The 280,758-nt window shown below is 39.8% G+C and overlaps 5 protein-coding genes across 10 annotated transcripts in view; 3 read left to right on the top strand and 2 right to left on the bottom strand.

The window, feature by feature from the left end:
* LOC133985754 (homeodomain-interacting protein kinase 3-like) overlaps window positions 1-40,502 on the top strand; it is a 40,910-nt gene extending 408 nt beyond the window's left edge. The window contains exons 2-9 of the mRNA XM_062425455.1: window positions 1-141; window positions 310-488; window positions 720-843; window positions 1,045-1,155; window positions 1,293-1,361; window positions 1,479-1,636; window positions 34,805-34,868; window positions 40,392-40,502. The exon at window positions 1-141 is cut by the window's left edge and continues 42 nt beyond it. Of these exons, the coding sequence (XP_062281439.1) occupies window positions 1-141; window positions 310-488; window positions 720-843; window positions 1,045-1,155; window positions 1,293-1,361; window positions 1,479-1,636; window positions 34,805-34,868; window positions 40,392-40,502 (957 nt within the window). The remainder of the gene's footprint in view (window positions 142-309; window positions 489-719; window positions 844-1,044; window positions 1,156-1,292; window positions 1,362-1,478; window positions 1,637-34,804; window positions 34,869-40,391) is intronic.
* A 12,356-nt stretch (window positions 40,503-52,858) lies between these two features.
* Window positions 52,859-63,412, bottom strand: xpnpep1 (X-prolyl aminopeptidase (aminopeptidase P) 1, soluble). The gene is made up of 20 exons (XM_062436374.1): window positions 63,310-63,412; window positions 62,124-62,248; window positions 61,544-61,607; window positions 61,010-61,114; window positions 60,488-60,580; window positions 60,080-60,223; window positions 59,753-59,848; window positions 58,517-58,598; window positions 57,385-57,595; window positions 56,852-56,941; window positions 56,664-56,714; window positions 56,104-56,162; window positions 55,614-55,691; window positions 55,434-55,505; window positions 55,139-55,199; window positions 54,897-54,966; window positions 54,529-54,702; window positions 53,957-54,033; window positions 53,730-53,828; window positions 52,859-53,398 (listed from the first exon to the last, which is right to left on the bottom strand). The coding sequence occupies exons 2-20, from the start codon at window positions 62,238-62,240 to the stop codon at window positions 53,279-53,281; spliced, it is 1,863 nt and encodes a 620-aa protein (XP_062292358.1). The 5' UTR covers window positions 62,241-62,248; window positions 63,310-63,412; the 3' UTR covers window positions 52,859-53,278.
* Window positions 63,413-64,214: 802 nt separating this feature from the next.
* cusr (Copper-only SOD repeat protein) lies at window positions 64,215-76,696 on the bottom strand. 2 transcript variants are annotated; one of them, XM_062441140.1, is made up of 10 exons: window positions 76,494-76,696; window positions 71,519-73,601; window positions 70,782-70,881; window positions 69,564-69,641; window positions 68,682-68,786; window positions 66,759-66,891; window positions 66,452-66,566; window positions 65,686-65,810; window positions 64,898-64,978; window positions 64,215-64,655 (listed from the first exon to the last, which is right to left on the bottom strand). In XM_062441140.1, the coding sequence occupies exons 1-10, from the start codon at window positions 76,531-76,533 to the stop codon at window positions 64,564-64,566; spliced, it is 2,952 nt and encodes a 983-aa protein (XP_062297124.1). In that variant the 5' UTR covers window positions 76,534-76,696; the 3' UTR covers window positions 64,215-64,563. The 2 variants fall into 2 exon arrangements, with proteins under 2 accessions (XP_062297124.1, XP_062297133.1); XM_062441149.1 differs by having other exon boundaries at window positions 66,452-66,500.
* Window positions 76,697-81,027: 4,331 nt separating this feature from the next.
* On the top strand, window positions 81,028-186,541 carry add3a (adducin 3 (gamma) a). Of its 4 annotated transcripts, XM_062428065.1 has the most exons (16): window positions 81,028-81,098; window positions 99,321-99,355; window positions 151,506-151,750; window positions 162,692-162,830; window positions 163,507-163,658; window positions 164,242-164,322; window positions 169,894-170,043; window positions 170,587-170,730; window positions 171,362-171,460; window positions 172,750-172,926; window positions 174,470-174,727; window positions 175,566-175,670; window positions 176,092-176,178; window positions 177,605-177,728; window positions 181,583-181,675; window positions 183,515-186,541. In XM_062428065.1, the coding sequence occupies exons 3-16, from the start codon at window positions 151,556-151,558 to the stop codon at window positions 183,763-183,765; spliced, it is 2,055 nt and encodes a 684-aa protein (XP_062284049.1). In that variant the 5' UTR covers window positions 81,028-81,098; window positions 99,321-99,355; window positions 151,506-151,555; the 3' UTR covers window positions 183,766-186,541. The 4 variants fall into 4 exon arrangements, with proteins under 4 accessions (XP_062284049.1, XP_062284050.1, XP_062284048.1 ...); XM_062428066.1 differs by lacking the exons at window positions 81,028-81,098; window positions 99,321-99,355 and adding an exon at window positions 112,038-112,147; XM_062428064.1 differs by lacking the exons at window positions 81,028-81,098; window positions 99,321-99,355 and adding an exon at window positions 144,325-144,717.
* A 26,474-nt stretch (window positions 186,542-213,015) lies between these two features.
* Window positions 213,016-244,755, top strand: mxi1 (max interactor 1, dimerization protein). 2 transcript variants are annotated; one of them, XM_062432786.1, is made up of 6 exons: window positions 213,016-213,415; window positions 215,912-216,014; window positions 220,477-220,506; window positions 239,404-239,518; window positions 241,121-241,319; window positions 241,953-244,755. In XM_062432786.1, the coding sequence occupies exons 1-6, from the start codon at window positions 213,187-213,189 to the stop codon at window positions 242,114-242,116; spliced, it is 840 nt and encodes a 279-aa protein (XP_062288770.1). In that variant the 5' UTR covers window positions 213,016-213,186; the 3' UTR covers window positions 242,117-244,755. The 2 variants fall into 2 exon arrangements, with proteins under 2 accessions (XP_062288770.1, XP_062288778.1); XM_062432794.1 differs by lacking the exon at window positions 213,016-213,415 and adding an exon at window positions 215,235-215,671.
* Window positions 244,756-280,758: the final 36,003 nt, after the last annotated feature.

Here is a 280,758-nt window from a genome sequence, read left to right as displayed (position 1 = left end):
TGTAATATTGTTAAATTCTACAATAGTTTTGGGACAGACCGATGTCTGGTCTTTGAGCCCTTAGACATCAGCCTCAAGGGACACCTTGCAGAAACCAAGGTTGTCATGCAGCTGCAAGACATCCGGACTGTCATCGAACAGGTACGCCATCAACTTGACAACTCACTAAAAAATCCCACTGTGGTCAATCCTCCATTGCAGTTAAGCTTTTTACTGATTGGTAAGCACTTTGTAATTTTGGGCTTACAATTCTATATTTTAAAACATTTATAAATACAAGTCTCACATGTCACTGTTTATTATTTGCAGATGGCTGAAGCACTTGATGCACTTAAGAAGATCGGTGTGATCCACAGTGATGTTAACACAAATAACATTATGCTGATGGATCGTGTCAGACCATTCAGAGTAAAGCTAATTGACTTTGGCATGGCTATTTCCACATGTAGCGCAGAGCAGAGCCACATTGATCATGGTTATTCCAATAGGTGAGGTCTTAAGAAGCACTGATCTTTATTGTACAGTACTGTAGTGTTTGCATTTTCCTTGTTCTACCACAACATAATAAGCTCTGTATGTGCATGTGTATGTTACCTATTCATATGAGCTGTCGGGAGATTATCTGCTGTGTTAACTTTGCACTAATGTTATCATTATATTATGTGCTACATTGTGCTTCAGTAATTAAAATACGTTGGTTATTTTTATTCCACATTCAGGGCTCCTGAAATTATATTGAGACTACCATTTACTGAAGCCATTGACATGTGGTCATTGGGCTGTGTGATGGGAAAAATGGTTGTGGGCTCAATACTGTTCCCAGGAAGAAATAACTATGAGATGGTAAGTAATTTATTATAACTGGATCCTTATGTTGCTTTTCATTGTATCACCAACAGATTAAGCAGTGCTAAAATCTTACGGAAGGAGCCATCATCAGTTTGAATCTTTATAAACCGGCTTTTAAGTTTTTCATTTTGACTGTACCAGAGAGTTTCAAAAAGAAGTTGAATATCTTGATGTGATGCTGTGTTTTGTCTCCAGCTACAGTACATTGTTGACCTCCTTGGTCTGCCACCAGCCCATGTTATCAATGTAGGAAGTGAATCAAGAGACTACTTCACAGAGACAGATTCTCAACACTGGGAGCTCATAGTAAAATACCCCTTATTTGCCATTTAAAATATTTTATCCATAACATATGAATATAATAGCTTCAAACATTTTCCTTCAGTTTATCAGTTGATTTTGTTGAGAAATACATGCATTTTAAGTACTTCACCTTTTTTTAGGAGTATTGGGGTTTGAGAAAATCTGACAACAGGCGCTACACATTCCGCTCACTGGATGAAGTGATAACGGTAGGTCTTTAATAGTCAACAGCTGCTTAAAAGTGACCTCATTGATTGTCCTTTTATAACTTCTGAAGATGGTTCAAGAATGAGGTGAGGTGATTTTTTAATTGTTTCCTAAACTAGATAAATAAATCAGAGGCCGATGAAATGAAGGAGTGCATCAACCTGTTGAAGGCAATGCTTCAGTGGGATGCCAGAGAGCGAATTATCCCCAGTGAAGTCCTCGCCCATCCATTAATTACCAGGAGCTACCTCAACAAGAGCTCTTCCCTAAACAATTGGTTAGTATGGGTGTGTGTGTGTGTGTGTGTTTGTTTGTGTGTGTGTGTGTGTGTGTGTGTGTGTGTGTGTGTGTGTGTGTGTGTGTGTGTTATGCATACACACAGAATTTGTTTGATGGTCTTAAACAGTCTAAGTTTTTCTTGTAGCGATGAAACTCAGTCTACATCAACTGAATCCAGCCCGAGTCACACAGGAGAGCCTAGTATGAACCAAGCAGCTGAACCTAGAATCTGCCATTCTACAGCACTGCTCTGAGGCCTCAATATGGCTCAGCCTGCCCCTCTCGCAAACATAATTTCACCAGTGGAGGCAGAATTCTGTTTGCAAGACGGCATCATTATGGTTGACAAACTTCCTGGAGTCTCTGCTGGTTTCCTGGTAATCTCACTATAAAGTAGCAAAGGTCATAAATGAACTGTGTCATGGGCCGTAATCTATTTATCTATAATTTAATATGAAGGTGCCAGTGTTATCAAACCTATGAAACGCTTTATGTGGTTTACCAATTATGGATGCTTTTCAAAACATCAGTGACTCCACTAAGTTAAGTAGGGCTGGAGAAGCTGAAAGAGGAAATGGAAGAGCAAAGAGGTGAGGAGAGGAGCAGAGAGGGAACACCTGGTTTCTTTTCCCAACTTTGACTAAGTCAACACACAGTGTTGGATCAGCCATCTGTTGACAGCTCAAGTCACCATAGTGGAGGCTGAGGTTACAAGGGTGAGAGGAGGAAGAAGGCCTGGTATAGGAAGTCAGTGGCTAAAGTGTATATGTGTGAATGTGTTTAGGTACAGTATGTATCTTATAACTGTGTATGTGTATGTTGTATGAGGTGGAGTAGATAGCTGTCTGTTTAATATTAAACAGATGCGTGTCACTCCATCCCAACTGGTTCCATCACTGAGAAAATTATAGTCTACATTACTGAGATTATGATATAAGCACAGAAGATGGTGGGGATACCAATGAAAAGTGGGGGTTCAGGTCAGCAAGTTAAACATTTACAGAAATTTGGGCAAATTGGGAAATGAGTTTGCGCCATGCAGCCTTCAAAAACAACACACCAGAACAATAACCTTCCTGAACAGCTGAGGGCACCACAGGCTATTGAGACTTTTTAAAAAAGGACTTAAAACATTTCTCTGTAATAGAACTTTTGTCTTTTAATTATTATTATGATGGGTTTTTTTGCTTTTTATCTGTCTAGTAGCACTTTGAGTTGTGTTTTTCATATGTAAAGTACTTTATTATGATTATGATTATGATTATGATTATGATTATGATTACGATTACGATTATTATTATTATTATTATTATTATTATTATTATTATTATTATTATTATTATTATTATTACGTTTCAAAATTTGCTTGTCAACATGTTGGCTGGATGTTGACACATCTGAAAACATTCTGAGACATCAGCAACTCACTAAACTGTTTACTGTTGGGATTGAAGAGCAAACATTGCACTGTGTGCAGGCTTGTGTGTGTGAGGGTGTGCCTGTGTTGAAATGTGTGTCTATGTGCTACTGCATGTATGCGCAATGTGTGTGACAGGAGGAGAATCTGTTAGACATTATCAACACTCAACTGTGCCCACAATCAGGAGGCACTTAGCCGTTCAAGACAATCACCTAAGGGTTCATGAGGTCACCACATCAACCATGCAGCAGTGAACAAAAGAAGAGCATGTTTGAGGTTAACAGAGGAGCCGGTAGCACTGAAAACAACACTTACACAGATTCCTGGTGAGTGGGAAAAGAAAATAGCTGCCTGGATTACACGGTCAAGCTGACAGGGTGTTTGCATTGCAGCCATCAAAGTACTTCATATTGTTTTAGCATCCCTGAGTGCTAGCTTTTTGCCTGCCATTTTATTTACACCATAGTAGACAGTGGTAGGGTAAAAGAATTTATTGTGTTCTATATTAAATCATAAAATACCATCTCATAAACAAAATAGCAATCCAAGGCATTTTCCATTGCTCCAGTCTGCAGCTTCAGTTGTTTACTGATCAAAAACAGATTTGCGCTGCACAGCAAAAAACTGCCCATACAATGGCCTATGAGCCAAAGTGGTTGTATTTCTGTGTGAATAGTGGCCTTGTCTAGGCAATGAAATCAGCCAATGTGACCTCTCTGGAGCAATGAATTTGTTTCATTTATGGTTTTTTAATTGAAACAAACATTTCAGGCTTTTGTAAACACCAGTTTAAACAGCCTGTATCCTAGAAATTACTTACAGTATTTACTGCTTATTTGTTTTGCCATTGATTTTTTGAGGGGAAACATAATTGCTATGTGGAAAAATGTTTCTCTGTTTTTTTTTCTAAGTGAACAAACTGCTATGTTTGTAGTGCATGGTAGTCATAGGAAGATGGTCAGGGTAAATAATGGGCGTACAAGACACAGGAGTTTGTCACTGGAGACTGTGATGTGCATCATGATTCCTGCATGTGGTTGGATTTAAGCAACAAAAGCACTTTGGTTAAAGTTAGGAAAAGATCATGGTTTTTGTTACTGTAATATGAAAAACACGTTGTGTCTCATGAGTCACCGTGGACTATTTCAACTTTATACCAAGACCATAAACTTTCCCTAACCTTAACTGAGTGCTGTGAGTGCCTGAACATAACCATGAAAAACACTTCTATAGTTACTATGATCAGAACATTGTAAAGCAAGTTTGGATATAATAATAATAATAATAATAATGATACATTTTACTTGTAACACACTTTGCATTTGAAAAAAATCTCTACAAGCTACATGTTAAAAGCATTAATATAAAAGACAGATTAAAACAACTAACATAAAACATCATAAAATATGTGCTAATTAAAAAAAAAAAAAAAGTAGTAATAGTCTGTGGTACCCTCAGATGCTCAGAAAGTGCATTCCAGATGAGGGGCAGCAGAACAGAAGGCTCAGTAACCAATGTTGCTTAGCTTAGTTTTGGGGAGTAGGAGGCGATTAGAGTAGTTATTTCAGGTAAGTGTGTGTGTGTGCCATAGATGCACTGGTTAGTAAGGAGAGAGACCTTATATTCAATCCTGGTGGAGATGGGAAGCCAGTGAAGTGAATAGAGAATGGATGTGTATTCCGACTTTGGCACTCTCTTCAGGATCCTTGCAGCACTGTTCTGAACATACTAGGGCTATATAGCTAGCTAGGGATCCCAATGATAAGTGCATTGCAGTAATCCAGTCTGGAGGAGACAAAGGCATGGACCAGCTTTTCAGCATCAGATGAGGTGAGTGTGGGACGGAATGTATGGTGGTTATAGAGGACTGTATCTGGTGTGGGGTGACAACTAAAATTACTTCAGTTTGGGAGCTGTCCACACTTTTATCTCCTCCAAATGGATGGTGAGTATTGGTGGAGAAGATGATGACGATGGAGAAGTTGCAGAGAAGTGTGTGTCAGTTTTAAGGTAAAGTTGTGTCTCATCAGTGTAGCAATGAAATGAGATTCCATAGCGACTGATGACATGGCCAAGGGGGAGCATGTATAGTGTAAAAAGGATGGGGCCAAGGACTGACCCCTGGGGAACACAGCAGGTGACAGTGTGTGTCTGGGACCTTGTACTTCCAAAGGAAATGTACTTTGTTCTGTGGGTGAGGAAAGACTGAAACCAGTTAAGGGCAGTGTCAGTGAGTCCAGTGGTGTCATGTAACCAGTTGAGGAGAATATCATGATCAGCAGTGTCAAATGCAGCAGACCAATCAAGGAGAAATTATAGGATATTATAGGGAAAACAAATTAAATAGGTTGACAGTGAACGGTTTGCAGATGTGTCCAGGTCAGGATCAAAATTTTAAGGCTTGGTAAATTATGGTCATTAAAATGTTTCCTCATTTAGTTGTTAAAAAGCCTGATCCAGACAGAATCTGCAGTTGCAAATTAGTCATATAGAAACTTGTTAATATATTAAAAACTGACCAAAAATTTCAATCAAATGAATGAAAACAGCAGTTTGTGTTATCCTGGCAAACTGAAAGAGTGGCAGGTGGGTTTAAACCAGTATCGGCAAAGATCTACACTGCTGAGGTGAACACTCAACCCCCTCCAGCTCCAGTGCTGCATTACCCTGATGACGAGGTCTAACAAAATATCCCTGTAACCTCCCGTGTGAGCATGTAGGATTGAAACATGCTGGAAAAAAGAATAAGAGATATTATAGCTGAGCAGAGGGATACAAAGGAGCGTTTTAAGACTAAGTGTATTCAAGCATTTTTTTAAACCTTTCTCAAGAGTGGAGCAGTTAATTAAATCCACTAAAAATGGTAAATGGCCAAGAGCAGAGTACAGCAGATCTTTGCTTTTGCTGTATTTGTGAAATCTAAATCTCATTGTTGGTCTTTGAAGTGATATCATGGTCCATATATCAACACTGTCTTAGATCTCTCCTTCAGTTTATCACTGTCAGTGTCAGCTCTGTATCTTTACAGATGTTCAGTTTGATATATGTATTTTCACACACCTGTGTAAGCCGTAAAATCTTGAAGGAATATGTGTATAAAGCATTGCAATAATGCTTCTTATACTTCTATAAAAGCTAACTACATTGAAAGAGTGACTGAAATTAAATTATATTACATAACAAATTAAGTTGGAAGCCACATATTAATTATATTAAAGTTAAAATATCAAAACCAATTACAACACTACTGTATATGAAGCCAAATATCTTCAAAGTCAACCTTCATTTTAGATTCTATACTGTTTATTTATACTCCTATACAGTGTATAACTTACTCTGTGAGGAAATATATAAAAAAAACAATACATATAGCAAACACTGATCTCAATCATTCAAAAAAGAGAAAATAATTGAATTGAAAAGCAACATACAGGGAACCAAAATACTAATTTTTTATTAAATTAAAGCACAAAAATGTAAAGTTATGGTTGACTTCAAAACTGACAGAATCATATACAGAGTAAAGCATCAACATATCATTATAATAATATCATTGTTTCACAATGAGTATGGAACAACTACAGTGAAGAGCATAAAGAATGTGGAACAATAATCAAATTTAAGACTCTATAAACATATATTTTACATTATGTTTGATCCAGTTTGATTGATTTGTTCTTGTGTAGTTTGAATATTTGGTTGTTGTTTTGTTTAATTTTATTGAGCTTAGTTACATGGACACCAGTAGATGAGTTTTAGTAGAGTTTATTATTAAAGCAAATATATATGTTTGCTTATGATTTTGTTTGTTTTGTTTTATCGCTCCTTGCTCATATATTTTTTATTTAGTTTTTTCTTTTAACACGTTCAAAATAAAGTTACATATAAACACCCACACAATTACTAATATCTTATGCTTTGGCTTTGACATGCTTTTGCCTTTAATACATATCTGACACTCTCACACATGTAAACACACCATGTTATGACCAAATCATCTATGCATCATTAACTTTAAGTCCTTCCTAACGACAAACCCCGTAAAAAAAATCACCTCTGAGAAAACAAGTGTTAAAATAGATCTTTCCAAACACATTCAGAGCATTAGCCTCCAAGGAACAACCTTCCGCTAATTTACTGTTTTCCGTATGGCTCAGCCAAGCTGAACAGGTTGTTAAACCAAACGGTGGGACCTGTTGCCCAGGTGGAGGGCTTGACACATCCGTCCACAGCAGGCAGAGCCCAGACTGAGTTATGGAAGAAGAGGGAGCTTGGCGGGGCGCCAGGACTGACTTCTCTGTTTATTTACACTCCTGTTTCACTAGCTTTATAATTCATAAGTCGGTGCTAACGGCCTTCATGGGACCAAATATTTATATAAGTTAGACCTCTGGTCACTAGTGAGGAAACACACAAACACACATACACATGCACGCGCGCACGCACACGCACGCGCACACACACACACACAGAAACACAGTGATCTGTTTTTCACTTTCTCCAGGAGCCATTTCTCATTATGAGCATGTGGCCCCAAAACACCTCAAAGCAGACAACTGAGATTACCTCCTGATGAATAGCTAAAGCATGAGTCTGTGTGGTGTGTGTTAGAGAGAGCAAGAGAGAAAGACTGAAAGAAGACAGGGAGACAGAAAGATAGCTGAAGTCAGTCTGAAGTCTGACCAACTCAAGAACGGGTACAATAGAGAAAGAGGGAGCAAAGTGACAACACAGTTAAGACATAAGAAAGATGCACAGTAACTGCAGCAGGAGCCAGCTGGAACTAAACTCAGTCCTTCATCATACAAGGAGAGGAAAGAGACAGCGATGGAGTAACGCAGTGAGTGAGCGATGATGCTGCTGTCTTCACTGGTGGCTGCATGTGATTAGCTCAGGAAGCTCTGGTGCTCTGGTTCCCATTACCATCCAATTCATTCCTCTGGACCTGTCTGGTGTTCGGAAGGATGACATAAGAAGGGGGTGGATTTAGTGATTTGGGGCTCTCGGTAATCTCAGCAACAAGTCCTCCAAATTAAATGACAAAATATGTCATTAGACTATGCTCTCGAGAACAACACATAGAAGCATTTTCCAATCTGACGCTCCTATCAGCAGCAATTAACAGGATGAAATAATTTGTCTGCACTTTCTAAAACCCTTACAGATGACTGTTGAAAAAAAAATATTATGAAGAAACAATGCCATGGCTACAGTCTTGTTAGTCTCAGGCACAAAAAAACGTGGTTAGGTTAGGTTGATTGGGTAGGCAGAAAATGTGCAGTTCTCCTTCCTTCACGGTCTAGTCCAGAAAAAAAAACCCAAAACACATTATAATCTTCAGCTGTTTGTGGTAGAAATAATAACAACAAACATTTTTCCATCCAAAATTTGATTTGCATTATTGTAATAAGGTCTCCAGCTATTTAAGCGGATGGTGAAATGGAATTCCATGGCAGTAATCGGGAACCATCATAAAACCAAACAATTATATACATTTCTTCTTTTTTGTTTCTTCTTTTTTTTTTCTCAAAGTTGACTTCAAGACATGTGTTGCATGTGTTGTATTCTTTATTTTGTTTCAGTTCAACTGAGCATTTCTCTTTGCCACAATAAAACAGTTGCAAGTACAATTGCACATTCGGATTCGTGAAATGAAATGTTCTGTAACAGCAGAGGAGGTTTCCTGAATCAGGTCTTGAAACCCAGTCTACCAGACCATGGACAGCTGTGCTATCCAGTCAGCCAAAGGGTTAACCTGTTGACCAAGGGCCAGTGCATCTAGTCATCCGTGGTCGTTACGGTTCTTATGTGTTAAAGACTCATCATCATACTCATCTTTCACATTTTACCTTGAACAACAAGACAGTAATAAAGTCAACTCAACCGGTCGAGGCCCACCCAGAACTTAGTTGTGCTTGAAGATTCTTCCCGTTAAAGGGAAGTTTTTCCTTACCACTGTCGCCAAGTCATTGCTCATGGGGGAATTTTAGGTATCTGTAAACTAAAGTATAATCTAGTATAATCTATACTTACTCTATGCAAAAAGATATATATGCTATATAAATAAAATTGACTTTACTTGACTCAAATTTGAAAGTAAGTTGAACTGACTCCATATCTGTCTGGTTTGTAAACTGATGGTGGGGAATGTGGAGTGGTGTTGATTTGAGTGATGTGTTGGTTAATCTTCTCCAGACCTGTCCTTTATAACCTTTACGAGCCCTTTATAATCCTTTAATAACCTCTAACCAGAGCCCTCTTTATGGTCTTAATCATGATGGCTGGGGTCAATCCACTTAGCACCAAACTCTGCTCCATCACTTCCTCTTTACTTCTCCTTTCATCTGACCATCATGAGGGCATAAAAATTAAAGCTGCTTGTTTTTGATCAGATAAGTTTTTCCTTTTCCTTTTACAAAGACCCCTAACTCACAATTATCCCCACAATTATTTTATCAGTTTATTATTATTATTGTTTTTAACCTACTGAAACAAGGGCTTTTAAAGCTACTGAGGTTGGCAAAAAATCTAAAATGATATTAAATTGGACCCTAAACATCCTAAAGCTCCCAAAATAGAAAAGAGACTATGTTCCTCTGCAAAACGCTCTCACACAGTCCAGACCAGATGTCTGTTTAATTTAATTGTATATACAGATTTAGAATGTGGCAATTCCCACAGCAAAAACAGTAGAGTTCTCACTTTCTCTAATGTTTGCTTTAATCAGTGGAGTGTTTCAGTGATTAGCATTCAAATGCTGCTTTGGGATTATTCAATTTACGCACCAGCTACACCAGAGATGGACGATATAAATGTGCTGTCAGTGTGGATTTCTGTGTCCAAAATGGTTTATTCAATGTTCCTTCTGTGCCAAAATACTTTGCCTGTGATTATTTAACTGAAAACACTCAGCTGTTTCTGTAACTTGTCCAAGTTAGTTTAAGGATAATTTCTAACATCAACAAATCTAGATTTTTCTTACAATATAAGCATCATGCTGCATGCTATACTTCAAAAGCGGGATAGTAGACCTTTAAGTTTTTCTCTCCTTTTACTAATGATTTTATGATCAATGACAATGATTTTAAACAGGTTAAATATGCAGACGTCATGGCCTTAGTCAGGCTTTCACAAAAAAACGCCTTTTTTGGGTGAAGTTGCATATTTGGCCAAGGTAAAAACTTGGGAAACCTGGTGTCATAACAGGCAGCTCACTATTAATGTGGCTAAAACAAAGGAACTGGTACTCTCCACAAAACAGGACGTGATCTTTGAGCCAGTTTCACTCATTGGCCAGTCTGTTGAAACTGTGGATAACTTTAATCATATTGGTACAGTTCTGAACTCTCAGATGAGCTTCAACAGATGTTCACAACAACTCATTCTCAGCAACCTCGGTATCAGCTAGAAGATATTAGAAGTTGTGTACAAGAGTAGAGAGTAGAAAGTATTCTAATATTTCATCTGTGAACCTGGTACGGTCATCCGAGCTGTCAATCTAAGAACAAACTCCCTAATATAATAGTCTTGGCCAGTAAAAAAGTTGGTTCATTTCAAACCTCCTTGAACCAACTGTTCACTGAGAGGACGAGGAAGAAAGCGAGGAGCATTGTTGACAGTTGACAGCTCTCATCCTCTCTCTGGCCAATTTGAGCTTTTGAGCTCTGGAAGGTGCTACAGAGTTCCTTTAGCAACCAGGAATATTTATAAGAAGTCTTTTATCCCAAGTGCAAAATATTTTAAACACTTCCAAATGATCAATATGCAATATGCAAACAGGAACTGATATGCACTTATATTTAATATTTTACATATTTTATGTATTTTTATTTATTTTATGTTTTTTAAGAATGATTTCACGTAATTTCTGTCTACCGTATGTCTGTTATTGGTGAGTCAAAAGCAATTTTCCACCATGGCGGACAATAAAGTTCTATTCTATTCTAAATAATGGCAGTTGGGACCTTCTGGTCTTTAAGACATTAATGAGAAACTGCGGCTATTTTGCAAAAAGGATATCCAGTGTTTTGGGAATGAACTCTCTGAATACCTCTGGTCAGAGAAAACTCCCCCAGGCATAAAGTACAGCTCACACTTAAACACCGGATTTACACCCCAAACAGCTAATGCCAGCCAGCCCGGAGGAAAAATGTGCACCCCAACAAAAAACAAATCTAAACGTCTCAATCACTGTGTCAATCTGTTTGAGTTTAGACTCAAAGTGTTGGGAGTCTTGTCATGCCTCCATGTCTAGGGATTAAGGGGTCTGTTGGCATACAAGCTCTGTTCTCCTATGGTCCTCTATGCTCCCCTTTTTTACACCTCAATAAAGCCCAGTTTTCCAGGAGCTGCAGTCCCCCATCATGACCCTCCTCTGTTGCTCTTATCTACGATTACCACTCCACTGCCAGAGTGTCTCTCTGATAAATAACTTAATAAAATAGCGTGCCAGAAAAATTGTAATAGCGCTTAAGGCAAAAGTGCTGGGAATTTTGAAAAATATGCCGGTACAGTATGTTATGTTAAAGTTTGTCATTTTAAAAAGTGAAACTGGAGAAAGACAGTATAATATCAAGCTGTGGAAAGAGGGAAACAAACTGATTTTAAACCTCCAAAAGCAAAATACAGTTCCCAGATTGTGGATACATGGGTTTTTGTAATATATATATAAACAATACTATTGTTCAATACTACAAACATTAATGTTTGAGACAACACAAGGCAGATCCTTGTGCACACATGTACTGAGTTGCCTTTTTCAGACTTTCAGACAGGGATTTTCAAGCTCACTATATGTGTCCATTAGGTTTTCCAAGTTCTCATTTTTATAATTGTTTAACAAGGTTTTCTCCACACTGTGAGTATGACAGAATCAAGGCAGGGATTTTGATGTTTTTCAGTTAATTTCACAAACAAACATTGTTAGTTATCATCAGTTCAGTTAGTAGCATCAGTTAAGGACCATGTTTCCTAATTGTTGCACTAACACAAACGCACGTTGATTGATTGCTGAGATGTCTACATACCATAAGCACACCAGTAAAATTCACACACACACACACGGAGAGTCAACAAGGACCACTTCACTACACAGAACAACCGACTGGAACCCAGATTCCTTCAGAATAGCATTAACCCCATGACTTCCACAGACAAAACACTGGCTTCTATAGAAACCACTCTATAGGATGTTAGTTTTGTGAGGTTTTCAGGCAGATCGCAAACAAGAACCCTCCTTTGCCCTCCTTTTCACTCCACATTATTACTTCACACAAATGGACAATCGTCATTCTAAACCCATCTCGTTCCATTCGCTGACCCACAAAGGCTGAGAAGCTGCCACTGACAAAAAATAAAAAATAAAATAAAATTGCAAAGAGGGAGAGTTTTCATGTCTCTAAGTCCATGGTCAACCTTTGAGCACCGGGCTGTGAATGAGCCTTTGGTGAGGTTCAGGCTTTTCATGAATGTTGTTAAGGACATCTTGAGGCACACCAATGTCCTAAGGCCAGAAAAGGCCAAATCTATTCATTCTTAATGATAAAGCTTCAAGGCAGCCTCCCGTTGTTTCTAGATCACTATCCTTTTTTCTGTTTTTCACCTCAGAAATGCCAATGTTGCTCATCCACACAGTCCCCCCATCTGCAAAACACACCTTGGCTTTAGAGTTACACTTAAGCAACTGTGCCTTCAATGCACAGATGTCATTGTGTGACTGCTTTCCAATAAAAAGTAAACATGAGAGATTACCATGCGCTTTGCACTGCAGTAAAAATCCACAGCGTGGATTCTGGAAATGAGCTCTGTAACACATCTGCTACAGTGTTTTAGGACACTGTCTCCCTCACACCTTTGTAGCTGCGAAAAAAGGCAAAGAGCATCTCAGTAAAAAAATTTAAAAGGTATGAAACCCTACTGTTTTTGCATAGAAATAGGACTATTTCTCCTTATAGTCTTTCATGTACCTTTTCAGACTGGAAATAAGTATTTGTGCTGGATTCACACACATTACTTGCATGTTGGCATGTAGGCATACTTTGTCCTTTTTTTCAGATGCCTCCTAAGTGAAAAAAGCTTCAGGTTTGAGTGTCAAAACTAGAAACAGTTTTTTTCTACATAAGTCACCTTTGTTCATGTTATTAGATTCAGTTTCCCAGTGTCTGCACAAACATGCTTCTGATATGTCTGCTTGAAATTACAGTAAAGCAGTGCATCTCGTGTTATCAATTCTATAAAATGTTTTATTATAATATGTCATTTTAAAAGCCATCTCATCATTGATTTAGTTACAGAATTACTAAATGTGCTCCATAAGCATAATCTTTTTAGTGTACAGATACAGTACAAGTATTCATTACAGACCATAAGTCCAGACTGTATATTTTGATCTTTAATTAGACCTAATTTCTATGGTCTGCATATGTTCTGGACACAAACTCATTGATGTAATTCAGTTCCCTATTGTGAGTGAGATTTATAGAACGTTTAAACAAACCATCACATCAACTCATCACCTCATGTAATAAACAGTTGTCTTTGGTGTTCAAACAGACTCTAGCTTTTTCTCCCATTTTCTCAGGGCTGTCTGTCAATATCTTTTTATTCACTCTCTCTTTACCACTGTTTTATCTCTCTCCATCAGCTCTTCATTATGTAGGCTACACAGATCCATCTCTTTCTCACGTCATATCAGCGCGCTCATCTGATTGCCGTCTCAGATCGCTGTTACCTCGCTGACAGATGATGATCACAATCACTTTGGGGAAAGGAAAGGCCGGTCGGGGCTCTGCTTCTCTGACTGTAGAAACATGAAAGTTTAAATTGAATTCACAGAGAATTTGTGCAAAGGAACGTCATTTTAGGTTAAAAAAAACTTTTATGTTTACTGAAGGTATTATTAAGTCACAACCAAAAAGACAAAAAATCTCTTCATTAAATTCCATCTTTTTTTCCCCCACCACTTTCTTTTCTTTTTTCTCTTTCATTCATGCTACTTTTCCCTGTACGATTTGCTTGGTCTCACTCCTCTCATCTCATTACTAATCTATACAGCTGATAAGTGTTGCAGAGCAGTGCTGATTGGTGGAGACAGTGATAAAGTTAACAGTACTCCATCTTCTGACCCCCTACAGGTTGTAAACCAGACCAGATGACTTTTAGATGAGAGTTATGGTCCACTTAAAGGGAGCAAAGGGTCAGGCTCTGGGACACACACACAAGCATTTAGGGAAAGTGTTACTGTGAGCTTGGCATGTGTTTATCAAGGATTTAGTTAATGGATGACTGGATTAGATTCTGACAGCTGAGGTGCTGTGGTACCAAAGGCAGCTGTTTTTCCGGGTTGATGCAGCACAGCAGAAATATTTATTCACGTATTGTGTAGAAAAGAAAATCAGATGTCCTGGAAGAGACACACGGATGTGATGAAAATGAAAGATTAATGCCATGTTGAAGTATGTACTGTAGCTCTGACAGTTCAAGTTTTGTGGTCACCAGAGGCTGATGTTTTGTTTTTCCAATTCTACACTTCTGACGTTTAAAATAAAAAAAATAAAAAACTAGAATTACTGGAATTTAGTCAAATATATATTGTATATATTTCTTACATCTAAGTGTCTTTTTTTGCAATGATTGCTATTTTGACTTTCCAGAGTATACAATGTTTATGTTAAATGTGTTGGAGTTTTGGTATTTTTTGTTTAAAGATCCCCTCCTGACATGTTTTAATGTCATACATGTATACAATATGTTACTTGAATAATAATTCTAATATAGTTTTGTATCCTTCTTCCTCATTTAAATTTTCCATAATCTATAAATATCAAAATATTGTTGCACATAAGGAAACAGTGAAAGAAATATCAGTTGGAAAATTGTAATTATATTGTAATATGTGCCTTACTGAAATAAGGAAATAATAAATTATAATTGTGTGAACTGTGTTCTACAGATAATGGTGTCTGTAGATCAGGAGATCCGTCGTAAGGCCAGGGCCAGTGTGTATGTGTGAATGAGGAATAAGAGGATAAAAGCACTATATAAATGCAGTCCATTTATCATATACTGCATGGGCAAGGGTTACTTGAGGGTTAAGGGTAATGGTGTTGGTTTTCGGTTTTGGGAATGGCTAAATCTGAGGTTTTACAGAAAAAGTTAAATGTAGAAAACTTTGTATGAATTGGGCATAAAACCTGACCTATATAAACTGAAAGCCACTATGTTATCTAAATAAAAACAATCTATATTTATTAAAGAGATAATGTTTATGAGATACTGCCCCAAACACATGGTGTAAAGATGTTAATGTACAGATAACATCTGGACGCTTGACTGCTATGCAGAGTTGCATTAGTTCACTTCATCCAGACCTTAATCACCCACAGAGGTACTGAGAGGAGGAATATATTTGAGTCCTACAGTATAAACACTATCAGACAGTCAGTTAGAAATATGGTGGATCAGTAGGAGGATACAAGTCTATGCAGGCGGTATGCTCTTAATCTTTTGACGCTACATTTATTTTGGGTTTGCTTGTGCATAAATATTAATGTGAAACTATAATTACATGCATGCCTCATGTCAACAGACACTGCTGCATCTCTCATCATCCACGATCGATCTCACCTCTGTTTCCAGGGGAGAAGAATATCATTTGAAATAAATAGTCCCATTGTGTAGGCCCATTCTTATTTTTACAGCTGTACAAAGAGTAGCGGAGCTCGCCTGAGTGAAATAACGACATTGAAACATTAAATCACTGCTTTGCTAAAAGTCCCGGGAAAAGGTCTTTTGTTGTTCAGAGTGTAGAGTATTAGATTGTCCTCTCACGCTAAGAAAACAGGTGAAGTGACTTTCCTCTTTCAGCACCAGCTAAGGATTGTTCAATCAATTTAGGCCTCACACAGAGCCTGTGTACGCTTTCCTTCTTGCATTTGTAGATTTTGAATTATGTTTCACCAAGCCTGTGGACAATCCATTATAGTGATATTTTAATCTGAACTACAGAAAAGTTTACAGAATATTGATAGCTTTCACTTGATTGACAAATCATTTTAGGTCTAAAGTTTTTAAATAGTGAGTAAGTAATAGTAATATACCCAAATGCCAGTTTTATTTGAATTTTGTATAAATTAATACACAGACAAGTTTTGTATTTTCAAACCCTACAGATTTTGAACCCACTATCCAGTTGCATTTGTGTTGGTTTATAAAATGTAACGCATCGTGATTCATCTCTTTTTACTTTTAAAACTGAAGCTTTAACATGAATTTTGTAACTGATTTAACTCAACAGATAAACGGAGATTGCCAGATCTCACTTACAGCTGACGACATGGTGCTTGTTTGCATCAATCAAGCTAATACAATTCACCTGTGTGGCAATGACTGTAATTCATTTTGTTAAGTTCTTCACTTCATGTGACTGAAACATTTAGCTAAATGTGATCTTAATATACAACAACTGGACATACAATTAAAATGAACAAGGCTACTAAAAATAAAGTTAAGCTTTACTAAAACTAAACTTCAATAAAACCTGAACCTCAATTTAATTTATATTGGAAAAAAATTTCAAATAAAGGTGCCAAATGAGAATATAAATATCTGACATTTTTACATCTGGCATATTAAGATTTATTTCGCTTTGACTGTGACTGAAACTAGATGACATCATGAATTAGAGCAAAATTAAATCTAAATCTTAAGTAAATCATAAAAATTATAGTGACATATGTTTAACCATAAACAAATGCAAATATACAACATCTATAATCACCACCAACCAAGACAGATACAAAAACCAAGACAGAAATGCATGACTCTATGGGTCCTCTCTGCCTTGATGTATGTGGTAGACATGTTGATTTAGCCATAACTCCACCATCTGTCATGTAAACTATAAGCAGAGATGTAAACCCGTGGCACTGACCCCAGCTGCTGCTTTTATGGACGGCCCTGACCACATTTAGCTGTCCCATCTAAAAATGTCACCTCCAATTTGTGGGCACGCAGGTAAGAAAACAGTGGAGTGTATTTGCTTTGATGGACATTATGAGCGAGGAAAGGTCAACCTCCATAAAGTTTGACCACCGAAAGGCATAAAATAGACGGCGAAAATGCATAGAATACTATGTTGCCATGTGTAAAGATGTTTTTAGTGAATGTTAATGTGTTTAGAAAAGGCAGAAAAAAAACAAACAGGGAAAGAGACAAAAAAGAAAAAGACAGAGGAAGAAAAAACAAAGGAACTTAATATGAAATCAAATCAAATCCCTGAATCTTTTTAAAAGCTGAACAGCGGTGTCAATTTGTCTCAGACAGTACAAACTTTACTTGAATGCAACAACAGAGGCCATTTTCACTGTTTATGATGACACTGAGCAATTTATTTAAAAATGTGCATTTCCCCAGCTGTTTCTGCTGTTTTGGCACCTCAGACATTCATTTAGATGTCATGTGACATTCTCATTATGAATTGGTCATCTGCCAAGTCAATCTGATAAAACAGATCCTCAACTGTTGAATTTAGGATCTGTGAAATGTAATCTTTTTCATCATTATTTTATGTGTTCATAATGTCTTTGGACTGTTAGATTGTAATGTCAATCACCAGTGAACATTTTGAGAGAAACATCAATAGAAATCGAGATGATGACACACTAACCAAATACTTTGTAAATAAATGGTTGTTAAGAGAATAGTTTGACTTTTGGGGGAATTTGGAATAAAGCTTATTCACTGTCTTTGTCGACACCACTCTCATGCCTGTACATTAAATATGAGTTAGTTTAGCTTAGCATAAAGACTGGAAACAGGAGGAAACAGCTAGCTTAGCTCTGTCCTAGATAAAACATCCTGGTAGATGGGTTTTGTATTTGTATGTGTTTGTTGAGGCATCAAAACTATTTATATTTGCAAAGCAATTTTTTTTTTTTTTGCAAAGACAGGTTCTCACACCTATTCTTTTAGCCCACTGACATTTCCACTGACCAATCAGCCACAGCTTAGCCCTGCCAGACAAATTGATCTGCAGCTATTTATGACACAGACAGACAGCAATGTATCTTCACTACATTATCCCAACCTTTGCGCTATTATTGGACATGTTTTATTTTGTTTTCTTTTGGGGTTTTTAAAAAATATCTGCATGAAATAAATATTCCCAAAAACCCTGTGTGTGCTTTTCGGAATACTGTATTTGGATTCAGCTCCACCCTTATCCACAATATAGAACTTTTTTTTTTTTTTAAACCAAAAAACAACAAATTCTATGAAATCAGTACTTTTGCAAGAACCCGATACACTTCAGGTTGTCACTCGTTTCCATTGTTTACCATGACAGCTTTGCAATGACAAAAAACACAGAAAGCTAAAACTGTAAAAATCTAACCTAGGCTTAGATAACATGAGGGATGAATGTATTAGGCACATCGAAAGATAGAAAAGGGTGGTGAATTTATTGGGGTCTCCTTTCGTCATTGGAGACAGGAAGAGTGAAAGTGGGGTGGGGTTCGAAGAGGGGAGATGAGTTAGGGAGCTTCCGAACCACAGCAGCGTTTTTATTGGTCACCATAAACCTCTGATGATCCCGGGGCTGACAGGTCACTCATAAATGACCATTTAAGAGCGTCCTGGAATGCTCCAAGCCTAACTGATGCTAGGTAGGTAAAAGGACACCGTTGGGTTCGACAGGTTTTACGAGACCCCCCCTCATCCCACTTCTTTAAAACAGACAGGCTTTTAGCTGTCTCGGAGGACGGAGAGGATTCCATTTCTGTTGATCCGAACAGGGAATTCCTGGCATTAGTGAACCAGAACAAGTGGGATCAACGCTTCTCTGTGTCGACCCAATGAGCTGGAGAAAAAGAGGCGAGGTGGCGTGGATGGAGTCAGGAAGACAGAATGGAAGGGGCTCTGTGTGTTTACCTCCACACATGGCTGCACGACATTGTCAGATTGTCAGCTAGCCTGAGAACGATCATGACGTTCTGCCAGTTATACACAGTACAGCTTTCCCACAGCATAATGTTTGTTTGTGACTCAAGAGATTTACATGGTTTAATATTTCCATTTTTTAAATAAATCATGAGAAAATGTAATTACTCTCATGAGTTTCTGTGCATACATGTTTAAAATCCATATTCTTTCATTGGCTTAAATTCAACAACAGAATATTTAAGTACTTCATGAGAAAAGAAACCATATTCATCCCCCTTGTGTTTACATTTACTGGCCTACACCCCTGTCACCTCTCAGCACCCAGATGTTGTCTTAACTCTATTTTCCTCTATTGCACATTAAACTCCTTTCCGCGCCACAAGTGGAAAAGAGGAAATAATGTAAAATCAAAGTGGTCTTAATGGATCTGTTATCTAGATGATCCAGATGTGATACTGTGTAGGCAGCAGGCCATGACAAATGTTTTTTAAGCTTTCAACTCAGTCATTAAGCAGACTAATCCACAAGTGTGCTCATTTATCAATCTCTCACTCAGGCCAATGCCGAACACAAATCTCAGCGTGTCCTTGAGAGACACTGAGAAACACTGAATTAACCTCACTGCAAAAAAAAATATTTCTAGCTTTTTGAAAACATGACTCCCACTCTGATGAAAGATTATTTGCATTAACATTAGAGGGAAATTTCATGGCGTGATTAAAGACCGTTTTTACGATAGGGTGTATATGTTAATTGGCTGTCTGGATTATTGTCTGAATCATTATCAGATTTATTTTTTTATTATTTGAATATAATGAAGCACCTTTGAAGTGCTAAGCAGGATAAACATTCTGAATTTTCTGCTAATGGGTATAATATAAGTAAAAACAACATTCACTACATTATTCAAACACACATATTCTAATAGAAAATGATTTATTTACCTTTGCAACAACTCTGTACTGCTACTGCAGTGTGTGTGTGTGGAGCATGACACTTGTTTTTCTTTCAAGTGAGAACAATTGATACCTTGAATGATACAAGCACTTTGGCCACATTGTCAGTTGTTATTCAGAATCAGCACTTAAGCCATTACATTCTTGTATTATCAATAGAAATCAGAGGTCATTCCTCAAGTAGCCCTAGTGGGAATCATTACAGGAAACATGAACAAAAATCTGAGGGATTTTTGGACTGGAGTGTTTCCTCACCCCTCTTTATTGAATATTAAAAACTCTGTTTCGCCCTCAGGGTGCCGAAGTTGGTTTTGAGACAAGCTAAACAAAGACTTTATTAAAAATGATCCAAGAATAGAAAAAAACAACAGAAACAGAAAGTTCTTGTCTCCACAACCCTTTTTTAAATGTTAAGACAGTCACGCTCAAGTTGTTCATATGAGGTGATGAGTGATGGAGGGTGACCCGGGAGGGTGATGTGTGTGTCAGGCATATGTGCTCCTGTCGGCAAATGTGTGTGTTACTGATAAGATAATAGGATAACAGGATTGTTCGGGGGGTTTTTTCTTTCCTTTTTTTTCTGTAAATTTTTTTTTAAAAAGGTTGAAAAAGTATTTTATATTAATTATATAGAATTATATAGAATGTGCTTACTTATATTTTTACGTCAGGAGGATTTTCTAAACCTGAAACAGCAACACTGCTTCACATTTACACAGTTACATAGGCAACAGCATATCTAGCATACACTTCACAAGCTATTTCCCATGAACTTCATTCTTTTTTAACATTTTGGATGTTTGTCAGTGCTGAAAGAAACAAATGATTCACCTTCCATAGCTTAGTCTCATTATTACTTGAAGGACTAATTCATGTAGATAGAAACAGACACTTCAGCAGAGCGACTCCCTACCAGCATAACGTTTGATATCAGGTCTTTTCACTGAGGGACAGAGACTTTAACCCCAAAACCATATCCACCTGTAACTTGTTAGTCAGTGCAGTTGTAGGATTTTTTATCACCTCTTATGTGAAGTGGATGTGAGACAGAGTGCTCTACAGTGGAAATAGAGCCACAAGCTGTTTATTGTCCTGTAAAATCCACACGAACATGTCAGCAGACAGCAGCGAGGACCAAATGGAATATCACAGCCTCTTCTCTCTCTCTCTCTCTCTCTCTCTCTCTCTCTCTCTCTCTCTCTCTCTCTCTCTCTCTCTCTCTCTCTCTCTCTCTCTCTCTCTCTCTCTGTCTCTCTCTGTATATATATCTATCCATCAATCCATCCATCTGCCTGTCAATCTAATCATGTTCCTCATCGTGCTCCTGTGTATCAACATCTATCCACCAATGACTTGAGACATACTGTAGCAATTACATATAATTCAATGTTAATTAAAAATTAAATTAAATACATGAATCAAAACTATTTGATCATATTGTTTAAAATTCAATTCAATTATATTATAAACTAGACTTATGTAATAACTATAAATTAGATTATGAACTGGGTTGAATTTTATGTCATTAAAAATGTAATTAGGTTACATTAGATTATGTAAAAATGTCATTATATTGAAAATGAAATGAATCAAATCAAATTGTTTTACATTGATAACTAACAAATCATTATTATAATCATAAATTAAATTAAATATTACATCAATAATAATAAAAAATCAATTCAATTCATTTAAAAACTAAACCCATTTTTTAATTTAAAGTTGAATCATTTAAATTTGATTGAAATAACAATACATTCAAAATCATCTGAGGGTTGCTTTGACCAAAAACGTGTTTTTAAAATGTCATTATTGTTACTTGATGATTGTCATGACTGGTACTGTAACATTGAGGGCTTGGGAGCAGGTTGTAGTGATTAAAGAGTCCTCTGTACTTCCTCTAATTTATGTCAGACTTAAGAGCTACTTTTAGCACTAAAATGTTTTATGTATTACTCAGACCAAAACCTGAGTCTTCAAGTTCAGACTGACACACCCCTTATTTTTAGGTGTTTCTACTAACTGAGTGACAATTAGTTTTGACACAGTTAGTAGTGTAAATATCAGCATTTTATTTTTCTGTGAGAGAAAGCCTCACCCTTAGCTCATTCTGTATGAATGTGTGTTAGTAACAGGGTTTTTTAAGTCTTACTTATCCAAAAAAATATGTAATTAATGAGTATCTTGTAATGTAAATAAAACAGAGAGGAAAGCTAAATGCTATCCTGTGTCCAAACATCTTTCATCAAGGGAACTAGTTGATTCATAACACCACATACTCTGAACTTCTCTAATAGTAATGTTGGTGTAATACCAGTGATGATGAGGATAATGAGCCTTTCAACACGTTTCTGCTCAACGTTCAGAGGAAACACCATGTATGGTCCTATAGGTTTCAGTCAATACCTCATTTCCTCCTACTCTCAACCTCCCACCTGCATGTTTGGCCATATCAACTATTTACTGGCCGGGCTTTTGGCCCGAGAGTTAGCTCTGGCCAGCAGGGATATCTGCAGTCCCCGTGAGGTCAAAGGTCAAGTTTGGCCCCCTTAATGGAAACTTCTCCTGTGAGTTGCCGATCAAATCTGCTTGTGCCTGAGCCAATCGCAATGTCGCGTTTCTCCCACTGGAACTCAAATTAATTTCAGCCTGAAGCGCACTTGGGAGCAGCAAATGGAGTAAAGCAGCTTTGGATGATGATGTAATGACTGAATTGCTATCGCTATGGACAGAAAAGGTGCTCAGGGGAATGTGTAGGATTTACTAGTGAGTTATTGTTGTAATGAGGACATACCAGACAAAGCACTTTAAGGTGCATATTTGGGACACTAGCTCATATAAAGTGATTGAGGAGTGTTTAGCTACTAAATAAAGCTGCATGTCCTTTATTGTCTTTTTATCCCATGTATTCGGCATACAATTCAGTGCTCAGTGTTCTGCCTACACCTAAGCCTCTTATATAGAAAGCAATAAAGATCTTATTGAAACCATATTAAGTCTTTGTGGAAACTCCAAGGGGGTCCTCCAAAAAACATTCGCCAACATGCATTCAGCGCCAGCCTTAAGCATAGGATTAAGTTTCAATATAGAGAGAGACACGTGAGTATCAGCCAAATACCTGACACACTCCAAACATATATGTATACATGTGTGTGCATCTGTGTTTCATAACAACAAATCCATCAATCAAGCTTGTTTTCCAAGGAAAACTGATACGAGTACATTAATTCTTAGCTGATCAAGAACACGGCCAGAATATAATTTAATAAAACTCTGAGCCAAGTTTTTTCTCCATATGAGCTGCAATGCGGACCTTAAGTTAAACATAATTTAAACATAGCAGAGAAACATGCCAAAACCTACTATTTTGATGGTTTAGAAAACATTTCATACAGAAGTACCTGTATCTAAAACAGTTTATTGGACAGATATTACTTCCTTTTTAATCACTCAGTGAAACACATAACGAAATTAGTGATTTGACCGAGTTAAATGTCAGAATATATGAGCCGATGTCAGATTCTAGTTGAACTGATGAATGGATAATGAATGGATGGCAGCTATATTTTGATTTGAACAGAGACGTGGACAGTTTGATGAAGTATGTTTATCCGGTAATGATTCATCCATCAACTGACCAACTCAAACACAGCTTACTATAGTCTGAACACCAGCCAGGTCTGAGTATGCACCGCCTAACACTACTGTCTGCCATGTGTGTGGCTTACATACAGTATCTCATATGGAAGCGATTGGCCGGGCCAGGACAACCTGTTTCTCTTTAGGAGGCAACAATTCCATTTATCATGATCTATAGCTGCTGATGGATGTCAGATAGCATTTCATAGGCCTGAAAAAAGTGCAGATATTTGTAGTACAATTAAATGGTAGAGATGAGATTATATTCTTGAAAATGGCTACCAACTGAACAAAATGCTACCATTAAGTAATCGAGAACCGTCCTTGTATTGGCTGAAATATATATAGAATTGAAACACTACAAAAATCGTTTTGATTAGAAATTCTCTAGAATTAAGCTTGATGTGATTATTGCTTTAATTTATTTGACTTAACTAAAGAAAAAAAAAGACAGATGTCTTGATTAGAAGTGGGTCATATTCTGATTGGAACTGAGGAACTTTTTACTTACTGTATTTGATTACCATAATGTGATAATTGCCACCAAACTAACAAAAATACACCTCCTGAAGTGCACTTAAAAAAGCTCCTGCTTTTAGTTACTGTAAAATCATACACGGAAAACACTGAATGATCAGAGTGATACACATAAGATTACAATCTGTAGGTTCTACATTAGCTGCAGCAGTGACTGTAAACCAAATCATTCAGTAAAAACCTTTTAAGTTCACATTTGTCTATTTTCACTGAGCAGAAAGGGAACTCCACCTCTGCTTGTCGTCATCTGTTTTGCCTGGTTGATTTGGGTGTAGATTTATCTTGTCTGCCGCAAAGTGCTGTGTTGTGTTGAGGGCTGCTCCCCTCTGTTATGCTTGTGGTCGACTGTTTATCACTTTTGGCACTCGACTCTTGCTCACTCCACCGCAGATTTTTATTCTGTTTGCTTTGTCACACTCTAGATGTTGTTTTTTTTATTAATATTCTGCAAGCATGCACAGGTGCATAGGGTTTTTTTGTTGATTTAAATCAAAAATCAAATGTTCTAACACTGATGGTGTATATTGCATATTAAGCATACAAAACATAAAAAGGATATATATGTGATAACTCTTACAAGACACACATTAAAACAAAGACTTGCTAAACAGGGGACTGAAGTGAACAGCTGTTTGTGTTCCTACAGAAAATGTAGAAACATTTCTAAAGAGTTTACATATTTTAGTAAAATAAACTCTTACACAAAGATTAAGTCTCAGTGTTTACTTGCACTGTACAGGATGTAGTTTGTCATCCTACTGTATGTTGGTATGATTTCTAAATAGGTTTTCAACTGATTTAGTCCAACAGAAAACAATTACGCCTGTAAATGTGTCAAACACATTTAATTGTAAAGTGTAAAGCATGTATTTTTTTCCCAGCTGATGATTATGTAGCCAGGCTAAACAATTGCTGCACATGTTTGCATCCTGAGGATCAACAGCTCAGTACAGTACAGCAGCTGGTCTGTTTTTGAAGCCATTGGAGCCCTTGAAATATTGTGCAAACATGTTTGAACTCTAAGCACAAACGATCAGTAGCAGCAGTATTATTTATAGTCTGTGAGAGTGCAGAGCGAAATTTTTGGAAACACAGGCCTTCTGCCAATGGTCCACATTTTCTCTTCATGCATCCCAAAACAGAGCTACAAGCAGAGTCAAACAAAAATTGCACTGCAGAATGAGAAATTACTGTTGGTATTGTCAGAGGCCGACAGCAAAATGAAAACTAAAAATAAAGACTAACAACAAGGGTGTGGAGGGCCATTATTTTTCCTCTAAAAAGCAAACCCCCTTGTGTTCAATGTATTATCACTGCCCTGCTCTGTACTGCTACCAATGTTACATTTTTCCTTTGGACGTAATGTCCTTTCCCAGAATTAAGTTTTGAATAGGGTCAAGGGAGAGCAAAGGATTGGGGGCACAGAGGCAAATGAAGCTAGGGGACAGTTGCACACACACACACACACACACACACACACACACACACACACAAAACTCTTGGAAAGTGTTATCTGTTAATTCTTAATATCTAATGCCTCCAAAGATGTTTTTTTTGTCTTCTCACAGCAATCTAAATTATTGTTTTTATTTAAATTCACAGGATAGATTTACAGACAAAACCTCAGCCATATTTTGCAGTTTTTCCAGCTGATTCTTGCCTGAAAGTTTATTCAGACAATATCTGAGCACAAGCAAAGATGTCTGGCAAAACTTTGTTTGGGGGTGAAGATGTGCTTGACTGTTGGGTTAAAACATACTCACATGCTGATCATTCTTTTGCAACAATTAACCAAGACGGGGAGGAAAAGGAAAAAAGAGGGGATTTTTGTAAACCAGAATTAGTATGTTGATAGTCAGCTGCTGAGCAGTTGGGCGGTAATCAAGAGGACAGACTGCAGAGAGCGAACCTGCTCCAGACAGCAATTTATCAAAAGGGCAGAAACATCATGACACTGTATCCTGAGGTTGAAGAGGAGGCCTCTGGGTTATGTTGCTCTAACAGAAGGTATTTGAAAGGAGCAACAAAAGAAAACCAAGCAATCTCGATCTTTAATCATCGCTCACTAGGAGTTTGAGCACAGTGTGTCGCATCCTGGAAAAGACTGAGATGGAAACCAACTGGCCCTAAAGTCAACCTTCCTCCAGAGCAGAGTCCGCTGGGTCCTCATCCAGAGCTTAAAAATGTTTATCAGCTCAATCAAATTAATACATCTGGACTAGTGTGATTCGCTGGATGTTTTATTTCATTTCTGTAGTAACTCATTATACTGTGTTTGCGTTTGCTGAGTGGGATATACTGTACGCATGTGGTTCTAGTAATTGTGGGCATTTCTGCACCTTAGCATGAGTGTGTGAGCATTGTTCGTATGTACCCGTGTGTGTGGCATGTTTTCAGTAGAATGAGGTAGGCAGGACAAACACTGGGCTAGTTTATCTAGTGTGGTTAACACTGCAGGAAATTTAAGCAGAGCAATAAGAGAAGCCCAGTGGCTTATTTCAATGTCTCAACCAATTTTCTCACTTTCATCTCAGGCGTATTTTGATAACATGTAATCCTGTCACGCAAATTAAAAAAGACAGAAATATGTAAATGTATATGAATTTTGCGAGCCTAAATCAAGAAAGTGAGATAAAGACAGAAGATAAAGAGAGAAATAGAAGGCAAAGGAGCATCTAAAGCTCCACCCTGACCGTCATCAAAGGTCACTTAAATTTCCCTCCTTCTATCAATGCATTCATTGTCCGCCTGCATCCATATGACTGTTTTTCCATGCATGCTAAGACTGATATTAGGTAAATGGAAACTAATCTACCCTCACACCCTCATACTCCTGTCCCGCAGGCCGCACATGCAGCTGATCAGCATCTTGGTGCTTGGACATTAACTGTCTGCATACCTCCATTATGTTAGATGAATTACTGTTTATCACCAAAGTTGTTATGGTGGTTGTAGCTTAGGTTAACACTTTGGAACTGACATTGACATTATGTTTTAATTATTTATTATTTCTTTGTTGTTGTTGGGTTTTTTTCTTTGAATTCATGACATTTGTCCTAAAAGGCCGTAATGGTATATAAACCGTGATGTTTAGGTCCTTTAAGATTTTTCACCTAATTCAGATATTTCAATGCCCCTTTGAAGAAAGAGCCTTGCTCCCATAAAAGGGAATTTTAATACTCTCAAGCTAACTTAACTCATGTTTTCAAGGTTGACACTGGCACCAGGACCAGCTGCTTGTTTAACTGTCTCCAAAAGCTCATTAAGAATCATCAGTCAGGATGAGTTGCATTTTAATTAGCGCAAGTATTTTTTTCAGAGGCTGAAAAATACCTTGTGGTCTCCTCAGTGTAATTTCAGCTTTATTTCCAGCTTTTATCAAGGCCTCGCCTTCATTAATTGTTCTCTCTAAGGACCCACGGATAACAATTACATCTCAACAATAATCACTGCTGCTCAATTCATTAGCAGCACCAAAAGGTTTATGTGAGCTTTGAAAGTGCCAACTGTGAGGGATCTCAGCTGGTTTCCATTTTTCTGTCATCGTGGTTTTGTCTTTAAACACAAAAGGCTGCAGAGCATAGAGAAATCAATACCTTATGACCAAATACCATGATAGTTAATCCTCATGTTGCTTTTACTCTAATGATGAATACAAGATGTTAAAGGCCTTATGGGAACTGGGATATTGTACTTCTGTAGGGATTCAAGATGTTGTCCACTTCCACAACATATTGGTGATGGTTTAGCATGTTGTGATTCACTGGTGTGTGTTACTATGGTGACAAAATGTTTCAGCACCTTGTAAATGTATGTTCCCCATGAGAATTTGCTAATAGCTCACAGAGCCAACTGTCCTTCCAGTGCCATCCTCAATTACACTGATAAAGAAATAATTAATAAGCCACTTTGCTTTCCCCTGAATTGAATCAATTTTCATATTTAGGTGGGGAGCTAAAAACTGACCCATCGGAGTATCAGGTTAAGCTCTAATTGAGTAGAAATAATAAACGTTGTCCAGGTTCACAGCTTTGACTGCAGGGGAGGTGAAGTAAAGCTAACACCGCCCAGGGTCTCCACGTTAACAAGCTGATTGCAGCATTGAGCAAGACATTGAAAAAATGTTTGGGGTAACTCTTTGCACTTCTGAGGCACACCGTGACGGAACTCTTAGAGAGCTGTTAAGAGAGTGCTTGTTTTCCCAGTGCGAGTATGCCGTGAATGCTGTGATTCTGCGTTAGTGTCTGAAAGATGTGGTGGGAGTGAAGCCCTCAAAGGCGGAGGGTCACTTCTGTTTTATGTTCACCCAAACCTGCTTGTGTAGGCCTCATTGTATTCAGGAGAGGTGAGGTTCCGTGTGATGGCTCACTTGACCAAAATGAATCATGTTTCGTCATGCCTAACTTCTGTCTAGAGCCATTTGTATGTGGCCTAGACACATTTTATAGAGACACTCCTCATCTCCTTTGACAATATAGTGACATGGATTCATGCCAGAGCTTTATTATCAAATATGATGTCTGGCCTTTGGCCTGTGCAGTTATGAACTCGTGGTGGAATTTAGCCTGTACAACCACATGCTTGACCTTAGCTTTTAAAAACAAATACTCCAAGTGGAGTTAGTCATCTTTTGGGTCTGCAGCAGCTGTGCACTTGTTGTTTCAGAATGAAGTGTGGAAGGAGAGTGGTTATGACCGAACCAAACCACCATTACTGATGCTGGAAATGTACGATATTATCAACACGCACCACAGATAAATCAGTTTAATGTGCAAACAGACACCATTTAGCAATAACACAGGCCAAGTGGTTTACTGTATACTGACTCCTTTCTCCTTCTCAAACAATTACTGTCATAAAGCATTTCTGTAGCCACACTAAGCTTATTGTTTAACATGTTGGCAAAGTAAACTGGCTTTAGTCTTTGAATTCCAACAGTTTCCTCCATTGGTATGTAAACCATTTACAATCATCAAACAATTATGTTCAGAATAGAATCTCCACATCCTAGAGAAGCGTTTACAAGTGTTTACATATATTCAATTTTAAAAAATCATCAAAATATGTCATTTGTCAAAGGGTTCCGTAGTTCAGTAGTATGCAATAGTTGTAAAGGAGTATGTGTACATTGAGGTATTACTACTTCTACTAAAGCAAATTATATCAGTGCCTTCTCCAGCACTGCTGATGCTACATAAAAGATAAAGCAGCATCTCTTAGTACATGTGTACAATCTGTCTTTTTCTTTCTTAGATAATCAAACATGTGATAATATTAATTACAGTTCCATATATTTAAATATGACAGTAATTATAACACCAGCATTCTACGTTTCGGAAACCATCATCTCAGTGCAGATTCAGATTGGTGCTAAATTTTCCATGAAGACAAATATGAAGTCATGCTGCAGCCATTTGTCTTCACTGATTGTGATCAGATGACGTACTTGGAAAGCAGTATGATAACAGTGACACTGCTGTAGAAGTGGGGATTTAAGGGGCTTATCATAAGTAGCTTGTTAAAGCTCTGTGATCATTAGGAATGTTTGTTGCAGTGAATTATGTGAATCGTGTCGCTGATAGAACTACCACAAATAAAGCTTAGTGACCTTGTTAAAGGCCTTTAACAGTGAAAATAACAAATAATAAAGGAGTTGTTTGTGTATACAACTTTATGTCCTGAGTGACTTTTTTCAACTGAGAAAAATATCTATAAATGAATAGTAGATATGACATCTTCACTTACACCAGTTGACAGCATAATTGTCCATCATTGAGTGGGCCTAAAGAAAGGATAGTAAAAGTTTAAAAAAAATAATAATAATTAAGTTAAACATGGGTGTTCCCACAATGGACACTGTATAAAAAGGGTAGAACTGCCTCTATCCGTTAGAATAACAGACTTAGAATGCAAATACAACATTTTTTATACATTTAGGTATTTGTGGTTGTAGAAAAAACAAAATGTGACAACTTACTAAGCCAAATAAGGCCAAAAATCTGTTCTATTACACGCCAGTTTTTTTGGTCCCTTGTCCCATTCAGCTTCCACTGGTCCTTAATGCAGTACTGATAACATTTCAATTGACGGTATTGCACATATATGCAATTGAGATGGTACAATAATACATAGATATGCATTACAATACCATAACACATCGTAGAATTATACAATAAGGTACAAAATATTGTCACACTTCATTGGATTGTGCTAGCCAAAAGGTGGATGTAGTGGATATCTAATTTAGGAATTAAACTAATTGAATTGCATTTTCAAACTTTTAGCCTGATTTGAAAAGGCCCCCTTCAGTGTTGTCAGCAGGACCTCAGGAGTGGAACAGCTCTATCACAGCAGACCAGTTCAGCTGGCGGCGGCCATACAGTAAAAGCATAGGGCCTCCAGTGTGTCCGATCTCTGGGGAAGTGAACCTAATACCTCCCTCCATCCCTTCTCTCCACGCTTGGACGAGTGCGTTCACTGTACCATGAGTCGCAAAGTATGTGATTTCACTGTTTGGGTTGGCAGCCCAGACCAAAACGCTCTTAAAGAGCGGCCTGCTGGACTGTGAGGAAAAAGACAAGCATCGCAAAGGGGCTATTTGAAAAATCCACTGTTTGGTTTGGTCGAGCTGTGCATTGTCCGTTCTGTTACAATAGAAAACATAATTCATAATAAACACCTCTGTGCTGAGGCATTTCAGTGGTGTTGTGTCATATGTTGCTTATGTTTTTGATGTTCACAGCTGAATTCAGCACTGAGGTCATATCCACAGGGTCACAGACAATCATTCTTTGAGGTAAAATATTTACAAACTTTCTATTTTATGTACATAATTAATTTCCTGCTTTTCACCTTGAGGTTTTCCTCAGAATCTCTTACTCATCAACATATAATAATATATTGATATATAAGATTGTATATACTATTCTATATACTATACAGGCCCAACATACCACATTAATATATTCACATACACATGCATAGGAAACACGACACACAAGACACATACATTCATATGTCCTAATATTATCACATTGATTCATCTTACACATAACACATATAGCTCTCATCCCAAACCCCTACCCTATGCAAACCTAACACACATACATACACACACACACACACACACACACACACACACACACACACACACACACACACACACACCTCATATGCCATCCCGTAAGATCGTTCTCTCGCTTTTTTTTAGGTATTTACAAACTTTCAATGTAACATAATTGGTGGTATGTTTTAGTCACTGTACTACAAATTGTGTACACTTCATACCAATGTTGACCATTTTTCAAAACATGATTAATTATAAGGCACTCAATTGAGTCCACTTTAAAAATGAATTTGTACAGATATGAAAAGTAGCCCATATATAGCAGTCTCCCTTTTGGTGAGTTCAAGTACACTTGAACTCAATCCAAAATTTTCACAGTCACCAGCCAAACAGCAATAATAAATTATAATAAATTACCAAAATCACATCATCCTCTTATACAGCTCTCTTCCTCTGGGCTTAACTTTCTCACAACACAGCTTTTATAAGCAATGCTTTGTGGTAGCTGACTCTCAAATCTCAGATGAATATCCTTGAACATAAAAACTAGGAGCATCTCCAAAACCGTCTTGCATTACCATGGGATGATGAAATAACATTTACAGATGAATTATGACAAAGAACAGTCACTATGACCAAGTATCCATATTGTCTGTGTTTCAAGTCTTTGTAAAGTGATTTTCACAGTAGATATGGTATACTGGCCTTAACGGAAATCAGTGGCCGCATGAAAAGCAGGAAGTCACTGAGAAATTATTTATCTTAAAGGTGCAGTTCGTAGAATTTAGTAGCATCTAGCAGAAAGGACTTAGGATGAATGGAATATAACATTCATGGTTTAGTGTATAATGTGTATAATAAACTGAAAAATAAGAATTGTTGTCTTTTTGGAGCGCCCTGGTAGCTGAGTGGTTACAGCGCATGCCACATAAATGCAGCATCCGAGGTTCAACTTCAGCAAGGGACCTTGCTGCACGTCATTCCCCTCTCTCTCTCCGTTTCCTGTCGGCCTCTAAGCCATCTACTTTCGAATAAAAGCAAAAAAAAACTGCTCAGAATGGATGGATGTAGAGAGGGCCTTTTTTATGTTTTGTGGCCAGAGTAGATTCTCCTACACACTTGGAAGGGGAGGTTGAGAGGAGGGGTATTCATTGGGTTGAAATCTGACACTCACTGCTAAAAGCAACTGATCCTACACACTGGATCTTTAATGTGACATATACATGAATTGTAAATATTGGCCATATCATCCAATACGTTCTACCATAGGCGCCGAAACCGTGGGTGCTCCGGGGCCCGGGCACCCACGGGAATTCATGAGCACCCACGGGATCCAGCTGACATTTTTTTTTAATCAAACGCGTACTTCGGACGAGACTAGCGGTTTCTCTGTTAAAACACTGTAACTCCTACCGTTGTTCCTACTTACACTTATTATAGTCGTCCGATTGGGATATATAGCGCTCTATTTAAAATATGTTTGCATAACGGTGCGCAGAGAAGTGTAGTCATTTACTTAATAAAGGAGCACAATCCATACAAACAAGCATTATATTTGTAATGTTGTGTTTTGAGATGAATTCTGAGGTTCATTTTAGGCATATTTAATTCATGTCCATCAAAGAAATGTTTAAATATTTATAATATTAGTAATAATGCTAAGCTGTAGTGCATGATGGGATGAGACAGCCGAGAAAATGTGAGACTTCTTCCTGCTGCCTTCGTTTCTATGACAACAAGCGCTTACAACTGTTCTGGACAACAAAATCTAGATGCCAAATTGCCAATACACATGTTTTCTATTGACTTTTTATTAAAATTGTTTTGTGCATGAGGTTTGGCAATATTGCATATGAACAGACAAGAACCCGATAGAAGGAATGGTGAAGCAGCATCAAAGACGAAGAACATAGTTTGTAACGATCAACAATGTAATAATAGACGATAATGTAATGTAGCCTAATGATTTTCACTCTTGATTTATTTTATTTTATTGTCATCTCATCTGTTAAAGATAGGCTATTTTTGTGAAGCGTTTCAAACGCACTCATGTTTAAATCTGTTATAGGCTACAACCAGTAGCAAGACCTGTCTAAATCAACTGATTTAGCCTAGATTGTGTTTAACTTGTTTGATTGCAATCAACCAGCGTTCAGTATCAGCCTGTTGTTTTACCTGTTGAATTTCCTGATACAACTTCATGGTTACTCAGCTAAATAAATTAAGCTACTCAGTTAAAAAAAATGCAATGCCTAGGACTCACGTTGACAGTGCCAAAGTTAGGCTACTCGCCTTGCAATAAGAGGTAAATAAACGTTTGAAATGGAAAGCACTTGTTTGACTTTACGCTCCTTTATTCAGAGCGAACAACGTTTCGCCTCTGTGCGTTCTGTTCGCTCAGGCATTAAATAAGCGTTTCTTTTATTGTCCTGGACATTATTTTAGCCTAACTCTAAACCAGTTAATAGAAATATTTTCATGATGTCTGAAACCTTTGAGTGTCGAAAATTTGGAGGAGGGGAGTCAGATTAAAAGTGCCAATGGAGATGGCGCGCGCACCCATCCGTTAGCAGCCTATCCAAACTCAATGCAGGGCTAAAAGCAACACCCTTGATAAAATGTAGGCTAGATCTTTTAGCAAAGTGATATTACCACACTACAACACATGTACTAGGCTGGCTACAGATTGATTTGTCATATTACAAAGCTCAGCTTGACTGCTTTACCGTGTTTTCATCCCGGGAAATAGTTTTGGTCATAAGTGCCATCGGTTGTGTCGCGTCAAGCGTTTGCCGTGTAATTCCATTTTCGATTTAAATTTAAATTGGTTATTTTATTGTAAAATATTGATGCGATATACACAGGGAAAATAAATAGACTATATGAAACGTTATTATGCAATTTATGGGTTGCGACCCCCAGTTGGGAACCGCGAGCACCCACGGGCAAAAACAAAAGTCGGCGCCTATGCGTTCTACTAAATACTTGAAAGGCCATCATGTTAAGTTGAAGATTGCTTTATTAGTTTGTTAAAAGAGCAATACAGTCAAAGATTCATCCCTTCATAAACTTTTTTCACAGCAGACATTTTTTACTTGTCATTGGAGAAGCAAAACAGAAGTGTTATGGCAAGACATGACAGTGTGACAGTTAGTAAGCATGCAGAAAATATGTGACATTTTGTCAAACAAAATTTCAGTATTAAGATAATTTGTAAAGTCCTTAATGACATTCTTTCATTTATCTATGAATTTGAGGAAACAGTGTGATTCTTGTCATTTTGATTACTGGTTGCTAAAAGCCAATTCTCCTGGGACGAGGCCTGAAAGAATTTCCCAAATTTCCCAAACTTAATAAAAATGTTGAGATTATTGTGGTTGGTACTTCCAGCAGTATCCTTGCCTTTTTCCCGTGTCCATCTTGTGAAAACTAATTGATGGAGGGGGGGCAACATTCCTCTAACCATCTCCATACGAGAGGTCTGTATCTATTTTTGGGAACAGCTCCTGCGTCCCACACATGCATGATTCCCCTGGAGTGTCTGGCGACATCTTTTTCCCAGAGATCTATGTATACATGCGTCCTGGGTCATCTTTATTTGTCATGTAGTTACTCCCAGATCAAGTGTGTGGTTCCCAGAAACGAGGTTTGCCTTGTGGACGTGGGCAACATGGTGAGAAAACAAAACAGAAATACAGTTGTGTTTGGCTGTGCCAGCATGAATCAGTGGAATTCAGCATCTGACATTACAATTCAGCCAGTTGTCGAACTCACAGATTAGACATACATGGCATATTGAGCTTATAATAGGACACAACCAACATGTACTGTTTTGCATACTGCGTCAGCATGAGGTCTATAAACATATTTTACATTCAGTAATAGCTTGACTTCTTGGCTCGTATTAGATTTCCTCTGTTCCTAATAAATATGTCAGATTAAATCATTTTGATTTGACACTCATCAGATGGTTTGGTTATACTGCATCCCCTCCAGAGGATGGTGGTGGAAAGTCTCACAGAGTGCAACATGTTCTGGATCCTCTCTAGCAAAATGTACTGCTGTTTTCCTAACAAAGTTACAAATCGTATCAGCAGCAGTTCAGTGTTCTCTTCTGCAAAACATTAGTGTCAGTAAATTCCACAATGTTAAAATTCAATTTTTAAAGCAATTAGATTTATATAAGAGGATTGGTTCATTCACATCACAGAGAAACAAACATTTCCCACTTTCCTCTTTTATTTAGTCATGCAGATTTCTGTTTGATCAGCAGGGATTCTGAGGGGCCATCCACATGGAGACGATTTTGGAGTGAAACCGCAAATGTCGTAAAAATGAATCCGGAGTTTTCGCTGCTTGAAAACGCACTTTTTTGAAACCTGGTTCAAAGGTGGAAAAGTCCAAAACGTTTCAGGTTTTGGATTCGTGAGAACACCAGAAACGCAAACGATGATGTCATCACCCCTCGACCCGCCCCTCTAGCTTTTGACCTCTTAAGACCGCGACAACAACACACAATGGCGGAATACAGCCTAATCTCGATGATGCTGGCGGTGCTGCAGCAGATAATGACCCTTATTAACACGCTAGGGGGATATATATTACAGCAAAACCGATATATTGTTATATTGTTCGGTGTTGTTTGGTTATTTCTCCTTCTTCGACTGTCCGCAGGCTTTATGCGCATGCTCCGCCTCTTCTTCGTTTTTCGGTGGATTTCTGTAGCTGAAACAGCGCCACACACAGGCCTGGAATATGTACTATAGCGTTTTCGAGAGTTAATGCGTTTTGGGAATGAGTCCATCGTTACTGAGAAATGTCTGGTCCCCCTGGGGGAAAAGATTGTTTTTAAAATCTGGCTTCGTCTAAACGGCCCCTAAGATCCCTGTTGTTGAGAGTTTTGCTGCCACTTCAGTTAAGTCAGTTTTATTTATGCAGCCAAAAAGTATACTTGGCTACTACGGAGAAACAGATCGACAATATTAGGTAAATAAAGTGTGAAGTGTGTATATGAAAAATATATATATCACCAAAGTTGATAAATGTCACGTTGAGAAACGTCAAGTAGGTTACTGCCAAGTAATGGTAGGACCTTGACACAAAAATCTCCTCTGTTCCACAAAGAGCTATAAAGAAAAGAGCCTATACACACAAGAGGCAAGACTCAAAGAGGGAGAGGTAAAGAAGGGATGAGAGAAAGGAGATGATGCTGAGAGAGGATAAAGCAGTATCTGCAGATAACACATGATGTAAGAACAGTATTAAGTAAAGACGGAGCAAGCACTGGCTGACATTTCACCACGGTCAAAGCACTGAAAAATTACATACAAAAGCTCAATAGCAGTGTACAGTGTTTATCCATTGTCATGTCGTTAATTAATAGCACGGGAAAAGAAAAGACCCAGTCACTCAAAAATGTTGCAATCTGTGTATTTTTTTCAAATTGAGAGCTCACTCTAAGTAGAATCTGACATATTGTTTTAGGAGTGCTGCATGCCATTACAGATATAAAATCTGATAAAACATGCAATGCTTACATTTAGCCTGGGCTTAGAGCCACCCTCACTGTACCTACAAATGCAAGATGAGGGGAAGCTCCTTGAAGTGCTGAGAAAAGCCATTCAGTTGTGCAATGATAGTTCATGTTTTCATCTTTCATCGTTTTCTTGGCTGGAGAAGTGAGGACACAACTCCATTTCAAGAGCACTTAGAAAAACAGACGTGTGCTCCTTCTTTCACAGATGTGAACCAAAACTAAACAATTGAGCAGAACAACTGACTGACCCACATAAACAATATGAGGCTGACCAAACAGACTGTCCACTTTCTTCCATTAAAATATAGAGTTTCAGGTTAGTGGTCTGGACAGATTCTACTTTTCTTCACTGCTTGGTTGACAGATCTATGCATCATTTCCAACCTGGATGTTTCAGAGCCTGTCAATGAGACAGCAAGAATGTTTCCTAGCTGTATGTATCTGTAAAGGCACATGATGCCAAGTTCCAGTAAGAAAATCCTTGCAAAAAACTAAAAAGGGAACTGACATTTACTTGGCAGATGACTTAAAAAGTCCAGACATTTATACACCTTCAGGTGAAATGTTTTAGGCTTTTACACTCAACAAGGTTCAATAACAAAAAAATAAATAAAATTACAATATAGACCTTCCTAAACATACAGATTATTATTGTTGATTGACTAACATTAGCCTTAAAAGCCAGCCTTCTGCTAGGTGTGATCATCTCTGCGGTGATGATTAAATGTATATATGAGAAATTGTTTTCATATGAGTAAGACACTGCACATGGAAGAATAGAGACTGCATTGTATGACGCACTGAAACATCTGAGCAAAATATGGTTTCAACTTGCGAGCGCATTATTCATGTACAGTCTTTTATCAACAGGAGGGCAACAGTCAGGACAGGAAAATGACTTTTTGATCCAAAAACCACATTCACAGGTTACTGCATCAGTTCAAAAGATGGGCATTTGAATTACAAAACACGGACTATCCAATGAAAAATTCATGTTACTATGCATCTTATTTTCTCATTTTGAACATATGTGTTTACAGTAAGAATTCCCTCTTTCATTTGACAGTGCCATTACATCTGATTATAATAACTACTTTAGACAATTAGAGCCTTTAAGCCTGACACGACTGGAGGTCTTGATTTTGAATCCATGAAGTGTGAGAGTCATGGCATACAGAACTACACTGCACCGTATAAGGCAACATGGAAACAATTTGATATGACTGAATAATCTGGTTTACTTAAATACACAATTTTACAGATGTTTCTTTCCTCTAATCACTGCAGTCTTTGCTAGCAGACAATACAGTGATCCCAGCTCATCTATGTATGGCCCATGGTTTGCAGTGTAATGGTAGAGTGAGGAACAAGGAATGTTAATGTTGATTCCTCCAGGAGCTATCAATCACTCTCTATGGTCACTCTGCAGAAAACGGAAAGTGGCCACAAGCTGGTTTACTTGTCCACTGGCTCATAAAAAACATCTTTCTAATGCTAATCTTCCCATATGCACCTCTGCAAGTTGACTGTCATGCTTTGTCAATTTAATATACTGTAATATATGTTGCTCCCCTCAGCTGAAACTTGTTTGTGTCTTGTTGCTACGCGTTATGGGTTGTTCATTTATTTCAAAAGTCCTACATAATAATTCAGCCTTGACTTTTTTCATTATGCTAGTCCCTTATCCTCCCCACTGAGTGAATCATGTGTTTTATATGAATGCATAATGATATCAGGTCCACTCTTGTATGAAAATAAAGGATTGTGCAATTTAAAAGCTGTTGATCTATCTTCCTTTCTTTTAATTCATATACTTGTTTGATGGTGTTTTAACCAGGAATAACTAGCCAAACTGATGAGGTGACATTAAATTACACTAAAAACCAGTGTAGCTTCAATTAAGTTTTGTTGTCATTCCTGCAGAATCAAAAACCAAGAGCTTTCTTTTTCATGCTGGCACTCACAGGTGCCAAAAGAGATGTCTCTCAGTAAATGAAGCCACAAAGTCCACATTTGGTCAACAAGTTGGAGCCTGAATGGAGCTTAGCTGTGTCAAGTGGCACTCACCTGTGCTGAATGTTGAAAGCTGACAGGATCAAAGTATTGACTCTGATGGATTTGGGGGGTTTCAAGTCACTTCAGAGTTTAATTGTGGAGCCAATATCCATTAACCATTAGCAGAACTTTAACAGACATTGTGGATGCCACTTGAGAGAAATCCATCACAGACAAAGATTTATACACAGATTTCTAACCCTAACCCTAAACCAATAAAACACAGCAAAACACAGCTGGAAGATATGTTGCATATTGATGATATGATGCTCATTTATATGTGTATACAGATATTTTATTCGATTTATATTTCTTCTTTAGGAGTCTCGAAACAGATTTTACTATGCAGAAGGAGACAGGTTCCTGTAATGCATTGAACATTACAGACTAGACTCCACCCTTAAACTAACAGTTTAAGGGTGGATTTTCTCCTTAAGTCAGACTCAACAAAGGTGGTCTGGACTACAGTGCTGCCATTATGTCACCAAACACAGTTTGACATTACACTGATACATCACAGGGAGGTGAGAGGGCGAGGATAAGTGTTCCTGTAATGCGCTACTAATGTATAATCCTGAACATGGCACACTCTGAAACATTACATATGTCATACTTTACATTTATAACTGCCAATGACAAAACTACACAAATCCTTTAAGTACGCCATTAAAACTGTACTCTTCAACTGATCTCAAATCAAGGACCAGAAGGAATTGACTACAAATCCATTATCAACATGCTGTAGACTCTGAAGTGAATATGTTGAAAAAAGTAGAATATTAGGATGTGAAGTGTGTGTTGTGGCTGTAGTTGATGATAATTAATGTTAACAAATCTCCATCTGTAGTTTTTTTACATCTGTATTTGCAGAAAGGCAAAATAACTTCTTCTATCATAAGATAGTGTAGAACACAAACAGCCTCAATGTTTTATTTGGGGCAATATTGTATTCAGCTTTGCAAGGACACTTTTTCTTTCTTAGACATTTAACAGGTTGCTGAAAGGTCAACTATGAAGTTCAGCTAACGACATATTTCCTCACATAAAGCACCACACATTTGTCTTCCTTCATATTCATGATAAATGGCTTGTTGATCTAAATACAATCTACACTAATGTTATTTAGATTGTTACTTCATCAAGTTACCTCATCGCTGTACATTTTCCAAAGTGCCTTATCTCATCTGGGAGCTCTGAAAGAAAGAGTTCAGAATGGATAACCCTGTTTGACTTGATGGATTGCAGAAAGTAGCTGTGTTATCACATCCAGAGGTTAATATAGCAACATTGGAGGTAGATGATCAAAACAGAGGCTGCTCCTGTACAGACAGCATAATTAGGCTGCTGTCAAATACTATAAATGAGAGGAGGAGAGGAGAGGAGAGGAGAGGAGAGGAGAGGAGAGGAGAGGAGAGGAGAGGAGAGGAGAGGAGAGGAGAGGAAATGAGAGGAGAGGTTTAAATATAAGTAACAAGGAGAGAATGGCACAAACAGGAAACATCACTGTTTTCAGCAACATAAAAATATTCAATAAGCTCCACTAACGTGTGCATATGGTAGTTAAATATTTCCGTGATTTTTTATCTTCACTCCTCTCTTCTCTAGAGAATGGCTCTTTGGCCTCAGTTCCCCTCTCGAGCTGCCCCAGTTCAAACGTCTTCTGGCCAACAGCAGCTTTGGCAGAAGGAGTTTGTTTTGCAGAATCTGTTTAACTAAGACTCCCCAGTCTGCTTTGTCACACAGACCAAGATAAATATATGCCTGATGGGCTTTTTCAGATAACAGAATTGACTCATTGGGACCCTAGGGTCTCCACATACACATTGAAATGTGTGGGTGTGTGCTGTGCTCAATAGGAACCATATACACAAGAGCAAGCACATATAACATATTCAGAGTATCACTGTATTTTTTCATTGAATTGAAGGTTTATCTGGAACATAAATCATAAACCCTCTATTTCTACAAACATGACATACATTGTATGTATGGATAAACTCATTAAACTGTCACTGGAATACTTAAAAATTATTTGAAAAGTAAAGGATACATATTGTTTTTGTTTTTACTAGTTATGTTTCTACAAGCTACCCTTTTGGCTCTAATTAAAGATACACGTAATAGCCTTTTTCCAACTATGGCCATATCCTCTGTGGTATGGCAAAAACTGCAGATTCTGGGCAGTAACTGATGACACAAAATTGTAGTCTAGTTTAAGTCAATTAAAACAGCATTAGATTTAATCTATTTTTTTGTCATTCATGCATTTGTTTTACTTTTAATGAAATTAAAATAAAAAATAAAATAAAACAATCAAGTAATCCAACAATTGTGATCATCACTAGCATTCTCACATTTAACCTCCGACTGTCAAAGTGACAGGACATTTATATTGCTGTGTTGTTTTTGAAGTGAAGCGATGTTGCAATCCTACTGCTGCTGTGTAGTGAGACAGAGACAGTAGGTGGTCTGGATTCATTGGAAGTTCTTCTGTTTTTGCTTGTTTGAAATGTAATGAGTGACATGATAGGACAAGGGAGTAAACTGTGTCCTACTGTTCAGCTATATCAACAGGCTGTTATTAAGCATTTATCAGAGTTTATAATGAGTTGATGTGGTGGATGGAATAGACATTTTATGGAGTACTGCAGCTAATACTGGATTTATACTTGATGCAAGAGCTTAACCGGAGTCTGACTGTAGCAACGCCTTGGATTTCATTTGTTCATATCATCACCATAACAGTGTAGATCAGTGATCAGGCAGTATTGTGCTTTCATTAAATACCCCACAGTTGGAAAGGTTTGTTTAGTTTTATTACAGAATATGAGATGAATCCATGCAGTCACTCCATTTATGTTGTTCCATTCACTGTGATAGAGAGCCCAGGTCGGGGTGAGCTGAAGGTTTTCAATGGAAACAGTTTTGCTGGATATGAACAATGTCTGACTATCATAGTTCTTGCAGGCCTTGTGCAGTATCTCCATAGCTGCAGTATTACTCCCAATGTGTAGTTACATTTTTGAAGAGGTGCACAACAGCTTTTAAACCCATGAATGCAGCTGCCATAGATATGTAACCCCTTAACACCGATGTATAAATAAAGCTGTCACTCCTATTTCACTCCTATTTGTATGAGTTGCTGAGTTACTGACATTGTGCAACTTTTTAACAGCAGTATTTCATAAAATGTATTTTCAGTTTACACTGAACAAGTAATATAAGCTATACTTTATGATATAAATCATTTATCATATATGGTGTGATTTGGAGCAAAATATCAAGCACATTATTTTTTTTAAACAAGGTACTCTGAACAGATATATTTTAATTTAGATCAAATTTGGTTGTTTTTTATACACTCCAACCTCAGAAAAACGTCCTCCTTAGAAAATGTTGTCTGGATAGTGCATACTATGAGCCCATAGTTTATTCAGGTGCAATATAAAATAACTTTTGCACGTCGATAATTCCTTATTTTGTTTGGATGCTTTTTATCTCCCATAGTGATTAATACTTTAATTCACTCCAAAAACAGTCAATTGGCACAAATCTTCTGTTGTGTCTTTGTATTTCCTCCTTGTGGACATGCAGCCTCTTCTAACAATCTCATGCAGAATTGGTCCAAAGATTTCATAGATCCATAGCAAGTGTGTTACTTTTGGTCAGACACGCAGTTCCCACACACAGCCTGCAGTCCCATTTGTACTGTATTTACTACTGGCAAGGAAAGGATTAGGCCTGGATAACTTCAGAGATGCAACTTGGTGGCCGGCCAACAAGTGCACAGAGCTCGGCTGAGACTGAGCACAGGGGTGTGTGGGATGAACCATCATGCCCAGCAGTATTGAGTTATAGCCATTTCATTTGGTGAAAGTTCATGATTTGAGTGATAGATGTGAGAGGCAGGTGGTAGTTTCAACAGATAGGGCACTCCCATGGGATTATTAACATTTTTCTAAAGGTATAGTTCACAGCAAAGAAATCCTCAAACACAAATCAAGTGGAAAGCTTACCACACAAGGATGCTCTCATATTCAGACAGTACTCAAAATTAAGAATTTCTTTCCCCGATTCAGTCAAACCTTCTGTTGTGAAAAATGTTTTTGGAAATACACAATGTGGCAATGTAAGAAGATAAATTTCATCTTGCTCATCCAGTGTAAGAGACTGATTTGGAGGCAAGGGTTGGGTTAAATCAAACACTGGGAAGGTACAGACTGCTGCTTCACTTTAAGACCTGCTATGAGCTATTTCGTAATTTACAACAGCTGGGAATATCACTGGTCACAAAGTCCATATCCTCATTGTGGGCTTGACAGCTTTGTGCTAAATCTACTATGTACAAAAACCAAGGGTGACTGTAACTACCATGCTCCTGCAGCAAACCGTTAAGATGCGAGTTGTTTCCCTGTCATTGTTCTCTTTAAGCTACGTCAGTCTTATCTCTGTGCTGAGTATTAACTTTTGCCTTTGAATAAGACAAATGTTTCTCAAAATGTTGAAGTATACCTACTCCACTGAGTCAGCAGATCAGAATGCTCTTTTCTCTAGCAGGAATCAAATTTTGGCAGAGAAATATCAAAACATTAAGCAGATAGATAAACAATAATCTCTATATCTCCATATGGCTGTCCATTCAATCATTGTGATATCAGCGATAACTGATAACATTTAGGTCTGTGTAGGTCTTGGAGTCCTTAGCTGCCAAATGCTTTTCACCAGTTATCTGATAACCTTTGTCTTCCCTTTGTACCTATAGTAACAGGTAGAGTACAGCAGATTTACAAGTTTGTTTGGTTTGAAGATAAATGCAAGAAACTCTGAATGTGTAATCTGTAATGAATGTGAATAAAGTGAAAAACAATGAGCTAAAAGAGGAGCACTGTGTTAATTTATTTCACACAAAGTTAAAGGCCCTTCAAACCCATGGTACACACAGATGTTTTCACTTAGCTTCCTGATTAAAACTCTTACAACGTACATCTTCATCATTCTATTGGAGCATTGACTAATGTGATTTCCAGCACAGCTTCATCCAGTCATCTCCGGTCAATTACTAATTAGTCAGAATAATTGAAATCAATCTATTTCATATCTGAGCAGGAACATGCAGAGGGTGTCAGAGGGGCAAGGGCCCAAATTTATAAAAGGAGATTTTTGCAAATAATTAAATAAATATATGCCTGTAATAACTACCCTTTCAATACTGTTAAAGGGATACTAAAATGTGTGTATTCAAGCCACAATTGTAAAAAGCAACACATAAGCTTTACATAAAGTTTATTAGCAACTGATTTTCACAGTTCACCCCTCTGACGCTTGAAACTCAGATGAATTTAGCTAACACTGAACATACCTCATTGGCTGCTTGTTACAGAATGAAGGAAAACTTAATTTTGTTGTATTTCTTAATTGTATCATATTTTTGTCATCTTGTAGATTGTGGGGGATAAAGATGCATAACTTTTTTCACAACTTTGTAACTACGTGTTAGGTGACAGTACTTGTTTTGTACAATGACAATCTCCTCAAATACTGGTTCATGCTACTGGGCTCCGTCAACTACAGTCACTTATCCTACAAACTCAGAAACAAGATGAGGTACTGAGTATATTGTTGTGTCATGCTGAATATAGCAGGAATAACAGGAATTTTAAAAATAAATTTAAAAAAACAAGAAAAGTTCTAGGACTCTAGGATGTCAAACATGCCTCAAACCTCATTTGAAGTCTATTTATGTACGTGCCTATCTGAGTAGAACTTAATACCACTATAGTAATACTGGCACAATATAAAACTCAGCCTGAGGATTTACTGTGTCTTTTGACTGCATGATCTATGCAGGCTTGGGAGCAGGGAATCCCTGCATTGAAATGGAGAGTTTCTGGCATGTATTAAGATATTGCATATAGGCATTACTTTTTATGAAAATAGTTTTTATGAATAAAAAAGAAATAATGGAGAGGAAATCTGTACTGTAAATCTTCAGTTCAGTACTGAGAAAACATTAAGTATAGACAATATTAATGTTCTTTGCTATAGTACACACAGGACACACACAAAAGACTCCAGTTATATGTTTCTGCTTGTTATTTGTCTGTGTAGGCCTCAGTTTTCCTCGTTGCCCTGAACTGTTTGTTAGTAGCAATCTGTAAATAAACTGAACTTGATTTATCTCAGAACACATTTCCGGTGTAGTATAGTTAGAGGTGTCAGTTCAGACACAGTCAAGGAAGTAGCACATTAGCATGTTTTATAGGTCATGCACCATGAACAGCCTCTTTCTGATGCTGCTTGGTAAAGTTTCACATACGTCCACTGAGGGCCATAATATCCTGTGTTCGTTTCTGATTAGACAGAGCAGTGATGACAGCAGGGATCATTAAATCACATATAAACTCAACATCTAACTTCTCACGGCTCCTTGGTGTATCCTGTCTCTGATATTATATATCCAGTATAGGTCGTTTTTCTAGTCTCCAAGCTGCCAAAACAGATTTAACCTTCATGCTGCCAAGAGAACAGATCATTCAAACATCCATCAGGACAAGTAATTTTGTCTCAAGCCTTAAAGACTTTTCACAGAACAAGAGATGATCTGCCATTAGAGTGAACTAATACTAGCTGTAACTCAAGAAATATATTGCCAGCCTGTGCAGATTGTAACTAGTATTGCAATGCTTTATTGTTTGTTTTATGTAACCAGGAATTCCTGTAAAGCAGTATTAATAATGAGTGGTTTCTGCAGGTTAAATACAGTAACATTAATAGAAACTGATACAGATTGATCAACTGAATAAACAGTCTTGCCACTATTAAAAATGTCTGTGTAATGTCCACTTTAAATTAATTCCTATTATTTACATTATATGTATAATTTAATGAAATCTCTATTTGTGATTGAAATAATCAATTTTGAGAACAAATAGCTTTTATGCATTTATGCAGTTATAAGTGAGACAGACATGTCTCATAAATAACTTTGAAACATTTTACATTTTTTCAGTAATAGGGCTGCAACTAACAATTATTCATTATGGATTAATCTTCACAAGATGCTTTTCTCAATTAATCAGTTGTTTGGTCTATGAAATGTCTATGACAATTTAGTGAAGCCAAAAATGATGTACTCAATTGCACAAAAAATTCTAACAACTTAATTCTTAAATTTCAAAATAATAAATGCTCTGCATTTTCTAGAAAAATGGACCACAATCACATATATTCATATTTTCCTCTACTTATGAACATACAATACATTTTACAGTATAAATTAAGACAATTCATGATGAAATCTCAAATTATGTTTAGAGTATTCATTTCCAGATTACATTTGGCACTTTGGCACATAACTTACTTTTACTGTTCTGTTTGTCAGATCAGTGTGTAATTTTATATCATAAATACACTTTTAACCAAAGTACAAGAAAAAGAAAAATTTCCCCTCCTGCAAAACTGTGTATAAGAAAAAATAAATCATGCAAACTTTACAACATGGACCCTTAAAATAATAATTTTGCAGTTTCCTCTAGTGTATATCTATTTCATATTTTCTACATACTGTTTATATTAAAGCTCCATCAACAGTGAGTCTTTCACCATGAAGTCACTCATATTCTGTGGTATGATCACTGATAAATATACCAATCAAAATCAGTGAACAGAACCAGTATATAGTACCCAGTCTGTGTATTAAAAGTTACCTCCAGAAGTTGAACTGACAAGTGTTATAAATCAAGGAAGGACCTTCCTGCTGAACCACATCAGAACAAATGCATCACGCCAGAGCGCTAATTCCCCACCAGCCTCTGTATAAACAAAGAGGGGGGAGGCAGAGGAGCAGTGTGGACGAGAGGGTGAGGGTGTGTGTGTGTGTGTGTGGGGGGGGGGGGATTCACTCTGTAAATGCACTCATATGGGCAACCAAGGCCTTATGATAACATTACTCGAAGCCAAAATTGAATAAAAGCAAATGCCACCCCTTTCAAATGAAGAAATAACATTTTTAATCAAATAGAAAATAACACAGGCTCACAAGGAAGAGAGAGAACAGAGAAGACTGAGAGGAAGTGAGTTTAAAGGCTGCAAGCTATTATGTATAATAATCAGTCATTGAGTAAGATTATGAAATCTCACCCTCTCAGTCACTGAAAGCTGCTGTGGACAGAAACATCATTAAAAAATGGCTGAAATCTAAATGTAAAACACAAAATGCTGTTGCCTTCAGATAAGGGGACCTTTTGTGTGTATGTGAGACACATGGTGAAAGTAATGAGGTAGTATATTAACAGCCTGTTACACTGATAAGTGAGGTGCTGGTTGTGGATGTGCTGTGAAAATGAGAGCATGCATTAACACTGACGTTAAATATTTTATTCACTTGTGTTTCCTAAAACTGACAGATACACTTCTTCTTTAACCTGGCAGCACATCAATAAGGTCTATGTTATATAAACAGTATAAATACTTTCCCTCCTCCCTCAATATTTAATTTCTGCCACCTAACCCCCCCCAAATGCAAGCACCCTGCATTAGCAGCTGCCAGATGTGGCAACTGCTGTGGTTGTGAAAAGCAGCGCACTAACACAAGTTATACACAGTATGTGCTATGTCCTTCACAAATGAAATGAATGTCCTTGCATTCTTTTAAAACCTTTCTCACTGGATTCCAGATATGCTTATGTAGCTGTCAGTGTTTCTGTTCATTTTGGTTGGAATATTAGATATATTGTTTTTATGAGAGGGGTTTAGTTTTGTTTTTATTGTATTTTTTGTATGTAATTTTAAGTATTTATGTATTCCGTTTTTAAGGTTTTTAGTCTACTCTACATCTCTTTTTATATTCCTTAGTAGTACATTTATTGCTGTTCTTTTATTAATGTTATCTTATTTTTCTGGTCATATCTTTGTGATAGTGGATTATTTTCCATTCTCATTCTTTGTTTTGCTCGTTATAAATCTGTCTTCTATACTTTGTGACCGTTATGTTTTAGATGTGGTGCTGCTATTTGGCCAGGACACTCCTGAGAAGAGAGTTTTAATTTTGGTGATGTTCTTGGTTAAATAAAGTAATGATACTTTGGTGATATTTTATCAAAAGCAGTGTAAATATCTGCTAGAGTGAAAGCAAATAATAGCTAATTTAAAATGTTTTCTGTGAAGATTTCAGAATACATTTTAGGAAGCCAGACATTGTTATTGAATGCTGGATGTTATGTTTTCCATCCACATCTCAAAGGACAAAAAGAACAAGAGGCCAGAGAGTATTTTAATTAACCAATAGAATTAAGTTCACAAAGCACATCCAGATGACTCTCAGCTTTTTTTTACTGACTGACAATTGTTAGTTTATGAGGTTTTCCAACACAAATTTTATTTTGGTGAGAGTCAAAGCAGGCACACAGAGTAGAGTTCAAGATACAGCAAAACTCAATTATGAGATACCCTAAACCTAACCTTCACTGACATTTAACCAAGAAACTGTGAAACATCCAAAACATGATCAATCCTAATCACTTAAAACCCACTCCCTCCCCTGATTAGGAGAGTATACAAGATTTAAAATGAAAATTTCACACTTGAATCCCTCTGAACTACAGTGTAAGTATTACCAGGGGTATTATTGGTAAATGTCATTACAGCTACACCAGTAATAAAGACTATATGGACTCAGATTACTCTTGCAAATGCATAAACTGTTGTTAAAACCTAAAAAACTAAAAGTAAAACACAGGAAAAAGGAGTAAATGTTATTATTGTGGGTTTCTCAGCCCACCAAACGATTAGCTGTCATGATAAATATAGTCATTTCCTCCACAGTGTTAATACTTAAGTTCTTGGTGAAACAGAGAAACCCTCATTCCCATGATAGCAGTGGCCACATACAGAGTTGGTTTATGCATACTGGGAACACTAAAATAAACCATACCAACATAATGCCACCCACATGCCCGTTCAGTCCAAACAGCTTAACTCTGCAGGATGGATGTGAAAATTAAACAGGCTTAAAAGAAGTTTAGGCGGCGAATAAACAGATATTTCAGCCTCTGTGTCACGACTTATTTCCTAATCAGTCAATCTTTCTCTGTCTTTGTTTTTCTTAACTGTATGCTGATTTGAGATACAGGGGACACCGCTGTCACTCAAACCCAATACTGCGGAGCTGTCCTGATGCCAGACTGAGGTTCCGTCATACAAGTAAGGTCTGACATCTAGTGGACAATTCGTTAACATAATGGACATTCCCATAATAGGAAAAATAAATCAGATTTAGTTGCCTGATTTGTAGTTGCATGTAGCAGCTACTAAGTTTTCATAGATTTACCAAATGTTCTGAGATTGTTTTCCCAGTTAGTTAACTCATGGATGCAATAGCTTTAAAAAAAAAAAAAAAAAAAAATAGAGTTTAGAGTAATATTGTATCATGTTTTAAGAAATTCAGATTAAAATATGGCATATACGAATATCTGTTTAGTTTTAAACTCATCCATCATGACATTTTAAACTCATCCAGACAGCCAGATCAGCAGAAGGACAGTTTCAAGGGGAGTAAAAGGAAATAGAGATGGAAACCAAAATAGAAATCCAGCAGGAAATATTCATCATTAAAATAGATAGCGAGACAGCTGATCATAATAACTTATATTGCAAGAAAGATGATGTTTTCATTCTCTAGATGTTTGACCAACAGCTCCAACATTTATCTTATCCATTAACTTTTAATGGCTAACTCACTTTACACTGTGTATTTCTTTACTCTCAAGTTATTCATGTTGTATGTCTCACAATAGGAGGGCCACCTGACAAGCGTTCGTGTCTTATATTGGTTCCTCCCACACATTTTTCTTTTGTTAGTTATTGTTTTGTTTTTATAATTTCAGTGTGCTGCAGGTGTAATGTATATTTCTTGTATTATGCATTTCTCTCTGATGTGCAATAACTTTAAATTAAAGAATGAATTAATGCTGTTAATAGTTGAATTCATTTTACCAATACCAAACATCTACAAGTCAGAGTATATAGTATATAGTATATTGTATATAGTATATAGTACGACAGAGTATCCACGCACATCAAACCATCGCAGCATGTGTGAAAGGAGAATGATAAACAGGACAAAACAAAGCCATGCACTGTGCATATACTGCACTTAATTAGCTACATTTTCAGCTTTCAGGCCATCATCAGAGCATTTTATTGATGGCCAACATCATCATTGCTCTAATGATGGCCTGTGCCTGTAAACTCAACAGCTGTGCAAGCAATGATTTATCTCTTTCCAGTCAATTGTGAAGTAAGTAAAAACTTGAGTACTGCTTCAAATTAAACAAACAAACAAAAAAGGAACGCTAATAAAACAAATCGAACAATTAATCTTCTTCTGCGCTTGAAGAAGAGGAGCAACACATCCAGCATCAAAGCATTTTAATAGTGCCATGTTGTCAGAAACGTACACTGAAAGGAGTCACAAATAACATCCGGTTCATATTTTTAGCTTATAGCGCACACTGTGTATCATCCTATGCATAATTCAACAAAGGACTCCAAGCACAGTCACTTTAAAGAGTTCAAATTCAAGATCACTCTACACAGCAGCTGGTCTTGTCAAACTGGGAAACAAAACCCTCTTTAATTAAATGCTCAACCAATTACATAATATTTCCCATGGTGCTGTTGGGTGAAGTGAAGCATAAGGCTAAAGGATAATGCTGTCTTTGTTTCCCTTTTTGCAGATTGTTTGGCTCCTGCTGCTGATTTGTTCGATTTGATGTATTTTACTGTCATTCCAATAAACATGCAAAAGAAGCAGCAATGATAGATGGATACATAGGTAAATACTTTATTTATCCCAAGGGAAATTAAGATGAATCAATCATTCAATCATTCACAAGTGTGAAAACATGGCAGGGTATGGATATAAAATCTGTTGTTATTCTGCGGGACAAACTGCAGTATGTAAATCACAAGTATGAAGGGTAACATGACATCAGACACGAGAGGATGTAGGTTGGTTTTAAAAAAGAAAACGCTGAAAACTCATGAGAAAACTATCTGCAGTCAGCTTTATTTTAAGTTTTCAGTGGTTGTCTTTGCAAGCTGAAAGCATTCTAACTCTGTGGATTTGGGTCACCACTCAGCTTATTACAAACAGTATAAAAGGCCCAACATCTCCCTCCCCTAAGCGTCTCTCCCAAAAATGCTGAGGAGAATAATGAGCAGTAAACAAGAGGAGTAGCAGAGAGGGAGAAGGGGGTGTCCAAGTTGGACCGAGGGGTGACAAAAGAGGGGGTGTCTCCACAGCGACTGAGTCAAGTTGGTTGAGTCACATGGCCTGCGTTTCTATTGAAACCAGTGAGAGAGGCTTGAGACTCAGCCTTTTTAGTCCATGTTTTGGAAGCCAATGGCAGCAACATGAGTGGAGCCCAACAGAACGAAGCAATGACGGCAGACAGCCTCCTTCTGAACGGGACTGCAGCTTTGGGACTGCATGATGAGGAGGTGAACACAGCCCTGTTTGGTGTGTTATACGCTTTTATATCAGTTATTGTCATTCTTGCAGGTGGTTAAAGACCTATCATGGTCAGTTGGGCAGACCAACCTATTTTTTCTATGTAGCAAAACAGACCTAATCTCAATAATTCCTAACAAATGTAAATGAATGAATGACCTTTCAGTGTTTCTTCTAATTGGAACTCCTGTGTTTTATCTTCTGCAGAGTTCAAAGTTTTTAACATTGTCATCATTGCCCTGGCCTTGTGTATCCTCACTATCACCAGCCTGTACTGCATCACGGTCTGCTACAACCACACAAGGTGAAGATCAGATACAATAGTTTGCTTGCTTTGTTCATTTTAAAAATGATTTTTAGGAATAGTTGTATATCTGCTTTTTACGCCTGGTTTAATACCATGTGGGATAGTTCCATCGTATCTTGTCTACTTGCAATTTTAGTCTTTACCAAATTACCATAAATTCAGTTCAATGCATTGTTTAATGCATTTTAATTGAAGTAATTAGTACAATTAGTGTTTTCTTCATCATCAGGCAGTCAAAGAGAGCCCACGTGTATGAGAGTGCAGTGACCCGAGGTGAGCCAGTAACCCCTGTTGCTGTCAAAGCAGTGAAGAGGTCGACCAGTTTCATCAACCCTCTCGCCTTCTTCAGGAGACCGGAGGCAACAAAGGACAACTCCAGAATCTATTACATTTACAGTAACCCGCTGCCTGTAGGAGTGAAGGAGGAAGAAGATGAACAAGAGGAGAAAACTACACTGTCGCTGCCACTGTCGTTTCAAGAGTACGCCAATGATCCCAACAGCGGCGTTATCCTAGACCCTCCTATATTTTACATGCAGCTTTAGAGGGAGGTGAGGAGTTACCTCATGGGGGTGTGAGAGAGAAATTTGGGGGACTTGTCCTGAATCTGAAAGGTCTGACCTGTACAGCTGTGTCTATCAAAAGTTATGTCACCATGTACAGGTCATTAAAGGAGCACTTAAGGGCCAATTTTACACAGGAAATTCAGTTTACTTCTCATCAAGAGAAAAATAGTGATGTCATCAGGGTTAAATCAGCGTAGTCTACAATTTGTAGACTACAAATTCATAACGGGAAGCCTCCAACCTGGAAGTTTAAAAGATGCAGGTGTTCACCAGCTATTGAGCTGCATTGTTGGAACTGTAGAATCCAATCTGATTTTGGAGCTTGAACCACACTAAAGATTAAAAGGCAACATATCTTGGCCTTCTCCTCTGCTATTCTTATTTTAATCTGCAATTTGTAAGTCATTTAGTTTTATAAAAGTGCAATACAAAAAAACTGGAGTACTCTTTTAAACCTTAAAATTCTTCTTACATAATAACTGCAGTTTGTTTCAAATTCAAGTTTTCTTGTTTCTGTTTTAACAACAGCAAACAGATGTGTAATGATATTAAACCATCCAGCTGCCATAATGATAATAGCTGTTTAGACATCACTGGACATAAGTGCAGCATGGTTTAAAGTATATTTCCCCACAGGTGGATGAAGATCTTAACTTAAAAGATGGTCAAATTAAGCACACTGTAGAAGTACTCTTTCAATTTTTATTTGGATAGTGCTGAATTACTACATAGTGATGTTGTCATACACAATCCTCATTATTTTTTCACCTCACATAAAAGACTTTATACAACTTAAGAAAATTCCACAGCATTTGTGTTACAAAGCAGTTACAAAATCCCAGTGGATAACCTAAAACAGATTTTCTGATTGGCTGAACTTGAGACTGTCAGCTGATCATTTTTTAATACTGAAAATCGTACACAACAGGAAAGTTTTCTTCTGATTTTGAATGATCTTTAATAAAACAGCTGATACAATGTGCTGTACAAAAGAAGCCGAGTGTGAGACACACAGAAAGATGAGAAAAATACAAACGATTCTCACGGCAGAGGAATTGATCATACAGTACTCCAAGGCAAAACAATTGGATTGCACGAGGGTCAGTCCTCAGGCGATTGGCTGGGTCTCTCTGATCAGCCACTCCAGAGCTTCCTTCCTGCCCTGCCTCTCCAGCTCGGCTCCAACCACCTCCCGACACTTCCTGTGGTACTCGTCCACCCAGTCTCGCTGCAGGACAGAGAAGAGAGTGTCAAGGGCTGCAAAACCTTAACAGACTCCTCTACAAGTTGAAAAGTAGTAAATAATGTACTAGGAATAGCTACATATTATCAAATGTTTAAATGTTTATTTAGAAATGACGCTAAATTTTGCCTATTTCTCACTTTTCTCATTTTATAATCTCTTACAGAATGTAAAGTAGGCTAGCAGAAAGTAGGCTGCTGTTATATTTGAAGCAATGTGTTTACAACATTTCCAATAAAAATGCTTTTGAGATTCATTTTTAAATACACAAGGGTGAATTTGTCTTTTGTTAAATGATACACTGGATATCCCTTACGTCCTTCTGAGTGAGCAGCTCTGTGTTCATCATCTTGACTTGGATAGGGACCAGAGTGAGGGGCTCAAACGTCAGGCTGCCTCTGTTTCTGTAGTTGTACTGGACACAGACAAGAGAACAAAAACACAACAGTTTTCCTTAGAAATACAACTAATACTACACCTTATTGAGTATTAGAGTTGAGTTTTTGATTTTCCATGTGATTTGGGTCTAGTAAAAGGACCTACTTTGGTCTTAGCTGGTACAACAAGGACCACGTTTTCAATACGAATGCCGAAAGCTCCATCTTCATAGTACCCAGGCTCTAGAAAAAAAAGACAAATGAGATGAAAATTTAGAACATAAACAAACAGAAAAGGGGAGAGCTGAGGTGAACCTATAAATGTATTTTTTAACTTCTGCAAAGAAATAATACTGATCAAAAGACAGTATTTCTACCTCCAGAGGGGAATGAGTTCTAAAACTATGTTTGTGTAGCTGCATCAGTTTGCCTTTTTGACTGCACTGTATTGAGGAAGAAAAGAAACAGATGCAATCTATTGCTCATTCCTGCAGTGCTGCCTGAAGCCATTTACGACACCAGTGAAGATTTGGTTAATGATGCCCTGCTCTTGTAGCACTGGTGGCATTTAGGTTATGCCTGTAGTCGGCTCAATCAATCAGAAGTAAAGTAACATTTATGTGTGACCTGTAGTTTACTTCTGCAATATGAAAAACACATCAGTGTGTTGATAATAAGGACTATACTGATGGCCAGACATTGTTACTCTTAAGGGAGAAAATACAATATATCTCATACCATCACTGACGATCATGCCGGCCTCCAGAGGTTCATCAGCAAAAGTCTTGTAGCTAATGCCACAGGGCCCTTCATGGACGTTGAGGAAGCAGCCCACACCATGACCCGTACCGTGGAGGTAGTCCAGCCCCGACTCCCACAGGGCGGCCCGGGCAAATGAATCCAACAGGTGGCCTGGAGAGTGAATGGAGACTTGAATGTAGCGATTACACTTTGTTTAATGCAATATTTAGCGTTGCACTAAAAAGTCAACTTTTGTTTTTGCACATTTCTAATGTAATCCTTAGTCCCAGGTATATCTGAGCACTGGAAAAGTGAAAATGAAATTTAAACATTTGATGAGGTAATCTCAGGGCAGAGGTCTGCACCTTTGGTTCCGTTGGGGAAAACAGCAGCACTGACAGCTATGTGACCTTTCAGTACATAGGTAAAGCATTCCTGGAGGAATAAAAAGAAAAATATAATCAATATCAGGATTGGGATTAATTTAGTAAATGCAAAATTAAACTGTTCTAATTATTTTTTGCAAGTTCAATAAAAGAATATTTTATATAGCATAAGGAATTGGCCCTGAAAATACAAAAAATGCCCACTCAAATATAAGAAGTACCTTCTCAAAAGCCGATGGGGTCCCAAAGTGCATGGTGCGTGTGACGTCTGTGGTCCCATCTCTGCCAAAGAACAGACACGGTTCAGTGTCAGGTTATCAGCACTGTTTTATCACCCATCTACTGGATTGTTGGTTAAAGTAATACAATTATAAGTTAAGATGCATAAAATAAGGATGTATTGCACAAAATGCAGGTTATTCCTGTTGTCTGTGTTCTGGCATTACTGGGCAGGAAGGTGATTGTCTGAACTGAAACATGCAAGCCACACCACACCTGGACATGATAGATACATACATGTACTGAGCTCCAGAGTCTATCAGGTAAACTTCATTCATGGACAGAGTTCTGTTGGTTTCAGGCAGCGGTCTATAGGGAAAAAAAGAAAACAAAGGCATGAATACAGATAGTACAAGTCAACTTGTACTACGGACTAAAAAAAACATTTTTATTAAACATATAGTTCCAAAAACTGACCTGTAATGTATGATTGCTCCATTTGGACCAACGCTGGAAATTGTGGGGAAACTGAGGCCGACAAAATGTTTCTGTTGACTGAAAAAGAATGTACCTAAAATTACACAAGTGCATGAGTTGATCACATTTCAAAATCAGTGATCAGTGTCATTAAGAAAAAAAAAGTTTCTATTGATCAAAAACAAAAAATAATGGAAAAAAATTACACAGTCAAAGTAAAAACTATTACTCTTGGTCAAAAAGCAGCACACTGAAAATACGGCAGTATTTTGCCAGCGTGTTGTTTTACCTCAATATCCAGTAGAGGGGGACAGAAGTCCAGAATAGTCTTTATCAATGCACACTTCACTTACACACATCTTTCAAACTCTTTCATCATTCACACATCAAGTATGAAAGCTGACATGAAGTTAAACCGGATCAACTTATCACACTAACAAGGAAAACCAAAATGCTTTCTAAAACCGCATGAAAACATTTTAAAAAACACCTGCGTAATTCTTCAGCCTTATCAGCAGCAGAGATCTCAGTCACAGTGCCTTTTGGAATCTATAAAACACAACCACAGACGCAATAAAATCAACACTTGTACGCTCTGAAGTTCAAGAGAAAACTGAGGAACATAAAAACCTCCACCTGAACACCTAGTGTCCATGCTCATTTTGATATATAATCAGTGATATTCCAGTAACCATTGAAGATGTGTTTCCTGGAATACAAGAATATAAAATTGGGAAGTTTCAGGGTACTAAATCAAAATAAAACATGATAATAATAACAGACAATACCAATGAAAAATATCCACATCAGGTGTTTACTCAGTACACAAAATATTTAGGCGAAATAGAGAACTGAGGCTTATTGATTAATATACTGTACATCATACAAAATAAGATGTGTGCTATTTTATTCATTTTTATATCCCTTTTAAAGCCTTATTTGATGTTTTCCTTAAAGCCCAGTAGAAACTGAGTGACACAGACCGGAGGAATCGGTTCTTTTCTCTTATGAATATAAATATGTAGAGCCTGGGAAGCAGAATTGAATTACCTCCTTTTCCAACCAAGCAAAGAGTTCACAAAGGGCAACTGCATCCTTGATCTGTTGGGAGAAGGGCCCATAACACAACATTTTTAATGAGGGATGTCAATAGACAGACAGTCAGACAGCTTATGAAGATATCATAAACTCGTAAAAGATGTCCACTACTCATTTTACAATCAGCTAAAGGTTCTTACATGGGCCATTTTCATGCCTTGAATCTCCGAAGGGTTCTTAACAGCCTTGGCGAGGCAGAGTGGAGTGTAGGGAATTGGAGTCCTGTGATCCTGGGATAGATCATGAAGGAAATCATTTGTTCAAAATGATCAAAAGTTTGAAATGAAACTGATGTGACCTTAAAATTAACGTAACAATAAAATATGTCTACATTTCTAGATTCAAAATATTTCAAGCGTTGTATTGTTCCAAGAAAAATTGATGCCGATCTAAAATGGTTTTAAAAAGTGGCTGAAATGTTGTGCATTACTGGTTTAACCTGTTGAAAACAAAGGCAACTATATAATTGTAAGACTGTACCACATAATGATCCTGACACTGAGATGCCTGAGAATTTATATCTCTGTCTTCTCACACGCCAAACTGCAATACAAGTTTATTGAGTAAGATTGTACATCATTTGAACTTCTAGGAACAATGGCAGCGGTAAAACACAATCTAAACTGATTAACGCTCCTATATTTTTTCTGTGCGCTTAGCAGCGCTCTCTCACCTTGGGGATGACCTGTGTGAGAGCACAACTGGCCTTGTCACAGATCCACACTTTGTCCTTGGGGCAGAGTGCCGCGCCGATGGCCTGCAGCTCAGTGTAGACAGACTCGTATGGGAATGTCTGGACTGTCAGCTCAGGCTTGCTGGGAGAGTCCAGCTGCAGGTGCTCTCTCAATGCAGGATCAGAAAGACGCTTCAGGTCTACAAAAAGCCTGCAGACAGGAAGAGATAGTTCAGTAAAAAAGTGAAGATATATTGTCTTTTTGTGCCAGGGAGATATTTTGTGCATAAATAGGTAATAACAGTAAATATGATCACTCTACCCAAATTACCTTGAAAGTTCTAAAAAGGCTCATGAAATTATAAATAAACTGGGAAACAAAGTAAAATGCACCATGTTGTGTACAATTTGTTTATTTATTCACCAATTCATTATAAATGTAACCACTGAAAAACATAACTTTTACTAAGCCTGTGGCAGTTTTCTTTTTCTTTTTTTAGAAATGATATGTAGAATAAAAGGTAAAAAATGTTTTTGATTAGAAATAAAGTATATAATAAAACAGAATGCAGACCAGACTTCAAGGTGCCAATTAGCTGATTAGGACAGGAAAAGGAGATTGGAGAGTAGAATGAAATTTATTGTAATGTTAATTGAGAATGCATTTATCAAAAAGCAATGGAAAAGCATTAAAATAATATCAGTGCAAAAGAGATTTATTAACACCATTCGCTAAAACGCAATTTCCTATTCTGGTTCCTAGTGCAGGATATACACAGTCTGTTCAGTCCTACTGTGTTTGGCCTGTAGTATATGCCATGTGTGTCCTGAACTGTGTGCTAAAACTTCAGTAAATATCACCAAAATGATTGTATGTTACTGGTATCTAAGAGGTAAAGTATCAGCATTACTTTACCTCTATCATCATCACCACATCATCTTTAGTTTTCATTCTTGAGTACATGTTTATTGCTAATGCTGATTTATTTTTACATACTGTGGTGCACTGCCAAGAGTTAAAGGACTTATATGTATATTGCATTTGGGAGTATTGTTCATTATCTGATTAAACATTAATCAAGAGGTCACTGATCAAACCAGTATACTGCTGTATCATGTTGTAGGTCATTACCTTATTGTGTTCAAGCCCACAATGGTATATACGAAGAAAACTGGGTTGTACTCAATGTCTGCACCACGGAGGTTGAAAAGCCCTGAGAAAAGGAAACAATTAAATAGTATAATTAAAAACATTTAGAAACATTAAAGACTCAAATGTAAGTTTAATTAAATAATGACATTGTTGAAAAAAGTGTCTAGCATGGGCAGTAAATCTCTCTATTTTCTGCAAGCAGAGCTTCATATGTGACTTCTATACATGAGAAGCTGAGAGTAACTTCAAATGGCAAGTTCAAACATACCAACAACAGTCACTCTTTTGATAGTTTGGTATATAAAATAGTATAGTAAAGTAAATATAGTGTACAGTATAGTAAAATGCTCTGATATGAAATATGTCCCTGAAACCTCCACATAAATGAGTTGGTGTTAAATATCAATGTTGTTATTAGACCATCAGTCATCCACTGTGGATGCCTGAACAAATCCCCTTTAACGCCCATTGGGAGGGACCCTTTAGTCTAAATGCTACCTGATGACAATCAAAATCAGCATTGCTCTAATTAACATGAACTCTCAGACGAAACAATCAGAAACAAGAGCTCATTAGGGACGGTTAACAAGATGCTCAAACAGGCATTTAGAGGGACACCTGTGCATCCCTGGGTCCTTGAATCGTGATCGTGTATCAAAACGGACTTATGTAACAGGAACAAAATTGGGTATGGCTGCCGCTTGTGTTATACTGCAATAGCTAAAAAACAACTTTACATTAACATGAAGGTCCTCAAAAAGGCCTTTCACTCTGTGATCACTTCAGTTATAGTTGTAACTTCACCAGCCCCGCCTGATATGTTTTGCATATTTCCAACCATAGCCCTGGGCTTGAAAAACACTACTCTTACACACCAGGGATGAGATTTCAATCTGTTGTTGAACTGGTTGGACAATAACAAAGTGTATCGACTAAAGTACTGTACCTAAATACAAATGTGACTCTCTTAGTAAATGTACTTCAATATATTCCTATGTTTACTTTATGCAATCTATTGCTGCTCATTGCTGTCTGCCATAGAGATTTTTTTAAATTACCACAAAAAGAGGAAAAATCTTTCTTTTTTTCTACTTCTTTTTAAAAAAATCTACACGTTAGTTAGATTAAAGTTCATAACGCCTCATGACTGTCTTTATTTACATTCTAGGCAGAGGTAATGACACTAATTAGTACTTCTGAAATATTAAGTCGTACATGCAATCTCGTCCAACGCTGTGGCAACAAACCAGGTGATTTTCCTCTCTGTCATCTTGCCTCTCAGCGCTGTAATCTTGTCTTGCCAGGAAATACCTGCAGGGTGATAGCAACATGGTATAGCACTGAATTGATTTTCCTCAAAAAAACGGTACTTCTAGTAACATTGGAAAGAAACAATTTTGTCAAACTATCATCTAAAAGTGGTGCAATCACAACTACAGCATGATTTATTCTACAATCATAACTATGGCTTTCTGTATCTTTGATAAAAAATATTAAATAATGTTAAATGTAATGACAGTGTTAATCCAGTGTTGCACTGACCAGTGTAATCCAATCCCAAAGTACGGAGCTGTGTGCTGGGTCTTTCTGGGCGGTCAGGCCACACTGCATCAATCATGTTTTGCTGCACCGCCACCAGAGAGTGGCCTGCACCATTCAGCGCCTTGGACATGTTCTTCCACTGGTCTGATATACAACATAAGAAAGGTTTTGGTTCAGATACATAAGAAATGTTTTTTTTTTTAAACTATATTTTAACATATGAACAACAAGGAAGCCATTAGGAGTTTACGGTTCTGCAGGATGCAAAAAACAGGATTTAAAATTGAGATTTTTTTATTTTACATTTTAAATTGAAGCAAATTGCAATTTTTGTAAACTGGAGCATATTCCTTGCTATACAGAATACAGCGTTCACACTGCTTGATGAAAAATGGAAGCATAATGTACCAGCAGCGATAATCCAAGGATCAACTCCCACTTTGGAGTTTTCTGGCAGGATGCTGATCAGCCAGTCCTCCTGAGAGGGTGTCTCCTTCAGTCCTATATAAGATTAGAAAAAACAAGCAGATTTAACACCAAAGATAAGGAGGTGTTACGTGCGTGTGACTGATAGCATTGTTGAACATGAAGTATCTTTGAGGATTTATTTGTAGGTCTGTAGGTCAAAGAGCAGACATAAACAGGACTATCTTACTTTCCATTTTTATTCTAAGATTAGGTCAAAACATTCAGACATAGACAAGCTGTCAGCCATGCCTTATCATCTGTTTGATGCTGAGAGTTTATTTCATTACAGGTTCTGAAGTTGCAAATCTTACACTTACATCACTTATAAAATAAGTGCAACTGCTCAAAAATATCTACAAAAAAATCGGAGCTTAACTCTTAGTACTTTTGTTTGTAACCTACATAACATTAAAAAGAGGTGCTTTTTATTGTCATTAACAAATATATCAAGTTGTAAATTACCCATCTTCATCAGGGTCCAGTTGTTGTCCATCTGCTGGCTGGCCTGGAGGAAATAACGCCCATCTGTCCACATTGCAGCATACTGCTCTGTGACAATGGCTGTACCTGCACATCACAAATCACAAATCACAAATCACAAATCACACACACCTCCACAGATGCTATATTGGATCCAGTTTATTGAATAGATAGAAACTACACAAGCAGACTTATATTGGAAAAGTTACTATTACTATGACTTTTATAGTGAGACACTAAAGTAAAAGCTGTTCAGCCAGTTCTGAGTCACTATCAGGGCATCATCTAGTGTTCTAACTTAACTGATATCAAACAAGATGTTTGGGGATCTGGCTTACCATGAATAAGTCAACAAGACAATACAAGCCGGATGTCCCTGCAAGTTTGTGTATCACATTATCTACAATGGAATCAAGGTTTTGGTTTCTAGTTTGCCCACTAAGATTTGAACTTGATGTGACCCCTTACTTTTAAAATACGCTCACATATAGTTTGCAATGCACACACAAAGCATACCTGCAGAGCCATTGAATCCACAGATAAATTCACGCCTGCAGTCACAGGGTGCGATGTATTCACTCTACAACACGACCAGGGGCAGAAAGAGACAGACAGACAAGGGGAGAGATCAGCTTCATTAACAATCAGTGCAAAGTGGCCAGCAACCAGTCAGACATTTTAAATGCCACCTTTGCTGCTCTTCTCACATCATGGCTCGTACATGGAGAGGGAAAAGGGAGGAGCCCTGGGCAAAGGGCTACAATTAATTACGAAGGTCAGACAAGACGATCAGAAGTGAAGAATCAAGATACACACGGAGTAAGAAAGCAGGGATTAAAGCAAGATAAGACTTGTGAGCCTGAAAATTTGTCAAGGAGGAAATACGTAAAAGTATTTGAATTAATTATTATATGAATTTAAAACTGATCTATGCCAGATAACTTTAAGCCCTGAAGAAAGGTAGGAATAGCAGCTGTACTACTGTGAGTGTGTACATGTGTGTCTTAGTTTATGTTTAAGAATGACTGCGGTAAAGCTCTCATGTATAAATGCAGAAAATACATGTTGTTGTGTGTATGTGAAAGATCTCACTCACCTGGTGTGCATCTCCTGAGGGGATTATGTAGGCCTGTATAGGCTCAGCGAAGTATTTGCAATTCTTCATAACCTGGCGAAGCTGCCTGAGCAGCTCTCCTGTGATCTTTGGAGACATGACTTTGTCTAAATGGAGAAAGAACACAACATAGTAAATACAGACTTTAATTAACTTCTTACAGAGCAACAGCGCACTCAACATGCAGGTAAACAACGGATGAGTTAATTGTAAAAAGTTGAGAGGAAAACTGTTAATGTTTGCATTAAAGCATGAAAGCAATTGGTTTGATCTCCAGAAACAGTAATTGGCAATCATTTAGACAAAAAACACTAATGAGTTCCCCTTATTGATTTTAATTTTAAAACCCACATTAAGATTACCTGACTTTTGGGAAGCCATGTTAACTTCAGGTGACTGGAGCAAGATAGTGATCGACGTGTGTTACCTGAGTATAACGTGGAGCTCAAAGTCACAGTCCAGTCACCTGGACTCTCTTTAACCCTCTGTGACATGCTGACAAAGCAACTGTCACACGAGTCTCAGTTAAATATTAATAGGATAGTTTAATTGGCCCTGCAATAAATTTAAAACACAAGTGAATTGTGTGTGTTGTAATGTCCCTATCATAGTACAGTGCAGTATTACTCGATGTGAAACCAGCCCACCAATCAGGTTACAGTCTTCTTCAGCGATGAGCTCTCTGATTGGCTGACTGCTCCGCATGCGATTGTTGTTTACAATTTGGCATCCATTGGTTTCAATAGCTTAACCGAATAGGTTACTAGCTACAATAAAATTAAACAAAGGCTTCCTATATTATGAGAAAACTACGACGGGTGCAGTGTTTAGCAGGGTCGACGGGCATTTTTTTCTTTCACACATCATTGTTATCAACAGGCCAACCATAACAAACAAAAACTGCTTCATTCATTGTCTCGTCGTTGAGGGGCGTCAGTGGTTGCGATAGCGAGTCGTAGCTCCGCGGCAAGAATGTGAAATTGCTTGATAACTTAAGCACTGGAAACACTGGGAGAACAATGTTTCGGCCTCAGCTTCTGCTACAGACACAGCGAGTTTTCCTTCATGTGAAACACAGTCCACGTCTCGACGCTCCTCTATCTAACGCTAACGATGAAGTCCCCCCCCGCCACCCCCACATGCAGTCAGAAAAATACTGGAGACATACCGGGTCGTTTCGCCTGGTAAAATGTGACTCTTGTTGAGGAAACGAAGCGCTTCACGTTAACAGCTCGGACCCTCAACACGAGGCTGCCATTTCGACGTTGACGTTTCTGACCACGTGACTGCAGCCTCTTCCAGTAGACGCAGCAGGATCCAGACTCGCCTCTTTTTCTATGAATGATCCATACATAACACTCGATTCAGCCTGTATAACACATAATTACATCCACTAAATATACACATTTACCGCGCCCATACGGCTCCCCATCAGCTAATACAGTTAATAAACCATTACAGTGGAACATTTATCCATTAACCTCCAATCAGTTGGTAACAAAAGAAGAACATCTGATCTTTGTTGTTAAAAGTTCCCTCCACTGGCTGTATAAAGCTTCATATTTCTTTATGTAGATTACTGCTTTGTATGTTATATTTTTTATCTGATAACTTTGTACAGCCTTTTGTGTCTAAAAAATAACACTATAAAGGCATTACAATTTATAAATAATACTTTATAGGTCAGTTATATACCAATAAATAATAAAGTGTTTTTACAACAATCCATTAAGTCTTTATTTGTAAATGGTAATAAGTTAATACATTGTTTTTTGGTTCATCAGTACTAAGGAACTGGGGGGAAAAAGACCTGGCAAGTGTACTGCTAGAGCAGAATAAACACATCACAGCCTAAATTTGCTTATATTAAAAGCTTGTAACTGATCTGTAAAGTATTAGCTAATCATTAATAAAATAATTGCAATAACATACCCCTCCTAGGGTCCCTTATTAGAAAGTGGTGCTGAAATAGTATATGGATAGCCCATTATTTAATAACTGAAGTATTTGAATCAGAGCATCTCTCACAATCATTGTATAAACCCTAATAACTGTTGGCACACAGCATACAAATACTGTATTTTATTCACATATTTTTACACAAAATTTGATTTACATACATAAATGCAAACATCCAGAGATCTTAAAATGTACAGCATTGATTTGACACCATTTAACAATTCAAATGAAAAAAACCATGAGCAATATGCTACATTGAGCATTTAATATGGTATTTACAAAACATGAAATAGTAAAAAAGCAAGGTCTTTACTGGCTGACAAAATTGTACAAAGAGGAACAGTTATTATAAAATGATCATATTACCACCTGGTGGGCTACATTTCATGAACACATTCACAGTTTTACAATGTCAGAATCCATGTATCCCAACTTATGATGAAGGTGTGGTTGAAACTCTGAACTATACATAGGATGTAGAAGGCAGCAGGCATACAACAGCAAACATCAAGCCAAAAAGAAAACTTTCCGGCTCTGGCAGCACACCTGCACTCCCTGAAAGCATCAAAGCAGAAAGGTTTTCACAAGTTATTCAAATGAGAAGTGAAACTCTATTAAAAGAGGGTTAAACAACACACATCTTATTTCAGTGTACGTTTGAATAAGAAATGTTAATTTTGAAGAGTTTAACAAGTTTAACAAGACTGTAGGAGTTGTGAATGCCACTCTCTTAAATGAAGGCATGAACAATTTCACATTCCAGGGATGAAGATGATTACAGTATGGAGGATACTTACTGGTACATGAGTCAGAGTCTCTGAACTTGCCCATCTTCTCACTGGTTTTGACAGAGTTCAGAAGTTCTGTGCTGACATCCCCTTTAAGACACAGAAAACGTGGCAACGCCTAGTTACCCATAGACTGCCCCAGCTGCAATTACTGTTTGTTCTGCTTGATAATTACTGTATTTGTGTCTAAAGAAAGATAATGACTTGCTGCAGTGTATTTCTAAATGGTCCAGACTATAAAAACAAAAGTGCATTTATTCCAATTTTCAATCACAGAAAATTTGATGAATATGAATATCACACACTCTCTCAGCTGTGTTCTGTTTAAAAACTCTTGCATTGTTCTGCAGTGTAACTATACCATAATCACAGTAAAGGAGGCCTTCTCAGGAATTATTGCATAATAATCTGTCTAGCTTGTGGGAGACCTTTGGGGGCATAAATGCCCATCCTGTGGTATACTGTGTGAAACCTCTCGACAGATACCTCTCTGTTCCCCCCTGGGATAGAGGAAGGGACTGAAAAAGAGACACACGGATACTCAACTACAGCATCAGGTTACTGAGCAATTTTTCAGGTTTTCTAAAGATTTTCAATGCCCATAATTGTTCATTGTCCCGATGAACACAGCCTGGGCACACAGTGCGCCCAGCTAAGTCCTGCACGGATGGAAAAAAGGATAAAATCTCCTCATACAGAGGAAGAAACAGACAAAACTAATTGCTCTAGCAAAGCCATGTTTGTAGATATAAAACCTGTTATAGATGCTTCTGGAACACAACAAAGAGCTGACATACCAGACACCATGAAGTTGACTTGCTGGCACCTTCCTGCAGCTGTAGACAGGGGAGATCTGGGCAGTATGGTGATTCTTGCTGTTTCCACCTGGAGGACATCAGCAACCCTCTGACGGAAGTCATACCTGATAAAACAGACATAAACAACTTTATAGTCACGTCAGGGTTTTCTGTTTCCTCAATGGTTCAGATATTTTTGAAGATGAACTGATCTTGAAAGCAACATTCCTGACTATTAAGTGACTGTATATCTTTCTTTCTTTCATAAAAGGAAGAAGCCATAACCGTTGCCATATGAAAATGGGTATGATATAAATTAAAGACATTCTCTCAAAAAACAATTAACTCACAAAGTTCAGTGATGACTTCCTGACAGAGAGCTAGGCTCTTTGGAATAATGGACTGAAAGCAGGGTTCACGGTTCAAAAATGAATAAGAAATCATTTGAAATATGTATTTTTTTACTCTCCACAAATTTAGGATTTATTCAGGTAAACACAACATTAATGCCAGATTTGTCATAAATTAAATTTCAGCCTAACTTTACTACAACCCAAAGTGCCAAAATTGGTCTGATGTTAAAACAAATGACCAAAACACACACACACAGCTCACATTTAGTTAACTACTTTGTCCACTCAAAGTTGCCAACCAGTTTAAGAACCACATAAACCATAGGCACAATCATATAAAACAGGTTGTGTACATGAAAATATTAAAAGTTTGCGAAGAACGTGAAGTTAAAATTTGGACAGGTAACACTCACCTGCTGAAGGTGGTCACAGTGGGAAAGGTCTGATTTGCTGAAGGAGATTCTGGGAGGATATCAGCACATGCAATGATGCTGTCTCCATTATTAAGCACTATAGATCTGTGCACCACTATAAACAGAAAGCCAATAAACCATTTTTTTCCCATGACACTCAAGCACAATTCTAAAATCAGTTTTATTTAATCATTTGATTTTTATCTCTCCTAAATAAAAGACAGATTTCCCCTAATTTCAATAGAAAATTAGAGGATTAGAAAATTATGACTGTGATTGTAACTATTTGAACCATGTAGGGGGGTACCTGTGTTGTCTCCAGAGAGCTGAATAATGCTTTCAGTGTACAACTGTCTCACAGTCAGGCTGACTGGGCCCTGTCTTGTGGACACCTCACCCACCACACAGCTCAGAGGTTTTTCAAGTGAACAGCTGGAGCTCTGAAGGGGAAGAGAAATAAGGAAGTGTATTTCAGAACCACCACAAAAGCGCAATTTTGGTAAAAAGGGAATTACAAGTAATACACTTCTTTCTCTGCAACTCCTGGATACTTTGTCCTATCACTTATAAATGTATAAGGGACATTGCTTGAATTCACAACAAAATGCTTAATTGACGTGAATAAAAATGTAATTGAAACATCATAATGCATCAATTAATAACAAAAACCTTTCCACAGAATATCTTAAAATCTCACACTTTCTAATTTTACTAGGCTGATTAAGGTGTTGTAATTAAAGCTCAGATTTAATTACAGCCCTATTTAGTACTCTAAGTAAACAGAGCAATTACCAAAACTGGGAGAATTGTTTTATTTTTTTAAATTTCTTTTAGTGATTACAAAATAAATAAATTACTGACTGTAATTTGATAAAAAAAAGTTCAAATTTCCAGCTATAGCTGTTATATTTGTAGAGGAAAACATGTTGGTAATTTTGACTCTTTTTCTTACAACGTTATATACTGTAAGCTACAGTATAGCACATAACATACAAATCATACAGTAGGCTACATAGTATTTTATGAATGGTAAAGAGCCACTATCAAGTATTTAGCACCTTGTATTTGGTCAATTTTGTTTCAGTTAACTTCCATCCTTAAAATGAACAAAGATGTGAGTGGAGTCGACCACTAATCACAAAAATCGCGGTTTGATCTCCTGCTCACACGTGTCTAAGATACTGTACTGAAACGTACAGACGCATATTGCATTCAATTGGAAGAAAATTAAAAAGCTCTGTTTTTCTGAGTAATTTTTCACAGAAAAAAAATAACTCAGAAAAACAGAAACATTTTGTTTGAGTGAATGCAATATGTTTCTACAGAAGCGTATTGTGGAAGTGTATTGCATTCACTGCCACTCCAGAAAAATAAAAATGCTTCAGTATAAGTCAAAGTTGAGCTGGAGTCCCTGTGATGTACTCCGTATTCTCTGTATACTGTGGGGTCACGAAACAGTCCGCTGCTGGTATGTGGAGAGGGGCACACATCATGCTGTCTATCTGATGTGATTATTTTCCTTCAGTTGTTGGAAGTGAGGCTCTATCTATAGTTAGAACAAGCTGAGGCCATTCCCTTCTACCACAAAGACTACGGGGAGAGATTTGACTTAGCACACTTAAGGAGTAAGACCACAACCTGTGCGATCCTTTGTGTGTTAGTGCTTGTGGACTGTGGTGGCTACTTCTATGTCAGATCAATGAATGAATGACCCTACCATACGGGGGTCGGACTCATTCATCCTTCTGTATACAGCTGGATGAATGAGTCAGACCATCCGTATACAGCTCCATGCATTTTAAAATCCCTCTCAGTGTAAGCCTATTTATCACAGTATCATCCACTCTGCTCAGTAACAGCGGGCTCTCGCCATGTTTCAATCCAAGCATGAAGTAGCCTACACTTAAATCATGTAAACGAGACTCATTCCTATCCGTTCTCTGCACACCGTTCCCTCATTCAAATGAGTATCACGTTATAACCTGATACATTTCACGTAACGTGATACTGAAACTTCACGTTTTAACATGAAACTTATCACATGATACTGATGTTTTTTTTCTTTTTCTGGCATGGCAGCAATAGACTTCCGTAGACAGACACTAGAATGCAGCCCATTTACCATTCATGGATACCAAAAATGCAGCTCTGTTCAACAAGTGCTATTACAAATTCCAATTCCAAATAAAAAATGTAAAAGCAAAAAACTAAAAAAATGGGGTAGTCTCACCATGGATGTCATGTTGAAAGGATTATACATCCCTCCCAAACCATTGCACTGGCTATTGTTGGTGCCTACGCCGTTGTTTGTGATGAACAAAGATGCCTCAGTAGGCTGAGAGGTAAAACAAAAATCAAGTTTGATCAAAATTAGCACACAGACATACAAAGTAACACACAAACATTAACATCACATATTCCAGACACACATTTACAATATCTTCCAAATCCTGCAGCACTCAAAGGCAAGAAATTTCCGAATTAAATTGGTTTGCACCATGTTTTTTATCAATGGTGTCTGAACGCACAACCTTATGTCCTGAGTAAATATCAACAGGCAGCAAAACTTTTTCTTAGTAAGCACTCCACCTTAGAAATAAGAGATCAAATCCTGATATCTGAAAAATGAAGCTTAAAACACTTTCTCGCCGTCATATAATCAACACTGGAACTATTAACGTGGATCTGTGTGCTGCAAGTATTTCCTCCTTCTGAAACACTTGTCACTAACTTATAAATTACATTCTTTGTGAGTTTTAGGTGAGTTTTTCTTGATGTACCCAGTACTTGGTACTGGGTGTGAATGCGTTTCATGATCACTTCCCATGTTCCATGCACACTAAGCCACACAGGTATCTCACCTATTGTACATGATTTACTTGTCGCTTTCTATACACGTTTTTCCTTTTAAAAAGGGTTTAAGGGTCTTGGTATACTATGTAAATGCTTTAATGTTTGTCATTGATTGTTACCTTCCATTAAATTTGAATTGTTATTTCCTCTTTTGTTCCTCTTCATGAACACATTAATTGAGAATTGTTTGCTGTATATATCTATATACATAATTGTGGTTCCAATACTGTAAGTGTGTGTCTCTATGTTGCATGCTTACATTTTGTCTTATTGCAGATTGGAGGTTCACTTCCAGTGTGGTATCGCTGCTACTCCCATCAGGAAACATCTGCTGGCGCTGGAACAGAGTAAAACCAAAATATCCAATATCAATGAACAAGTAAATAGACTGAATTGATCTTCAACCAGATTGTCTTTGCTAAAACACATAGGTAGTTAAAGTGGACACTAAGTGAGGATATGTGGATATGGCATACATATAGCATTGTTATGCTATTCTTAGACTCACTTTGTGCCCAATCTGCCTAAGCAGAACTTGCAGATTGAAACTGAAGGGACACATATATTCAATTTTCTCCTTGCTAATATTGCCTCTTAGGAGATGCTACTAGCTTTTATCTGTGGATGTGGTGCAGAGCTCTTAGACTTGCCTCTCAGGAGATGCTACTAGCTCTTATTCATAGATGTGGTGCATCGGAGCTCAGTATGGGGCCTCTGGAGGGCAGCTGACAAACACAGCTGTTCCCTCTGTGAGCTTCCTAGTTCAGGGAGCCTGTAGGTTCTACTAGCCAGCAGACGGATGCTAAGCTAAGCTAATGGTCTTGCCCCAGCTTCCCATACCTCCCTATTGATACCCGCCACAGGCATAATGAATACACTGTCAGCAGAAATACTCTGTCAGATTTTTGTGGCAGCTTGGTTCCTATAAAGTTACCAAGAAAAAAGGGGAACTATTTTCTGTTATGTGGAAATTTTTATAACCTGTCAAAACATAAATTACCTTCTACAGAACAAGTTGAGCAAACGTCCTTCCTTAAAATCAATTCCTGATGCTAAAAATTGACTAATTTCTAAAATGAAATTGTGCAGTTGAGATCAGATTATTATAGTTGCTTATGTGATCCACCAGATATAAATTCAATAAAGGCCATGTATGAGATGAGACAAACCCGTGTTTTAACCCTAACCCTAACCCTAACCCTAACCCTAAGTCTAATCAAATGGCAGCTGTTCTCCCTAAACTCAAATATAAAATTTCTACTGATTCATTTATTTTATCTGCAACAAATAAATACAACTTTGTATTGTGCATTATTAGTTATTTTTTGCACTATTCATCACCATAAAAATAAAAGAACGTGTGAGACAAAGAAAAAAGAATATACAGATGTATAATGCATTGTAATTTAATTATGTATTTTTAATACATTGATATGTGGTAACAATGGATAAGACTTAGGCTTCTGTCTGTTCTTACCAGCCTGATTGTTCCAGTCAAGGCGCCATTAAAAACAGCCTTGGCAATTGTCCATTGTCCATCTATATCTCTGTCAGCAGAGATGTCTGCACATTGCATTCTGTAGAGGATACAAACATGCATACACATATAGGAAGACACAAAAACACAAACACAAACACAAAAAGATGAGTAAAGCATATCCAAATCCTGCAGGGATAAACTTTAGGATTTTCTCCTTCACAATATATTTTGTTGAGTCATTCTCAATGAATGAGGAAGATTATCTCTGTGTTATAATACAAAACATTAGGAAGATATGGCACACTGTCTATGACATCCTACACCTGTAATTGTCCTCAATAGACTGGCCAAGTCTGTTATTGGGCCAGAGGCAGTTCAGGCTGGTAAAGCTTGGATGTCTATACATGCTGCAAAAATCATCAGTGACTACTCAAACTGTTGTATGTCATATACAATATATATGTTACGGCATGATACTGTATCATATTTTATGCACAATAAATGATGAAACATGCTCACGGCCTGGGAAAAAGTAGTTACAATGCTCACCGTTTCCTCTTTAGATATGGGTTAGGGTTAGGGTTAGGGTTAGCTGTGGTCATCCTATGTGTTTCCTATTTCTTCAAACTATATCTCCTGTCTCTCTTTCATTTTCACATTTTCATTTTACTTTCCATCAAATAAGCACTCTTACACTAAAACAAAGACATATATTTTTGCACACAGGTTCTCACCTTGATCGATTGCTGTAGTGAACAACCAGGGACCTTCCCTCAATGCTATAAGGCCCTGTTAATGGTAGGTTTGCATCCATGTGTACACCCTGGGATTGGTTGAGGCCATTCAGCATCCCAAACTTCCCACTAATATCCCCCATCTCATACTGATCAGAGGTGCCAGCTCCAGGTGCAGGGGACATTGATACGTTCCAGGCCAGCGGGTTGAAGTGGTCCATAATGTTTGCATTCGAGCAGGGCTCTATGCTGCCAGGTTTGATGGGCAGTATGTGAACATGGTAACCCCCAGCTAAGGCGTTCAGGTTCATCAGGGACATGTTTATATGTGTGGGGCCTTGTGGGATGGACTGTGAGAACCAAACCTGCCCGCTGGACATCCCGGGGCCAAACCAAGTACCTAAGCTCGCCTTTGGGACACGCACCATTGTAACATTGGCACAAGCAATCCTTGATGCTCCTCTTTTTTCTTGATGGATAACCACAGAGCGACCAATAATGCCTGACCCCTGCAACCAGGAAGTGACATCGGTGAAGAAGTTTTTGGCTTCCACTTCGCTGAGTCTGATGCCAAGGTTGATGGTGCTGTGTTTGCTGGAGAGGTCTCCCACCTCGCAGGAGAAGGGACTGGAGGGGGCACAGTAGAGGTCATAGCTGCTGTCTCCTGTGTTAATGTTGAAGGGGTTCCAGTGACCTCCTGTTGTGATGCATCGTCTTTCATCATCATCCCTCTCTGAGCTGATGGGGTAGGAGTGTGTGTGCCAGTTGTGGTTTTGGGTTTTAGTCATTGTGGGATTTCCATATGACAAATCCATGAAGATGGATACATCAGACAGAGGGTTGTCCTTCAGTTGGGTAAACCAGATCTCACCAACCACAATGTTCTGGAATGTGGCTCTGGCAACGATTACTTCACCAGGATAGCCGATGCTGGTACAAACATACCTTGCACCATCTGTTTGGTGAATCACAACTGACCGACCTACAATGCTGTTTTGTCCAAACAAAGGGAGGTTGAAGTCCATGAACACCATGTCCAAATCGTTTTTACCTGCAAGGGACATATGCTTGGCACTGAGGTCACCGATCTCATACCTGTCATGTGTTGATCCAGGCCCTTTGGGGTATGTTGGGTCATTCTTGTTGACACCAAATGGATTCCAGTGACCACCCACATTATCATTTGAGCACAGACCTGAGACAGGCAATCTGACTGAGGGGACAGGGAAATTGTGGATATGGTAAGGACCAACTCTGCTCTGTAAGTTACTCAGGTTCACCCTTAACTCTGTCACATCAAACGGGGAAGCCTGATGGAAGCTGAAGTATCCTTTGATCCCTTTCATATTCACAATCGCGCTCACCTGCTTCCCTGGCACATTATAGATCTGAGCACACTTGAAACTTGACCCTACGGGGAGGAGAAGAAAGGCAGTGTTGATGTTGAAGCTGGTCAGGTCCAAACGAGACTTCTCAGGTTGTAAAGGGGTTCCAACCTTTATGACACCCAGATTGGTCAAAGCTGAGGGATCTAAGCTCCCAAGAAGAATATCACAGCTTGCAGCAGTGCTCATAGAGCCAAAGAGTGTGATATTTGTTTGGGAGGCATTGACCTGACTGATTGTAATAAGGCCTGCAAGAAGCCTTGCGTTGGTGTGGTTTGTGCTCAGACGGACGTAAACATTACCCCCAATGGGTCCAGTGAATCTGGCCTGACGTGTCAAGACCTTTTGATGTCGACTTACAACTGTGCATACTTTGGTGCCATTACAGGTCTGCAAAGTCAGAGAGAAGTCATCTAGGTTTGATCTTTGTTCAAACAGAAGTGACACATTGATGGTGGAGTTTGAGATGGAATCAGCCGCAAAGATAAAAACGCTAGAGCCAATGTTTCCTTCAGAACAGGGCTGAGCAAAGTGGCCATACATGACAGGAAATTCACTGAGGGAAAAGTTAAGTGCACCACAGGATCCAGCGCCAGATATGTTGACAGTGGCCATCTGGGAGGTGGAGTCAAATTGCACTTGCCCCGTGACTCCTCCCATGTTTATAGGTGCCAGAAATTGAACGCAGGAGATGGAATCTGAAAAGGACGACAAGGAGGAGGTGATGGTAGTACTCTGAGTTTCTTTTTTTCTTTTTTTTTTGAACAAACTATCCCAAAGAAGAGAGGCTGATAATGGATGATCCTGTTAACCCTGACTTATGTTCAGTGACGTTTTTTAATGTTCAATTGCCAATCTGTTGTTCAAATAATGTTCCTTTAATCCGTGCAACAGTTTGTTAATGTTGGGGGGAAATTCTCATCATGGATAAAGAAAGCCATAATTAATGGTTTGAGATATATCATGAGTACTGGTTTCCAGCTCAAAACTGAATCCATAACAGATGCATCCAATAACACCACCATGACCTCCACACCCTTATTTGTCTCCACAATACACATGACACGACACATTTTCGTGCATTGGAATTGGATGTTCATAATTTGCTGCAGTATCATCCAATATGAACTTCATTTCTTTAGAGAAGTTTCTGTTCTGACAAAAACACCCACCATAGAGTACTTAAGGAAGTCTTTTTCGTTTCCTATTAAATAGTATGGCATAACTTTGATGTCCGTGTGTTGATATGACTTCCCTTTATTGAGCTCTTCTTGTGGGTTCCCTTGTTAAGTTGTGGCTTTTTCTGCTGCAATGATCTTTGGAAGTTTTATGTTAAAAACAACTACATCTTAAATTCAAATTCTATGCAGTATGTGCATTCTTGTAAGCCAGTGAGGATCAACTGTCACAATGAAGTGAACAGCAGTTCCTTAATCACACTGGAGCAAGAAATATCAATTTATACAGTAATGCCCATACAGGTATCAGGGTGTCCACTTACTTTAAAACTTTTTGCCAACATGTGTACTACCTCATAACCTAATACTCATTCAGTTGGTGATATTCATACCAAGCTTTAACTCAAAGGTGTAAACTAACTTTTAGGCTACTGCCAAATGTGACTGTCATCATGTTTACAAACTACAATAGCAGGAAATGTGACCTTGATACTTTTGAAAGAGTTCAAATACTGAACAAAGTTGCGGTTTGAGTTGACTTTTTGAACATGCCAAATACACATCAACATAAAAATTTGAAAAGGTGTGAAATGAGTATAAACCTTGAAGTGGGATTAACGAAAGTACAAAGGTTAGAGACTGGTTGTTTCTAGATGAAAGTGGGAGTGAGTATGAATAGTAGTTGAAAGGGTTAAACGGTGGTTTAAGAGTAATAACATTCATTTGAATGTGAAAAAAGTAATACATCGTAAAAAGTACAAATGATACAAAAATGTTGACGTTGGAAAAGCCCCTCAATAATGTGTCCGAAAGAAGAAGCAAAACAATCATAATAAAGATATAATTAGTTTGAGAGTTCATTGCTGAAGCTTGTTTCAAAATGTATTTTTCAGTTTATTTGTTTGGCGCTACTGGTTTATTAATACACAGTTGTGGCAGCACACTAATGAATGAGGAAGTTGAGACAAGTAAAGGTAAATTAAAAAATCCTTTTCGAGAATTATATCACTCTCAGAATTGTGCATGATGCTAGTGTGCTGGTCTACTGACCCTGCTGACCTCTTGAGACAGCTGACACAGTTCAGCCTGCAGCCCCCCCCCCCCCCCCCCCCCCCCCCATTTAATGACTTAAATGTGTACATTCCAGACACACAACTGCTATATCACAGAAACATTACACTTAGTTACTTGACTAAATTACACACAACATTGTTTCAAACAACCTATAACTTTGAACAATTTTTGTTAGTCAAACAGCAGTTTTGTAAGTGGCATGATATTCACCATCATGTGGAAATATTTTCTAAATTTGTTTGTCACCCCATTCAAGTTCCGATAGATATAATGTTCTAAATGTTAAATATAGTAGACACTTTCATTTCTGTAATTCAGTGATTCAGTCCATATGGCATTTGAAGTGAGAGTTAGAAGATGAAATGTTACTTTCACAATGTGATCACAGATGTGGTATTCAATCAACTTCATCAGTTGTATCAATTATATTAAAATAAATAAAAAGGACAAATAGGAATTATTCTTACTATTGACTGGCCATTGTATGAATTAGATGAAGGACTGGTGAGGCAGATCTTTGGAGAAAACATTGTTTCAGTCTAGTCAGAAGGTTGTTACATGGAACAGTCCCCAATGCTGAGAGAAGGAGCCTAAGAAGTTGCCTTGGACTACGACCAATATTTAATAAAGCAGGTTAGTTTCAGGGCATAACTTGTCAGACTTGACAGACCTAAATTCTGCATCAAAGTCTTTTCTGTGAATGTCTGGTGAAATTTCTCATGACTAGTGCAAGATACAACTAAGGATTCTTTGAATCCTATTGAATTCTGGGGAATATAAAAGATCAATAAAAAACAGACTTTTTGAAAGGTTACACTGTGTAGGCCTCGGTTGGTTGTATTGTTAGTTTCTTTTATTTTCAGCAAATTAACATGTCTGGGGTTCATTTAGAGTGCTTATCAATATCAGATGTTTCTAATTTTATCATTTACATTGTTTGAAGTCTTTGCACAACATAGTGGGATTCCAAGGGGAGGATGCAACCTAATAACACTTTATCAGTAAAACTGAGCTGCTGCTAAAACTACTGCACAACTGGTCTCAGAAGTAAAACATTTTTAAGAAAGATTAACACAGAAATAATTAGCCATGGGTCAATGAGCAAGAGAGTCAGCAGGTTATACTACCAACCAAGGAAAAGAGATTTTTTTCATATAGAAACAGAACATCACCCAAAGTAGAGAAACTAATCAATGACATTACAAGCTGTTTGAAAGAAATTCTCTGCTTACATGACACATGGTTTAAAACAACTAGCATAAACATTAGACTTCTGAACATGTCTGTTATCTTTGAGGTCGACTTAATTCAAAAGTTAATATAATAAAAAATACTCACCAAGTAACAAAAACAGCAGGGTTGCTGTTAGAAGGTTCATAGTGGGAGATGTGTGCAAGACAGACAGCGAAGAGAAAAAGGGAATTTAGGAAAAAGGGAAATTATAACAAAACTGAAGTCATGCAAACCCACACTGAAAGTGTAGATGAAAAAAAGAAGAAAAATCCCCCAGCTCAGTTACAGTATGAGAAGTTTAGTGATTGCAGAACGTGTCATGTATGACTGGTTTGCACAAGTCTGCAGCCTCCCTTGTAGTTCTCTTGTTCAGCTGCAGTCTGTCTGTGTCAGCCTGTGATTGGCCAGCTTGGCATCAGTGTCTCATTTATGGAGGTTGGGGAGGGAGAATGAATATTTTGCCGCTATTATAGGTAGAGGTGGCTCGTCCCTGCTGTGGCTATTCTCAGCTTGAGGCTAAATGTAAACTGAAAGTGGAGTAATTGTCACACATAGGTCACAAGAACACAGTGGTGGCAATAAACAGCAACCATGTAGTCAAAGGCATAAAAACCAAAACATATTTATAAAAAAACAGTCCTCTATTTTAAAAAGTGGAAGTTTGGGACCAATGCCAAATATAGAGCCAGATTAAGTGCAGTAATCAATATAAAGTGCAGGTGTGCAAATGTATGTATTACATTGAAAGGTTCAGTCTTCCATCCTGTGTTCCATGTAGATGAAAAAAACAAAGCAGCCTTTTAAAATTTAGATCATAAATAATATACAGGGGTGTGCTTTACAGGAATAATTACATACAAGGTGCCAGAATCCAGCTTCTTCTCACAATTTAATGTTTTTTCAGCTATTTGCAGTGGCTCTTTTAAATTGCTTGTGGTGCCTTTTCGACCCTATTTCTGCATCTTCCTCTTTCTTCTCATATAATATTCCTCAGCTGTCCTTGTGACAGGGTTGAGGAAAAAATTAGGGTGAGAAAATAGTAACTTGTTCTAAGAATAGCAGCCCGATGGCCCATCATTGTGTGCTGTTTGGGGTAGGCCATGCAGTTATTTACACATTTTAGAGGGCCTGTTAAGTGGGTCAGGTCCTTCATCTGGCTTGTTTAGATCACTGATTGCAGAGCTGCAATTGTGAAGTGAACGTGTCTGTGTCCCTGTGCGTCCACAAGGGTTTGCCGTTTGCACATGCACACACACACACACACACACACACACACACACACACACACACACACACACACACACACACAAATGCCAAAAATACACACTGACAAACAAGGACTGAGGGAAATAGAAAGAGCAGAGACATTACAGTACTAGTTTTCTAGATGAAGTGATCCCCACCACAATGTTACAAAGGATTAATGTTTGAGTGTTTTGGCATCTGGTGTCTCCAAAAGTATGGAAAACTAATGTCAGTTTTATGAAGTGACTTTGAGAATATAATTAAGCACCAGAAGTACCAGAATGAAGAAAACATATAAAGATGTTCCACACCCTTTTGTTGACACCAATAATTATATCTCTGATCATTTAGAATCTTACAGGGAAGAAAAACAACAGGAAAAACCCCACCTGTCTCGTGAGAGGACATGATTGACTCTCAGATCACAGTCTGTATCAGATCAGATAAGGTTTATGGAATTTAACAAGTCAATTCACACAGTTATTGTTTTGGTTCAGTTTAGTTGCTTTTATTGTTCCCCTAAGGGAAAAGAAAAAAAATGTTTAGGACTTGTTTATATGTGGGCAGTGTTTAAAACAAACACATAAAAACAAACATTTAACATTAAAAATTGGAAACATTAAAACATACAATTAAAAAAAAAGAAGAACCCAATTATACAGATGTTTTTTTTTTTTTTTAAGTTAGCTGAGCTTCTCAATCCCACTCAGTGCAGGCTTGTGCTACTGATAGGCCACACTCACAAAGTAAAACAGTTTAAATAATAGTGGTAGCCTTCAGTTATTTTCATAATTAAGTTCCCAGTGATATAGAGGTATCCAGTAAAGTGAAGCGGAGAGCAAAGAGGAGAGTGTCTGCACTCAAGCAAAGCAGGAAGTTAAATAATAAAGATTCTCACAGTACATGAAAGATGAGATGTGATACAAACTGCATGCAAGTATCTATTGTTCAAAAACAGAACTTCTGTAAATCTGGTGAGGGAAAATCATGCACTTGAACAAACACACATGTGCTCTATGTGTGGATAGTCTCCATACATCCTGCACTCGGGACCAGCAGTCTGTCCTTTCCTCAGAGTCACGAGGAGGAAGAGCTGTAAACCCCTCCAATTATTTCAGGCCTTATTGACTTAATTCAGGTTGTCATAAGACCTTCCTTGTAGTCAGTGCTAAATCCTATTTCCACAAACCTCTGTCAAATGAAATAAAATGTATGTGATACAGACAAAACAGAAAGAGAAACATCTTTGTTCTTGCAAAGGCTATTTGAAGTCAGTAGTTTATTAAGTTTTTCTTGGCATGTAGACAATTGCTTGGAATGCCAGTTGGGTGTCACCTAAAAGTCTCAGAGAGCAAATTCTATCAAGCATAGTCATTGATTGAGTTCTGGTTTATTGAACCTGATGCATTTCCCATGGATGTGTCATGCTAATTTTGCTAATACTGAGCAAATGATGATCATCGGGCCAGCTGCTGAAACTCCTACATCCTTCCAAAGTTTCTGACTCTGAAGGAAAGTAACTACAGAAAATAGCCAACTGTAGGACTGTCTGTGGTTAGCTTGGCATCTTTTCTTGCTAGAGAAGTAATTTAGTAGACGTCTTGTCTTTTGTTTGTTTTGCTTTGCTTTTCCCAAATATGAATCAGCAACAATGATTCTGTAAAACTAACAATCACAAATGCCAACAAAAAATATTTATTTTCATTATATTATCTTTGCAATTTTTTAGTAAAAAAAGTTTGCTCGTTGTGTCTCAACAGGCAGTGCTTTCATGTTCATCTGCAATTGAAGTAAAGTAACAAAAGGAGGGAATTTTCACTAATGACTAATTTGGGCACTCAAAGCTTCATTAGCTTTTAAACGCACATCACCATCATTTACATTGAAAGTGCATTATGAAGGGATCTTCTAATGGTCAAATTGTAGAGGGGGAATGATAACAAGCAAGCAAGAGAAACGTGTAAATATGTATTTGTTGTTGTTTTAGGACTAATTGTTAACCTGTCCATTAATGTGTTCCAGTAGTCCAGTGTTTCCAGTGGTGCAACATGGGACATATGAGAACCATATGTGGACTTTTTTTTTTTAGCTGAAATGATAAAGGTTTTTTTTTGTTGTGTTTGTTTTTTTACTAGTATAGTCTTATGATGTAAAAGCTGTCTCCAAAATTGTTCATAATAGACAATAATGCACATCATATACATACTAGATTATATAAAATATTTAATGCCGGAGTTCTCATGATATGCCATGGGCCTGTACACATTCCTCTGCAGTGCTATGCTCAACAGACCAAAACACAAAAACACAGCTTATTTGATCTTTGCAGGAATGGAATTTGCTCTGCAGTGTTGAAGCATACACCTGTACGTTTGTAGTGATGACAGATGATAGATGTGGATGTTTTTACAGGATACACTATATCGGCCTAGTGTTATTAGAGACATTGTTTCAGCTTTTGTATTTTAGTTTTTAATCAAACTTCTTTCTGTTAGAGCTTATGCACACATCTTTACACAAATCCATTTAAGACAAATAAACATTTTTTAACCACACAACATAGAAAATAAGTCTCATAGATGTATCACTAAGATTTATTTAAACACTTTTCCTAAATCTGTGTCCACGTTATTAATTTTTATGAAATCTCATCCTGCACCACCACCTTCATGGCCACTAGATGGAGGCAACACAGCATATTTATATGAGTTGTAGTTTATAACCATAAAGGCTGGTGATTCAGTCTTTGCACAAAAATACATTTTTACTCTTAATATGACAAAATATGAGTTAAGCCACAAATGCATAAGCAACATTAACAGTATAGATAGCAGAAGGAAGATGACCTCAATACTAAACAGTAAGTAGAGTTGTAAAATGTTTGGATATGTGACAATCGTTCATAAAAGCTCTGTATTGGATGTATTAACATCCAGTAAATTGTCAATAATATGATGTAAGCTAACCCTAACCTATTTAATACACTTTTCTCTGCATGCAGCCTACATAGCATTAGGTTTAAAGCCTGCATTGTGAGACATGTTCTTGTCCTAGTCTGGTGAACCACAGCTGAGGATCATATATATTCTTCCTGTCTGAATTGGGGACAAACATAAATAATGGACATCAACATAAGCCCGCGTGAATCACGTGTGCGCCGTCCCAAGCAAGGGATTTGCAAAAAAGCGGACGCCGACTGCTATGAATGAGACTCCACTTCCTGCCAAATTGTGAGCTAGTGTTTCCGCTGCAGCCGGCAAAGAAGATCTACAAAACATGTGGACTGTCTGCCGGCAGCGAGTTAAGCCCATCATATTGGTTGGACATCAGTGAAAGTGCTGGCAGATAGCGTCGTCCTTTAACGGTACCATTGAATTCAAACGTGAGTGAGGGTCTGAGTAGGTCTGGGTTCGTCTGAATGTTCCTACAGGTCCACTGTCAGCTCCTATGACCTCTTCTCTGCAGGTAAGCGGGTGATTTTATACATATTTGTGGGTCGTAGACAGAACACAACCACTTTCCGTGTTTAAAGTCTACGTCATCGCCTGTAGTCGTTGTTTACTGTCGTTTGAATGGATGTAAAAGTGAAACATATGCTGCCACTGTCACCCTTACTGGTATATTATGGATGGTATATATTATACAATTGTAACGTTCTTTCACATGAGTAACGTTACGGGGTGAGTTATTGATATTGTGCTGTTTCTTGTTTGTAGAAGCAGTACAATTAGTCACTAATAGCTCTTTAGTCCTAGACAGTGTCTGCCAACCAGACAGGCGCAGTATTGGACCACAAAAACAGACATGCATATACAGATACATTATTTAACTTTAATGACCGTCATATTTTTGATATGTTGAAGGGAAAACAATACTCTCAAATACTTTGCAGTGCTGGACTTGTTGAAAGAGGTCATAGGGCAATACAATACAATACAATATGTACAATACAACAGTTCCTGCAGAGGATAAGAGATTCACAGATACAAGTTATATACTAAAGGAGAAGGTGCAGTACTTGAGTTTACTTTTTTGTTTTGCTATCTGTAATAATCAGCTGACATTTCTAACTTGTCAAACAGCCAGAAGCCCCAAAATGCTAAATGGATGGGTTCCGAGATTGAGATATTACAAATCCTCCACATATGAGCTTTAACAAAAGCCTGTCGATCAGCTATTAGAACAAACAATGATCCTATGGAGAAAAAAAGCCTGTAGGTCGTTGTAAAGTTCACATGAAGTTTTTTAAGTTATATTTAGGGTCAACCGAGTCTTTAAACTGGTTAATTTACAATGTCTGATCAGCATTTAGTTATTTCTTACATGAGCAAAAGTATTCATAAGTCATTTAAATTACGGATATTGCAGAGTTACTGGAATCTATTCATAAATACTCTGCTAAATGCTAAATTGATGGAGTACTCCTTTAGGTCAAAGTGGTAAGCTAAGCTGTAGATGCAGAGGTATTTAAATGCAACTATTCTAAAATAAACAAAAAAAAAAAAAAAAAAAACATTTACAGGCGGATTGCTAACAACTGGCTTTCCCTGTGCATGCATGTATCTCTCATGTCCTCTCTGTTTCCCGCTTTTTGCCTGGTTTGTTTAGTTTTTTCTTCCCTGACTCATTTTGTCTTATTGGTTCTTGCCATGCCTCTGAGTTCTGCACATCAAAAGTCTAGCAGACATCTTTCCCTCTCTCAAATCGCATGTTACCCACGAGTACCTCCCCAACCACCTCTGGCTCTCGGATATTTCTCAACCTTTAATGACTCTCTGAGGATATCCATTGCCGCACCAAAGCCCGGCAGGCTGAACTTAAAAAGAGCCCAGATAAATATGTTTATTTTATCCAAAGGCCTCTACTCTGACATAATAGATTTTTCATTGCTGTTTCCTCCTTTTTTCTCTTATCTTTTTCTCCAGTAGAAACTGTGAATGTTCACCATATGGATCTGACATCTAAGAAGGAATTCCCCTCATTCTCTGATTTACTTGGTCAGAAGGCGCCCACATTTCAAAATCCCTCTGGGACTTTCTATAAGTGAGATATTTAACCCAAAGCCAATGAGGGAATGGGTAGAAATTGCAAACACAGTCCATATTTATTTTTCCTCCGCCTCCGCACATCCCCTTTGATGAAAACTCTATTTTCTTTCTTGTTTTGCTCTGAGTGTTTCGTAAGGTCCTCATGAATTTTGCAGTTGCTTGGGACTCTAGGGAGGCAAGACGGCAAGTCTTCTGGCTCTGGTCACCAGTCTGAGTGAAGAAGAGGAACATTGCCTATTCTTCATGCTTGAAATGAAAGCTGGTTATAATTGAACAGTTTACCTCTTGGAATTAGCCAGAATCTGAATTTAGTACTCTCCATGGACAGACTGTACTGTCATTGCAAAATAACATTTAGCTAAGCAGAAGGGAATCTTTAATCTCAACACTTCTGCTGCAGTCTCTCTGTCTGAGCTGTTCTCTTTTGTTTATTTTCTCTCCCCTAATGAATAACTTCAAAATAAAAACCCAAGACCCAAGATCTCTGAGCTCAGCTAACACTGAGATCCATGTGGAGATACAGGAAGAACAGTGTCCACCATGCCAGAGGAATGGACTGGCAGCCTTATTGATGAAGTGACAGTAATAACAGATCGGCAGTGACTGGTGGAGTGGGTGCAGTCTGCACAGACTGTTAATGAGGTGTAAGACTTGATTCCTTGGAAACATTTTGGGGAAACATGAACTGAAGAATGAAGAGGAAGATCAAGGGTGAAGATATTCAATAACACTTTTTTTTCAGGTGAAAAGAACTTCCTGAGTGACAGGTGTGTAGAAGAAGATGAGGTAGCTTACTCGCATGCTGCAGCTCCTTCATTTAATTTCTAGTCTTGATACCTACTGAAAAGTAAAATGCTTTTGCAGTTATTTTTTCACTGTGTAGCACCCCCCCGCCCCTCAAAAAAATGGAAATACACATCTGTGTGTTGGTGAGTCATTTAAAATGTACACGGCCCAGTGAATTTGAACCTGTCTAGAGGACAGAGATGACTTCATCATTACCTCACCCTGCTCTGCTAGAGGACTTATCAAAAACATGTGGCTCCACTCTCTCTACATGCTGCAAATTGATTGAGTCTTGGACTCCAATTTTTTTCCTTTGTTAGAGGACGTGTGTGTATGTGTGCAACCAGGCCTCATTGTGTTATCTTGGATTTTCTTGTCTCTCTGGGTTTCGACTTCATCTGTCATTCATTTGGCTTGTTTAAACCTGAAGCTCTGGGTTTGGTCAGACATGGCGGAGTTGGACTCATACACCAGAGTGTTTTAGTTTGTGTGTATGTGTTACGCCCAATGAAACCAGAAGAAACGCATAACGGGAATAACATTTTTATTTACTGTGTTATTATAAACCATACAATACTTTTAAGTAATTCAGCTGTCATTTTACATGAAATTAAAATTTCACTTATCTTGACTGACATGTTGAAATAGTGTTAATTTGGGATGTTTTTACTAGTAGTTACAACATTGAGGGTAGTGAAATCTTTTGCAACTTTATGATGCTACGCCCCAGAGGAGGATGCCATTTGTAACATTTCCGACCATGTCTAAAGTTTACACCGGGCCTGTTTCTAATAGTCACACTTGAAGGTGGAGGAAAAAGCTGGCAGTCATACTGGGGATAATTATGCAACTTTATTCAGGGATCCCTGCAAAACCTTAAAAAAAAAGCACCGATAAATTAACGTCTTTCACAGGGTAAGAAATAGCAATAGAAATATCTTGATAAAACTGCATTGAGCAGCACAGCTGATCCACAGCTTCAGTATTTTATTTTTTCTTCACTGATTCCTCTGACTGAAGGAGTCAGGCGGAGCTGAGCGATCTCTTGTTACATGCTATTGTACATCCACAGTCAGGGTGCTGTTTGATATGATACATGTGTGGGCTGAGTGTTTAGATTCCAGAGTTGTTTGGTTGCCAGAGCCTGTGGTCCCAGCAGGGTGGGTGGTTAGAATAACCTTATTATACACTTGTGGGTGGATGAATTACTGAAAGCATCCGGCCTGGCGTGGAACACGGCTGACTTCTGTCCAGCTTGTCCATATCCATATGAGCATCCATATGCCATAACTTTGGATGTGCATGTATTTACATGTATGTTTATGTGTGCTTATTTATGTATTTTGCACAGGGTTTATAATATTCTTGTGTTTACAGGCCTTTTACTCTGTTTGTGTGTGTGGGGGCAGTCCTGGACAGTGTCAGCTCCGGCCAGCAGTGGGCCTTCCCATGCAGCGAGAAGACGTTTGCATAGATATTAGAGTGGAGTAACCATGGCAACGGGGTCAGCCTCCGACCATGGGAGAAGGAGATGTGCCAAGTTTTTGGCCAAATGAGCTTTTGATGCAGACAGTGTCTCTTTTGATCCCTGCAGCCGTCACCTTATTAAAGTGTCAAACATTTGAGATCATAAAGTTCGGAGCTGACATGAAAATGCAGACTTCACCAGACTTTCTAGCTTTTAATTATTCTGGAGTGTTGATGAATGATGAGAGTAAATAATTTGTCACTTATCTGACAACAAAACACACATATTTATTATCCACTTAGCGGATCTGTGCTGATCGTCTGTCATGTGGAAATACCATCAGGCTGGTCTTTTAACATCAGATGGTTATGATTATATAACCAGAACAATGTATTAATTCTCTCCTTGCGAGGTTAGATCCATGAAGAATTGACTTTTTATTATCATTCATCCTAATTGTTGATTTTACTGCTGATAACCAATGAAATGTTACCATTGTGAACAGAGCCTCAGCTGCTTGCCAGTCATGAGAGTGTGCAGCCACTGCCAGTGGTGGAAAGGGGGGTTAGGGGGGGACTACCCCCGTTACTGGGCCCCGAGGGTCCGCATTAGTATGGAAATTAGATTAGAAATCTTCCAGGTCACCTAATCTACTCAATTAACTGACTGTCATTTTGCATATTTACTGGCAAAGGGAAAACACTGGCCTGTACAGTGAAGTGCAGTCGTTGGAGTTCATATTCATCAGCCAATGTGAATCCATTCCTCACAGCGAGCTCATGTGAGGTTGATTCTGTTCATTTATAGCTGAGGCTGTGTGTGTGTTTGTGTGTGTGTCTGGCCACATGAGGAGCTTCCATGGATGCCTTCATTACGGGTGTTGATCCCCTTGCTGTTTGGGGGATGCACAGTCACTATTTCTGAGTGTGACGGCTAGCTCAAATTGCTCGTGTGTGCAGCATATCTAAATCAATGATACTGCCTTCTGAGCTGTGTCTCTTTTCTTCTCTTCTCTCTATTGTGCCATGTTTCTCTGCGGTTTTATTACCCAGCTATAAAAGTCCTACTAGGCAACATAACTCTTCCATACATACACACACATAAAAACACATGCAGTTTGAAGCCCTGCACGAACCCTGCAGTGACATTCAGCTCATGCGTTGTGCTTTGTTCATTTCACTGGGTGCACCCTTTTTATTGTCATCATAGCATTAGATGAAGATATATCACTCTGTGATTGAGCTTGCGGGTAATGAGCATGCAGGTTTTCATTGTGCATCACCAAAGGGAAACACTCTGGAGTTTGAAGTCTTATTAACCATGGACACAACATGCTAATGTGAGTACTGAGCTGCTGAAAAACGTTCTGGTGTTACTGAGCAATACAATAAAATGAGAAAGCACTTGTTGCACCAGTTTCCCTCTCAGGTGGTGACTACCTGCTGGCTAATTTTGCATTTTTAAACAGAGTGCCAGTCATGTCAGTATCTACCACTGTATTTAAATGTGGATGGTATTATTGACATTATAATTTGAATGTGGTGTATGTGTGTGGGAGAATTTTGTGGCTGAATCGAAAAAGCAAATTTACCACACATCATGCATTTATATAATTCAATCAGAGGTGAAACAAATATTTGATTAGTTAATTGTTAGAAAAATTGATGTTTAAGTAAGTTTTTTAAATAAATATGCCAGTAAACTGAATTAGTTTTGTGCTGGCAGACAGAACAAGCTGTTTGAATACGTCAACTTTTGGAAACTTGACTTTTCTGACATTTTATTGATCTAGCGAGTTCACAGAATAAATGGTCTCATCTGTGCGTGGTTGTGTGCAGCAGGTAGTCATCATGCTGTGGAGTTACACAGTCACATTGTGGGGAAAAGCAAGTCTCCATAACATAAATCATTACATTTGGAGGTGAAGACTTGGTTTAAGGTTGAAGTGAGGTTAGGGTTAGGCAAGTAGTGTTTATGGTCACAGTACATCTCCATGAAATGAATGTACATCAGTGCACCATACCATTGTAATGAAGTGAAGGAAACGTGTGTGTGTGTGTTTATGAACTCTTGTTAGCCTCATCTGTCCAGGAAACATGCTTTATGCCTCTCTGACCAAACATCTACATTTACCACATCATCTGCCACAGTTTCAGCAGGCACACCCATGCCTCGGTTCCTGTTTGTGCACACACACACACACACACACACACACACACACACACACACACACACACACACACACACACACACAATGCTATTGTCACATCACACACCCAGTGTCAAATCACAGTTGGCAGCAGCGAGTCTGGCTGGTTGGTGAATCCTGGCGCCAGTGTGGGTATGTAGTGTGTGTTGTGCTCCTCTGTTGTCTCCTCTTTAACTGGGTTAATTTGTGTACTAAATGTTGATTCTCATCCTCACTCCGTCTGAACTAAAACGCTGTGTCAGCACTGCTGAGTGTAACCCTAATGTTAGGTTTGGGCAGTTATCTGTCGCCCTTAGTGGTTGCTTCTAATAGATTTGGAGCATTTTTATTTGGTGTGGTGTGATGGGGCGTGACAAATGAGACTTGAAGCCAACTGTCATCTTACAAAACAGTCTTGATGTTTACATGGCACACAATCAAAGTGGTTATTGTTTTGAATTTTGATGCCATCTGAGGTACCACACAGTTGTTACTGTAGCGGTGTCTGCATGTTTGTTTCCCAGAGATCACTTGTTAATCAGTTGTGTGTTACTTGTGTATGTTTTAAGCATGCTGTCAGAGCTGACCATAGAGATAGGGTGTATTTTAAGGTACAGACAGATAAATGGTGTTGTTGGTCGAATTTAATTGCAGGACCACCATGGTGATAATCCACAGTTTGTTTATTTCTGCTCCTCCTGGATTGCAAAGAATCTCCTTGGCGTGCCCTTGTATGTGTTTATTAAGTAACATTTGCTATTATGACCTTGAATGCATGACCAAAAATATTCCTGAGGACACACTGCATCGTAGTATGCACTGTGTACTCTATGTTGGACATAGTTATGTTTTAAGACAAGATTAGGTCTTAGGTTAAAGATCCTCTCCAGCCTTGTTTTAAGACATGAAAATAATGTGTTTCTGATTGGGTTCTATTCCATAAAAAACTCAATCAATTAAGTGATTTGAAATTCTTAAAATAACATCATTTCTCCTCTCTCATTTGAAAATCCAGAATCTATGAACATGCACATTTTTGTGTCAAACTCTGCACATGCATCGTTCTGCACAGTGACGCTCAAACATCCAACTGAAGGAACAAAGAGCAAAACACATTTTTGATTGGAGGCTGACTTCAATATCAATACTATATCACTGCATGAAGTGTGCTTTCACAGCTGATCTGCTTAGAATTAGTGTGTTTTCCTGTTTAGTACAGTACAGTTTTGTATGTCCAGGCCTGGCATTTCTTGATGCGCTACAAGGACAAGTATTCATAAACTTTCACTCTACATGCAGGCTGACAAGTAGCTGCAGGTTTCCTGACAGAGTGTGAGGCTCAAAAACCTGAGGATACCTTTTAAAACCTTTCTGCCAGCTCTACAGATCTTATGAAATGATGTTGAATTCTTATGTGTTTAGTCTCATAACCATTCACCCTGTCTCCTGTACACTGTGCTGTATGTGTAGACAGAGACAACACGTAAAGCAATGAGCGTCCTTCTATCAGGGTCAATATTTCTGCAAGGCAGCTCTATCTACTGTACGTTTTGTCTGTGCTCTGCTGTTGACATTGTTGTTCCTCTCCTCTGCTGGAGGGCCAATGCATGTTATTAGTGACGCATGCTGTATTCTGCTCAGTAGCCCCCTGGGCATCGCAGAGCAGGCTGTGAGTGTGTCTGCAATGTGTGTGTTTGTTTGTGTGAACAGTACACAAATTGATATGTTTTTGTGTTTAGGGTGCTAACATTTTGATGTGCAACCAAATGTGTGCTCCCTTTGAATTCACTGCACTTTTAAAAAACAAACATATTTATTTTATTACAGTAAGAAAATGTGTCTGTGCTTTTGTTTGTCAGCATGCTGACATTGGAGTTTTGTAGGAGTTTTTCTAGGCTGTTATGATTTCCAATCTTAAATGTACAATTCCTCTATGATCTATTGTGAAAAGCATGAAAAACACTACAAAACACATTATTATAAGATTCTAAACCAGACTAATGAAATACTTCAAACAGCATACAAATGTATGTATCTGTGTATGTATTGCAGCTCAGGTACACTGCCAAATCTTCCAATCTGTGTCTGTTTCCACTGTCTGTCATTTATCCTCTCCAGCTCAGTCCTCACATTAGTGTCTTAGTCATTAATAAGCAGTGAACCTGCGGAGGCTGAGCAGAAATAACCAAAGATGATCGTTAGATGTTATGTTAGACAGCAGATTGCATGTCACGCCCAGTGTTCCCTACCGTTACCAATTTCAGTTACTCAAGGAGCAACATTGCATTATATCCTGTGAATTCAGATTGCAACTCAACCCTTCCTTTTAAAAGGAAGGAAGATGCACCCTGAAATAATTAAATATTGCGATACAAACGGTACCTTGCATTACAAATGTCTGCTATGCAGCTTCAATAAATTGTAGGTATCTGAAACATCAGCTGTGTTAAGTAGATTTAGAGGATTTTCATCTCAGTGAAATAAGATGAAAATGGTCAAACCACCACTCAATATCTGTTTTACTAAATTAATTGTCTCAACATTACTTGGGAGAACGTTCTGCAACAGCACAATAAATGCACTACTCTGTTTCTATCATGTATTTATTAGAACAAACATATGTTCTGAAGGCATAATAGTCTTCATTTCAGTTTATTGTTGTTATAAAGTGATATTCAGTCATGCTGGTAGAATAAAGTTGGTGTGGCTAGACAGAAGGTTTACTTGATGGCCATGGATTGATATGTGAAAAACAACTTTTCCACGGAAAATCTCTAAACAGTAACATTAAATAAAAATGGAAAATACTCATGTCTATTGTAAATAAATGAAAAAACAAAACATAAAATAACATAAAATACAATTTCTGTTTCCCTTCCTTTATGGAGGATGACCCCCTCCCCTCCTCTCTCTCTCTCTCACACACACACACACACACACACACACACACACACACACACACACACACACACACACACACACACACACACACACACACACACACACACACACACACACACACACACACACACACACACACACAACTTCCATTGAGGATGTATCTGGACGTATTCAGGGAGAGATACCCTGTCAGATGTGTGATGTCATCTCCAATCTCTCAGATTCTTGTTGCAGGATGGGAAGTATAGGAAGGCTGTGTTTCCTTTTATCTCAGCAAAGGAAATCACTGGATAGGACCCATCTTTGTTCTGTCCTCACAGTACGGTCACTGATATGCTTCGGGTGGGAAGTGAGACAAACATGTAGTACAGCCATGTGATATCCCCACATGCTGTGTTTCTGCACTCTTTGTGGGTTGATGACACGATACAATGTTTAGAGCAATTGTTGTGGATAACTTGGATGAGTCATGTCATCTATCTTGTTGTCAAAAAGAGTACAGTGTTGTCCTAAAGATGATGTCATCAGTTTAGGCCTCACTCTGTTTTGCACAGGAAAAATATGAATCATGGCCTCAGGTACCTGACAATAGGGGGAAAAGATGACATTCAAATCCTTTAGCATGGACTGAGTAAAAGCATCTTTTTATTTGAAGTTGGGTTAATGACTGATAACACTTTATGGTCTATAAATTACATAGGATTATCATTTGGGGTGTTGTATGCAAGCAGGCTTAAAAATGAAATCAGATTGTTGATAGAAGTCTACGAGAAAATGACCCTGTTTTTCACTTGATTTATTACATCAGCACACTTTCCCAATGAGTTTATGGTTTAGAGCAGGCATATTAAAATCATTCCACAAAGGGCCATGTGGCTGCAGGTTTTCATTCCAACCTAGCAGGAGCACACCAGGCTTGACTCATTTAATCAGCTGAACTCTCTCTTCAGACAGTTGATTGGTCGAAATCAGGTGTGCTCTTGATTGGTTGGAACAAAAACCTGTAGCCGCACAGCCCTTTATGGAATGAGTTTGACATGCCTGGTTTAGAGTAAAATAGATGATATAGCTAGGTATGCTTTATGGCATGGCACTGTTACCAATGTAACAGCGACAGTGTTGGTTAGGTAATGTAAACATGGTGTAACCCCAGATTACAGAGTATAGGTGTGGCCATAGTGTTTTCAGTTCTTGAAAGTTGATCGTAGCATGTTTGTGGCCTAAAAAATTCTTGTTCAGCGTTTGGTTGTACTAAAAGACCTTCTAAGGCAGTGGTGTCCAACCCTGCTCCTGGAGAGCTACTGCCCTGCAGGTTTTAGGTTTCTCCCCACTCTAACACACCTGATTCTAATAATTAACTTGTTATCAAGCCCTTTGACAAGCTTCAGCTGCTTGATAATGAGTTAATAATTAGAATCAGGTGTGATTATCTAGGCAGTATTTAGGCGGCAGTATCTATTATTTTTTTAAATTCTTTCGTAGAGTATGAACATATTGCCACCTGTCTTAAACGTGCTTGTGTCGGTGCTCCTATCATGCAAAGTCTGATCGATATCTTCATTTGCAAGGATAAAATGAACCAGAACTGCAGTGGAAGCCTGAGCTGAGCTTTCACAACCAGCTGCAGAGGGAAATCACATCTACATCCGAACTTAACACGCCCATTTCAAATAGCTAGGGACACAGAGAGTGTGTGTGTGTGTGTGTGTGTGTGTGTATGGTTGTGATTTTTCTGGCTTAAATATGATTAGAGATGATGTCAAGGTTAAGTAGAAGAAGAAACATAAGGTCAACAAAATCTAACTTTTGGACCCATTCAGCTGCTTTTTCTCCTCTTAAAAAGAATACATCACAAGGTTTTTTTCCCAAGACATCTGAGATTAGTGACTTTATATTACTGAAAAATATTTTTTACAACAAGCAGTAGTTGTAACAGTTACAATACTATACTTGCACCTAAGTAGTGGACATTTTTGTTTTCTTTCTAATTGTTTTTGTCAGCATTGTGGATCACCAAGCACTGATCCAGTTGAAGTGTCTTTGAGCAAGACACTGAATCTGTATCAGCTCCAGAGGCGTCGCTGTATAAGTGAGCCTCAACCCCCGACCTCCCTGAAGAGGAGTGTTTGCCTGCTGGGATTAATAGTGTATCACATTTTCCAAGTTGTTATTGTTAATAAAACAAATGAAAACAAAACTGAGTGTTTAATGGGGCTGTTTCCAGGCTAGTTGTGTCATGTACTTCTCTTGAACTCATCCTTCAGTGAGGATCTCTTCCTGTTAATACAGCAGTCTGCATGATCTGTTCAGAAAGGCTTTGTAGAGTGTGGCTGATTGCCAGGCCTGAACACAGATAGACCTGAGAAAAAGAACAGCAGGGGACTGTGTCGTCTCACAAGAGCAGCAGACAACATCTTACACAGTATCTGCATAGAAAACGGTTTTCAGTTGTCTGTCCCAGGTGCGTTTCATGGAACAGATACGCAACTATTTTAATCAATACAGCTGTCCACACAGGCTGCAGATCTGCTCATGTTTCATGTAAGTTTAATGTGTTTAACTTTGACCGGAAGTATATTTTATACTCAAATCAGTGGTTGAGAGTCCTGGCAAAATGCAGATGACTGTGTAGACAGTGCTAGCCCTAAGTGTTGAATGCTCTTGTATTATGAATGTAAAAACGTAGAAATTATATAATCAGTAGAAATAGCAATGAGTTTTCTTCATCTACGAAATCTACGCATTCCAGGGTACATGTTCAGCTGCATATTGTATGTAACAGATGCTGTTGTCCAGACCCACTGCCACTAATTAATAGTTTAGGTGCAACATTATCTGTTGCAGTGGTTAGACTGTTACAGTATTGTTGTTGTTTTTTTAACCACAAATCTACATGACTTCAGTGTTTCTCTGCAGTTTGTTAGCTGTTTGTTTTTCCCTTAACAAGTTTTTCTTTGGATAATCACCTAAATTGGATTATCTTGTTGTTGGTTTTGGATGAAGAGGTTCCTGCTGGGCTGGGTCTCTGTGGGTCTGGGTTTGTGAGTACATAGGAGTGTCTGTACTTAATCGCATTGTGGAGACTCTCTGGTAACAGAGTCACACACATCTGGGGACAAAAAGGCAGGTGTCCACAAAGAAAACGATTACATTTGGGGTCAACACTTGATTTTTGGTTAAAGTTAGTGATATGGGGTATTGTGTGTAGACTCAAGATTATAATTGGTCTTCAGGGGATTCATGTAAGTCAGTGAAAATACTCTGAAGTAAAACAAGTGTATGTGTTTGTGCATATCTACAAGAACTTGACATCCTAATATTATCCACCTACTACCAACAAAGTTAAATCTGGCTTAGAGGTCTTGGATCATCTTCAAATTGATCAGCTGAGCTCAGGAAATGTATTGTTTCTAATGGTGATTTTAGTCAATAAAGGTTTCTACATCTGCGTTACTTTTGGTTTGTGAATGTAAATATTCTACTTAAACTTTAGTTTCCATCATGACAAATTCTTATAGGGTGTGTATGAGTGCACCCAGATGTTATACACAGGAAAATGTTATACACTGACATTGTGTGTGTTTATGGGTGGGGTTCCCCTTGTAAAATGGGCAGTATGAATGGAACACTAATATTTGCGTTGGGGATTAAAGATGAAAGGACAAGGTTAAGGGGGGTCTCATGTTAGAGATGTCTCAAGGATCAGTACTGGGACCAGTTCAGTTATATTGTAATGGATCTGTATCAATGAAAATGGATGCTGTCTTTCCTGTACTTCAAAGTGGATCCTGTTTTTACTGTACTTTACTGTGTTTGATCCACGTCATCCTGCTAGTGCTGCAGCTATGCTCTCCTTTACAACAACACACAACACACTCCGGTAAAAATTGGAGTGTGTAAATGTGAAAAATTATTTGGGCACACCTCTTGCTTTTACTTCGAGGCAAATACACAAATTCACCAAACTGTGACACTAATAAATCTCTCTTCTCTCTTATTAAGAGCAGCGTACTAAGCATTCAGGTAGCATCTTCTCACTAAATACCAATTCTGTGAGTAACTTTATGGCAGGCCTAAAGTGAACTTGTTTGTCGTTGGGTGTGTCTGCGCTCTACAAGTCGTGTCTGTGTTTGTCCAAAGATTATTTATTTATTTATATCTTCATTTATTTTTTGTGTGTGAGGGAAAAGGGTCCACTTTGAAATACCACTGTACAATCTTGAGGGCACTGAGTGTCTCTGTAGTTCCCACAACACCAACAGAGTGAGATAGCTGATCATGTCATGTCAGTTTCAGGTGTCTCATTCTCCAAGTTAAACTTTAATTTCTATCATATTAATACTTTAAGCTTGTTGACTTAAAAGTTTTGAACTATAACTTCCAGTGTTTTTGTTTCATCCAGCTTGTGAAGGACCAATTACTGCCTCAAGTGTCACAATTTAAACACTAAAATACAGTTGTGTTTGTTGCATGGTTATATCATTCAACTGGATTATGTGTGTGTGCTGCTGTTAGTGTGCCCCACCCTGTATACTGTATGTGTGCAAGAACTCCAATTTGATATGTGCATTTCAATTGTTAAGGCATCTCCATGTTTGCACATTCATACTGTGTGCTGGTGTGCAGAGTTCCAGACTTGAGCAGCTGTGTTTATCCTCCCTTATTATTGGGGACCTGCTTGTCTCCTTACTGCCTCTCTCTCCAGTGAAATTACTGCAAGACAAGATCTCACAAATTCATCACCGCACACCTGGTGCTTCCATCAGCTCTACAGTCAATTTGCAGATTTAACAAGGCACTCATTGGCAATATATAATAACTTGGTTGCCGCAACCATACAGTTAGGATTGGGTGGATAATGGATTTGGAAGGCTCTCCAACCCTGCGGTCAGGTTACAATGTTGTTAATGTCTTTGTTCACCTTTTAAGCAATTAACACAACTTCAGTCTATTCACATCTTTTACTGGCAGCTTTACAACAAACTCCTAACCTTTTCCTCTGCTTGCACTCATTGTCACTTTTCTGCCACTCACGCTCAATCAACCACTCACTAGATACACACACACATTACACACTGCCCTATTCCTTAAAGGAGCTACACTAACAAGAGTTTCCCCAATGACACCGAGGTTAACTCACAAAGACGCCCCCAAATGGTATTGATTTCCGAATTAATGGATATTTGATGTTATTTTGGCATTAAAAACAGATTATTTTAGCCTGGCCAGGCCTGTAAAATTATAGCAGAAACACTGAACTGACTCATTTATTCAGGCTGTTAAGTTATCTAATTTAACATGTATGTATAATGGTAGCATATTGGTGGAAGTGTGACACAAACACCATGCATGCACACACACACACACACACACACACACACACACACACACACACACACACACACACACACACACACACACACACACACACACACACACACACACAGACACACGCATCTATAAAGCAGAGTCAACAGCAGTCAGATTAGGGGGCTTTTATAGTGGACAGCAGCACAGACTGTCACAGGAACTGAAAAAGTGCTGCTACCAGTTGGACTTGTAGCTCTTCAGCCAGGCAGGCACAGACAGCAAAAGGTTTTTGTTGCAGATTTTTATTTTTCTGCTTACTTATGAAGCACCTTGTAACTTGATTTGATATCTGCTATGGAAATAAAGTTTACTTAATGACTTATTCTTACAAAGTCCTTTCAAAGTCTCAACTAAAAGACAGATATTGAAGAGTCAACACTAAACATTTTAAATGCAGTATATTTACTCAACTTTCACGTGTCACTAGCTGGCATTTTTCAATTTTGTTCAGTCTTGCCCCAACACACTGTAACTGTGTCAAAATGTGCATGCTGTCACCTGTATGAAGCAATGATCTTGATGGTGAATATCATAGTAGGATGCTACTAGGTGCATATTTGATTACTCTGATAAATGGGTTGATTTTCGCACCTGAACAGCATTTTACAGAATGTGAGTCTGACGATGTTTCCTGATGGATGAGCACAACCCTGATAGACTGTCTCAGCTGCCATCTGCTCTGAGGCTGATGTGAAGATAAACCCCTGCTTTTGCTTTGAGCTCACCTAAATGATTTTGTTTCTCAGTTTAGACTTTGACCTCTGCTCTGATGGTTAGACCTCTTGCTTTCTTCTCATCTCAATCACTTGCCCTTATTAAAATTCAAAGTCACATGTTAGACAAATGAGCTCAACGAGAGAATCAGCAGTCAAAGGATCACCTGTTATCCCCCTCATACCTCTGGGTTAACTGAATCTCCAACTGCTATGTCATCAGAAAATGAGAGGGCTGAACAGACTGGACGCTGCAGCTCATGCCGTCTCTCTAAACCCGTCTGACAGAATCAGATTAATGAGATGTTGGGATTGTTGTGTAACTGTGGCTAAACTAACAAGACAGCAAGCAAAGTGGACTCTCTTTTAGTCCCTGAATTGTTTTAAACCCAAGCTTGGAGATGCTCTCTTTGTATCTGAAGTGACCTCACATATCCTTATCAGGTTAAAACAATTATTAGTTAAAAATAACATTTAGAATTTATTTGAATTATGTATAATGAGGCCAAAGTGGGCCGTGCTGAGGCCACCACAGCAGTCAGCAGAAAAAGGTTGTTATGTAACTGTGCTGGTTTTCCTTGTCTCGCAGCATCTCAGCCAAAGAAAAAATTATCATTTTGCCAAGTGCAGTGCCCGGCTTAGTTAATCACTTGTAGCAGGATTCGTTTTGGCTATCACAGTTACTCTGGTACAAGTTGCTGCTGACAGTGAGAACACCCATGTTATCTTCAAATGGTGGTTGACCCCGAGATGTGTGTGGATGTTGGGGGACTTAAATTAGTGTTAGACTTCACAAGTTAATTGAGTACACACATTTGTTTGCTGAAAAGTAACTTTTTTACATGCAGCATGTTCCATTGAAGGCACATAACAGGGCCTCAACTTTTCATTTACCATAAAGGTACAAATTTTTCTGATAGTTTATGGTACAAATGTGCACCAATTCAGCCTGAACTATGAGCCAAGTTAATAAGTCAGTTCAGGTGTTGAGATGGTGCAGGGGAACAAAACTCTTAGCCACCACTGACACCCAGAGGGAGTCTTTTGCAGCAGTGCCTCAGGCTTCAAGAGTTACAGGTAGTTGTGGTGTGTGGGAAGCTGGTGAGGGATCATGTTCTTGATACATCACTATTGACTCCATTTAGTTTGAGTCAACAGTAGGTAATATCGCCTACCTCTGAGTACACTCTCATCAGACCAAGAGTGGGAGGTAGCAGCAAGAAAAACTGACGATGTTCATCAAAGGAACCGTAATTGTAGGATCCCAGGAACACGATTTTACCTATTTGGAAAGCTGGGATGATATTTATCTTTATTTGTATGACAAACTGATAGCCTACTTCGAATGAGCTACTAGCTCACTCAAGACTTCCTGTGACCACTTGAAACTTTCTAGAAAGGTTTTAATGGCTAATAATCATGGACAAATTGTAAGGAAGGGTGATGCACATTGTCATTTTTATATTGCAGCAGGCAAAATCAATGACAAATATGCTGCTGAGACTGACCTAAAATTGAAACTGATGCTGTTGTTGTCCATTTTCAACTTGATTGGGGCGCAATCTCAAATTTATCTGGTTAAAAGAAAATACGTCTTAGCATTCATTTAATGCAAAGAAGCAAGCTAACTAAACCGAGAAGATGTAGTGAACCTCAGCCCTGGAATTTAGCTCTGTATTTCTCTGTCAGACAATTGCCAATGAACTGACTGCTCTGCTGACTGCTTTATGCTTTTTATGCGGCTAGATGGATCTGAATTACGTAAGAATGCAGACCTGCTGTCAACCTGCTATATACTTCTCCCACTTTTCATTGTCATTCCACACCCAAGAACTGAAGGAAAATTCATTTCTCCACCTTCACTAATTTGAAAAACACCCCCACCCGATTCAGCAGCTGGTTTTAATTCCTGTTCATTCAGCCAACCTGGACAGAAGTGTGTTTCCACGAGTGTAGTGACACATGGGGCTTTTCACATTTCAGGTGTCCTACAATATCTCACACAACTCCCAGAAGCCACAGTTACATAATTTTCACTATCCAGCTGTTAGCTGTTCTGCTAAATACAAACAAGCTTCAAGCTTGATCACTTAATCTTTCATACTTGTGCAGCTTGTTCTCAACACATTGTTCCATCATTTTTTCAGACAGATTTGGAATATTTTGATGTGTTATTTTGAGCCAATCCTAAAATTCCAGGTAGCCAATTATCATTATAATGGAATGCAGAAGCAGCACCCTCTGCAATAACACATTTTTTATGCTATCAATAGCTCTCACGTTCTCGTACGCTGAGTCGTGCTCCCTGGTGTTGACACAGTTGGTGTTTGTGCAGATGACAGAGATGGCTATCAAGGGCAGAGCGGGTCCCTCAGGCTGCCTGGTGCTCAGTGTAGCTGCCTTCCCAGTACGGAGGCACAGTGGAAACTACTGACCGCTGTGACCGAGAACACACACGTTGAAGCCTGTAGACTCACGTGAGACTTCACCAGTACAAACACACGCTCACATACTGTACACATGGATAGTAATTGAGCCACATCCAGAGATGATAGAGGTTTCTGTGGTATTGAAATCATGGTGAGAGCATAATGAAAATAAACGCAGTACTTGTGCAACTTGTCCATGTGTCCCAACATAGCCATCGTTCCTGGAAATGATTCATGAGAAAGGAAGAAACACATTTAACATTTCCTTTGTAAGGAAGCTGGCAACTTATGAGTTCTGGTGTATCTCAAAATGAGGAGGTTGGCTTGACACACCTAACAAACTGAAAAGACATTTAGGATTGAAGAGTAATTTTATGTCTGTCACCTGAAGGAAAAGTTTCTGAAAGATTACAGGAGTTGGGTGACACTGAGTATCTCCTTTTTGATTACATTTTTTGTGAGTATGTCAAATATGCAGAATTACAGAGCATTTACAGTTTTTTTTCCAAGGATAATGAAAAGTTTTCAGGCTTCAGGAGACTTTATTGTGGGAGCTGTCCTCCTTTCATTTCAGGTTTTTATTTCAGTCATTCTTGGCTAATTTGTGTTTTATGTCCTTGCATTATAGACTTCAATAACCGCACAATGAGTAAATAATATGTAAGCAAATTAATGTTTTCTGCTTTTAATTGGGACATATATCTTCACCTCAGACACATTGTATGGTTCAGACATTTTCTAGATGCAGAAAGTAATGATGTGTTTGTCTCTGTTTTTGTCCTAGTTCGCGAGACGTTAACTCAAGAGATCTCCTAAGAGGTAAGAATTTCTACATTGAATCCTGCTCAAGCTTTTAAAACACCTGTTGATTCCATCAGCAGTGCAACTCTTTTCATGCGTATTATTTTACACCATCAGAATCACAATTGATGGGAAATAAAAATGAAAAAAGTGTCAAACGTGGTGTTGACTGAAGTGGAAAGTTTTGGTCTGTCTTCCAAACGCCTCCGCCCTTCTCTAAAGTTTCCCCAAGGACACAGAAGGTAAATGGAGAGGAATAGTGAAATACTTTTCGGAGAGTCTTGAATAAATGACAGGGCTTTGTTCAGTGGTAAGCTTACAAACTGCTTCTGGCCAGACATTTTACTGTGCTGGAAGTTATCCTGTAAAGGAAAAACTGACAGGCAATTTATCTATATATATGTTTCTCTCTTGCCTCTTTGCCCACTTGTGGTCAGGAAAACTTAGCAGGATCTTGTTTTTCACAATGATGAGCTTAACAGTCATCAATGCCCTTTTGAGCTTGGTTTACTCATCCAGTCTAGCCAGATAATTCCTTTTTATTCCCAACCTGTATGATGTACCTGATCAGCAGGGCCATTAAGTTACTTTCTGGCACTCGTTTTTTTAGAACTTCTGTTGTCTGTCAGTAGCTTGTGGAAAGAGCAACAATCAGCATCTGAACTGTTTTATTTTCCAATATGGGTTGAAATTTGTTTTGGTGAATTTAATGGAACCCTTACTGGATTTTGACATTGCTTTTTGACAAAACAAACACTGACCAGTCTCTGCATGTGCTTCTTGTTTATACAATGTGCTGCAGATGAATTCCCTATTGAAAGCAGAGCATGTCACTGTGTTGTCACTACACAACACTTCCTAATGATGCGGTGGCTCTTGCAAATGTTCCTCTCTCTAAACACCATCAGATCCAACATTAACACTTCAACATGTATTTGGATGTTATTTATTTTCACTTTTGGTATCTTAAGTTAAACTTCAAAGCAAATGCAAATCATGCATGTAAAGATTCCTCTGCCTAACTTTTGTACTTCTCATATCTAATTCCGACATCTTTGCATCATCTTTGCACTCCCACCCTTGTCCGCTCAGTCTTGCTTTACATAAACTGTACCAACTCTAAAGCAGAAGAACACCTGTTTATTTCTCTGTCAGCCTTTCAGGATTTGATCATTCAATAGCTTCACATGGCTGCACAGGCCACAGCTGCCATGCTTGAGAAATGATGCTTTCCCCATTTTATACTAATTCACTTGAAGCATATGCAGACATACTGAGATAATCTCATTTATTGCAGCAGTGCCTGCTAGCTTGCTCACAGAGACATTAGGCTGCTGCTGCGTATACAATATCTCATGGATTTTTTTTCACTTTCTTATACTCCTTGTGGTTCTTTTTATGTTCTTTTTGTGGTGCATTTAGAGCTTTCTCATCAGCGTGTATTTTATTAGATATATAAAATGTGTACTGAGCAACGCAGGAATTCCTACTGGGACAGGTCATGTCTCTCTGTCCTTCCTGCTTCATTCTTTACCTACCACGCCTCTCAGTACATCAATCTTTCCCAGTCAGATAGTTGGACATCTCTCTTATCCTTCCAGTCGTAGTCTGGCAGCACTCCCAGGTCCAAGGCTTTACGAGGTCAGAGGGGGACAAAACATTACAGCCTTGCTTGCTGACGCGTCATTCAATGTGTCAGATACCTTTCAGAGGACAGTTGCACACTGAGCTAGGTGGCAGTCATCCTCATATCTGGGTACTTCTCCCCTGCATGGGAGCCTCTGAACCCTGGCTAAGTTTCAGTTGTGTTGAAGTCTGACTAGTGTGTATGTCTGATTGCTGGTGTGGTTGCGCATGTTGATAATGTTGAGCTGTATATTTAGATCAGTATGTTGAATATGATATGACTTTACACACATGTCGTCAAAGAGACACAAGCATGTATACATTTCCTCCTACATAATAGAGGTAATTAGCAGAGGCAACCCTGAAATGGGTAAAACAGAGCTATGCTGCCTACAAATGAAGTATCTCTTTCAATCTTATGGAAAATAAACAATTAAAAACAAACCAAACAAAGGTGAAAACTGTTATTGTATCAAGATTTCTGAACGCCTTTAACATTTGTGGAGCTGCAATAATTAGCCCATTGATTGTTATGGGGATGAACCAACAGGAACCGAAATAAATGTTTAAAGCAAAAATGACAAAGGTTTTTATACTGTATGTCTGTATGTATTTGCAGCTAATCTCAAATAGCCACAATGAGGGTGTTTAGGTTTGATAACTGACTCTAATCTTGTTTCAATAATTGTCACATCCACTTTTATGCAAATTGATTCAGTGTTATAACCAATGAGGATTCTCACTGGCGTTGACAGCTTTGTGATTTGGACATGTTTGCCATTTTGATTGCAAACGACAGCTAAGCCATCTGGCTTAGCTCCTAATGCTCCATTTATAAATTACGCCACAATAGAAAGTGGATTAACAGCTGTTGATATAATCCCCTAATGAGTTTCATAGTGTCTTCTGTGATTTACTTTATCCTACACTGATAGCAGAGTTCAGGAGTAATTCATACTACTACTGAACTGAATTAGGTGTCTGACATGTTGACATTTTCTTGTAATAATGAAACTTAGCGGTAGGCAAATGAGAATCAAGTCGATCCTTTTGCTTTTCCTACTTCTGTGCATCTGCAATAATCAGTCATTTTGTTTCAACCGTGGATTAAAAGCTGCCTATAGTGTTTACTGATCTTGTTCCCTCTTATTGCTCTCATCATGTCCGTTTCTTAGCGAAAAAAAGCGCCAATAAATCCACAGTAAGGTGTCTGCACCAAAAAGGCAGATGACGTTATAGACTAGCTATGAAGTGATAAAGTGAAGCTTTTAGCAGCTAAAGAGCCAGATATTTCTATCAGGAGTTGATAGAAACAGGCAAAACAGAGCTAGACGAAGAGGTAATATTGGATTTCAATTGTCAGGTGGAAACACAAACCCAAACGAACACTAATGTCGCACCATGTCTACTCAATATGTTAGGTTCACTAACATGTTAGCAATAACAGTGCAGTAAGATTTTAATATGGCAACATTGTGTTTACAGCTAAACATGGTGGCCTCCATGTAAGATGACCTGCTTCCCTTGTAAATAAAGAGAGTTCAATCTAAGGTAATCAAGACACACTCATTATATTTATGAATACTCCATTTCTGCTGAGTCTGTTCTGCTAGATTCCACTAAATTCTACACACTGCACCTTTAAGTTTTCTCTTTCTTTCCAGTTAGCTAACCATTCCTGTAAGCCAGCCTAATGTGACTAATGTTTATGAGCGAAGTTACAAGTGAAAGAGCAACACACAAGGTGTCCATGTAACTAGGTAATAAAGACAAAGCAAAAAGAGAAGACCAGGCTTTCTAGAGGGTTTTGAGAGTGTGTGCCCAATAAGGACAGCTGAAAAGACAAGTTGAGAGCCAAACTGAAAAACAAAAGAAGAGAATAGAGATCTAAAACCATGTGACTGCTAAGGTCAAAACTTTCCACTGGTCATTTTCTTTCTTCTCATTATGCTTATTCTCTCTCTTTAGGTGCTTGGTTTATTTGTCTTTTCTTCTCTTTTCTTTGCTTCCACTCTTGTTTTTTTCATATTTCTACTTCTACTACATGCCTCTCTCATTTTCTGTGGCTGTTGATCATCTTATCTGCTGCCTCCCTCCTCTCTGTCTCTCTTGTCTTTCATTACATTTTCTTAAGTAAGACAAGCTGTCCTCTACTCAGCAGGGCAGTAAAGAGACGTGAGTGTCTCTCTCTACTCTCATTTCCCAAGTGCCTCAGCATGCAGCCCAGACCTGGCCGTCGCACCCTGATGATGTATTGCACCTGGTTATAATGTCAATTACAGTGATTTTTTTACTGAAGGGATATGAGTTCACTGGCTTGTTGGGATCTGCCTGCTCTTATTTCATGACGCAAAAGTTCATAATAAATCGCCTTTTGCTATTGGCGCTGCCAGTTTGGAAGCACTGATGGCAGCTATAGAATAATGAGAGCATAAAACAGAACATTTGAGAACAGGCTCATTGTAATACAAAGCATGGAATACTTTTATATTGAAAAACACATTATAAATGACAGACACATTGTCATAATAAACCAATTTTGGCTATATATTACCATCACCTCTCAAAGATTGTTCTTACTACTTAATTTCCATTACTCAGATTCACCAGCCCCTCTGGAGTCTGCATCACTACAGTCAGAAAGCAGCTTTTCAAACCTCCAAGCTGCCATTGCCACAGATAACTTCCCTGTGTTTGGTGTGGTTAATCAGCTCTCTGAGATGCTGGTTTGAATTGGCACTAACGCCGACTGCTGTTTCCTCCGGTCATCTGCAAGGCATCACAGCTGTTCTTATCTCTCTGCTGGTCCAAACCAAACATACATAACAGTCTCTGTATAAACACATATATGTAGTGGAGCAAGGTAAATTTATCAGGGATCAGTTATATTGGAAACTAAGGCATGCGCGTACCAATATGGTTTGTGTGATACTTTTTCCGCGCATCGACTGATACTGATATCAATCTGCATTTTTGAAAAAAGATTTATTATAAATCCAGCAACAGTCGAAAGTTTTGACATTTTCTCACTCAAGTGAATAGGAAGGTGTGTCCAAACTTTTACTACTACTGTATTTTGTATAATAAATTCATGTCTATCTTAATCCTTTCAGACAGGCATTGTCTTGGTGTAAACTGTTGTTTAACATACACATAAAGTGTAATTCTGGCCAAACACAAACAATAATATTGGCCTGAATTGATTTAAAAGACAATACAAGCTGGCACTGAAAGTATGCCAACATATCAATTGTGGCTTTCAGTCTGTATTTAAAAATGTTTGGGATGATGACGTCTTTAGCTATAATTTATGGCATAAAATGACACTGACAAAGCTTTTGATGCATACAGAGTTTCACCATACCTTGAAAGGCTGGCATATGTTGAAGATGTTTACACACACACTGAATGCATAGTCTCTGACACAGATGCACACAGTCAGACAAGTTTTTGCCTCACACTCAGTAACTCTTTCAATGACAAGTCAATACATAGTTGCTAAGCTGGCTCTCATTTAGAGACTACTGTGGGAATCTGTTGGACAAAGAAAGTGTTTGAATTGTACAGGCTTTTATTGCAGGGATGGGCAGCTGTTGGTGGGCACATGCAATGATACAGAAACATAAAAAGGCTGCAGGCAGTCTGCCAAAGTGATGGATTTTATAGAGGGTGGAAACAATAAAAGGCGTGCAGTTTGTGGGCTGTGAGGGAGAGTCTTTGGTGTAAATCATAAAAGGCCGGGCACATCTGACATGGATCATGGTGTAATGATGTTCAGCTCAGCCCTCCAGCACAACATAGGCTGAGCTCATTACAAGTACATTCTTTTAATCTTGTCTATTGTGTCACATGTATTCATTTACAGGCACTGAATAAATGTTGACATCTAAATGGATAAAACTAGTGTAACCTTTTTATATTAGGTTTTGTTTTATATAATCTGTATTAGAGCTACAATAATTAGGCAGTTTTAATGATTAGTTGATCAGCAGCGACAAAAGAAATGGCAGTGGCAACTATTTAAAATAATCAGCAGATTAATCAGTAATGAAAATATTAGCAGCTTTAGTTTTGTTCAGTGAGTCAAGAGAACTGTGTGGTTGGACAGAGATGAGTCTGGAAAAGGTGGAGTTTAAAACCTGACTAATGGAGCTTTTCCATTATACAGTTCTAGCACTACTCGACTCGGTTTGGTACCAGGTACGTCTGCACCTCGTCGAAGGACCACGGTGTAGTTTTGCACATAGGCGCCATGTTAACTCGTGTGAAACTCACTGTAACTAACTGTAACTAAATGTGACGTAAACACACTGCTGGCCACTGATTGGTCAGAGAGTGTCGTCACTGGAAGAGTCATGAGTGCGACGTCCCACACAAGAATCAAAACCCGCCATTTTTAAATACCAGCAACAATAGTTACAGCGAGTTTACGCAAGTTAACATGGCTCCTATGCACAAAACTACACCATGGATGTCTTCCATTGTTTGTGTTTTGTGTCACATATAAAACGAGTCACTGCAGTTTCGGGCAGCCGTGCTATGACGACCCCGCCCACGTTGAGTAGGTACTATGAAGTAATGGAAAAGGTCGTACCTGGTACCAAACCGAGCCGAGTAGTGCTAGAACTGTATAATGGGAAAACGCTCACTCTGAGGGCCTGCACACACACACACACACACACACACACACACACACACACACACACACACACACACACACACACACACACACACGTTGTCTTACATCACTTTTGGAGACACTACATAGATTTACATTAATTTCCTGAAGACTTACCCCAACCCTAACCATAACCACTACTTGCCTAACCTTAACCACTGAACTAAAATTCAGTGTTTTACCAGCTGGGGACACAACTTTTGTGCACAGTTGTCCAGCTGTCTGCAATTAATTGCTCTTAAGTCTGAAAATTGTCCCTGAAAGTAGCATATGCAAGACCTACACACACACAGATTTGTGGGGACCATACACAAAGCTTTTAATCAAAAAAGGTCTTACCAGGGTCTGACACACTGATTTGTAGTTACAAACTGTTTTAATTATAATCGGAATGGGTGTTTCCCTGATAAATAACAGCCATCTCATCAATGAGTTATCAGTCCTCAAAGGAACCAGAGGAGGAGTTTGGTTTCTATGGGGTTCATGCCTGATTGCACATGTACTGTATTTGGTTTATGTTTGACAGCTATATTTGATATGATTTGTTGCCCTCTGTTTGTAGTTGTGTCAAGATGCAAGAGAGAGTTCTGGACTTCTTGCAGCAGTCGTACATCTTTAGCTTTATGGCTGTCAGTCTGTGTGCCATGGTTTTGTGGTCAAGTTCGTGTTTGTGTCGTTTGTGGGCCACATGATGTGTCTTGTAATCATTAGGCGCGTCCCAATGAAATGCAGACTGGGTGTATGTGGCCACATCTTGACCACATATGCAAATGCGCGGACACAAACACATACGTGAAGAAATATGGGAAAGCTTCAGTCATGCAGATTTTCTTTTAATTCCTTTGCTCATAAACATACATGTGCACATACGTAGTCAAGCACATGTGACGTATGCATATAAACAAGAATATAGACACATACAGTCAAAGGCACACTAACTGGCACATGTTCAGTTTCAGCTCTACTGGCCTGTGGGGCTTTTGTAGTGCTGAGAAGCCACAAACGACAGCTTTGTGCTCTGGAAGGCTGGGAAAGTTGCGCCACAGCACACATGCGCATTCACACACACACACACACACACACACACACATACACACACACACACACACACAGTTTGGCAGTGTCAAGCCAGTGCACAGTTCTGTACAGCTCAATAGGCTGATTCATTAGAGCCACCTCATGACACTAGATGAGAAAACTGACTTGCAGTAAAGGGAGGATGAGGAGACAAGAGTCTTTCAACTCAGCACTCTGTGACTGAATGACCTGACAGTGGTTGGGCCAGTCTAAACAGAAAATTACACTCTAAAATATTTGATTTGACTATGTTGTTATAAAGTTTCAAGTTCATCTTGTTTGTTGTTGTTTGTTTTATTATTATATTAGACAACGAGTGTCATTCAAGGCACTTTTTGGGCAGAAGCATTAGCAACATTGGTTTTAGATTAAATCAATTACACTTTAACTAGTTATTTTATATTTACTGCCTTCACTGAGGGATCTTAAATGAAATCATATATAGTCAATGCATCATTCACAGTGGTCGCTTTCTTCTCCTGGTACTTCTTGAAGTTTAGTATTTTTGCAAGTGTTTGCAATAAAGAAAAACGTGTTAGGATGACTCATCCTCCTGCTGATTGGCATAAATGTTGTGTGTACCTTGCATCAGGCAAATAACAGTGGTTAACTTCATTCACATTTATCTGCACTACACTGACATTTTGATCTCTTTTTGCAATTGTTTTTAATATTTTTTCTATCCTTTTACCCTAAATGAGACCTGGAACCCCAAGCAGGCAACGCATATAAGCTTGCAAATTATTTGCTATCTTGATCATGGCCCAGCTCTGATGAGGGGGTCCACGTATATATAATAATTTCATTACAGTAGTGTAATTCTAAAAACTCTCCATAAAAAAAACACTATCCAAAAGTTCCTCTGCTTTATTTTACTGGCTGGTTCATCCAAACCCCCCAAATTTAGAGGGTACTGACAGCAACCATTATACATGATTATTCACAATGGAGCCACAAAATGATCCAAAAATATTTACACTCTTCAGTCATTCTGCTATAACATAAATACACTCTTTCCAATAGCTCATCACTTCTTTGCGGGAGATGTTTTTTGTTTTGTTTTGGGTTTTTTTTCAAGGAGGTTGTTTTTATCAGACATCATCATTACTGAATCTGGCAGCGAGCAATGGAAATGTGCTCTGAAGTGCAGTGGGTGTTGTAAGTAACGACGCTTGGCAGCGAGCTGTGTTTGTCTGGATCTCTCCCTCGCTGTCTCCACTGGAGTCAGACTTAAAGCCCTGGCCTCCTGTTGATGAGGGACTCTCACAGCCCAACAACCTCCCTGCCCTCCTCAAGATACCTATGAGATTTACTTCATGTCATAAACGTTCCCTCTGGACAGCACCAGGAGATTGGATTGAGTTTTTATGATTTTAAGATGTTTAAACCTGACATAATTATTATGAAGCTACCAACATGTGTTATTATTTCATTGCAGAGGGGAAATAGGAATTTGGATTATAAAATCTTTCAAATGAAGTCTTGCTAACATATCACAAGGTTATATGTTTGTTATAGTCCCTGTCACTGTGTGTATTGTGGCCATAATGAGCACCTCCTGACCGTGAGCCAGACACGGACTCATTAGCTGAAACACCATATTTACCTCTGTCAAATGTGGTTACAGTAAACATGGGGAATTAAAGAGTATCCCCCCCACCCCATCACACATGGGCCAAGAGTCTCGACACCCCACAGGGGGAGGGGAGGTCGCCTCAGGACAAGAGTCGACCGAATTCTGTGAATAAACAAGGAGAAAATAAATCTTGATGATTAACAAAGCAGAGTGCTGTGGGCCATTGAGTTTTGTCACATTTAGTTATAACAAAAAAAATGACATGTACTAATAAATTATTGAGTAAATACAGTATTTCGTGAACATCTGCAGCTATAAAATAAGAAACCGTATAGACTCCTGAAGGACTTAATAAATAATGCTTTCAGTTTTCTAAATCTTACTACTGCTCTCTGTATTGTCTGTGCAGTTTGACAACATATGGCTCATATTTCAATATAAAAAGGTCCGTCACTGTGATGTAGGACTTCCTGCTTCATCATTGCTCCATTCCACATGCATACTTTACTTTCACTGCTGGACGCTTTCCAATTAAGTCACTGCAGGTGAATCCCAGTCCTTCCTCTGGGTTTTTCAGGGGATTTGAACTTGCGTCAGCCGTTACGTTGCCTTGCTATCCTCTGGTGTTTTCTTAAAGTAGAAAGGGGTTTATTCAGTCTGCATGCATAAAGTTGGATTCGGGGCAGAGAAATTATGTTTTTTTTCTTTTACTGACTAGATCTGACTTTCAGGCACATTTTGTTCTCTCTCAGAAGAATACATGACACATAATAGGGAAATTATTGTTTTGTTTGTCCGATTCTTGTTGATGTTGCAGTTTTGTGGGTTTTGTCCTGTTTTTGACAAGGAAGCGTTGCATATTTGTCATGTGTAACAGTAGAAAGAACTGCCTGTCTTTAACATCTGGTGGCTCTAGATAAAATAGATAGTGAAATATTAATAAATTCAACCATTGTTCAGAAGCTGCTGTGTAGAATTGTATTGTATTGCTGTCTGTTTCTGTGAAAAAATTATAACAAGCCAACCTAATAACATCTCCTTACTCTATTTTTAGATCACTCATTTTAAATGCAGAAATCACAGCAATACAGCAGATCATACAATACAGCTGTTGACATTTATATTAAAAGTGTATCAAAAGACAGGAGGGCAAACAAAGACTAGGAAGAGGAAAACTGAAAGGTATTACCAGAGGTTTTCATTTCTAAAGTTAGATCTGCAAAGTTGTGACATTCAGCAGCATTTTCTGTCAGTGAGATACCCCTCGCTGTCCAGTGATTGAACAATATTATGTCAGGCTCTATTAATGAAAGGATACTGACAGACAAGGACATGATGATTTGTTGAGTTATAACACATCAATCTTTCTATGCATTGCTCATATACAAACACACTCATATAATTATCATTAAATGTTGCAGATTTATGTCTTTGTACCGTCTTTGGCTCACCCTGCTCGGCTTGAGCCCTGTAATTACCTACAAACATGAGTGCTTATTAACGTACTTTATGCAAACGCCTTTGGTCATTTGCAAAGTGCACAGCTCCTTCCTCCTCCTTCCTCCCCTCAAAAGAGGTATTGTATAAAAGTTACAACTAGCAATCTTGCTCATAAATAATCTAGATGTGCATCCCTTTTTAACCCGGAGACTGCCAGGCCCCTGCACATTTCACTTAAATATGTGCTAATGTTAGACCAGGCATCCAGCTCCAGCTATGCTGCGGGAGGCCAGAGGGTGAGATTTATTCTGGGACAGGTATGCTGAACTGGAAGGAGGCCGTGAGACTCGTGTATGTAGTATGTTGTTTGATAAATGCACATGTGAGGTGTTTTATCTGAAGTTATCATCAGTTGGAGCTGATAAACTCCATGCAGGACTACTGAGGTTTGAGATTTTCCTGTTAAAATGAGCTATTAACTGTCAATTACAAATTATCCCCAACAAGACTGAGGACAGTGTTTATTCCAGTGCAGTTTGACCACACCACAATTAAATAGTTTCCAGTGTGGGAGATTTACTGCTCTCATCCCTGACGAGGGATTGATTCTCTCAACCTAGACGTAGTTTGAAAAACATGAAACCACACTCTCCACACAGACAAGCAGAGTAAGCAGGGATTCCCTGCCACTTACAGATTGACAGCTGGTGCACAGTAGCTTGGCTGGACTGTGTCTCCCCATAATCCCCCTCTCTCAGTCTGAATAATTGATTCAGAATTGATTTAGACTGATCTTAGGCTCAGCAGCTCGCATGTATTTTTTCTTCCTATAATTATTGTCTGCCTGGTTTCTGTGCTAGTCAGCAATAAAGTAAAGCTTTTACTTCCAAATGGAAGCATTTTCAAGTAAGCATCAATTAAGTAATCATTTGAGATTAATTTGTTGCTCTGACTGTCTATAAATGACCAACAGTTTTACCTTGAGGGAAGTTAAATGTGAGTTGATGGGCTTTTTAATTCTTCTAAACAGAGTTGTGAGAAATCGGAGGCCTCTTGGAAAATATTGGAGAATAGTTTATAGAAATCATCTTAAAAACTGTTGGAAACCCATTAATGAAATGATGTCCTTAAAGCCTGTAATGTGCCGCATGGGCTTTGTTTGTCTGAGGTGAGAGTGCAAACACATGGACTGAAGGAACGTAAAGATGCTCCCTTTGTTGAACTTTACATTGCCAGCACAGTCAGTGTGACGTGAGAAAGTAAGCTTTTCAAATGGTAATTTAATGTCATCCCCCTGGCCTCTTTTTTTAAATAACCCCAGTTAGAAAATTGACCTAACTGCAATGATGTGACTCAAACAAATTTGTTATCCATGTTCTCCTCAGTCTTAAATATGTTAATGGAAATACAGTCTCCACATTATCTACCAACATGTAGTCTAAATTTAACATTTTAACATTTATCTGTGTTTTTGAGGTGGCCTTTAAAAGCACAAAACTGTATAGTTTTGATTATGTTTGAATACAAGTAAAAAATAGAGTAAACACACAGAAAATTCTTCAGAAAATGAGACATTTAGGAGTATATATTAAAAGTTTGGTTTCAAAAGAAAGGAGGGGGGCAGTTTAGGAAAGCAAACAAGGACTGGGCGGAGGGAAACTGAGAGGTATTTATATTTCACCAAACTTTTACTTTTCATTTCTCTCTGATCCCCCCTTTGCCTTAAACTTTGGGACAATCAATAAAGATTTTTGAAAGAAGGAAAAAAATGCCCTACCACTTTTTCACAAAAGATCACTGAAGCACCCTGTGGGGAAAAGGACCCTGTCATCTCACTCCTCTGTGTGTGTGTGTGTGTGTGTGTGTGTGTGTGTGTGTGTGTGTGTGTGTGTGTGTGTGTGTGTGTGTGTGTGTGTGTGTGTGTGTGTGTGTGTGTGTGTGTCTGTGTGTGTGCGCATTTCGGTACGTGTGAATTTAAATCAGGTTTGCCCCCCCCCCCCCCCCCCCCCCCTTCAACCCCTCCACCACCACAAGCACCCGCTGAATGCACTGCATGCTGGTCAGTCCTCCGCAGCCTCTGCTACTGATAAGTTGTGTTTTGCTTTGCACAGAACCAGATAAAGCAGAGCAGCTCCTGCTTTAGTAGGAGACGGAAGAGCACTAAAGAGAAAAAAAAGGCGAGATAGGAGGAGCGTGAAGGAAAGAGGGCAGCTGGAGCAACAGATTTTTACACTGCGTTCAGCTAAAATGGGAGAGGCGTGTTAGAGAGAGAGAGAGAGAGAGAGAGAGAGAGAGAGAGAGACGCAGCAATACAGGCAGAGGACTCACTGCAGTGCAGGTGGATCTCAGCCCTCTGCTGAAGAGGAAGATTCGCAGGCAGTGGTGTAACTCTAATTGGCTGTTCAACCCACAGGTTTGTAGTGCTGTTTCTTTACAATGCTCGCATGGTTTGTGCTTTGAGAGAAAGAGTGTGTGTGTGTGTGTGTGTATTCTGTGTCTGATATAATGGATGCTGTGTTTTCCACAATCAGGCCTGCTATCTTGCTGCTATCCACTCTCATTGTGACAATTCCCAGAGCTGACAGTACCAGGAAAAAGAACTTGAATTTGTGATAAACTTTTATGTTTTCAAGGTTGAGGCATAGATTCTGCTTCTGTCTTGCATGGACACTAAACTTCACACTACATGAGAAAGTTTTAAGTATAGAAAATACTAGAAGACTTTCTGCTTTGGGTGCTTCAGTGGGTTCAGCATGCTAAATGAAAAAGCAGAGGCCCTCTTCCCTCCTTTCAGATTGAGGGTCCTTTTACTACGGAGAAGAATAGAGCTGGGAGCTGTGAATGGGCCTGAGATGGCTTTCTGTGTGCATAAGAGAGGTGCCGCCCTCTCAAGTGTTACCATGCTTAGCGGGTGGGTGGTGGGGGTTAGGTTCATGTGCTTGTAGTTTGCAGAGGGAGCTGGCTTTCATGTATCTGGGCCACATTGATACAAGACAAGCTATTATCTGTGTTAAGTCGTCCACTTGTTATAAAATTAATCTCAGAAGGTCCGTATTTTTCTAATGTTGCTTCCTGTGCCTTGGCTCTTCATCCCCCAAGGGAAAGGAGGAGTGGTACAGACAAGTGTTTTCGTCAAACTCTCTTTTCATAGGTGTCTGTTTACTATGCAGAGAGCAGTGATAAGAAGCTGTAGGGTGCTTCTTGTGTCTATTCCTGGGTGTTCCTGTGAAAGGACCCTTTTCACAGTTTGATAACTGACTGATGGGAAAGTCTGTGGTTTGGTTAGTGCTGTGCTCATGTGTCACGTTGTTATTTGTTTGCCAGCCCCTTGAATTTGCTGCTGACAGTCGCTGCAGCTCATTCGATTTAATGTTGCTTGAGGTGTTTTGCATGATCGAAGAGTTGCATTCCAGACCTTAAGGTTATGGAATATGTTCTGCTTGTTTTCTTTTCCCTTTTAAACCTCAATGCAAGGCTATAGCACAGAAAAATGCACTTTAGCTCAATCCTTTCTGATTTCAACATAACAGAACTCTCGCCACAAATGTTCCCCCTCTGCTTTGCATTTTATCTGACAGCAAACTGCAATTGTCTATAGGATTAGGGAATGAAATGTGAGGGAGATTATGAGCCAAGTTGAATCTTGTTTGTGTTGTAGTTGTTCTGAAGGTGGAGTAAAATTTTAACTTCTTTAAGTGTGGCACAAATTAATATTGCTACTGTAAACCAACTGTCCATCCTACAGGGCAATAAATTAAACAAGATTGCGGCCCGCAGGATTGTCTGTCGCAAGCAAAGTGGGAAGTCGTGTGGCGTTATTAAAAAGTGACAAAGTCCACAAAGGGAGGAGGTCAGGATTTGTTTCTTATAGTCACAATCATTTCTTTGAACCGTGACGACAAAGGTCCCCTAACCTTAAGAGAGTTGTTATTTTAACCCAAATCATAATCTTTCCCTACCCTAACTGAGTTGGTTTTATACCTAAAGCATAACCATAGTGGGGTAAGATCATAAAACAGTTTAATTTTTGAAACACCAATATTTTGTTGTTAAATTTGGAAAAGCTTTAAAATGTTGACCTCACGTCCATATAGAATTAATCTTATAGATGTACATTTCATTGCCAGTGACTGTTCAGAGAGTTGTCCTTCTCCGTATCATATGACAATTTTTTCTGACAAGCACAGCTGAAATGCTTCTAAATGAGCCGCTGCCTAATAGATCTTGACTTGCTGTCAAGTTCGTCTTCTCAGTACTGAAATAGTGATGTCTGATGGATTCACATCACTGACACCATCATCGTCTGTGATGCTTCCTCCTGAAGGCAGTGACCTCTTCATACATTGTACACACACTCATACGCACATTTTTTACCCCCTCCTAATTTCCTTCTGTGTTGTCACATCAATTTGTCTGTTGGCTTCACCCAGTCACCTCTGCTAAAGATATTAGTTATAATAGAATCACAATAAGATAATAATAAATGTAGAGCCCGACTGATACTGGATTTTTGGGGCCGATGCCGATATCAATATTTGGGAGTACAAAAAGTAAAAAAAATTGCAATATCAGCTGATCATTTTATAAAGATAGAATATACACAAACACACATTTTTTGCAATGATCCCTCAAATATAGTTATCAAACACAGACAAAGCTTTGTAAAGAAGGCACAATATTTTACAGTTTAACAATAAACTTGATTGTATAAAATGATATCAGTGCAGTGAAACGGTATACTTTTTTTTTTTTTTTGGCATAGACGCCTTTATTTAGCAATAGACCAACAGGAAACATGGGAGAGAGAGGGGGGTGTGACATGCAGCAAAGGACCTCCGATCGGGATTCGAATTTGGGTCAGCTGCGTATATGGCATGCGCTCTAACCACTCGACCACCTGCGCGCCCTGAAACAGTAAACTTCACTGGGAATTTAATAATTATAAATAAACATTGAAAATACACAAAACAAAAAAAACATATTATTATTAAACTTGAATTTAAAGAAGGATCATATATACATAAAATGCTGCCAAAACCACCATCATTGATAGATCTGTGATAGGCCATTACCAACCAGTAATATCAGCTCACCAATATATCGGTTGGCCTCTAAATAAAGCTATATGTCTATAAAGTATACAACATATTGATTAACACTTTTTCTTTACTTAAGTAGAATGCAGGAGGATTGAATCTTGTTCCCTGAAAAAGTAGAACACAACAAAATGTGTATGGCTGTTTCAACTGCATTGTAAGAAAAAGCTGCATATCCCTGTGGTTTGTCTTTTTCACCCGCCAACTGTAAAGCAGTTAGTCTGTTTAGCTAGATTGCAGAGTCAGTGATACTTTCGTGTTGTGTCGGTTCTGTGATGATAAGTGGCGCAGTAGTTTGTCATTTCTCTCTGCGAGGTCAGAAGCAGTCTTGGGTAGTCAGCTGGCTACTTTGGCGCTCAAGCTAACTTGAATGAGGATACAATGATTTAATCATATGGCTCTTCTGGAATTCCAAATGTTATCGGACCAAATGGATCACATTGTAACAGAGAAAGAATTCATTTTGTGGAAGTTGTGACGCTCAGAAAAATGTATCCTCTTTCATAATGTAAGTATATAGGAAGTCTTTTTGGGCCAAATAGCATCACGTGATGTAATTACACAGTTTGGCTATGTGAAATTGACTTCAAAATCTGGAACTGTTCCTGGGGGCTTGCAAAGTAGATTCAGCAAAATATTATGTCTCCTATGTCTCCAATGTATTACAGTACATTGCAAAGTATATGCACAAGTATATTTGGCTACCGTATGTGACAGTTGTGGTTGACATTTTTAAAAAATGCAGTGATGAGCTTAACCATGCAGCAGGAATCACATGACCGCAGTATTGTGGTTATCATCATAGTCCTAGTGTCAGATGCTTTCTGACTTTGTAGACATTTAACCAAAGAATATTCTGCTTTGAGATCAGCTCTTCCTGCAGCTGCCATGGTGATGGCCTCGGTCCTCTCAGGAATCCTGAGATGTCAAATCAAATATTTGTTCAGTTCTTTTTCAGAGAAGTAATAAAACAAGACCCTTGCAACAGGCTTTGTTTGGTCTTCATCTTTTGGCAATTATCTGAGGTTTTTCTTCATTGTTTCAGGAATGAATTGATGTGTCAGGACCTTGAAGAAAATATTGCTGCTTCAGGCCGAATGATTTGCAGTCCTGCTGGCCTTGATTTCCTCTGCTGCGGCGTTTGTGTATTTGCTGAATTGAACACCACATGCGTACTCTCAGGTCAAGGTTTAGAGATATATCTTTGTGGCAAATTAAGACAGATTTCTCAGTGGTGCATGTGAGTTAGTGCTCTTCAGCCTTGGACATATAGTTTGATAATATTCTAAATGTTGCCAAAAGAAGTTACTTTCCCCCCATGCTGAGACCGAGGAGGTGAACAGAGTGCTGCGATGATGAAGTATTGTCCCGTTGTCTCAATCAACCCCAGTGACCCAAGCTTGTCTCCAGTTCCTCTCCTCATGTTTCCACTTTAAGAGGTCAGATAGACCATGCGTTTGTGTGTGTGCGTGAGCGGATAAATGTGTGTTTTACAAAAAGACAGGAAGGGGTGTGTGTGTGTGTGTGTGTGTCATAGGCTATTTCTAGGGTTACATTTCAATCTAAAGAACAGTTTAATTGGGGACAAAAGTTGCACCCCCAATTGGGAAAAAGCTGATTTTTGGGTCAGTGGTTAAGGTTAAGCTTATGGTTAGACAAGTAATCGTTATGGTTAGGATAAGGATACGTCTCCAGGAAATGAATATAAGTCTATGTAATGTCCCCAGAAGTGACCTAGGACAACGTGTGTGTGTGTGTGTGTGTGTGTGTGTGTGTGTGTGTGTGTGTGTGTGTGTGTGTGTGTGTGTGTGTGTGTGTGTGTGTGTGTGTGTGTGTGTGTGTGTGTGTGTGTGTGTGTGTGTGTGTGTGTGTGTGTGTGTGTGTGTGTGTTAAATAGCTTGGCCAATCTGCCTGTGATTATGTCATGCAGCATGGTTTCCAGCTGTCCTATTCAGCTGCATTTAATTTTGCTTTCAAGAAAGTCATCCCCAACCACAGTATGTGTATGTGTTTACATTGTTTATACGTGTGTATACACTGTATACATTTGTACCTTTTTTCATTTGTTTTAAATTAGTATTGTTTGTATATAAATGCACACACAATAAATTGTTCGGGGCGTTATCTGCTGGAAGCTGAGCGAAAAAAATAATTGCTGTCAGATTGTGGCTGATGAAAGCACTGAACCTTTTTCTGTTCTTTTTTTTTGATGATTGTGATTTGGATCTGATTGAACGCTGCAGTCCAGCTCTAAGTTAAACCAAATGTATCTGGACTGGGTTCCACAGAGGGGCTTAAATATGAGCTGGGATGAGCTGGGATCCTTGACAAAAGGATCCCAGCTTTAATGCAGGTGCGCACGCAGGGGCCCAAATATACAGTGATCGGGTTTCTTTGCCAAAAGCAAAGCAAGAACATTACATCTTTGAACCAAAGATTTTGTGATTTTTTTTATTATTTTGTTTTGTAAGCAATGAGGTCTTTCAAATTTTGATATTCCCATGGACATGGTTAACTGATCATCCAGTTTTCTGGCTGAAGTTCACTAGTGTTGTGTTGATTTAAGCTTGACTCATTGATGTCCTGTCCCATAAACCTACTTTAACCTGAGATCGAGCCGTAAAGAGGAACCATTATGGCGGCTTTGCTTTTTTATATTGAAATGAACAAAGCCACCATAATGCTGCCCTGTGTGTGACATTAGATATCCTGCCGGTGTTCTAGAATCTGAACATAACAGCAAAAGTGTCTAGTATTGACTGACCCACCATGATGGCTGTCCCTTTTACACAGACATCGATTTGGCAATGTGACTGCATCTGCTGCAAGAATGGTTGAACAACAACATACCCCCCATTCTGTGTTCATACCTTTTATACAGAATAGCGAGGCAGAATAACAACGCAACATTCCTGCCTTGAACAGGTTGTATAAAAGCGGCCACAGATACTCAATCAGATTCCTTGAAACACCTCCAAAAAAGAGGGATTAATGCTGTGTGGTTGAATTATTTGATTTCCTGAGCATCATTCCTCCTGCTGCAGTTAGCGTTGGATTAATTTATGAGAGAGTGGCAAGACAGAACTGTACTCGTAGTATCCACAGTGTTCCTTTTGAATAAAAATATCAGTTCAGTGGCTAAATGCCAATTGAGCTGTCAGGGTTGCTTTGCTCTTTGCTCAGCAGTGGTCAGACCCTTCCAACCCAGGGCCCCCAGTCAACCCTGACCGCAGTGAGTTGGGGCTTGTAGGGTGAAACCAATAAAGGTTTGAACCTCCCCAAATACTTTTTTATAGATGGCTCTAGTGGGGTCAGAGTTCATGGGAAAGCTTTGCTGAACCTGACTTCACCAAGTGACTGCTTGTGCTGACATGTTTCTGACATGACTTGTCACTAAATTAGGATCTTGCATATCTTACTCATCAGTATGTGCTTTTTGGATTTACAGTAGCTGCTCAATAAACTTGATGTTCAGACCTATAACAGCCCTGGTTTAAAACTATGCAAGGGTGGCAGCATGTTTTAAGTACCGGTAAAACAATGAAATAAAATTTCAAGTATTGTTGAGCAGGAGCTACAACTGTATTGAAAGACTTAACAGATGCCAAAACACCCTTCAACGATCATGTAATATTGCAGACAGGATTTTACTATTTTATAAAGTTATCACAACAGCAACTGTTATTGTGACAATCGCAAGGTAAACCATCAATCATGACTTGCCTGTATGTGATTGGCTAACACAGTGCCTCAGTGGAATTACTTACATTGTGGCAAAATTTGAGCTCAGTTCAACCTTTTTGCCAGACAACCACTGCAATGTTTTGCTGAGCCCTCTGTGGTGGCAACTCCCCTGTGTTAACACACTGCCCCTATTCAAATTAATAGGGGGACTGTTTTTTTCACACAGAGCTGATGTTGGTCTAAATGCTGCGCCTTAATCATGTACTGTAGATCAAGTCAAAATGGAAAATGTGATTCTGAAGCGATTTAGCCACACTACTCTTGTAAAAGTGCCTGAAAATGGGCCTGACACCAAAATGAGAGAACTTTTTTTCCCTTCATGCCGGGGATGAGATATCAAGGAAACTGTAACCATTATTTTAATAACTAGAAAACCCAGCTATACTACAGAGAATTGGCTGCTGATACAATACGGTAACATTGTGTCAGGGGCTTAATATCAACTGAGAAGACAAATACTTTGAATGGACACAGTTACCAAAAGCTATGAGTAAACGTTTCCACCAAATGATTGGGCAATATTCACCAGAACCACCAAAAGAGTCAGGCCTTAGGGACGTGATTCAACAGGACATTTCTCCCCAACATTTATGACCATTCCACCAATTTCCATTATGCTTAAGTTGCTTTTGGCTTCAGGTCATTCAATTTGATTGTTCCCATCTGCAAAGACTAATCATTTGTAGCACATGCTCTCTGTATGTTATGTATGTCTTTTAGACCAAATTTTGCTTTTGAACGTCGACCTCCTACGATGCTTGAGGAAACCTGCGGATCAGCATGTTGTTTGCATCTGATATGTGCAGTTGTGTTTGTCTCCCTTTCGTCAAGGACAGTGTCCCTCCTTGTCTTGGCAGTGGTAACAGCAAAGACGAGTGCTGAGTCACAGGGGCTATCATGTGTCTTACAACAGTTCAGCTGTTTAAAGGAAGGAATTTCAGAGTTTCTGATTGTATAAAAGCCTTTTATTAACAGTAGTTAGTAGTTGCTCATGCAGGACAGTCGAGTAAGCAACACCACATCAAACTGAATCCATTCTTGGCTTTTCGGTAGCTGTGGTAGGTGGAAACGAAAAAGTGGGTTTGAACAGTTTGAAAGGTGTTTTATGGGTTATTTTTTATTGTGATGGTTAATGCCCCATTGACTTTTACTGTAAATGCTAACAAATGCCAGGCAATAAGTGGTAATTACTCTATCTCCTAGCATAAAAGTTGTCAAAAGTAAAGACTATCTTGTAGAGACTAAAAAAAGAAAAACAAGAAAAAATGGAGGCCTGAATTGGGAAGAAAAGGGTAATTTAAAAAAAAAAAAAGGAGAAAGTTGCTAACAAATTCCCAGTTTGTTCCAGTAACATATATCTGCAGGGATTTGCAGCTCAGTGTAATGTGATGTGATACAGGTTGAGAAGCTTGATAACTGGGAGTGGAGCATACAAGGAGGATATTGCTTTACTCGTTCTGGCCTTGTCAGCTCCCACATTACTAGGAATCATACCAACCAACCAGCACAAACACAAACACACACTATTACACTATATCCACACACTGCAAAGCCCTGCAGATCCTTGAATTTTAAAGTCCAAAAAAAGTGACTTCATCATTCAGTGGGAAGCTTCTCTGTCCTGGCAAATATTGACTCTGCTGGTGGGGAGACTGAGCACACAGCCCCCCAATTTCTCCTTAAATCTGTTTCCCTTTCTTACTTTTTCTTTCTTTTGTTCTGCTTTTTTTTTGCCTTCATGCCTTCTTAACTAAAACCTGGAAGTCATTTATGAAGTCAGGATGGGGTTTCACTTCTCCAGAAATGGATATGTGAGTAGAGCTCTGAGAGTAGGGACTCCAGTTTGATGTCCCACACCTCCCATCAAGGGAATTGCGTCAGAATGAAGTTGGGAATCTCAGTGCTGTAACCAAAGCTAGTTACTAAAGCAGAAGTTGTGTTTATCACTGTCATGGTTTCCCCAAAATTACTGTGCAAACCAAGTTCTGGAATCTGTGTCAGTGTCATTGATTTTGAGACATTGTGCTACCGTGAAACATGGAATCAGAAATTAAGTACTGGCACACTTCAGTTACCTTATTTTCAGGCTGTATTGCATTGTATTATTAGTCCAACTAAACTAAGTGAAGTGAATCCAGAAGGTGAACATGTAAGCTCAGGATGTTCAGAGGAAGAAGTATTGAATTAGGAATTTGAAGTTTTAACTTAAGCAGTCTATTTGAGCAGTGTCTATGCATGATATTTCAAAGGGCAGCCCCCACTGTTTTCCGTCCGGGCATAGCTCAAAGGAATGGATCATTGAGTCATTATTGAGGGGATCAAATCTAGATAAATCTGTCACTCAAAGTAGTCTCCAAAGAAAAGTTCTCAGAGACCATCCATGTTCCATCTGAACAATTTTATCTCTTTCTGTTTTTGTTGGTCCACATCCTCTATGAGTCTTGTTATTCTTGAACTTGTGTCTTTTCCTCTCGTTTCTTGAGTTTGAAGATTAATTGGTTGCACTCTCATCATATTCATTCATCTTGACCTTTTGTGATCAGGTTTACTGGAAAAGATACATCAGTACTGGTTGTGGCAGACTGTACCTTTTTGCTACTTTTGTCATCTCTGTGAGAGCTGTGAGGACTGCAGCAGAAAAACGAAAGGAATGTAAATGGATAAAATAGTATTTTTTTAAAGTATGAGCTGCGCTTTACAGATGAAGAAATCTTCTGATTTGGTTCAGATATGGCGCTCCAACATCACAAGTTGGGGGGAGTTCTGTGGGTCCACACCCCAAGGCCTTACTAATCATTGTGGACTGCAAGTTGGAGAACACATCCCAGATTCTTTCTGCATGAGAGAAGATGGGGTGCAAATTGGAAAAGGAGGGAAAAACTAAATCAACGTGTGTGTGAGCTTCCTGAGTGTATGCAAGACAGAGCGACGGATCAATTTCATGGGTCAAGGTTCACAACCCCGCAGATGAAACGAGTAGAAGTGCATATTGAGAAGTGCACTGGGACATCAAACAAGCAGCATCGACAGAAAACAACCAGTTTGGGACACATGAAGGGAGAAATGAGCGAGTGAGAGTGTGGGTAGATGGGAGGAGATGTTATTAATCTCTGTTATTTTCCCCATATTGTCATTTCCTCCACAGCTGGTCCCGGGTTGAGAGGGAAAGAAAAACACAACTGAAGAGATCAGAAATCTAAACAGTGGTCCTGCCAGTGGGCTGGGTGTTCCCCACCACTGACACATCTGTAATAAAACACATTGTCTCATTTTGTAATGTGTAGCTAATGAAGGTGAAGAGAAGGCCAGGAAGGAGAAAAATGCACAGATGAAACACAGCCCTCATGTTAAATGGATCAGTATATTGGACAAGTCATTTACAAAGAATGAAAAGAAAAGACTATATATATATATATATATATATAATTATACATAATGTATAAATCTACAAGATAGACAAACAATTGGAAATATGATTGATGATATGAATTGGAAATCATATTAGGGCTGCAGCTAACCCTTACCTTCATTATCGGCTGCTGTGGATAATTTTTCTTGATTGATCGATTAATCAATTATATTGGTTGGTCTATAAAATGCCAAAATGTCCTGAGGCTCAAGGTGACATCTTTAAATGTCTTATTTTGTCCACAACAGTCAACAAGCCAAATACTGTAATATAAGGCTAAAGAAACCAGAAAATATTCACATTTGAGAATTTGGGCATTTCTTTTTTTTTTTTTAAAGGCTCACAACAATTAATCGATTATAAAAAATAGTTGGCATTTAATTTAACAGTTGGCGACTTATCAATTAATTGACTAATAGTTACAGCTCTAAATTATATATATCCAATGTTACAATGGTCTATATAATGGTTTGCTCCTTGTTTGTAGTTCTCTTAAATAGGTCTCAATATTTGGTCTGACAAGAGTAATTCCACAGATTTATTGCCCTGCCTTGGCCCTTGACAGAGAACTCCATCAACCCCTTGTCTACCCTCAGGTCAGGTCACAGGAGCTCGACCTGACATTCTGTGGGTCATGGCACCATTAAAATATACTCCCAACAAGGTTTTGAGGGTTTTCACACCTGACAGTCAGACACTCCTGGAAACCCGTCACTGCAGACTGGAGAGTTTGCTCTCACACAGACACACTCTCACAGACATCTCATGTATGCAAGAATATTCAACACAGACCATCCAGCACTGGAGAAGGATCCTGCTGGATTTCATGCTCTACACAGCTGTCATCAGAGCTGCCTCATAATAAAACCCCCTCAGTGGTTTGGCAGTGTAAATCTTTTAATGTGAAGTAGCAGAAGCCCAAAGTGTTTTGTTTATGTAAAGAGCTCAGTATGCTTTTAAAAAAGTCCAGTAATCTAATATTTAATCGAACACCATCCCGCCTTTTTTGTACCTATTCTAAACCAATAATCCGACAAACTCAGTCAGTCAACTTCTCATTACATCACTTTTTCAAAGTACACCTGACTTGAACACCATGAATGCCTCTGCGAGGAGACCAAAAGTGTGCACTCTTAAGCCAAGTTGTATGATTCATTGCATTGAGTTTTTGGAAAGAGTGTAGGAAGGTAAAAGGCAACATCCAGGAGGAGGCTAAGATGGCCGGCTTTTAGCCCAGCTGTTTGGAATAGCTATAACACTTTGAACCACTTTAGATGTGGTTGGGTGATCATATGAAAAGGAACACTATATCATTATCATTTGCAGCATTTACACAAACCAGAGAGGCAATCAGGACCAACAGACGTATGACATTTGAGTATAAGAAGACCTTTATAAATGGAGTTTCATGCTTGTGCCCAATCAGTTGAGTGCAATGGCACAGCTCAGCTGAGGACAGAGACAGTCGTGGTCAGGACCACAATATCATGGGTCAGGGCAGTTGTCCCTTAAGATGAAGCTTCATTGATCACAACTAGCATGTCTAATGCATGCTATATCGAGCCAGTGAATTATTAGCTCATCGATATATCCTTTTGTCTTCTCATTGGAGAGAGAGCTCCAGCCTCTTTTAAAGTTGCTCTGCGCTTCAAAGTATACAGATTGGCTCAGGCTCCCAAAGCTTGTCATCAGTGCTGCTTAACTGGTTCGTCCCACTGCTTCCCTCATGCTGCCTGGGGTTTGGCAGGTAAAGAAGCCAGAGTTATGGAAGTCATTAAAATTCCTTGGGAACATGTGGACGCTTGTTTATTTTTCCGCCCAGGCTAGAAGAGTGGAGAGCTGCCAGGACACTGCACTGTCCTTCTCTCAGCAAGACAGAAGAGTGGACAGTGTGAGAGAGGAGGAGGACCTGATGGAGGACAAAGGAGATGAAAGATAGATGAAAGGAGGCATGAGTGAAACAGAGGACAGAGGGATGGAGGGAGAGGGCGGAAGTGGTTGAAAGAGGGAAATGGAGGATGGAGGGATGAATGAAGAGTGAGGGAGAGAGGGTAAGGGGAGAGGCAGACACCCTCTACTGGATGGCAAACAAAAAGTCTGACAAATGAACGCTGAGGTTTCAGTGAGCCGTGCAGGATGAGGATTAGAGATGGATGGATTCACACACTGGCTGGAGGCGAGAAAGGAGTGAAGAGAGACAGGGACACAGAGAATGTCAGAGATATAATTTCTGTCCGACTGTCAAGTGAGGTTTACACAAACTTTTAAAATGACACACAAATAGAGAATCATATCATAGGATCCTAGATTCAATTTCAAATAATGTAAAAAAAAAATTGTCATATTGAGGATATTTTATTGAAATTGGTTTGAAAAGCAATCTGATGGAAAACCATAATGACAGTTAAGAGGCACTGAAAGGCAGTGAAAGGAAATCAGTCTTTAAAAACAGATATTGGGGGCTTGAATCGGAAGACATGCTCGACTTCTCCACATTACTTTTTGCTTGGCTCTGTTTGCTCCTGCACTCGACAATGAGGTGAAGTTATTTCTCCAGAGCTTGTAACAAAACAAGACTCACAGAAGCAGCTAATGTGACCATCAGACCATCTCCTCCAGCAGCTCTTTCACTGGTCATTCTACACCTCTGTTAAAGCCATCCACTGTTGTCGGCTGTTAATAAGAGACCTCAGAGCACGGATCATTTTCTGTGACGAGTTAGTTCCTCCATATGCAATACATGCTCATGCTTAACATCGCCCACCATCTAGCCATAAATCTTCCTTGCATTCATTTTAAATGTGGAAAGATGCCTCCATGCTCGTCTTTAACCAGATCTAAGGGCAGCCTGCTGTGATGGTGGGCGTTATTACTGATTGTTTAAACAGAGGGAAGACTTGAAAGGGATACTGATGCAGAGTGTAACCTAGGGGAACTGATACTGTAATCTGCTGCTGTAGGTGTGGTAGATGAAAACCGAAATTACCAATATGTATGAACTGAGTTAAATAGTCGCCTCAACTTTGAAGAATTTCAACAGTATTTTCTTGTCAAGTGCTGATACTCCACCTACCGTTTTTATCTTTCAGGATCTTAAATGTAGGAAAAACCTGCAATGGGGCTAACTTCTGTGTTTTTGGTCCATCCATCTTTTAATATCTTAGTCCTTTTTTATCAAATAAACAATGAAAATGGATGAGGAGATCGAAAGGACACCACAGGGGCAAGGGCATGAGTTATGACGATGGTGCTGTCAGCCCGGTAGGATGAAGAGGGCGAGAGAGAAAGAAGGCGGTGGTGGAATTGTCTGTGCATAGCTGCGGTACCGCCTTGAGCAGCTGAAAAATATATCAAAGCGATCTTTCTTACTGTTGATACTCCCCTCTTCGAGGGCCAGGAGATGAAGATTGCAGTAACAGGCCTTCACTGAGGTCACTCTCCATCTCCATGCCTCTTTTCCTTCTTTTTCTTTCTCTTTCTCCCTCTTATTTCCCTGCGTTTGATTTATCTAATTGAAACTGACACTGCAATGTGGACCCTAGGGGTGATCCTTGCATTTACCTGCCTTGCCAACAAATCGATGACTAATTGAGACGTAACATGAGAACCTGCATTTCCCTCCCACCTTAATGTATCTCCCAGAAGGCCATGGCCTTTGACATAGATCCAAGTGTCGGATTACAAGTCTGTGATGCCAATTTAAATCATTAAGTGGAATTGACATGACATCAGTACCTTGGGTCAGCTGCATGTCTTCATACCGAAGATGTGAAGTAGATATGTCTTTGAAAAACTCTAAACAGATTTCTACTTCAAAGTTCACAGTGTTTGCATGCAAAAGATCAATTTTCCCCTGTCTGTTGCCAAAATCACACCATGTGTTAAAGTTCCTACAAAAGTGATTAATCAGTCAACAAGCCTTTTAATGCTTAATCCAAGACACAAGCCATTCCCTTTAAGGTCTTTTCTCAGGTTTTTTCACGTTTTTTTAAACTTTATGACGTCAAAGAGAAAGGCTTGTGCCTAGTTTGAATCATGAATGTCACATAGTTCTTCATTTGTGGGATCATCTTGTGTCTGAAATACCCTGACAAATGGTGGAATTGTCTGAAAAGGAACATCCAACTTTGAACACTCACTCATTTTTAACACAACCACTTGCAAAGCTGTGTGTGTGTGTGTGTGTGTGTGTACAAGTGCCTTCGAAGAGAGACTGTTCAAAACTGTGTGCAACGTTCCTCATTTGTACAATTCATCACAACGAGACTACAAAGACAAGAGGCAATGCCTGCAGGTTTTTCACTGCCTTGGAGTTGCCATTTAAAGCATATATAAACACTTTTGCTTTTGTGTATGGATGACATGTCATTTTGAGGTCTGGAACAATAGGAAGTGATGGAGAAACACTCTCCTTACTGCTGAGGTGTCCCTGAGTCAGTAGCTTTAAAGCCGTGATTGATGAGTTCTTCAATGTGTTCAGCTCCTACTGGTTATTTTGTGTGACTGCTTGCATGTAGCACTAATGCTGTCAGCCTCTGTCATATGCAATTTGTAAAGTCATGTGGAAATCTAGTCAAATCTCTCTGGGCACTTTAGTATTGCAACCAGTTTCTATCATTGGCGATCTACACAGTTTAATTTACTCTGCTGATCTATCAATTGTAATCCGTTGTGGATGACAGTTTGTGTTTAACAGGTGTAAACGACATGCATTGAAGTTTAACCTTAGATGACTTTGGCCTCAACAAAGTGCTTTTTTCACACAAAGTAATTCCTGATTTATCTCGGGTTTGAAATGTTAAATTCCCAGACAAGCGGGCTGAGCCAATTTTATTTGACGCTGATATGCAGTGACACACTGTACTTCCTGGTAACCATTAGCCTGCAGGAGTTTTTCTTGAATTAACGTCTGAGTGATCTTTATCCCAGCAGGGAAATGATCAGACATCTAAGCCTGAAGGTTGAAAAGATAATCCCTCTTGCTTTATGATCCACCATCAGTTGTGTAATCCTTCTTTTGCCTGCTTTGCTCTTGTTCTGCCTTTTAAAAGGTCTTACTGTCTACCATAGCTTTCAGATATCTTGTCATTAGATCCTTTGGTATGTTCCCTGTCTCTCATAAGTTGACAGTGACACGTGTGATGTTGGTAGAAGCACGCTGCAAGTCAACTATGTTTAGATAAAAGCAAGAATGCATCTGAGACAAAACAAGCAGATGCATACCATGAGTAAGCACTACTGATATGCTTTAGCTTTCTGCAAGTTCAGAATTGCATTCCTTATTGTAAAATTGAAAAGAGCTTGAAACCAGCTGGATGGTTCTAAAGCTGGATTTAGGTTTAATACTTGTTGGCATCTTGACAGAAACTTAACATTTTGAGGGGTGAGCCGAGAAAGGACACCACAAGACATACAACAGAATTTACTTCAGGATCAATAAAGTATTTATCTATCTATCCATCTATCCATCAATCCATCCATCCATCCATCCATCCCCTGTGAAAACCCCAACATAAAGGGGAGGCTTCTCAAGCCACTTCAATATGGTCAGTTTTGGTTCTTTTGAGGCAGCATAGCAGCTTTAAGGGAGCAGCAGCATGCTTCAGCATTCAGCTGTGGCGGTTGTCACACAGTTCACCCATGCCTCGAAGTTTTCCTTCCTGATTGCATCACAAGGTCTAGGTCTCCGTGGCAACTGTGAGTCATATAGCACGCTGGTTGTCAGGAACAATGCATTGCCACAATGATACACTGCTACTATTTGGATATCCTTTAAGCTCTTCCTGACGGGGAAGGATGGCAGTTTGTGTGTGCACTGGTGTGTGAGTGGGAATAAGAAGGAAACAGCTGGACCCACATGTACAAACACACAGAGAAATGGTCATCCACATCCATACAGCTGGGAATGAAGATGAAGTCATTAATACATTTGTGCAGAATCGTATTTGGTTCTGTTGTTCAATTTTACCAGGTGTGGGGTCTTTTTTGCAAATGTTGAGTGAATTAATGAAAAAGAGTTAAAATTTGATGAAATCATTTATCTTCCTCCACTTTGTCTTTGCTATTACGACCAAAAAGTGCAATGGTGTCAATGAAAATATCATATGAAACAGCTAGAGCCATCATGTGATAGTGGGAAGATTTTCATTTGATTTGCTATTTGATCTTGGTTCTGAGAAAATTGTAATTTTATAGTAATTATTGACGCAGTGTCACTTAAGTTTCTCCTGATATAAGTAATTCTCTACTTTTTCCTTCTTTAGCTCTTCTCTCAGCATTACATTTGTCGGTCAATAAAGCATGAATGATTTCTATACATTTGCATGGGTTGTAGAAAAACAGATGAACAATGGTGACAGGAAGAAAGAATGCAGAGTTTGGCGAGATGAAGAGAAGGTGAAGAAGAATGCAGAGAGCAGAAAGGATGTGAAAAAGTAGATGGGCAGAAGGAGAGGATGAAAGGGCATCTGTGAGGCCCAGGCTCTGGAGTATTTTTCTCCTCCTTGGTGGTCTAATTATCTGGAGTCCATATAGACCAGTGAAGCCTTCCACTATGATTCTGGTGGAAAGAGGCAACACTGGTATTTGGCCTTATTCAGGTTCATGTAGAACTCTGCTGATCAGGGGTTCATGAATGAAAGCTCTGCAGCAGTATGGCGCTGAAATATCTTTGATGTTGAAAGAGAATTTCCTACAGTTGATGAAATGACTCCTCTGAATTGAAGTATGCTTGCTCAGTGGTCAGAGCAATCAGGACGCAGACAATTGCACATGAATGCATGCAACACAAGAACACACACACACACACACACACACACACACACACACACGGTTCAACAGAAAGTTGTGACTTCTGGCTTTGTGCCACTGTCCCCCTGCTGGATCCCACATCCTGACAGGAAGCTTGTCCTTCCTTCACACACACATATGCACACACACACACACACACACACACACACACACACACACTTTTATGTATGTGTGTGTGTGTGTGTGTGTGTGTGTTTAAAAAGGGGGCGAAATGCTCTGAAACTCTGCTGGATGCTCAATCGAACAACCACTAAATAACAGTGATAAGGAGACAGAGATGAAAAAGCATGAATAGAATTAATTACACAGACCACAAATGAGGGGAAATGTTGCCTAAATTGTAACAAGACCTCTTTGTATACAGCTCTGTCCCCATGCTGAGGGCCTGGCATGCCAAAAACATCACACCAATTATTGTGAACTACTGTCTTCTAACTAAGATTGGCCAGGATTTGGATGATCGACGACCTTCAAAGCAAAACATTGTGATGGCCGATGGCATCGGCGGGGGGGGGGGGTGCCTGACAGCCATCGCCGATGGACGATGGCCAACCCTACTTCTAACAGAATCAAGATCTTATTTGTGCTGAACTTTACAAAGCAATTAGGGGGCAATTTAAGATGGCAATTTGATCAGATGTTCATGTCACACAAATATAATTCTTCAATGAGTTACACCAGCTAAAAATATTGTGTTTGCTGATTTCCAGACTTTAAAGTTCGCACTTTGGTGCTATGATGTAGATGTGAACTCGCGGTACGGTCAGTACAGCCTAGCATCCCTGTGTTGGATGTGGTTAAATGTTAAAGTGGAACAGGCTTGAAATTACCTGTCAGAAGAGGTCAATGTCGGCTGACATTATTTTTCTGATTTAAGCTAGCAATTGACAAATGTATTCTTGAATAACTGATTAATCATTAACCCAAAGTGGCAAAGTGCATGTTTAGTTTAAAACCAAAATATATTCAATTTATCGTGATAGAAAACAAGAAAAAACTGAAATAAGAACAGTGGAAAATGAATTTCAGGTATGTATTTTTTCTTGATAAATTATTATTTGATTGTAAAAATAGTAAAAATCAAATACATTTTCTTTCGAACAATGTATTGTTTTATTTACTGAGTTGTCAACTCAACTTTTCAAAATGTGAAGGTATTCCTTTAAAGAAATACTGGATATTTGTTGGCAACAAGTGCCATGATTTGTCACCAATGTGCTTGCTGGCACAACACAAACACTTGTACTTTTGAATACTACTACAGGAACCAGTTAACTGGACTTCTTTCCTCTTCAAAGCTGGCATTCTTTTATCTTCTGCCATGTTTGCTGGACTGCGATGCTCTGTGAATGAACTGTTGATGAAGCGAGGAAGAACCCCATGAGCCAGTGCAGCAAGATGCCTGACCTTCTGGATGTCATCAGCATCAGTTGCTGCCACTTTCCTTTCTATGATGGATGCTTTGTATGGATTTGTGTCGCAACCCCCAAGGCTTGAGCCTGACAGATCCGGAAATATGGAGGGACTCGCTCACACACACATACACACTGCAGATGCTCTTTTTTCCCTCTGTTCTAAAAGCATGTCATTGAGTGGTCAGATGTGATAGAAGAGGTCAGAGCAAAGAGGAGCGACAGTGACTCACTGAGAAGAACTCTGCTTGTTTCTTTTCCTGTCGTGGTAGAGACATGCTGAGATTTTCTTTCAGATAAAACAAAAACTTGTCTAAACCCCATGGTGAAATTCCAGTAAGTCAAGACCACCCAAATGATCTTTACCCCACATGGATCCAAGCTGTACTCCAGAAAGTCTTGCCCAGAGACCAGCTTTTGGGACTTTAATACAACTGTTGATGCTGTTACTCTTATCAGTTATCCAAAAAGCTTCTAAATTTGTCCTAAAGTTGCTTCTAAAGTGTTGTTGATTAATCAACCAATTGTACATTTAGATCCTGGTTGACTGTTTAGTTATTTAGTCATTTTCATGGTCTTTTGTTGTGGGAAATGAGCTAATACTGGTGTCTTGTCGGGTACATGGTGTCACTATTCAGCAGCGTCCTTATTATTTCATATTACTATGGAGCTCTTTGCTGTCAGGTGCACTTTAACACCACATATTGACAAAAGCAGTAGGCAGTGGTGATCTTGGTTGAGTTCTAAGATAGTTGCCATAGTGCAGTGACCTTAAAAACACTCAAAAACATGTACAGATAATCTCTGATCACGTGTAAGGCCTTCCGTGGCTCTGTGAATGTTCACTACCCCTGTTTCAGCCTGTCTCAACCTAGACGGCTCATCAAGATAAGTAACAGTTGTTATGGCGAGGATGTAACTGAGTGGAAAGAGGGCAACATTAGTAACTTAATGCTTCAAATGCCTGTAGGTGAAAAGTAGCATATCTGTAGGTGTTCCATCATGTAACAAAACTACGAGTCAACAGCCATGCTAGGTCTCTGCTCTCTGTGAGGTAGTTATGCACAGTGGTGGTTTGAGCGAAATGCTAACAGGCTCACAATGACAATGGTCAACGTTGTTGTTTATCAGGTATAATGTATACCACATTAATTTAGTGTTTTAGTATGTTTGTTTTGTGCTAATTAGCAAATGCTGAAAGTACAGCTGAGGCTGATGGGAATGTAGTGTTTTTGCTATAGACCTATTACTAAGTAATTTATTTGTACACGCTTGATTAAAGGTAAGTTATCATGAATCATCATGAGAGGGAAATTATTGTTTGAAGTCATTTTTATGACAGTCCATCCAATAGTTGTTGATTACACTCTGAGCCACGAATGTCAACTTAAAGGTGGCACTGGGGGAAAAGTCAGGGGACCACCAAAGTCAGTAGGAACCATAAATGTCTGTGCTAGATTTTATGGCACTCCATCCAATAGGTGTTGAGAGATTTTCAATCTGGACCAAAATGAGGGGCCAATCAACAGACTGACATTGACATCCCCAGAGCCACGTTATAGCATGGCTAAAGATTCAGCTGTAGTGGTATATTCTCAACATTTTTTTAAATTTAAAAATGTCTGCTGGAGAAACAATGATTTTTATTGTGGTCCCAGTGTCAAACCTGGTTAATAACTGCCCTTTTCATACGGCAACAGTGAAATACATGTGTGTTTTTTTAATCTTCCAAAATAAGTGCCCATAGTTTAACCCATAACCTTTCACCAGGCACAGCAAAGTCGCACATTTTATCTGGGCAGGATGGCCTTTCCAAAACACAGAAGAAAATACCAAGACTCTAAGTGGTCAGAGGTTTCTTCACCTAACAAAACATCTAAATGCCAGCATCCTTTTAATGTGCGGATGTGGGCGTTTTCAATGTAGATTGACCTTGGAAATTGCTAAGCCTCAATAACTGGCCTTTACTTTGATGCAAAGCTGCTTGTCTATTATTGGTTTGTTCCCTTTTCTGTTTCTGGAGCTCAAAGGTGAAATGAAAAGGCCTTTTGGTGGGACTGGTGTCTATGTGGTCGGTTGTGTTCAGGGTCTGACCTGTGTAGTGTGATGGAGTAGGCCCATGGAATACTGGTGGGATGAGATTAGTTCACAATTCCTGTCTGTTTGGGAAAGACACGTCTAAACAAGAGAATCTGGCTTTAAATGTGTTGTTTTTAGGTTTGTTACAACATTTAAAGCTGGATTTAGGAATACGAAGCATGGTTTTGCTTTAACACATTCTAGGACTGTTGTGGGGAGGCATGAGCGCTTACTTGTTTGATGCGTGTGATCTTTTTTTTAATGTCTCTACCACAACATAGAGCATTCATAAAGTGAAACATATGCTGCTGCAGAATTCCATGTGATGTCCTCTACTGCTGCCTTCATCTCACTTTTAGTTTTTGCCTCACTGTCTTGGTTTCTCGCTCTTTTCTGCTGGGGTGGGGTCAACACATACACACACTGTTTGTTTTGAGTTGCCATAGAAACTCATGTGAGTGTGTGACTATTGGTGAGCTCATGGCCCTGTGTGTGTGTGTTTGGGTGTGATGGGGCTGCAGTTCTGCTTCATGCATAATGACCTCATCCAGACACAGACCCTGACATATCAAATCTGACTGCTTCCTCGGATTGTATAATTGACAGTCCCAAACACACACCAGCTCTCTGGCCAACGCCCCCTCAGTGTTGCACAGGGCTCACATGCTCAGCAACAATAATAAAACTCAGTTTCACAACAGGAACAATGCATGATTGCTTGATAATTTCATTTCATATTGTGCGTAAATGTAGAATTAGATTTGTTCGACTGGAATTCTGGTATCAGACGTCTCTTAAAAAAAGGGAAACGGAGTTCATGAACTTATAGTGAACCCTCGAACTTTAGAGCTCTTCGTGTAGTGTATATTTTGTATTTCAATGTTTCATATTGTTACAAAACTACTCCCACTCCCACCTTATCACCCGGGGTCAAACACTTGACGTTCCTCAGCTGCTAATCTTGGATAGTGTGAAAATGTGGAACACAGCCCATCTGTTGATGTGTATTTATTATAGCTCAGAGTCAAGTCAGTGGTAAGAAATCCTTTCCACGTGGAAAAGAGTGCTGCTTTCTCCGAGGGTGAAAAATTCTGCTTCATTTCACAAAGACTGTTGGAAGATCTCTTTTCCCCCAAAGCATAAATGTACACAGTTATTAAGGGCCCAATTATTGATCCACCATGTGACTGTGGTCTTCCACGAAAAGTCCCATAGTCACTGTAAAACGACCACATTCAGAAACACTGCCACATTGCATGCTTGAGATGACAGACTCCTCTGTTGGTGTCAACTCTATTAATAAGCACAATTTCCATAACTCTGTTAAATATAGCAGGGGGAAAAATCGGTTATATTTGAACTATAATGTTTGGCCAATATTGGCCCGTCACAGTTATATGGGTAATATATCACTATTGGCATATATGTCATTTGATATGCGCAGACATATATGTATGTGTGTGCATATACGTGTGTGTGTGTGTATGTATATATATATATATATATATGTGTCATTTTGGACAGTTAAGTTTATTGTTATGTAAGATATCATGCCTCCATTACATGTCTTTGCCACGGTGCCAAAAGTGTTTATTACCACATTTAGGGAATCTTTGCAAAAATGTGTGTTTCTATGTAAATATAAAGCATATCAGCTATTGTATTTATCAATGTTTTGTACTCCCTAATATCGGTATTGGCCCCAAAAGTCCAGTATCAGTCAGGATTTTAAAACATGATCACCAATCCCATTACATGCAACTTAAGTCCGATGAATAGTAGATCTTTCATATTGGAATATATAAATAACTGACTTGATCATTTTCCCGACCATATTCCCATCTGAAAGGTTGTTTCAGGCAGCTCAAGCAGCATAGCACAGAAATCCCCCAAAGCTGGAGGGTTAATTTGCCTATCAATTCCCACATGTCAGTTCAGGCAAAGTGTGTGCTCACATGGGCACAGATTGTTGTAGCGAGATTAGCATGGAAACCATTTGCCTGGCTTGAAAATGAACTGCAAAGCTTCACAGCGCCACAAACTAGCTTCCTTAAAGTTGCTGCAGCCACATAGCCACATATTTATTTATTCCCCAACATACAAATGAATTTTCCTTCCAAAATTAAATATTCACTGTTAATGTAATAGCGACACAGTCCTCATCGGTGCCTCACTGCACAGCTTTTGCCCCTGAGACTTCAAAAATAACTCAGCTATCTGTTGGAAATCCAGGACAGGAATGTATTCTTACCCTGAGCTGCAGGGACTCTGTATGAGCTACTGCAGCACAGATATCTCTCCACGGATCTTGTAAATATGAAAAAAAAGGTTATGAAAGCTTCCTCTGCACAACTTCCATGCTCACAGCCAAAGAGATACTGCAGATTTGGTTCATGAAAACTGGATCTTGATTTTAATGGCATGAATTGTCATACATGACTATACTGACAGGTAGAGTGATTGAGTTAACACATTTTATGAATAAGACAGTTTCCAGAGTCCCCAGCCCATACAGCTCCATATCATGATTCAGGTGAGAGCAACTGCTTTCCCGTACAGTGCTTGCACAGTATGTGTAAGAAATGTGAACATGTGAGGTAGCAGATTTGCTTTAAGGCTTACATCAAGTTGATCTTAATGATGTGAAGTGACTGATCAGCAAAGGAAAAATGTTGTTTGGAGTTAACAAGAACTGCTATAAGTTTCTTTAACACTAAATCTTGTTTTCCCTGTGAGCAAAGCAGCTCAGCCAGGTGTGTTCATCAGTGGTCAGTACTGCTATTGTTGAGCTGAATCTACCGGTCTGAATGATGAAGAGATTTACTTAGCCCCAGTTTATGATTTGAATCTTCAACAGTCACCACAAAAAAAAAAAAAAATCTAAGTGTTTTGGTTTATGGAACCGTCAGAGTATAATAAAGTTTAATAAAGTTTTCTAATCTAATCTAAAATTATATTGTGTTGTGTAGCCATGAAGCAGCAAGGGCCGTTCAGCTGTTTAGCCTCTGCCCGACTGTAAAACCGGCGTCTGGCAGTTAGGACATACGGTAGCAGTTAGCAGCTGTGACTCCCGGAGATGGATTGTTTTTGTTTGCATGGTTGAAGCAACAGGGGCTTGTTAAGCTGTGTCTGTGGCTCTGTCATTACCAGCTATAATTATACGCCGATTAGCAGGATCGCAGTGTGTGTGTACAGTATGTGTGCATGTGGTATTTATAAATTTAACTTATGTAATCAGTTTTAAATTGTCTTAAATTGCAGTAATATCAATGTCAGAATCAGTGTACTTAGCTGACCAATTAACTCAGACATTGACAGTGACATGACAACAGTGCTCAGTAATTGATACTTACAACAGAGACATCTTTTTTTTTTAACTCAGTCTGATGACTTTCCATGAAACTGTGCAGACATTTGCCATATCATGATATACATTTTGAAAAATATTCCTATTAGCATTGTAACAGTGATTTCAGCCTTCTCCCACAGCCACAGTGGATAAAGCTTTTTTTAAGCTTTTGTTTGTATGACCTTACCAAAAATGGTCTTTGATGGGGATGAATCAAGGTTTTATCATCTTTTCTCACTTATTTCAGCTTTGTACAAGGACTCCATGCTTCCTAAACCATTTAATAACCATTTAGAAAAAAATCAGCATGACCATCACTCTAATTGCCTACTGAAAACCTTAATAGCCCTGAGTGTCACCATAGATATACGGCCCATAGCTAAATATCTCATCCTGTATATTGTGTCTTCATTGGCACACACACACACACAGACTTAGAGTAGAACATCCATGCCCACAGGAACACACCCCCCAGGTTTGAAGGTCGTTGGCTGCTTTCATGCTCGCTCAGCGACTTTCAGTGCCAAACATAAAAGTGGGCAACCACCTCCTTTCATAGCTTTGATTCAGAGGAACTGGCGCGTGGGAAGTACTTTTGTGTCTCCTGAAAGCTTGTGTGAGTTGCAGTACTTGGGCTTTCATGTCATTCAGAAGTCCTGACTGCCAAGCTTGGACTTTGAAATAGACGTTCAAAAATGTAACATCTGCTTTGAACTTCTAAGGTGAGTTTGAACTGTCCCAGACTCATTCACAGTTGTAGCTTGCTGCTGCTTCAAGCTGTATCCGGCCACTGACAGGAAATTTCTTTTGACATGTGCTAAATTTGGTCCCACTGGCTTTTTTCCCACTCTGACCTCTGCAGGTCAACGTGGACTCGAAATTTTTTTTGATGTCTTACCTTAGAGTATCCCCTCTTCTCCATCTTTTCGATATCCATTCTTGAATCACCATTTACATTTTATAAAGTAAACTAAACTCATTAATGGATCACGTGTCAACATAAAATCCCACTGAACATAAAGATGTTAAAAACTGAGGAAATTTTATAGTAAACTATTCTTTCTGATTCTCTATTGTATGACATTCTGTTGTCAGCAGGGAGTAGAAAAGGTGTGTGTGTATACAGTATGTCGTTATCTGATATGCAAGCCAACAGGAGGGTTGCTCTGATTGTTATGGGAGTGACAGCAGTGCACAGGTATGGTAGGCTCTGTTAAGAATAGGCCTCCCTATGCGATATACAGGACAGATAAAGACTTGCACATGAATGAACACTGGCTGGAAACCTGATTCCTGCACTTCATGACAGGTATTGTTGTCACTTAGTTTTCTGTTTTAAAGTCGAGGCATGGAATGTGTTGCAACGCTGTTTACAGGAAGCGAAAGCTTTGGCCAGTTGTAAGAACTTAACATAAATAAATCTTTCACTGAATCTTACTCCATTTTTTAAACAGGAAATAAAACGAATCAATTATGCATTCATGAGAATTTAAACAGAAGCTTATCTCAGTCCATTTAGTGATCTGTTGTGTCCACAAGAAAGATAAGAAAAGACTAGCTTGATTAGTTACCTGGATAATCCACAAACACTGCTGCTCACACACATCCAGTACTTCAAATGTCACATGTAGTTAAGTGACGTGATGTACTGTGAAATGTTGCCCATGGATGGGCTAGGCTGGGCTGATGGTTGAAAACACCAATGTAGTCTATATAGAAGATCAGATGAAGCAAATTGGCCTCAAAATGTCACATGTACATGTAGGTTTTTATAAATGTATACACCTAGTAAACAACTTTCAGGCTATTGTTGTGGAAATGTCTTTGTGAAACTAAAAGTATAAAACTAAAACTGTCAGAAGTGAAATTTAACCAAGTGTCAAATATGACCAAGACAAATAAAAGTGAGTTGAAATTAACTGGTTATCAGCTGTTTTCATTTTTATTACAGTTTGACCTGCTCTAAATTTCCCACAGACAAACACAGTAGATCCTAAGCAATCTGTCACCAAAGTGCTTTTCGTTCAACTTGACCTGGAATAGCACATTTGACTGAGGCGATGACTGGGCGGCAATTTCCTATTGTCACTTCCAGGGGTCGTTTCATCTCCATCAACAGAGGAAATGAGGGAGAAATGACTCATTTACAAATATACTTTGCTCGCCCTCATCTGTCTCTGGAGAAGTCTGTTATCTCTCAACCTGAGCCACGAGGCAGAGGCAGACGTCCCTGGTCATGCTTAAATGCATCCTTGTAATGGCGTGTTAACATACATGTACTCTTTGTCTATATGTGTGTTGCCTCTTTATGCTAACTAACGCAGCAGCTCAGACAGTAACAGCTCTGTTCGCTCTGATCGCTCCAGGAAGTGAATCTGAATGCGTCTCAGTGCGTTAAACATTAGCTTCTCTCTAGACGCCTCTTCAGCTCTCAAATGTGGATTAGTAGCTACTTAGGATCACTCCCATACAAGCGTAAAACTAGACAGGCTGTTAAGAGCCGGATAAATAGCGGAGTGACAGCTTTACAGGTTTTCTGTGTGTGTAGGTGTGTTTGTGTGTCTACACCAGGTGATGCGACCTTAGGCTTTTTTTCCAAAAAAAGGATCAGGGTCACAGGTGGCTACATTGCAACACCCACTACCACCATAAAGGCTGATGACAAGAACACAAAGAAACCGTGGTTGTTTTCATTACATCTGCTTCTCTTTTATTCATAAACATAAAAGGAACACAGGTATTTGTTCCACCTGCTGTTGCTGTACTTTTTGTACAACTGGTGATGAAGAAGTATAACTTTTCATTTTCTAATGGATGGGAGTGATGGAAGTCATCGCATAACAAGTTCTGCTAAAGTTCAAACAATGCACAGAATTGTAAACCTCCTCCAACCGTGCGTGATTATCTGTGTGTACCCAAACACATCAATTTTATTTAATTATTTTTATCCTTGCAGGGCAGCCTTGTTCTTGTTTAAAAACATTGATGTTATTTAATTTATTTTTATCCATACTGATCTTGTTTGCAAGTGTGTCAATTAGCTCTTGTCTTACAGTATTGAATATTTTTTTGATTTTGGACTGTTGGTCGCACAAAGCAAGACATTTGATTACATCAGACTGTGCTTCAGAAAACTGCAATGTGCTGTTTAAAGACAACATGATTAATCGAGAAAATGAATGTCAGATGAATTGGTAATGCAGATAATTATTAGTTGCATTATCATTTAATCTGCAGATGATTTTCTCAATTAATCAATTAATCGTTTTGATAGTTTTCAGTATAGTATGACATGACCATTGTACATTTTTAGAGCTCAAGATCACATCCTCAAATCATATTCAATTTTCTATCACGTATGACAGATGTAACTTTCAAATTTGAAAAGCTTCAACTTCCTTTAAAAATGACTAAAAAATATGATTCAGTTGTGAAAATATTTGCTCAACCAGATTTTAACATTATAAATAAAGTAAAAAAGAAAAATATATATATCTGGCAGTAAAGTTTAGCAGCAGTGTGACATCATTCAGCGACTCATTGTACTGACCAATCAAAGATCTACAATTGTGCTTTCCTGGTATGTTACATTTTAAACATGAACAGGGTATTTGTACTATATTGTGTCGTAAAATAGTGTTTGGCCATCTGATATGCTTCAAACTCCTGGATCTTTGACTCTAACCAGCTTTCCTGGATTGTATATCATTGTTGGAATATGCCCCCAAAAATGCAGCCCTGTTGCATTTTTCTTAAGACAGTGCTGTTTCTGGTCTAAATTCCTATGAACGTTAACCCTTGGCAAACTTCTCAATGTGCTCTTTTGGCTTGCTTGTCCTAAATCTCCCCTCTACGTTGACTCACAATGCAAAGTGGTGTCATATATGAACTGACAAGCTGTCGCTAACAGTTATTTTGGAGGCCGCCATGTGGCTCTATACTGTTCACCAGGGATCAACTTGACCTCTCTGTCATGTGGGAAAATGGCGTTTGAAGTAAAAGTAGTCAAAACAAACCTTGCAAAAAAAGAAAAGAAAAAACTTCTCTTATGTCAGTGGGATTGCAGCACAACCATTAACTGGACGAGTTGTATTTTCTCAAGCATTACTTCATCTGTCAGTGTCCCACTGTGGGGTCTCTATGCTGGTCGGCCATTTTTTTTCTGTTCTTGGGGGGAAAAGTACAGAGGTCTTAATAATGAACTCAAGTGTTTGTGCATTCCTGAAAAGTTAGCATCAGTGAATGTGCTCCCTCGCTCTGCTCCTGTTACTGCTCGCCATTTGGTGGGAAACGCTGATAGCAGTAAATAGATAGCAGCATGCATTTAGCCCAGCAGACGCTCAGGTCTTCCTCTCCATTGTGTTTTGTTTTTGTCCGCAGCTTATCACAGGGGTCAAGGAGGGGTGATGTCAGCAGAAGTATGGGATTACTTAAGAGCACGGTGTGCAAAGGATTCATTAATCATCATGCATGATAACAGTTGTGTGGAGACGGCAGAGTATCAAGCACACATTTTACCGCCTGGGTTTAGTCTAACCCTGCCTGTATTGTGTCACATGAGTCAACTTAAAGAAATAACAGTAATTTTGCTTGCTACAAGGCCATGATTAGGTATCGTTGGGAGACAAGCCTACAGTTATCAGTGAGACATCGCTGCTTGGACACTGTCCTGGGACTGTTCCAGTTTGATGGGTTGTTTCTGCTTTAAGCACCCTTCCCACTCATCATGTAGCCAAAACAAAGAGCGAGTTTAAATCTCCAAAGCAGTGTCAAGGTTTCTGACTTTATTATCTACAAATGTTTAACAGTTGTGTAAATTCCCGGTAAAGACAGGAGAGTGTTGTAATGCTGAGCCACAAGATTCACTCTCCAGATGTTTTATTTGGTTGCAGTTATGGGTCATGCAGTAATGAGTCATTTGAACATTTTTTTATTTTCTAATCATAGACTAACAATCTCATAATCATATAGTACATGAACAGCAGGTGACATATCTTGTGTTGCGTATCTTTAGTAGAACATGTCTTCATATCATGACCTGTGCATGGGATCTGTCTTGCATTAAGTGGCAGCATTGTGCAGGAAGCTCTGTTTCCCTGAGTCAGGCCTGGCAGTGGCAGCTGGGGATGGTGTGTGTGTGTGTGTGGATGGGAGTTGGGTTTGCTGAGTGATGCACCAACATCCCCAAGGAGGGATGGAGGGGGACCAGCCTCCTTTCTATGCCAGCCTGCACTTGGCATATTCACTGCAATGCGGATGAGAATACTGTGTGCAGAGTGAGGGCTGGCCAATACACAAACACTAAAATATTTTACCAATCACATTTAATCATTTCAGTGTCAATATATAACATTTTATTGTATTCATCACTATTCCACAGCAGTGACAGCATTGAAAGGAAATGAGCAACCTTAAAGTTGCCAAAGCAAACATGAGACATGAGACTTTATTCAGTTATTTACAGTAGAGTTTAATTTGTCGGGTGTATCATGTAAAATCTGCAGGTTTTGATTCCCATAAATCAGTTATTCCACAGATTTTAGTGATCATCTTCATCCTTCATCCAGATTGGAGAAACTAAACAGTGAAATCTGCCGTCGGCATTTGGCTAGGCTGAAAGTAGACTCATCAGATGCGCTTAAAGTGTGTTTTTCCCCACTTTCAGCACCAAGACAAATAAGCAAATGTTTAGTGAACTGAAAAGGGTTTACTTCAAAATCCCCAGTCTGAAATAAACAGTCTCTCCAGCTATTTCATACAGAGAGGAGGCGTTTTCTGTAAGCAGTGCCTGCATTTTGTAAGCATTTTTTCTAATGTAATTTCATAGGCCAGCAAGTAATTCCCAAGAGAGCATTATTTGTGTTGAAGACACAGTTTGTCGGAAGAGACGGTACTGTTGGTCATGTGGTGACAGCAGGGTGATACCTCTTGTTTGTTGGTACAAACCAGCTGCAGCCCCCTTGAGCAAACGCTACACTGATTTCCTCCTCAGCCATGTGATGCCGTTTCAAGGGATCAGCCTGTTTTACATTCCCTTCAGTACCGTGTGTGTGTGTGTGTGTGTGTGTGTGTGTGTGTGTGTGTGTGTGTGTGTGTGTGTGTGTGTGTGTGTGTGTGTGTGTGTGTGTGTGTGTGTGTGTGTGTGTGTGTGTGTGTGTGTGTGTGTGTGTGATAATGGACTGTGAAGTAACTGATATTGTGAACCCGCCATAATGTATCTTATAATGGGTTATTATTATATATATGTATGTAATTTTAACAGTAAAATAAACTGATGCGAAAATATTTAAACTTCGAAGATTAGCACATTAAATGCAATATATCACTATATAGAATCTGTTCAAATCATTACATTTGTGTATAATTTCAATATTATAGCACTCAGCTGTGGTATTAAGCTCAGCCAGTATTAGTAGTATAGTAGCTGAGAAGGTTGCAATGTGTTACAGGTTCACCTCGAATGTGTTAATAGTCTCCTATGCCAAACTGTCAATCACAGAGTCCCTCTCATTTTAACTGTTGGCTCAGAGTGACTAAGAGGCACACTACACATACCTGAACACTTAGAATAATCCTGTTTGTCTTCACTCACTCATTCTCATAAACATTATGTCATACATACTTAGCTAATTAATTTTTTCTTCTTGCCTGAACTCGTACACTGTGTTGTCTAGCTTGAACAGGTAGAATTCACCAATTTGCACTACAGCATTGAAAGCATCATACCCAAACAGCTGGTTTGAACTGATAGCAGGATTGCACAAAAGAATGCTTGATTTTGTCATGCCAATTGTCATGTTGGCAGGTTTTCAACTTCAGAGCAGATCATCAGATAGGTTGAGCTTGGCGTCTGTTCCGGCCAAGTTGTAACATTTTCTCTTCAAGGAGCCTAAACAAAACCACTGATGATCTCAGGTGATGGCAGTCAGCACGCACTGCTATTTGTTGTTGCCCGAAAGCTCTCGGCCAAGAACCTTTGGCACTAAAACCTGCAGCTCTACTCGCATGAGTTGGAAGTTTATGTTTTATGACAGGAGTCTCAAGTCATAAATGAGATAGTTACATACTTTTACAAGACAGTTCAAAGTTAAAAATGAATGGTACTAAAAGAGACATTTGGTAATTCAGACACCACTTGCACTAAGCCAAGAAAAACAGTAACAATATCCACGATATTTTAGGCATTTAGTTGTGTTTAAATTATGTTCACTTTAGGTTGACTTTTCAAAAACATTATGCATCACACCTTTAAGGCTGCATGCCTTGTTTGTTTTTATTTTGTATGACTTGTGTATTGGACCATATCCAAGTATTACAAGGGACAATGTGTGTTGTGTTTGTCTGTTGGTGGTCCTGCCATGATGAAGCAACAGGTAGTAGAGTAGAGTAAGGGACCCTCTCTCATCTGGAGCACACAGGTACAAACTTCCTGTTTCTGTTCTCAGTATACATTATACTAAAGTGTCCTCAATGATCAAATTTGTTTGTTTTTTGTTGTTGTTTTTTTTACTTCTATAATCACACAGTTTGCATTTAACTTCTCTTTTCACTTAATCATAGCTATGCTTGAAGGCCAGTGGACAATCCAAAACAGTGATTGGGCTGAACATTAATTCACTTTTATCGGTTATCGGTGGTATTGTATTCTGACAACATGATCATATTATGTTACTGTTGTCTATATTAATGTTTTTTTTATCAAAATGCAAAATTGGTTTTGATGGTTTGATTTGTTGAAATGGAACACGGTTCATAACAGGAACCATTAATGTGCATATTTCTTATGTAATCCTATATATTATCATAAAAATAGTTGTATTGGCATAGCAACATTGGTTAACCCTTATCACCCAGCCCTAGTCATTAGTCATACTAACAGTTCACCATTAATGTGTCAGAGAGTAAAGTAACTGATTAACTAACACTGTAACTGTGTGAAGCTGGTCAGTAGAGAAGCAGCTTTTGTTAGAATAGATCAACAGAATAAAAAGGGGGGCGGAAGGCCTGGTTAAAGCTCAGAGTAAAACTCAAGTTCGCACAGTCAGAGGTTTGTTTCAGGCAAGACACTGAATTGCAAGCAGCTGTCATTTGGCTGACCCTGACCCTTGACTTGGGATGGGAGCGAGAATAAATAAATCATGATTTTTCAATCTGTCCTCTGTCTTTTTGAGGCTGTTGATTGTTCAGTGGGATGGGCCGAGGTGGCAGTAAAGGCCACGCAGTTTCTGCTACAGCAGGTTGTGTGGCTGCAGTTACAGACCGCCAGCCGGACTCATAAACACTGACCTTTACAGTCGCCTTTAGGGGGTGATTGGGGAATCAGGGGGCGTGAATGAGAGACATAAAGACAGAGAGAGAGAGACGATTGTGGAATGTGGGAGAGAGAACAGAAAGTGAATGGATCAAAGAAAAAAAAGAGACAAGAAAAAAAGACTACACAGAGAGAAAAAGAGAGAGAGAGAGAGCGCACAGGCGGGGGAGGAGGAGGGGTGATTAGTGTGTAAGCCTGAGCTCTGATTGGTCTAGTAGCCTGTATGTGTGTGTTTGCCTGGATCTGTGTGTGTCCGTATGTGTGTGTGTGTGTGTGTGTGTATGCTTGGAGCCAGTGGGCGGGGGATTAAGCCTGCATCACGTGGTTCCTTTAGCTTCTTTTCCACACAAACACACACCCTCATTCGCTGAGGGCATACAGACAGACACACACACACTCAGATCCTCTCACATACACACACACTCACAGCTGTTGATACTTCTCCCGCTGATGAACGCCGAGGAGCAGAGCCCGCAGGAATCTGGGAGAAAGCATATCTGCTGTTTGCCTGCAGCTCAACCAAAGAGCATCTATATGGAATATCTAGACGGACAAGTGGACTGACTGGTTTTTTACTGATCACTGCTTGGTACTCGCATTCTAACGCTCGTATCCCGCTCTTTCTTTCTTGTATTTCTCGCTCTGGAACTCAGTATTGGAATTTTAGCCCAGACAGTGAGCGACAGAGGAAAAATAGAGACATGTGTTTTGCCTCAGTTGCCTACTACTACTGCCTGTTATCTCCCATTCACTGACCAAGGAGGAAATACAAGGTTGGTTGGGCTTGGTTTATTTGTTTATATGCTGGTATCTTGTGCCAATACACCTGGGTAGCCATTTGGAATATATTGTTCAGGGATTTCATTCCTCTGGGATATATTCTTCTGAGGTAATCCAGTCCCTTTCATTTCTATAAAAAGAATCAAGCTTGTCTTCTTTTTTGTGTTCAAACAGGCTGCCGGTTACCATCACTAAAACTGATTTGTATTTTTAGGGGAATTCCTTGTTGGGCGATCACACGCTTCTGCACTATGAACACACTTGGCAGTAACAGTGCCGTGAGTGTGAGCACCAGTGAAGATTAGCTCTGGTTATTATCTCTAATGTGTACAACAGTAGAGCCTGTATGTGAAGGAAGACAGAGAATTAAAGGGTCACTGCAGCAGGTTTTTTTTTAAACATAAATAAATAACTTATAAAGAATGCTTATAAAAAGATTTCACCTTTTGTGTTGCAATGTGCAACAGAAACAAATTCTGGACTCCAATGGGGTTGCTCAAGGAACCCACTATTCCAACTTCAACCAGACGCTGCCATGTGTCCATCACAGATGACACAGATACTGGCACGTAGGTGGGCTCTGAAGAAGAGTTTCTCCGGCTCATAGTAAAGCTGCTGCTGGAGGATCTGTAAGCTGCTGAGACTTTGGCTCACGCACCGTCCTCCAGTTTCACTGCAAGATCTGTCACACAGGCATGTTTAGACAAGGAACACGCCCACCCCCCTGTTTGAGTGTGTATGTCTGTGCATGCGTGTTGCTTTACAGGGTTTACACTATTGGTCAGTGTGTGCGTATTTGTGTGTGAGTGTGGATATAATTAGCCAACATACAGATTCTTTCCTGGTATTGTTGCTGCTGGGGTTGTAACACAACCCAAAAGGCTGTTTGTTTATTTTTAGGGGTGGCAGCTAGTAGATACACAAGCAGCCATGCTTTGAAGCTTCCCCCAGGCACGATAAAGGTGAGTGGGTGGATGGTTGTGTGGCGGTGTTGCTGAGAGTCTTGTCTGGGGTGTTTGTTGATGCATGTGTGCACTGTATAAGACTTTAATCAGCATTAGTGTGAGTTTGTTTTTCTTGAATTTGCATGTGACAGGCATCTAGTACAAAATGTTTAGTGGCAGAAAATGAAATAAAGTCATTGAGAGAATGATGGACAGAGAGAGATAGAGCTGGAGATGGAGCCAAAGAATAGCAAGACAGAGAGATTAGTAGACGTAGGTTTCCAGATTAGCTGGCTGTCATCAGATGAAGATGGAGAGTTGTGGGTTGTATGAGACGCTGGCTTTTATCCAGCTCCAAATGTCAGAGGAGCACTTGCCATCATGGGTAAGCTCCCGTAATAGAGATAGAAGATGGAACTCATTCTTTCAGTCTCAAATTTTTAAAAAAGGATGTGAGTGCAGTCATGCATCAGTGTGGCTTCACTGAGGTCTCGCATGACATAACATGTTTGTTATTAAATATGTAATGTGCTTCCTCACAAGTGCAGAGAGCACTTTAACACAAATTAAACAGCTCAATTTAATTAATCTCGTCATGTAGTTAGTTACGGATTTAATATTAATTAGAGACAACTGATATGAGACACTGCCTAACATTTGTCATTTTAATTGGTGAAAGCAATGTTGGCTCTAAGAATGAGAAGTTGCTATCAAAATTTCAGTCGGTCAGCTGCGCACTCAAATAGTTTTTCACATTAACTCACTAATTTTCATGTAATGTAACAGAACATTCACACTGTGTTAAAGGCGAGCAGCGCTGCAACACTAGCAGGCGGAGGTGGACAGAGCTAACACAGCAGAGTTGACAGGCTTTATTTCTTCCAATACCGATCCTTTAAAATATGTCTGGACATCCCTAAAATCTTTACCCCTCAAGCATTAAGAGCCCATTGTTGTGTGGAAATGAAGGCCCCTGATCCACACAGCTATTCAAGTAACTCCTAGATACCAAAAAAAGCAGTCTTTGGTTTATAGCACTCTTTAAATTTTATAGATGAGAGTTTTCACGGACGGCTTCCCCCAAGATGAAGACAGCTTATGTCTGTAGAGCGGCTGAAAATGAGCAGGAGGGGGGCGGGTCACTAAAGGTCATGGGGTAAGAGGTTGTTGTCACCTTGCCTCGGGCTGCGGTCACAGTCTAGCACTCTTCAGTAAACACAGCCAGGCCCGCCTATCTGCCACAGATTAATGGAGTTTAAATCAATTACAATACGGCACTGTGCTCCAATTCAATATATTTGAAGGGCAACTTTGTTTCAAATATCCAGACACTCACTGAACTCAGTCTAAACTTCTGGCATTGTTGTGTAAGTTCAATGTGTGTCATTCAAGGTGTGTTTGGATGAAATCCTGAGAGGGCATCTGTTTTGAAGCATGACATTTGAATTATAAACTTTGATGCTGTAGTGCAAGGATTAGATTTCATTCTTATTGGATTAATTGTGCACTCTCTCTCTCTCTCACACACACACACAACCACAATCACTCACCCCTCAACGGTTGATCTCTCTGGATGTGACCACACCGAGAGGGTTTGGGACAGGGACAATGATCTATTGACAGAGACTAAGTGATGGCGGCAGCTCATACTGGGGGAGTTATGTGTCTGGTTGCAGAGCACAGATTGGCTTGTGTGTGTGTGTGTGTGTGTGTGGAAGGAGAGGCAGTGCTTCAAGGGAGGTGTGTAACTTTATTTTTGTTAAGGCTACAGCTGTTGCCTTCGGGCACACAGAATTCCACTCATTCAGCAGATTTCAGGCATTCATTTCTGCCGTCAATCACACTTTCACAGATAGATATGCTTTCCATGCCCAAGTGATTTTATACACTATATTCTTTTACCTTTTAAGTTTTGGACACTGGACTGGTTTTATCACCTTGACACTTCATTACTTTTAGTAATTGCTAATAAACATGATTTTTCACTCATGTTTCAGAAGTGTCCATGTGCTCTAAATCTGTTACAAGTGATGATAGTGAGAGTCGCAATGATTAATTGATTAGTTGCCAACTATTAAACCAGCAATTATTTTGATAATTGATTGATTGATCACTTTGAGTCATTTTTTAAGAAGAAAATTTCCATATTCTCAAATGTGAATATTTTCTGGTTTCTTTTGTTTTCTGTGAGCGTAAATTGAATCTCTTTGGGTTGTGGACTGTTGATTAGGACAAATCCTAATATTGGGCTTTTGGAAACAGATATAATAGGAAGTTAAATCTCTTTGAAGTCTAAATGATGCATCACAGCACCTTGTAGAATAACATACTGAATATTTATTTGTCTGTGGCTTTTTGCCAAACAAAATAAATTATATTTCTTCATCCTTATAACATTTCCTCTTTTGGTGTTGTAACAGTTCTTCATGGTCAGAAGAAAGGCTTAAAAAGTATTTAAATGAACACATTTATTTTGCAATTACTGTTACTACACATAAACAGCAGTGGGGTCTGTGGGACACCAAACAATGAGGAAATAAAGCCACAAGACCAAAAACAGAAGAACAAGTTAAAGAAATGAAGGAAGCGCGAGACAAAGATTGCACAGTAGCAACTGATTCCTCTGGTCTGCCTTCCTTTAAAGACATGTTTATATCATGATACTACTCTCATCACCAGTCTCTCAGACCTTGTTTTTATACCAGCCCATCTTGTGCACAGCTACTCAGTAAGCAGAACAGTGCAGGAGGATGAATTCAATATCAGGTTACATAACTCTGCACTGCCCGCCCAGCTGCCTCCAGTTAAAGACGATTTTTTTTGGCAGCTTTTATTCGTTACCATAGTATAAAACACAGCTTTAGTAGGGGGATCAGGTAGAGAGGAAAATAGGTTCCCCTGCGTTCTTATGGATTCTCTGCTTTAGAGATAACACCATATAGGAAATGCTGGCTATTTAAATGGATACTTTGGCATATTCACAGGAAAGCAAGCAAAACAAATTAGAGATGTAACATGCTCTCTTTTTTTTTCCTAAAACTTCTAACTGCATATTTGTGGTTTGCCGGTTCTAATTCCAGTGTAGAAAATGTCTGTCCAGAACTGAATGAAACCTTAACCACTAGACTGCTTAGTGTTCAGTGGAGGAAGCAGCAGTATTTGTATGAGGTAAATTTGATGTCTTAATGTTGGATAGCTGCTTTTATGTGGAAGCTTATGTTACTTATAATATCAGCTGCTACTGCAAAAACATTAAATAAAAAAGAATATAATAATAATAATAATAATAATGTAGTAATGGCTCATAAAATGTCCTAAAGTAGTGAAAAAGTCTTTTAAAACTGATAACATCTTCAAATTGCTTTGTTTTCTTCAACCAACAATCCAAAACTCAAAGATATTTAGTTTACAATGAGATAAAACACATAAAAGCAGGAAATAATCCCATTGGAGAACCTGGAACCAATGAATATGTAGCATTTTTGCTGGGGAAAATTACTAAATTATTAATTGACTTTCAAAATAGTTACCAATTAATTTTTGATCAATGAATTGTTTCATCTCTAATGTCATGAATTGAGTTAATTTGTAATACCTTGTAAGGAAGTGCTGCTTGCTTTCTTGTATATTTAAATAGGTGTAGTAGCACTACATGCTGTGGATACACATTCATCCTCTTGGAAGGATTTCTTTTAACATACTGTTTATTTGGTCTGAGAACGACTTCTCTGTACACTGAGCTGTGTGACACTCCACTAATCTCAGACATCTTTTTAAGTGGCATTTGACCTGAATGAGTAGCTTAGTGGCATATGTCAAACCAAATCACCTCGACAACCCCAACAAAACGACTTCACAGCAGAAAAGGTCAAAAGTAGAGAAGCAGTCGTCTCTAGCAGAGTAACCCTTAAATTTCAATATGCCTGCTGTCAGATGGACACTGGGCTTTTCAAGGCGAAAAGCAGCGGGATCCCTTTCTTAAAGTCTTTCTTGCTTTCTCTCTCTCATTCCCCTCCGCTCTCCAAGCCAAGATGCCATCTGGTCCCATAAGCTCCGCCCCTCCCTAATACACCACCAGCTTATCCTCTGCTACTGCAACCACTGATGCAGTTTTATGTATTCTGACCGTCTATTCTTTTCTTTCTCTTTCTCCCCCTGAGTCCTCATCATTTTACCACTGCCAGGGAAGTTGGGTTGGTCACATTTGTTTGTTAGTTAGCATGACATGTCAAAAACTGCCACTAAAATAGGTATGATCTCAAGCGAAGATCCTGTTTAGTTTTTTCAAGAATGTAGATACACTAGTAGTAGATTGAGGATTTTGGTCAGTTCTTGAAAATAAAATCTCTGCCTTATTCTCATATGTATTTATTTTTGCCTGTATTGGCTATCCCCTGGCATGAGACAGTCGGTCACACTTGTTGCTTTTACTGTATCCTGCAAAGTGTTTGTCGTCATGCCAGCTGAACTGAAAATGTACAGTGGGAGAAAACCACCTCAACAGTCAAGGCCTGGATGTTCAAACAAAGCTGCTCCTGTCCTCCTTGTACTCTTCATTGGGCAGTGTGTCAGTGTGTCCTGATTACTGCCTACGTGCAGTAGTTTCCATTGTAAGTGTCTACAGTATGACACAATGTATTGAAGCCTGTTATTTGTGTCAAACCAAAGACCAGAACATGAACTTTACATGTCTGACAAACATGTTGTGTCACTCCATGTCTGTCATCTGCTGACAATAGAAGATTCATTATTTTACTTGTGAGTAGGAGTGCCATATGCCAGACATTTAACATCAGTGACAGAAATAAATCACTTTTTGCTTACCCTGTAGAGTAACTACTTGGATTAAAAGAATGACAACCATAATTTAACTAAACCCTGTGCGAGAGAGGAGAAATACATATTAAGCCTGGTTGTTGCTGAATGTTGTAGAAAACAATTGCAGCGGTTTGAACTGGTTAATCGCTGAGTGCCTGAAGCTGTTGCCTGGGGTCTCAAAAGACCTGCTTGGTCGAGTCCCCAGGTGCAGTCTTACATAAGGACGTTGCTATTTTTCTTCAGCCAATTAGGAAACAGCACAGGCTAGTATGACAACATGGCAGATTTCTGCACAACTCCCCAGGCCCCCTATCTCTGCCACTGCAGTAGTCAAAGATAACTCCAGATTCTCAGTTTCCTAGCTTGCTGTCTTCGTCATTTATTGATAAGTTTTACTGCAATCAATGTGAGCAACTCACTGTCACCATCATCCATTTCTTGTCAGGTAAACACAAACAGAAATCTAGCTAATCCACTTAATGCAGTGTATCAATGCAGACGTATTGGGGTATGCAAGTGCGTCATTGCTATGGAAATGGTCATCTGTGTCTCTGCGTATTGCTGCGATGTGAACGGCCCAATTTTAGAACGTATACAATCAGGCGTCTTGGATTCTTTCGCAAATTGTATCCAGTCTTGTTAAACTGGCCTTTAAACATAAGTGCTGTGTCCATTAGCGAAGGCTTTGTTGTTCCTGTGATATTTGTTCAGAATAATGAAACAAAAATGTAATTGATTAAAATAGGCATTGTGAAACTCTGTTTTGCAATTCTTCCCTTTTCCATTTTACCTTCTACAGGCAAGTCTGTTTTGTTTCCTGATGACTGAATTATTTGCATACCACATTGTCATGAGTGCTTTAGTTTGACTGCTGGTACATGTTGTTCTGTTCTCCACACTCCAGTATTTTGTGCTATGAAATACTGTGAAAATGTAAATATTCAACTGTTCCCACTTACCTTTCGAAGGATATGATTTGTACTCTAACCAATCCACCTGTCTGGTTTTCTTCCTCTCAGGTGAGAGGCAGAGCGGCAGCCATTGAGAGAGCGACTGAGGTGAAGCAGGCATGAGTGAGGACAGCCATCAGGGGGTTGTTACCACCCCTCCCACACCCGGTGGCGGGACCAAGGAGCGCTACTTCGACCGGGTCGATGTGAACGATCCGGAGTACATCAGAGCCAGGAACATGTCGCCCGACCTCCGGCAGGACTTCAACGTTCTGGAGCAGAAGAAACGCGTCACACAGATCTTACAAAGCCCCGTAAGTTAAAATAGAAAATGTCCCACCCAGAGAACATTTGTTTAAGAGAGACTGTAAGTTGAGTTATAGATAGAATGCACAAAGCAGAACTTGGTGCATGTCAAGATCTTTTCACATCACTGACTAACGTTTGAGTAATCAGTTCCCATTTACTCCAGCTGTCAGTTACTATTCCTCAACCCAGCAGTTTCTAACAAAGTTACATCAGTGTGTGCATGTGAGTTTTCACTTGTGTCCAGTGTGACTGATGTTGTGACACTGGCAAGTGAAACACAGCAGTCAGCTAAAACCCTGATACAACCACCAGCTGCCACACCCTCACCCGGGCTGCTGGAGCTCTCCAAGTTCCCTCCAGACAGCTCTCATGTTGGGTCAGGTTTTGCTGAAGTAAACAACTCTGTGAGCACACGGCATATTTCAACCAACACACATAATGTGTTTTGATTTTTGTTTCACTGCTAGCCAAGCTTGACTTAAGAGGTTTGAACCTATTTGGGACCACACATGCTAATTAATAAGACACTCATGGTTCTGCAAAGATAACATGTATTTGCACTTTGCAAAAGTTGAACACAAAACTAAACATGACAGAGTTAAGTTCACAGAGTTTATCTCCTCTTTGATTCCAAATGAAATTGCTTCCCTGACAGGAACTCACCAACAAACATTTCAATTAACTTAGAGACAAAGTCAAGCTCATGTAAAGACGACAGTGTTGTCCCGTCTCGCTGTTTGGTTTGTGCCCTTTGAACTGTTGCGTCATCTTTTGTGGAGATTGTACAACAAGCCCCCCGCTTTCCAGTTCTGCCCACACATTATTTGTTCTGCACTATTGACTCAAGGCTGGTCTCTGACTGAAGTGCTCCTAACTATTTACAATAGGATTTTACATTTTAGACGCGAGTGTGTTCATGTGTCTGTATATGTTTGTACTTTGACTTACTTTAAAGTGAGGACACTTTGTCGGCTTTAGAGGAGGCAGAGACAGATTTATGGTACAGTAAGGTAATGGATAAGGTTATATGTCACTTGGGTAGGGAATGTCATGAATGAATGTTCTTCATAAGTAGAGTAATACAAGCCTGGAAGTGTGTGTGTGACTGATATTGGGTAGTGGCTGCGGTGGTTTGGCCATTCTTTTTTAAGCTTTAAATTTGAGTCGCATTCTGCACATGCCCAGTGTGGTTTTCTTGGCATCCTGTGTTTTGTGCCAGATGTCTGGAAGGGCAGGAGCATGCTGCTGCTGATGTAGGTTACCATTTGATTGTGTGTGTGTGTGTGTGTGTGTGTGTGTGTGTGTGTGTGTGTGTGTGTGTGTGTGTGTGTGTGTGTGTGTGTGTGTGTGTGTGTGTGTGTGTGTGTGTGTGTGTGTGTGTGTGTGTGTGTGTGTGTGTGTGTGTGTGTGTGTGTGTGTGTGTGTGTGTGTGTGTGTGTGTGTGTGTGTGGGCCTGATAAATTGTTGTTGTTTTTTTTATTTTGTCCTTTCAGGATATTTTTGTTGGAAACACAAACTTCTGAGTAGTTATTTCCTCTAAGACAGTTGCACAACACACATTGAATTCAATGACTAGCTGACCGTCGAGAGTAGTCTTTCAGTAGCACTTTCAATCTCTTCTAGTTCTTGTGACTCTTGATAGGTTTTCTTGGCCTCAACTCATGGTGAAAATCATTTTTTTGTTTTTTTTTTTTAATATATGAAACTGTAGGGAGGTTTTATTTAAGACAATACACAAGTTCAATATTTTACCAATTCTATTATTGTAGCTACAATCAATATTTGTATTTTAGCAAAGGATACAATGTGTCACCCAAGTCCCAAGTTCCATTCAGATCTAAGAGTGTTAATATCTTTCAGCTCCTGAACTGCTTTGGTTCAGACTCACAGTTCTCATTACAGTCAATTGGAGTAAAATAGCTCTAATAAAAACGTACTAAACACTACCTGCCCAGCACCAAACAGCAGTCAAAGTTAGCAATTAGCTGGTGAACATATAGTATAGCATTTAGCAGGTAAAAAGACAGATATTTCCCTCAGAAGTTGATGGGGAGCAAAATCGAGTTAAAACGAGAGTGAATATTGAACTTATATTTGTCAGGTGAACAGAAACACCACTTTATAATGAATAAATGAATAGGTTACCCACCGTCATTATTTACCATTACATCACACTGAGAGCGCCTTTAGCTCTCCCTGTGTGTCACACTTGTGGTCATGCAGTGGTATGTATATTATTCCCGCTTGATGCGGTTTTGAACGTGAGCCAACCAGCTCTCAGTCAGCAGTAACAGGTGGCTCCCTGTGGGCCGCAGAGTGTTTCCAGCCCTGATCAGGACAGTTGGCCGCTCAGCATCGGCTTACTCTTATTCAACTACCACAACAATAACAAGTGGACACATGTGCTCTCTCTCTCTCCTATCGTCTGCATTTATTCTCATTCTTTCACAGCATTTTGCTCTCTCTCTCTCTTATGTTCAGCTCTAACAAACATAACGTGTGTCCACACATCTGCCTGCCTCTCTCTCGCACTCCCTTCTCTTCCTCCCTCCCTCTTTTCCTCTTTCTTTCGCTTTTCTCTCTGTTTGTTTTTATTCCAGTGTTATGGGACTAGTGGCGGCTCCAGATTACATGTTCCTAGCACTCAGATGGCAGGTTGTATTTAAAGTCAGACCAATATAGACCAGGCAGGACAGAATCAACTCAGCTGACTTCATCCACCCATCTCATTCATGCATCTGTGTTTACCTTTGGAAGTCAACGCCTACAGCTAAATTTCAAACGATTTCAGGGCTTTTTTTTTTTTTTTACCAGATTGTTAGGTCTGGATTTACAGAAGTACGGACACTTAAAGCATATTGATTTATTTGACTATTAAGTGTTACATGATGAAGGAAGGAAGAAGATGAGGAAAAGGATTTTTAAAGAGGCTTGTGGTGGTCATGTTGGTTGAGACAAGGCCTGTTTTATATGACATGCAAGGGTTGAAATTTGCCTTGAGCTGATTTGTGAGCCACACTGAGGTGGTTTCTTTTAGTGCATTCCATATGCAAGAACGCACTTAGATACAGATTTTGGCAGCAAATCTAAGTCTCATGATGTCATGGTTGGTAAATAATCATATTAATTTGTTATAGTGTTAAATTATGTGGTTAAGCGTCTCTCTGTGGCTGCTGGGAACTGTTTCCGTGACTTTGATTGCGACCCAAAAAGTCAAAAGGTCAAAACCCCTCAGAAGCACAAGATTAAATCAGATGAAATTGAATTTGAGTTGTACTTGCACATGCTGCTTCTATTTTCTGCATCTCCGCTCATCTTGCTTTCTCCCCTGCTATTAGGTTTTCTCCTCCTCCCCTCTGCACTTTTCCAGCATGTGGCACAGTTTGTTCATCATCCGTAGAAATGACTTACCAATACCTTGTGGTAAATTTACTCAGCCTTATTTGCATTAGTTCTGTGGTTCTCTGAGGAAGTGCACATATTCTCCTCTTCCTCTGCCACTTGCTAGAAAACACAAGTGGATAATTTATGGTGCTTTGGTTGGTGTTGCTGAGAACCCCCCCGTGTGAGGCAAATGTCATGGCTGCTCTCTATTATGTTTTTCGTTTTTCTTTTTAGAGTCCCGAACGTCTCATTTGATAGAACATTAGTGGTTGAACTCACTCCAGAGATTATTTTTTTTAAAACCGCTGCTTCTCCCCTCAGAGCCACGTCTCGGCAGATGTGTTTCAGTTTGGCATTTCACATCATCTATTGGGTGCTGAACTTAGCAAAAACTCCAGCGGTGAAGCAGTGCCCTCAGGGTTAGAGGGTAACATAGTGAAATGTTACTAAGTCCACTTTAGATCATGTGCAACCTCAAAAGGGAAGGCCAAAAGTCTAAAGAATCCCCTTGGTGAGTATAAGCTTTAGCCTTGTTTCTCTTTCTGGAAACTCAAATTGACATTTTCAATTTAAAATCAGAGACAGAAATGTTTTTGTCTCTAAGCAAAATAACTGTAAAGATTTGTTTTCTTGTAGAAACTGGTGCATGAACATATTTTCAACTGGGAATGTGCCAATCCAATATTCCAGATCAATGTCAATGCAGATACTGGCCCTATTAAGCTGATCGAGTATCAACCACAGCCTGAACAATCCACATTATATACTGATTTTGATTCTTTATTATGGTCATAAATTCAGTCTTTCTGCAATCTGTTCCAGTGAAATGCTGAAAGAGTTGTTTTAATGTTACCCTACATTAAAATGATTCCAGTTAGACCTTTTAGGTTGGACAAAATGAAACACCACAACATTTTTGACCAAATACCTCATTATGTAGGGATGACTATTGGAACACAATATAAATATTCACACAATTAGAATTTGAATAAATAATCATCATTAATATGGATATAATGACTAAGTGGGTAAAGACAAATAATACAACAGCTAGAACAGTTTGGTAAATTCAGGAAATTATATCACTCGACTGTAATGCAGCCATTAAAACCAGGAAAAGACAACACTGATGCCATATCACGATATTATGATATCAACAGTCTCATATCATGATATCAATAATACAGCAATATTGCCTAACCCTAACTCCAGTGAGGAATCATTGTGGTAGCATTGCACAGGTATCTGATTAATAGATGAGATCAGTGTGAATGATCTCCTCTTGCTCCACATTTTGTGCCGGGGTGAACAAGTGCATCCTCAAGAAAAAGGGCATGGAGTTTATGCAGAGTATTGAGACGTCACAGCCGCAGTGAGGGGACCAGTTTCACTGAAGCACACTCTGAGGTTAGATGGGGGGAAATCAATAGCATTGGCAAGCTTGCCAGGCAGGCACTGCACTGCTTTGTAGCTCTGTCACGTTGGCAGTTTGAAAGAACAGCATTGTGCTAACATTACTGGAGGAGGCTATTTGAGTGTATGGCTGAAATTACAGACCTCACCTGGTCTCTGCATGTGTCTGTAAGATTTTAGGGAAAGTGTGCGTGTGCGTGAGTGTTTGCCTTTTACATAGCCATGTCTTTTCAAGTATTTTCACTCCAAATATGTTTGGAGTGTTATACTAACAATCTGGTTTAGTTTGTTTAATGTTGTTTAATGCAATTTGAGCTTAGAGAGTATCACCAAGATGCCTAAAAATGCAGGTCACTATGTTCTTTCAGGTGAATGTAATCTTATCCAGCTGCAGGATATGACCTCAAAATACAGTGTTAATGGGTAAAGGAAAATTGATTTTCAGTACAATAGCTAGAGCATAACCTAAGCCCTCTCTATTAAAAAGATACTTTGACTAGATTGTTTTCAACCCTAAACAATGACCAAAATGCACTTAATTAAACACAACAGCTTAATTTCACATGACAACACAAGCGTGTGAGGTAATGCTGAAACCATCAGGAGTGACACACACTTCTTAGATCCGGCACACAAGCACAGATGAGCAGGATCAGCTTCCAACAAAGTCATAAAAAGTGTTGCCTTCCTTTCCCACAGGATGACGTACAGCAGTTCAAGTGTCACCTGTATCTGCAACAATAAGTGCAGCAGAAACAAGGGAATCACAACAAAAGGAAACGTCTCTGGAAGTCTGATGACACAAGTTCTTGGAAGACTAGAAACTTCCTGTGATAGTAAGAGTTTGAAGGAAACCTTTAATTGTTACTTGGGGACTTTGACTCAGATAATCTAAAATATACATATAACAATGTATTTTTGTCCAGTATCCACCCAAGAGTAAACTGGGGATAGTGCCCTTTTCAGGAAGCATCTGCTCTGATGTAATGTCCTTGACGGTGGCGCTTGACTGCAGCTTACTCTGACTGCCTTGTAGAAGCAACAAAAAGTACATTACATACGCACATTTATAGTAAATAATGTATGAAAAAGCCACATTTAGTCTTTTTTGCCTCAGACTGACCACTACAGGATTTGACTCGTCAGCTAGAGTCGGACAATCTGCATGTGAACTCAATACTCTCAAGATCACTGCAGTCCCATTTTGAAAGATTAGCTTTTGCCATTTAAAAGCAGTCACGGAAACACTTCCTCATTTCTCTGATTGGATCACATTTTTCCTCCAGTAAGTGGAGAGACCTGCTTAGTCTGGCTGCCTGTCAGTGATTTTAATCTGACAGGATACATGATGGACATTTGAGTTATTTTTCACTCCAGAGGTCAATGTGAGGTAACTGTAATGACGTGACTTCATTTTCAAGATGGAGCTAACTTTGCTTCATTGGCTTAAAGTGGGATTGCAATCATAAGGCGAGCAGGCATGCCACAGCAGTTAAAAACACACTTGATATTTTTATTGCTGCAGTTGTGATGGGTTTGCCAAAATATGAATGATACGATCCACTTTTAGGCCCCTGGGATTAATCTGTTTAGATGATGGGAATCAAATCCCTGCTGTCATTATCTTCTTGGGAATGCACATACACAAATTGTAGAGCAGATGCCTGCTAGTGAATGGTTTCTGTATGTGTGTGTTTATATGTGCATGAGCTTTTAAAAAGGTTTCATTTCAAATGGCTCCAAGTTCAGTGTAGAAGGGGTTTGTCATATGAAACTAATTTGATGGTATTTTAAAAAGAATAGGTGATTCTGCATGTAACCCACCTCAGCTCTTACTGTTAGTGGTAAAGACTGGGTGATACAGATATATTTCGTCAGTGCACCAATTACCTTGTGGACCAGCAAAATCAAAAGTCTAGACCCGCTATAGGAGAAAGGGGTATTAGCAATTTGCATTTAGTGACAGAATAAAGGACTCTCACAATCAACAGGTGAGTTTATGCATGTTGTATTGACTTGACCAAAAATAAAAAATAAACAAAATAAAACAAAATGTCAATAACACATGAGATTACAGTTTACAAAAATAAATCCCAGATCAGTGAAAGTATCACAGTTCTTTGATTGGTTGGCTCGCCACAACCACTGAGATTCCCCTCTACCTTACAAAACAGGAAAAATCCCAGTAGAAGAAGTCTTCATACAAATCTTCAAACCAGGGGACCATTCAAAGGAAGGAACCAAGAAAAGAAAAGACCCAGCCTATATAGGCCAGAAATAGGTTACTATAGTATTTTCATACACAAAATATACCTTTACATAAAAATATATGCATATAAACACACATATATAACATATGTACATCATAATATTGTTCCTTAATGATCATTATAACTATTCTTACTGTCCATAAATTTAACTGAACATACTTTTGATATTAACATGAAACAAAATGGTTAACATTTCTTCTCTGTTCATCTTTCTTTTACCGCCACTCACTCACAGAAAACACAGAGTAAGAGTAATGTAAATAAAACACTGACATATAACCAATGTTTCTTTTCTTTTTAAAACACAACATACATACATTTAATGTCCTGTTAATCCATATTAACACTAGCAAATGCACATTTTACACCATTACTGAGACTAATGTCAGTAAAGTTTACTCACCAGAGGCTCAATCATATATACACACACATCCTCTGCAGATCACACAGCTCTCATCAGTCCAGATATCACTTTAGAAGAAGCAGGGACATGGGAGTTCAGCAATATGTATTTCTTTTAGAAATGAAATTTAGCAAGGTTCCCATGTGGCTAATAGTTTAAGCTAGCGCCACGGCTGCTAATAAACAAATCACGTTTTTCTTTGCAGAATAGACGGTCCACTATAAATCCACGGTAAGGAAAAAATAAGGATTTGGCTCTCTGCGCCGATTAAAGCAGGGATAAACCAGAATATCTTGCTCTCTTGCACAAATATTAAATGATCTGTAGCAACAAAATCAGCATGCGGTCACCTCAACGACAGTCCAGCAAAGAGAGCCAGAAAGAAAACACACGGTGACACGTACACCCTGACGGTGTCTGATTGGCTACATTACATCATGTGAACTCCCTCATGTCACCTGAATCTTGTACACTTTAAGAAAAGCACATTCACCACACTTTGAAATTAAATAAAACACCCTTTTTGACAGATATAAATGAATGTGTGTACATCATTATTTTTCCTATTTATTGACACATTTTAAGATTTTAAATCATAAATCCTATTTACTCATCTGTCACATAAAAGTATGAATTTATTCATTTAACTAATAACTGGACTTCTAATAAGGGCCTAGTAACCTGGGTTACATGCACCTGGGTGTTTATTAACAAATGAGGTTTTCCTTTTTTTGACCATCACCTGTACTGTTGGTTAACTCTCAGTGGCTTTGTTCGCGACCACAGCAGGCAGCTGTTTTCAGCTAAGAAGCTCTGATAAACTGACTGTACATTACCCGGCACCAAACAGCAGACAAACAAAGTTAGTGACCAGCTGGTGAACACAGTGGGGCATTTAACAGCTAAAGGCCCAGATATTTCCCTCAGCAGTTAGTGGAGACCAAAACAGAGAGACAGTGTCAAGCTAGCAAGAATCCTTCAGCACAGACCCAAAACAAAGACTTCTGTAGTTGAGCCAGGAATCTGTCTGATAGCCTGATCGAGCTCTGGCTCCAGTAAACCGTGCTTTAAGCACTGTGACTCTAATGTCAATGTGATGGCACAACAGTCTCTGAATAAGGAAATGGCCAGAACAACAACAACAACAACTGAAAAAACACCCTCTGATACACCACTGTCAGACATCCGCAACAAGCCTATTACCACAGCAACCTCGCCACCAGGGACGGAGGAATGTCTGGCCAGGGTTCAGAACCAGCGGTGCTCCAGGACAGAGGGGGCTGCTCCCTCCACTTTTAACAAAACACCCCCACATGGGCATAAAACCAAAGGCCCTAATGGAGAATGGAAAGACACTAATGCATGGAGACTAATGGATCATCCCATGGGGTTACATGAGGGGATGTGGGGGAGCACAGACAAGGGGAAGTGTCAGAGATGTTTTTGAGCTCTATTGGGAGTCTGTTGACTGTTGCATAAGCACTGAGATGAAATAAAGGCATTAATATTGAATGTTTGCCCTACTAGAGGAGAGTCATCATGTGGAAATGTCATGGCCTATTTTCACTCTCACAGTGTCAATATAGATATACCAAGAGGATATTCACACTACACACTTAAACATAAAATAACCGAACACGCAGGATTCAGGAGTCAGTTCATATTCTTTGTTGTACATGATAGAGAACAACATGGTTGAACAGGGGGAGAAAACATAATTGAGAAGGGTCAGTAAATGTAGAGTTAACATTCAATAGTGTCTGAGAAAGAAACTAAAATTCTGTCAGTGGCTGATTCAGACCCAAAGCTGTATGCTCCCCAAAAAAAAGGAATATCATAAATATGTGTCTATTACACATGATATGATGTTATAAGATGTTAGTAAAGCTTGCAGATGTTTGATACCTCATTTTGCGGTTGTGTTTTAGGTTTGACATCATATACAATTGGTTGGGAGGCAGCTATTAAAATATACCAGTACATTATTATTAAACTACAATTAACCACAGCAACAGTACATTTTCCTCATGTTGTAATACAATTTAAGTTCAACATGTGAAACAGGAATAGCTTACTTGGCTGATGCAGCTATGCCAGGTTGATTAATAGTGCTCATTTGATAACATAATTTAACATTATGAACTGGAAAAACCGGATGAAACTAACATTTTATCTGAAGTGAGATCAAACAGACAGATAGCCTAACCACAGCTTGTATGATATGCATACATGTTGTCTGTTTGGGTCCTTGTCTTGAAAATCCTCTGTGCTGGTCACAGCTTTAATAACATTAGCCGATAGAGAAAGGTGAGCGTGCCCCCTGAGAGGTTAGCAACCTTATTAAGATTATCAGCAGCTATACATACAGTATTAAATCCTCTGCAGCCTGAGCTTGACTGCATGATGAATACAACATGTTTGGAGTAGTTACTGTTCATATCCTGCATTTGCAGCTGTCCCTGATCTGATACTGTATGTTGTGATGTTTGTGTTTATTGAGAAGTCTTTTGATTTCAGTTTGAACATTTGATTTACGAACCGTTGCAAGACGAAGGAAATTGAAAGCATAACATCATACTCTACTTAATGTGATGTAATCCAGCCAGCTTTGTGTATGCAGTATTTCATTAAAGCATGTTAGTATATACTGTATTGTGTCGGTGGATTCAACAGATGACTGTAGTCTGGACAAGAGGATTAGCCTCACACACACTCACTCTCTCCCAGTGACATCAAGCAGCCAATCGTAACACAAGCCAGCCAGCCAATCCTGATCACTGTTGTTGGGTAGCTAACCTATTGGGATTCAGCTTCGTAGAGCACCTTTAGAACCATTTAGATTGACGCCCGAGGAGCAAGTGTAATCTGTGATTAACTTGCCCCTCTCATTCTTCCTCTCTTTACTCCCGATCTTCATGTCTATATTTTTATTTTTTAAATCCACTAAAGTAGCTTTGCATGATTCTCAGTTTTAAAAAACACTCCTTATTTATCTTATACTGGTCCTTTATGCAGCCCTTCAGTTCAGCCTCTGTCTCTTAACAGGCAGATTTAGCTCCTGTTTGTTAGAGTCCCCCCCCCCCACTGTAATCTCCCCCATCATCACACTGTCTTTTCATTTTCGTTATTTCATAGCAGGTCAAGAAAGTTTGTTATGTCTTAACTAGGTTCTCTATCTGCAAAGTGAGACAAATTAATCCCACCTAACCATTATTGCTGCATGATACCAAACTGAAATGTCCAATCTTGTAACTCAGAGTACAGTCATCAAAGGCTTTGTGTGCATTTGAATGATGATAAAGGGTTTTCAGGTTTGATAATACGCAGTTAAAAATAAAGAGATAAATATTTATCCACAGTCTTTTTTTAGGGAAGTCTGAAGGTTACAAGTGTTTTGCACATTGCCTCATCTCATGGTTAAATGTCTCCTCTCTTAACATTTTCTTTCTCTCTTTCTGTCTCTCCTTCTCTCTCAGGCCTTCAAAGAGGAGTTGGAGAGTCTGATCCAAGAGCAGCAGCGGAAGGGGAACAACCCCACTGGCCTGCTGGCCCTCAGACAGATCGCTGACTTCTTCATGGCCAGCTCAGTGGCCGGTTTCAACACTTCCCCCCTCAGTGAGTACTCGCAGCTCTGTGGCCCGTTACCCCGGGCAACCAGACACTAACATTCAGCGGGACATGCCATCCTTGCCCGGGGTGTAACCACTCTGAACTGCTCTCAAAAACAAAACAAGGCATCAGTATTTGAAGACAGGAGATCCATACCCAAACACGGGCTTTGTTCACTTAAGAGCGTAAATACCGACTCAACCCCCAGACTCCGGAAGAGCCATGCATATTTCACTGGTTTTTGATCCTAGAGTTCTGTCCAGAAGTCCATATGTGAAGTCTGCTTCCAATCACAGCACTGGAATGCACAACTAATGCTGAATTACACGTCAAAGGCAGAACAGCAGTTCAGTTCGGCTCTTCCTTAAAATATACCTGCAATGTGTACATGTATGCAGGTGTTGGCAGTAAACGAAGTATTAAAAGATGGAGTGCTTGAGACAGATGTATCAGATACATCATTAGATAAAAAGACAGATGTTGGGTAGTGGTTGTGTCTGTCTGTCACTGTTGCCAGTAGTAACTTAAAGAATAGAACATGGCTGTATATTACTGATATTGCTTGTGGAAGACGTTAGGTGCAACTGTAAAGCATAGAGTATGCATGCAACACACAATTGAACTGAATTTGTTGTTGTAGACTTAAATGCAAACCACACCCTATCTTTTTACGATACAACAGGTCTGGGGATGGTCACTCCCATTAACGACATGTACGGAGTGGAATCCACCACAATGGTGAAAGGAGAGAAGCAGACACGCTGTAAACTGGCCAGCCTCTACAGACTGGTGGACCTGTTCAGCTGGGCTCACTTTGCCAGCTCCTACATCACAGTAAGACGCCACAAAAAGAGAACCACTGCATTTAGAGCTGAAGTGTTGACAGTAGTGGACTGTGTCTGAAGTCACTCCCTATTTTGATTGTAATGCTACACAAAGTGCCCCTCAAAAACTCACACAGTGGAACAAAAATAGTGTCCAAGCAGGGCATGTATACTACTTTCTTCTAACAATCCCACAATGCAATATGTCCATAGCTTTATAGATGGATAAATTACAGTAGTGTGACACAATACCTGTGAAAGATGCCATAAAATAATCAAATAGTCAATTTGAGTGTACTGCTCACTATGTAGGGATTAGTAACTGGTTGAAAAAGACTGTGATTTCAGACAAAGCCATGGTTGTTGACAGCAATAAGAATAGACAAACTGTTTCATTTGCTGAGGTTTAATCAGTGAATTGTCTGAAAAATACAAGACAGATTCTCTTTTGACATATCGCACACTTGACTTTTGATCAATAAAGTTAACAAGAGTAACAAGAATAGTAAGAATTAAAGTCAGATGGGTCAGATTGGAGTTCATTTGATTCCGCAAAAACAGAGGTGATTTTGTTGGTCTTTCTTTCTTTCTAGGGCCGAGTCAGTAAAGAGCAAGACCACATCCTCATCATCCCCAGAGGACTGTCATTCGCTGAGGCATCCGCAGCAAACTTGGTAAGAAGCATGAGCCACTATGGCCTCATCCCAGCATAGTAATTTAGTTATGAAACCAGCCTTAAAATATGTACAATACAATCAGAATCAGATGAGGCTATCTGATTTAACTGGATAAAAATATAATTGGTTTAACAGCTAATAGGGCTCGGCGATGTCCAGGATTTGGACGATCGGCGACGTTCAAAGCAAAACATCGTGATGACCGATGGCGATGTCTGCGGCGGCGGGGGCGGGGGGGGGTCGATCTAATAAGCGGCAACACAGAGCTTTGCTCTCGCACGTGCTGCATTTATAGTTACACAAACACACACGCGCTGTCACTCTAGTGCGCACTCTTGCTCGTTCACTTCAGATTCCGGGACAATACGTCTAATTTGCGGGCGTCATGGAGACGCTATCAATATGTGGGAGACTGCTGCGCACGCGGGGGGCGGCGGCACATGGACATGTGGTGTCCATCGGCGATGTGGTGTCCATCGGCGATGTGGTGTCCATCGGCGATGCCTGACAGTCATCGCCGATGGACGATGGCATCGTCCATCGGACCAACCCTAACAGCTAACAGCACAAGCAAGTATTAATAGGGTTTTGGCCCATAGTGAACAGAACTAATGTTTTCCCACCTTCCTTCATCAGCCATTTACCACCTTTTCATTATCTTCCTTGAATTGTATGTGGGGGTAAAAATAGTCCATGAACTTCTTGTCAGTGTTTACACAACAGCCACCGTCCCTCTCCCTCTCCTCATACATTGTGTCACTGGCTCCTCTCATATTGACACTAGTCCCCTTTCCACTCCCCTGCTTGCCCGTTTCAAGTCAGCAAATACAGTAGTTCAGGTTGATTGTCTGCCTAGTTTCGGTTCAAAGAGTGCACATATTGTCACGAAGCTGGGCGTGTCATGTCAATAGATGCGTAATAATGTGTGTAATAATCTGTTGTCAACCCTGTTTCCTCCCGCCTTACATTCAAACTCCCTCTAATTCTGTTTATTATATGCTTTAGGATATTGTTTTTTGGTGTAATCCATAAAATATTAAATGTGGAAAACATTAACTGACACTAAATAACAAGAATACCAACTTGCACAGAGATAATATATTTCTGGAATGTTCTTTATATTTCTAGTGGATGTGGTTTGTTTGATATTTATGAAGCATAATTATTCAACCAAACTGACCCACACAACTCTCTGCCTTAATTTGCTTTTTGTGTTTCGTGCCAAAGTTTGCTTAAAATTCAGTTGACACTTAAATCACATCTTCTGTCTTTTGCTTTCCTCTGTTCTCTCTGCTTTGTACCTCTCTTAAACATCTGTGCAAACATTACACACAAACACCTGTGTTCTATAGCTGCAGGTGAGGGTTGTCAGCTGGATGTAGAAGATGATGTACTTTTTGTCCTGCCCCAGTTGACCCATTCTGTATACACATACTAGGAGCAGTGGACAGCAGCAGTGCAGTGACTGGGGACCAAACCCAGTGGGTTTTTTAGCAGTACCTTAGTCAGGGGCACTGAGAGGAGTGTAAACCCTAACATGCATGTCTTTGATTAAGAATAAAGATTAAGAGTAGCCATATTGCTTACACACATTTCACTGTTTGACCTGCAGGAGTGTCGGCAAGCTGAGAGATTGAATGAAACTCGGCTGAAATTCAGTTCCAGCTGGTAACCTGATTTCTGCTGCTGCCTCATAGCAAAGCCTGAGTTCAATTACCAGTGTTTTCAATGTCCTTCAGGCAAAGTTTGTTGCTGCGCCTTGTTGGCATTCCTGAATGGCTTATTTTCTGTCCAGCAAAGACAGTCATTTACCAAAACTACATTCACAACAATATCTTTTACAAGCTATTCTCAAAAGAAAAGTAGCTGCATAAGTTACCAGAAAGTACACTGCAAAGTTTCATCTGGCAGGAGAAAATTGTTGTTAAATTTTATTCTAATGTAACATAAAGTTCAGAAAAGATGAAGCCAAGATCTACATGTTGAGCAAAAAACAAATGACCCTGTCTCAGACATGCAAAGTTATTTTTTGTTTATATGTAAGTTAAAGACTTCTGAGGTTAAATTACCTAATTTCATTTCTTCTCAGAATAATGAGATGTGGCATATTACGTTAAAAAACAATGACATGTCTGTATAACATGGTTTAACTTTACAGCACCAAATAGCTGTAGCTGCAGTAGTTAGCTGCCTCAAAATATCCAGATGTTGTACAGTCCCTTCTGTAAGTGCCTAGCTCTCTCTGTTCAGCATGTACTGTAGTTGCAGTGATGTTACTACGATTTTGAATATAAAGCATAAAAGTTTTATTCAAAAAATATCTTACAAAGATAAGCAGATCTATGCTGTAATTGCACACTCACATAGATGTCCAAACTTTGGGTGCGGTAACAGCTTACCTAACACAATCCACCACTGATTCACACAGCTGCTTTCTAGCTAATTGTAGTTTTAACTGAATGTTATGATGGAGTTGTCATACCTAGATTAATCACAACATCCACAACACATCAGATGTCAGGAGAAATTATGTAGTATTATGTAGTCTGCCACTTTCAGACTTCTAGTCTATGTTTTGATGCCAGTCTGTCTATGTCGTGTTTGTCTCCCATCTCTTCCCCTTCATCTCCCTCAGTCTGTTTCGAATCCACTGGTCTCTATAGTAACACAGCTGAGTGTTTAGAGACATGAACAAATTGATTAAGAGAAACTATCCATGATGAAGAGTGTGAGAGGTCATGTTAGGGTGAACTAGGTTGGAGGCTCTAGTGCCAGAGAAAGGCAGAGGTCTAGTTAGCTTTGGTGAGCTTCCATCTGCCTCATCCTCTCAGTATCTGTGTCTTAGCTCCAAGGTGAAGGAGATGTCATTCCAGTTCACAGAGGAACTGGTCGATCTCTCAGGATAAGGTTCATATTTTAGTTTAGTTGATGCTGCTGCAGAATGAATATAAACATGCTCTTCAACAAAACCACATTTAACAACAACAAAAAAGACATTTCAATGAATGCTTTAATGTATAATGTTGCATGCACACAAAACAACCACACTTTAAATGTAATCTGAGCTTTGATCAGTTTAAAATCAGGGGTCAAAATCTAATTGCTCAGTTTAATTGCTTAATTTGAATGATCCTCTCAGCCGCCCAGGAACCTCCTATGGGGTCCTGCTATACTTTTACATTTATTATCAGCCTTTTTAAAAAACACCTAGTCAACATCCAACAAAGTCGCATTTCAGATTGTTCCTGACACGTACTTTGGCATCTTTTAATATTTAGAAGTGCTGTGGGCTGTGGGCCTCTTAACCGTAGAGCAGTTTGACTGAAAGGCTGCTGCAGAGTGAGGGAACCACAAACTGAAGGACACAAGAGGATGAACAGATACTGTAATGGACATGTGATGTAACCTAATCAATATTCGATCGTCTGGCAGCTGGCAATGACTGTGTATGTGTGTGTAGGCAAAGATGGAGGTTAGTTACGCTCGGCTGGTGCCATTCATTTCCCTCTGCTGGGTGAAAGATCAATAAACAGTCCTTCATTTAAACAAAAGGCTGAGTACCATTTTGGACAGGTCTGAGGATTTTCAGACTGGGTTGACCCATCAAGCTGTCGGCCTCACAAATACCATTTTAAATTAAGATCAGTCCTTAGTGAAGCTCCGTATGGATAAATAATTTCATTTTACAGAGGCTAATATCTGAGTTTCTGTTGTGATACCAAAAATATTCTTACTTTATGAATATAAACATGCTCTTCAACAAAACCACATTTAACAACAACAAAAAAGACATTTCAATGAATGCGTTAATGTATAATGTTGCATGCACACAAAACAACCACAAAAAACATATACTAAAGAAATCCAATGTAGAACTTTGTAGAGTATTCAAGCAAGCAATAATGACTATCAAAGAATACGTAGACAAAATTATTATGTGAAATGACTGGTTTCACTATCACAATTTGATCCATTCAGTCCCATAACATTTGGAAATTCTAGAAGAGGCACACAATTAAATTATTTTATCCCCATTCAAGTTAGCAGAGAGCTAACTAGAAGCTGGCGGGAGTCTCTGGTGCACATGCTCTGCCCATGGAGCATTCAACCAGCCAATGCAGTAATGTCAGACCAGACACCAGATTTAAGAGCTCTGTATACTTTGAAATACAGGGATATTTACATGGCAGTGATGTGCTTAATCAGCATTGTGCGAACTCGTTTGGCAAGTGCTTGAATGTAACGGATGTTCATTTATCTGTTAAAGTTCTGCACTGCAGGTTTAAATAGAAGAATGTTAATGTGACGCTGTACGAAGCTACTATTATGACTGCATTTAATTTCATGGTGACTTTGATATCGTCTTCTTTTATTATGCAAACTAAATCATGGTTAAATATACTAATAATGTACAAATGTATCAAGAATGGTAACTCAATACAAAAAACTACTTACAGTTGGATCACACCTTTGATTTGTGTATGAAGGCCAAAGCTGCTCCTTGGATGTAAGATTACTTGTCATACAGGTTCATAGTTTCCTCACTGTTTTACATCATTAGCCACCACAGCAGTCCCTCCTCAGTGCCTCTTTTCTTTAAAATCTCCTGTAACACTCAGCTATTCTCAAAATGCAGCAGAAGCACATAAGTAAAAAAAAAAAGAAAAAAGAAAAGCCTCAGTGAGTATTCAGCAGGCTCCTGCTGAACTGGGTGGATTCCATTAGTCTCAGACTGGATGATGGATGCCCTTTCCTGTTGTGATAACACACACTTGTACGTCGTGTTGTGAAAGAGAAATGTACACTCGCAGATTCTGGTTTGTATCCAAGAACAACATGCGGTTGCAGTGATGGCAGTGTACAAGGTCTGCAGGCGAAGATGTGTTTTCTGTTTGTTATTAGCTTTTACTCTGCGGTCTGACATCTGCACTCGTTTTGTCTTTGCTCTTCATTCTGGGTTTTTTTATGTCCCAGTCTCTCTAAACAGTTATCTGTCTTTGTTCTATCTTTTTTTTCTGGTTTCCTGACCCTCTTCTCTCCATCTTCTCCTCCATCTGTCCTGTAACCTAATAACCGCTAACTGCCTGGTAATGAAGTTGTCATTGTAAAGGACGTCATGTCCACTCACAGACTATATTATTTATATTATTATTATATTATATGTTTCCTAGTAACGGTCCAATTCATTTCCTGGAGACAGAGGGGGAATCGTTGATAATGTGATTTCTGTCATCACGCTCATTGATTTTGACTTGTGTTTATTTCTTCATAGTTAATGTTGAAGGTTTATCAGATCTGTGGTTGTGTTGTGAGGTGGGTGGATCTGGTTACGTGTGTCAGTCTTTGGATGTGCTTTAGTGCCTGAGCATAATGGATTTCACTGATCTTGGCATGGTTAGTTTTACTGTACGTCTACCTGTGCTCTGTTCTAGCCTCATCATATTCCCTTTCAGGAGAGCGCGGTGCTGCTGTCAAGTTTTCAGAAACCTCATACAGCTTGTGTTTGAGTGCCTTTGTACCATTGTTAAAATCTCCCACTGACTCCGGCTCCTCTCAATGTTTTCTCAGGTGAAGGTCAACATCATCGGTGATGTGATCGACCAGGGCTCCACCAACCTGAGGATCGACCATGCAGGTTTCAGCCCCCATGCTGCCATTTACTCCATGCGTCCGGACATCCGCTGCGTCATACATGTGCACACTCCTGCCATGGCTGCTGTAAGTTCGCTTTACACCAGAAGCTTTCAAACCCACAAGCAAATGACTGTCAGACCTCTGCAGCTTAAGGCTGCAGAACTAAAACTCATTGTGACAGGGAAGTAATAATTGATTTTGAGGGGAGTTGTATCAGAGAATCTTAAAATTTTGAATATTGTAAATAAGTAACTGAAAACAATCTTGACACCTCTACTGAAAAGGTTTATGTAACTAGACAGTGGTATGATCACCGTCTACTGGGCAGGAATCCAATTATATTTCAAATGACTTAGGAGCCTCATCTCTGCAGCTCTCAAAGAACTTTCAAAGTAGACTCAACTCATAAGCATCTTGGGAAGATGTCAGCTGCTGACAGGGATGAATGAGACAGCTTTAATACACCCGTCCAAGCTACTTATCTCTAACGTATCTCCTCCTCTCTCTCTCTCTCTCTCTCTCTCTCTCTCTCTCTCTCTCTCTCTCTCTCTCTCTCTCTCTCTCTCTCTCTCTCTCTCTCTCTCTCTCTCTCTCTCTCTCTCTCTCTCTCTCTCTCTCTCGTTTCAGGTGTCATCTATGAAGTGTGGCATCCTGCCCATTTCCCAGGAGGCTCTGATCCTGGGTGATATTGCCTACTACAACTACAACGGCAGTCTGGACGATCAGGAAGATCGCAGGGAGCTGCAAAAAGCCTTGGGCCCTACAGCAAAGGTATGAGAACCAAGAAAACCAAGCACTGAGCCACAACATGGTGCTCTTAACAGTCATCCTGACAGCACACAGAAATATGATAAAAAGTGAAGATTTCTGAAAGCTTACAACAAATAATCCCTTAAGTGTAGACACACTTGACTCAAGGTTGTTTAAAGTCCACTAGAAAGGAGTATTTTATATTTGACTTTGCAATCAAGAAAGAGAAATGAACTGATTATTAGGGTTTGGTGTATTTCATATAAGAAACATTAGCAAGACAGTCAAACCAGCACATCCTGTGGAAAGCTGCATTTGGGTTGCCTTCTGCCAGTTTTAGATCATTTAAATTTTTGCTGTCATTTTCATCCCCCTGTATGTACTTCCCCATGTGAGTTTCTTGCACTCAGCCAAGTTTGAGATCAACAGAATTTAAATGAGTCATATTTCAGAGAATTCAAGAGAATTTCCGCCCCTGGTTTGTTGCCAGATCCTGCTGTCATCCAGTGGCCTTACAATTTTTGATTGTTACTTATTTATTAAGGGCCCGTCACATAATTGTACAAGTAGAGAAAGTTAGATTGTTGGACCGCTTAAAACTCCCAAAGTGTTTAATCTTACCGTTCGGCTCTTCCTAATGTGTGTGTTGCAGGTTTTGGTGTTGAGGAATCACGGCGTGGTTGCTCTTGGGGAGACCATCGAAGAGGCCTTTCACTACATCTACAATGCCCAGTATGCCTGCGAAATCCAGGTACACACACATGCCAGCTAACTGCTGTTGTTTTCGGTACCCAGCACATTCCAGCAGCACTCAGCTTCACCACTCATGAATTAGACCAGAACAGCGGCAGCTTTCCCGCTAATTCTAATCTTCTATAGTAGTTTCACATTTCCCCGCCCTCACTATTCTAACAACAGCCACTAATAACACTGTAAATAATAATCTCTTCCCTTGTGGAACATGTTGGCCAAACACTGTCAAACAGCCAGGCTATTAGGAGTTTAATGAAGGGAGTGACGATCTGATGTGTTGTTGTTGATGTCGGTCCAAAGCAGCATTAGAGAAGGGTGGTGTTGTTCCTTTTGTTTTGCTTGAGTCAAGAAGAAAGCTGAAGAGATGTTGGCAGAGGGGAGAGATCATGAGATCTGGATCAGCAATGAGAAATTAGTGTTAGACTGATTGTTGTTTCTGCATTAATAAGCAGCTAGTAGGTGTATTGTATCAGCAGACTCTTACCTTAGAGAACTGCAACAATTTCTGTCTTCTCTAGTTTGATGCTACACAAATTGTCTAGAGCCTTTTTTGAAATGGAGCAATGTTGTCTTCCCCTCATTACTGGATGTCCCTAGTATATATATGATTTTTTCTCCTTAGATTGTTTCTTTTTAAGCATGAAGTATCTTACATAAAAAAGAAAAACTTAGAGAAAATAGTTTTAAATATAAAATTGTATTATGTTTAACAGAAATATATTTGCCTTTTTATGCCATTAATCATCTTCAGATTTATCTCCCAATTTGGGAATTACTATCATAGGAATAAGTACGTTTTTTAATTTGACATGTTGGGTGTCAGTTTTAAAGACCCTTTATAAACCCCTATTGAAGAAAAAACATTGTATAAACAGTTTGTGAGCACATGTCTTAGCTTGGCAAAGTGTATAAATGGTTGGCATTGCCATTACGTGTAGGAGTTCTCTGGTGTTGTTCTCTTGTATTCTTGCGTGTCTTTGTGTTCTCTTGTGCAGCGGATTTTAGAGATGTTGTTGTGTCCCCTTCTGTAACAGGCATACCAAATCTCCCGATTGACTCTCCCCAGTCTAGCAAAAGAAAACATTAATCCATCCGGCAAAGCCCAGCTTAATTTCTATAAATAAATCCCCCAACCATGTTTGCTGTATGTCATGTACAGTATATTACTTGGTGTTGCTGTAGCTTAATGAAGTGTTTCTCCCATGTGGGGAAAGACTGTTCCTGCACACAAGCAGGAATATTGTCATTTTAAGGATGATTTACTCTGTGCTTACTTTGTGGTTTTAGGTGAATGCCATCTCATGTTCTGGGGGCGTGGACAACCTGATAGTGCTGGACCAAGAGAAGTACAAGTCACGAGTGCATGCCGTGGCTTCAGCGGGTAGTGTGAACATGGCCAGTCAATACAAGTGGAAGGTTGGCGAGCTGGAGTTTGAGTCTCTGATGAGAATGCTGGATAATCTGGTAAGTGCATATGTACATACATTTTTGGCACAAACACACTGATGACATATATACTGTTATCTTCACTCATAATAAGGTAATAAGGTGTAAAAAAAAAAAAAAAAAAAAAGCCTTTCTAAATGATATGTGACATTTAAATATACCCAAATGTCTGTTGGCTGTTTCTGTCTCTTTGGATTAGAGCAGGGCAGAAGGGCTCGGTAGGATACCAAAAATCACCTTGGATTAACAAAAAAACGCACCACCTACAGAAACCTAAACTATATAAACAGACTATTTTTTAATGGGTGTCTTTGAGAAGGACAATTGTTAAAAAAACACATCAAGGAGGGATTCGTTTTACACAACGATGAGAAATTTAGGAAAAAGATACCCATGGAGAGAGGGGTTTTGAGGAGGAAATGAGTGATGATAAAAAAACATAATAATTTTGAGTCACAGTGTAAAGCAGCTGGCTTCTTTTACAAATATCAAGTGTAGGGGTTCTGGTAAATGTAGATGTGTCCCTCTGCTCTCTTTCTATCTGAGCTGCTCTTATCTGTCTCTGTCTCCCTTGCATCACTATTTCTGTCTCCCTATCTCATCTCTCACACCCCACACTTTTCATCCTCCTCCCTACCTCCTACCCTTCTGCTCTCTCCCCCTCTCAATGAGTCATTGCCTCCCAACATCTCATCTCCCCCCTCCTCCTTTCCCATCATCCGTCTCTTCTCTCTCACCTCATAAACACAGCATTTGTATCTGATAAGCTCTTCGGTATAAAACCCAGAAACAGTAAAGATAATGAAGGAGGAAGAGAATAAACTTATCACTCTATGCATTTAGAAATGTGACATGCTTCCAGCTGTGAATATGTATAAATATCCCCATGTGAAGCAGGAAAAGAGCATGCCATTTGGGTGATCAAATCATCTAAAAAGGTCAACTTTGACCACAGGGCTTAGATGAACAGTAAAGGAAAAAGCAGACAAGAACGGAACTTAACTGTCAAATCGAGTCTGGAAAAAAAATTCTGAAAAACAGTTGTGAGGGGGCAGTGACAGAGAGAGGGGGAAATTGGAGTGTGAAAGAAAGGATACATGAGGATAAAGAGGAGAGGGGGAGAGAGGCGAAAGAGAAAGGGTCAGACAGGAAATGGCTCTGTGACTGACTGTGAATGACTCTGGTCTGTGCTGCCAGAAACCCTGCGGTCACAGCACTGTTTCTGTCTTTTCCTCTCTGTTTGACTGAGTGTGAAACTGGCAGGTCAACTAGCATTACAGGAAGGAAAATTACAGAATAAATGCTCATTTCAGTTATAGTTTAGCATTCACTTCATGTACAATATGTATGATGATGTAAGCTATGAGCTAAGGCAATTTAATGATCCCCATGGGTGAAACAGGATGCTGCGACAACAAATAAAAGTTTGAATAGAAATCAAATGGGGACTACATAAACATACGAAAAACAAGTACAAACTTCTTGAGAGCCCGTATGGTTTATATTTACAGGTCCTGTAATCGATCAGTGTGAACTTGTATTATCTTGTGTCTTGCTGCAGGGCTACAGGACAGGTTACACCTACCGGCATCCAATTGTGCGGGAGAAGCCGAGGCACAAGAGTGATGTGGAGATCCCTGCCACCGTCACAGCGTTTATGTTTGAGGATGATGGGGACAGTAGCGCCTCACGGCTGCCCTTCAAGTTCCTTCAGCAGCGGCAGCAGAGGGAGAAGACGCGTTGGCTCAACTCACCCAACAGCTACACCAAGGTCAATGTGGAGGGAGGAGAGGAGCGCTACAACAGCCGGACAACCACGGTGAGCATGGTGTCTGTGTGCTGTTATAATATGAAGGAACACAAGTTTTTAACAAATTAGTGTGTATTTGTGAAGTACATGTGGATTAATATATTTAATATAATAAAATTAAACATGAAGTGATATATAGTGTATATTTCATGGCCTGATTTGTCGTTCAGTTCATGTACAGTTGATGCTGAGTGCCTTGTTTTGACTGGACGTGTTTCCTGGTTTGGTACTAGGTCGCCATCTATTGGCTGAATCGAGGACTACAATAATTTTGGTTCAGTTGTACCAATTGATTTCATTTACTATTGAGGCTTATTGCTTAGTGGCTTTTAGCTTTTAGTGAATCATATATCAGACCTTCAAAGAGGACTCCAGTGATTTAGTGGAATTTGCAAACCAGGCTTTTTAACAAATATATAAACTATATAGAGTAGAAAGATGGATGTGTTACTGTGATACACCTCAGTAAATAGAAGGCAAAACATTGTTTGATACTCATTTGAACAATGGCCCGAATCCATTAATTGTCCCAATACGCCATGAGCACAATACTAGAGCGCTGGAACTGCCTCACTTACAGTAAATGTAATACGGCCATGATTAATGTGCTTTTCCTGCTTTGGCAAGTCAAAATGTCTTCTGTGAAAAGGGCCTTAAGGGTCTTGGTGTTTGATTGTATCTGGTTGTAATAGAATTATTTTCTTTTAGTTTTTACACAGTGCAATATAAATAGGGTAACTTACAACAGCTACACTAGAACTTTTACAGATATTTACAGTGCTAGTTTGTTGTTTTTATTGGTTAATTGTTTGGATCTGACCTGTTTTCAATTGCTTTCCTGATACAGTGGATGAAAGCAGATGAGACGGGAACCCCGATCCGGATTGAGGACGCCAATCAGTTTGTCCCTCTCAACACAGACCCTACCGAGGTGCTGCAGAAGAGGAACCAAGTGAGTCTGACTTTTTGCTCTCACTCTGCATGAATTGAACGTTGCTAGCAGCAAGACTCACGTTAGGACGAAATTTCATCCGGTTAAACAGCACTTTCTAACTATATCAGTTTTTAGATCATCAAGGTGATGAGCATCTAAAAGTGTTTAGATTTGAATCATTGATTTGGTGATGTTATTAGGTTAGTGATGAGTCAAGGAATTATATACAAGTAAAGGAACAGAGGGAGCATTTTGTTTTTATACAGTCCTTGATAGAAACACTAGAACAGTAAATTTGAACTGAGAGGTTGTTTATTTTTTGCACTGAGAGGAATATATAAAGAAGAATTTAGGGTTTGCACTGAAACAGAAATATTATATATGAGGAGATGCCTGGATCAGCATAAGGTATATGATTGTGTGTTTTGTCCTATTACAGATCAGAGAGCAGAACCGGTTTGATGTGATGACATCAGGGCCGCGCTCTCAACACCTTGCGGGCATTCCTGTTGACGAACCACGGCGGGTAAGACTGAGCCCTTGATGATATCCAAATTCACCTGATTTACTGGCATCATAGCCATAAATCTTCCTATTCAAACACTGATGCAAAACAATGAGTCAGGGTGCACAACACAAGGAACCTGGAGCTGGTACACCTGCTCTGAATGCAACCATCATTCATGCCATTAGTGTAACATTTCAGCTTTTCAGGCTATGACAAGTCAGAAAGTCTGCTGTGAAAAGAGATCACCAAACTCCATCAACTAATATGAATCTTGAAGTTGTAAGTTGTCATAACCCAGCAGATGCAATAAAAAAACAACATGTGCACAGTTTGCATACACCCACACAGTCCTGACAAGATTTCGAATCAGTGAAATAAAAACACCTATGTGGGTGAACTGTGGGTGTTAATGGGTTTAAATTATGATCCATTCTCTTCATTGATGTACCAGAAAACACAGGCAGCAAATACACTGTTTGACCACAAGGTGGAGGCAAGTCAACATATTATGTTGCAAATGCTGAATGAGTCTTAATTTCATTATGTGATATTTTTGCACAGCAAGACAGAATTAAATAGAAAATAATGAAGGCATGGTGACGTTAAAAAATAACAACATTTGATGCTGTGGTTGGTATCTTGTTTTGAAGGATCTGGTGCAGATAAAAGTTCTGGTAAATATACAAGTGTTTGCTACTTAGTCCTGTTTGCAGTGGTGTTTCAATTTTACTCTTTATTTTTTCACAGTTGTTGCCTGTTAAGAGCACAAAACTGCATGTTTTTATTATTGTTGTCTTCCAAGATCGACACAGAAGTTTCATGAGTTTGATGGTGTGTTGGAGCATGACAGCCTTGAGGACATATTTTTACACACAAACCTGAGAAGATATAATATCCCACACATGTTTTGTGTGCATGTGTGTGACTTGTTGCGTGTGGTGCTTGTAATGTAAAATGCATTAGTATGTGTCTCATGTCGCGCGGTGTTTATTTTCTGCAGTCTGTTATAAAGATGTGTTTTGTGTGATGTGGTCAACACTCTTTTTATCTTTATATGAGCAGCCTTAGTTATGCTGTAATGAATGATTGTCCTTCTCAGACACAGCGGGTGTACGAGTCTGTCTTTAGGAGTGTGTATATGATTTATGCTTTGTTTAGTTTTTAGTTTTTTCTGAGTATTTAATTGTGTGTGTGTGTGTGTGTGTGTGTGTGTGTGTGTGTGCTTGTTTAGGCTTTGTTCTTTGCATTTCTATGAGTGCGTAGTGTGTGTCTGTGTATGTGAGATATGACTTAAGTCACTTTCAGGGACACATACCAGACTTCAGACTAGTTGATTGGGGTTGGTTTGTGCAGTTTGGGACAAAAGTTGTGTCCTCAAATGTTAAAATGCTGATTTAAATAAGTGTGTTCCCATGCTCACCCCTCTCGCTGTCTCCTACCACAGCCATACGTGCCCACAGAGGAGGAGCAGATGGCTCCCTTGCCTCCCAACCCCTTCAGTGAGCTGTCAGAGAAAGACCTGGATGGGTACCGCAAAAACATGGATAGGAGGCACCTGGGCCCTAACGGTACAACACACACTCACACATACACACTCAAACAAACAATCTCACACACACACACACACACACACACACACACACCAGTTTGTAAATTCATGAATGTTCATAGTTGTGTGGACTGGATCCTGAACTCGTTCACGCTCAACTTGCGAACACCACAAGAGCCCAGTCACACTGAGAGACATATGGACTTAACACACACACACACACACACACACACACAGTGACATGTGCTCAAAGCCAAACTCTTGTCCCTTAGTGTTAGCCGCAAACAGCCATGCCTTTCAACCAAATTATTAAATAAGTTTAAAACACATCTGATCAATCATCAACATTTAAGTCACAATTTGAGAGCACACAGGCAGAAATTAATTTGAGACAGCAAGCCATTGTGCCATTAGATTTTTGCAGGTAGCAGGGCTTTGCATGTTCTCAATGTTGGCAGTTTGCACTAAAGACCAACTGATGTAACAGCAGGGCAGAGTTTATAAGCCAACCACATATATTGGCGTAGATGTCAGCTGATATGCAGCTCAGTAACTTTCAGCAAGGCAGGTTTTGAAGTCTTCACTTATATCCGTCATATATACATTTTCCTTCAAATAATTAAAGTTTCATTCACTTTCATTGTATAGCTTAAATATCTCACCCTAGACATATCTTTATCACAACACTTTAATAACCAGACATTTTTGATTATCTGACTTTTATTATTATATATCAGTATCATCCTAAAAAATCCAATGTGAGTTTATCTCTAGTTTGTTACCTCACATGCAATCAGAACAGAGTAAATTGTGTCAGGCTATTTCCCAGTGTGCTCCATCAGCTTTTTCATTTTTCTGTCTGTGGAAAATATGTGATCCTAACAGCCAGATATGGGCACGTTCTGCTGAAGCCTGTTAGAGTTGTTAACAAGTGCCGTCTGACATTCTCAAGTGCTCAGAATCAGCTAAAACAGCTGGAGCAGATTTCAAACTGAGCTTGAAGCAAATCTGAGTTTTCCAAAAACATGCTCTGCCCTTACTAATCTCACTTCCTCAAATCTTGACTTAAAAATTGATTACTGTGCATCTGGATCGTCATTCAGTGCTCTCTCAGCAGATTAGTTGTCAATAAGCATCCATACAATCTCAGTGTGTAGCACTGTCTCCTTAGTGGGAGTCACAGTCAACATTGCCATATGCTTACACACTCCAAACACACTCATAGACACGACGCGCGCACACACAACACACACACAAACACCTATATACCTTTCAAATGAGGATCCGTCCCCACGGGTACAGCTGCTGGCTATATCTGCATTAACCTTGTGTCACACACACACACACACACACACACACACACACACACACACACACACACACACACGCACACACACACACACACAGAGAATAGTCAATGCCAATCATATAAGCCCTCTGTCCCACTGCCAGGCAGGGGAAAATATCAATAGTTACCAGATAGTGAAGGGGGTTTGTCTACTCAGGCCCTGCCACATTGGACTAGATGAATGTGTGTATTTGTTCACACGCACATGTACATAAGCGTGCACATGTGTTCATGCATGTTAATAGGATCGTCCAAATGTTCTTATGTGCATAAACATAGAGCAAGTGTTGATGTGTGTTTGTGCACATGTGTGAGAGATCGGTATGACTAAGATGGCAGACCGAACAGACAGCAGGTCTTCACACCCGCCGCATGAGCGGAGCTTGTTGCTATGACACTGTTGCCCCCATAGCCCCATGAATCCCCGGTGACCAATCTGGATGCAAGCTGGAGACCGTCTGGAATTGCCTGATACATGCCTGGGCTACACACACACATACACACACATACACACACATACACACACACACACACACACACACACACACACACACACACACACACACACACACTCCTGGGTTGTGCCTGTGATTAGTTGTGTCCAGTTCACTGTGCAGATTTATAACTGGTATTATTATTTTAATCTTATATAATTATTACTAATTTTATTTTATTTAATGTTTTATAAAAAATGTTACATGTCAAAGCTGATTCAACTGAAGGACATTTAAATAAAGTGCATAAAGTGCTACCAACCTACTGTATTTGTGTGTGGTGAAAATCCACTTTTAATAGGATGAATCATTTTGTTAAGATGACAAGCTAATGCAACATTTTCTACATTGTAATATAGAAGACAGGCCTCCGACTGACAGTAGCAATTCATTCCTGAAATTTCAGCTTTAGGCATGTACAGTTTGTATCTGCATATATTATTATATATTTCACAGAACAGGCTGTTATGAAACCACGTTTCTATAGGCTGTGCATGAAGGAGTTGTGAATGATGCGTTCAGCCAACTGAATGTTTAACCCTGAATGTGCTAATGAATGTGTTAACGTGATATGGGAATATCATTTCATTCACACTTATCAGTGTTTTAACATTAATGAAGCTACTAATGCTGAGCTGGACTGCAACATTTCCTATACTACTAAAGTTGTTTTAACAGCTGCTGCAAACAAGGTTTTTTATTGTGAAAGATATATGAAAAGCCAAATTGATTTTTTTTTTCCTGCTTGAAGATGTAGGAACCATAAGTTGCTCTTGAAGAAAAAAATTGAAAACAGGAGGGGGAATACAAAAAAGTCTTAAGTCTTATTTAATCTAGAGCAAGAAGATGAAGAGCATTAAAAGCTTTTATTTTAAGGCATGATTATGTTTAAAAAAAAAACAAAGGATTAGAAGCTAACATCAGCATGATATGATTGATATATGGGCTGAAATAGTTAGTGAGTCATCCATTTAGTCAATTGCATTGAATAAAATCAAGCCAAAAAAATTAATAATGTATTTGTTGAAGTCATTTATTGAGGAGAAATACCAAAATATTGATGCTTTGCACTGTTTATGTCATTGTATATTGAATAGTTTTTGGACTGTTATTTGGACAAAACAAGCAATCATAAGGCCATTTTGTGCCAAAATAATCAGCACTTTCAAAACATGTTTGTTGCATTTATAAAACCACAATATTAAAAAGAATATTTTCAGATATAGATACATACTACAGTACCAGTCAAAAGTTTGGATACGCTTACTCATTCAAGTCTAAGCATAAATCATATAAACATGTCCATTGGTTTGTGGACATTTTTAAGTCTCGACTTTGCCATTTGGACATCACCATCATGGATTTTTGGAGCCAGAAGTGACCATATGTGGATGATAAGGTGGAGCTGACCCTAACGCTAGCTGCTACCTTAGTTAGCAAAGTGCAATTTCTATGGTTAACTGTGATAATGCTAATGCTATTTTTCTTCAGTGAAAAACGGGCTTACAACCTTTAAAACAAAATGTACTTTCCAGAAAAAAATAAACATCCAGCTCCTCAGATGACCTTTTAGCACAACCAAACAATGAACAAGACTTTTTTAGGCCACCAAAAGCTTACAATTAACTTTCATGAACTGAAGGCTTCGCTTTTCAGATCCAAATGTTAAGGCACAACAAAATGTCACAGTACACGTTCAGCCACCAGGAGAAACAGACAACAAATGAGCGATGGCACTGCTAGAGCCTGATGATCAACAGACAAGGATTTTGGAAATTGTATGTGAAAGCAGCTGTGCATGGCCTGATTCTAACATGTGTGTATTACCACTAATCTCTCAAACCCCCCTTCGCTCCCTCACCCCCTTCTGACCCTCCATCCCAATCCCTGAAACCCCCCCCCCCACAACCTCTCAACCCACTGCTGTCGTCCCACCACTTCAATCCCCTACACCACCCTGCAATCCTCTCATCCATTCCTCATAACCCCACACCAACCCCCACCCGGACCCCCTCCCCACCCTCCCTGCAGATGGCGAACACGAGCTAACCTCCGACGATGGCTCCACTCTCTCTCAGTCTATGTCTCTCACCCAGTCCCCGCAAAGCACTCCAGCTAAAGAAGGTATCATTCACTCACAGAGAGAGAGAGAGAGAGAGAGAGAGAGAGAGTTTTTCACAGTGATCTTCGCTGCCTTACTGTGTGTCTTTATGATCAAAAATGTGTTTCTGTGTGTGTGCATGTGAGTGGAAATTTCACTGAAATTAACCGAGCTCAGTATCTTGGACTTAAACTACTGATCTATGTTGTAAGTTTGCTGCACTGATGGTCTTCAATGTAAAAACTCACCTGTCTAAATGAATGAAACTACAACAAAAAAAGTTTTCCATTCCCCCATTAGTGACCCAAAATGGCTTATCTGCACAAATTAAATTCTGGTGTTGGCTAAAATGTCTGTCATCTTGCTAATCACCTTCTAGCTCTTGCTCAATACTTTATTGATACAGTAGGGTTAGAGTTAGGCATGAAAGTGTAGTCAACTTCCTCATCTAACTCTTGGCAAGAAAGCATTTTTCCTAAAATGTCCAACTATTCTTTTAAAAGAACATGGTTTATGAATGCTTAATGCAGTCATTTGGCAGCAGAGAGAGAGAGAGAGGCAAACGCTCTTGGGGATCTTTGCCTCTCCCTGTCATTTGGTATCTAACCTCAATGACCTGCTTCTTTGGTAACATGAGTGCGCTTTGTTGTCACATCATACGATTTCTCTTTATTAAAGTATAGCCTCTCGCTCGCTATTTAGATCTATTTGTCGAAGTATTTTATCTTTTAACACTACACAATTTATTCTTGTCCATGACATTTGAAGCCAGTTGGTGTACCTCCAAGGGAGACAAAGATCAGAGCGTTGTAAATAATGTCACTATGGGATTGACTTCCTGTCAGCTTCCCTCCAGCACAAACATGCAAAACCACACAATGAGTAACAATTAAGCCACGACAGCACATTGGCTCAGGGGACCCATATTTTTTGACGCCACGGCTTTGAGGTCAGCCAGTTGTCCTGAAAGCAAGTCAATTGTTGTTCGAGCCTCACTTTAATGTCGCCCTGTGTGTGTTTTGTGCAAAGATGAAAATAACCTGAGAAGTCATCAGTGTTTTAGTGGTTCATTGTAGTAACATGATGCCAGTGCCCTGCATTCCCTAACCTGTATTTGCAGGCCTGTTACGTGAACAGTCATTAAGGGAGCGGGTATAGTCCACTCTTCAAAGCCCCATTTTTTTAAGTTGAAATGAGGACAGACTCAGGTCACTGGGGTTTAACACAGGGATATTATGAAATATGTAGAGCACGGGGACAGCGTGTCTATGTGAGAAGCGGAAGTTCAACACACTGTTCACATTGAATTAGTGTGTGAAAGACAGCGAGAGGATAGTATGACACATTCAGGGGGGGTTGACAAAATAACATAAACACCTGTAGAATATAAGTCCAGGGCAAAGTTCTTGCAAAAAATATATATTTGGGATCCTCATAATGTTCTGTTTTAGTTGAGACTGTATCAAATGGTTTTGACACAATTTTATGGTATTTTTTTAGGCTGTAGCGTTGTAGTGTTACTTTGGCCACAGAGTTTCACTACATTTTACAGTATTATGTCATGTCCACCCTTTGAATGATTGACATGAGCCTAATCTTTATTTTGGATTATTAATATAGTTGTGTATTGATATATTTAGTTATAGTTCAAATTGGTGACATTTTTGCAATTAGCAGTTAGTACATGCTGTGCTTTGTACTTGTGGTTGTCAATATTAAGCATACTGCAAGCCATATGGTTGTATATTAGTTGTGGGTGTTCTTAGGTGCTATTGTTGCTTGTCTTGCAGAATGAAGAGATATATCTATCTAATGTTTCCTGTCTTTACCTAACCTGTGTCTCCCTCCTCCTCCTCCCTCAGAGAACCACACGGGCCTGATGAATGGCAAAGACGACCACGGCGACGTGGACGAGGAGCTGTGCAAGCGTGTCAGCCAGCTGACCACCAGTGTGGAGAGTGTGGAAATCACGGTGCGCCCTGGCGAGAAGATCGAGGAGGCACTTTCCCCAGAGAGCTCGCCCTCCAAATCACCCAACACCAAGAAGAAGAAGAAGTTCCGCACCCCGTCCTTCCTAAAGAAGAATAAAAAGAAAGAGAAGACCGAGGCCTGAGAGCAAACAGGCGGCGGGGTAGAGGCAGGCAGGAAGACCGTCTGCATAGAAGAGAGAGAAGGGCAGCAGCCACCTTTCTGTTAAATGTCTGTTTTTATTTTTTTTCCTGTTTTAAATGTCATTTTATGATTTCTGTTTTTTATTTTATTTTAAGTTTTTAACAGAAGGTTCTATGTGCTTAAGGCAGAAGAAAGGATTTAACAAAAAATGAATTAGTTTGTAACAAAAGAAAAAAGGTCTCACATTCTGTAAAAACACAAGAATTTTTTGGGAAATTTTGGGGTGGGTGTGTGGGTCCACAAATTAACGTTGCGGCAGATGTGAGGTGACATGGTGTATGTTGTCTACACAACTGATCACCTATGCAGTACTCTAACAGGGCTCCTCATGAGCTTTGAAGTGTGAGGCCATTTAGATCCTGAATAACTGGATCCTCCTGTGTTGTTTCCCAGGCTGAGAACAGAACTTGAAACCACTTTGCGTTTTTCTTGCTGCAAAATCCAATTTTATTAAATGATTGGATCGTGACGTGAGCGTTGTAAAGCTGCACAAGCTAAAACAAAACCCTTTTTTAGTCTGCTGAGACTCCCCAGTCTTTTAAGGTTTTGTTTTCACATTTTGGTCACCTGACTCTGCATTAGGGAACTGAGACGCCACAGGAAATTTGAAGTCACACTGGAAAACTGGTCTCAGACAAAACATCCACAGGGTCTGTGTTGGTTTATTTACTGTGAGTGAGGTTTTCCCTCTGCCTCACTCTCTCACACTCTTCAAGCTTCTTAAAGTGCAAGCTTCAGATACAAACCTTCTCCCCAGCTGGTTGTCGTTGAATTTCAGCACCATAGACGAGTTTAAGAGTTACTAGACTGGAGTAGAGAGTGAGGAAGAAGGCTGACGGTCTATCACAACTCAGTTGACATTATCTCAAAGAGCCGTCAACCCACTCTGAATATTTATGTAGCATTTTTCATATCTTCTCCTCCACATCTCAATTTCTTTTTTTTGCCAAACTAAAAGGAAGAAAGAAAGAAACAATCTAATTTTACTGACGTGTCACTGTGTTTAGTTTGTCATCTCATGAAATTTGATCTTTTTTTTTATTGAACACAAATTTGGTGTTAGTTACCTCTGTTTTGTACTCATTTCTAAGCTTTTACAGAGAATACAGATGTTACGCATGTTTTCTCTCTTTGCAAGAAGTGAATTTATATGGCTGACGTGATGCCTGATTGCTAATCTTCAGAGTACACAAATTTACTATATAACACAGATATATGGAAACTGGATATGTTGGCTATAGATTTTTAACTATATATTTTTTATTTTATTGTGCTGCACTTTTCTAGTGGTATATAACACATTTTAGTTGCAGGTGGTTTCACCAGTGAAGGAGATTGTGAAGTATTTGGTAAAAGGTGTGCAAGTAGCAAGCGAAGCATGGTTTCGGAGAGCGGTCAGGACCGAGAAAGTGAGTCATAAGAAGAAAGAAAAGTCTTTCATTGGTGTCACACATGAGAAATTATCTCTACTCAGCGAAACTAAGAAAAAAAAAAAACTTAAAAAAACAGGAGGTGTAGTGCCAAAATACTAAGTCAAACTGTCTGCAGTCGCCAGCTGAAATGAGAATCATGGATCTTGGAGTGTGGAGCGGTGACGTCTTTGTTTGGTGTTTTTATGTGTGTGTTTTTAAAGCCATATTGTAATTTTCCTCCATTATTTTAATGATGAGACAAGGGTTGCGATTCTCGTCTGCCTGCTCGGGCATCAAGGACCCTAATAAGACCTCTGTTAAATTACCCCAGTGACTGCATCGACACCCCTCAGGCTCCCAAAAAACGTTATTTTCAGTAGCTACATTCACTGCAGCTACGCTTCCTTGCTTAATTTGCCGTTTATTGCCTCCTCAAACTGGAAGATTATAAGGAGGTCACATGGACATTTATTTTTATTTGATCACTCTGCGAGCCCGGTCGTCATTTCAGTTTCTAAAGCCTCCCTCGTGTAATTTCTCTCGTAAACACGATCGTGTTGTAACTGTCAGATGACCCACCGTTGAACTCTGCAAAGCCAAAGTGTGATGGGTTGCCACATATCCTCCCCCCCGCAGTTTAACCAGATGTACCAATATCCCAGCTAGCAATGTGAAGTATTGGATTTGGAGGGAGGAGGGGGGAGGGGTTTGGTTTAGGACACATATTTAGCTGTGTTAAACGATAGCTTTTGGCTCTGGGCAAAGAGCTGAGGTCACACAACTGAAAGATGGAGAAAGGGAGGTGTGAGTTTGGAAATGGAAGTGCATATGTGTGTAGCAGAGAGGGACAGAGGGTAAGGACAACCTGACACTAACGCATCATGTTTTTATCACTCTTTCATACCATCTCTCCTCCTGAAAAGTTCTCTTTTTTCATCCTTCATTTGTATCGCAGTACGCTTTCTTTTTTTCTCTTTTAGTTTGCAGAGAGCACTAGGCTTTTTTTATTAACCATTTTATGAGCATAAATTGCTCCCAGATGAACTGAATGTGCATTGCATCCTTTTTATTTTTCCTCTTCTGTTTCCAACTGTATGCACCTTGCTTTTACTAATGCCTCTTTATCCACTTTTTTTTTCTTCTGTTTTTCAAAAGAGAACGAGTTTTGCTTTGGCATGCCAGAATGAGCCAAGCTACTTTGTGACCTGTGAAAATCCTATATAAATGGTTATCTAATGGAGTTGCTTTTAGATGTATTGCTAATCAGTGTAAATTCACAAATAAACTGTATTTTAAGAAACGGAAGCTCATTTTTTCATCTTTGTGCATTATAATCCACATCATTCTCCAGATTGATTTTTTTGTTTTCAGCATAATCCATACAACATCCATTTTACTTTAAACCATTATCACAGAAAAAGTGTACATATTCACAGTTTGACACACTTAATGCTGCATCCATAATGATCATTTTACTCACTATTGCAGAACAGCATATAGAAGGACCTATGCTAAAGCACTACGGTGTTAATATGAGCAGGAAATAATAGTAACTGGTGCCTTTTTAAAATCTCTATTTGTGATATTTCAAGATGAAAATGAATATACTATGTGTGTGAATAGCTCAATCAGGGCGTTATGGTAAATTTGTGGCAATGATTGAGTAAATGCAAGTAAGAATGTGACAATGACTAACAGAGGCACAGGAAGTGTGAAAGCACTTGACAAAAGTGCCATCAAGTGGAGCACATTGACGCTTCCCTTCCTTTCACATAGGAAGATGTGCATTGCTTTGTGTGAGGAAACTGACCCCGAAGCTATGAGAAGAGTTGTTTTTTTGCTTTTGGAATGTAGAGAAAGTTGTATGTTAGAAAATCCCTTTCCTCAAAAATGTTGTATATTCATTCAGAGAGTACACATGAGCTGATATTTACCCCTCAAACCTGCAAACTCCAATTTCAGAATATCCTTTGATCAGTGGTTATGCGTTCTAGCTTTTTGTATGAGTACGTGTGACTTTTTGAGTCCTGTCTCACTCTTAATATCCAAATCAACCCAGGGATGTCTATCTCTTGTTGGTTTAAACCCTGTCACAGCTGGACACAACATGGCCTCTGTGTTGCAGAGTGAGCGCAGACTGTCCAATAGAGTATCCATGTAACTGAGGGACTTTGTGTTCGTGTGAGCAGCCAATGTGCCTTGACTGCATTTATCTGAGGATACTCAGATGCAAAACAAAATATGCAAAACCCACATCATGATATGGTGTGCTAACTTCCCTGTAAGGTTTCTCTCTCTGTCTGGTCTTTCAATATCTACCAATCAACTGAATATTTATGTTCTGACGTAGAGTTAGCAGAGTCTTTTTGTTCTACAGTGCTTTCAACCAAACTTGTCTTTGCCCTTTTGTGTTGTCTTCAAAACAATTAGATTTCCTTTTTCTAAATAGAGACCAAGCTGCTTCTCACATGACACTTGAGATGACACCTACTCACTTCTCTTCTTATGATGTGTGTTTCTAGATAAGAGTAGAAATTTAAACAGTAGTAATGATGCCTCTTTGTCACCTCGGCCTGTTTCCACTCTCTTAACACTGTTAATTCGATATCAACCACTACAACACTTCTGAGAAAAGAAATACAACTCATCTTCCACCACTACAAGCAAAATCTGTATTTTTAAGCTACTTATACACCAGAAATAGTTGAGTTTGACAATTTAATGAATGTCCTGACGCTGAAATTACTTTCTCTCCAACAATTCAGGCATTCATTAAATTATCAGACTCAACCCTTTCACTAAATTTATTGAAAGGAAACTTCTGACATCTATATCAACAAATACTAATCATCAAGTACTGTTTGACTGGATTTTTGTTTCCACTGAAGCCGGATTAAAGACACATCAGGGAGTGTGTTAATGAGCAGAGAGAATGAGAAAGAAACTGGACTAGCCCCCTTTTGTTTCCCCCTCACTTCCATGTCTTAATCTTGGATCGTTCATGTTATAGATATTGCTAGTGTGGCTTCCATATATAGCATTTACAACACTGTAATCCTGTCCTGGTGTCAGTGAATGTGATATCAGTATACAGCACTTTATTTGGCCGCATTCCTGATATGAACAATAAAAGCATATGAGTGATCCTGTGTGCATTTTGTGTGTCCATTGAGTGTGCCGGTTTAATCAGTGCTGCAGAAAAAATGTGCTTACATTCACTGTTGTTATAGCTAAAGTGAAGTGTTGATTCTGGGGTCATTTGATTTGTGTGTGTTCATTATTTTACTCTGGTATTTGGAAAGACAAATAACAATACAATAATGATCACCTAAGGGAAATTAGTTTGGGGATCTAAAAAGCTTCATCTCTCATTGTGTATTATTCTTCCCTCATGGACTAGTGCAATATATAAGTGAAATGTATAGTGTATAGTTTATTTCCAAACTGCTGTAGTGTGATTTCTATTTTTAGTAGAAAAAAATAAGTTTTTACCATTCGGTATGCAATCAGACAAAGAGGATTATTCTCACATTTCAATTTTGGAACTTTGTAAGAAGATGCCTGATTTTTTTTTAAATAATGAGTTTTAGACTGAATCACTTCAAATTGACAACAAACCAACACAGATACATTACACACATTTGTTCATTACACACAGATATTTTCCTATTGCATCATATTCAGTGCAATTAAGAGGGTGGATAGTTTCTCCTCTCCAGATAGCACCATGCTGGGAGTGTCAAATCAATGAGCCTACTTGTGTCCAGATGGATGCTTTGCTAGGGGAGTATGGAAACTATGATAGGTCTTTTTTTCGGGGCAACCCCCATACCTGCATACACACACACACTAGCACCCCCACGCCACCCCGACATACTCGACTAGACACCCCTCCACTCCGCAAACTCCACGGTACCAGAGACTGCAATGATGCCCAGATGCCACTGGGATGAATTAAGGACTGGTAAACAACATAAGGGGTCAGTTAGGTCTGAGCCCAAATGCACACCCCATGAGACCACCCACATGCAGGCACACACACACACACACACACACACACCCAGCGATACAACAAGCTGCTGGTACAGTTTCTTCTTCTGAGGAACTTTCTGTGAGAGAAAACATAAAAAGCGTCAGATTACATGTCCTCAGAAAAGATTGTTCTTTTTTATTTTATTAGTTTTTCCCAACATAAGTTTTTTGTTGTGGTCGCGTTTTGTCCAACATGCCATACACAGAGTATTTGTGTTTGTAGCAGGGTAGTGTCTATGTGAATTAAAGGGGACATATCATGCACATCTCCAGGTCTATGTTCTTATTCTGGGGCTAAACTCACTCTTTCCTCGAAATTGAAACTTCTAAAATACATCTGTTTATGTTTGAGCCCAAAGTGGATCTGAAATTTGCAAGTGGACAACATCAACAACCTGTGGAACAACACTGCAAACAAGTGTTCAAGGAAAGACTTTTGACTTGCAGGGACCCTTTTTACATACATTCACTTTGAGTTTTGGAACTTTGACCAAATTTAAAATTGTCAAACTATTCCTTTAAAACCATGATCAGGCCTACCATAGTGTTAAAGTAAATTATAATTTTAAATTACCTCTTCCTCAAACAGATAATGCAGATTTTAGCACTGACATTCAAGGGCAGTAACACAATGGAGCCCTCAGAAATTGCCTGGTAGAGAAACAAGCTTGTGATTGAAATATCAGTGATCTGAATACTTAAATTGGCCAAGAAAGTCAGACACTGCATTTGGAAAGAGCAACATGATGAAAATATTGGATCTGTTTTCTACAGACCAGGTAGCAATGTGTGGTGCATGGTCGTACGGAGACCTTTTGAGGGGCAGCGGTACTGTGTGTCGGTAACCTAGCAATACTAGGGGGGTCCGGGGGTATGCTCCCCCGGAAGTAAATTTTGAAAAATAATAGGGTTGCAACTAAAGATTATTTTTATAATCGATTAATCAGTCGATTATTTTTTTGATTAATCGATGAATCGGATAAAATAATATTTTTTTAATTTCCACCCCTTCATTCAAAAACAAAACATTATTTCAAATTGACATTGCAAAAAAGTGCTCAAACAACATGTTGCTGCTTGGACATCCCTGAGTTGTTAAAGTAATATTAAATTATAAATAATAATTTAAACAAAACAACTAAATGTTAATGTCTGATACCTTTAACAAAATAACACACATGTATGCTACACAAAAAGAGGTATTTTCTGTTGTTCAATGAGCATGAGCTTTATTTTTGTAGTTACCAGTTTTACTTTTACCATCATTAGGCTACCATACATAGCTACTAGCTGCTGCTCTCCTCATCTCCTGCTGCTGACTGTGAGATCTGAGCAGGTAGAAGCTGTTAGTTTACTAACTATAACCAGGGAGCACACTGCAACAAGGTTAATGATCCACACAGTGACATTATATAATTGATATGACGCACAAAAGCGATAGAAAACCGATCGTTTTTTGTGCACGTGCATACATGCGCACGCGCGCTTCGTGCCGCCTTCGGCAGGATGCAGCACACACTTTCTAGTTTTATTTAGTGTGAACAGCTCCTACACTTGAGAAGACTTTGGTGCGATTGGTCTAATAAGTGTGTGAAAGAGCGAGAAAGAGTGCTATGCGGAGATGAATGAACGGAACGATATTTATATTTCAAAATCGCGTTTAACAAAAAAAAACAAAAAACAACCCAGAATCAATTCGTGGCGCTCGGTGTTGATTCTGTGGCGCCGCGCCACACATTGGTCTATGTATGGGAAACACTGATTCTTTTCATTGTTTACAAATTTGTACAAAGTTTATTTCAGTTGTTGACTAGGCTATAACTAAACATTTCATTTTCTGATATGATTTTAGTTTAATGAACAAGTTGTGGTTCAGCAAGTTCAAACAGAGTTTCCACATCCAAATCAAATCTCTTCTAATTATTTCAGTTTTTATGCTCGCCACAGGGGAATAAAATGTATATTTGTTTATATCTTCTCACGTGTCTTCTTCAGTGTGCATCTGAGGGCAGCAGAAGAAGCTATAAACACAACATTTAAATATGATCATCATATAAGTTGAGTTGCGATGGACGTTAAGTGCCCTTGAACGAAAACCATGCAGGGTCTGCCACTGACTGCTTTACTGCTTTATAGTCTCTTGCAGTCAAGAGATCCATGTGACAAAAGCAGTGACTGCAGAGAGGAATTAGCAGCATAGATTGCCTATTGCTATAGTATCATTTGTTCTCCTGGCTATTGACTCTCTGCTATGGGTTACATATATAGGGCACTCGGTCACATGCCCCTCCCATTGCACAATGAGACCTGTATCCTTTAGCCATTGGAAATCTAATCCTCCATCGGAGATCAATAGCATCCTATTTCCTCATTGGTTGTCAAGGATTCAACAGAATACTGGGAAGGGCTGGGCCTCTGCTCAATATTTTAAAAATGCAGGATTTATCTGATACCAAACAATATATTATGATATATATTATTTAGTAGATAAACAGGGCAGTCTTGAAGCACATGTCATTTAGTCGATGTGTTAACCTCTATGTATCGTGTTTTAAGTGTGGATACATAGCACCACATCACCTAAAACATCCTGACCTGAACATTTGTTAATATTGCCATTAAGTGATTTAGGGATCAATACTGTTTTACAAAGGGGATGATAGAAGAGTGTGTTTGTGTATTCTTAGCAAAAACTGGAAGAATGTTGAGTACTCATTGTGTTCTCTAGTGCAATGTCAACTCCTTCAAACACACACACACGCCGCTCTTTAACCTCCTTATCATTAGAAACCAGGGATCCAGGAAGGAAGAGGCAGAGAAGGGCCTGAAGTGTGCTGATCTATGCTGGGTTTGTTTTGTCACGCAGGTTCAGTTGACAGGATGAACTGGGCCACACTGCTGGGTTGCACTTGGCTAAAGTAGGCTAAATAGTGTAGGTTTTGATTGCACTGGGCATGACTCTGCTGCATGAAATTGAACTCTAAGGGCCTGATTTACTAAGATCCCAAATAGTGGGTACATATGGGAGAGTATTTGTGACAAAGTCAATGTTGTTAGTAAAAACCAAAAATATTAACACGGGTGGAAAAAATCCATCCTGTGGGTATTCTGTCATTGTGCCTCCGTCTCCTCCTCTCCACAGTGACAAAAGTCATCTGTGCGCAGTGAGCGCCGGTTAATACCTGCCCTTCAAAGGTATTATTTATAGACGCAGTTAGCGTCAGAAATAATACCTTCAGGTTTGGTAAATCACAATGCGCGTGCTAAATAACATATTTGCATTTTCTCCTGCCTGTATTTTGCACACTGGGGTAAAAACGCCCCATATTACATATGCATTATGGCAAACGTACTAAATGGACAGCGCATATTATCTTGCACATTTGACCCTATACCCTAACGCACAGGAATGGCAGAAATTGTCTGACTCCTGCTAGATAAATAATGTGCATGTGTGTGTGTGTGTGTGTGTGTGTGTGTGTGTGTGTGTGTGTGTTGTGTGTGTGTTGCATGGGCTATATATCACCCCTGTGCTAAATACCAGGGTCACAAGGCATCCTGAAAAGAAGGTGATGTACATGTTTGCTGACAATACCTTAATAGAGACACTGTATCGTTTTCTTTTTTCTTCCTATTCTCCCGTCCTTCCTTTCTTTCTCTATCCACCACACCCCACTGAAGAAAGGGGTATGGGGGAGGAGAGGAAGACAGCTGAGACAGATGACGAACTCCCTTGCGAAAGGGGTGCGTCTGTCATAAAGGGGGTCAATAAGGTACAACCAGGCTACTGTGAGTTGTGTCTTGTGGGCTGATCCTCCTCTTTTGTGTCAGCCACTATCTCTACAATGGAACACTAATGGGAGGCTTGGATTTCTCTAAGTGACACTGATTAATGGGATGAGAATGTAGGCAGATCCTTCTCCCCTTATCAGTACGAGCCCACTCTTATCAAGCCTTGAAGTCTGAAGTGGAGTGTGCTGTAATGGTTTGACGTTTTGGAAGTTGAGTTTAATTTTCCTTAAAGTTCTGAAAGAAACATCTTTGATATTCATTATTTTAATAAAAAGAAATCATGATCACATTACCTTTTAGTTTGTTGCTGCATTAACTGATGTGTTGGCTACTTGTGGCTGAGGAACTCCATAAGAAACTCCATAAGATATTAACTATCACCTTGTAAAGTTGTTATGACAAGACTGAGCCTTATTCAACTTAATGTTTTCACTATCAACATCCCCACCTGAATCAGACACTTGAATAAGAAAACACAAGCTGTCAAAGCTGATCAATCACAGTTCTTGCAGTCTATAAGTATTATCTCTATAGCTGCTGTAGGTCACATTTTTGAGGAGGTGCACAACAGTTATCGCACAGCTACTATTTTAACTCTGTGGTTATGCCATTACCCCTTGATGCACATCTATAAATCTTCTTTTAGCAAATAATTACACAACAACCAAAAGGGCTACTGAATGTAAAGCTAATATTTGCTCACCTTTTAGCTGTGTTTTGGTCACCGATTTCTGACAAAATGACCTTGGTCTCTATCTGCTAAATCTTAAACATTTTTAGCTGACTTGATGCTAATTTTATGTTTGTCATATGGTTCTGAGCTGGTTGTTCTGCTGCTGAAAACGAGGTTGATGAGATTGGAGGTCGCGGGCTGGAAAACCAGAACAATGAGCAAAAGGAAGATAAAAAGGTTTGCATTGCTATGTCGCATTGCAGAGACACATGATAACTCCTGTGTTTGTCACTATGAGCAACTTTTACATTATACATAGCCATTTGATCTATTGTTAATCTAAAAAAAAATATTGCGTGCAACTTTAAACTAGAGTACCGTAAACCAAAATGTGAAATGGACACAATGCTAGTAAATTGTAGGAAATAACGGTAAATACAGACCACGTTCATAATGTTCATGCCTCAAGTCAACAATAATTTAAATTTCAAGCCATTAAATTTGATGAGAGGTTTACCATGCAAAATCATTTGGGAATGCAGTAGACTATATTTCATTCAGTGGTGTGTTTGTCCTGTTGGAACCAAAGTGACATGAGCAGAGCTTTATAAATCTAAAAAAAAAGGGGGAAAATCTTCTCAAAGAGAAAAACTTAAAAGCTCATTCATGTTATTCATTGCAGTGGATAGCGATGGCATCACTGAGAAGCAAAGACAAACTGTGTGATTCTCATAATGCTATTCATTTCCACCACTTGAGATGTGTGTTATGTACACACAGACACCATATCGTCCCCCCGGGAGTCACCAATCGTTTTGTCTGGCCTGGATCCCTCTTTTGTCTCTCTTCTTCTCCTCTCTCTCCCCACTCCTGCCTTCATATCCTCCCCCCTTGTCCCAAAACCTGATATTAAAAAAGGATTACCAAAAAACAACACGGGTAATTTCCTGCCATCCTGAGAACTATACCCCTGTTGAGAAGACTCCCAACGCTCTCTTTCCCACTCCTACCTTCCTTCCCTCCCTCCCCCCCCCCTCTCTCTCTCTCTCTCTCTCTCTCTCTCTCTCTCTCTCTCTCCCCTCTCTCTCTCTCTCTCTCTCTCTCTCTCTCTCTCTCTCTCTCTCTCTCTCTCTCTCTCTCTCTCTCTCTCTCTTTCAATTGCCTGCCAGCAGAGATTTGGAGGGGAGACAACAACAACAACAGTGGGGGATGATGAGGTGGGGGGGTGGGGGGCACAGAAGTATATTTCTTCCTGGGTGCCTCTCTCGCTCTCTCTCCATAGTCTGCCAGCAGAGATTTGGAGGGCAACAACAACAACAGGGGATTGTGAAGGGAGGAGGGAGGAGAGACAGAAGTGTGACTCCCCAGTGACCGTCCCTCTACCGAGGTGAGAAAGGGAAAAAGAGGAGGGAGAGGTGGGTGAAGGACATAGGGGAGGAAAGGTGTAGCTGAAAGAGGAGAAATGTGAGACATGGAGAATATGGATCAGGATAAACTTTCTGCTCTGATATATGGTCGTGCTATCAATGAATTTGAACTCCTACTCACAGTGTGAGAGGCGTTATAACAAAGTGTAGTATAGAAAATAAAGAGACAGCAACATGAAGGATTATTTCTATTTTCTGGAAAAACAGCACTTTTAAATGCATCTTTGAAAAATTCAAAAATATAGATGTACTGTACATCCAAGGCAAACAACGATAGCAATAACTTAACCAAACTTTTTTGTTTATATTTATTAATTAGTAAATTAATAATCACCACTTTTAAAATTGTGGATTGGTCAGCCAGACACTGAAAAACATATATTAATTTGTCACAATCAATTTTCCTGCCCAGTACATTTAACCTGACATGGAGCTCAATATAGAGACTCACGATACAAGAAATATGCTAAGGCTAATATCTTAACATCAATTCAAATACAAAAATATTGGCTTTAAAAATATATGAGAAAGTGTGTCCAAACTTTTGACTGGTACTGTATATATAAAACCCAAAACATGTATTATAATATGAAAACAAGATGATGTTAAAGGTTGACTATCTAATATACAGTATATAATGGAAGGAAAGCATCATGTCTGATTAATTGTAGACTAAAAAAAGGGGGGGGGAAATTATGGTAATCACTTTTGCTGGCAGAAATTTCCCAATTTCATGCTTCCCACAGGGGAAATCATCTTCATTTGCTGATGAGACTAATGCCACTTTCACACAAAAACACTACGTTTGATGTGGCATAATGCACAAGCTGAACAATGCATGTGTCTGCTCACCCTTTCATACCAAATATGAGCTGTTTCTGACCCACAGTAAACTCAGGTGTGGAGCATTGATCATGAGACAGTTTGGATGTTGAAATAATAAACTTTAAAAAATCCTGGGTATAATTGCTCTGGCCGGAAAATGATATAAAAGCCTGCTGGACTTCGATTAGGTTCTTGCATGTACGTAACATCTGAAATGGAAACAATTTTAGTCAAGGTTTGAATTAAATTACACTATTATTATAGTGAGTTCAGTGAGTATGCAGAAATAATGAAGCAATGCTGACCAAAGATATCATCCCTATGGTGACTGTGCAGCGATTTGCAAACCAGAAATACCATGTGTTAATGCCTGGGTTGAGTCTTTTGTTTGGGATGTACCATTATCACAGCAGATTTGCAATGTGAATGTTAGTAATAACTTTAGTTCCACTCTTCACTTCTTCAAAACAGGGTGGTTATAGCTGGGCATGGAGGGTTTTGAAATGAGGAAGGGAGGAGAAGTGAAAAGGGAGAGAGAGAAAGTGAGAAGGCGAGAAGCGAGGAGTAGCTGTTGATTCATCCTCTATCTGTCATGTTTTCCTGTCCCTTCTCTTTTATTAAGGAGTCACACTGACCTCCATTCACCAACTATGAACATGGGCTCCTCCCTACTCACTGTAACGCTACACTCACACACACACACACACATACACACACTGCACAACTCAAACACAAAACCTTTTCTTATGCACTTCTTCTGTCTCATTCCAATCACACACAATGTTTCTATGTGCACAACCGTGAAAACAATCCCTCCTTTATCCCTCTCACTCTACAACGTACGCACGCACACATGCCAATGCACAGATATAGTACAAACACAGAATTACAATGGCTGAGTCTACATATGCATGAATGTTTCATATGTATGTGCATGTTCTATTCTCACCTCAGCGGGAACTGGTTTAAACAAGCTTCACAGATGTGCACACACACACACACACACACATATACAAACACACTTTCCACATACACATTTACACTTTTAGAAAAAAAACATGATGGACATGTGCACGCTGAGGACTAAAGTCTTTTCTTTCTTTTCTATAAATTTCACACACGCACTCACATACAAACACACATATACACAGACACATACATACACACAGACACACACAAACGCATTCAGACTCGTATAGACGCCCACAGGCGCACACACACTTACACAATATGCCACACAGCACATGCCCCAACTGACGAACAATATTTTCTCCTGCCTTTTCTGTCTTTACACACACTTAGACTTGCAAACAGTCCCACCCCCCCTCGCTTTCTCCATTAGCACACACACATAAGTACTATACTTTTTGTACAGTGTATGGGGCAGCTGCCCCAGCGCCTACATACATCCCACTGCCCATTATAATGCACACATTGTGGTCAAATCCCCCTGGATCTGGAGTGGGCTGACAAGCGTCTCACTGTGCCCGAGGTCCCTCCACATAAGCCATTGTAAGCCTTTCAGTATCACAATATAGGCTCCCCCTTCTACAAGACAGGATATAGGTCATTGGGTCAAAGGGACTAAGTGCTGTGTATTACATAGGAATTATGAATGTGCCTCCCTCTCTTTTTCTGTATCTTCTACAGATAATCACCTGCAGATAATCCCTATTCGAATGCTGCCCTTAATCAAACTCTGCTTAGGGAAAGTAGATGATGTACGTTGACATGTTTTGGTGTAGCCTAAACACGAGCGGGATCAGCTCATCGCTAATCAGCCATGTTGAAACAGTTTGGCTATGTTATCCCAGCAGGGAGATCTCCCAAAACAAGAACAAGCTATCTGAAGTGGGTTAAATGAACAAAACAACGCAGCCAAGTGTAGTCTAGGTCAAGTTGATTGGGAGGATGATAATAATACAGACACTTGAGCCATGACCACACATGCAAACCACCTCCTCTAAAGATTAAAAAGTTGATGAGATACTTTGTCCTCTTTTTTTTTCTTGAACACATTTTGTCGCTTGCTGTCTTTTATCTGCTCTTTAGTCTGTCAACTTGTGGGTGTTACAGCCAGCAGATATAGACTACAGATCACGAACAGTGCTGGGGCTTGAAGCCAATTTGACATAGTGGCCAAAAAGTGTGATTACAACTTCTGCATCTGTCACGTGATGCACATATGTCCAAAAAGACGTTTTGCCTTTGACTTACATTGTGAACAAGATGTCTGTAAATTACTGGGTACATTTTTTGAGTGTCACAGCCCCTGCAAAATGACCCATTTTACTAGGAAAATCTGATTCATTCGGTCGATCACATTCTGAAAGTTTAGAAGAGCACGCGACCTAGGCCTGTGCTGCTAAGCTAAACTAACTGCCTGTTAGCTGCAGCTTTATATTTAACATAGAGACAGAGTTTGGGAGTTAGATATTTGCCTCTTTGGATCTTTGTTAGTTGTCCCATTTACATCTAACTTCTAGACTTATTTTAAAGCTGAGTAATATCACAGTTCAAAAACCACCACCAATTACTGTTGGTCAAAGTCAGTTTGCAATGTTTTTTTATTTACACCTATTCTTTACATTATATTGAAGCAGACAGCACATTATTCTAACAACAATCAAAGTTTTGCTAGTAAAATTGCTTATCTTGCCACATAAATAAGGAACTTCTTAATACTTACTTCTAAGGAAGACTGGGGGAGGTAGTGAAACTTACAGAATGTTTTATTCATTTTGTCAGGCTCATACATCACACATCTCTCACAGTACAGTAAAAATTAGTCTCTGTTCTCTTGTTTTATGGCCAGGTTGTGTTCTCTGTCTGTGTCTCTGTCACTCCCTCTTCCCCTCTTCTGCCTTGGCATTCCTCCCATCACCGTAACTGCGCATGTGACCTGGTGAGGAGCAGGGGTCATGGGCCAGTGGTGAGGGGGCATTTGGGTGTTGAAGGGGGGGTCAATTCAGTGTCTCTAAGCCCTTCTTGTTATAAGCAGGGCCCCCCTGTCTGCTGTCTCTTTCAGTGGGGAACTGAAATGAGCTCCATGGGAGGGCACAGCGCTCCGTCGCAGGCGTCTGCTCACACCACCCCACCCCAAAGCTGAGAAGGGCCAGCCATCTGCGCCCTTTGTCTAAGTAGGGGGATAGCTACCCCATTTCTTTTCTACACACCCCTACACAACCACATACACAACTTCAGGAAGGACAGCCCACACGAGTGGGATAGAATTAACGATTTTCTTCAAGGTGGAGGAGATCCCACCCCTCTCTGTCTATCTATATGTTTTCCTGCATCCTTCTCCATCTTAGAAAGAGAGAAAGAAAGAAAAGAAAATGAATATCAAGAGTCATTTCTTTTCCTCCGCAGCTGGCTCTGTTCGCTCTGCCCCTCCTCTCATTCACTCAGTATGAAATATCAACTTTTCCCTCTTCTTTCTTCTCTCTAGTCTCTCCCATCACACTGGCACACAATGAGAGTCTGTGTTTGGCTGGGAGTTGCCGATTGACTCGCCGAAGTTGTTCACATAGCTCATTGTCTCTGCCCAGACTTTTTTTGGGGAAAAGGACCAGACACCCCCCTAAAAGATAATGTTTGAATAATTTAACGGAGCAATAACTTCTCACCAAAGTCGTTTTCACCAAACACTGGATTAAGATTTGAACATTTGAATTTCAAACGTGATGCAAAGAAATAAAAAGAAAGAAACGCCTCCCCATCGACAGCCACAGCTTAACTCATAACTCATTTTAATGTCCAGCGAGAAGCATAATGGATGAAACGGGGAAAAAGTGGCATCTGACATGTAATCAGCCATGGAAATGGGATGATAAAGGCCCATTCCAATTTTTTTAAACCCTCCCTGGGAGTAAAATATCACAGAGCAGGGTTCGTGACCAGAGGGGTTGAACAATACACATCAAATCAACATTCAGGAGCTATAAGAGTGGGAGATGAATAGAAGAGAGCCCTTTGCTTTTGATAAAGCACAGATGTTCAATATGGACACATATTTGGACTGCAGAGGACCCATAACTGGGTTGCAAGGCATGGCTATAGGGGCTCCTTCTGTTTGTGTTTGTGTGTGTTGTTCATGTAGATCAGGTTCTCTTAAAGGAGGCAGAGCACACATGTTAAACACTCATACATACCCATACACTCCTCACTCACTCACTCACTCACTCACTCACTCACTCACTCACTCACTCACTCACTCACTCACTCACTCACTCACTCACTCACTCACTCACTCACCCAATCACTCACTCACTCACTCACTCACTCACTCACACACCCCCATCCAGCCCCATTGTCTGTGTACGACGGCTCAGTGAATGGAAGACCTAGTTTTGGCTGTAGAGGTTGGAGGACCCTCTCCACCACTCTTTCCCTTTGGCTCCTATTGTTTGGCTGGGCCTCTGCCTTGCTGGAGGCCCATCCCAGACCTACTTACCCAGAAACAGCCAACTGCTAAGGTCACCCTATTTCAACTGTAGGTCAGTGGTAAAACAGAAAGTATCGTAGTCCAAAAGCAGAATTCATAACATTTTGCAACATGCCAGCAGTGTGCAGTGATAGAAATATAGCTAATGTTCTTGAAATCTTTTATAGAATCTTAGTTTACATGTTGGGTGTAACTTTATATGGTTAACACATATGACATTACACTTCAGACAAAATAACCATTTTTTTTACTAAAATCAGATGGAAACAAAGATGGAGAATTGTTTATAAATTGGCAGTTGTAGACTTAGTAGTAATGTTTCACATCCCCCAGCAGCCATTTAAGCCTGTTAATAAGAACCAGTGGCTGGAGCTTCTATTGTAACGCAACAGATTTACTATTAATTTGGAGAAGAAAAAAACAACTATAAATTACATGAAGGCTAATATTTAAGTGGCTCATTTTAACAGTTTGTGGGTTAGGGTTTTCTCTACCTGAAACTCTCTGGTCATGCGGAAACCGACCTACACTAAGTCCTTGATCAACCTCCAGTCTAAAGCAATTTTTTAAAGTTGTGCCAATTGACGTTTTAGTTGAATGGCCTCAGCAGACATTGACATTACCATACCACTTTAAAGCAGTTTTAAACAGTTGCCTGCATATCCCGTAGACATGGAGCTGCATTAACATTCATTTTGGGTTATTTTACTGTCCATCTGATGAATGGTCCAAAAAACTCTTAGCTGTATCTGCTGTAGCTTTTTAGCTGCTCAGTGTTCACCAGCTAGTCAGTCACTTTGTCTGTCTGCTTGTATGGTGCTGGGAAGGTAGCATGATGTGTGAACCAACAGTAAAGTTACAGACCAAAACCAAAACAATTAGCTAAAAGACAGCAGAATGCTCTATAAAACTGAAGGGAAGTGCAGTGCTGGGAGATCATTTAAATAACATTGTTTAAAGTGACATTCTGTTCATTGCTGCGGTTCACTTCTTCAATAGTTATTCTACAGTTAGAACTTGTGTTTATGGTTCAGTTTGGAGTAAGGATTAAGGTTTGAGGAAGGCTTAGAATTTTACATATAGTGCTGATGGTTTAGGTTAGGTTAGAGGATTTTGGGAATGAATGCCAGTGGGGGGTACTCAGAAGGATAGATGTGCGTCTGTGAGTGTGTGTGTGTGTCTGTGCATGCATCGATGACACTTTATCTTAATCTCAGTAGTTACCAAGAGGATAACGTTCAGCATGTTGCAGTCTAAACTGTTTTATCTGCATGCAAGTTCTAAGTTGTTCTCTACTCTATTAGTACGTTCCCTCAGACTCTGTCCAATATCAGATTGGAGATTCAGCACCACTGTACATACAGTACATCTCCTCTGATCATAACTTGCGTGACCCAGGCACCCTGTAATACCAAATTCGTGGCAGGAGGGTTTTTGGAGGGAATTTATTTTGCTGACAGAAACATCAAAGCATTAGACTTATAAGGATTTAACAGCTGCAGTCGTGAGTTAAAGGGGCTGAAGTCTGTTTGTGCCAAAGGGTCAGTTGTCTGTGTAGAATGTGAATGTGTATATTTGTATGAATGTATATGCATATGGCACCACATTCCCTTTTGGTTTAAACAAGGCCCCTCAGCCATTCACCCCCTCTTGCTCCCCTTCAATGCTCAGACATGCACACTCCACAAGAAGGGCGCTAAATGGGGCGTTTAAGCTGTCAGGTTGATGAGTGCATGGCGGGAGTTCGGCTCCAGATGATGATGTAAGGAGGCCGCTGAGGTTCAACCCCCTGACTTTCATGATGATTCATTGACTATTATGCTCCATGGCTCCCTCTGAGGCTCATCAAAGATGAGAGTGAGCACTGTTTGTCTGAAAATGGCGATAAACATTGCTCCCAAATTTATTTAGAGCGCTTCAGTTGTCTTATGAATGTGCAGCTCTTTGAATTTTGCTTTCTTTCGGTAAAAGATTCAAAAAGTCTGGGCTCAAACAGCAAAAGACATTAAGGCACTGCCAAGAAATATGGGCCAGCAGAGAGATAAAAGATGAAACACTTGTACTGTATAAATATATAGCTCTGTTTATAAGCTTAAATATTTTTTACTTATCAGATGACAGACAAGAAGGCATATGTACTTTATTGTATGGCTTCAGGCAAAAGTTCCTTCATGTTAATTGGATTAGACTCACACCTGTTCACATACACTGAGACCGCCATTCTTCTCAATCAGGAGAGAGGTTCGTCCCTCAGGAAGGAAGGATATACACAACTTGGTGTAAGTCTTATCCAATTAATCTTGACGCCTTTCCCCTGTAGTTGGTAAACAACAAGTCAGTGACTGCAATGATTCAGACAACCACTAAAGAAAAGTATACATGATCCTCACCATTTTTTTTAAAGGGCTTCATCAAATGCACAGCTAAAAGAAACAGACGCTTTGGCATTCTTTCTGATATTTTTATAATGTTAAGATGTCAGATGTCTGTCAAAAATAGCCAAAGATCCAAAACTGAATGTATGTAAAAATGCTCTGTGAAAGTTAAAACCCAGGGCTTCAACCTGCTTTGAATGCATCATTTGCAAAGTTACCTCTGCTTCCTCTTTGTGATTATGTCAGATTGTTCGCACATGACACAAATAACTGTCTGTTTAGCAACCTTTGTTGCTAAGGTTTTTCTATGGGTTGTCCACTCACTTATTTCAGAACAGATGTATGGAGTTTTTTGGAAGTTTACACTTTAGAAAAGAGCATGAAAAGGAAGTGAACTCCTCCTGCTACTGTTTGTTGGAAATCATGCAAAGATGTACGAGTGGAGCCCCAGAACATAAATATACACCTGAAAATGTTCATGATATGGCTCCCTTAAAGACTCTGTATACGCACACAGATGTCTTCAACTAGCCTGCTGATTGTTTTATATGATGTCACAAAAATATAAGAATGATAATGTTGTCCGAACCTAACAGGTACAACAAATATAACAGGATAGTCAAGCCCAGTCTGTTCACACAGTCGAGAGAGGAGGTCTAGTAAGGCAGCATATGAAAACATCTGTGTAGAGGTTTTAGAATTACATACATTATAGCAAAGCTAATTGTAGAATTCCTGTGCCATTATATTACACAGAGTTCAGATCTGTAATCTGTGCAATGAATAAAACAAATATAGATGAACTGATCAGAGAAGCAGCACATCATCCATGTAGCTCGTAGTGTGAAGACAGAGTAACCAGCAGGCCAGTCTGCAATGGTTGAGGGACTATTACGCTCCACAGTGCTCTCATTTGGCCTTAGCAGACACAGACGGAGGACAGAGATGAGTGTGAAAATGTTGGAGAAGCGCTGGTTGTGACTTCACTTACACACAAGTGAATAATATTGATGCCATGACATGCAAAGGTATTATTTTTGTGCAGGCAAATAAAACACATCAGGTGCAGAGTTGTCACATACAGCAGTTACATGTTTTAGGGTTGCAATACAGATTCCTTTTTATGCATCTGAGGGGTATTGTGGAATGACAGCACATATGGGCAATTAATCAACTTCATAACGTATTACTGCTTGTTTTAGGTTATGGACAATCTTAAAATTGTGATTAAACTTTACTCATATGTCTCAGGCTGTGAAAAGTTATGTCGAGTCTGTTTAAGTTATCACATATTCAGTTTGATTATATTGATAATAATAATGTAAAATGTTTCTCTTTTCAACTTAGTAGTGTTACAGTTGAGCAGGCAAATATCAAAACAGACATTTGCAATATAGACCCCCTGAAAATCCAAGTAAATGCAGCCACGCTTAAGTTTAGGTGCTTATCCTGTAGGACACCCACGCTATATACTCACGCACACACATACACACATCCGACACCCAGGCAGCCCGCCTTCTCCTGCTGGGCCCCCCGTCTTTTCCTAATGGGATTGCCACGGTGGAAGTCTCCCAGTAATGAAAATAATGAAATCAGCAAGGACCCAAAGAAAGGTAACTGCTCCTCTTGCAGGCAGAAGACTTCATGCCCCCCTTCCAACTCCCCTCCCCACCCCTTAGAAAACAGACAGACAACCACAGAGGGGAGAAGAAGGGGAGGGGGTGGAGAAGATTCACAGACAGACCCTTGGGGGAGGAAGGTGAAGGAGTACGAAAGGAAGAAGTAACTGGGAAAACAAAAAACAGAAAAGGGAGGGTACATAGAAGTAGGTAGGCAAAGGGTAGATAAGATGCAGGAGGGATGTGAGTGGTTGAGTGTGTTGACCCAATCAGATCAGTCATTTGTTCCTGCATGGCCAGGCCTTTTGATTGATGAACATGACAAATATTTTAACAGGAGAAAGTTCGGACTTAACATATGCATCTTGTGATCAACGAAACTCCTTCAAGGTACAGCTTACTGACACAGAAACTGGAAATCATCCATTGTTTACACAAAACGAATCAGGATGTAAATACGAAAAAGAGGCATTCACCCCGGAAAATAAAACATGTAGACCAGGTGGGGAAATAAAAACAAAAACAGAGAAGAATTGTGGGAAGTGTGAGAGGAGAAATAGAGGAGTTCCTCTGGGACAGGAAATGGGAGTGGTGACAACAGGAAGCCAGTGTGAAAATAACAGAGGAAGGATTCTCACAGCATCTTCTCTCCTCTATTTCCATGTTGCTTTCTTCCTCTCTTCTGGCTCGTCTTTACACCTCCTCTTCAGCTGCTCTGAGTGCACACAATCATCACACCACGTCTCCAGGGGTCTCGTCTACAACTAGAGGAAAGATGAGAGCAAGAGTGTAATTATTGCGCATGTGTTGGGGAATACAGCCAGGTTTGTGTGTTAGCATTGGCTTTTTTGGGTTTTTTTGTTGTTGTTTTCTTTTAGGATCAGCTAATGCCGGGCATGTTTAATACTTTCAGCTTATGACAAAAAACAAGAAAAAACACACTTGGTACTCCATTAAAGTACTGAACCAACATCTAAGTTTTCTTGTTGACTGACCTTTTTCAGACAATATTCCAGTAAGTGCTCTTTACAGCAAAGGAGTCATTTAAGATGATGTTTACCGTCCAAATGCAAATCGGTCTCTGTTTGAGGTGCAATGTCTCCATCATTAAGAAAGAAAGCTGCTTCAAACTGAGGTTCTGAACTGTCAAATTTCCACCCAAAATTTAAAGGATAGGTTTAAAAACGTTTTAGGTCTGTACAAAAACAGTAGTCAGGATCCCAGATGAACATTGGAACAGATTTTGCTGACTGTAATCATTCCTCCTGTCCATATGTCCACGTTTTGTGCAATAATGCGTTTTACAGGTTTTTCTGAAGCTTTGTTTTATGGTAACAGCCACCCAAATCAGTCAAATCAAGTGGAAAGGTGAAAATGTTTTGGTAATAAGACGTTTTTTCCACACGACTAATGCCAACAATTCGGTCTTTATTCTTCTGGGCTTCATGTTCTCTATAGCGTGGAGTTTAAGTCTTTGTAGTGTAAAGTTCCCTCTTTGTGTTTGATTGGACAGTGTTACCCTGTTGAGCAACACTTAATTTGGACAGCTAACTATCATTATAATAATCAACAAGATTAATACCAGGAACAGAGGGAACCGGAAAGTCCAATATGAGAGAAGTTATCAAATTAGCTCTGTCACACTGTCTAATTGTTATGCTTTACAACCCTGCTCTGGAGTATGAACTGCTCCACAAAAGAGGTGTGGGATGGTTTGCATTCAGGTGTGAGACATGACTGGATGGTTCAAATATGTTCCCTTGAATTACTGTAACTTAACTATACTGTGCTTCCAGACCCACCTTTTTTTGCGAGGATACACAAATGAATTGTATCCTACCACTTTCTGGCATGACCAGGCTAAACAAGCAGCAGAGGATGACGTCATGTGTCTTTCTTGTGCTACTTTTCCGTCTCGCCACCGACTCCTTCTGCTGCTCCCCTCCTACGCAGGTCATTAGTCCTTTGAACCTGCTGTCTCTCTCTCTCCTCTCTGTCTCTCTCTCTCTGTCCTGTATACGCCCTGTCTTTCTGCACTCTCTCCTCTCTAATTTGCAGAGGAGACACACTGCCCCAAGGCCCTCCTGGCTAATTTGGCAGCATCCCACATCAGAGACACAGGGTTGAGGCGGGTGGCTTGGGGGGGGGGGGGGTTGTTTTAATGTTTTAGGGGAGCGCGGTGCCACACCTCCAGTGGAGCTCCAGAGAAACAGAGACAGCAGTCTGAGGCCCCCGTGACTAAATGATGGGCTAGTGAGGGACCTAAAGCAAACACTATTCTGACTGTGGATCGTCACTGGCTCCACTGACAGCAGAGAAAGGACATGCTGGATGTGTGTTTGTCCCCCACTCTGCTTACCTATCTAACTTTCCCCTTTAACTGGAAGAAATGTGTATATTATGTGTATCTGTGTGCACTTACTTTGTGTGATCCCTTAAACTCTTAATAAGCATTTATACATCTGATTAATCTGCATGTACCCATGTGTGTGTGTGTGTGTGTGTGTGTGTGTGTGTGTGTGTGTGTGTGTGTGTGTGTGTGTGTGTGTGTGTGTGTGTGTGTGTGTGTGTGTGTGTGTGTGTGTGTGTGTGTGTGTGTGTGCCACTCCCACGCCTAGGGGAGTGTGTAAACATCTAAAACTGTGAGTGCGTTTATGAGTGTAATGTGTATTCATTTTTGGCTCAGCTCTTGCATTTGAGTTCATCAGCATAGGTTTTTGTTTTGTTTCCTCTTCTGTTTGTTTTCATAAATTTGTATATGCATATGTGTGCGTTAGTGTGTGTTTTTGCGTAATCACTCAGTTTGTGCCTTTTGTTTCAATTGTTTATTTATTATCACTAGTTTGTTTGTTTCTGTAATATCTGCAAGTGTATTTGTATGTTTCTTTGTGTGTGTTTGTATGCAGTTCAGCTTGTGCGCACTTGCTCTCTTCCCTCTTTGCCGCCGTGGCCATTGTCACCAGATGTCAGTGCCTGGGAACAGAGGCGAACAATGGTCACTGAGAGCCAAAGGGCAAGCGCCTGAGGAGGGGCGACATCAGTCTGTTGTCTAACAGGTTTATGTTTGACCAATGCTGTCCTTTCATCAGAGTGTTTGTGAGCAAGTAGGTGCTGTGAGTGTTTTGAATGTCTTCTCTAAGAGTAGGACACCAAAGTGAAATTCTAAAATAAAAATGGTGTAAATATGGAGTGGGGAGAATGTTGAGACAGGAAGTGAGAATTGAGATTGAGAGGTGCAATTGTAGCCGCATCAGCAGCACTGAGTTGAGGGACAGGGCGGGGTGCAGCTGTATAATGTGTTGTTTTGATACTGTATCACAAGGAAGGGCTGAGAATATCCTGAAATGGAGATAATACCCAGGAAGCCTTTCCCCAGCGGCCGCACGGTTTTAACCAAACAAAAGAAAAGCCTCACTGCAATCTTGATGGAAGACAGATTAGTATCTTGGCTAGAAAGCCCTGACAAAGCAGAGAAACATACAGCTAAGGGGCCCTTGGGAAAATAAGCACACTGACAGTAGCGTAGCCCACGGTGTCAACATGAGGTCAGTTGAAGAGGCTCCCACGAAAAAAATGCTTCGTCACTCTAACCCAGTCATTTTCCTTGAACAAGCATTCCCTCTATCTGATGGACTGTGTTGGGAGAGGCAGAAATTATGCACAGGCACCTGTGCTAGCTTGCCATCAGTTTGCACAGTGAGTTTTGTAAATAAGATGTAACTGAAACACGGTGGTAGCTATTTGTTGTGGAGCTGGGACTATTCAGCCTGGGAATTGCAGATGTGTGTGTTTGTGTGTGTGTGTGTGTGTGTGTGTGTGTGTGTGTGTGTGTGTGTGTGTGTGTGTGTGTGTGTGTGTGTGTGTGTGTGTGTGTGTGTGTGTGTGTGTGTGTGTGTGTGTGTGTGTGTGTGTGTAAAGAGCCATCATGGTTGGTTCACATGTAAGCCAAGGAATTACAGTAATTGATCTATGGAGGGAAAAACAGCAGGCGGGACATGTATGCAGTGTTCGTGTGTTTAGGGCTGGACTTCCCACGGAGGGCAAATACCTATTGTGGCTGATGAGGAGAGGACTTAAAGGTTAAGGATGAGGGTTTCTTTCAGAGGCCTTGTTAACCCCACCAGTGGACAGTGGCCAAAACAGAAAAGGAGGGTAGATTTAGGGCCCTGCAGCTGACACTCATGGGCTCTATCTTTACTCTTGGGAAATTATCATTTACAATGTTCTTTAAAATGCATCTTTCAATTTGACATGCTTACAGTATTTTGCTTGCTCCTATTTTTCTTAACCTCTGATTTCATCATTTACAATTAAAGTTCATACTTTTTATGCATTCAATTTGTGGAAAAAGCGCAGGCCGAGGTCAAAAGGCCAGCTGGGTGAATGGGAAGCAGAAGGGTGCTTCTGGTGTTTTGGAAAGCTAAACAGACATACAAGGCTGTAAAAAGGTCAGCTGTATGAATGGCCGCTCTTCAAATCTCTCACGCCCTGCTGCCAGGACATGGGTGTCATACTGGACGGCTGTTTGTGTTTATTGCAGAGAGATGTGATGATATTCTTTCAACTATCGCCCTGTTTCTTTAAACCCAACTTTCCTTTCCTGTGTATCACTCAGTCCCACTTTGTTTCTTTCCTTCCTTCCCACTCTAGCTCAATGAGTGCGGACGTGCACGTGGACGTTGCCTAATTACCCATGAACACCACCAGCTGAAGTGGTCCACCGAGAATGATGTAAATCTGTGACATTTACGAAAATGTCAGTGAGTTTTCAGACAAAGCAATAACGGGCAAGAGAGACCCATTATAGCTGAGCGTTTTTATTGTGTCAATGTTTCTCCCGTCCCTACGATCCCGCCTTCAGATGATTTGAGAGTTTCATTTAGCCGGGTACTGTAATACGTCCACAATCCACAGAGACTGGATAGATGATGTTGACTCAGAGATGACGCAAAATGGCTCCAGCAAAACAAACTCTGTAATTTCTTCCAGGCAAAATGCAATCAGATAAGTTTTCAATAAGCCTTAAAATGTTTTTACATCCTCTGAAAACATATTATAAATAATGGGTTTGCATTATTCTCATCAGCACGTTATTATCATCATTGTTAGCTCAGTTCCACTACTGCTCTCCACTGAAACTCTTCAGAAGCTATTAATTAGCATCGTTTTTACTAGTGCTCAGATGATCAGAGGACCACCCAAGCTATTCAAATTAATCCTGAGGGTAACATGAATGTCTGTATCTAATTTTTTGGCAGTCCATTAATAAAACCAACCAATATTGTCAACACATTTCACTCAAAACCGTAAGTGTCACCTCCATAGTGGCACTAAAGGAAAAGTCAAAGGACCACAAAGTCATGTGGATACATTGTCCATCAACCTTGAATGTCCACCAAAGATAGTGACAATCCATTGAAAAGATTTTGAATTCTCAATCTGAAATTTCAGTCTGGAAGTGTTTGACCAACCGACTAGAACCTTTGACCTGCTCATAGTTATAGAAAGTTAAGGCATCATCACAGTAATTAGGAGGCATCCTGTGAGGACTGTGACTATCTGTACAAAGTTTTATGTCAATCCACCTGATAGTTGTAGATATTTCAGTCTGAACCAAAGTGGTTGACAGACCAACTGACACTGTCAAATATTGAGCCATAGTGCTGGCTAAAAATGCCAAACATTTCAAGTTCCAACTTGTCTAATGTGAAGATGTATTGCTTTTCTCTGTTGTATTTCATAAACACTTGTTTTTTAGACTGTTGATTGGACATAAAAGAAATCTGAAGACATCACTCTGAAGACAGAGTGTCTGATGCCTTCTGAAGACATCGCTCTGGGAACTTGGAACAGGCATGTTTTTCTAATTTTCTTTATCCATAATTAGTCAAAAAAATAATTGGCAAATTAAACACTACTGAAAAATAGTTGAAGCTTTAATCCCTACTGATGATAAAGGGACATTACAGTTAAAGGACAAACCTTGTTGCAGCTTACCATTTCATTTCAGTTTGGAAGACTTTAGCATTGGTTCTGCTATTCAGCCCCTTTTCCCCTTTAATTTATGAACTAACTTGTTGTTGTTGTGGTTTGCCCCTTAGGCTCGGAAAAAATGAGCTTGACTTATTGAAAATGTTTGACCTCTGTTCCTGTCTCTCCTCTTGAAGTCTGAGCTCTCTGTGGCTTTATGACTAAGCTAGTCCCCTTGTTTTGACATGGGTGTTGCCTTTTAATTAAAAGCGCATGGGGCAACCTTTAATCGGGACGATAGCGTGAAGGGAAATTGTTTGACCTGTCTGTGTAAGGGGGAGGTGACAAACAATGTGTCTGTAGGACATCCATACCCCTGAGCTATAGCGTCTCTTTACCTTCACACTGTGACCACTGTTGCCTGCCAACATGACTCCTCCTGCTTTGAAACATTCCTCCATTCCCTCCCTGCAGCACGTGACCTGACTGGTCCAACACTTGCTTGTGACCTATTGGGCTTGTGACCCCCTGTGACCCTTGCTGAAGTTGAAAACATTATGATGGCTTAATAGCTTCTCATTGTATAGCTTTAAACAATGCTAGTATATAATGTGCGTGTGCATTGGGGGAATCTTGCCCTGACGGTATTCACTACAGGAGATGAATACAACCTAAAAGGCAAAGTCTACAAAACTGCACCCAGTAACCTGAAATGGAGAAGCTGGCCTAAAAACCTAAAGAGGATGTGCCTGTGTGGTTATTCAATACACTTATTTTGTCAATGTGCTGGCAGTGGCACCTTTCAAACTCCAAACAGGACCACTCTCAAATGGGTTTCCTTCCTCTACTGCCACCCCTCACTGAGGGTGGAGAGGTGGGGCAGGGGCGGCAGGGACGTTCAGAGATTCCCCTGTGTGTCAGACTTGAAAGTTTCTGTCTCTGTGAACTTTACATCAAACGACCGTGGGCTGCTGCTGGCTCTTTGAAGTGGCAGAGGGGGGGTATCAGAGCAGAGTAGAGGCCTCTGCCTCGACATGTTCCGGTTGAAAATGGACTCAGCTGCAGTATAAAAACAGGTCTAAAGAGAATGGCACAAGATCAAGGCTAAGGACTTATCTCTCAGTTAGCATTCATGACACATACAGGACAATCTATATACGCACTATTGTGTTTTACTACATACAGTTATGTCCTGTAAGTTTCTTTTGTCCTCGTGCCTCTCTTTCAGAATAGTTTCATAGAAAAACATTTTGGGTATCAGATCACAAAGGCCTCAAATGTCAAAAACCAAACGCTCCACCAAGAGAACTAATGCTGCTACTTCAACAACTTATACTGCCTCTTCTATTGCTGTTGCTATACTACACCACCTACCACACCAATACTGATGCTATTTACGCCAAGCATAGAGGTGGATTACAGTTTCTTATAGCTTTTTTTCTCTTCTACTGATTTTTTGTGAAGTATCATATGCACTAAAAACAGGACAAATGTGAAAGGTATTTACAGTGAATTTATTAGTCATGAAGATTACTGGTGGCTTCATTTAGTGGTGTTGTTCATAACAGTCAAAAATATATACACAATTAAATATTCCTAAATAATATAAAAGAGAAAGAAAGACATTTAAAATAGAAAGTATGTAAAATAATCTGGAGTGAGAAGAGCTGCTACAAGTTTAAATTTGAAATGGAAGAGAAATTACATTTACAAAATATTGACCAGGAACGTGCAAATGTTCAGTAACAGTAACTAAAGTGTGCAGTTAATGGTAGCATTTAGTAGCATCTCTAATGCTCAGTGTTGAGGAGTAACTAGTTACATGTAACGGCATTGTGTAATTTAATTACAAAATAAATGTAATTGTAATAGATTACAGGTACTGAGAAAATATCATTTATTACAAAGGGGGTTACATCTGAAGTCAGACCTTTAAGATTTTGCTCAGGATTTTTAACATTAAACATGTTACTGAAAACATTTAGCTGTTTTTAATTATTTGAAAACATTATATTTTTTCTATTTTGTTAATAAATCATGACATGGGTTTTATTTTACATTCCGAAATCTACATGAAATAATAAATACATTTTCAAATGAGTCATAAATCTTGCTTTATAAGAAATAATCTCCCTCATAAATCATTTCAGTATCCATGAGAAAACCTTAATTTAGATTTTGGTGGGTTTAATGGCTACACTTATCCTAACAGTTAAAAACAATCGTTAGAAATGTAGAAAAGTAATCAAAAAGTAATCAAATGTAATAAGTTACATTACTTTGATTACTTGTAATCTGTGACCAAAGGAACCTTCCCAAACCTGCTAATACTGCTGTTATTGCTACTTCAAGTATACACTACTGCTTACTTCTGAGTTCTGACTCTTCTTCTTACTTGTACTAATGTGATGCCGTATGATCCATTATTACACCGTACTTACTTATAAATATCAAACTCAATCAAGACAATGTATTAAATAAGACATTACATCCTGTGATTACAATGTAATAAATCACAGTAGATGAGACCAGACGGGCACAGGGACCATGCGGAGCTCCTCACACAGAGGGGGGGGAGGGAGGGGCGGGCTTTCGTTTTCGCACCACCATCTACTGACATTGGCCACTGCTCCACATTAAACACCCCGCATTCATAAAAAAAAAGAAAGAAAGAAAGAAAGAAAGAAAAGAGGAACCATCTGACAAGAGCAGCGCCCACTGGTAGTTCACTGCTCTCTGCTCCCTGCGCTCAGCTCGTATCCAGAAACAACACAAAACTGACAGGAAAAAATGGCCAAAAGTGAGAGGCAAAGAAGAAGTTTGAAGAGTGAGGACTTCTTTTTTGATTCCGAGGCGTCTCTCTTGGATCAGCAAGATTTCGAGATGTCTGATTGCCCTTTCAATGACGTCTTCAACTCCAAAGACTCCCACATGGAGCAGATCAACACTTTTCTGAAAAATGTACAAGTTTTGCTGGAGGCTGCTAGGTTTCTTGAGAGCGCAGACAGGAAGGACGGAAGTGAGTTTATTTGTGCTGCGTTTGATCCTTCTTTTTTTTTTCATTTGCCTCTGAATTTTTAGGAAAACAACACTTCATTGTCAACAGACTCAGACAACAAAGGACTGAGTTCATTCAACTAAGCACCACTGCCTGCTATAAGTACAGCCTATGCCTGGGTACCAGACTAAAGAGTGGTATAGTCAGTGCATTTATAGGAGAGTGCAAACATACACGCTTTCATTATATTGTGGATCATTTTCATCTGCATTATCTGCAAGTGGGGCACCGTGCATCGGTTTGCGTCTGCACAACTCTAAGCCCCTGAATGTGCTAGGTTTCCCTTCAGTATAGATAGGCGATAGATGTAGCAATGTGATATAATTATCGTGTGTGCGTGTGCATGCTGGCTACCACTCAGATAGGATAAATCTGACCATTGCAGCGCCGTCCAACTCAGTTTAGGATGATGTCATTGTGCCCCCACATAGTCAGTCGAAAAAACCTAAAACTTTATAGATAAAACCCAGAGGACATACCTGAATGGAGATTCGAACATTTATAAATGGGAGGAATGTCTGCACTGTGTGTTTTTATATATTGTTTTAGCATTTTTAACCTTAGGGAATCAGGCAACTGGATGGGTTGATTTAAGTAGGTAGATCTTAAATTTCAAAGTAGAACCTGGCCTTAATCTTATTTACTTGAAGGTTTTATGTTTTTTAAAAAGAAACATTAAAGCCGATTTTGTTATTATTCTTGATGTCCTCTTCATTTTGTCAACTCATGATTAAAAGCGACGCGAAAAACAGCCTGTTTTCCCTTGGCTTTCGTATACAGCTGTCCAAGCAGGGCTGTGTTGTGAGAGTACAATATACAGAGTCATGCGTGTAGCAAAAGTCCTTCGAGAAATATAATGATGTAAGAAATAGTGGTCATTTTACAGCAGCGGATCGCAGATGCTCTCTTTCTCTCGATTGTTTGCTTCCTGCTATCTGTGGGCGTGCCACAGAGGTTTCCACATGGCGCAGAGTCCGCCTGTGATTGGCTAGAAGCGAGCTCAACCCTCGACGCCTGTCAAATGTATCTACCAGTCAGGATGCGGCTAGGTAGCTACGTCACGTGTTGCTGGGCCTGGCTTCAGCCGGCAAGTACACCCCCACGATCCTGGTGAATCATGGGACTTGTAGGGTGTATTTCGCAGATAGAGGCGGCTGTAATGGGAAGAGTGACCATAAGAGGGATTTATGACACACTATGAGTATTATTGTTTAATCAGTAACATATCAATTAACCTCCATAATAGATTAATTCCATTGCTGACCCAAATTAGTCAAGATTGCCTTTTTTGTTTTTGCAAACGATGTCTTATGCATATACAGTATTGCAGGCTTGTGATGTTGTGAAATTATGTTCAAGATTTCCCACATTATTACTTATTTCAACATTTTTCTTCATTGTCATTAGTGGTAGCAACTATATCATTTATGAATATTTTGTGTAGCCCTTCAGACTTGCACTGTCCCACGTGTGAATTCATCAGATGTGCATTTATTGATATTCACCAATTTGCCATTATTACAGTTATACCATAAAGTTGCCACAGAGTATGTGTTACTTGATATACAATACAGTAAAAGGCAGTAAATACAGTAAAATCCAGGGTTGAAGTTTGAGAATGATAATTAATATGCATGTATGAGAGTATTTTTATAAACGCACCAAAGGACTCAGTTTCCCAGAGTACACCGCGCTCAGACCGGCCTCTCCTCCACAGTGTGACCGCCTCTCAGCTGTGCAGCTAGGTAAACAAACAGGAGAGCAGAGGAAACGAGCAGCAGCAGGCACTTTGCTGGCTCTGGGCTCCCTCGGGGATATTTTGTATTGTTTATATCCATTTTTGTAAAAATTTAATATCGTGTTTCTTAGAAACTTTATTACTTTCATAAACTGGTTTTGAGATTTTATAACAACGAAACCTGGCAAGGATTGGCTGTGGCTTGCTAGCTTGGGAAACACTGGATTTTGCCCCCTCTCTTCTATCGACAAGGCTGCTAATGAGCCAGCGAAGACCCCGAAATATATAATTCAGCGTAGTAATAGCCGATGCACTGTCTTCCCCGTGTTTTAAAACGGCCGGTCGTTTCTACGATAAACGCTGAAGAGAGCATAGCAAACGTGAACGGCAGCCAGCCTCAGGAAGAATGACGGCTGTTCAGCTGATCAATATCCAAAGGTTATTGGAAGCAGCGGAATATCTAGAAAGGAGAGAAAGAGGTAATTGATGAAATGTGTGTGTAGCTGAGAAATAAAGTCTTAGTGAATAGCATTAGAATATTTCTTGGGTTAGGGTTATAACTGTGTTACACGAAAAAAAACGACATTTCATCCGTGTTGTGGAGAGGATTACAACCCTACATGTTTGCTCTAACCTACAGGATTGTGGCATATGGTTGAGAAGAAGTATCCAAACTCGCCAATGGCTAAGCGTTAACCACGTATTTTTTCTTTCAACAGAGTGTGAACACGGATATGCTTCGACATTTCCGTCAAACGAGAACACAAACTACCAGAGGCAAAGAAAATTCCGAAATAAGAAATTCAGTAGTAACCACAATAGGTAAGAAACTGCTCTCTTTCATGTTCAAGTCTCCTAGGTCAGTTGTGGTGCTTCTTCTTTCACTTGCACTGTGCTGGGAGGGAGGACGTGTTGCAGGCAGCATGTGATTATTATACACTCGCTGCGAATGCTTTCTATTTGGTAAACAGCGAGCTGTCACCAAAGGGTGAAGCAGCCTTTACACGGCACAGAAACACACACTTTATATGTTTTTTAAAAATAAGTTTGCATTGATGTTTTTTTAAATATACATTTGTAAATGTGGAGCAACGTTTTAAATATATAGGTGCACGTTTAACCGCTGTTTTCCTGGCTTGGGGGGAGGGGGAAGCACCAACGGCTCTGCTCGCTTTTCATCAGCTGATTGTCAAACACACTGCAGTGGCTGAGGTTAGGGATCATGGAGAAAGTGACGGCTTCAAAACGAAAAAAGGTCCCCTGTAATGTTGAGAAGCCCTAACTAATAACGATTTGGTTTATTTTACAGTCAGTTTTTTATATTTAAAGAGAGCACATTAGATTTTATGTTTCCTACACTGTGGAAGAGAAGATAGTTTTTCCCTCTGTCCTGAAGGATAAAAAGCTGCTATTTATGGTTGGTGTTGTTTGCAGACATGCAAAGGTGAATATGTGGAGCCTTTTTATGATGTTTAGAATGATCAGTTATATGCCATATTCACCATAATGTAAAACATTTCCTATAAAGAAAATTATGGGTGCACCACTCACATTTTACTTGTTATCGTATGTATCTGAGCTGTTGATGTGTGAGGTTTAATAATCTATTATTTTCTGTATTGTGGTGTAACACTGTCTCAGCACACTACAAAGATTAATGTCAAGCTCAGTGCATTCACAGATGACAGAAACTTGCATTGGAGAAGAAAACAAGAATCTCCCAAATTAAGACCCATTGGCATTGTGCTCTATCTTAGTGCTAGGCTGCTTACATTAATCTGTCCATTGACAGCCATACATCAAACGAAAGTCTCTCTCTCTCTCTCTCTCTCTCTCTCTCTCTCTCTCTCTCTCTCTCTCTCTCTCTCTCTCTCTCTCTCTCTCTCTCTCTCTCTAAGCCTTTTAATATTAATGTGAGAGCGGGCCACAAACAGGAACTGCGTATTACTCATCATGAGCGCCTAACGCTGCCTAGTTCTGCATGGCAACAGTCATGATCAGATATAGGTCTGAGGCTGTAATGATAAAGCTTCCCATGAGTTTGTGCTAACATGCAAAATCTACAAGAATACTTAGGATGTTTGTGGAAGAAAATGCTATTAAATATCAAATTAAATCTGAAAGATTCTCACCTAACATCAATGTCAGCTCAAGTTAGACGAAAAGTTGAAGTAAAAGAATAGATAGGAGAACTTTGGTGATATTTTTATATGCAGGAAAGAAAATGGCACCAAGAGAAGCAGAGGAAGGAAATATTCTCCAAATGCTCGTTAACAGAAATAAACACTATAGATTAGACTGCGGGGATGATGTTTGGTGTTGATCTCGCTCTGTAAAGAAACATGTTCACAACTTAGTGAGGTAACACCATTTAGCATTTAACACCATTTCTCAGCCTCACATTGTGATGCAGTTTATTTGATTTCCATTACACGTCTAAACCAACCAAACAGCATCATTCTGATACCTCCACTGCTGCCAAGGTCACTGACGGGGCACATGTCCATGTCATCAGGGATATACTTTTATTTAACAATGCTCTTTATGGCTAGCGGGCAAAGGTGAGACACTTTGGTAATTAGTCCAAGTTATGAGTCATTTTCGCCCCCTGTGTCAGAAGGAAAGGCATCATGCATCAGCTGCTGAGGTATGAGCAAATGATCCGACCACAACATCCACAACTTCTAATTATAAAGATGAAATAGTCTGATTTCATGTGTGACAAGCTGAGGAGCTCATTATTGAGTATTGGAGGTGTCCAAAGGATAGCTTCGTACCTTGACCTGCTCACTCATTTAGATCTTCTTGCTCACTTAGAATAATCCAGAGGACTTTCCTTTCCAAGTACAACATTAAACACAGTTTGCTATCTGGCATCGGCTGCTTCCATTTCCCTTTTCTGTAGCTTGTTGAGGCTTAAAGTGATAGGTTTATCTTACTCTGTCCTCGATTGCTTACCCTTTATAGCAGGGTTGCTTTATCTCATTGACCCATTCTCTCTGTGTGTGTGCGCGTGTGTGTGTGCACACATACACACATATGCATGCATGTCTACAGAAGTTGTGTGTGGCCTTGAGCCAGTTCATAATCTGTATTCTATTGTCGTTGAGCTCCAGATGCACAGATATATGATTCAGGAGGCAGGTGAGGAGTTTGTGGGCCTACAGGAAAACAAGCTGACATAGATTGATCTCTCTGAATGAGAGGCCATGCAAAGGTGTAGATTGTGTGTGTTGCTCGATGGTTGGGGCTTGGACTGGATCGGATCCGATTGGGCGTCTCATTTTTATAGTAACAGACAGTATAAGTCACATCAACGTTGGACTGCCAGCTCCAAAGTTGATTCTTTGAGAGAAAAATAGTCGAAATGTTTTACATTTCTTCCATTAGTGTCTGTATCAGTGGCTAACCCTAAACTTGGATGTTTCTACAATCACTCATAATAATACTTGGTCCTTTGATTTTTCGGCAATCATTTTCAAGTGGAAGCAGTCATTTTTCAGAACACTTGAGACAACCACCGTTGTGATAGGCCCTCATAATACATATTTCATCATTTTTAAAGAGCAATAATCAGCCAACAGTTGACTGAACTGACTCGGATGAGGGTTTCTAAGAAGCACTGACAGAGGACAAGCATGGTAACAGCTGATGACGCAAATTGTGCTCTCCAAAGTGCTCATCTTCTGTTGGCAAAACTATTGTCCTGACACAGTTACAGAAAACAGCAGATCCACTGCCATTAGAGAATAATTACATTGTGTGTGTGTAAAAGCCTGCAGTGAACATATAAGACTGTGACTATTCATTTTGCCACTGACCATTTTCAGATTTCTGCATGTCTGTTTTTTTAATGACATCTATAAGGGTGATAGTAGCTGAACAGTAGAGGAGGGGGGTGCTGTACAAATATAGCTGGTTTAGATTAATCAGTTTTTACATTTTTAATTCACATGGCTGATGCAGAGCACAGCCATGCATGACTACTACAGGGTCGTAGAATATGAAAGTTGAAATCTCTCAAGAGCATGCGTGTTAGCACTTAAGGTCTTGCAGATTTTCAGGAAATGGCCTTGGCCAACTTACATATGAGCCCTGTGTTTTGCTGTGATAGCAGCTATTGACGCTGATGATAGCTGATTTTTTTTTTTTTTTTGGCTGAAACATATTTGTTTTTGCCAACAAGAAATAGAAGTCTACTGATCTGTGAATGCCGGTAATCTGTTTGTTTTGAAAGCTGCTACTCAACTTGGCCATAGACCATGTCATGTCAAATCAAATCTACTGCCACAGTTGACTTAACACCCAGTCTTGCATACTCAACTACACGAACAGTAATGTATTCTAATGGTGACATATGGTGTTTTTATTGGTGTAAATTATTCATCTTAAAGAAATAATTTCCTCCTCAGCAGGGACAATTTTTACAGACATGAAAGCGGCCTTGGAGAACTGGTGGCCCCGCTGTCTAAATCCCCTCCCCAATCCTCTATCCCAGTTAGGCCATATTTTATACTCCCGTATTAACATGATGGCAGATCGCTCAGTATTAAATGTGAATACAGAGAAGAAGACATATTGCAGTATTGATAGCCTATAATATAGAGCTGTGTCGTGTACATGACTCAGGAGAGGCCATCATCCTCCCATAAAAACCGGTGTCTTCCTGAAGCGAGGTGGAGTGCAGCTTGTTGGGACGGGAACTCGGCCATTTAAGCATCAGGAGGAGGGCTCGTCTCCCTTCAGTGTGTTGCAACACAAAGACATTCTTAGGGACCAGCTGATTCACTTTACATTATTAACAGAGCGCTGAACCCTGGTCGCTGCATCCAGAGGGCGTGTGTGTGTGTGTGTGTGTGTGTGTGTGTTTGTGTGCTCACACTTGCCAAGCAGCGCACATACACACACATGCACAGTGTGAACATTAGTGAGCCTGTGGCTGCAGTGTCACACACACACACACATCCTCACAGAGCTGTGTTGTGCATTATTGAGGAAGAGATGATAGTGTCACTTTGACGTTTGTTGGTAGAAAGGCTCCAGAAAGCCGGGCTGAGCCCAAGAGTACGTCTCGTTTGGGATTAATTAATACATCCATAAATCAAATTCGACAAGCCAATTCGCTGTGCCTATCGCAGGTTCTGTTTGTCCGTCTCATATACTCACTATTTTAATATTTCACCTTATCTCCTTGTACTGAGTGCATTACCTTTTCAGGAACAGATACTGCATGTGTGTCTACATTTGCTCTCTATATGACAACTTCTGCTTTCTGTCCTTTCAGGTCCACACATAATGAGCTGGAGAAGAACAGGTGAGTTGGCATTAAAGTTTACCAAAGCATTTCACCTTTAAATCATTGAGCACAGCCTGCAGACAAATGCACACCCTGCCCTGAAATGTGAAGAAGTCTGTCATTTCATTTTTTTCCTCAGCTTAGCATTTCTTCTTCAACAGGTCCTTAAAAACAAAAGTAAAGGGTGACCCAGTTGTGTTCATTTAAGGACATTCCCTCCTCCTCCCCCCCCGTCTCCTAAACACACTTTGCACCCTTTTAGAGTTATGCAACAGTTTGGCTGCTGAGGGCTTTGAATTACACGGGCAGGCAAGGGTGCATGTACGCAGAGCTGGAATCCAAGTCAAAAGTTCAGTGCTTGTTTTGATGCAGAGATTGGTTTTTGTTTGGTGCATAGCACCGGCAACAAAGTCAGCCCTATAACTGAACAAAATGTCCTTCGAGTGGCTTTCTAGCCTGAGCATGATTATATACTGAGTTATATCTCTGTGTTCAAGATAGTATCGACAGTGGATGAAATGTTGGGTATTCGGGGACACCTTAGGTTGAGGTGGTTAACCACACCGTCTTCTGAAGAGAGCGAACACTGGTTCCTTAGAAGCCCTTATCAGATTGAGTCCACCACCCACATAGGGTGCTTGCTGGTGTTTATGCTCCGTGACTTTGCAGGCTTCAAGAGTCAAGCTCTAAAGGGTTTTTCTTCGACACCATAAATAAGAGCGGCTAGACTTGTAGGATTTATGGTAAATAGAAACAAAACTTGCCTTCCATTTCATTATCTCTGAGGGTGCGGGTACAATGAAAGGATGTGGGAGGCTAGATCCATTCAGTGTAATTACACATCACCTCGGCCTGTTTTTCTCACCATTCTCCCTGGCAGCCTCTTCTAAAAGGATGGGAACATTGGAAGGAGTGGCGTCCAGTGAGTTAAATATAGACAAGAGTTGATGTGTCATCTCGGTGCTCATATGTGATGCCACACAAGGCCAGCTGGTCGGCTGACTGGCCCCAGCAGATTGCAGCACCCATACAGGATTGCATTTTTTAAGTATTCCACCTACACAAATACATTTTTTTAAAAAGAGGTGCCAGCTCAGTTGTTTGTTCCTAAACCACAGTGTGAAGGCTGTTTTGGTCACTCATTCCTCATTCTCGTCACCATGCTTTGTAGTATCGCCTGTTTTTACGGCCTATAGTCTTCTCTGCCAATCACAGTGGACTACCTTAAAGCCTGTATATGGCTGCATAGAAGGACTTTGTCAGGCTCTGAATTATGGTTACTGCAGAGTTATGAACCTTTAGATAGATAATTTAATCAAGCAGTGAAATGAAATTCCATGCATAATAAAACTGGGGCTGCTGAGGATTTTCCTACATGACTAATAGTCGTTCATTCAAGTCATTAGTTGACTAGTCGTCACAAGTTTAATAACAATATGTATAATATATCTAGGCTATCTAACGGTAGAGCAGTCATGCTAAGTGGCTAACATTAGGCTTACATTCCAGTGTTTCCACCAGTGTATTGGGAGCCTGGCAGCTTGCTGGGCCTAACCATCTGGGAATTTTCTATATAAAATGTGATATACAAGTAGCGTAGCTCCTTTAAGGAATAACTCAATGTAGGTAAGTTGTGCGTAGTGAGTGTGCAGTTTAGAGAGGGGGGGGGGGGGGGGGGGGGGGGGGGGGGGGTGTGACAGTGAGTATAAAGTAAGCAGTATAGCTGTAAACATATCAGTGCAGTGTGTGTACAGTTTAGGCTATTTGTCAGTGAATTACTGCTATAACTCCTTAAGATCCAAGCCAAGTTCCCGTGTCCTGCTTGCCACCTAGGAGTCTTTTTTTCATAACGTTTGGTCAACTATTGGGGGGCAGACTTAAATAAACCTGTGCTGCCAAATATAAAAAGAGATTACCAAGGTGATTTAACCACTCATTTGTGAATTTTATAGCATTAGTTTTGCATCAGTGTGTTTTCATTCCTTTCATGAGTACAACACACATTGAAACTTTCATTCTGTGCCTCCTCCTTTTCCTGGCTCCACTTTGCTGGTTCGTGCAAACTCAGACAGAGCTGCAGCAGAGCGGGCTGGGAACGTCCTGTACCATACCAAAATCCAGATACACTGATATCTTGTTTTATCCCCCCTCTATTGTTTTCGGCTTGACACACTGAGCTTTGGTGTTGTTGCTTTGTAGTTGAACAGTACAAGAAAAATTCATATTTCCATTAGCAAAGAAAGAGGGTAAAAATTGAAATGGTAATCCATCTTTTTAGAAGCACACTTAAAGTCAGAATCGTTTATAATCCCTCCATTTTTTGCAGGCACTTAATCCAATTCCCTTTAAGCACATGCCCCACTGTAAGCTATATGTATCAAGCATAGTTGTTCGCCCAAGTGTAGCAGGCTTATACCATGACTCTACAACAGCAGCAGCTTTTGTTCCATCTCAGCGGACTTCCAAGTCCTGTAAATTGGAGCTCTTTTAAAGTCCAGACTGACTGGGATTTTTTTTTCTGCTGCCCGCCAAGGCGCTTTGCCTTGCATGGATACCGCAGGTCTTGATAACCCCTATGACAAGTAGACTCGTCGTGACAGCAGAGACCACAGGACGCGGATAAAAAGGCACCGAAAGAGAAAAAAAACCCTGCATTCCAGATGCCTGATAACACGGTGGCTCTGCCGCTTTGATCATGTACCTCCTAACAGCCCTATTTCACTTCCACATGCCACAACTAAATTATACTGCCTTAGTGGGGTTTAACAGTAAAAGGCTTGTATGCGTGCACGTCGCAGTACCACCGCTTTGATCTCACAGCCTTCCGCCTATTAGTCTTTTTTTTTTAAACATCTTAATAATAAATTCCTTAGCTGAGCTTAGTTGTTGGTTGATAGTAAGGTAGAGGATGTGTTTTACAGTACACACCTGAAGTATACCATGACTCAGAGTTTAATTTCTAATTCAACTAGTTTTTTTTTCTTTTTGATGATGTCTCTGTTTATAGATAATCAATACAGCAGGCTTTTATTTGCTACAATAAATAAGAACGGTTGCTTATCATTTACCCTCCTCCTCCACCTCAACCTGTTCATTTTAACATTGTTTATCGAGGCCAGGCTTATAAGACACACAGCAAATCATATTTCCCTCACTGCCCAGGCAGTGGAAGCAATATTAGCTTTTCCACTTGATTCTTTACGAGGGGAGTTGGGCAAACAGTGTGTTTTAAACACCTTTCAGTGTGTGCCTGTGGAATATTAAAGAGGCTCACCAAGAGTCAGGAGCCTGTTGTCCTTGGGTGGCATGTAAGGAGCATCCATGAGGTCTGCCCTCTCTGGATTTGTTTTGGCTCACTGGTATGTGAAATGGTAAATGAGGATAGTCACGCCTCATTTGCAATCAACTTTGGATCAGTGTGGGTGTTCTCCACTGTCAGTGTTTTTATTTGTGTGAGACGGTTTATTTCTCATGTGTAAGAGCATGTGAGAACATGTTTTCTGATTATAGGGTGCATTCCTCATCTTGAGTGCAGTATTGGTCAAGTTTAAGTTTAGTCACTTTAATTTTAAAAATGGATAAATTACAAATTACATGTTACTCTGTGTAAAAGTAATTACATTACTACGTTATTCAGCATTAAAAGTAACGTGTTATGTTACTTGCTACTTTTCTTTTGAGTTGTCAGCTCTGTCAAAGTTACCTTTAAAAGATGCACTATGTAAGAATTATGTAAGAATGTTAGTTCAAAATATAAGTGTGTGAAGAAATAATAAAATGAGACCTTCCCTGGCCTATAACAGCCTGTGGACTGACTTCTGTGGAAAGGACTCGGGACAATTTGCCAGTAAAATCCAAAGTGTGTAACATTTATGCGTGCTCCCAAGTACCTTGTCTCCCTCCAGCTCCCCTACAGCACCAACAAGGTGCTACACTAACCACTGTTAGCTTAGAGTCTGCCCACATCTGCCCCGAGTTGGGTTTCTTCCTATTGGACAGACAAGCTAACATTACAGAAAAAGCCTGTGAATATTGTGATATTATGGTTTTAGCTTGCTAATGTTAGGTGCCGCTGCTAGCTCGCACTGATGGAGTGTGAGCATGAGCAACAGGATGACCTCAGAGCTGCACGATTCACATACCCTCCCAACTCTGAACTAAATTAGCGTCAGGTGACTCCTGAATGTAAGGATACCCGTGGCTAACATTAACAAGCCAGCAGTAGTAGCAACACAACTATGTTTTTCCCACAAGTCGTATTTCTCCTCCTCTGGAGCAGCCTGACAGCTGAACAGAGACCACACTGATATCAACCTTCCATTAATCCTGGTAAGACAGCGAACACACCGACTCACAAGTGTAAAAGTGACGGAGCATTACTGGGATTAGTAACAATAGTATATTAACTGAATTTCAAATTGTAATCTCTTACACTATTCGTTACTGAAAAAAGTAATAATAGAACTGTGATGCGTTACAAAGTGATGAGTTACTGTCAACATTGATTGAGTGTAACTGTAATGGCGCTTTTCCACTACACAGTTTCAGCTCGCCTCGCCTCACCTCGCCTCGGCTCGCCTCGCCTCGGCACGGTTCCTTTTCCATTACAAAATATGCGACACAAAACACATAAACAATGGAGGACATTGAGGCAGTGGTGTACTTGCTGCTGTATGAGGCTTTCTGTCACACACAAAGCAACCTCACCAGAGCAGGTACTAAAAAAGGACCAGGTACCAGGTACTTTCCCTAGTGGAAACGCAAAAAGAACCGAGGCGAGTCGAGGCGAGTCGAGGCGAGTCGTGCTGGAACGGTGTAGTGGAAAAGCTCCATAACTGCCACAAGCCTTGTGATAGCAGTAGTTTTTGTGAAATGTTCTCCAGGCAAAGCACTAAAACTCACCGCTGAATATCACCACAATATGTGTCACATTTTTCAAATGGTACATTTCATCCACCTTCAAGTATTTCTATTCTTTCTAACCAGTGGGCTATGAGCTCAGTACTGTTGTTGGAGGCCTTGAGGTTGGATGAGCAGTCAAACATGAATAAGCCTGGACTGCATTTTCTCTGGCTGTGCTGATGCTCCTTGAAGAAAGCCAAACTGCTTCACCAGTCTCTCTGTTGTCAGCCCAGTGAGTGCAGCCTATTCTCAGGCTTTGCTGCAGGGCCTAAAACTGGGACCATTTGTTCTGACCAACGTGACGACTTGTAAGCTTTTCTTGGCTCAGAAAAGCAGCTTAAGGGACTTGATCTTTGGTCTGGTGAGCCCAGCTAGAGCATGCACACGTGCCCCCCCCCCCCCCCCCCCCCCGCCTTACTCTCACAGGCTACTGGGTGCTAGTCTTTAATAGCCTAGCCTGGCTCTGGCTTAGCTAACGACAGTGTCAGAGGACGAGGAAGTAACTGACAGGCTGATAGGATGAGCAGAGGGATAGGTCAAACACACCTGACTAAGGGAAGCAGCACGCAACACCTGATCTATCCTCCCACTGTGTCAGTGTGTGCACAGTGAGCGTTCCTGCCCTGTAATTAACACAGTGAGACATGACCCAGTATCGGGCTGGGATACATGCTCCAGCGACCAGTCAAATGGTGACAAATTGTTGCTGTGGCTAAGAGTTTACCTCTTCCACTAACCAGTGTGGCAGGTGCCCAGCTGTAATGAGGAAGTCATACTCCGTTTTTTTAATGTGTTGGCCCATAACATGCTGTATCTTATTTAGGCTGTGTACTTTGGCACCACAAGACAGGACACGTGCACTTTTGTTTTTTGTCATGTGGGTGTGTTGTGTTTTCATTAGAGGCGTAGGAGTGAATTACCCTTAATTAATTTAACTGCCTGCCGGGTTGCCAGGTGTGATAGTAGATCATCAGATCATAGTTTTGGTGGTTTGGCACCCTGAGCAGGCCAGTCACTTTCCTTTTAATAGAGGCACTCACCTGTATCAATAGGCCTGAGCAGAAACCATTAATATCAAGTAGACCTGATTCTTTTTTTCATTTTTCGAATAAGCCTGTTTAAGGATGAAAGAAAGGAACAATGAGCAGACCTTTTGCAGTGTTAGCATCCTGTTAATATAAACTCAAAACTTCTTGCAGTAAAAGCTTCTTAATAAGGAGAAACTGAGCTTGGCATTTGTCTGTTTATTTAATGAATCTGCAACATTATATGACGTAGCATCACTGCATCTTTCATTTATTATCTACCATCAACTATGTTTATTTACATTTGCTGTTATTTCAGTGGAAAATGCTGAATTTGAGATTGACGGCAGCTCCTTGAGAATATAGAGATTCTGTGGACGTATCTTTGCATTCCCACTGGCTTTCTGTCAGATGGTAGAAGATGGTGTAAAATCATAGGTCACCACTGTTTTGCCTCACATCTTCTGAATCCAACTCCACACTGATGCTCTGTAGACAGGTGTAAAGAAAACCCCACACAGGGGGATAGGTTGTCTTGAAGGCTCACCCATCACTCTCTTCCCGTCTCCCTCTTCTGACCCTTGACTCATCTTATCTCTGCGCCTCTTGTTGTGCCCTTATCCTGCAAAAGTGCATCCGCACAGCATTCTGTGGAGGGACAGCGTAACCAAATGGAACAAGGCTGTACAGCATACGGGCTTAGTCAGCAAGTGAAAGCCCAGGACATCTGAGTCAGAGCTTGTTTTAATTTTGAGGGACTGAAATTGGCATTTTTTCTCTCGATGAAATCAGTTTGTTTGTATGTAAGGCAGTTCTCCAGGGAGTAAAATCTACCTGTGGAAACCAGGTTTCAATAATCCCACATCACTACAATAATATGATCTCAATTATGTTGCTCTAATTTAATTTTTAAAATATATATAATATATGTTTAAGTAGGATGTGGCAGTGCAATAAAACATAGATTAGTTGAATTTATTTTAAATGTATTATTATTGTGTGTGTGTATTTTCTTTTTAATTTTCTTTTTTTACTTTTTTTTTTTTTTTTTTTTTTACATTTTTTACATTAATTTTATTTGTTTTTCAGCTGAATTATATCTGAGTACAGTGTCAAAACAAAGTTCAGTAAATTCATAATATTTCCAAAGTCAATGAGAAATCATATTAAATAATTGTCATCTCAGTATTGACCAGAATAATAAGATTTTCGCCATAATAGAGCAGCCCTGTTTGCAGGTGTTTAAATCAATTAACTTGAGATGGGAACTGTATGTTCAGGCTGTACTGTAACATTCAGCAAAGTGTTCAGATCCTCCCACACAGCATGTTGTTCAACCTGTGCCATTAATGACATTGTGTCAGGCTTGTTAATAAGCCCACTGTGTGCCAAATGGATGAGGCTGCTGTTGCATGCTGTTCCAGGAAGAAATATATTCCTGTTTTCCTTCCTCCTTCCTGCAGCAGTTTGTCATGTGAGATGCCGAGCAAACTTAATCCGTACCTTAAGGAGATAGAGAGAGATGAAGATGGAAAGTGGGGAAAACAGGATGCCTGTTGAAGACACAAGACAGACTCAATTAGGCTAAATCTGACTACGGCTTCTATTTTTAGCCGTACAGCTGGGGGAAAAGGGGGAAAACACCACTGCTTTCTGACCAATCACAGAGGTTAGCGTTTCACCAATGAGAGCAGCGGGATGAGGAAGCCGAGAGAGAAGTTGCCACACTTTACTCCCATCATAGCCACTTCACATCCTTACACATCATCAGAATGTAGACTGAGTCGTCATTATTGCCACGTTGGAAAAAATAAAGTCTAACCCCAGAGGAGCGGCACACATGCCAACTGGGTTAAGTGACTTAGCAAGATAAGTATGTGAATTTAAACCACGTAAGTGAGTAAGCAAAGCAGCTGTGTGCATCTGTGTGTTTGCGCATTAAAGCTGCAATATTTGGATTACACGCTCGCCTCCACCTCCTATTGTGTATTAAAACACATCCACGGCTGTAAATGTGGGCTTACAGTGCAACCCCCCTCCACCCCACCACCACTGCTTCCCCCGAGTCGCACAAGACTCAAAGGAAAAGTGCGGGATGTGGGTGGGTCTGTGAGCTCGGGTGGGATTTTGGAAGAGGACAGTAAGGACGGGATGGGACAACATCACTGGTTCAAGTCAGAAAAACAGCTGTACAGTTGGATGCAGATGTGGGTATTTAGTCACTGTATTAAAGGGCTCTGGGGTGTTTTCTAAAGATAAATGTATTGATAATATGCCTGTTTCCCATTCAGCTGATTTTTGTACAGTTCATCTAAAGGCACGTCCCCTCCACTAACTCCATCCCGTTGCTTCCCTGCCCGTCTCTGGCTCTGTATCCATTACCGTCCCTTTCAATAACTCCATCTCTTTGTCTCCCACCCTCTTTCTTTTTCTCTTCCAATCTTTGTCAGTGGAGCAGATTAAAAGGCAGTGTGCACGTGTGAGCTAATCCGTGTGATAGTGATGGGTTTCAGCCCGAGAGTCTCTTGGCCCTGCTACGCAGTTAGCACCAACCCCCCCCCCCCGTCCCCCCCCGTCCCCCTCCAACCCCCCCCCCCCCCTCTCCCTTGCCTCCCTCTCTCTACTCCAGTGAACTTTGCACGTGTGTATGTGTACATGTGTACAAGCACGTGTTTACGTCTTGCTCTAAGAGGGAAAATTGCTGCATTGCTACTCTTTTATCCCTTTTCTCTGAATTTTTTCAATCTTTTCCTTCACTTCTGTCTCCTCTGTTTCCACTTTTGCCAATCTGTCCTCCATCCCTCCACTGCGCTGTTGCTATGCGTCACAACTGATGATGTTTGTGGTTTGGAGTAGCGTCAGCTGGTTAGCGTGACAACAGCATTGGTCCGCCTGCGTTTCACTTTATTTACCGCTTGTGGCCTTTGGATTGGTCGAGCAGGGGCAGGGTGGGTTCCTACGAGTCAACATTGCTTTTTTTTAAAGTACCATTTGCATTTTATTGCCCCCCGTTTCCAGAGTGGTTTCAGCCCTGAATTAGGGCTGTGCGATTATGATCAAAATGATTATTAAATGATTATTTTGATCAATATTTAGATTATATTTTACCATTTTCCTGAAGCCTTCAGTATCCTCAGTGTTCATTGGACACATATCTTTGGCCAAATGAAATGCGATTGGGTTAGGGTTAGGGTTATGAGCTGGATGGATACGGTGATGCGCTGAACAGAATCGCTACTATGGACGTCTGAGTTGATGTTGGACGAATCACGTTAGCAGCTGTTGTAACGTTTGGCCTGCATGCATTCATCACATCACAGTGTATGATGTGTTTTCAGGTGGTTGAATAAGTTAGTTGTGTTGCTTTGTGGCGCTGACACAACTCTACAACACTCTTTGTATATGATCTGTTGTTGCTTAACATCACTGGCCTTAAAACCAAAATATTTCCAAACAACAGATGATGATCCACTTTGAGGGACAAGCTGCACGTTGCTGTAAACAGTAGTTTATGGAGCGCTTGATTTGCTTTGCAGTGGAAAAAAAGCTTTGATGCAGAGCGCTTTATGGAGAGAGGACGCATTTTCAATATCGCTCGTTCACGTTCATTTGATTGTGGGAAGCGCAAATCGAGATTGTGATTAAAATTCGATTAATTGTGCAGCCCTACCCTGAATCCATATATGTTTTTGTTTTTGTTTTGTATTTTTACAGTGAGCTTTACTGCTCATCAGAATGATACTCTTCCACACGCTGAATCTCCTTTTCGAGGATTGAGGTCACAACTGCCTGCATGTTCAGAAATATCAAAGTCCTATTCCCAATCCCAGCCACCAACATGCAGCAATGAATTTCCACCCCTCTGCATTTCTTTTTTGTTCCCTGCCATCTAACCAGAATATAGGTCATCATCCGGCACAGTTCCCATGGAATCCCAAGACTTGTTAATATTCTTCCTCAGCAATGTTTGTCAGTTTTAACAATTGGTTGTCAGTTTGGACAATGCAGTGAAACCTTTAGTGGATGATTGAACTGTTCAGGTCGTTGGCCGTCATGCAGAAAAACACTGATGAGGAGGTGCGTTTTCTCTTTCCGACGAGCTGACGCGATGAAGATGAAGATCTTGAGATCACCTGAGACCTGCTGTCACAGTCAAAATGGACACCGGGCAGCCCGAGTTCAGTTAGTCGTCTCTCCTTTGCAGCTTCATGACTGTGGGGTTAAATTTCCACTAGTGTCACACATGCATAAAATATATGCACTCACTGCTCTTCGGATGGATACACTTAACACCCAACATGCATGTTTTTTCGCGTTTCCTTCGACATAAAAAAAAAAAAAAAAAAAAGTTGAGTGTGAACTTGAAACAAACAGATTGGATTTGAGTTGTTTGCAGTTGCAGTGGAAGTCCTGACAGACCGGCTCTCATTTGTGCCCGTGGCTAGTTTCTGGGCAGATTACACAGGCAGAACACCCAACCCCCCCCCCCCCCTCTCTCCCCCTCCCTCCCCTTCCTCCCCCACTCTCTATATTTCTCACCCTCTCTATCTCGCTCCCCACTCTCTCCCTGCATCTATCCCATCTGTCCGTATTTCATAAAGGAGATGAGGGAAGCATCAGTCAGTCAGAAAAAGAGAGCCCACAGTCGCTGTAGGGCAAAGACGGCTCTAATCTTGTGTTTGCGTGTGCACATAGAAAACGTGACGGACAAACTGAAGCATCAGCAGCAGACAGAATATAACTTTTGCCACACTAGCCTCAGTGTACAGCTCTCCATCTCCGCTAACAACAACGTCATTTTAATTAAAGTCCAATAGGTTTCAAGAGTTAGCGGTGTGGTCCGGTGCATTGTCCTGCTGGTATCACTGATACTGTGGGTAACACATCACGTGCTGACCACGGGCTGATGCTAGAACCATCTGTCAAATTACAAATCACACAAACTGTTCCACAGGACAGGGAAACCTAGAATAATGATTATGCCATCCAAATCCAGACCTATTCAACACAGAAGCTTGTCTCCGTCTGCATTTGTCATTTCCTGAACTCGCCATTTATAGCTCAGATAAAAAAGCTGTAGTTGGCTAAAGCACACATGGCGGGCTCCGGTTTAACAGCTAGGCTGTTGGCTCTTTGATGACTGTTCCAGCAGTCAACCTAGTGAGTGGTAGTTTCCCTCTATTAAAAAAACCCCATTCAGTCAGGTGCCACTGTCTGTATGGGTAAACATGTGACCATGGGTGCAACCCAACAGCAGTCATGTGAGAGCAGGAGGGAGAGAATGACACCCCCCCGCTCCCCACCCACCTCACTCCATGAAAGAGAGAATAGGCGAAAGACAGAGGGGGTGTAAAAAAAAAAAAAAGCAGAGCATCCTAGAAGAGGCATCTTTAGCATAAAAAAACAACCCTGCTCTTTGTGTTAACTCAGCTAGCCAGTAAACAAAGGTGGTGAGCAAACACAGAGAACGCTGTGTTGTCATGTAATCGTGTGTGTGTGTGTGTGCGTGTGTGTAACATTATAAACGCTCATGTGTATGGGCTTGTTGTCAACGCAAATGTTTGGTTGATTTACATCCTTCATTCAAAATTAAGCTAAAAGTAACTACTTCATTTCATTGTTTCACAGCCAGTGAAATAAAATCAGCTGTAGCTACCCCACCCCATCTATATTGTATGTCCCCATCTGCAGAGTATGGACCAGTGTGCCACATGTTCACATGCTCCTCCACTATGTATGATCTGGGAGAAAGAGCTTTACATGTGATTTGCTGAGGCGACTAGTCCGGACCATTTGAACAACCAGCAATCTAACTCGTTGCTATTTTTAACCCTGAAATAATGGGTTTGGAATGTTTTGGAAAATAATGCTCTCAAAGCACAGAAAGAAAAGAAAAGAAAGAAAGAAAAAAAAACATCTGTTCCCACATTTTCTGTGTTTGATTTAATTGCCTTCCTCCCCACAGTGAGATAATTTGCTGATGATTTGATGTAGTGCTCAGTGGACGTGGCTTAGTCTGCTTTAAATGAGGCTTTGCATTACAAAATACTCTAATCATTCCTATAATCTTTGACATCACTGTGAATCATGATCTCCAGCCGCTTTAAATGAGCCTCGACACAGGAGAAGTAGTAAGGCAGAAGAGGAACAATAGAGCTCCCTCGCAAAGTCAAGTTCTTATTTTTTTCTCTCTCTCTCTCTCTCTGTAAGAGAGCCTGTGTAATGATGTCTTAATTTCCTTTCGCATGTCAATTTAGGAGATTTACCACTCAGACAGTCATTGGTGAAGTGTAATTAGTGTAATAACTGGGTGAAGGGTCAGATTTCCTCTCCCTCTGCATGTATTAGAAGTAGGTCAAATCGTGTGTGTGTGTGTGTGTGTGTGTGTGTGTGTGTGTGTGTGTGTGTGTGTGTGTGTGTGTGTGTGTGTGTGTGTGTGTGTGTGTGTGTGTGTGTGTGTGTGTGTGTGTGTGTGTGTGTGTGTGTGTGTGTGTGTGTGTTAAATGGGTTTGAGAGAGTGGGGGATTTGCCAGAGAGAAGTGTATTGACTGGTATCTGGGCTGGAAATCTGACCCTTCCCTTTAAGAGCACGTCCAGTAATTATGTCAGACATCTTGGATGGCCTGAGAAGTTATCCATTATTTATGTGTTCACAAGTTTGGAATCTAGGGCAGCCATTTTTTTTCTCCGCCGCTTGAGCATCGACTAACGGTGTTGGTTCCAGAGGACTTTGAATAAAAAATAAGCAGAAACTCTGGTTGCTTTGTCGGTTCTGTTTCGCAGCTGCTCTTGTTTTCTGTAAAGAAGAAAGAAAGGGGGGAAAAAATACCCACAGTTCTGTCCGTGTCCCTCCTCGGGCCCAGGTGTTCTTTTATAGCCATTTATTTCATTCACAGACAAAGAACACTTTCATGAATATGCATTTTTCCTTTTTTCTACTAACTCCCAATCCCTCTCAATACTCACCGCCTGCATGAAACTTTCTGAATGACTGCCAGATTATCTGCTTAGCCATAATGCCAGGTACTCAAAGGAACAGAATGCACCTGGCCAAGTAAAACCATCATTTGAGACCAAAACGGTTACAGCAGTACTGGGAGTTGCAGCGAATATTTCTGTGCCGCCACACACACAAATGTGGCAAATAACCGATAACGGATTAAAAATGTAACGGCTTAGTTTGAGAGATAATATTTGGTCATGAGACAAGTTTCAGCTTTGTTTTCTTGCTCCCACTACATAGCTGCCATTTAGATGTCAGGAATATTAAAGGAGAAGTTCCTGTGTATTAAAAGGACTAATAAGCAGTTTATCATCTTAATAGACAAAAGCAATCTAATATGTTTACACACTGAGGACGCGTGCATGTCTGTACACAGCCGGGCTTTACTTTCAGACTCCTGTTCACAGTATCCTCACATTTCTCTCTCACATTATCCCTCCAGAGTCACTGGAATATTTTCATACCACCAGAGTGCTGATTGCTCTTGTCATCCTGATGATGTGGGAATTACAGCTTGTGGTTGCCATTGCACTTGTCTCACGTCACACAGAGGAACATTTTAAGAAGTATTTGTCCGTCTGTGCGAGAATGATGCTAGTTTGAGATATCTGAATATGTACGTGTACATACTTACACTGCGGTGTGTATGCCCTTCTCCTTCAGCCCACCCAAAGGCATATGCACTCTGTGTGTGTGTGTGTGTGTGTATGGATGATACAAGGACGAGGGAGGTGAGTGCAGAGCTGCTATTCGCTGTACTGACAAAAGAGATGTACATATGATGTGCGTAGGCTCTGTGAGAGCTTTGGTGGGCAGCTCTGCCATACCAACAGGGAGAGCTTCAAAGTGCTTCTTTAAAAAGGACTCTGCTTCAATCACGTTGGAGGCAGTTTTGACGCATTTTAAGACCAAGTAAGGCAGCTACAGTGGGAGGGAGAGCGATGCAGAAGTGACGACGAATTCTGATTATAATATAAAGGCTCATCGATTACCAGTCGTGATTTTACTCGGTTAATCATTTCCTCTACTTCAAATATAATTACGCACAGTATTGTCATCACATTCGAAGTGTTATTTGGCCTTAGAGATGATTCATAGCTTTGTATTGAAGCGAGCAAATAAATACCGCACGTTGTGGGATTTGGGAGGAAAAAAGTCAGGGTGCTCACATGATTCATAGGGAGTCAGGATGAGGAGAAAAGGTGTAGTGCAGTGACCCGGGACCGGCTGGCTGCTCGCTCACATGTCAAAGCCAAAAAGCAGAGCTGCCTGCCTGCGGACCCATCTGGGGCCCATCAGGAACACAAACCACGGGAACACGCACACAAGCATGAAGACACACGCAGACACACACACACACACACATACACACATACACTGTCGAGTGGAAGCGCCCGGTTGTCTCAGGAGGAAAGGGAAGGCCGGCTGTGTCCGTGGTGAGCCTGCAAGTCGCGCGTTTGGGATACAACATGAGAGTGTGTGTATGAGTGAGATGGAGGATATGAATATGGGGCATATTGTGGCCAAATGTATCACTTAAAGCAAAGCTGCCACTAAATCCTGCACACTGGTCTTTAATAATAAATGGAGTATATGTGTGTTTATAATTAGAGGTGGACAATACAAACTAAGTTTATGATGGACAAATGCTCAGAAGGCACCATATTTACTCCCATCAATCACCTACAGATGCCCACAAGGGACAATAATCATGATGAACTGCAAAAAGGTGGACAGCTCATTTTTAGCAGTAGTGAAAAAATGACAATAACAAACAAATGATGCAAAGTATGATGGAGCCAAACCATTGCTGTACATTTATCTATGCTCAGTAATGCACCTGAGCCTATTATTCACAAAACACATAGTCTTGCTTTAAATTCTAAAATAAACTCATCATTTCTGACCCGAGCCACCATTAATTGTGAACTCGGGTGTGTAGGAGAAGCAGCGTCACTAACAAGTGGAAACTAAAAGCTTTTTTTAATATAAATGCTGTTACAAGCTGCACATGTCGGCTCTGCAGGATCCAGGTAACTCCCATGAACACATGAGAGAACAGCATCAGCTTTTAGATGTGGTTCCTTTTGAATATCCAGTTACATTATAAATCAAACTATATTAAGACTGGAGTCCACAGAAGCCTCACTACCAGAGAGAGCGTGGGATTTCAAAAGCAGCTGTTTGCCAAGGTATACCCACATGACAGCAAACAACAACAGAAATGAAACATGCTATTATATTTGCTTACATTCCCAGGAATCTCCCTTCACTGAGTACAAGTAAAAATAAAGGCTCTTTTCAGCCTGTGTTGTTCTTCTTGTCAGTGAGGGATTTGATATCCCTGCTGTGCGTGACAGTTTGGAGCACAGGTCCTGGTAGCAACTGGCCACGTGTTATGTAATCCGCCACAGATGGAGAGTTCCCGATTCTGGCAACCTACAGCTATCCATACCATTCATTTATACACTGGACATCTTCACTCTGTAATCTGATGTTTTTTTGTCACGCTAATCAATTTCATAACTGATCATCACTAAATTAACTATAAATGGGGCTGAAAGGCTGGTGATGTCTCCTCTCGGGTGAGCAGTATCTGATGAAATAGATAGCATCGGCCCCTTTAACAGTAACCTAGTGACACTGCTGGTGAGCCGGTGGCCTTTGTCTTAACCAGTTAACTTAGCCGTAGCAGCTGAGGACATACAGTTATGTGCCGCGGAGTAAATCCATAGCTATTTATGTAACTAGTGCCGGTCTTTTCCAAGAACTCGGGGGAAACATTAGGCCCCGTTGCTGGTTGACTCCGCCCTCTCGTAGCCACGTAACACAGCAAAGAGAGATTCTGGCTGCAACACGCAGGTATTAATGGTCACAAGCCGCCACTCATATTGTAAGCTGCGAATGGCTTAAGCGCTTTGGCCGTGGGTCCACATGATAAACAAGCCTTTTCAGGGATTAGGGACCTATCTAAGGGGCATCACTGACAGCCAGGAGCTCATGACCTTTAACCCGAAAGTTGACATTTAAAGGTAGTTCTGGTGGCAGAAACTAACATGACAAACCCGCCTTTGCCTTATCTTTAGTTTCCTCTGGCTCTGAGGACGTAATTTTGTCTCTCTGTGTATTTAAAAAAAAATGCTTGTCTGCTGAGAACAAGACTCCCACTTTAACTCGTCCAATGAGATGGTCATCAATCGCACCATAACACACACTCCCTTCTCCCCTCCCTCTCACAGTCACACACTGTTCCTCCGTCCCTCCCTCTGACGCTTTGTGCGGCTTTTTTGACCGACCGTAGTTATCGTCATGTTCCACAGAAGAGCACAGCATGCACCCAGAGATTAGAGACAAACGCCCCACACACACACACACACACACACACACACACACACACACACACACACACACGTCTCACATGCCTGCCTATCAATACGAGGCACAGTGAGGGTGTTTAAAGGCAACATGCTGCCAGCCAGCAGCTCATGTTGCTATAAGAAGAGATCACACCGTACACAAGGTAGCTGTGAACCAGGACTCCTTCTCCTCCTCACCATCATATGGGTGTGGAAGGGTGTTTATGGTTTCACACTGACTTGGCGAAAAAATGGTGATTCAGCAGCCCGACAAGCAACGCCTCACACCACACTCACTAATAGAAGTCTTAGCGTTAAGAACCATAATGGGGTATTTTGGTGTGTGCGGTCAGCGTACCCCCTCCACTTCCTCCTCCTGGATCGGTCATGTCAGTGGGTCAGAGAGGAGGGAGCGTGGAAGAAGCAGAGGAGGTGGTTGTAAGTGAGGGTTATCTGTTTGTATGCTGAGATAGCTGTTTCAATATGGATGGGAGTGGAAAAGAGAAGACCTTGGTGTCTGGAGTTTGTTAACTTGACGCCCGACAGGCCAGACAGACAGACATGTCCGTACATGATCAGTGGGTCCTGCTCTGCCCTCGCAGCCGCCGTCATCAAGCAGTCCATGTGTAGAAATAATGTCTGCACATGTATTTAAAGTAAAGTATGTGCTTGCGCAAGACTGCACGTACGAGTAGTTTACAGTCTGAGTTTTAAGAGTGTTCATGGTGCATTCATTAGAAAAGTAATATAAAATTATATATTTCTCTACTGCAGCTACACAATTAGTCTTTTTTTTAGCATATCAGCAATGTTTAAACGTGGCAGATTGCAGCAAAGCGCATGGAATCTCTTGTTTCCACATAATCGAGTTGTAATTATGATTACAGCATTGAAGAAAATGTTCACAGGTAGAAGCATTGAGTCAAATATGCTGCAATCCACTGTGTAGCATGTCCTAAACACTTCCCAGGCGGAGCTGCATATGTCTCAACAGACTGCTGCGAAAGAGTACAATGAGATTAATTGCCATCTGATATCTGCTTACGTGTGTGTGTGTGTGTGTGGGGTGTGGAGGTTCACGTCAGACAGGTAAAGATTGACATTGCACAGATAAAGAGCAAAGGTGGGCTCAGTTCATCCCTCTGAATAAATAGAACTGATAGTCATCATGCTAACCCCGAGACTGAAAGTGTGTGTGTGTGCGTGTGTGCGTGCGTGCGTGTGTGTGTGTGTGTGTGTGTGTGTGTGTGTGTGTGTGTGTGTGTGTGTGTGTGTGTGTGTGTGTGTGTGTGTGTGTGTGTGTGTGTGTGTGTGTGTGTGTGTGTGTGTGTGTGTGTGTGTGTGTGCGTGCGTGCAAACTTTTAGCATGACAGACTGAATCAGGGCGCCTCCTCGTTCACTCAACGAGCACTCGCCTTAGTTTAAGCACACACTCACGCATACTACACGGGTGTAATGGCATGCTCTCTTGTTCTTATCAGCACTGTCCATGCATAGCTTACCCTCCCTACTACACACACACACACACACACACACACACACACACACACACACACACACACACACACACACACACACACACACACACACACACACACACACACAGACAGACAGACAGACAGACAGACAGACAGACAGATATACTCTAGCCGGCGCTCACACGTCTCCAGCACTCTTAAAGCAGCAGAGCGTAGCAGAGCACAGTCTTGCCCAGCAAAGTTGTTGCAGTCAATTCCCACTCTGGTCCCCTGGGCTCGTCCTCTGGGCTCCCCCAGAGATAGTTCCCGAGTCTGGGTCGCTCCACCGAGTACACTGGCTCTTAATGTCTCTCTACTGATCCCTTCAGGCTAGCTGAAAGGGCAGCTTCTGCTAATGGAGCGCTGATTGTGTTATAGCCATAATTATCTCTCTTTACCTCTCAACTCGGGGCCATTAGCAGAATAGATAGTACCTGGGGCCTGTCTCCAGTCACAGAATTAGGGACTGTCAGGATGATGGAACGTATGAGCCGAGCAGGGTCTAGGAAATGCCATTACACCCCCACCACCCACCCCCCCACCCTGTGCGCGCTTATCAGCTGAGAGTTGTTGTTTGTAATTTAGTCAAGAGAGGTAACTAAAGCTGGGTACAAGAAATACCAGCAGAGGATTACGTATCGTCTCGGGGCTTACATGAGATGTGAACTGTAAGTAACCTGTTGTGGTATTTTGTCGAACTATAAGCAGGGGAATTACCATACATGAGCTTGGTCTGTTGCTGGGCATGCAACCCATGACAGAGTGCTGCTTTTAGCATGTTAGAAATTAACACAGCGCACAGAGAACGGTTGTAAATGAGTTGTTTTTCAATGGAAGAAAGGTGTGAAGTCTGTAAGTGATATAAAATGGTCTACAAGTTAGAGAAACTGGTTTGCGACCATTGTACTGGTTCATAACACCACAGTAGCTGGACAAGTCTAGTCAGGAGAAGTGAATGTGTAAGCTCTAATGTGCCTGTGCAACTTCCCAGGTGCTATTGAGCAAGACACTTAACTACAAGTTTGCAATGTATTTCACATGTTGTTGCCCAGGCCTGAGCCTTATCCTATTGCACACTGACTAATCATCCTGTTTCTCTCCTCCCTTTGCAGACGAGCTCATCTGCGGCTGTGTCTGGAGCGGTTGAAGGCCCTCATACCCCTGGGACCCGACTGCAACCGCCACACCACCCTAGGCCTGCTCAACAAAGCCAAAGCACACATAAAGGTGAGGATAACCAGCCCAATCCATCTTTACTTTAACTAAAATACATGGCAGGGAAAAGGAATTTAAGCAGACCAGGGTTTGGCATGAGAAATTCATATACCTCCAAAAAATTTAAATATATGACACAGAAAGTATTCCGTAGAAACAAAACTCTGCAAAGAGAAAAGCAAACAACAATCAGCGCTTAAATTAAAGTAAAGGGGTTAACATATGATGCAGAAGCATTCAGAAAAAAAAATCCCTACCTCGTTTTGACCTTTGATGGCAGATTCACTCTTAATATGTAATTCATTTGTGCGGCTGCAGAGGCAGGGAACAAATGTTAAGATTGCGTGTGGTCAATGATTGCACTGTCCATTTTCACAGCTACTTTGATTGACTTGCTGTTTTTATCACAACACTAGTAAGAATCCTGTGAGTTGATGAACATGTAAGTCATGAAAGAGAATAAATCCAACACATGCAATATAGTGGGTCTGTGAAGGAGGGATTTAGCTTAGGCTTTCTTATTTGAAATGATTAAACTTCCATTGGACAGCAAAACAAATCAGTGTTATTCTGGTCTAATAAGCTCTAAAAGACACATCAGTTCCAGTAATTTTATGTAAAAAAAAAAAAAAAGTAACATCCATTCATAAATCAATCCAAATATCTGACAAAAACTTTTTTAAATGGCTTATATAAATTAAACTTCAGTCAGAATGAACGAGCATTCAGCTGGTCACTGGTGATCATTTCCCTGCCTGATTAGTGAGGTTTGAGAAGCGTATAAAACGTTAAGACATCCTGCTTCACGCTTTCCCGTCCACTTTAAAAACAGGCATGTGACTGCCTGAGATTGAGCAGTCTGCATGTGAAAAGCCTGCTGTGGCGTGCATTCACATAACAGAGAGGGGGGAGCATAAAGCCGATATTGTTGTTGCCCCCCCTCCGCCCTCCCTCCCTTCTAATACTACCACCACTCTGCACTTCTGCTGCTGTCAAGTTGAGTCTCTCCGTCGCTTATTGATGGCCTATTGTTTTGGTCCGTTGCCGGGAGTCACGCTCGTCACTGTCGGCGACCGTGACATGAGGCTACAAGGTTAGAGCACAAACACGGCTGTATCGGTCCCTGCCACGGCCCTCACTTATGTTGTAATGGCACAGAGCGTAAACAAAGTAAACAAGTAAAGTCGACGACACAGTGTAAACAAGGCAGGTGAGGAAATATTATTACTTAGATGTTTCAGAGCTGGCAGGATGAAAATACAAGGGATTTGATAAGTTTAATGTCTGAAACCTGCGGCTGGAGTGTTTGTATTCTGTCAGACTTTTGATATGCGAGGAATTTCCTCACAGACTATCATCTATCTCTTCAGTATGTCAGCATTGTTGTTCTTCCAGTTTCCATCTCTCTCTGTCTGAGCTCTTCTGTATTCTTTGCTTCAATCTGTACCTCTATATTTGCAACCACCCAGTACTTTTTATCTGACTGACCTCTTTCACAACCTTATGTATCTTTCTCTTTGCTCTCTTATCTATCAATTCTAGTTTTATCTCATCTAAGATGTGGACATAGTTAACTTCTTCCTCACATAGTCTCTTTTGCTTTCCCTTCACCAGAAACTTGAAGATACGGACAGGAAGAGCCAGTACCAGCTGGAGTCTCTGGAGCGCGAGCAGAGGCACCTCCAGCGCCAACTGGAGCTTCTGAGGGGAGGCAGCAGTGCTGTAGCCCAGACCAGCTCAGGGGAGGGGGAGAGGATACGCATGGACAGCGTTGGTTCCACCCTCTGCTCCGACCGCTCCGACTCTGACCAAGGTGAGTTAAGCGGCAGTCTTTAACCAGGATTTTAATTTAGGGACTACATGGTGATCAAACCCCACAGCTGTTGTCTGGCTGATTTTACAACATTGAGGTTGGACTGGTAAGACTGTATGTGAAGTTAGCTGTGGGAAAAATGATAATCACGGATTTGCTGGATAAAAGATTTAAATGAAATTGTTTCCATAATCTTTGGTTACTTGAAGTAACTAAGATCAAATATAAAGGCTGGTTTTGATCATATCGGCCTGACTTTAATTACAAAATACTGGAGTAACTACTGATGATAGAATAAAGTGGTTTGACTTCAAGACAACACATACTGTAACATTTTATAACAGGCATTATCTTGTTTAATAAAAGCTTTTTTTGTCTATTTTAATATTTTATGCGTAATCCATACTCCATAATACAATGACATTACTTTATTCTCCATAGAAATCATAATGGAAGCTGATGTTATTTGACATCCTCTCATATGGCGATGACACAAATGTACTTAACATAATCTGTTGCTTAGTAGTCACAATAAAAGAGATTCATGTGAGAGAAAAATGTTTAATTTTCCTTTCTTCTCTTCTCTTTCCTTTCGCCCTCTCTCTCCTTCCATCTCTCTGTGCTCGGCTGCAGAGGAGATTGAAGTGGACGTGGAAAGCACAGAGTTCTCCCATGGAGAGCTGGACAGTGTAAGCACGGCCAGCACCAGCGACCTGGATGACCACAGCAGCCTGCAGAGCATGGCCAGCGACGAGGGCTACTCCTCCTGCAGTGTCAAACTTGCCTTCTCCTCCTAGAGCCCCCGCACCATCAACACCACCACGACCTCCCTGCCAAACCCACCTGCCCTCCTGTCTGTTTATCTGTTTCTCCGCAACAGCCATGCCTACAGACATACATCCATTCACCTCCAACGACGGCCACGCACCCAGCTAATGGCGTTCCCGTCACTCCTCCCTCTGGGCAGCGCCTCCTTCCCCTCCTCCCCTCCAGGTTGCTGTTGGAGGAGCTCCAGTGAGAGGTCTCACTCACCTCTGAGTAGAACTTTGAGCCGCCCTGACCAACCAACACTGACAGCAGGGACTCGAACACAGTGATGTCAGACTGCCAATTGATTGATCTTCTTTTAAAGGAAGATTAGAGACGTGATTGATATGTTGATATTAAAAATATACATCATCTTTATTTTTAATCCCACACAATTGTGAAAGAAGGCAGTCGTAGCCACGATGCAAGAACAATTTATTAAGTCACCGAAGTTTTGACATGACAGTTTTCTTCAGGTTTAGACTGTCATGTGGAAACGTTCGTGACTTAATAAACGAGTCTTGCATCGTGGCAACAACTGTGCGACCACCTTCCTTTGCACTTGTACTTTCATGGTGATCAACACCTCTCCAGCACTGGTGTGCATTCCTCCTCTCTCCCATCCTATAAACCCACACAATTGAAATGAATGATTGATTTTATTTCTTTTATTTTCCTGAACTGTCCTGAAATATCTGAATTTTTAAAGATAGACAACCCCTAAATTGACCCAAAATGCACTCAAATTCATATAATCTTGAACTAATTTAGAGTTTCTGTTTGGTTCTCTCTTCTGTGTGTCTGTGTTTGTGTGTGAGAGGGTCTTAAGCCGATCCTGTTTTCTCAGTTTTGATGTTCTGGTGTCGGGCATGGATAAATGGGAGCACATCTAATCTGGACAACAACGAACACTTTGGGTGAACTTTGCCATATCAACTAAGCTCTGCCCTGATAAAAGTCCCCTCTGCCCCAAATTTAATCTCATCTTATTGTTTTTTCATTACCTCTGCTCGATACTGCAGAAGCTTGGACACTGGTGCTATTGTGAAACAAACCAACGGGGAAGCAGATCAGATCCACCACTACAACGCTTTTAAAACAAAGTGTGTCTGCCGTGATCGTTTCCAACCAAGCACAGAGGAAAAAAACAACCACAGAAATGGAATAATCCTGTCGAATGTGGGTGCTGAGTGCATTTTAAGAGTGGAAATTGTAATGTGTGTGCTTTGTTTTCTTTCCCGTCAACAAGCAGCTACAACAAGCTATCCTGCACTTGCCTACTTTAGAGCTGTCCATAGAAACAGCACAAACCAAGACATTAAAAAAAAACTACAACAGCAACTACGAAAACGTCCACAAACAACAAACTTTGGAATAGATGTCCATCCTTTTTCCAGCAGTAACAAGCAATAACTCTCGTAGTCATTTTTGTCTCGTCAGCTCTCCCTAAACACACGTGTGTGTGACCGTCCAAAAAAGCAAAATTTAACTTTTCTTAGGTTTTTTTTTTGTACATACAAATAGTTTAATAAATTTAAGTTAAAAAGAGTTTAAAGGGGACTTGTTATGTTTATTTTCAGCTCTACATATTTGTTCTAGCGCTCCACTACTGTAGTGGAGTCTACATGGTTCACAGTTCAAAAAATGCCTTATTTATCTTATACTGGCCCTTTATGCAGCCTCTCAGTTCAGCCTCTGTCTCTAACAGGCAGTCTTAGGTTCTGTCTTTTTAAGGCCCCCATGCCAGTGAGCCCACTCTGTTCTGATTGGCCAGCTTTCAGAAAGCCTGCCAAGGGGCAGCTGGGGCAGAGTTGTGTTTAGTTATCGCAGATGATGGGCAAGAATTTAAAGAATTTACATGAAATTAAACATGTTCCTCACCAGATTAGCAGAGCTTTGTAAGCTGCGCTAAAAACCAGTCAACACAACAGTTGGAGCTAATGCAGGGAGGAATAGTACAAGCAGAAACAGCCACAGTGATGATGGTGATTGATGAAGGGCTGCTGTTGACCAGCACACCTCTAACAGGTACACTACTTAATGTACTTTGCCTTCCTGTGTAATATAAAAACACTCAAAGCATGCCAGCTCGACTTGAGTCATGGCTTGGCGCACCTACCCCCATAATGAGAAAATGATATAACCTTAGTGGAGCAGAGGACCATATAAGGAAATCTGTCACAGGCTGATGTCAGCATGGGCTAAAAGTAGAAAAAACAGTTGGAAGTCAAATGTTCAGGGCAGTCTGAAGCCAGTGCTTTTTGCTCACAGAGATTACTTATACATACATTTACCTCATTATTTGATATGTTGAATTTGAACATCCAATATTGTAATATTTTGACCGAAAATAAGGAAAAACATAATATGTCCCCTTTAAGAGAAAAAAAAGGTAGAGCTCATGGATAGAACTATTGCATCTGTTGCTGTTTGACTTGTGTTTATTGTGTATTTTAAATCAATTTTTGGGAAGCTTTTATCCTCTTTATAGCAGCAGTGGATGTGGCATGGACACTGTTACTTTGTTCAGTTTGCTGGTTGAAAATTCAAAAGTTATTCATTTTTGTTGCTGCCCTGAGAAGCAAAAGAAAAGTTACTCTTTAATGTGAACCAAAAGAAAAAAGAAAAAGAAGATAGACCAACATCCCACCTGGCTGCGGAGAAGTGACACAGTAGGACTTCTGTTGGAGATTATGGAGTTTGTGTGGCACTCCTTTTATTTATTACACATTCCACTAGCGGTCAGGTGATCTCTGGAGGACAAGTTAGAAGTGTGGGGAAAAGAAACGGGTTGTATGATGTCAATGTTAGCCATCCCAACTCCACTGGCATTAAGAATTGCACTTCAACCATAATTCTCTTTATTTTATTTTATTTTCCTTTCCACTGTCATTTTCAGCTCTCAGCATTGCCCTTTTAAATATTTATTTCCCAATCCCTCTAACAACACAAGCAGGGGGGGGTTTAACTTATTTTGGTTCTGTCTTATTTTACTTCTCTTTTTGATGCTTATTCCTCATTCCTTATTTTAAGAATTGTATATTTTATGGATTATTGTTTTGTTTGTTTGTTTTTTTGAGGGGGGTGGGGCATAAGAAAATGTAGCCATTTTTTGTTTTGATTTTTCTGATGTTTTATTCAATGGACACTTGAAATGTAATTGGCCCCTAAGCTGCTCCTAGTGCTGAGCCTCGCCTATTTAGAGTCACCAGCCTTGTCCAGAGCTACCCCCCCTCCGGGCCCGCTCCCACAGTCCTGTGATGATAAATACAAATTCTAAACAACTGGATAGGCTGGCAAACAAAATGGCTGAACCATCACTTCCCTCCACGCCCAGCCTGCTAATACAAGCTGAAACACTCGCAACATTCAAGTTGTTTTTACGTTGGTGTTGAGGGAGGTGAAGGGGGGGGGGGGGCTATCTCTGCACAAGGCTCATAGATAGCCAAGACTTTAATGGCAGATATTGAGCCGGCTACTACACAAAAAAGGGGTCTAACACTCCACTTTTCTCTATAAGGAGGATTGTAGTCTTATATTAGACTTGTGTTTTAGTTGACAAAATGTGTCTTACATTTGCAAGGCCTCCGACTGAGGATTCAAAGAAAAAAGAAAAAAAAAGAACAAATCCTTTGGTTTCTATGAAGGACATCATTAAGGTGTAGAGTTTTGACATGTTAGCTCTTTACAGAGCCCTGTTGAGGTTCTTGGACTTGGCACTGAATCACAAAGTCACCACAGTGGTGCTCGTTCACAAAAACAGAAATGCCAAAACCACCTCAGAACACCTCAGTGTCCTCTCTCTTTCTCTCTCTCTCTCTCTCTCTCTCTCTCTTGCTCTCGCTCTCTCTCTCTCTGAGGGACAGTTTACATTTATTCTGCCCCCGTTTAAGTTATTAACCTTCATCCTCTCTTTGTTTCTATTTTCTTCTTCATATGTTGGTTTTATGAACCTGCATTGCCGACAAGAAAAAGGTCCCGTGTTTGACGACAAATAGATTTCACTCCTTGTTCAAACCTGGGTCAGACACTTGTAACCTGCTCAGGAGTACAAAATACTTTGACGTTGAAAGAGTGAATCACTGACTTTCCTTTCTGAGAAATTCTCTGGCACAAATTGTATTGTCTCTGATCTTGTATTACAAGGAGGGATAAAACGAACTATAAGAACTGATTTTACTGAAGCCAGGTCTGTTGTTTTCCCGTGTGAGTGTGTGTATGCGTGTGTGCGTGCGTGCGTGCGTGCGTGTGTGTGTGTGTGTGTGTGTGTGTGTGTGTGCGCTCCATGTTCGCACTAAGCCTGAGCTTTAGAAATTCTCCTGGTCCATGACTAGTCTGCACTGATCTCAGTTTCCCACTTGCTCATTTACTTGATAAATATCAGTCATCTGGAGAGTATTTTGTCATAAAAAGTCACTGAAAGTTACCTGTGCTGAACACAGCGTATTTAACCAGAACTGGGCTCAGTGCAGTCTGGACTTGGATCAGCCCAGGTTAGTTGGGAGTTTCTGGCTATGCTGCAAATTCAAAACATTATCATATCTTCATAAGCTGGCATTTACCTCGGTGTTTAAGGTTTAGACATACAATCTCGAGTGTGTGTGGTTAACTTTCTTGTTGAGTTCCGGTTTTGCAGCTTGGCCAGAAGTGTACCAGCCTGCAGGAAAGTGTAAGTTGCAGTGTTTTTGTAAACCACACTCTGGTCTGGTATCAGTCTCTCCAGGAGGTTGATTTGAGGAAACAGGTCCATGAGGTAAAGTTAAACCAACAAATCGAGCAGTCCCATGTAGGGAGTCCTCCTGTTGTTCTGAACCTGTGGCCATCCTTTGTAAAACATGCACTCTGATGAAGACTCTAGCTGTGTAAGTTGAAGAGGCAATACTTACAATAAAAACACCAAGATTTTCAAACCTGAATGACTAAACTGGCTTGTTTATACCATGCAGTGTCTCAGCGCTGTATGAGAAACTGCAAACTAACAATGAAATATGTTTATTTTTCCTTTTCTACATGTTACAAGAGGGTTCTTTTTTTCTTTTAAAAATGAATATATAGAGCAGTGGGTCCAAACCTGAGGATCAGGACCCCTTCAATGGATCAAAGGATGATAAGCAGCTTTTTCCAGGTTTCTCTAATTAATGCTTTGTTTTTAATGAAATACTTAAAGTTTTAAATGACATGAGAAGCAATAATGACTGAGTGAGCTCCAACGTGTACAGAATGCAAACTGTGATGAGGGGTCACAAGTAAGTAAGGCTGCATTTAAAGGGTCGTCACAAGTAAGTAAGGCTGCATTTAAAGGGTCTCAAGCCAAAAAAAAGTTAGGAGCAATGAATGTATCAACATGTATCACTGAGTGGAAGAAGTTGATTTATTTTATTAAGTTTGAGTTCACCTGGAAAAATGTGTCATCATGATCTAAATCTTTAGCACTAAACTACATTCTTGATCTTGGAAAAAGTAGTTTGACTAAAGAAAAAAAAAGTACTGACTCAAGGTTGACTTACTAGCTTCTTCCTGAACTTTCAAGCACGTCACAGTTTCCATAATCACCAAATCGATCATTTAAGATGAAAACACCAACCAATTGACAACTGAGCAAACTCCATCCACTGACTATGAGACACAGCTGAAAGCTCTGGAATAAGCGTGTAAGAATGTAAACGTCAAAAGATCAAAATCATGTTTCAGTCATTTTTCCACTCAATAAGTCTACAAGTGCCATAAATCTGTTGAAGAGCACATGACATCTGTGTGATCAAAACAGTCTTGTGGCCACACCACATGTAATATTCTTCACAGCTCTTGAAGAATGGTTTAGACTAGAGGCTCGACCTCCCAAGTTGTTAAAAAAAAACACCATGTTACACCACATGATGCTCCTTCAGTGTTATAAAGAACTCACTATAACTTCACATAATATAATCTACTTTAGAGTACACTGCAAACATAAATAACATACAAACAGTTAAGCAAAATAGTCACATCCCCAAGTAGAAACGTGTTGAAATGGGCGCAAAATTGTTTATGAGTGTTTGTTAAAAATCAAAAGGCAAATTAGTAAAATACTGTCTCTTTTGTGTCTTTGGTTTAATGATTTACATTATACACATCATGTAGAATATGCCTTCAAATATAAAGAGAAAGGACATGTATCAAGCTCATGTTCCTGTTCCTGTTATTGAGAGGCAGAGTGCCCTTTCCTCTTTATTCTCCAAAGCTGTTAGACTTGTATTATCAGAGGGAACGTAATTATAAGGCCATTTTGTTGACTGTGCATCAGCTGTGGGAGGCAGTCAGACTCCATGCTCCATGCTGGTTTATCACTGAGCATCGTTTACAGTGAAATGCTGCCATCTAGAGGACAAAAACAGTAGCAGTTGACCTGATAACTAAACTCATCACAGTGTCATACTGGGATGTCTAATATTAGACTACACTTATTCTCATGTTCAAATGTCTTCTTCTGCATTTTAGCAAACGTTAAAAAAGGCTAAACTTTGTATAATGTTTTAATGTGTTCAAACAAACAAAATTAATAAACCCAGCATGTAAAACAAATACTGAAAACCTCTCTGGGGTGACATCACCACCTCCAAACCATGCTACAGCACAAACCACTAGGAGGCACAAGAAGCTTGAAAATGATCTCTATCAAACTGCTTACTGCCTCCACTGTCTGGTTTGTCACCATTAACTGACTGTTTGTCTCGTATCAGGATGCTGTTAAAAATCTGCTGAACCATGTCTGTATGCTATAATGATGCTGTATTAAACCACCATAGCAATGATTTTTCTTTTCACTGAATTTCCTCCAGGCTTAACAGATGGCCCCAAATAGTTTCACTTAGTCAATCTGAGTAAATGTAAATAAATGCAAATTAGATTAGATGTGACAATACAGAGTGTTTGTTATCCTTCTGCACAAGCTGAGAATTGAAAACTATGTTCACACTGCACATAGCAGCCAAAATATAGTTTTTCCTTCATATATGACTCATTGAGTTTTTTAGAAGGCAGTGTAAAACAGACAGTGTAAGACATTTCATTTTACATGATAAATTCTGACTTGGATGAATTTCATTTTGGTGGCTTAGGTGATTTTTGTCACTGTGTCACCCCAATCTTAACATTTAAAAAAGTCTACAGAGCACAAGCATAACCAAGAGACGATTGGACTGAAGAGCCCGCAGGAGAATGTAGCTGCAATGTTCAACATAATGAGAATCCAAACTAAATTGCTTTGTTTGATCATTTTACAATCTGTACATGTTAAATGAAAACAAATAAAAATGACTTAATCATTGTGGTCTGACACTGAAACAACAAAAAGCAGAGTCTTCAACCTTATTAATGAAGGTTGGTGTGAAGTAGATTCTAGATACATTAGGACCTTTCTGACTATCTGACTGACTGAACACTGTGAGTAGTCATCTTGGTGTATATTTTATTGCACCACTAGGCTGCACAAAAGCACTGCAGTTTTAAATATCCAGAGTAAACTGTGATTCCTACGTCACAGAGCCTGTGTGAGAGAGATTACTGCATGCCAAAAACAGCAAGGCTTCACATATTTTCAATGATGAGCAGGACTGTGATGTATTTTCCTATCCCTGTGTTTCTTTGAAAATCAGACACTAGAGGATACCTGAAGGAATTCTCTTCAGTGTAAAAGTATAAGAACTAAGCTATGAAATAAGATGACGTATGAGTACAGCTTTCATGATTTCAATAAAAAAAGAAATATCTGCGTTTTGTGTTATGCAATTCACCTACCCTTACTCTGAATATCAAAGGACTACCAGTGAGCCCTGTCGGAATTTCATCATTCGTCGGAAGAAGAAAACCCACGCAAACTTTCCCAAGACGATACTAATCATTACTGTCTCATGATGCTTGTTCCCCTGGAAAGTACTGTAGGTGACACCTGGAAAGAGAGCCCACATCTATTAATACTTCATGTTCACTGGTTCTCAGCAAATCGACGTAAGCAACGAAAACCTTTCAGAAAACACCCATGTAGGCTGGCAACAAACACACTAAGATAAAAGCTATAGGAAACTCAAAATAATACGTTTTAAACTAATTATGGGCTAATTGTGTCTGTGATGTTACCATCAGCTCTTAGAAATGTCAGTAATAATTGCTTCTTTTTTTTTACTATACTGAACTGCAGTAGCAAAAAGAATTATCTGTTTGGTTTTATTGAATGAAATGTCTTCCTTTTTACACTGGACTCTCAGCGTCTAAATTTGTGCTGCAGTTAAATCTACAGCTGCATCAGATTTCACAGCCTCCATCCTCTGACGCACACAGGTATTCTAGAGGCACTTTGTGGTGGAAACCAGCCATCCAGAGGGGAAATCATTACATCTGGCTGAGACATCAGGTGAAAGCAGATATCTGCTATTGCTGATAGTGTAAGAGAGGACAAGAAACAAGAGCTGCTTTGATCAGAAACTGGCCTCAGATTCTGGTTTATTGCACAACACATAGATATTGAACATCTTACAGCGTTGAATTGTCCGCAGCATGTTTTTGTGACTAAAAATAGAAATGTGTTTGTTTTTTAGGGGTTGTTTTTGGACAGTGTGGGTTGCACTTCAGTTAAGGTCACCTGTATCTCCTTCGTAAGAGTAAAACCAGAATTTGAGTAATTTTTGGCCAGTTTGGACAGACTGCTTCTGACCTGCTCAAAGTGCTCCGGTTTAGCTTGGTTTTAATTTAAGCTCCCATAGAGCCACTGACAGATGAAGGTGCTCGAGGTCCCGAGGGTCAAGTGTGTGTGTGTAAATTTCACCCGGTCACTGCTGTTTATGCACAACTGACTATCTGCTTATGTGTTCATACAGTGCAAGTAGGCTATGCTGCCTAATTAACATGTTTCTGGCATGCGTTTGTTTTCCTGAATTGAAATAAGAGAGAATGACTGTTGGCTGGCTCTGCCACTTGAGAGGAATGTCACAAGAGGAGCTCTGCCTTCATGACTCATCCTCTGAATCGCATCTCCATATTGTAGTTGTTGTTGTTTTTCAACCCCCTCTGCTCCACTTGCAGAGATGCAAACCCATGCAGCCAATTACTGCACTGATAGTCCGATGGTGGGAGTCCACGGGGGGAATATGAGGAGGTAAAATGAAGCAGGCCAGTGGGGCTGAGTGTGCGGGGTGGGCTTCCTCCAGTGATGGGGATGAGTCATCGCCGACTGGGCTTCTGACATCACAACCTTATCAGAGGAGGAGAGCAATTCCCTCCTCAAATGTCCTTCACTCCTGATGAATGAGGGAGGCCAGTGGGGGTGGGCACACAGCAAAACAAATTATGCATCACATCTCTGAGGAGACTGGCGGCATGTTGTCAAGACCTGAGGTGTGTTGTAATACTAAAAGGAGGAGGCAGGTATGTGTGTGCGGCGGTGGGTCAGTGTGTATCAGTGTGACAGACAGTGAGAGTAATCATAGTTGCAGGGAGAAGGGGTGGTTTGGAGGCTGGTCAACGTCATGCCCTGACCAAGCTCCAGGGCACCCAATCATAACAAGCCCCCCCTCTCTCTGTCTCTCTCTGTCTCTCTGCTGTGGGGTTAGTCATGCTGTCAGAGTGAGAAGACCCTGCAGGCACGTAGGTCCCTCCCTCACCTCACGTAGCCTAGTCTTTCCAGTCCTTGGCGAGGACAATTTGAAAAGCCTGAATGGAAATTTCTGAGAAACAGAAATCACCGAGAGGTTTCAGCAGGTAGCAGCTTGTTTGTCAGTTGCAGTTTCAAGTAGTTAATCCAGTCGAATGAGAAAAGGCACTGACGTGTATTTGAACAGATTTCTCCAAAACAGCTCTGTTGTCAGAAAAGGGCATCCATCCGTGGAATAAAATGCATACATTTGCTGTTGCTGTAGCCTTCTACTCACTAATCTGTCCAGAAACTAATTCTGTGAGCCATTTTGGCCTCTTGCTCAAAGTGTGACTGACATGTTAATGCTAATGTGCAGCAGACCACAGACATGTCACTTCTTATCTTTATTTTTTCTGCTGTTTTTTTATTTAGTCGGCAGGAAGTAGTCTGTCTTTCTTGTGTACCACACTTAATTTGTGTGTTTTTTCTGTCTTGTGTCGCTTGGACGGGCACCCTGTGCCAACAGTGCTACCTGTATTCATTGAATAAATGTGATTTCTGTAATTTGACAATCTGTTAGAGTGTTTAGGGATGCGTGGAGCAGCTCAGTAACACAACAACTTGTGCCTGTATAAATACACTTCCTGTTGAGCAGGTGGAGAAACCCGAGGAGACGGAGACTGGAGGCAGGTGGACTGTTAGCACAGCAAGCTGTTGTGTTACTTTGAAGGAAAGCTGTAGAGTACACAGCACATCAGTCATATAGATGCAAATTCAGTAACACCATGATGCCCATGTTGGTAATGCATTACTTATACTGCATTATTCAACACATAATTTTATAATATTTTATAATCACAGTTATAATGGATTATAATGTGGTTATAAATTACACCAAGTGGTCACTGGGTGCTTTAAACACTAAAATGAGTTAAATTATAGATAATAACTCAAACAATCTCTCAATGTAAACTTGCTTGATAAAAGTGACTCCTTAAAAACAATTTGAGAATTGATTATAATGCATTATTTAAGCGACTATGAGACTACTATAAGAATTAAAATACACTATGAACCTTGTAAGTAACATGTCAGCACGTGACCACCAATTATTAAGTATTTTGATACTTGACCCTTTAAGTCATTATAAAATGCTTTATAATGTGTTATGATTATTGTAATAAAGCATTATGAATATGTATGAGTGCTTATAACTATAATTATACAGTGCTATAAGCAGATTATACGCATCATGGAAGAGTTTATGTGCATCTCAAGTATATTTGAACCTTAATTTATTCGCTATTCTCATTTATTAGCACAGAAGCACCAGGCACAGGACTGTTAGCTCTGTTAATATCTTATCACTCTGAAGCTTGTGGAGTCAGGCAGGCCTCACAAGAAGCAGCTGTCACTTCTACTTGCGAGAAGTAGAAGTGACAGCTGCTTCCACGTTATCACTGAAAACCCATCTGAACCTCATTTCACCTGGGATTGTGGCTGATGGAAATAAATTGGATCACTCACCAATTTAATACTCCAGCAGAAATGATCATATATCACTCCCTGACATGTAGTCTTTATCAACACCAAGACTTGTAAGTGACTGTGATAATGACCATCACTGGGTTTCAGTACAGAAGGAGCATTTTGAATGTCTTAGATGCACTGCATGCTTTCAGCTGCGCAAACACACATTATTCACACGATTACACTTAATTCAAGCCTTGTAAAGATATTGTTGTGTCAAAAATAATTACATCCCTGGATTATTTTTTCACCATTGTATGCTTTTCTTTTTTGACAGATGACTGCAGAGATTGAAAGGAAACATGGGGGGAGAGTGATAGAGATGACATACAGCAAAGATACCTCACCTGAATCAAACCTGAGACTTCGCAATTACATGATACAGTAAGTTTCTTATTCCTTTAGGTCACAGAGGTTCCCCCAAACTCTTCTGTGTTTGCTGCCTCTGACAGGAGAAGTAACACATAAAGAAATCCAGCAAATCCAACAGTTAGCTTAACATACTTTATTGCCTTGCATGAATTAGCCTGTTTAATATTATTTGAATGGTGTTAAACCAAACTAGAAAATTCAAGGTACAACATGAGGCTTTTCAACATTTAATTACATGAATGAATCAGTATCAGTGTGTTTCAAGGTGTGCTGTGTGTGTTAATCAGACAAATTGTAGGTTTGTTTAGTAATACTGTTATATGCACCACTCATTCTCTGTCTGTGTGCTACATGAATTATATGTGTATCTTTCTAATGCAAAGAAATGCAAATGTGTGACAATGGTGTGTCAAACTTTTTTCGGCTTACAGGCGGAGACGAACAAGAGGTTCATATATGACTAATATCCAGCGCTCGCTACCTTCCTGTCTGCCTCACAGCGTGACAGTTGGACAGTCATGACGAATCTCGTTCCCATGTGGTAAAGTAGGAACGTCTTTGTCTGCTTCCCCACCACCCTCCCTGTTTTGCTGAGCACCATCTCTTCAGATGTGTTTGCTGCAAAATGGGAAGTAGCACTTTGCTGATGGGGTGACATGTCATTTCCACTGTCCTCTACACACACACACTCACACACACACACACACACACACGCACACACACACACACACACACACACACACACACACACACACACACAATTACACATCTACGTACAGTTGATAATGACCACTGACACATGTAGATGACACACATACACACACACTTCCATTGCGCTGACTCGGTCACGATGTCACTCGCCACACAGACAGGCTGTGTGGCGAGTGACATCGCTGTGAGTACTTCTGTCGAGCTGTTGCTACAGTTTTTCTTCTCTTTTCTCTTTTAACACCTTCTCTACCATCCTTCTCTTCCTTTTCTTTTTCGCTCTTCACACAATTATTCACTCTGTTTCTCTTTCACTTGTCTCCATCTGTGTATCATGCAGTGGGACTTGTCACTGTTCATAGCCTCTGGAGAGGTGACGACTGCAAAGCTTTTGCATGAAGGCCGTAGGGATACATCCTCATGGTTTCACTTACCCTTGAATGTCTCTCCTCTCCTATTATTGCTCCATCTCTCTACTTCGTCCACACAGAATGAGTCTGCGAAAGTGAAGCTTGATAACACGCCATCATCTGCCCGTGTTTTCTTTTTTTTTTTTCTACCCATACGTTGATCTGTTGCCACTGGCATGTTGATGTTTGAATGCTGCTGCTAGATTGAGTTTTTATTTATGTGGACAGGGTAGGCTGTGGAACTGAATTGCCCCTCTGGGATGAATAAAGTTGTCTGGATCTGAATCTGTGTGTCTTACAAATCGAGGGAGCTCCACCAGTCTTGTAACTGGAGCTAAGAGGTCTTTTAATGCAGATGCATGACAGAAACATCAGGAATGTCCCATAGAGGATGTTTTAACTTGGAAAAACACAACTAATAACATTGATTATAGTTATTTAGGTGATCCAGGTTCAGGTTTTTATGTTGTGCATACTGGTTGACTGACAGGGTGCACTGGGACACTTAAATGAAACTTACGCCCCATTCATGTCATTAGTTTTACCTGAGCTGACTTCACAGGGAGTTGAATCACTATGACCTCGTATTTCATCATGTTTGTACTCACCAACCTTTTTGTATTACTAATGTTCTTCATGCCACAAACATACACATAGAAGGGAGGATGGAGTTACATCCAGGTAGATTCTGTTAATGCAATATGTGCATTTTTATTTATCCTTTATTTACCCATCAAGTCTCCTAAGAATCATTTTCTGTTTAACATGCCAAAGTGTCTGTATGTCCACATCTCCTTTGTGTGTAACTTTCAATGTAGGGATATCCTCTCACACATGGTTCAAGTTCTCTATAATACCAATCAAATTTCCTGTCTTTCTCTGTATGTGTGTGGCTTGTGTGTATGTGGATTTTTAGTGTGCAGGAGTGGGATCGCTGAGGCAAAAGAGAGTAAGCAGGTAGAGCAGACTGAGCTAGTTGCAGCAACTGCCCTGGAGATGTCTCACATGATAATCATCCACATTCGTATTGTTGACTCAGACTTTCAGGGCTTGGCCGGTGATGAGTGCAAGCCTGTTTGGAGAGTGAACATCGACCTCTCAAATATATCACATCACATTGCTTTTATTCCCGTCCTGAGAAAAAAAGTGGCATTTATAAAATTACAAATAAAATTGCTGATAAAGTTTCACTTTAAGTCTGTTATGGTTCTCATGTGTGAATTAATTTCTACTAAATACCCAATTCTTCTTCTGTTTATTCTCAAGAGCAGAGAGGTTTTTTGTTGAATGACCCACACATGTTTAACTCATAAAAAGTGACTTTCTGAAAATGCAAAACTGGGGCAGCGACAGTACAGCTTCCTCACACCTGGTTAAATGGTGAGGCTGATTCACCGGTAGTGCACCTGGTCTGTTTTTATGAAAGCAGATTTATGAACGTAGCTCTGTGTTTGCAATACAAAGAGAGCGCGCACAGAGGCCTGATTACAACAGCAAATATGTCAGCGATGAGACAGGGATGGATCATGGAAAGTCAGCAGCACATTATGTCATTGTTATGTGTGTGTGTGTGTGTGTGTGTGTGTGTGTGTGTGTGTGTGTGTGTGTGTGTGTGTGTGTGTGTGTGTGTGTGTGTGTGTGTGTGTGTGTGTGTGTGTGTGTGCTGTCTTGGTTAACTTTTTAGTTTTACTCAAAATGTTGTTGTTTTTTTGCTTTGGATTCAATGTCTAAATGAATTATGTTATGGATTTTGATGGCTAGAACATATATGTATGCAATAAAAGAAACAATAGTCTCTGATAGGAGTAGGACCAGATTAAACTCCTCTAATTGGCTGTTTTTTTTAAAAAACAGTAGGTTGATGAAGATTAGGTTGAAACTCAAGTTCCTTTAATATAGTGCTTATCTTTTTTTGTTTTTTTATTCAAACAAACCAGGTTTTTGGGTCAGCTCGTGTTCCTCACACATATTACTAAAAATATATTTGTTGCTCTGAGCTATTTGTATTTCAGTTATGTGTTACAATAATAATCGTGGGGAGTTGGTAACATGCTGACTGAGGTGGGAAGTTTGAGGTATGCTATGATTCGTGCAGAACTTTTATAAATGGGTTCTGTTCAGACATAAAGTGCAAATAAATACAAATATACCACAGTGCTGAGCTGAACTGCGAGCAACAGCAAAATGTAGCAGGATGTTTTTTTCCTGTGTGTGTGTGTGTGTGTGTGTGTGTGTGTGTGTGTGTGTGTGTGTGTGTGTGTGTGTGTGTGTGTGTGTGTGTGTGTGTGTGTGTGTGTGTGTGTGTGTGTGTGTGTGTGTGTGAGTGAGTGAGTTCACACCAGTTACAAAAATGACTATCTGCCCAACAAGATAGTTTCATTATTTTGTGCTGAAGTTTTGATATCCGCCTCAGAAATGTGCAGAGCCATCTTGATACAACTCGAGGCAAATGGAATTTAGTTTGCCTCGAGTTTGCCTGAAAATCATATTTGGAAAAAAGTCAATACAAATGTGTGAAAGTAAATGAAACCAACATTATCTGCATGCCAAGATGCCACGAAAATGAATTGTTTTGTTTGTTACACTGTGGAACTGGCCTTTTAATTTTGATCTGCATGTAGTTTTGTACATTAGTAGATGAAGCTGCGCCAAACCACTTTGTCAGTTGCATCTTGCTTCACACAGAGGACACAGGAAGCTCTAGGAATTCACCTGCTGTGGTGGCACCTTTTAAAAGTTTTCATCCATCATCGTCTGTCAGTGAAGGTGTCTGCCTTTATCAGATTTATCACAGCTCCAACCCATCAGCACCATCCCCCTCCCCTCTTACAGTAGAGGATGATAAACTCTGTGACTGGAATTCAAATTCAGTGTGACGTCTCTGTGTGCTGTAGGTGCAGAGTTCACAGAGTGTGAGTATGCTGCATTTATATGTACAATATTTGTGTTGGTGCATGTGTATGTAATAGCTAGTGTGTAAGGTGTTTTGTAAAACTAGAACTCATGTTTAAAGTGGATATGTTTTTATGGCTGTGCTTGCTTGTGTGTTTGAGAACAAATGAGACTGTACACATTGTCCAACCAGTCATGCTGTCCTCAACAACAACAACATGAGTAAAGCTGCCACCAGTCCAATTAGATGTGAGACTTTGACAGCGTAAGATCTGGTACGCCTCACACCCAGCGTCATTCACACCTTATCATATCATGCACAGCCACTAATGAGAACTCGCTGGAGTGACGGTGTACATGATGATGAAGAGTCACGTTTTTTTGCTTGCTCTATCTGCCTCTGATCTGCAGTGGTCTGCTCTCTGTCCACACTGATCTGTGTAGTGCTTTGTGGTCCCCCGGATGTGGTCAACAGGAAATGAGAAAGGGTGAATCACACTGGGAACACTGCAGTGTCATCACCACACGTCTTAATAAAGCCTTTGTCTCAAGACTTGATGTGTTTTCTACGAAGTCTCCACCAGTGCATATTAAACACTGTGGATGGCGGAGTGACTTATTGGTCTTACTTGCGTCTCATCTTTTTATATTAGTTTGATGTACGCCATCATTCTGCTTACACAAGAATTCATTTTGGCATTACACATTAAATTATATGTTCACAATCTTTCAAGGCTTCCTTTCCTTTCCTTTTCCTTTCAAAAAACAACAGTGAGACACCCAAAAAAAACACTGACACATGTTTTTCTTACTGTAATCATTCCCTCTGTTCATACTGACGTAAGATCTCTTCATAACGCACTTACAATGTAGGTGATGGGGGGCAGAAACCACAGTCCTCCTTCTATGCAAAAGTGTATTTAAAAGATTATTTCAAACAAATATGGGGGTCCAGTTGTCCAAATTAGTAAATCAAGTCAATATGTTTCAGAGTTACTGTCTTTCTAGTGCCAAATTCTGTCTTTTTGTTATCATCATGGCAACTGAACGGGAAAAAACATTTGAGGAAGCACAAAGAGGGTTTTTTTGTTGTTGTTGTTGTTGTTTGTTTGTTTTTTGGGGATTCATTTAAAGATTGTCTGTAGCCAGTTGGCACAGGATCTAAGGTTGGAAATGGCCATATGTTTCTGTCTGTATATCTGGCAGTGAAAACAACACCTCACAGCAAGAATTCTCTCATCTAAATGTATTTCCAATAATATGTGGGCATTCATGACCCCTAGTTGTGTATACTATATCTTTTTGCATACATCGTAGACAGAAAACCACACGCAGAACTTAAAATCAGATGTTATGTTCTCCAGACTGTGCTAACACCAGCAAAACACAATAGATAGGTAGCTGTCTGCATGTATTCCACTGCTTTCCGTGTGCAAACAATTACTTTTTCTTTTTTTTTTACAACTTGAAGTGAATGCATTAATAAAGCTTTTTGGCACAGATACTGAATAATGAGCATTTAGCTTTTACCCATTGTTTACAGTAATACATCCATGAAGGAATGTGACTGAAACCAAAACTATTTATCATCCTTGTGATGTATTTCAATGATTTCAGTCAAGAAGGATTTAACCTTAAAAACCTTTTGCTCATTACAAGTAATTAAGGAAAATCAGTCAGACCAAATTAGCTAATTTGGAGTCAGTGACTTTCTGTTCCTCGGGCATGCTGACTGGGATGAAATCTGACTTTGGGGCCAGTTTTTTGTTGGAGGCGAGTACAAAAACACAACATTTTGCGAGGAGAAAAGAAGACGTGCAAAAGGGAAGTGTTGTTTGTAGGTCAGTGGATGATGCTTGGAAGGAAGTTGTAATTTTGGAGGGTCAGCTGAGTGGATCACATCCTGTTACATCAAATCAATTTGGGGTGGTGGGTCACCCTGCCATCTCAGTCTGTGTACGTGTGCATATGAGTGTTTTGACAAGTAAGTAACTAACTTTATTTATATAGCACATTTCAAGAGCAGAGACGTCACAAACTGCTTCACAGAGGAAATAAAGCAAGAGTATGAGTCATTACTTGATTATATATTAACGCTTCTTCTTAGTGTGTGCTGCTTCTCTCTCATCTTCTGCCTGCTTTGCTCTACATTTGTGCCTGCAGACTGTCTCTTTCTACCTCTGTGTCACTCTCTTGTTCTTTGTATGTTTGTGCCCATAGGCTCCTGTTTCTCTCTTTTTCTCTATGCATGCGTGTGTGTGCAGGTTTGTGTGTGTTTCATGTGGCATGACTCAAGTGTGAGATGGAGAACGGAAAACAGCCCACAATGACATGTTTCAACAATGGCATGACATAAATCATAAATGTAAAGTTTTACAATCTTTATTCTGATAAAATACTAGTACATTGTATTATTCTAAAATGGCACTCATTTGGCTCTGGGCAGAAACAGTTTCCTTTTCATTTTAAATTTGCTTTTTATTTTTATTTTTATTTTTGTATGTATTTATATCCCTGACTTATTTAAAGAAAATGTTCATAACCTGTTGAAAAATGTATGTCTCCAGTGTGCTCTGCAGTTCACCTTCCTCCAACACACACCCAAACACATACACACACCCAAACACACACATACACACACCCAAACACACACACACACACACACACACACACACAACACACACAACACACACACACACACACACACACACACACACACACACAATCGTCATGCTGCCTGACATTGATAATCAGCCAAGACATATTTTGAGGCGACCGGTCGCAGACAAAATGCCTCTGGAGTGAAATGAAAAGGCGGGGCTTTGGCGCCTTACTGGACTTGTCATTACACTTGTTATACTGTGACGCCAGCGGGCAGGTGTCCTACAGTGATGTCACTGATGACTTTGCATCAGGCAGACAAAGTGAAGCAGACAAAGAGAGAAGTTGTGCTGTCTGAGGCTGGATGGCAATAAATGGCTGGGAGGCTTCAGCCGCTGGTGGTTTGTGTTATCCAACCATTTAATCATTAATCATCAAACATTTAACATTTAATTTAAATACCAAGTCATAACCCTTGACCCTGAATAATCAGAGAAGTTCTTGCTGCTGTTTGCCTCTTTAAAGAAGATTCAAGATTCCTTTATTGTTACATTCCATTATACAAGAATGAAACGGGATTGGGTTTGGTTTGGTTTTGGCTCCTCGACATTGCAGCAATAATAGAAATAAAATAACAACAGAAATAGCTCTTTAAAATAAATAGAATAGAATAGAATAGAATATGTCTTTATTGTCATTGTACAAAGCACAATGAAATTGAAAAATAATATTAATAATGTATGGTATGTAAGGTTCTGCATATGTGCATATAGGTGTGTGTGTGTGTGTGTATGTGTGTGTGTGTGTGTGTGTGTGTGTGTGTTCGTGTGTGTGTGTGTGTGTGTGTGTGTGTGTGTGTGTGTGTGTGTGTGTGTGTGTGTGTGTGTGTGTGTGTGTGTGTGTGTGTGTGTGTGCCACAGATGGACAAGCTACAGGACATTTGAGTCTATATTCATAAGCCTGGTTGTTTGATGGGAAAAACTGTCCCGGAGCCTGGTGGTCCAATGGTACTGCTTGCCAGACAGCAGCAGCTGGAACAGTCTGTGGTTGGGGTATCTAGGGTCTTTGATAATCCTGCAGGCTTTACTGACACACCGTCTGCTGTAAATGTCCTGGATCTTACAAAATGTTTGATAGCCCAGTATTCTAGTTGTAAATCTGAGGGTAATGAAGTGAGATTATTTCACATTTTAGAAATGGATCACAGTAATTAGGGGAACTAATTAAAGACCTTTAAATTGCTACCCACATCACAAACTTGTTTGGCAGGTCAAACAGGTCTGGTGCTGCGCTTACTGACAGCTGTTTCTCATGTTTTAGCACCCACTTAACATGTTAGCTGCTAAAACTAACAGAAAAGCGTTGGCAAAAAGTGTCTAAGTAATTGGCACAGATGCACAGGCTGATGTTTCTTAGCATTTAAACAGACATAATTATTGTTGCTATGATTGGTTATTGCATGTTTATATTTACTGCCTTCCAGACTTCTTGACACACTAATTTATCTTTGTTTGTTTACAACACATTCCCATGAAATTACTTTACCAGCCAATTACAATTACTATGGCAAGTAATTGCACAACCAGTGTGTTATTAGCGTGTGTGTGTGTGTGTGTGTGTGTGTGTGCGCGTGCATGTGTGTGTGTGTGTGAGACATATCTTGTGCAATCAATAGAATCACTTTAAATAACAGCTATAATTCTTATCTCTGTCTTTTTGTATAGTTTTTTTTCAGTATATGACAGGTTCAACCTCAAAATAAAGCAGTTTTTCAGTGTTTGCTCTAAAAGCTTCCGTAATTATTAAGAAAAATGACACACAAGAAAATAATTGGGTTCACTATTTGTAAATTACCATATCTGGAGAGGCCACTGAGGCTCCTCCTGAACCAAGAGGTGCCTGTTGTGATGTGCGTCATCCAAGAAACTTCTGAAGACTCACGCAGTTCATGTATTGACAGAGAGGCAGGAATCACACCCACATGTGCACACGAGCGCGCACGCACACACACACACACACACACACACACACACACACAAACACACACACACACACAAACACACACACACACACACACACATACACACAGAAACACACACCCTCCCGCTCTCATCTCTCACTATCTTCTTCACACCTATTTTCGTGCACACATATTCAGGCTCTCCCTCTCACCCACTCCCATACTCTCTCCCTCACACATACACACACATACATGCATAGGGGATGTTTTGACATGTACGTGAGTTTCGGGGGCTTGGTTTGGTACGATTTTGGTGAAGCAGAAAAAAACCCATCAAATAATGGCTCATTAGCTATAACTGTTACTGAAAGAGGAAAAGGAAAACAACCTTTCTGTTTCCTGCAAGGAGTCAGGACACCTGCTGATATATTTATGGTCTAACTATATATAAAGTAGTTCTAACAGTAACATGCTTCTTACACACTGATACCTCAATATTAATATTCTAATGATGTCATACATAATAATATATCAGTCAGAAAGACCAAACCACTACTTTTACTTTCATATTTTTTAACTACATTTTTCTCTCTCAGAACCGAACTATTAAGACAATAATTGTTTGGGTAACAGAGCATATTGTTCATATGACTGCATGCATCACATTGTAATGTCCGTACTGTGATGTTTCGGGATGAATTAACTTGTCATTACACCCCCATGTGTAGCAGTCTTAAACATAGATATGGCAGAGAGTAATGGTACATGACTTAGCCATCAGTGCTAAAGAGCGATACATATGTGAGTGTGAAAACAACCTCTCAATGCTCTCTTAGTCCAAACAGCACTGCCAAATTAAAGTCGCCTTAAATGAAGATAGACCTCAAAGCAAAAGTTTAAAATAGCACCACGACCTTATCTTCCACTATGCAACGTAGCTTCCCTCACAAACAACCACCCCCCCGAACCACCCAAACAGTGGTGGTAATGATTGTGGCCTTAACCAGCCTGCTCCAAGGAGAGCCTAACATAACAAAACTGTGTCCCCAGCTGGAGACAACGGTTCCTGGGTCTGAGTCATCGAGAGGCCTGAGGGAGAAGACTGGTGCCTCAGGATGTCAGGGCAACTAGTCAGTGTTGCCGAGGACGGCACTGAACAGGAACTGCATCAGAATCTGAGGGTGTGTATCTGACACACAATGACTAGGTGCTTTCGGTTAGTTTAAGCACAGTTATAATTATGATTTATTCTAGACATCTCACATGGGGGTAAAGGTGTTTCTTTAATGTGGTTTTGTGAAGAGATGAGAGAGAAGAAATATTTGTGTAAAAGGTTTTGAAAATGCCATAGATCACCATGTTTAAGAGCATTTTTGATAGTGTACGGCCAAGAGATAGACAGGAAATATGAGGCGAGAGAGAGAGAGAGAGAGAGAGAGAGAGAGAGAGAGAGAGAGAGAGAGAGAGAGAGAGAGAGAGAGAGAGAGAGAGAGAGAGAGAGAGAGAGAGAGAGAGAGAGAGAGAGAGAGAGAGAAAACATGCAGCAAAGAACATGGTTGTAGGATGCATCTTAGCCTCCTGGGCCAACATGTCCCCAAGTAATTCAAGTAAGTTTGCTACCTTGTTTCATTCATCCCACATGATTTTTTTGTAAAGTTGTCTCAATCTAAACCAGATTTGGGACATTCAGAGCAGTTGCCCAACAAATACATGTACTATAACACTGACAATGACAAATAGCATTCATAGGTTAACCTGATAGAATGATAACAAAAGAAAACACATCTAAATAGTGTTTGAACATATATGATACTATGTGTGTGTTGATAGTCAAAACAAGGTGTAAGATTTCTGACTGAGTCACTTAAAAAAAAAAGTTGTATTTCTGATGAAGGTGACTAACAATCACTAACACACAAATAACACACACATACTCCTGAACACATCAAATAAGGCTTAAATGTTGACACTGGGTCTCGTGATCTTTTGCATAACAACATGTGCAGGAAGTATTGTGTTCACATGACAAATCAAGTTTACCAAAAAACACTAACACAGGTGATTCACAAGGAAGGCATGCACAAATACAAGTCCAGGAACGTGTTCAGGTGAGTATGCAAATACGGGGTGTGTCCATCAAAGAGAAACACACCTTTACACGTGCATGTCATGAAACTTGATTTGATGAAGTCTTGTGACTAAAAATTCATAAACAAAGAAATCAGGTGTGTATCTTTTTGTCTAATATCCATCTATGAATGACTACGAATGTTACGAAACATGGATTATAATGTACTGTAAATGGTAGAACTACGACAAATTGAAACCAAAAGACACTGATGTATAAGTAATAAATGAATAGGTCACTGGAATAGTCAAGTAGAAACAAGGTAATTAGTGGGAGTCCTGTTGGCAAAGAGCTGTCATGGCTGAGTCAGAGCTCAGGCTTGGCTCTGAGCAGCACTCCCTGTGTTATTAATGAAAGTGTCATCGTTCCTGTCTCTAGGGTATGGAAGTAAACGCCTCATATGAAGGTAAACTGACTACTTCAATTTTCATTTAGCTGGAACTATATGCCCCAAAAAAAATCACCTTTTTGTTAATGAAATGATCCGTAAAAAATGTGAAATAACAATCATTTAGAATTTTTGGAGGTACATAGTTTAAATACAAGCATTAACTTGAACTTTCTTTTTTAATTCAACTCAAAACAGCTCATTTACACACAGAAAGAAAACTAAATCTAAAAATACAAATATGACAATGTGAGAAAGATCGAAAACATGAAGAAGACAGAAGGATTAATGGTAGCAACAATATCCAACACAAAGGCATACACTATGTCATTTTTAGACTCTCCTGAAATGCATTTGTGGTGTAGAACATGGTGTTGAGCTCGACCCTCTCCAAAGGTAACAAAACCTTCTTATCAGGGGAAAAAATGCCACTCAGATTGATGTGCAACACTAAGTGCTAAGATAAGCTATGCGGCATGCTAGCTTCATATTTACCAGATGAAGATGAAAGAGGTTCCTATTATCTAACGTGAGAAAGTGAAACAAATGTTGAACTATTGCTTTAAGGTTAGGGTTAGAGTTTGTGGTTATGGTTAATTAACCAAACCCAGAAAACTGGCAGAGAATAGATGATGAAATGAAAGGGCGGGACTAGAAGGTGCTTTCCACTTCTCGGTTTCATTTTTCAGACTTCAAACTGTTTCCTTCACCTGTTTTCTGCCACAAAATAACCACATCCCCTGTTTCTGTTGTCAACTTTTCAGTCCACATTCATGTTCCAACTGTAATCACAAATGCAAAAACAATTTCCCTGCAAAACTGGAGCTTCACTTTAGATTCAGCCAGGTCTAACTGTAATCAGCATTTCTTCCCAGACGGGATCCCATTTGCTACTGTATATCAGCCTCGTCATCATCATCCTCACTGACACTAATCATGATTATCATCATCATCCTCTCAGATAACACCTCAGATCTAACAGCCAGGTCGGCTGCGTGCGCACACAGATCACCTGCTCGGTGGCTCTGCGTGACGTGCGTTGAGCTCTTGGCACTGCGATGCGACATGCTGGGAGGAAGCAAAAGCCAGAGAAGTGGAGGAACAGATTGGGCAAGATTACTCACTGTTGTCTAACTCTGAGGCAGGGCTGTTTGTGCAGGATGTTGTTGGGTAAACAAGGTGGATTGGGGGCCTAGAGTGTTAGGCCCAGATACCCCCCACCCCGTCTGTTTCCTTCCCTCCAGGATCCAGACAGTTTGACAGGGAGTGTTCACCACAGGGTGGGAAATGTGAATCGAGTCTGAAACTGAAAGAAATCAGACAAACTTTTATTTTATTTTTTCAGATACTGTTCTCCAGAACACTTCACAGTAACACAACTGCAAAGTAAGTTTTAACTATAGAATAAAATTTAACCAATAGGTAAGTTGGCAGCAATTTCCTCACACATTTATCTATTGTTAATTTAATACTACAGGGAGGTAGGATTAGTTTTTCAATGTTTTATTATTTAATTGAAACCACAATCTTGTCCAATGATGATGACTTCGGATGAGACTTATAGCAGAGGAAGAGATGGGACTGTTGATCCTGTGGGAACTGGGTGCTATAACAGCTGCATGCCAGACTAGAGCCGAGAGAGCGAGAGAGAGAGAGACATATTTATAAAGGCAGTAACCAGGTGATAAGCTAACAATGAAAGTGTGTCGCTGTGATATTGGATAGATGTGATCAGCAGGTGACAACTGAAACTCCCCCAAGCATTGACAGCTAAGAAAAACGTGAGAAATGAGTGGGGGCAGGGCGGCATGAGCAACAAACTACGCCTGGCATACAAAAGATAGTCTTTCTCACTGAACTTTCGCTATGCTCCATATGCTGGTGGTATAATTTGTGGGGAAAACTCAAAACTGCATCACTCATTCAGAAACTCTAACTCAGACCAGTGAGACTACCCGTGACTATCTGGTTCTCCATTGTTATAATTTGCATATTAAAATGATTCTAACCATTTACTGTGACTGAGCAAGAGTGCAATAGGAAGTGACACTTCTTCCAATGAAACTGGATCGGCCTCAGGAAACTACAGTCCTTCCTGGTTGTAGAATGACAATGACATGTTTGTCTTTCACGGAAGAGAAGTAAACGTGAGTGTAATACCAACAAAGGAACAGACTGACACATATACTTGACACCTGAGGCAATAAACTGATGTACGCAATACGTACAGTGATGTGCATAGGTTTTCTCACTCAACCGAATCAGACTAGTTTCCTGTGTACACACCCCAACCTCTGTCACACACACAAACACACCCTTTTTGACAGGACTGAGTTTCGTTGCCACAAAAAACTCAGCTTCGGTCGTGTTATGAACAAAGGTTTCCCCCTTTAGAAACTCCATTCATTCTGACAGGCCCCTGAGCCTGACATGATGACTCAGATACACCCTGTGGTGGTGAGATTCATCTGACCACATCCACTCAAACACATTTGCAGCAGCTTCTGTATTTCTTGCTCTTTGTATGACTTTATTTCTGAGAAAAAACCTACTTGAAAAAAAACCAAAACACTATTTTACCTTTGACTTAATTTAAGAATACAGATTTTCCTTTTAAGCTACTTTCATGTATAAAGTGCATCTAGTGATCTATTTAAAGAGTTCTCCTTCAACATCAACTGAGCTTTTAACCTCCAGTTACACATGTTGAAGCTGAAGGCTCTTTGCAGTGGGAGTATTTTTGTAATATGAAGTTGAAAAACATAAGCAAAACTTTCCCTAAAATAAACAAATGTTTTTATATAACATGTCAGTCATGCATGCATTTGGCTGCATATTTGCAAAGTTCACCACCCAGCCTCAAACATCCCGACAAAAGTGGGTCCATTTCCTGTTGTAGAGGAAATACATGGCTCATTCTTTGTCACTTGCCCGACCGGGGACAGGAAGAGCATAGGGGCCAACAGGAAACTGTTTCCTTCGGCATGCCAAACATTGTCCAGTGCAATGTTTGGATGACCTTTCTAATCAGTGGCGTTAGTGCTGAATCTACAGTTTTGGTTAACACACTTTAGGAACAATCCTGTTTCAAGCTAGTATGAAGACAATCTTGAAGAAAACAGTCAGCTAATGTGTAAAGAGAGAGACACAAAATATTATTATCATGTAACTTTTATAAGTTTCTAAGCTTTCTGGAGGGTTAAGCCACAATTTATGCCAAGAAGTAAGTAAACTATGTTTCTTTGGAAGCTTATTTTCCATCTAAAACAACACATAAAACAATGTCATCCTGACGCCACTATCGCCAAGATGACTGGATGTTTTATGATTATATACATGTCCTCCAAATTAAACAACCAAATACATAGTTTGAACATTTGCATTCCAGTGCAACACATAGGACTATTTTCTAATCAGGCACCTCTATCAGCAGTAATTGTCAGGAATTAACTGGAATTAACTGACATAAGAAGATCTTTTTATTTTCTCCCAAAAATTAATCTTTGCAGCTTGCATTTAATTTTTGTTGCTTTTAACTTTGAGGTTCATCTGCCGGCAAGTCTGTCACCACAAAGGCACGACCACAGTACAACTTGCTCAGCCTTTTTTTCACAGATGTCCAGAGGCAACCTCCACTGAGTAACATTAGGTCAATATTTTTATTCTGCCTTTAACAATTTTTTTTGACAGCAAAAATTAAATATAGTTTCAGTTGCACTTCAAAGGTTTGGAATATCGATAATTTGTACTCTTTACATACAGTATAATCCAGTTTTCGCTTTTGTTACTACATTGTCTCAGGCTGGGATATGAGAAAAGTAAACCACTTAATAAGCAAATTACATTTCAGAGTTCATGCTCATCTCACAGGAATTTTACAGGACTTTGTCACTGCTGCAGCTATTTACAAGTATACTACCAAGGTGAGGTATTATGTATCTTTAAAAAAAGCCACACAGAAGGTCATTTACAATAATTCACTAGTCAGAAATTCTAAGAAATCTTTCTCAGGTCAAACCTTTTAAAAAGTGACATACATGTTGCATCTTTTTTCTCTTTAGGGGAATTCGCCCTAAACAAAAAGAGGAACTACCATTCAAGGAAAGCACAGAACACCACAGTATTGTTTAAGTACACAGAAAGTGAGCTATGTCAATTTTACGTAATCTTGTGGTGGCAATCTAAGTAATGTTAATGAATTAAAGGTAAGGTTAAAACATAATTAATATACATTGGTGTTTTCATTGGTTTTATTTATTAATTTATTGTTACAGGCATTTAGTTTTTAGTGTGTTTTAGTCAGTTTCAAGTCAAGTTTTAACACTTTTGGTTTGGGGTTTTTTAAAGATTCTGAACCAGATACTTGTCCTTCCGCAGTTTAATTGTTACAACTATACTGTTGTATGTACTTTAAATGATACCCAATACAATTATGATTAAATTGTGATTTCTAACTACATTAAAGGGGAAACAACTGTCTGATTATGTCAAAGTGATGTCGTCAAGCATTATCTACAATTGGGGTTTAAAACCTGGGTTACAAATTGAGAGTGTAGACTTCAAAGACATGACCAGGGGCCAACTTTACCATTAGGAAAGATAGGAAACTGCCTGGGGCCCCCAACTAAAAGGGCCCCCAACAGCTATATTTATTCATTTATATTTAGCTTTATTATGATGCATAGAAGTGAAAAATATTGAATCATGTCACTATTCAACTCAATTAACCCCATAATAATTTCCAAAAGGCCCCCAAAGCACTTCCAAAAATATATAACTGCATACTTCTGCTTCAGAGGAAAACATTGTACTACTACATTTACTCATTGGATAAATGTTACTGGCCATTTTACTCACAAAGTATAACAATCAAAATATGATGCATTATTATTCATTAAAATATCCAGCATTATATAAAATACTTGGAATTAAAAGTTCAAATCTGAACAATCATGTGCTAATAATTTCTCTCTTTAACTTTTCACTTTACTTTAACTTGAATGCAGGACTTTAACTTTGTGCTGTATTAACAGTTTAACTTCAGAAAAAAAGTGTTTTGCCAATGCCAACATTCCCAGTTAGAGAAAGAGTGAAAAGTAAAGCAAGATGGCATTTGCCTGGGGCCCCCAATTCACCGAATCCGCAAATCAAAAATGGAGGAATCTAAAAAATAAAAAAAGACACAGTTGGGTTGCATTATGGGAAATGTATTATCCAGTGTTTTGGGGTTTAACAGTCAGAATGATTTTACCTCTACTGCGTCAAGTTTGACAATCCTGGATCATGATCAAATCTCTGGAGTTCCCCTTTAAAATGTATATTGTGATGCAGGATAAAAAGACTAAACGGTCACCTGACCTTACTTGAGTTAATCAAAAGCAGGCCAGAACATTTCATAAAACCCAAACAGAGAATTGGATGTGTGTGGTATGTTAAGTGAAATAACACTTCTAAAAATCCCTCGAAACATCTCAAACAGGAAAAATAAAACGAGAACATAAACAGATGCACCAACAAGAAAACAAGTGATGGTAACAAAATGTCCACATATTCACAAACATAACTTTGAAAAGTGCAAACATGTTTATACTTGATGTTTGTTTCAGGAAGTCTGCATAGGGACGACAGTTTGAGTCAATGTTATGACAATTTTCACATCTCAGGTTTAATTTTAGTTCATGATGTTCACAGATGTTTCAACCACATTAAAGAAAAAACACTTTAGTCATCTGCGTCTCATATATTTGCATGCTGTCACCACATTCTCACACAACCCCTCTTCGTCGACACTGAAATCACACTAAAAAACAGCAATCAGTTCAGTGGAAGCTCAACGTGACCTCAGACAGTCATCATCACTGAGGTCAGCAGCATCATTGCCACGCTGACGATGGCAGCTGCTAATAAGAGCATCAATGAGGGTGGGTGGGTGACGTGGTGGTGACTCATTGGGTGATGCCCAACCCCTGCTGCTAGACAAAATAGACACTAGTTAAAGGAAAGCTGGATGTGTGTTTGCATGCAGCGAGGGAGGGAGAGGGTTGCTTACATGGGTGCAGTCACAGCAGAGAGAGAAAGCCAATTAACTTCAGCTTTTTGACATCAGGTAGAGATGGCAAGTGTCAGCGAGGCGGAGCGCACAGCAGGTGAGACTGACTTTGGAGGATGAGCGGGGGAAGTGGGAAGGGTGTGAGTGAAGAGCAAAGGCTATTTGAGCTGACATTTATCAGGTTTTCAGCCGTGGGTGAAACAAAGTGCAAGTTGGGAGGATGAGTCAAGAGGCAAGGTAATTGCCATCAAATGGGATAAAATAAGCTTTTAAGTCATCAGCTGTCAATGAACAAGAGTGTTGGTGGGTTGGGGATGGTCGCTCATCTCTGTGACTCATTCATTTTGCTCATTAAGATCTTTCACCCATGTGATTCCTACTGCTTGTGTTTGTGGAGGATTTTTCCTCTAATCAGCTACTTCAAATATTAGTCAGCCTGAAAGTCACATTAGTCTAGGTGTGTGTGAGGATATTTGTAAATGAGTATGACAATAAGTCTCGAACCTTGTGTCCTATGAAATTCATTATTATGCCACAATTCTGCATTAGCGGGTAATTTCCACTCATCAGTGCCAAAAAAGGAAGCTGTGTGACGTGCATATATTGCATAGAAAAATAAAGGTGGGAAGGTCCAGGAGGGGAGGTGGATTCCTCCAAACGTTAAAACAAATTAGGATTATTTGTCTTCCATTTCTCTTCATTTCATTTATTTTATTTTCATTAGGAAAAACAGCAATGTAAAACATTACCAGTTATGTGCCTGACTCAATTTGGAAACTGTTTACCAAAAGGTTTTGTACAAAAGCAATAAAATAGTATAAAAACAAGAATGAATGAGAGAATAGGGGAGTTATTTCGGACACAGCCGATGTATCTTAACCGTCATTCAGTTCCTATGTGAGAATTGCAGGAATAACCAACTGAAAAAATAGTGGATAATTCGCAGATGTGTCAAACATATAAATGTTCAGTCTCATAAATTGAAAAAGAAATACATTTACATGACAAACATTGGACAACAACATACATGGTCAATACACAGGTCAAACTATCACTGTAAACTGGGTTTACAGACTAAAAAGTAGATTACAAAGAGTGCTGGAATAGATATTGTATGGGTAATGTAACAAATAGATCTGTTTATGTAAAGTACATTCATACATATGCATGCATATGTACAGTATATACAGCCTTTTTATTTACATTTAAATAATACAATAATAATATCATAATGCATAATATCTACTTATTACAAAATTAAAATGTTCCTTCCTTCTTCCTCCCTCCTTTCCTTCCTTCCTCCTTTCCTTCCTTCTTCCTCCCTCCCTCCCTCCCTCCCTCCCTCCCTCCCTCCCTTCCTTCCTTCCTTCCTTCCTTCCTTCCTCCCTCCTTTCCTTCCTTCTTCCTCCCTTCCTTCCTTCCTCCCTCCTTTCCTTCCTTCTTCCTCCCTTTGTCCCTCCTTTCCTTCCTCCTTCCTCCTTTCCTTCTTTCTTCCTCCCTTCCACCCCCCCCCCCCCCCCCCTCCCTCCCTCCCTTCCTTCCTTCTTCCTCCCTTCCTTCCTTCTTTCTCCCTTCCTTCCTTGACTGAAGGACAACAGGAGGGTTAAACTAATTGAACTGAATTCCGGGATATCACTGACCAGATCCTGGCTTCCTGCTCCTAGATCCTCTGTAGGAATACCACTCAGAGGGAAAATGCCTCGCTAGCAACTAGCAACTCCTCTCTGCTGGGAGACGTCTGCCTGCCTCGTCCCCTTTCATCAGTGCCAGAGGTACTTCATGATAACAGGCTTTAGCTCCGTCACTGATTGAATTCAGGTAGAAGGGCTCATTTCCAGGGCATTGATCGCTTCCTTAATGAACAGACACCATGGAGCCTTTCGTATCAAGACTCCTACGTTTACAGTTAGAGCAGTAAAACTCAGACAAACAAAGAGCAGAGATAGTCTGGCTTTGAGTGTATTTACCTCCACTTATATCAAGGGAAGAATTGTAGCAAAATGCTCCATCAGTAGCACCTACAGTTGATTAAATGCTCATTATTTTATGTCAGAACCTTGACTTTCAGTAGACAGAAAATTACTCTGTGATCTTTTCTTTCTCCAAATTGATTTTTACAAAACACAAGATGATGATTTGCTCGCTGCATGAGTGGCTGGTAGAACAGAAAAACAAATTACCCAAGCAACAATTTACCAGCAATTCACAGATCACAGCTGACCAGTCTCCACTGTGTTGATGCAGCAGTTGTCATTCAGATGCTACTCTCTGGTCCAACCAACAAGATACGACTCAGAATGAGATACGATTACGATGTGATTTTCTCATTTAGACCTTCGTGTGATGTGTGTCAGAGGGAGATGGCGCAAGGAAAATAGCTGAATGAGGAGGAGGAGAACAAACAAAACTGGAAATTACTGGGAAGAGGAAGCAATGTTCCCAGTAATAATTAAAGAAAAAATGTGTCCTTGGATGATCTTTCTCCGTTAGTCATCATCATCTTTGGCATGTTGCAGTTATTTTGTAATACATTTCTCTTTCAGTGTGTTTTTCTTTGCTTGCCTCTTTTTGTTCTGCTTTTGTCAGTGATTTCATACCTTTCCCTGAATGATCAGAAACTGCCAGAGAATGTGTCTGAACTTGTTCAGGCTGTGTAGGCGGGCTGGTAAGTACTGTAGTAACAGCATCCTAAGGTCAAGATTTTTGGTGTTGTAACACTCAAATGCAATGTGTGTTAGGGCTGCATTTCACGAAATGAATGAGGCTGCAAACAGTTGTAACAGTGTGTCTTTTCTTATCCATTTTTTAACTGTTTAAATGTTGAATGTTGTGGCAAAATGATGAGTCGAAGCCATGTCAGTCTAAGTCGAAGCCTTTTTAATTCTGCAGGGCTGACACCAAAACTTCACCCTTAAACCAGAAAGCTGGGCAAATAATTGAGAGGTACTTCACCCAGAGCAGATTTTTAATGGTGTCATTGTGTGTTAAGATGGACTTTCCCTCACATGTCTGGACTCTTTGTGCTGCTAGTGCCCTCTATTTGACTCAATACCAAAGGGAGCTGAGTGCCCGCTATCCTCCTGCAGGAACGGAAATGACTCTGCGAGGGTATTCCCTGAAGATATTTCTGTCTGATTCTCTCCTCTGCTCTATATATTTCAGATTGTGTATGTCAGTGTGGGCCCTATTCACAGGCTTTGATGGACTTTTGCTGCTCATCATTTCTTTCTCAGTGACTCAGGAATGAGATTTATTTTCCGCCATGCTGAGTCATCGAGAGGCACTTTTATCGCCACCTCAGGAACTGTTATGAACTAGTGAACGAAAGAAATCGCAAATAGCAATGTGCCCGGCTTGCATCTGCCCTGGGACCTTTGTTCCTCTCTCTCCTTTTGTTTCCTGTTATCTCTCAACTGACAGCTATCCAATGCAGGCATTAACAGGCACTCACTCACTCTCTCACACACACACACACACACACACACACACACACACACACACACACAGTCCACACTTCTTCGGTTCTGGCATCTCATACCCTCTCTCTGCCCCTGCAGGATTCAGGAGGATTAATGTCTTTTTCTCATGGATGACTGCACAACAACTTAATGCCAATGTACCTCTGCACACACAACACACACAAGCACGCACACAAACTGATTGCCGTACTTCCCCACGCTTTCACCTAGTTTAACAATGAGTTATTACTGGAGGCACAGATGGACATGAGCCCAGTCATTTTAAGACTTTTGAGTTATTTTGAGGTTTGTTTATATCATGACGCTTTAAAAAACTTATTTCCAAGCAGTGCAAAACAAGCTACACATATAAATATAATTCATATAGTATATCTAAATAAATAAGTACATTTGTTAATACATGTGACTCAACATTTGCAGTATTTCACCACAAGCTGAGATTTCTTGGTTTCAAAATACACTGTTTCTCAAGCAATAAACTTCCTCCTTCTAATATGTCAAGACACTCCCCACAGTGTAATGTTTTACTGATAATAGCTTGACGAACCCTTTCACCTGTATTGCATTGTACGAGTATCAACATTGCGAGAAATCAGCCCTAATATGGTTTGGATTGGATGTTGTCCACGGCCCACATAGCTCGCTCTGACAACTGTGACTCCGTCATTCATTGGTATTATTGAAGTGTGCATCCTTTCAAACTAAGACATGCTGGCTTTGCTCTCATCATCATATGCAACAAAGGGGAAAACAAATGTGGGTGGCATTTATAGGAATGCCCAGAAGCCTGAAACTACCCTTTATAAGCTTCCCTTCATAAAGCCAAGGGGAGCTGCTGAGTCAGGTGATAATTCTCTGTAGGTTCATCACTACAAGTGACACCTCTAATATTACACATTGTCATTTGATACATTGTTATTGTGAATTGTGTATTATATATTTGTTGTGATTAAACCTAACCAAAACTTGAAATGTCAATGCTGGTGTCAAAAATGAGAAAGATTATATGTATCACACTGGAGAACCTGCATGGTCAAACAATGTGTTTTTATGTATTATTAGTTTGGAGGACTTAAAATAAATATATGAATGAAATGGGGAACAGAACTTCTCTCCCTCTTTAGATTTGGTTTGTCAGTGCAATCATAACATGTCGTGTTTCTCACCCTCTCATCCAACCTGTCCAAAACTGATAGTTTCTTCCTTGAGTAGGATGCAGCGACTTGAACAGAGCTGGGATTCCAGTGTCATTTTTCTTTCCTCCTCTACCCCTCTTTACACTGCTACAACCCCCTCAACCCCACCCACACAACAGCCTTATCAAGACACAGCGGTTCCTCATAATCAAGGCAGTGGGTTATCCAAATAAAATTAGTCTCTCGCTCTATCTGATTGCTCTGTGGGAAGGAAGGAAGGGGATAGCGGGAGAGGGGGAGAAAATGCCCACAGCAATAAGGAATGTGCAACCTTTGTGTCTTCTCAATCAAGCCAGCCAAACTTTTCCCCCCGAGTCACTAGTTTGAAGTGGCAGCCTGGGGAGTACAGCCAGTATGAGGAAAAAAAAAAACAACAAGAAATTGAGAGTGAAGCCTCCCACGTTGGGGGAGGTTAGATGGAGACAGACAACGTATGAGTCACCAGCCCGTCCCCTACCTCAGCTCCTCTGAGAGATTATTGGTGTAGAAAGAGGAAATGTCAGAACCCAGCGTTCTTGATAAACCCACGACCGTCAGAGTGCTACATGACATCTTTAAAACTCAAACTCAACCACACAAACCATTTTGGTCACAAGAAGAATGTCCAACATTTATACAAGAACACCAGGGTATGGGCGGCCTTGACATTGTAATTACACAAGGCTTGCATACCCAGTGATAATCTCTCAATGTGCTTTATGTAATATGGTGTCTTTGTTTGAATGTGAGTTGCTCCTTCTTGTGACAAAAGGAAAAACCCACCTTATAATAGAATATAATATAATAGAATGTATTCATTGTCATTGTACAAAGCGCAACGAAATTGAGACGACAATAATAAATATATAATAACTTCTATTTTTTTTAAAAGCTATTATTTAATGCGGTTTAGTGCATATATGGCTTTAGCATGAAAGCTGTTTTTAAATCTGTTAGTGTGTACTTTCATTGCCCTGAAGCGTTCAAAGAGTGAATGTCCTGGGTGAGATGGGTCCCTAAGGATATGGAGAACTTTCCTTCTTTGACTTTGTTTGTCTGATGGTGTGTCCTTTATTTCCCCTGTTCTAGGAGGTAACATAAACATTATGCCACATTAAGAAAGATAGGAAGTAGACATCTTGAGGTTTTTGCACTAGAGATGTGGGTCTTTTTTTCTGAAGCAGCCATTTTACCAACACTGTCTCCTTGAAATTTAGAAATTACATTCATATACGACTTAATTGCAATAGCAGATGTTTTGAAAGAAATGTAACAATAAGGAAGTGTTGCAAAACAGCAATGTCTATCAACATAATCCAGGCAGCGATTATGTTGCTTACCACAACATTCTGCAACTGTGAAACACATTTCCGGGAGACAGGGTTATATTTCACACTTATGATCAAAAATACAGAGAAAAATTCATCACAGACAGGTCAGCCATTTAATCTACTGACTCAGCCTCAGTATGCAAATGTACCCACAGCACATGTTATATAATCACAGACACTACTGCGTGTTTGTAAACAAGTTGACTTTTATCATTCATATGCCTAAAATATATGTAAAGATGGACGTAACGAGATGTGACTGCATCCAAAAACCAGATTGTTTGCGTGTCCCCGAGCCAAGGAGAAAACCAGGTTTGCAAATTGTCAAAACACAGCTGTCAATCATCTGCAGGCATCAAAGTCTACTATAAGTAATCAAATATTATTAACAGAATAACAAGTACCACCAGCACACTATACAGAAGGGCCTGTTCAAGCTTAAGGCTGCGGTAGTTGTCACTTTGTCTAAACACCCACCAATGACTGAAAGCAGTAAGTTCCCAACTGTTCACTGAATGCCAGAAAGGCACTGTGGGAAACTGAGAAGATACAAACTAACATATAATGTACTGTATGTATTGTCAGGAAGGACACAAAAAGTAAATGACAGTATTTATCATAAAGTACATCCAGTGAGGTGTTGAATACAAAATGACTAAAAGACCAGTAAAATTGTAACAGCGTAATTGTCCTTTAAACAGCAGAGTTGCCGAGCCACAGCTGTCATCAACAGGGCAGTCGAGTTGTGTGTATTACCAAGCTATCATCTCTGTTTTTTCCTCTTTCTCTGACACACTGACACCTGCTCCCAATGATAACTGTGTGTGTGTGTGTGTATTTATACTGTATATACCGTGTGTGTATTAAGTGTGTGTGCCTACTTCCTATGACGTGAGCACTCCCCAGTCGCCAGCCTCTCCCCGCGCTCCTATCTATTACATCTTTCCATCCCTGCCTCTGTCTTTCCAGCTGCTGAGTGGGAGAGCTATTGTGCCAGTGTGCGTGTAAGTGTGCAGGTGTGTGTGTGTGTGTGTGTGTGTGTGTGTGTGTGTGTGTGTATGTGTGTGTTTTAAGTGGGGCAGTGCAATCTGTAAGGTCCCAGTGAGTTTAATTCCAGCTGAGTGGATTTGGCTTTGTGCCTCCCACACAGGTGATGAGAGGGGATGAAGTGAAGGAGGGGAAACCGGCTGGACGATAGGAGATGAGAGAGGAGAATGGAAGTGAAACACAGAGAGGGGTGCAGACAGACAGAGGGAGGGTGCCAAAGTGACTCTTAAATTCCGGTCCTTTAACAATAATATTTTTTTTAAATCTCTTATCTCGGTTTATCTGTGCAGGGGAGGATTTCTGACACGGCTTCCCATGAAGGTCATGTATTTGTTTCCATGATCAGTCATAGTCCTATTGTCAACCCTTCTGTGACAATAGACTGTAAAGTAAAACCTCAAACTCCAGCAGCTTTGAAACACTAATTCCTGTCTGTAAATGTGACTAAAAGCACAGGTTTGGGTTGTATTTAGTTTCATTCATCTTTTAGTTATGGACAATAAATCTATAATAAATCTATCTTTTTAGTTAAAGCTCATGTGTGGTCTCCCCTCCTTTGTTCAGCCTTGGGCCAGATTGTGACAATGCTGTATTATTGTTTCTGTATTCCTTTTTTTGGTAACACTTTACTTTAAGTCTCCATATTTAGTGTTTATGAGTTCAGTATAAACATAAACACACTATAATTAGGCATTCATGATTTACAGTATTCATCAGCAATTATAACCTCCTATGAAGACACATTTTATTATATTACATCAGTGTTTTACTATATAGTCATTCCTTATTATTGCCTGTTTATACACCAGCGTCCATTTATGGGTGTCTTAATTATACCTACATTATAGTGTTACAATGTGTTTTCAGTGTGTGCTTTTCATTATTATTATCATTATTATTAGTAGTATTATTATTATTATATTCTACTGTTTCTAAACTCTTTCTGCAGGGTTCAACATGAATTTTTTCCCTGTGTTTGACATTTCAGATGGTGATCCACATTAATGTCTGCAATACAAACACATCGGCCTTGTTTACTGTCAACTGTCAGGAAGTCGTGTCACTGATCTGACATTTATTGTACTGTGTTTTGCTGAATCAGATTTTTGAATGCTTCTGAAAAAATGCTACTATCACAAGCCAAATGATTTAAAATTGCTCGTACAGTTTTGAAACACACACACAAACACACACAAAGCTGCAGATAAAAACATTCAATTGTTTGCAGGAATGTTTTTCGAGCTTGCAAGAGAACATACTTCCTTGAACAATAAAAGCCGGGTTTGTCTGGCATGAGGAAATGCTCAGGACAAGATGGAGGCTGTATCACCTGTAAATCAGTTTGATATTTGTCCTGACGTTTTGTTTGGTGAGAGTGCCAACAGAGACGTGGGAGAAGGAAATACTGCACCTGAACAGTGTCAGGTACTTTTTCTGAAAACTTTCCAAAACTGTAATGTAGTTCTCCAATGTTGTGACTTGCTGAAAGTCCCGGGGCTAGCTACCATCTAATCTAACTTTCGTTTTTTGTTGTGCTTCCAATGTCCTGTATCAGTTATTCTATTACTGCGTATTTCATAATTTTATGAAGGAATAAAAATGAACAACCACTGTGACTGGAATGAGTTCTTCACAGTGGCCATGATATTAAAGGCTTTCATACTCCCCCAGCCCTCCTGCTTTCATACAACCCAGATTATTTGTTTTCTTCATGCAGACAACTCTGATGTACGAGGTGCATGTTTGGATACATTCGGCAGGGCTCTGAAGTTCATGATCCAATGGCTGACTCACTGTCAAAGGCTTAAATTGATATGTATTGCCTCCTCAAAGTAACATTAACACCCTCAGAGAGGCAAACACCACATATGTATTCAGCCTCTGTGTTTATTTATCCTCTGCTTCCTTCCTCATCCTCTTCTGTGACCCACTGTACTCAACGGAAGTCAAGACAAATAACAATATATTGACATATATGTATATTTATAGACACTAAAGTGAGTGCAAAGGCGCAGAGGCAGGCACAGCTTTGCAGAGGCATTGTTATATATATTGCTGAGGATATGTTAGCATAGTGCAGAGCAGACAAACTGAAGGGTGACTGCATCCCAATTTCTGTGTTCATACTCTCAACTTGATTCATAAGTGAGGGTGTGAGGCCACATTGCAGTTGCATTTCTACTCAGAGGTTCTACTCCAGCGTCCCGTCAAAACCCCAAGAGAGCGTGTGAACTGATTTAGCACAAGAAAGACTATATCTGTAGTGCCATGAAGTCTTCAGCAGGAGAATGCAGAGATATGTAATATACAACCACAATCTTTTTCTTCTAATAATAAAATGGGCAGATGCAAGAAGCAGGGATATTTTCTATTAATCTGACAAACATCTTTGTTCTGTTGGCTTCATAAGAATTGAAGTTCACTTTTCAATTTGTCTTCAATTCAAACGCCCATTGAGTACCTTTGTAGGAAGAAAAGAGAGTATCTACACATTAATTAAATCCCCAAAATTTGAATGTACAGAAAAAGAGTTTAAAAAGTTATAATAACAATAATAATAATGATAAAAATAACCCCCCTTCTTTCATTGAATATTTTACCCTACACTTGCACATGTGCCTAAAAATTAAACAAGATGTGCACATCCCTACATATGTGCATCTAAGATTTTCTGCTAACCTCCAACACGACATTACCAACAATATACAATATAGCATCTACTGTAATCCGGTTGTCATAACTCTCTTGACTGCTTGTAAAATTTTGGAAGAAATACTACCCATCATTTGGCATTCAGAGACACTTAAAATTCTTGTCACTTTGATTTTGACTGGAATAGACCACACGGTGGCCAACAAATACTATAAGTATTTGTGGTATTTGTGTCGCAACACATTTTATGAGCTAAATACTGAATAGCTCTTTTGACAAGTTAAAACAGGAAATGACTGCACT

The sequence above is a fragment of the Scomber scombrus genome, chromosome 2 (assembly GCF_963691925.1).
Source record: "Scomber scombrus chromosome 2, fScoSco1.1, whole genome shotgun sequence".
Lineage (NCBI taxonomy): Eukaryota > Metazoa > Chordata > Actinopteri > Scombriformes > Scombridae > Scomber > Scomber scombrus.
This window is presented reverse-complemented; position numbering and strand designations above follow the sequence as displayed.

What these genes read in the sequence shown, in the direction of transcription:
- xpnpep1 (XM_062436374.1), bottom strand. Translation starts at nt 62,240, where the DNA reads ATGTCTCCAAAGATCACAGGAGAGCTGCTCAGGCAGCTTCGCCAGGTT. An exon ending in TGGATTCAATGGCTCTGCAG is followed by an intron (nt 61,115 to 61,543) that starts GTATGCTTTGTG and finishes TGTGATGTGCAG; the next exon opens with GTACAGCCATTGTCACAGAG. An exon ending in AAGGCTGAAGAATTACGCAG is followed by an intron (nt 55,692 to 56,103) that starts GTGTTTTTTAAA and finishes ATTCTTTTTCAG; the next exon opens with TCAACAGAAACATTTTGTCG.
- cusr (XM_062441140.1), bottom strand. Translation starts at nt 76,533, where the DNA reads ATGAACCTTCTAACAGCAACCCTGCTGTTTTTGTTACTTG. An exon ending in GCTCTCTGGAGACAACACAG is followed by an intron (nt 66,567 to 66,758) that starts GTACCCCCCTAC and finishes TTCTGTTTATAG; the next exon opens with TGGTGCACAGATCTATAGTG. An exon ending in ACTGTGACCACCTTCAGCAG is followed by an intron (nt 65,811 to 66,451) that starts GTGAGTGTTACC and finishes CTGTTTTATCAG; the next exon opens with GTATGACTTCCGTCAGAGGG.
- add3a (XM_062428065.1), top strand. Translation starts at nt 151,556, where the DNA reads ATGAGTGAGGACAGCCATCAGGGGGTTGTTACCACCCCTCCCACACCC. An exon ending in AGTATGCCTGCGAAATCCAG is followed by an intron (nt 171,461 to 172,749) that starts GTACACACACAT and finishes TTGTGGTTTTAG; the next exon opens with GTGAATGCCATCTCATGTTC. An exon ending in AAGCACTCCAGCTAAAGAAG is followed by an intron (nt 181,676 to 183,514) that starts GTATCATTCACT and finishes CTCCTCCCTCAG; the next exon opens with AGAACCACACGGGCCTGATG.
- mxi1 (XM_062432786.1), top strand. Translation starts at nt 213,187, where the DNA reads ATGGCCAAAAGTGAGAGGCAAAGAAGAAGTTTGAAGAGTGAGGACTTC. An exon ending in TTCAGTAGTAACCACAATAG is followed by an intron (nt 216,015 to 220,476) that starts GTAAGAAACTGC and finishes CTGTCCTTTCAG; the next exon opens with GTCCACACATAATGAGCTGG. An exon ending in CCGCTCCGACTCTGACCAAG is followed by an intron (nt 241,320 to 241,952) that starts GTGAGTTAAGCG and finishes GCTCGGCTGCAG; the next exon opens with AGGAGATTGAAGTGGACGTG.